The sequence below is a fragment of the Bombina bombina genome, chromosome 4 (genome assembly GCF_027579735.1).
Source record: "Bombina bombina isolate aBomBom1 chromosome 4, aBomBom1.pri, whole genome shotgun sequence".
In the NCBI taxonomy this organism is placed as follows: Eukaryota; Metazoa; Chordata; class Amphibia; order Anura; family Bombinatoridae; genus Bombina; species Bombina bombina.
Genome location: NC_069502.1, coordinates 424832940 through 425121297, shown reverse-complemented (window position 1 = coordinate 425121297; position 288358 = coordinate 424832940). Strand labels below are relative to the sequence as shown.

The 288358-nt window shown below is 39.5% G+C and overlaps 1 protein-coding gene across 1 annotated transcript; it reads left to right on the top strand.

The window, feature by feature from the left end:
- Positions 1 to 61482: 61482 nt before the first annotated feature.
- On the top strand, positions 61483 to 258114 carry CLDN16 (claudin 16). Its single transcript, XM_053709046.1, has 5 exons — positions 61483 to 61599; positions 64274 to 64376; positions 91237 to 91401; positions 165169 to 165360; positions 257981 to 258114. The coding sequence occupies exons 1-5, from the start codon at positions 61486 to 61488 to the stop codon at positions 258112 to 258114; spliced, it is 708 nt and encodes a 235-aa protein (XP_053565021.1). The 5' UTR covers positions 61483 to 61485.
- Positions 258115 to 288358: the final 30244 nt, after the last annotated feature.

Below are 288358 nucleotides of genomic sequence, written 5' to 3'. Positions count from 1 at the left end.
TCTCTCTAACCCTCTGTGTATGATTGTGTCTCTCTCTCTTTCTCTCTAACCCTCTGTGTGTGATTGTGTCTCTCTTTCTCTCTCTCTCTAACCCTCTGTGTGTGGTTGTGTCTCTCTCTCTTTCTCTTTCTCTCTCTCTAACCCTCTGTGTGTGATTGTGTCTCTCTCTTTCTCTCTAACCCCCTGTGTCTCTCTCCCTCCGTCTCTCTCTCTCTCCATCTCCCCCCGAGTGCTTTTCTGTGTTTCTGTCTACCTTTTATTTATTTAATTAATGAATTGGTAGTGCCATCTGATGGTGTGGCTTTTTTTAAAGGGGTGGGTTCAAGCGCCCCACCATCTTTAAATTTCACCATTGGATCAAGACATTTTTATATTTACTGAATAATGAAAGAATCTATAAGCATAATTTGCAGCATTAAAGTAAAAAGTATGTTTTAAACATATTTTAATGGGCCGGAATTTCTAGATCTCATAATCAGAGCAAGCATTTTGTTTATCTGCAAGAGTTTTCTGCTACAATCCTTTAGACTAAAATCAGATGTTTACTAAGTTGACCAGTTTTCCAAGACACCATTTAAAGGGACATGAAATACATGTTTTCTTTCATGATTTAGAAAGAGCATGCAATTTTAAATAACTTTCCAATTTACATCTAATATCTAATTTTCTTCATTCTTTTGATATCCTTTGTTGAAAATCATATCTAAATATGCTCAGTAGCTGCTGATTGGTGGCTGCACATAGATACCCAGTGTGATTGGCTCACCCATCGTGTCATTACTATTTCTTCAACAAAGGATATCTAAAGAATGAAGGCGTATCCTAGCCACTGCCTCACCAGCCTCTGACGTCACTGCACGTCACTGCGTCAAATCAGGCCTTGGTTTTTGTGCGGTATGGAGCTTAACGCATCATACTGCACAAATAAAGAAGGTTTTTCAGTATCTTGTAAAGGCAGCGCTATGGAGAGTACGATACCGCTCATTTTTATACTTTATTTACGCACCCGGTTTAGCGCACAATTTGTAATCTTGGTGATTGTTGCTTGGCGCCAACTACACTCAAGGTAAAATTTTAACACAGGCGGGTTTGCATGTTTATTAAAATGTGAAAGTTAAAAGTTAGTCCAAGAGCGAAAGTCTGATGCACTATAACTTCAGGACTTCGGATATCACAGCCACGTTAACTTCTTATCCCATAGGTTTTAATGGGAAGCACTATTAAAAAAAAAATCACTTATTGCTCAAGCGCTAATCCTGAAAAACGCATTAGACCATCTGTGCTAAATCAGAAGGTAGTTAAAGGGACATGAAACCCCACATTTTTATTTCATGATTCAGAAAGAGAATACAATTTTAACAAAGTTTCCAGTTTACTTAAATGATCAAATTTTCAAATATCTAGATAGGTAGATAGAGCACTACACAACTGGAAATAGTTCTTCCATTTAGTGCTTTGATAATCTGTAACATTGTTGCAAAACTGTTTTTTTTTTCCAATTTATTTATTGGTAGTCCGATTCAGGGTACAGAAAAAAACAGGATTTAACACAATATTTACATAATTGGGGATAGGAGACAAATCATGCTTAATTTGGCAAAGAAAGAAATACTTGAGTATAAAATACATATCTAAAAATGTACCATGTATATCGTAAATGTACCATTATAATTTACCAAGTATATAATAGTTGTCTAAGCCAAAACATAAATATGCCACTAATAGTGATGTCGCAAACCTAAAATTTTGCGTTCGCGAACGGCGGACGCAAACTTCCACAACTGTTCGCGAACGGGCGAACCGCCATAGACTTCAATAGGCAGGCGAATTTTAAAACCCACAGGGACTCTTTCTGGCCACAATAGTGATGGAAAAGTTGTTTCAAGGGTACTAACACCTGGACTGTGGTGTGCCGGAGGGGGATCCATGGCAAAACTCCCACGTAAAATTGCATAGTTGATGCAGAGTCTGGATTTAATCCATAAAGGGCATAAATCACCTAACATTCCTAAATTGTTTGGAATAACATGCTTTAAAACATCAGGTATGATGTTGTATCGATCAGGTAGTGTAAGGGTTACGCCCGCTTCACAGTGACAGACCAAACTCCCCGTTTAAAGGGACAGTCTACACAAGAATTTTTATTGTTTTAAAAGATAGATAATCTCTTTATTATTATTAGTGTGAAGGAAACTGACTGCTATTATTTAACACAGTCAAAAAAGTGTTGTTTTTTTTTAAATGTACACTACTGTTACACCAGATATGAGTTGCACTGGGGTGACACTGTGCCCTGGCAGGCACTGAAACGCACACGTGTGAAGGAAACTGACTGCTATTATTTAACACAGTCAAAAAAGTGTTGTTTTTTTAAATCTACACTACTGTTATACCAGATATGAGTTGCACTGGGGTGACACTGTGCCCTGGCAGGCAGGCACTTAAACGCACACGTGTGAAGGAAACTGACTGCTATTATTTAACACAGTCAAAAAAGTGTTGTTTTTTTTTTAATCTACACTACTGTTACACCAGATATGAGTTGCACTGGGGTGACACTGTGCCCTGGCAGGCAGGCACTTAAACGCACACGTGTGAAGGAAACTGACTGCTATTATTTAACACAGTCAAAAAAGTGTTGTTCTTTTTAAATGTACACTACTGTTACACCAGATATGAGTGGTGGCACTGGGCAAGTGGGCACAGTATGCGCTGTGAGCCTGACACACACGCTGGCAGGCAGGCAACTGTAATTAGATTACACAGGAAAAAAAAAAGCAGCCCTAAAAAGGGCTTTTTGGGGTGCTGTCCTTACAGCAGAGATCAGACGAGTCCTTCAGGACTGTAGTGGACACTGAATACACTAGCCTAGCTATAGATTTCCCTACTAAATCAGCAGCAGCAACACTGTCCCTCCTCTCACTAACAATGCAGCTTCCGAATGAATCTAAAATGGATGCTGTCCAGGAGGTAGGAGGGTCTGGGAGGGAGGGTCTGCTGCTGATTGGCTGGAATGTGCCTGCTGACTGTGAGGTACAGGGTTAAAGTATTACTCAATGATGACAAATAGGGGGTGGATCGAACATCGCATATGTTCGCCCGCCGCGGTATCACTAGCCACTAACAATAAAACACCAAAAATCATTGTATCATATCACAATGACTTGCCTAGCATCTAATTTACCCCTGAATGGATACCGTTTTCTAAACAAAAATTAGGAGAGAGAAACCTAGCAGTAAGAAAAGAAAAAAAAATAATATATATATATATATAACCGGGCACTTTATCATCAAAATTTAAATTCACTTTAATGTTGCATTCATAACATAGTCAGTAGATCTGAGAGGATATATAATTTTCTTTTGCATTTGTAGTGTCTGGGATTGAATAAATACGTCCCATTTCTTAAAAAATCTTTCAACTTCTTTAACTTTATCATGTTCTATCATGCATTGTTCTATAATCATGTGTTTAACTTTATCATGTTCTATCATGCATTGTTCTATAATCATGTGTTTAACTTTATCATGTTCTATCATGCATTGTTCTATAATCATGTGTTTAACTTTATCATGTTCTATCATGCATTGTTCTATAATCATGTGTTTGACTTTATCATGTTCTATCATGCATTGTTCTATAATCATGTGTTTAACTTTATCATGTTCTATCATGCATTGTTCTATAATCATGTGTTTAACTTTATCATGTTCTATCATGCATTGTTCTATAATCATGTGTTTAAATATCTGTTTATTTAATTCAGCTATGGATGGCAATTTTTTGGAGATCCAGATTTTCAATAACAGGAACCTAGCTATTACAATGACCATTTCAATAAATAATTTATATTTGACTCTATCTTTCAATGTAAATAGGAAAAACACTATGGGGCCTATTTTCATGCTCCGTATGGAGCTTGATGCCCCGTGTTTTCTGGTGTTTCCGTTGCTACGTAACCGGTCCGCCTGCTCTGAGGCGGCAGACAGACATCGCCGGAAATCAACACGATCGGATTGATTGACACCCCCTGATTGGCCGCGAATCTGCAGGGGGCGGTATTGCACTAGCAGTTCACCAGAACTGCTAGTGCAATTATAAATGCAGAGAGCGTATGCTGTCTGCATTTATCAATGTGCAGCGGACATGATCCGCAATATCGGATCATGTCCGCTCGCACGTTCTTAAATAGGCCCCATTGTCTCATTGAATTGTTATCACTTCTTTTATCATTCTTGACAACCAGAAACTTATCTTATTCCAATATTATCTAACAATTGTGCATTCCCAGAAATAATGAAAAATATCGGCTCCTCCACTACGACATTTTAAACATTTGTGTTTGATTTTACTATCCCATCTTGCTATTAATGCGGGCGTAAGATATGTTTGATGTAATAAGTTAATATGCGCTTTTCTATAATTATTAGAAATAGATATCTTATTTATTCTACTATTACTGTTTTGTATAGATTCTTCATCACTCTCTGTAAGACCCTTAATGTGCCATTTTTTGACAATCAGTTGCAGATTTACTTGGCCCTCTTGTCTTGCTATTTCCCTGTACCATTTTTTAATGGAGTAGTTTCCATTGTTACATATTTTAAGATTTTCATTAATTATAGGCCAACTCCAATCATTACCTTGAGTTTGTAATAACTTATTGGCCAGGTTTCTTAATTGTAGATAACCAAATAAATCTTTACTGGGTAAGTCAAATTCAGATCTTAAGTCCTCAAAGGTTTTAATCTGTGTTATGTCAGAATTGAAATTTATTATTTGACTAACAAATATCAGCCCCTTCCTCTTTTATCTGTGAAACATTGCAGATTTTAATGCTTCTGGGAATGGTGGAAAGCCAATGATTGTTAGCCGAATTGAAACAGCGTAATTTACCTTGAGTTTTTTACAATAGTGTTGCCAGGATTATATAATGCCCATAAACAAACTAGTGTTTTTAATCTCTTTTAGCAAATCTTTTCCTTGTGTGTGTAATAAAGCTTTTAATGAGAAAGGTTTTACTAACTACACTTCTAAAATGTTTGATGTACAATATTCTGTATCTAATAACCATTTAACTGCTATTTTAACAAGACAGGCTATGTTATATTTTTCTAAATCATTCTTTGGGATGCGATAATATTTTTAATTAAATTATTTTCCTTTTTGTTCCCCAGATATAATCAGACATATCTTTATTGAAAGTTTAAATGCCTGACTTCTTTATTAATAGAGGCAGATTCTGCATTGTATACAGAATTTTTGGAAATAAGATAATTTTAATTAAACCAATCTTGCTCGATAGAGCCAGACGCAAATGTTTCCAAGAATTAATCTGGTCATGTATCTTTTGAAATATTGGCTTAAAATTCTGATCATACCAGAGTTTTCGGTTCTTGCTAAGGCTAATACCTAGGTATATAATTTGGTCCACAGTTTTAAAAGGGCTTTTCATTATAGATTCCCTATTTTTCTTTAACCATAAAAGCTCTGTTTTATTTATATTGACTCCATAGCCCGAGAATGCGCTATACATATCTATTATTTCCATTAGCATACAAAGAGAGAAGCGCTCTTCCAGGAACGAACAACAGCTCAGTGGCTTGTTCTATGGCGATTTACCACCCGGAAGCAGCCTCTTTTAAACCAGTGTTCTTTTCACAGAAGAAAACTTTCCTGAAGTATATCAGTCTGATCCTGCCAAGTAAGGTCAGTCCAGCCCCTACCAGGCAATTCTCCTCTGAACAAGGAACATGACAACCCCAGACGATCGTTTATTTCCATTAGCCTGAGAATATTCTGCTTGGTATTTCTTACCAATATCAACACATTGTAGGTCCTGACAGACTTTTGATTCAGCAGATAAATTAAACAATAGGGGCGAGAGTGGACATCCTTGTCTGGTACCTCTTTCCAGTTTTATATCAGGGGATTCTATGCCATTAACTGAAATCAGCAATATCGGGTTATTATTTATCGCTCTAATGTAATTCACAAAAGACCCCAAAAAGCAAAACTTTGCCAGTGATGTGAACAGATGATCCCACTGCCCAGCATCAAATGCTTTTTCTGTTTCTATGGCTATCATAAAAGCATCTTGATTAGATTCATTATATTTATCAGATTGACTCCTAAAATGCTCGAGAATAATAAAGGCTTTACGAATATTAACTACAGAACTCTGACCATTCATAAAACCCACCTGATTCGGGTGAATGATATTGCCTAGTATTTTCTTTATGTCTTTCCACCACTATTGATGCTAAAATCTTGTAATCTGTATTGAGCAATGAAATTGGTCTATATGTGTCTGGCTGTTCGGGGTCTCTTCCTTTCTTCAAAATAGTTACTGCTTTGGTAAAGTTTCTTGACATTTCTCCATTGTTCATATAATAATAATTAAATAATTTCGTAATTTGGATATGATTTCTTTGCTTAATATTTTGTAAAATTCAGTTGGCAGTTGATCTGGCCCAGGGGTCTTATTGAGTTTAATCTTTCTAATTGTTATCTCAACCTCCTCTTCTGTAATTGGCCGGTTGATATTTTCAATTTCTTCTGATGATAATCTGGGAATGGCTATAGTGTCACAGAAAAGCTCTTTTTAAAAACTATCTATCTTACTAGAACTATAAAATTCCTGAAATAATTGGTAGAAGATATAATGTATTTCTTCCGAGTCGTGTATATACGCTTCTCCTACTTTTATTGTGTGAATTATATTAGGTTTTTTTTCAGATTTTACTAGCTTTACTAAATAACTGCCTGTTTTGTTGCCAAATTTAATTAATTTAGCTTTGCTTTTCAAATCCTCTCTTATGGTTTCTTGGAGAAAGAATGCATCCCTTTCTTGTTTAGCCTGTATGTATTTTTTGAGGCTATTTGAAGAAAATTATAATATATTATATGCATTGGTAGAAAGGAGTAAATAACTTTAATATTAACTGTAGGTAGGTGGCGGCGATGTTGGGGCGGCAGATTTGGGGTGTTTAGACTCAGGGTTTATGTTAGGGTGTTAGGTTTAAACATAACTTTTATTTTCCCCATAGACATCAATGGGGCTGCGTTACGGAGCTTTTCATTCCACGATCGCAGGTGCTAGACTTTTTTCTGACCCGCCCTCCCCATTGATGTCTATGGGGGAAGCGTGCAGGAGCAAATCAAAACAGCGCTTGTATTTTGTGCGGTATGAAGCTCAACACAACCATATAATATGCACAAGACGGCTGTTTGAAAACTTGTAATGGCATGCGCTAGGGGGTTAAATAACGCAACTTTTGTTGTGTTCTTTAATTTTCATATAGCGCGCATAACTTATAATCTAGCTGTCTATGTTTAATACTGGGAGTTTTTTATAATCTATACAACTCTGCAAACAAAAACCATTTAAATATCTTATGTCTTATCGGTTTTGTATACCTTTATACTATACTAAACCTAAAGCCCGTTCACACGGGCCATTTTTTGCAGTACAGAGGTCCCACCCCTTGCTCTCTCTCTCTCCCTCTCTTTTGTACTCTCTCCCCCCTCTTTTGTGCTCTCTCCCCCCTCTCTTTTGTGCTCTCTCCCCCTCTCTTTTGCGCTCTCTCTCGCTGCACCTCTCTTTTGCTCTCTCTCCCCCTCTCTTTTGTTTTCTCTCTCCCCCCTCTATTTTGCTCTCTTTCCCCCTCTCTTTTGTGCTCTCGCCCCCTCTCTTTTGCGCTATCTCCCCCTCTATTTTGTGCTCTCTCTTGCTCCACCTCTCTTTTGCTCTATCTCACCCCCTCTCTTTTGATTTCTCCCCCCTCTCTTTTGCTCTCTCTCCCCCTCCCTTTTGCTCTTTCTCCCCCTCTCTTTTGGTCTCTCTCTCCCCCTCTCTTTTACACTCTCTCTCTCCCCACTCTCTTTTGCGCTCTCTCCCCCCCCTCTTTTTCGTTCTCTCTTTTGTGCTCTCTCTCCCCCCTCTCTTTTGCACTCTCTCCCCCTCTCTTTTGCGCTCTCTCTCCCCCTCTCTTTTGCGCTCTCTCTCTCCCCCTATCTTTTGCGCTCTCTCTCTCTCCCCCCTCTCTTTTGCTTTCTCTCCCCCCTCTCTTTTGCTCTCTCTCCCCCTCTCTTTTATGCTCTCTCTCTATTGCGTTCTCTCTCTCTTTTGCACTCTCTCTCTCCCCCCTCTTTTGCGTGCTCTCTTTTCCCCTCTCTTTTGCGCTCTCTCTCCCCCTCTCTTTTGCACTCTCTCTCTCCCCCTCTCTATTGCGCTCTCTTCCCCTCTCTTTTGCATGCTCTCTCTCCCCTCCTCACTTTTGCACTCTCTTTCCCCCCTCTCTTTTGCGCTCTCTCTCTCCCCCTCTCTTTTGCTCTGTCTCTCTCTCCTTTTTTTGCTCTCTCTTTCCATCCCTGTATTTTGCTCTGTCTCTCCCCCTCTCTTTTGCTCTGTCTCTCCCCCCTCTCTCTCCCCCCTCTCTCCCCTCTCTCTTTTGCTCTGTCTCTCTCCCCTCACTTTTGCGTTCTCTCTCCATCCCTCTCTTTTGCTCTCTCTCCCCTCTCTTTTGCTCTCTCTCCCCCTCTCTTTTTTTCTCTCTCCCCATCTCTTTTTCTCTCTCTCCCCCTCTCTATTGCTCTCTCTCCCCCCTATCTATTGCTCTCTCTCCCCCTCTTTTTCTCTCTGCCCCCTCTCTTTTTCTCTCTCTCCCCCTTCTCTTTTTCTCTCTCTTCCCTCTATTTTTCTCTCTCTCCCCCTCTCTTCTGCACTTTCCCCTCTCTTCTACTCTTCCCCCTCTCTTTAGCTCTTTCCTATCTCTTTTTCTCTCTCCCCCTCTCTTTCTATTTCTCTCCCCTCTCTCTTGCACTGACTGCACCCAACAACGACCCTGACCACGCCCATGTTCCCATCCAGCCATGCCCACATTCCCGCCCAGCCATGCCCACATTCCTGCCGTCCACGCCCACTTTCACTGCGACAGCATGTCAGGTAAGGCCAGGTGTGTTTGTCCTCGTGCTGTCTCTACTGCGCATGACAGCTTCGGACAAACACACTTGGCCTTTTATATAATAGGATAACAATAATATCTCTTTGAGTTATTTATACCTGATTTCACCCATGTTTTCCATATATTTTGCAGGTAGAAATTAGTAATCTTGACAACGACAAACAACAGAAAAGGAAATGAAAATTTTCTGTAAATATTATGGAACCCATACATTTTGAGCCCTCTTGACTAATTAACTATTTGCATATTTCTTTTGTTGACCTTGATAAGCAAATATTTATAAGTGGACAGTAATTTTCTGCATCCTAAACATTAATAGTATAATTCCCAAAGAATTTTACTAAAGATACTGAACATGTGTCTGCTGTGCTATAGATAAGACTTTTAAGAATTTTCATTGCTGGGCTACGGTCTAGCATAACCATATAAAAAGAGCATCTACTCTAGTACAGCTTTCAGTACTTAGACAGATATATTGTATTGATATTACAATCCCAGTTCAAGCTTTTCTCTTTTTTTTCTTTTTTTTCCTCTTCCTTTCCTTTTTTGGACACTTAAAAGGCAAACTAGCGTCTTCACTGGGTATTTAATTCAAAGTCATAGTCACCACTACATTGTCACCCAGACTATCCTGCTATGAACGATTGTCAATACTCTCTTATCACTACTCGTGTGTGACCTATTTGTTTGGCCCAGTATTCCTTTCAAAGTTATGTTGGCTCCAGCAGATCCCAACTCAAGTACAGATGTAAGTCACCACAGATTGTATATATAGGTGTCAGCTTCTTCACTGGGGCTATTTATGAACTATTTGATTGTATCGTTTTACATGGATATGCCCAGTATCAGTAGCCTACAAGTGTTTTACTTATTTCACAGCATAGGACCCCAGGGTAATGATCAATAGCGTCAGTGTTCTTACTGATAGCAGTTAGTAGTATTTGACACATTTTCACTGGGTTTAAGATAGACACCTCTATAGATTTATTTCTGTCCCCAGTCTTACAGCCTCTGATAAACTGTACAGCTTTATATCTTTCCCCCTGGTTATATGTTTTCTTCCTTTACGCTATCTGTGTACAAAACACTACGTAAAGGCAATTAACTGATATTGAGTGTTCTCATGCTCTTTTCAATACATACACCCATATGTTAAGAAAGATCTTGGGATAACCAATTTCATGCACCCAGACTTGTTTGCTGTACACGCACACACAATGTCACTAAATATTAACTTCCCCAATCTGGACTGTAATACATACAAAGAGCAAAATGATTTATCTGTGAAGCCGGCTTCTCTGCATTGTTTGCGGTATGCTTATAAACCTCAGACCGGTGGCTTGAGGGAGGAGCTGCTTCTGCAATAGAGCTAAAGATGCTTGACAGGCTTCGGTGGAGTACCGTTGGTTACTTTCGGTCACGTGCCATCGCGAGCATAGACTGCTGAAAACCCAATCTAAAAATGAACTATGCAATGGATGTACGCTCTTCCGATGTCACCACCCACCGGAAACTCTCCTTCTACAGAACATTAATGGTTTAACACTAGATCAATTGTATGTTATTTTTTAATCCATGTCCCTTTAATGAATACCTAATATTCCAATGTTCTTCACTTAGAATAAAATGTGCTTTTTATTTAAAAGAAATTTAAAAAAAAAAAAAATATATATGTATATATATATATATATATATATATATATACACATGATTTTTTTGTGTTCTAAAATATATCTATGGGGCATATTTATCAAGCTCCGTATGGAGCTTGATGCCCCGTGTGCTGGCCAGAAACACAAGTTATGAAGCAGCGGTCTAAACGCTGCTCCATAACCTGTCCACCTGCTCTGAGGCGGTGGACAGACATCGCCGGAAATCAACCCGATCCAATACGATCGGGTTGATTGACACCCCTTGCTAGCGGCAGATTGGCCCGCGAATCTGCAGGGGGTGGTATTGCACCAGCAGTTCACAAGAACTGCTGGTGCAATGATAAATGCCAAGAGCGTATGCTGTCGGCGTTTATCGATGTGCAGCAGTCATGATCCGCAATATCGGATCATATTCGCTCGCACGTTCTTAAATAGGCCCCTATATCTATATGAATATATACAGGTATATACATATATATATATATATATATATATATATATATATATATATATATATATATAATAAAAAAGAACATTGGAATATAAAACGCAATAAAACACATTAAAATATATTAAAATTGAGAAAAATTTAAATTTTAATTTCATGTTTCAAGGTATATAAATGGAAAGGACTCAAAAGTGTATATATACACGTATGTCTATATATGTATATACATGTGTATATATGTGTATATATGTATTGTGTATATATGTATGTATTTATATTTTACACATATAAGCATATAAATACACACACACACACACATATATATATATATATATATATATACAGTCAAATACCTTGTCATATACCATATCTATTTTAACCCTTAAAATACACATTTAATATTTGATGATTTTTTTATTAAAAGGTGTATATATGTTATAATAATTTATTTTAATGTGTTTGTGATTTATTTTTAACCATTACACTTTACTCTAGCCCAAGACAAACAGGATTACTTTAGAGACCATCCTGGAGTCATTTGATGATCATCAAACTAGTTTAGAAGTCATTTGCACATTATCAGGCTTGTAAAGTCATCAGCTAAGGTAAAAAAATATGGGTAATGTCTTCGTCTGCCTTCCCCTCCCCCCTTCCAATCCCTCCTCCCCTCCCCACCCTCTCCCCCTTTCCTCCCTCCAACAACCCCCCCCTTTTTCTTTTTTTTTGTTTCTTCCTCCTCTTTTTCTTCTTTCTTTCTTCCTCTTCTTTTTCACCCATACACTTGTATGGACGACAACATCAGGTATTATAATATACCCAGCTCTGTGTAAAATTTATGCTGGGTACAAACTGTTATGCCAATCAATAAATGCTTGATGTATATATTGTAAATTTATAAATTGACTGCAATACTGGAATTTTCATGCAGTCACTACCACTGAATGAAGAGACAAGTTCAGAAATGATGGACTAACAAAACACAATACAGGTTAAGAGACAGGTAGTGGCTGTGTTCAGAAGATTATCTCTGATATCTCAGCCTCTAGCGATTGTTCAAAAATTTAACTATAAAAAAAGGTTGAGATTCAAACAATTTGTACCAATATATGTTTATACTGTCACAGTTCTATCCTATTGTATTGCTTATTGATGTATAACCCTTGTCTTCAAATAAAGCTTCTTTGAAAAAAAAAAAAATATATGGGTAATGAATTCAGAATGATTAGCAAATTTCCTTACAGATTACTTGACAAGCATGAACAGTCAGTGAATGTTCTAGAGTCATCTAATTTAAATTGTTCGGCCTGTGGGAACACTTTAGGATGGCTTCTGTTGACTAGTCTGGAGTCATCAATTTCTTCAGAATGACTCCAGGAAGATCATCCTTTTTGACAAGGGAGGTTTTTAGACACTCTAACCTGTTGAGCACATATTTTGTTTCTGCTCGAGCATAATCATTTACTTTCAATTTGTAATATGCAAGCTAGTCGGCACAGTCACGATATTGCCTAATGCGGGAAACTTGTAATGTAGCCCTTAATTGTGAATAAGAAGAATACTCTGTATTGTAAATGATGGGATAGAGATGCAAGGTGAAATCATGAAGGAGAGGAGATAAAAATCACTAGTGCACTACACTGTGACCCCTAGACTTCAGATTGGACAACAATTGATTATAAAGAAAAGTGTCTTTACTTCATTTTCTGTATGAATAAAACAGGACATTGAGGGTGCATATAGGTTTTAATGCTCAAAGAAAATATAGAATGCAAGGTTACACATAGGTGTGTTTATGTCTACCCCACAATTTACTAATCCCACAGGGGGAGGTTGAGGCATTTTTAACTCCTGGAACCTAGGTGTCCCAGATTAGGAGTTAAAGATGTGCTTTGTATTTATTAGAGACCAGAAGGAGCCAATACCTTACTTCTCAGTTGTGAGTATAATGCATTAGATATTATATACAACTGGAAAAAGCACTAAATAAGTTTGTGCTTAGGGAAACATGAAACCCACATACGCCACTTAGACTTGATCTTTTTATTTTGAAGATCAACTTGACATTTGATATTAACTTTACACAAACTGAAAATAAAGACATAGTACATTCATTGAAAAATTAATTGAAGAGCAAATTGGTACCACTTGGCCAAAATATTTATATTATTCTTGGCTTTGCCATGCAGATGTCCCGTTGCCTTTCTCCACTTGAATCAATTTGTTTAATAGTCCTTTTTATCTATATGTACTTTATACTGTGATTCAGGGCCTGTGCTTTCAACCGATTCAACTTTATATATCAGAATCCTAGCGTTACCCTCTCCTCTTTGTCAAAATTATACATTTTAATTTTCCAGGTTTTTAAATTACACTAAAAATGGTTTACTTTCTGATATCAGGTCGTAGTTAATGCAAGCGTTGTATATTTAAAATGTCAACTGCAATTTTTGTATTTCATTATATAATAGTCTCCATTTCATTTGAGTCAGAAGGTGAATATTAGGCTTTTACTTCCTTTGCTATCTAAATAGAGCAGCCACCAAAACAAATAATATGACAATATATTTTAAATATTAGTGATAAATTCTCAAAACTCCATATAATAATCTATTGAATTGTATCTCTCAGCTGCTGACTTGAAAGACAAAAAATGTTTTAAAAAAATAGAAAATAAAAATCTAGAATCCATTTATCCAGAGGACTTTGCCAATGACTTTTAGTAGATCACTTAACAATGGAAATAATTCAGACTGTAATAACATTACAGGAATAATTGTTTCCTTTTTGTTAATACTTATTGCCAGATAAAAATAAAAAAAGTAAATTATAAAATGAGAGTCATACTAGCTATTACAGGTACAGAACCCTTTAGCCAAATTGCATGGGACCGGAAAAGGTTTGGGTTTCAGAATAGTTGTATATTTGAATTGTCACACTGTGCAGAGTGGGTTCGGGGGTAAGGAGCATATGCCAGGTTGTGGCAGGCTTGAATACTGAAAGGGGCCAGTGGTATGTGCTTCATTATGGAATTACCCCTTTTAGGCATGGTTTAGTAACAGACAAGCAAGCAATTTTATTGAACTGGAAATGGAGACTGGAAACAGGATAAGCAAGCAGGTGTGCCCACACCAGAACTGGAATCTGAGGTAATAACCATGATTGGGCCAGGAACAGGAATGCCCATTGTAAGGCCAGGAACAAAGTGCCAATTTAGGCCAAAGACAGGAATGCCCACTTGAGGCAAGACTGGAGTGCCCACTCTACAGCTGACACTGGAGTGCCCACTTGAGGGATGAAGACAGGAGTGCCCAGTCTAAGGCCCAGACTGGAACAGAATACAGATGCTTGGCAGACGTCCTCTGCATGGCTTGGGTACTGATGCAGTATACTGGTGCTTGATAGATGCCCTCTGCAGAGCTTGGGTACTGAAGCAGGATACCGGTGCTTGATAGATGCCCTCTGCAGTGCTTGGGTACTGGAGCAGGATACAGATGCTTGACAGATGCACTCTGAAGGGATTGAGTACTGGAGCAGGACACCAGTGCTTGACAGATGCCCTCTGTGGGGCTTGGGTACTGGAGCAGGAAACCGGAGCTTGGCAGACACACTCTGCAGGGTTTTGGGTACAAGAGTAGGATACCGGGCTTGGCAGATGCCAACTGCAGGGCTAGGGTACTGGAGCAGGATACCTACCTGTGCTTGACGGACGCCATCTGCAGGGTACAGGAACAGGATGTCAGAGAAGCAGTATGACGCCACAGAAAGGACTGGAAACAGAGACAGGCTAGTACAGAACAAATAACCAGGAGACAAGCTGAGGGTCATATACCTGAGAGCATTCAGAAAAGTTACCAAATCCCGGAAGAATCCAACAGAATAGTTAGGGTACAAGGTCAATTTAAGTAAACAGAAAAGCAGTTTAATCTTATGTCAAATTCGAGGGAGATCCAAAAGGGTAGGCAAAGAACAAGCCAGATTCAGGAACCAAACAGGCAATTCAGTAAAGGTCAAAGGCACTAATGTCAGGGCAGGGAGTGGTCTGTAAAGTAGCTTTTTATAGGAGAGCTAATTGCAGAACTACCTGCAGCTGGCATGAAGGTGAGGCCAGAGAGCTATCCACTGCAAGTAACAGAAAAAAAAAAAATTCTGAGCAAAAAAAAATTGCTCAGACTACCATCGCCTCTGGTGGTGCAGGAAGAGAGAAACAGACTGCAAACCAGGAGTCCTGGGTTCAAATACAGGGACTGGCTGTGACAGCTCCCCCAACCCCGAGGATGTCCACAGGTTGGTCTTAGCTTCTTCATACAAGGGTTTCTTTCCTTACCAGATGCAAGAATACAATCAGGGGGTATTTTTTTGTTTGAAGGGCACTTCTGAAGAAGATCCTTGCAGAGAGGTGCAATGATGGTGCCTTGAGATTTGTATTTTATTTTGGGTCTGGAGCATTTAGACAAGTGATTTATAATAACAGTTCCCCATCTCCAGACTGAACATTGTGACTCTAAATCTTCTGAGTCTTAATCTTCATACTTTGTTGTGAACCCATCTACATCCTCCTCCTCAGTGCCAGAGCATGCAGTGGGTAGTAAGTTTCCAGAAAGGACTGGTAATACTGGTTTAATAGGGTACTTTAAGGTAATGGATACAGATGGACTACTCTCCTGCTGGTGACTGTATGTACCATAATTCAGCTGTGGAGAGGGTACAGAGACTTCCAAGTGAGAAGCAGTCAGATTTGATGACAGTAGTGCTAGATTCATCTGGGAGTTGTTGCACCAGGATAGTATTTATCCAGAATTATGCCATTTTTGTTGCTGGATTTGTGGTACTCTTCCCAGCTCATGATTTCATCAGTGGGTGCAGCTTGGAAGCCATTTAAAAGTGGCCAGAAACAATATTCATTTCAAAATAACTTTCTTACCGTTCCCGCTGCATGATATAGAAAGGGGTGCAGGAGACTATTTGCAGCTTAATCTAAGGTAAGACTTTAAGATGGCCAAGGTGTAGACTGTCCCTTTAAGAAAGAAAATATTAGCTTCATCTTTTTAAACAATATGAAGCTAAAACTGAGCACAGGCCAAAAAGAAGAATTGCTTTAATCTATGCTTTCAAAGTAACTGAATGAAAATGTAATAAGAGATGTGTATAGAAACTGAAGGGAATGCTTCTTTGAGATCTAAACTTCTGATTCAGGTTCCTGGCAGAAACAATCCCTTAGAAGATGTGTGCCTTTTTTAAATCATGGAAAACATGAAGGAGTCTGATTTCTTTGAATTTATTACCAGATGGAACTTTTTCTACTGTACTGTACTTTTTGCAGATAAAAATGTTGCTGATGAAAGTAAGATTTTACAGAGAACATTTACAGTAGTAACTTTAAAGCTCCCTTGTCAACCTTTTCTAAATATTGTTTTCCCAAATCTGAAAAATATTTTCTAAGAATGAAGGAGCTGGAGGAAAACAACTTTTGATTATGAATTAGGTACAACAGCACATAGCACCTACTGTGTAAGACATGGCCAGTGAGCCAATTAGGAGCGCCAAATAAATGTAGCCACCAATCACTAGCCTTATTCTGCTCCTAAAGTGGTAAAAAATACTGACCGAGTTCACCTTGGTATTGTTAACTTTAAGTTGAAAGTCAATAATATTTTCAGCTGCTGTAAAGCAATATCAGGTTCTGTTTTATACCTGGTTCACTTATTTTCTGTTTATATTCTACAACTGCACAAAAATATCATCAGGTGTAAAGATAACTCTTCCTCTATTTTTATTTAATTTTCAGCATTTTGGTCATTTATAGAGAAAAACATATGTGGCCCCTTCTTTGATTCCGGTGTATCTTTTGCAATAATACTAGTGCAATTGCACATTTATAGAGAAAAAATAGTGTCTCAGAGTATGTTGCTCAGAAATTCTGATTAAAACAAATGATTTTGCTCATCTAAACCTGTGAGTGGCTTAGAAATACATATATTGTAAATACTGTATGTACTAAACCTATTAATTTATATCTATGCCCAATGTTTAGTTAATATGTTTTCTTCATGACTTTAAAAAAATAAAATCCTTAGAAATATCCAGGGACGCTGGTCTTTCCTGTCTATACTACCGCTCCCCAGTACCTGAGTCTGCTCCTGTACTGACATAGACCCTAAAGTTTGTAAAACATATTTAATTAAAGGCGAGCTGGAAAACTGTCCACAGCTTTAGTTTGGTAAACTCTAAAACCTGATAGCTTTATGATAGCCGGATAAACAATTATCGAGTAACCAAAATAAAATAATGACAACAGGTGATAGTTATAGTTAGCAAGTCTCACTAGAGATTTTTTTTATGTGCTATTGTGCCCTTTTAATGGGATGTGATTTTTTTTCCATTATGATTCAGATAGAGTATAGAAAGTTTAAAAAGTTTCCAATTTATTTTAGAGTGCACACATTTTAAAAATGTTTCTAAAGTATTTTTTATTTTCATTAAATGTACTTCATTCTTGTGTTATCTTTTGTTGAAAAGCAGGCTGGTAGCCTAGGTTCAGGAGTGAATACATTTCTGAATCACTATATGACAGTAGTTTTGCAAGAATACCTTTAAATTTTTTATACATTTGCAAGATCACTAGGTGGCAACAGTGTTTGATGCTATGTAGCACTTCAGATACATACCTGGGTACTGTATTCTCTTCAACAAAGAATACCATGAGAACAAAGCAAATTTGATAACAGACGTAAAATGGAAACTGCTTTTATTCCTTCACTAGCTGTGCAGAATTTGACCTCCCCCCATCAGAGACCTCCCAAGTTACACGACCATGTAAAGGATAAGAGGGTTGACCACAAAGTAAAGTTCCATCTCCATAATGTAAATCATCACCAAAGTGTTTTCCTTCTGCTTCTTCATTCCCATAAATATTTTTTGAGATGTGGAGAAATCATTTTCAGTTAAGGTAGACAAAGTGAGCTTTAGAAACTAATATTAATAAGGATAGTTGTAAAAAGTCTTTAACATGTTAGTATTGGCTGCTCCCAATTTTTTTTAGAAAATATTTCTCAAAAGATTATGACAGTGTCCCTTTAAATGGAAAAAATAAACCAAATTCCGCAACAGAATGAAACGTCAACAAGGTTCAAAACAACGAATGCATTCTTTTCATCCAGTGTAGCCACAGAAAAAACACTGCTATGAAAAGCTACTAAACTAATGCCTTTAATGATATGTTGGGTAAGATGTTATTTTACAAACAAAGCAATCACCTGTGTGTTTTAACTTTCCTGCGGTCTGTATCAAACTGTTTTTAGATCATGCACTAGCCTGCTCTTAGTTTACAGCTTGCTGGCTTACAAAGTGATGAGATATCTTGTTTGTATTTTATTTTTAAAATGACTTAGTAATGCAGTAATAGAAATAAACATTGAAAAAATATTTAGGATTTCCTATAAGATGAAATAATGAAAGTACAGGGCAATGTACTAACCAGCATACAGTATGTTTTATATAGGTCTTGTTTGAACAAGAGATGTAGAAATTTCACAATTATGGCTCAGATTACAAGTGTCAAGCTATTCATTTTTATTTACGTGCTAACTGCATATTACAAGTTATAGATATATATACAGTATATATACACACACATATATAGACATGTATACATACACACACATATACAGTATATATATATATTTATTTAAAAAAGTAAAAGGATATTTATTGTCAGTTTTTCTTGTGTTAGTGTTACTTGTCTTGATCTGAGAAATGCTATTACAAATAACTCTAAAATTGAGATAAATCCCAAATAATTTAATTTGTGTAATTATAACATGTATTTACAGTATATTTACACTAATCCCTGTACCCCTAATGTGCTCACATGATACCCTAGAGCCCATACATTCCCTTTGAACTCTATTATACATGTGGTATACAATAAGGGCAAATAAAACATTTCAAACCATAATATCAAACAAATGTATGTTTACATTTTAGTAAGCAAAGTGGTTCGCTCAAAATAATTTTTATTTAAAAAATCAAATAGTGCAATTTACAAATCATTATTATGTCTCACAAATAGCAAATATAGGGCCAGATTATTAGTGGTATGCTAAATATATTTTTCCTTTCTGCGCTAACACAGCTGTAAGAAAAAAAATGTTAACGTGATTAGCGCCTGTATTACATGTTGAAAGTGAAAGACTGGCAAGTTACCACTAGTTTCCAAACTTTACCACCTCAAGGGAAACTAGGCCATATTTGGATAATGAAAACTTATTAAAAAAAGAAAATTATTAAAATGTGAAAGCATATGTGCACAAATAATTTTAACTATTATGTTCCTTAATAATAATAAATTATTTACTAAGGGCTAGATTACAAGTGGAGCACTAAATTTTCACGCTCACACAAACGGGCAAATTTGCCCATTTGTGGGAGTGAGATAATTAATCAGCCATTAAAAGTGGCTGGTTATTGCTACAGCAAGCTCATGGAAGCAATTAGCGCTTATAAAATTAACCAGAGTTCGGATCTCTGGTTAATTTTATAAATCTGCCCCAAATGCCCCCAAAATACTGTCTAGTGTAGTTTATTAAAAAAATAAAGATGGCAGCTTCTTTATTTATTTTTTTTAATTTATATTTTATATTTTATTTATAACCAGCAGTAAATGCCAAAAAAAAGAAAACAAACAAGTTACAATTATTACGCCACGCAGGGCCAAAAATCAAGTTACAGTTATTGTGCCGTATAAGGCCAAATATTATATAACAATAACCTCATTGCAAAAAAGAAAAACAATATATATATATTTGAATTCTCTGATACTTTAACAATTTGCTTTGATAACAGATTGCTTATAACATATAATCATTAAACCTCTTACTTTCTAATATATTTTCCATTTCACATGCGAGTCCTCTTTTGAGCTTATCTAAAACGTGTCCCCTATAGGAAGGGGTGGGGAATTTTTTTTTAAAAAATAATAATTTTTGGAAAGGGAGGAAAAATCAATATTACCAACAGTTTAATAGTACTATTTCAGAGTGTCTAAAGGGATAAATTAGTTGATCTACCTCCTCTTGGGGGAGAGTTTTAATAAATGTGGACCATTTTTTAAAGAAAGAAGCTACCTCTCTTTCAGAAGTTAAAGTTGTATCCATTTGCTCAACAATGCACTGTTTTTTCATATGATTTTTAATCTCTAGAATGCTGGGAACCGAGGAGTCTCGCCATTTCTTGAGGATTAAATTTCTTGCTGCCAATATTGTCACATTTCTAGCTTTTTTATGTTCAGGAGCTAAAGGGGATTCTCTGAGGAAAACAACCTCTGCTAATGAGAGAGAGAGAGAGAGAGAGAGGGTATCTTCAGTGTTCTGTTGAGCCAGAATTCTATTTTCCGCCATAACTGTCTTATCTTAGGGCATGCCCAAACCATGTGGACTATATCGGCTGCCAGATATGCACATTTCGGGCATGTATTGAAATGATGGTTATGCCACTTAAATCCCTTTAATGGGGTATTATAGGATCTATAAAGAAGTTTAATGTGTGACTCTCTCCAACTCGCAGAAAATGTGGTTTGGGCTATTATATCTATGGACTTCTCCACTTGATCAGCCTCAATCCTTAATTCTGGTGACAAAAGATTCAATTTTTGTGATATCTGTTGCAAGTTAGATTCTCCTTGTTGACTAATAATCAACTCATACCAAATAGAAATAGAGGTTAGATCATTTTTAACCAGGATGGGCCAGTTATCTAGCTTGCCCCAAGTCCAAGACCAGCCAAATTTCTCAGTAAGTGAGAATAAATAGTGCCTGGTCTGAAGGTAAGCAAAGAAGTCCCTGTTACTTAGATGAAATTCCTGTTTCAATCTATCAAAAGTTTTTATTAATAAAGTATCTTGATCTATAAATTGTGTCATAAAAGTTAAGCCCTTCTCATGCCAAGTGTAAAATATTTGAGAGTGAGAGCCTCCTTGGAATTCTGGATTACCACACAAACATTGGAATTTTGGTATGGAGAGATCAACACCTATATTCTGCCCATATTTTTTCCAAGCCTGTATTATCATGTATATGGAGCTAAAGCATTTCACTTCCTTTGGAATTAAGTGAGATGGGCAGTGGATTAAAGCTACAGGGTTATAGGGATATAAAATATTCCTTTCAAGCTTACTGTTTGTGAAATAATCTTTATTCTTCTTCTTCTTTATTTTTTAATAAACTTACTGCACTAGGCAGTATTTTGAGGTTCAAGTTGGTGGGTGTTAGAAAAAACAACAACTGAAAAGTGCCTCTACATTGCGGTCAATGGGAGCTGTATGTTCCCAGTAAATATATATGTATATGCTTATATACATATGTATTTATGTGCTAATATGTGTATATACATATATAATTGATTGCTACCATCGCTGCACGACTTACCCACTTCGCTGAAGTTCTGATGCCTTTGGAAGTGCACTCTCATGACCGCAATGCTTCCTAGCAATGCAGCTAACTTGTAATACATTATCGTGCGCTGGTATCACAAAGTGAAGCGCTAATATCGATTTAATGAAAGCGATATATAGTGCTCCACTTGTAATCTAGGATTATTCTGCCCATACTTCCGGTCACTGTCCTAGCTAAAGTTAGTCCCGATATCGGGCCGGAAGTTTCACCACTCTTCCGCTTGATATAACTTTGCATGAACTATCCTCTGATACAGAAGAAGGTGAATAAGAGTCCGCTGGAGACAAAGACATATCCCCACTGTGATCTTGCTGAGGGGAAGGCACCCCTTTTAGAACAGGGGATCCCACTGGCGATGGTACTGAAGCATCCAGTTCCAAACTCTCAGGTACAGGCTGAAGATATTTCCGGTTACGGCGTGTAACCGTCCCTCCATCAGTAAGGACTACATAAGACCTTGGTTCTGGAGAGCGTCCAATTACCGTAGCAGGCGTCTTCCATTTCTTCTCATCATCCAGTTTAATTCTGACACTTTGCCCCACATTTAGTTCCTGTAAGGGCCTGACAGAATGTCTCCTGTCGTAGAAGAAACGATAGCCCTTTTTGGCCTCTTCATCCCTCCTAAGGACTTCGTTCCGAGGAATAGAGCCAGTCAGCTTGAAGACACCCACTGAGGGTAAGGTGGTGCGAATCTGGCGTCCTAGCATCAGCTGTGCCGGGCTAAACCTGGTGGCTTGGATGGGCGTCGCCCTATAGGACAAGAGGGCTAGGTACGGCTCAGATTGCTTTAAAATTAACTTTGTTGATTGAACTGCCCTTTCAGCCATTCCATTGGACTGCGGGTAATGTGGACTTGACGTGGAATGTACAAAGTCATATTCCCTGCTGAAAGCACTGAACTCTGTAGAAGCAAACTGCATGCATTTATCACTCACCAGCTCCATCGGAATGCCCCACCGGGCGAACAAGCTCTTCAGACGAATGATAACGGCTTGACTTGTGATATCATTCAAAGGTGCAATTTCCAAATACCTGGATTAGTAGTCGATCACCACAAGTAACTTTTTCCCGTGCAGTTCACACAAATCAGCAGCTATTTTCTGCCACGGCCCTGCCGGCAGCGGAGTAGAAATCAAGGGCTACCTTCTCTGAGTAGGCCAGCGTTCCCGGCAAAAGGCACATTTAGACACGTGATTTGCAATGTCGGAGCTGATCCCAGGCCACCACACAGCTGTAGCTGCCCTTTCTCTGCACTTTGTAATACCTAAGTGGCCATCATGAATCCTGTTTAACATCTCCTTCCTCATGCTGACAGGATTAACAATGCGGTCTTGGAACAGCACCAACCCCTCCAGCTCTGTGAGCTGCGACCTCTCTGACTGGTAAGAGCTTAAAGACAACCAGGCTGCCTGGCTCTAGGGCCAGCCTTCTTTTATGTACTTTATAACCTCTTGCAGATCTGTGTCCAAATATGTCTCTTTCTTTATTTCTTCCAGTTTCCTTGAAGAAATGGACTTTGAGGCCAGAACCGAATCAACATACACTTTCATGTCCGATTCGGTTGAAGACTCTTCAGCAGCAGCCAGTGGGAGCCTGGATAGTGTATCTGCCACCACCAGTTGCTTCCCCGGCACATGCACCGCCTGAACATTAAAACTGAGTAGTCTCATTAAAAGCCTCTGGCATCTTAAGGGTGTTTTGTCGATATCGTAGGAGTTGAGCTTGAGGGACAAGCGGTTTATGATCAGTCTCTAGACTAAATTTCTCCAAACCTACAAGGTAACGCTGGAAGTGCTCACAGGCTCAAACCGCAGCCAGGCACTCTTTCTCAATTTGAGCGTATTTTGAATCAGCAGCCGTCAGTGTGCGGGAACAGTAAGCGATGGGCTGTAGTTTATTTTCATTAAACTGCAGGAGAGCAACCCCCAACCCATCAGCACTAACCACAGTCTTTTTGGAAGGGTTGTAGAACCCCAGCACTGGGGCAGACCCCAGCAGGGACTTGGCCTGCATAAAGGATTTTTCTTGTGAAGGTCCCCAGACCCAGGCAACGTCTTTCTTTAGCAACTCTGTGATAGGGTGTAGAACTGTGGACAAATCTGGCAGAAACTTGCCCACATAATTTACAAGGCCCAATATTTGCCTTAGCTCATGTACATCAAAAGGACTTTTCATCTGTTCAATAGCACAAATTTTCTCGGGGTCTGGTTTGATGCCATCCCCATTGATAATATGCCCAAAGTAGCATAATTCAGTTTCCTAAAGTGACATTTTTCTTTATTTAACTTCAGCCCAGACTCTTTAATAGCCTGCAGCGCACAACTTAAACGCTGATCATGCTCCTCCACTGTAGACCCATACACTAGAATGTTGTCCATGATGACTGCCGTGCCCACGTGGTCACTTAGGAGAGAACTCATTTCCCTTTGAAAGATTTCAGGAGCAGAGGATATCCCAAAGGGGAGTCTGCAGAAGCAAAACCGACCTACTGGTGTGATAAAGGTAGTCAGTTTGCGGCACTTTGGATCTAGGGGGATATGCCAAAAGCCGCTAGAAGCGTCCAATGTAGAAAAGAACTTCGCCCCAGCCAACTTTGGAGCTATATCTTATAATGTCGGCAGCACAAATCTATCTCTCTTCACTGCCTCATTCAACCTTTTCAGGTCCACACAGATGCGCACCTTTCCGTTTTTCTTTGCAACAGGAACAATGGGGGCACACCAATCAGTTGCTTCAACAACCTCTTCAATAACCCCCATAGACTTCATGCTCATAAGCTCCTTCTCCACTTGAGGCATGAGCGGGAACGGAATTCTACGGGGAGTAGAAATACTGTATGGGACTGCGTCACTTTTAAGTGCTATACGGACTGGCTTGCTATTCAGTAGGCCCAATTCGCCAAATATATCTTCGGAGATCTCATTCACTCTGGCCACTAGGCCCAAGTCACAGGCTGCTTTTCTGCTCAATAAATTGCTAACACACTGACCTTGAATCACATGCACCCACATAGTGAATTTCCTTTGCTTGTACTAACAGCTGTCAAGAAATCTCCCCGCAAAATCAATGCGGCCACCGGGACTATGGACATTTGTAGTAGCCTTCACCAGCTGGGGCTGTCGAGGCAGTTTCATAAATGCAGCAAGAGACATTACAGTGATATCTGCTCCTGTGTCAATCTTAAAATCAACTTTGGCTCCCATTACAGTAAAAGTAACCTTCCAATCTTCCTCTGAGCTTGGCCGTTCCACAACAGACCCCACAAAAGACATTTTCTGACCCTCTTGGTCACTATCCACCTGCAGCTCCTAAAATGTATTCAGTTTTACACACCACTTCAAAATGGCCCATTCTGTTACATTTTCTGCATCTTTTATCTCTGGCCGGGCATATAGCACTCATGGGCACGGTTGCACTGTGTTCATCGGGCATGCTGCGCCCATCCACTTCTAGGTCTATCCGTTATTTTAGATCTACCGCTCACACTGTGCCTTTCACTAGCAGTCTTCCTGAACTGTTGCACTTCATCCACAATACTCTCAGACCTCAGATCAGCACTTTGCTTTTTCACCAGTTCACTCTGGCGGGCCATCCTAATAGCCCCATCTAATGTTAAATCAGGCTCTAACTGCAACTTCAGTGAGACTTCAGCATCTGCAATTACAATAACTATTCTGTCTCTGATTTGCTCTTCTTTACTGAAGTGAAAAAGGGAATAATATGGATTCTAAAAGAAACCACAGAATTCAAATGACACAGGCGCTATACAGCTTAAAATAGTGAATGAAAAAATAAAAATAAAATAAAAATAGAAAATTAATTACTTCTCAAATGTGTAAAAACACATGTGAATATAAATTATATTCTGTGCAAACCCAAAATGGCCAATAAATGAAAAAAAAAACACAAAATTAATGTGCAAAAATCTGCATATATTTAATAACAAATAAAATGAATGGTAAAAAATAAGTAATAAAAAATGTGGACAGTTTAAAAATTGAGAACAACAGAAAAAAAACAGATGATGGAAGAAGAAACTCCTGAATCTAAATGATCATCCGATGAGGCGGTCTTGATTGAGCCCAGGTTGAAGATATTTTCAGTCAAGCTTCGTGGATTTTTCATTTATCGCCCTTCAGACTTGGCTTTCTCTGGGTCCGATATCCTTCAGGTTGTGGCCGTTCTCCCCTCCAGGTAGCTTGTTCCGGTTCAGACGCCGGGGTCACAGGATCAGACCTGTGATGTTAGCGGATTGCCGGGAAGAAACAATAAACTTGATCAGATTTTTGCACATTAATTTTGTGTTTTTCACATTTATTGGCCATTTTGGGTTTGCACAGAATATAATTTATATTCACATGTGTTTTTACACATTTGAGAAGTAATTAATTTTCTATTTTTATTTTATTTTTATTTTTTCATTCACTATTTTAAGCTGTATAGCACCTGTGTCATTTGAATTCTGTGGTTTCTTTTAGAATCCATATTATTCCATTTTTCCCTTCAGTACTTGTATAGAGGTAGAGAGATTCCTCTTGTTTTTTTTCACAGGCTTAATAGGGTTTCACAGCGCAGTTAACCCATTTTTTCTTTTTCACAGATAACACTTTGCTCTTCTTTAGCAACACCAAACTCACAGAATTCAGCTAGTTCATACAGGCTGCGCACAAATGACTCCACAGATTCTCCCACAAGCTGATTACGTTTGTGAAAACAAGCTCTCTCATGAATCACATTTCTTTTGGGCACAAAGTGGGCACTGAGTTTATCCATAACTATATCAAAGTTAAATTCTTCCCCTTCTTGGAAAGTGAAAGCATTGAACACTAGCTCCACATCCTTCCCCATAGAATATAAAAGAGAATTAACTTGTACTTCACTACTCTCCTTGTTCAGTTTGGAAGCGATCCTGAAGCGCTGAAACCGCTGACGCCATGTGGGCCAAAAGTGACGTCACTTCCTGCTCTCATCACACCCCTCTCTTGTTCCAGGCATACTGCCATTGCTTCAACACGACTTTATAACTAGTTTTTTTTAATATGTATATGATTTTATTGTATTGGATAGCGTAATGCTTTATTTGAATGTGTTTATGTTGTGTTCTGAAACACATTTATTTTTAGGCTTATACTTTACTTTATGTCTCAGGGTGCTCTAATTTTTCAAGCGTTATTTGGGCTTTTGCTTGCATGCAATCTATAACTTTCAACTTGTTTCCAACTTGGTTTCGAGTGTAAAGGCCATTTAACCATTAACTTGTAGTATCAAGTTGGGCGTTAATAATAGCACGGTCAAGCGATACTGCTTATTGCGGCCACGCTATTATTAGCACTCCACTTGTAATCTGGTTTATAATTAATAATCATCGCATCTATTAACTCAAATATCACATACTTGTTATTGCCAATGATTAATACTATTGTACTCAGAATTCAATCCCATTGGGCCTGTGTGTGCAATATATAGATCCAATACATCCTATCTTCCCCTGAGGGGATGTTTTACTTTTTCTATAACACTTGAAGAAAATGATTCAACAGGAAAAGTAGGAAATGTATACAGTTGCAGATTATTTCAAGGGGCCTACGTATAAATATATTTCCTACTTTTCCTATTCAATAATTTTTTTAGAGTGTTATAGAATAAGTCAACCCCCCCCCCCCCCCGTTGGGGAGGGGGTAGGATTAAATTGCTCTCCAGAAAAGATGTATTGGATCTTTAAATTGTGCACACAGGCGTCATTGGCACAGTCATAAATGTATAAAATGCATTGTTTTGTAGTTATCAGTGCAAGCCAACTAGGGAAAGAAAATAGCAGAGTTAGCCTTGATAAGTCAGCAGGGTGTATATTTTAAGTTCTGAGAATGAGTTATTTCACAATTTTTAGAACTAAATTACATGAAAAGGGGCAAAATAAGTAATAAAATATAATGTTAAGTTCATTATGCATAGCTAAAGATTTTATATAAAAATCTCAAGGTATTCACTGTCCCTTTAATCAGAAATACTTGCAAATGAAGAAGAAAAAGGGTGTCTGTTACAACATGTCTTCATTTTTACAACAATAAAAAGGGTGTGGGAAAAGATACAGCATGTCTGTGTTAGTTTAAACTCTTCTCATCGCTGAGCACCAGAATATCAGTGGTATATGTGTTACACATTCACACAAATATTTATTTAAACTGACCCTCACTTATATTATGCAATGAGATCATGTTTATCTTCTACAATAAACAGTTATTTTTGCTACAAAAGTCTGCATCAGGAAATCCCAATGTGTCCATTATATGTATCATACAAAATATGCATAAAGTAGTAGATTTTTTTTCCCTACATCTGAACAACTGAAAGCCAAACATGTAATAGAGGACACCTTCATTTCAGAAAACCCATCTTATAATGTGGAAATGCAGGAAAAGTATTTGTATTTAAAGTTAAGAAATGTACCTCTCCAGTAGCTAAAATGTGATTAGCTTGTGTTTTCTACATAATAGATATGCTCTAACTGAGCAGAGGTTGGGTTGTTCAAGCACGCTGCTCATGCAAATTCACCTATCCTATTTTTTTCCTGGGAGCTGTCACACCCAGCTAAGAAATGCAGCTCCGGGGTGTGGAAAATCAGTAGGCATATTTCTGTTCTTTTCTTGTAAGAAATACATATTCACTGAGATGTGATACCAGCATGTTCCATTAACAGTTAGATTAATTAAAGGGGCATACAAGTGTATACAGAAAATGCTGCTGTAATGTGTTAGCATTTTATTGCTGAATGTTGCTTGAATATAACTATGGAGTCGATTCCAAGATTTCTGATTTTTTTCTATTCTGATGTTGGAAAAATAACAACAGACATTATTTAGTTTAGTTACTTTTTTTGTTAACAAATTGATCACACTCTTTCCAAATCAAACTCAGCCATTTATTGTTAACTCACTGAAATAGTCAAATGGGATACATGGGTTAACAGAGGTCAGTGTGTGTGTTTGCAGTTGGGTAGAGTGGTTCTTTATGATAAGTGTGAATGCTATTTGTATATGGGCATGATGGGTATACTGTCCTGAAGAAACAGAAAGGAAGGCGCCACATGGAACAGGTATCAGGTGAAAGAACCATACACATCAGACAATTTCCAACTCACATAGGAAGCGGCACTCAATGTGCGTAGTCGCAAATGTACGTAGTCCGGTCCACGTGGGTACGTCTCGCCAAGTCAGAGGCAGCAGAATCCCAACGCCTTCAGCTAGTGGTACCAATCAGCAGAGGTCCAAATGAGGGTGTGTGTGTATGAAGCTCAACATCGCTCGTCTCAATAAAGTGCTTGACCAGCTCGACACCCACCAGTAACGATCAAATATACAGGAGCAAGGGTATAAAACACAGCAAACGCGTTTCTCGGCTACACAGAGCCGTTTCATAAGGTGTAAAAATCAATAGCAACCCTTGCTCTATTAATACCTCCCTTTACCCAATCAAACAACTGGAAATTATAATGCCCTTAGTACATAAGACTTTTCATTGGGCCGTGGTATATTACCCATCTAAACAATCATGGAAATAACAATACAAATAAAGATACAATAAATCATAGAGAACATAATAATACGACTCAACATCATCTAAATACATCTTTTAAATGCTCTATGTACAATGACTGTGATGCCAATGATGTTTTGTAAACTTTAATATTTTAAAGTAAACCTCATTTTTCTGTGGCTGCAACTAATTTCATCTTCTAATTCAGGATTTTAAATCCGGGAAAATGGTGATTTTCAAACCTCACTCTCACTGTACAAAATGGGGTGTCTCTTTGCTAAAACCTGTATGACGTTTACGGTTGAACAAACAAGACAGAATGGTAAGAACATAACTTCCCGATCAAGAAGATGCAGATTGATGAGGAGAACACCTTTGCCAAAATACACAATACTACTGTACTTTTCAGTCCCAAAATTATGAGTATGAAATAAAAACAAAGATAATAAGACCAAGATTGCTAAACGTCATTTCTCAATGTTGTAATCGTGATTTCTATTTTCTTGCATTTTCTGTAGATCTAGTCAGCTGCATAAGGTATCTCCATATTTGTCTATTAACCCCCTTAACGACCATGGGCCCCATTACATATGCATGTTGCCCGCAAATGCCGGCAATGGGGCTGGTTTTTGCGTGGGTTTGGTATCCTATATACAGTGCCGCATATAAATGCGGGCAAGTATCTTTCACCCGTCGCCCGCAATTTTTTACTCCCATAGGCTAAGATGGGACCGTGTTGGTAAATTGGGTATCCAATATCCAGCGCAAGGACTTACATGGTGAAAATGGAGAAATCTTACTCCATTTTTAACTCGCCCATAAAAAGCAGCTGTAGCAAGCCTTGAGCTGAGTATGGGAGCACCATAACTCCCGAAAATGCCTGCAAAACTAAACTAACACCTAACGCATGCACAATGTCTATATACCTGTCCACCGCAATAACTAATAAAGTGTATTAACCCCTATATCCGCCTTCAAACCCACACCGCAAGTAATAACTAAATTATTAACCCCTAAATTCGCCATCCCGAACCTTGCAAGACTACCTATTAAAACTATTAACCCCTAATCTGCCATTAACCCACAACACAATAAACTTATTAAAGTATTAACCCCTAAACCGCCAAAGCCCACAATGCAATAAACATATTAAAGTATTAACCCCTAAACTGCCAAAGCCCACAATGCAATAAACCTATTAAAGTATTAACCCCTAAACCGCCAAAGCCCACAACACAATAAACCTAACCCCTAACCTAACCCCCCTAACCTAACACCTAAATGAACCCAAATTACCTAATTTACAAAATACTAAAGTTACTATTAAATTAAAAAAACACTACTATAAAAATACCAAATAAACTAAGTATAAATTAAAGGGACAGTCTAATCAAAATTCTGGAGTAGACTGTCCCTTTAAGCTACAATTACAGAAAATAAAAAAATCTAAGATTACAGAAAATAATATAGAAAATTAGCAAATTTTACAAAAATTATACCTAATCCCTATGAAAATAAAAAAGCCCCCCCAAAATAAAAGCACCCCCTAAGCTAATAAACTACCAGTAGCCCATAAAAGGGCTTTTTGCAGGGCATTGCCCCAAGATAATCAGCTCTTATCAAGAAATGCTCCCCCCCAACTGTAGAACCCCCCCACCCACTAAATCCCCTTAATAAAATAACCTAACACTAAAAACCCTAAACTACTCATTGCCCTGAAAAGGGCATTTAGTTGAGCATTGCCCTTAAAAGGGCATTCAGCTCTTACTGCCCACCTTATCTAAAGCAGAGTGCGGAGCTGAGAGACCGATGACCGCGGAGCTGAAGACCGCGAGCCAGGAACTGAAGACCGGAATTTCAGATTTCAGTAGCTCTATCTATTGGCTGATTTGAACAGCCAATAGATTTCAGTAGCTCTCATCCTATTGCTGATTTGAATTTGAAGGCTCTAATCAGCCAATAGGAATTCTAAGGGACGCCATTTTTAATCGCGTACCTTGAATTCCTATTCAGTGTGTACGGGCGGAGATCATATGAAGAGGATCCTCCAAGCTCCATGGCTCCGCGGTTCACCGGTCTTCAGTTCCAGGGTCATCGATCTTCAGCTCCGTGATCATCGGTCTTTCAGCTCCACCCTCCGCTTCCGCGCCGGCTGGTTCCTGGAAGAAGAAAGAAGGAGGTCGTCGCTATGGGAAGAAGACTTCACCGCCTGGAACAGGACCTTCTCCGCCGGACTTCAGGACAAGTGAGGACCACTTGGGGGCTAGATTTAGGGTTTTTCAAGGGATTTTTTTTTTTTTAAATTTAGATAGGGTGGGCAGTAAAAGAGCTGAATGCCCGTTTCAGGGCAATGGGTAGTTTACGGTTTTTAGTGTTAGGTTATTTTATTTGGGGGGGTTTGGTGGGTGCAGGGGTTTCACTGTTGGGGGGGGGGTTGTGTATTTTCTTGAAAAAGAGCTGATTATCTTGGGGCAATGCCCTGCAAAAAGCCCTTTTAAGGGCTACTGGTACTTTATTAGATTAGGGGGTGTTTTGATTTTGGGGGAGGCTTTTTTTCATAGGGATCAGGTATAATTTTTGTAAAATTTGGTAATTTTCTTTATCATTTTCTGTAATCTTAGATTTTTTTATTTTCTGTAATTGTACCTTAAAGGGACAGTCTACTCCAGAATTTTGATTAGACTGTCCCTTTAATTTATACTTAGTTTATTTGTATTTTTAAAGTAGTGTTAGGTTTTTTTAATTTAATAGTAACTTTAGTATTTTGTAAATTAGGTAATTTGTGTTCATTTAAGGGGTGTTAGGTTAGGGGGGGTTAGGTTAGGGGTTAGGTTTATTGCGTTGTGGGCTTTGGCGGTTTAGAGGTTAATACTTTAATAGGTTTATTGCATTGTGGGCTTTGGCGGTTTAGGAGTTAATACTTAATACGGTTTATTGGCGTTGTGGTTTAATGGCGGATTAGGGGTTATTAGTTTTAATAGGTAGTTTGCAAGGTTGGGGTTGGCGGATTTAGGGGTTAATAATTTAGTTATTACTTGCGGTGTGGGTTTGATGGCAGATATAGGGGTTTTAATTAGTCTTATTGCGTTGTGGAGGGTTGTCGGTTTAAGGGTTAATACATTTATTATTAGTAGTGAGGGGGGTTAGGGGTTTTACGTGTCGGGGCTTATTTTTGGGAGGCCGTGTTAGATTTTTACTGGAGATTTGTTATTTTCTTTACTTTTCTTAGGCGCCGGCAGTTTCTAAAGTGCTGTAAGTGTCTGGCGACTCCAGAAATTTGTATTTACGCTAATTTCTGGACATCGCTAATTTATCCGACTTACGGCACTTTATGAGCTACCGGCACCGTATATGTAATAGCCCAATGTGCAAGGTGAAATTATGGCCGTTGCCGGTTAGCGCGTTTGCGCTGATGCCTGCGCCATATATGTAATCGTGCCCCATGATATACCCTGTACGTATCTGGTCATTAAGGGTTTTTCAGGTCAAAGTAGCACAGGTCTCGCCACGAGTGGAAGGTGCATACTTTTATTACCTCCCTTCTGGCGACAGTCATCCTAGAATAGCAGTCCCCATTCAAAGACCAGCGACGTGCAGGTTATACATATTTAAAAGTCTGTCCCACCCACTACTGAGGGACTATACAAAAGTAATGAATATAGATTTAATGAATTTAGACCATATATTAAAAATATACATCTTAAATGGCATGTGTGACCATTTCAGAGTGTATTGCACATGCTCAAGATAACAGAAATATACCAATTCTTCTTGGCATACTGTCAAACATATAAACATGATCTGAAAGATTGGGATCGAGCCCTAAGTGTTTAAAGCCTGTAAAAGGGATAAACATAGTTAAAAAGCAGCACTGTATAGCTGGGAGCTAGCTGAACAAATCTGGTGAGCCAATGAGAAGAGGCATATGTTGAGAACCACCAATCACTAGCTAGTGCCCAGGGACATTAGTGCAAAAATAAAATAACTTTTGGCATTTTGTTTTTGCATTACCATTTCCCTTTAAATTCTATGCCCCCACCCAATATACGTGCAAGTTTGTGCACCTCCTTATCAGGGGTACTCTTCATTTGAGAAATGGTTATTTTATGGCACATTAAGCACCTATGGCTTTTGTGTAAAAAAATGTGCTTTGTCCCATGTTCCTTAGAGAGGCCAAAAAGCTAAATTTCTAATTTAGGTTTACAAAATGCTGTAAATGGCCTAAGCTATTTGAGTTGCAGCAATTGCAGGTTATAAAAAGTGTTTTTTTCCCTCCTAGGTAGTGAGGGTCAAGCACAAAAGCAAGAGGTGTTTAATGTCCTTTATTAAGATCAAACAAGCCTCTTTCACATCTTTTTTTCTCATGCACAATGGGGTTACACAATGAGTGCAATTAGTCTTGCTTAGAGTAATGATTTCAGTGCTGTCTGGCAGCCAATGGGTTATATGTGGGTATTAGATACACCTGCCGTCTTACTAAGCACTTGCACTAAAAGCTGTTTTCTGCTGGGACTGGAACCCAAAGACACATTGTAAAAAAAATATATGTTATATTGGAATGTAGCCCTGAGCATTTTTTATTTCCATTGTTTGAGTTCCTTATCTGTCAGTGGTATCTGTGACAGAACAAATATAACAGTACCCTTATTTCTAATGACATTTACTAGTTTCATTAGCAGAACTGACATACCTACTATATATTATATAATACAAAAAAGGATAATGCTGCTGTTTTTAATGGCATGAAGACATTTTTGATAAAGTGTTGTAATAAAAAATAAATGTTCTTTTGTATTGGTGCATTTTTTATAAAATGTTAACTAGTCTGTCCACAAGAGTTTCTTCAATTTAAGTTCAAGGGGCAATAATCACTAAGAGATCTCTCACAGTCAATGTATTCTGGTGCATCTGATTAATTAACAAACTGTCGGCTAGATTACGAGTTTTTCGTTTTGAGCTGCGCGGTGCTAACGAACAGTTTATGCTCACCGCTGACTTACAGACAGCACTGGTATTACGGGCTTTTACAAACCCGGCGTTAGCCGCAAAAAAGTGAGCATAGAGCAAAATTTTGCTCCACATCTCACCTCAATACCAGCGCTGCTTACGTTAGCTGTGAGCTGGTAAAACATGCTCGTGCACGATTTCCCGATAGGAATCAATGGGGGAGAGCCGGCTGTAAAAAAACCTAACACCTGCAAAAAAGCAGCGTTTAGCTCCTAACGCAGCCCCATTGCATCAGCTAATAGGATTTTTTCTACCTTAATTCCGATTGGCTGACAGAATTCAATCGCCTTCGGAATTGAAGGGACGCCATCTTGGATGACGTCATTTAAAGGAACCTTCATTCTGTGTTTAGCCGTCGGAAGAAGAGGATGCTCCACATCGGATGTCTTGAAGATGGACCCGCTCCGCATGGATGAAGATAGAAAATGCTGTCTGGATGAAGACTTCTGCCCGTCTGGAGGACCACTTCTCCGGCCTTTAGATGAAGGACTTCTCCCGGGCTTCGTTGAGGACTTCAGCCCCGTTGGTGTGAAGACGTCTCCCGGGAAGTGTGATCTTCAGGAATGTTAGTGTTAGATTTTTTTTAAGGGGGGATTGGTGTGGGGTATTAGAGTAGGGTTGGTTGTGTGGGTGGTGGGTTTTTAATGTTGGGGGGGGATTGTAATTTTTTTTCAGGTAAAAGAGTTGATTACTTTGGGGCAATGCCCAGCAAAAGGCCCTTTTAAGGGCTTTTTGTAATTTAGGGTAGGGTAGGGTTTTTTATTTTCTTAGGGGAATTAGATTAGGTGTAATTAGTTTAAAAATCTTGTAATTTGTTTATTATTTTCTGTAATTTAGTGTTGTTTTTTTTTGTACTTTAGATAATTTTATTTAATTGTAATTAATTGTATTTAATTTAGGTAATTAATTTAATTGTAGTGTAGTGTTAGGTGTAATTGTAACTTAGGTTAGGTTTTATTTTACAGGTAAATTTGTCTTTATTTTAACTAGGTAGTTATTAAATAGTTAATAACTATTTAATAACTATTGTACCTAGTTAAAATAAATACAAAGTTGCCTGTAAATAAAAATAAACCCTAAGCTAGCTACAAAGTAACTATTAGTTATATTGTAGCTATCTTAGGTGTTTATTTTATAGGTAAGTATTTAGTTTTAAATAGGAATTATTTAGTTAATTGTAGTAATTTATTTAGATTTATTTAATTATATTTAAGTTAGGGGGGTTAGGGTTAGACTTAGGTTTAGGGGTTAATAACTTTATTATAGTGGCGGTGATGTTGGGGGCGGCAGATTAGGGGTTAATAATATTTAAATAGTATTTGCAATGCGGGAGGTTTAGGGGTTAATATATTTATTATAGTGGCGGCGATGTCAGGTTCGGCAGATTAGGGGTTAAAAAATGTATTTTAGTGTTTGCGATGTGGGAGGGCCTCAGTTTAGGGGTTAATAGGTAGTTTATGGGTGTTAGTGTACTTACTTTAGTTAAGAGTTTTATGCTACAGAGTTGTAGTGTAAAACTCTTAACTACTGACTTTTAAATGCGGTACCAGGCTTGACAGGAGAGGGTCTACCGCTCACTTTTGGTCAGACTCGTAATACCGGCGCTATGCAAGTCCCATTGAAAATATAGGATACGCAATTGACGTAAGTGGATTTGCGGTATTTCCGAGTCTGGCCAAAAAAGTGAGCGGTACACCTGTATCTTCAAGACTCGTAATACCAGCGGGCGTTAAAAAGCAGCGTTGGCCCAACGCTGCTTTTAAGCCTAATGCAAGACTCGTAATCTAGGTGTGTGAAATTAGTAATCAGTTGCCAGTAAATAATTTTGTAGTGAATACAGCATATATCTACCACTAGGGGGCTGATCAGTTCATTCTGTTCACTGCTCTATTAAATAAAAGTTTTTAAAAACATAATAAAATACGTGTTTTCCCCTGCAGCTATCTAAAACAGTACCATTAGCTTCATATTATGGGAGTGGACAGACAAGTCAAAAACAATGGGTAACAAATATTTTATAACTAATCCTGACAATCTGCAATCATAAATATGATATGTAATAATTTGTAAAGATGATATAGTTGTAGTGCAAATATAGCATTTAGCACACCATGCACTTCAGAACGTTTTCTCTAATTTACCCACACAAAATTTATTTTTGCCTTTTTAGCAGACTAAGCACATTGTAAACATTACTTTAGCCTACAGAAATACCAAAAATGAAAAAAGGACACTAAATAGAATGCAAGAAAGTTGATTATTTTGTGCATATGACAAACACCAGCATGAGAGTCATTGGGGCCGATTTAATCAATGTCTGGCAGATATGACCCGCTGTAGACGTATCATGTAGACATCGCTGAATGTCGACAGCATACTCTGTCGGCATTTAACATTGCACAAGCAGTTCTGAGTGAACTGCTTGTGCAATGCCGCTCCCTGCAGATTCGCAGCCTATACGGCCACTAGCAGGGGGTGTCAATCAACCCCGATTGTATGTGATCGGGCGGATTGATGTCCGCAGCCCCAGAGGCAGGCGGACCAGTTAAAGGGATGGTAAACTCCACTATTGACTGAATATATGATCAATCTTGTTCATTCTTCTTAAATGTGCACACAAATTATTACTTTATACATTATATAGCCATTTACTTACAATGACATAATAAATAATATCTCCATTCCGTTAAATCGCCAGCCCTCCGTGATGTCATATCCCTTTTGCCCGTCTTTCGTCCAATCATCAAGCCTGTCGCCAGACAGACTTCCTTCAATGCAATTGGATTCGCGCATGCGCATTAACGAGCAAGCCGAGCATTTCTAACATAGAGCGAGCAAACCCTCTGACGTGTAGAGAGGGTGGAGACCAGATCAATGCAGAAAATATTCAGGTGAAACATCTAAGAGGGGCGGAGCGAGGCGGAGAGCTGAGGCGCGACAAGGTTTGGATAATGTATTAAAATTTTACATTAAAATACATAAAAAATAATGAATTGATATGCGGTTTAATACTTTATTATTAAACTAAGTTTACCTTCACTTTAAGGAGCAGCGGTCTTAAGGCCGCTGCTTCTTAACTCCTGCTTTCTGGCGAGCCTGAAGGTTCACGTGGAAAAAAGGGGGACTTAGGGGGCCATTCGGCACTTGTTAAATAGGCCCCATTATGTCTTAAAGGACCATTAAATACAGTGTAATTACATAAACAACTCGTGTATGATAAAAAAGACAATACAATAGCAGTGCAATTCTTCTGACACTTTTTAAAATTGTATTTTGTTGGGCCACAGATTCATATACAAACTTTTGCACATGCTCACTAGTATCTGGTGCTTCAGAAAGGGTGCATATCAAAAGACTATGGATAATGGTAGTAAATTGGATAGTCTATCTGACTCATAAAAGTTTATTTTTACTTAGTGTCTCTTTAAATATTTTAAATACTTTATGATTGCAATTTAGAATCAGCTCAATTAACAAAACAAACACCAACATTTAGGTTTCTACAGCTATATTTTAACTATACAAATTAGTAAGTGAAAATGTGGTGTGACTTTCTCCAATCTTAAAGGAACCTAGTATATAGGTGATTGCTATTTCTATGGCAATAACCTGCTATTTAAAAGTTTATGAGACCCCTCGTTTGATAATGGGTAACCCCTCTTTCATGTGAGGGCCATTATGTGTGTGTTGTATGCTCTCTTTAGGGGATAGGGTCTCTGTCCCCATGCAGTAAATACATTAGGTAGGTGAATGCCATTTCACTTACTAATTACAAGGGTATGAGACCACACATTAGAAAGAGAGGCTCCCCCTATTTTAAACTGGAGGTTCACACCCCTATGCATTTTATGGGAGGGGTGCTTTGATTGACACTTTACTGTAAAATTATAGCTGCTTGCCACACATCCATTTAAAATAAGGGAGTTCCATCTTTCAGATGAGGCGTCTTATACCTCTATGAAGAAAATCAGAGAAGGATATATGGGCTCTGTAGGTATCCTCCTCCCCCACCACTAGGTCATTTTCTTTCTATTAGGGCAACTATTAGTTACATCAAAGGGTGACAAGTGAGCACTTATTTTAAAAATTAAAGATTGCCCTTTCAAACAGTGGGGCACTTGTCCTTCTAGGCTAAATGGGAGGGTAGTCCATCAGAGGCAATCTCCCCCATGGTCTGCTGTAGGGTATCATATTTTTTTATCACAATCATCTGCATCTTACAGGGGTATGCAGGACCTTTCTTTACATGGAGGGATCTTTTTTCTTGATTCATATATACAGTATTAACTCCCCCCCACAGCCCAGTTCCTGTCTCCTGTGAAGTCCACCACCTGTACCTTGGTGACATCAGGGGCTGTTAGAGGAGGATCTGGCGATGAAGAAAGAAATTGCAGTCTCGTTTCCCAGCTCTTGTGCAGGCGTCCCCAGGATCCAGATTAGAAAGGGGACCCTTCAATGAAGACACATGGCCGTCGTCCACTTACAGTAGCAGATGCTTATGATGACAACAGGTTGTTATACAAATTCAAGGAGCTTATACTTTTGAGAAAAAATATGTCAAGAGCCTCTTAAATCTGAATATTTTTTTATAAGTAAATAAACATTTGCATTACAAATATTTTTTTTTGCTTTTAAAATTGTAGTTGCTACTCTTAATATTTTAAAAATCCAATAAAAGCTTATAAACAACCATTAAATTAAATTTGAATGAATGAATCAGATGTCAAATTTGCTTTGTTCTCTTGTTATTCTTTGCTGAAATCTAAACCTAGGTAGGCTCATATGCTAATTTCTAAGCCTTTGAAGACCGGCTCTTTTTTTAATGCATTTGATGTTTTTTCACAGCTAGAGGGAATTAGTTAATGTGTGCCATATAGATAACATTGTGCTCACGCCCATGAAGTTATTTAAGAGTCAGCACTAATTGCCTGAAATGCAAGTCTGTCAAAATAAAATAAATAAGGAGGCAGTAAGCAGAAGCTTAGATACAAGGTAATCACAGAGGTAAAAAGTAGATTAATTTAACAGTGTTGGTTATGCAAAACTGGGGAATGGTAAATAAAGGGATTATCTTTTTTAAGCAATAACATTTTTGGTGTTAATATCCCTTTAACTATTTCATTAACAAAAAGTCACCTAGATTATGAGTTTTGCACTAAAAAGGGTGCAAAACAAACGGCAAAAAAGTTGCGTTATTTTACTCTCCATAGTGCTGCCATTACGAGTTACTGAAAAGCCTCCATGTTTGTGCGATATGGTGGCGTTAAGATCCATATCGCACAAAATCCAAGGGCTGCTTTGACGTGCTGTGCACGCTTTACCCCTATAGACATGCAATGGGGAGAGAGTGTTAGAAAAAAAAACACCTGAAGTGCGGAATGGAAAAATCTCTGTAAACGCAACCCCATTGAAGTCTATGCGAAAATAAAAGTTATGTTTAAACACCATAACATAAACCGACATCACTGACACCTACCCCTAATCTGCTGCTCACGACATTGCTGACACTAATAAAAGTTATTAAACCCCTATTCCGCCGCTCCCCCGACATCGCCGCCATTATAATAAAGATATTAACCCCCTAAACTTCTGGCCTCCCACATGATCCGCAACTAAATAAACGTATTAACCCCTAAAACCTCCTGCCTCCCACATCTCTGCAACTAAATAAACCTATTAACCCCTAAACTTCCAGCCTCCCACATCTCCACCACTAAACAAACCTATTAACCCCCAAACCTCTGGCCTCCCACATCTCAGCCACTAAATAAACCTATTAACCCCTAAACCGTCGGCCCCCCACATCACAAATCCCTAAATTAAACTATTAACCCCTAAACCTAACACCCCCTAATTTTAAATTCAAATTACAATTATAATTACAAAATTACAATTTGAACAGCCAATAGGATTTTAGAAGCTCTCATCCTATTGGCTGTTTTGAACAGCCAATAGGATTTTAGAAGCTCTCATCCTATTGGCTGATTTGAACATCCAATAGGATTTTAGAAGCTCTCATCCTATTGGCTGATTTGAATTTGAAGAATCAAATCAGTCAATAAGAATGCAACGTACACCATTTTGAAACAGCTACCTTGCTTTGAAGCTTCTGTGTACGGCGGGGACCGTATGAGGAGTCTTTGCCGCTCCGCGCCACCCGGGATTAAGATAGAAGACGCCCCCGCGATGGGATGAAGATGTCGCCGCCTGGATGAAGACTTCTCGCCGCCTGGATGTCGGAGTTCAGCAACCATGAGTAGATATTCAGGGGTTAGTGTTAAGTATTTTTTTTATTTTTTTGGAGTGTTTTGGGTTTTTTTTTAGATTAAGGTTTGGGCTTTTGAAAAAGAGCTTAATGCCCTTTCAAGGACAATGAAAAAGAGCTGAATGCCCTTTTAAGGGCAATTGCACATACAAATGCCCCTTTAGGGGCAATGGGTAGCTTAGGTTTTTTTTTAGAGTTAGTTTTTTTTATTTTGGGGGGGTTGGTTGGAGGGTGGTGAGTTTTACTGTTGGGGGGACTTTGTATTTTTTTTTACAGGTAAAATAGCTGTTTAACTTAGGGCAATGCCTACAAAAAGTCCTTTTAAGGGCTATTGGTAGTTTATTGTAGGCTACGGGGTGTTTTAATTTTTTATAGGGCTATTAGATAAGGTGTAATTGTTTTTATTTTTAATAATATTGTTAATTATTTTTGTAAGCTTACGGCTAGATCACGAGTTTTGTCGGTAAGGCTGTGCGGTGCTAATGAGCCTTTTTTTCTTACCGCTCACTTAAGACAACAGTGGTATTACGAGTTTTCTGCAAGCCGGCATTAGCCTCAGAAAAGTGAGCGTGAGCAAAATTAGCTCCACATCTCACCTCGATACCAGCGTTGCTTACAGTAGCGGTAAGCTGGCTAAACGTGCTCGTGCACGATTTCCCCATAGGAAACAATGGGGCTGAGCTGACTGAAAATTCTATTGGCTGTTCCAATCAGCCAATAGAATGTGAGGTCAATCCTATTGGCTGATTGGATCAGCCAATAGGATTTTTCCTACCTTAATTCCGATTTGGCTGATAGGATTCTATCAGCCAATCGGAATTCAAGGGATGCCATCTTGGAATGACGTCATTTAAAGGAACCCTTCATTCTTTGTTAGGACTTTGTTTGAAGAGGATGGCTCCGTGTTAGCTGGATTGAAGATGGACCCCGCTCCGCTCCGGAAGGATGAAGATACAAGATGCCGCCTGGATGAAGCCTTCTGCCATCTGGAGGACCTCTGCTGCCTCGATCGAGATGACGGACTTCGGACCCTCTGGAGGACAAACTTGAGCCCGGCTGGGTGAAGACGGCTCAAGGTAGGGTGATCTTCAGGGGGTAGTGTTAGCGTTTTTTTAAGGGGGGATTGGGTGGGTTTTAGAGTAGGGGTGTGTGGGTGGTGGGTTGTAATGTTGGAGGGTATTGTATTCTTTTTTTTTACAGGTAAAAGAGCTGATTACCTTTGGGGCAATGCCCTGCAAAAGGCCCTTTTAAGGGATATTTGTAATTTAGTATAGGTAGGGTAATTTTATTATTTTGGGGGCTTTTTTATTTTATTAGGGGGATTTGATTAGGTTTAATTAGTTTTAAAATTCTTGTAATTCTTTTTTTTAATGTAATTTAGTGGGGGGTTTTTTTCTCGTAATTTAGCTTTATTTCATTTAATTGTAATTAATTGTAGGTAGTTTAGGTAATTAGTTTTAATGATAGTGTAGTTGTTAGGTGGTAATGGTAACTTAGGTTAGGATTTATTTTACAAGTAATTTTTGTACTTATTTAAGCTAGGTAGTTATTAAATAGTTAATAACTATTTTAATAACTATTGTACCTAGTTAAAATAAATACAAAGTTGCCTGTAAAATAAAAATAAATCCTGAGGATAGCTACAATGTAACTATTAGTTATATTGTGAGCTAGCTTAGGGTTTATTTTATCGGTAAGTAGTTTTAAATAGGATTAATTTATTTAATTATGTTAAATTAATTTTGCTTCATTTAAATTATATTTAAGTTAGGGGCGTTAGGGTTAGGGGTTAGACTTAGGTTTAGGGGTTAATAACTTTATTATAGTAGCGGCGACTTTGTGTTCGGAAGATTAGGGGTTAATAAATGTAGGTAGGTGTCGGCGATGTTGGGGGACAGCAGATTAGGGGTTATAAAATGTAACTAGTGTTTGCAAGGTGGGAGTGCGGCGGGTTTAGGGGTGTTAATACATTTATTAAAGGGGGCGGCGATGTCCGGTAGGCAGATTAGGGGTTAATAATAGAAGGTAGGTGGCGGCGACGTTGTGGTGGCGGCAGATTAGGGGTTTAATAAATATAATGTAGGTGTCGGCGATGTTAGGGGCAGCAGATTAGGGTTCATAGGTATAATGTAGGTGGCGGCAATGTTCCGAGTCGGCAGATTAGGTGTTAAAACATTTTATTATAGTGTTTGCGATGTGGGGGGGCCTCGTTTAGGGGTTAATAGGTAGCTTATTGGGTGTTAGTGTACTTTGTAGCACTTTTTTAGTTAAGAGCTTTATGTTCCGGCGTTAGCCCATAAAACTCTTAACTACTGACTTTTAAATGCGGTAGGAGTCTGGACAGGAGAGGGTCTACCGCTCACTTCTTCCAAGACTCGTAATACCAGTGTTAGGCAAATCCCATTAAAAAGATAGGATACGCAATTGACGTAAGGGGATTTGCGGTAGCCTCGAGTCGCAGAATAAAAGTGAGCGGTACACCTGTTCCGATCAGCCAATAGAATGCGAGGTCAATCCGATTGGCTGATTGGATCAGCCAATGGGATTGAACTTCAATCTGATTGGCTGATTGCAACAGCCAATCAGATTTTTCCTACCTTAATTTCGATTGGCTGATAGAATCCTATCAGCCAATCGAAATTTGAGGGACGCCATCTTGGATGACGTCATTTAAAGGAACATTCATTCGCTGTTAGGACATCGGAAGAAGAGGATGGCTCCGCGTCTGATGGATTCAAGACGGCTCCGCTCCGGTTGATTGAAGATAGAAGATGCCGCTTGGATGAAAACATCTGCCGCTTGGAGGACCTCTTCTGCCCCCATCGGATGAAGACTTCTGCCGCTCCGGATGTCCACTTCTGGCCCATCGGTGCCCGGCTGGGTGAACACGGCTCCAGGTAGGGTGATCTTCAATGGGGTAGTGTTAGGTTTTTTTAAGGGGGGATCGGGTGGGTTTTAGAGTAGGGGTAAAAGAGCTGATTACTTTGGGGCAATGCCCCGCAAAAAGCCCTTTTAAGGGCTGGTAAAAGAGCTGATTACTTTGTAAGTTAGGATAGGGTAGGGCATTTTATTATTTTAGGTGGCTTTTTTATTTTATTAGGGGGCTTAGATTAGGTGTAATTAGTTTAAACTTATTGTAATTTTTTTTTATTTTCTGTAATTTAGTTTATTTAATTGTATTTTAGTTTACATAATGTAGGTAATTTATTTAATTAGTTTAATGATAGTGTAGTGTTAGGTGTATTTGTAACTTAGGTTAGGATTTATTTTACAGGTAATTTTGTATTATTTTAACTAGGTAGCTATTAAATAGTTTTTAACTATTTAATAGCTATTGTACCTAGTTAAAATAAATACAGAAGTTGCCTGTAAAATAAATATAAATCCTAAAATAGCTACAATGTAACTATAAGTATATATTGTAGCTATATTAGGGTTTATTTTATAGGTAAGTATTTAGTTTTAAATAGGATTAATTTATTTAATTATAGAAAAATTTAGTTAGTTTAATTTAAATTATATTTAACTTAGGGGGTGTTAGGGTAGGGTTAGACTTAGGTTTAGGGGTAATAACTTTATTATAATAGCGGCGACGCTGGGGCGGGGAGATTAGGGGTTAATAATTGTAGGTAGGTGACGGCGATGTTAGGGAGGGCAGATTAGGGGTTAATAAAATTTATTATAGTGTTTGCGAGGCGGGAGTGCAGCGGTTTAGGGGTTAATACATTTATTATAGTGGCGGCGATGTCCGGTCGGCAGATAAGGGGTTAATAAGTGTAGGTAGATGGCGGCGACGTTGGGGGGGGCAGATTAGGGGGTAATAAATATAATATAGGTTGTCGGCGATGTTAGGGGCAAGCAGATTAGGGGTTCATAGGGATAATGTAGGTGGCGGCGGATGTTCCGGTCGGAAGATTAGGGGTTAAACATTTAATATAGGGTTTGCGATGTGGGGGGTCTCGGTTTAGGGGTTCATAGGTAGTTTATGGGTGTTAGTGTACTTTATAGCACTGTAGTTAAGAGCTTTATGTTCCGGCGTTAGCCCATAAAGCTCTTAACTACTGACTTTTTTTTTGCAGTTGGAGTCTTGTCGGTAGAGGCTCTACGGCTCACTTCTTCCAAGACTCGTAATACCAGCGTTAGGCAAATCCCATAGAAAAGATAGGATACGCAATTGACGCAAGGGATTTGCGGTAGCCCTCGAGTCGCGGAAAGAAATGTGAGCGGTAGACCCTTTCCTGCCTGACTCTAAAATACCAGCGGGTGTTAAAAAGCAGCATTAGGACCCCTTAACGCTGCCTTTTTAACCCTAACGCAGAACTCTAAATCTAGGCGAAAGACTTTTCTTGACCCCTCCCCTTCTCTCCCTTTGAAAATGTGTGCAAAAAAAAGAGTTATATTTATTTAAATAATTTTTTTATATATAATTTAAAAAATTATAATAATAATAATTCTTGAGGAACATCATTTTTTTTATTTACTAAAAGAAGTGCTAATTACCTCTATCTCAAGACTATCCTAGTATAGGAGCTGTATGTATATAAATGTATTATACAGCATGCATATCACCTTCACAGTAAGACCACTGGTGTTTATAAAATGACCATATCGACAGCCCACTCGTATCTTGCAGAATATTAGATTACTACTAGGCCTTATATAAGAAACTGATATTCAGGTCTATAGAATTTTTTTTTTTAGCAAAGGCAACATATCAGTAGGAATCATCTGCATACAAATGCCTAGAAAGAATACACAATAGAGGAGAACAGATCACAACAAAACAGCACAAGCTAAATCTAAGATTTTGGTTCTCCTTTTGCAAAGATTTACAAAAAAAAAAATATATGATGCTCCCACATAGTTAGATATCTATTGAGCCTCATATTGCAACTAGACACAAGGGATGAATAAACAGCAATGGTATCTTAATCATCTGCTCAATTTGTGGATCTTCAGTCATTCATTTTTATAAGACCATATGGAATTTTCTGCATAAACCATTAGTTTAGTGAAACAGAATATTCTTTATATTTTATAGATAAAGCAAATATAAACATGTTATCAAAATACTGAATAATTGGTCCGTGCAAAGCTAAAGCATGAAACTTTGACCCCAATTATATTCCATTCGAGTAATCAATGTGAACACTTAAAAGAAGGTTGTTTTTATCACAAGGAAAACATAATTTATGTAAGAACTTACCTGATAAATTCATTTCTTTCATATTAGCAAGAGTCCATGAGCTAGTGACGTATGGGATATACATTCCTACCAGGAGGGGCAAAGTTTCCCAAACCTCAAAATGCCTATAATACACCCCTCCACCACACCCACAAAATCAGTTTAATGAATAGCCAAGAAGTGGGGTGATAAGAAAAAGTGCGAAAGCATAAAAATAAGGAATTGGAATAATTGTGCTTTATACAAAAAAATCATAACCACCTAAAAAAGGGTGGGCCTCATGGACTCTTGCTAATATGAAAGAAATTTAATTTATCAGGTAAGTTCTTACATAAATTATGTTTTCTTTCATGTAATTAGCAAGAGTCCATGAGCTAGTGACGTATGGGATAATGAATACCCAAGATGTGGAACTTCCACGCAAGAGTCACTAGAGAGGGAGGGATAAAAATAAAGACAGCCAATTCCGCTGAAAAACCATCCACACCCCAAAATAAAGTTTCAATCTTATAATGAAAAAAACTGAAATATAAGCAGAAGAATCAAACTGAAACAGCTGCCTGAAGTACTTTTCTACCAAAAACTGCTTCAGAAGAAGAAAACACATCAAAATGGTAGAATTTAGTAAAAGTATGCAAAGAAGACCAAGTTGCTGCTTTGCAAATCTGATCAACGGAAGCTTCATTCCTAAACGCCCAGGAAGTAGAAACTGACCTATTAGAATGAGCTATAATTCTTTGAGGCGGAGTCAAAGACTTTAACCAAGATGCCAAAGAAATGGCAGAAGCCTTCTGGCCTTTCCTGGAACCGGAAAAGATAACAAATAGACTAGAAGTCTTTCGGAAATCTTTAGTAGCTTCAACATAATATTTCAAAGCTCTAACTACATCCAAAGAATGCAGCGATCTTTCCTTAGAATTCTTAGGATTAGGACACAATGAAGGAACCACAATTTCTCTACTAATGTTGTTAGAATTCACAACCTTAGGTAAAAATGTAAATGAAGTTCGCAACACCGCCTTATCCTGATGAAAAATCAGAAAAGGAGACTCACAAGAAAGAGCAGATAATTCAGAAACTCTTCTAGCAGAAGAGATGGCCAAAAGAAACAAAACTTTCCAAGAAAGTAATTTAATATCCAGCGAATGCATAGGTTCAAACGGAGGAGCTTGAAGAGCCCCCAAAACCAAATTCAAACTCCAAGGAGGAGAAATTGACTTAATGACAGGTTTTATACGAACCAAAGCCTGTACAAAACAATGAATATCAGGAAGATTAGCAATCTTTCTGTGAAACAACACAGAAAGAGCAGAAATTTGTCCTTTCAAGGAACTTGCAGACAAACCTTTATCCAGACCATCCTGAAGAAACTGTAAAATTCTAGGAATTCTAAAAGAATGCCAAGAAAAATGATGAGAAGAACACCAAGAAATGTAAGTCTTCCAGACTCGATAATATATCTCCCTAGACACAGATTTACGAGCCTGTAACCTCTATGACTGAGAATCAAGCGTTCAATCTCCATACCTTCAAATTTAATGATTTGAGATCCTGATGGAAAAAAGGACCTTGCGATAGAAGGTCTGGTCTTAACGGAAGAGTCCATGGTTGGCAAGTAGCCATCCGAACAAGATCCGCATACCAAAACCTGTGAGGCCATGCTGGAGCCACCAGCAGAACAAACGAATGCTCCTTTAGAATCTTGGAAATCACTCTTGGAAGAAAAACTAGAGGCGGAAAGATATAGGCAGGATGATACTTCCAAGGAAGTGACAATGCATCCACTGCTTCCGCTTGAGGATCCCTGGATCTGGACAGATACCTGGGAAGCTTCTTGTTTAGATGAGAAGCCATCAGATCTATTTCTGGAAGTCCCCAGATTTGAACAATCTGAAGAAACACCTCTGGGTGAAGAGACCATTCGCCCGGATGTAAAGTTTGACGACTGAGATAATCCGCTTCCCAATTGTCTATACCTGGGATGTGAACCGCAGAAATTAGACAGGTGCTGGATTCCGCCCATGCAAGTATTCGAGATACTTCTTCATAGCCAGAGGACTGTGAGTCCCTCCTTGATGATTGACATATGCCACGGTTGTGACATTGTCCGTATGAAAACAAATGAACGACTCTCTCTTTAGAAGCGGCCACGACTGAAGAGCTCTGAAAATCGCACGGAGTTCCAAAATGTTGATTGGTAATCTCGCCTCCTGAGATTCCCAAACCCCCTGCGCTGTCAGAGACCCCCATACAGCTCCCCAACCTGTCAGACTTGCATCTGTTGAGATCACAGTCCATGTCGGAAGAACTTAAGAAGCCCCCTGAACTAAACAATGGTGGTTTGTCCACCACGTCAGAGAGTGTCGTACAATCGTTTTTAAAGATATTAATTGTGATATCTTTGTATAATCCCTGCACCACTGGTTCAGCATACAAAGCTGAAGAGGTCGCATGTGAAAACGAGCAAAGGGGATCGCGTCCGATGCAGCAGTCATAAGACCTAGAATTTCCATGCATAAGGGCTACCGAAGGGAATGATTGAGACTGAAGGTTTCGACAAGCTGAAACCAATTTCAGACGTCTCTTGTCCGTCAAAGACAGAGTCATGGACACTGAATCTATCTGGAAACCTAAAAAGGTTACCCTTGTCTGAGGAATCAATGAACTCTTTGGTAAATTGATCCTCCAACCAACCTTGAAGAAACAATACAAGTCGATTTCGTATGAGATTCTGCTAAATGTGAAGACTGAGCAAGTACCAAGATATCATCCAAATAAGGAAATACCACAATACCCTGTTCTCTGATTACAGATAGCCAGGGCACCGAGAACCTTTGTAAAAATCCTTGGAGCTGTTGCTAGGCCAAACGCAGAGCCACAAACTGGTAATGCTTGTCTAGAAAAGAGAATCTCAGAAACTGAAAATGATCTGGATGAATCGGAAGGTGCAGATATGCATCCTGTAAATCTATTGTGGACATATAATGCCTCTTGCTGAACAAAAGGCAGAATAGTCCTTATAGTTACCATTTTGAATGTTGGTATTCTTACATAACGATTCAATATTTTTAAATCCAGAACTGGTCTGAAGGAATTCTCCTTCTTTGGTACAATGAATAGATTTGAGTAAAACCCCAGACCCTGTTCCAGAACTGGAACCGGCACAATTACTCCAGCCAACTCTAGATCTGAAACACATTTCAGAAACGCTTGAGCCTTCCACTGGATTTATTGGAACGCGAGAAAGAAAAAATCTTCTTGCAGGAGGCCCTTATCTTGAAACCTATTCTGTACCCTTGTGAAACAATGTTCTGAATCCAAAGACTGTGAATCGAATTGATCCAAATTTCTTTGAAAAATCGTAATCTGCCCCCTACCAGCTGGGCTGGAATGAGGGCCGCACCTTAATGTGGACTTGGGAGCTGGCTTTGGCTTTCTAAAAGGCTTGTTTATTCCAGACCTGGAGATGGTTTCCAAACAGAAACCGTTTCCTGTAGAGGAAGGATCAGGCTTTTGTTCCTTATTCTGACGAAAGGAACGAAAACGATTAGCAGCCCTATATTTACCTTTAGATTTTTTATCCTGTGGTAAAAAAGTTCCTTTCCCCCCAGTAACAGTTGAAATAATAGAATCCAACTGTGAACCAAACAATTTATTACCTTGGAGAGAAAGGGAAAGCAAAGTAGACTTAGAAGACATATCAGCATTCCAAGTTTTAAGCCATAAAGCTCTTCTAGCTAAAATAGCTAAAGACATATACCTGATATCAACCCTAATGATATCAAAGATGGCATCACAAATAAAGTTATTAGCATGTTGAAGAAGATTAACAATGCTATGAGAATTATGATCTGTTACTTGTTGTGCTAAAGCCTCCAACCAGAAAGTTGAAGCTGCAGCAACATCCGCCAAAGATATAGCAGGCCTAAGAAGATTACCTGAACATAAATAAGCTTTCCTTAGAAAGGATTTAATTTTCCTATCTAAAGGATCCTTAAAAGAAGTACTATCTGCCGTAGGAATAGTAGTACGTTTAGCAAGAGTAGAGATAGCCCCATCAACTTTAGGGATTTTGTCCCAAAACTCTAATCTGTCAAATGGCACAGGATACAATTTCTTAAACCTTTTAGAAGGAGTAAAAGAATTACCCAGATTATTCCATTCCCTGGAAATTACTTCAGAAATAGCATCAGGGATGGGAAAAAACTTCCGGAATAACTACAGGAGGTTTTAAAAACCCGTATTTAAAACGTTTAGATTTAGTATCAAGAGGACCAGATTCCTCTATTTCTAATGCAATTAAGACTTCTTTAAGTAAAGAACGAATAAATTCCATTTTAAATAAATATGAAGATTTATCAGTGTGAATTTCTGAAACAGAATCCTCTGAACCAGAGAAATCATCATCAGAAACAGAATCAGAATGATGATGTTCATTTAAAAATTCATCTGATAAATGAGAAGTTTTAAAAGACTTTTTACGTTTACTGGAAGGAGGAATAACAGACATAGCCTTCCTAATAGATTTAGAAACAAAATCTCTTATGTTAACAGGAACACCCTGAATATTAGATGTTGATGGAACAGCAACAGGTAATGGAACATTACTAAAGGAAATATTATCTGCATTAGCAAGTTTATCATGACATTCATCACAAACAACAGCCGGAGGAACAGTTACCACAAGTTTATAACAAATGCACTTAACTTTGGTAGATCTAGCATCAGGCAGCGAATTTCCAGAAGTAGCTTCTGATCCAGGGTCAATCTGAGACATCTTGCAATATGTAATAGAAAAAACAAGATATAAAGCAAAATTTATCAAATTCCTTAAATGACAGTTTCAGGAATGGGAAAAATGCCAATGAACAAGCTTCTAGCAACCAGAAGCAAATAAACAATGAGACTTAAATAATGTGGAGACAATAATGACGCCCATATTTTTTTAGCGCCAAAAAAGATGCCCACATTATTTGGCGCCTAAATGCTTTGGCCCCAAAAACGACGCCACATCCGGCGACGCCGACATCTTTGGTGCAAAAACGTAAAAAAAATGACGCACATACAAACAACTTCTGGTGACAAGTATGACGCCGGAAATGACTAAGAATTTTTTTTGCGCCAAAAAAGTCCACGCCAAGAATGACACAATAAAATGAAGCATTTTCAGCCCCCGCGAGCCTAACAGCCCACAGGAAAAAAGTCAAATTTTAAGGTAAGAAAAATTTATTATTCAAATGCATTATCCCAAATAATGAAACTGACTGTCTGAAATAAGGAATATTGAACATCCTGAATCAAGGCAAATAAATGTTTAAACACATATATTTAGAACTTTATATAAAAGTGCCCAACCATAGCTTAGAGTGTCACAGAAAATAAGACTTACTTACCCCAGGACACTCATCTACATGTAGTAGAAAGCCAAACCAGTACTGAAACGAGAATCAGTAGAGGTAATGGTATATATAAGAGTATATCGTCGATCTGAAAAGGGAGGTAAGAGATGAATCTCTACGACCGATAACAGAGAACCTATTAAATAGATCCCGTAGAAGGAGATCATTGAATTCAAATAGGCAATACTCTCTTCACATCCCTCTGACATTCACTGCACTCTGAGAGGAAAACCGGGCTCCAGCCTGCTGCGAAGCGCATATCAACGTAGAATCTAGCACAAACTTACTTCACCACCTCCATGGGAGGCAAAGTTTGTAAAAACTGATTTGTGGGGTGTGGTGAGGGGTGTATTTATAGGCATTTTGAGGTTTGGGAACTTTGCCCCTCCTGGTAGGAATGTATATCCCATACGTCACTAGCTCATGGACTCTTGCTAATTACATGAAAGAAAATTTCTCACTCTCCCCCCCCCCCCCTCTCTCTCTCTCTCTCTCTCTCTCTCTCTCTCTCTCCCCCCCCTCTCTCTCCCCCTCTCCCTCTCTTTGTGACACCAATTTAAATGACAAAATTATTATTGCATCATTGTGCAGATTTTGCATGAGGCATTACTAGGCAAGCTATAGTCTACTCTGGTATGTGGAGGCTGCAGAGGATGTGCGGAAAGCTGAATGAATATAGATATAGACTAATTTAATGCCAGGAAAATTGTAGATGCTGTATAAATGAATCCACATTCAATTCCATACAAATCTTAAATAAAATAAATGGATTAAGAAAAATGATGGTATATAATGACTAACCTAAAACAACAACCACCACGGTGGTAATGAGCAGTCAGTTGTTCTTCCCTATCCGTTTGCAGTCGCAGCTCATCTCAGCTTCTTCTCCATGTTGCAGTGCTCATGTGGGGGTAGCTCGGGGGATGGCGACACCAAAATCCGTGTAATGAAGAAAACGCAGAGATGAGACCATATTACTAATACTAGAGCTCTATCAGTTGTGTTACAATACAGAGTCCAGACTACTACCCCAATGTGTGCAGGAGCCATCTGCTTCCCTCACTATGCCAACACGGTCTTACTATGACAGCCTCGATGGCAATCTATGGCTGATCTTACTCCATTTTGCGCTGACCAGGCTCCTCCTCCCTCACCGTGACAATGACATCACGTAGCTCTCTGTGCGGTAAGGAAGGTTAGGAGCTGGGCTGGGGGCAACGCTACTAGCACTAAGAAATAAATGCTATGGGCTTAAAGCCTATACTTCTATCTATCGCATGTGCGGTGCGGTGCGATAGATAGAAGTAAAAACTGCAATTTTTTTTTTCAAAATTTGACTGGAACAATTTGGGTTGAATAAATATAATTTCTCCAATAGGGGTGTTATTGGAAAAAATATATTTATTTAGCCAAAAAGGTTATTTTTTTTTTTGGTTTTGTGTTTTTTCCTCTCAGGGCTCTAAAGGGGTTCATGTGCGACTGGGCATATATAGAGGAGCCTCCACTGCCCCTTAGTAATCAACTGGAAGATAAGAACACAAAGCGCATCCACGATTCAAGGTAAAAAGTTTAATACATTTAATGGTGCACACAATCTATTGCACTTACAAGAGATAATTAAAATAATGCCTTGTTTAAATGCTTTGGTAAGCACAGTGGATGTTCAGTTCCACGTAGCTAAGCAGGTAGCGAAGACTGCTTTTACTGTGTCACAGTTTTCCATCTCTGCAAACAATGGATTAAAAGTGAGAATTGTCCTTTAAAAGTGCAGAGTCAGTAGTGAGTCAGTCAGAGGGGCATATGTATCAAGCTCCAAATGGAGCTTGATGCCCCGTGTTTCTGGCGAGCCTGCAGGCTCGCCAGAAACAGCAGTTATGAAGCAGCGGTCCCAAAGACCGTTGCTCCATAACCTGTCCGCCTGCTCTGAGCAGGCGGACAGACATCGCCGCAATTCAACCCGATCGAGTACGATCGGGTTGATTGACACCCCCCTGCTGGCGGTCTATTGGCCGTGAGTCTGCAGGGGGTGGTGTTGCACCAGCAGCTCTTGTGAGCTGCTGTGCAATGCTGAACACGGCGAGCGTATTGCTCGCCATATTCAGAGAGGTCTGTCGGACCTGATACGCACTGTCGGATCAGGTCCGACAGACCTTGTTAAATAGGGGCCATTGAATGTGGAAGCTGCACCAATGATTCACAAGAAAAAGGGATAGCTATCCAGTCTATAGGAGCCGGAAACGTTACACCTAAAAAATCTACCTATACTCCCGAGTCATGAATGTGAGTTTTCAGTGTGGGTTCTTATCTTATTTTAAGAGGATTGTTATAATAATAATATTGGATTGATGGACTCAAGATCAGATATTTTTAATTTTTAATTATTATTAATAAGGGAATATAGTACTAACTAATTATACATTTGTATCTATTATTGTACTTGTCTGTGCGCAGCTTATATATTTCTGTGTGAATTTTAGTAATCAACTGGTTTATTTTCTATGTCATTCCAAAACATTAGATACTTCTGGACAATGGATGAAGAAATCTAGTTTTGTTACGCTTGGATTAAAGGGACAGTCAGCACCAGAATTTTTGTTGTTTAAAAAGAAAGATAATCCCTTTATTACCCATTCCCGAGTTTTGCATAACCAACACAGTTATAAAAATACACGTTTTACCTCTGTAATTATCTTGTATCTAAGCTTCTGCTGACTGCCCCCTTATTTCAGTTCTTTTGACAGACATGCAGTTTAGCCAATCAGTGCTCACTCCTAGGTCACTTTACGTGCATGAGCTCAATGTTATCTATATGAAATATGTGAACTAATGCCCTCTAGTGGTCAAAATGTATTCAGATTAGAGGCAGTCTTCAAGGTCTAAGAAATTAGCATATGAACCGCCTAGGTTTAGCTTTCAACTAAGAATACCAAGAGAACAAAGCAAAACTGGTGATAAAAGTAAATTGGGAAGTTGTTTAAAATTGCATGCTCTATTTAAATCATGAAAAAAAAATTTGGACTTGACTGTCCCTTTAAGTAAAAAACTGAAATAAACAGGCATTTCACCAGAAGGGGATTTTGTGTTGGGTTTTGCACACCTGTACTGTAGAGACAGAGATAAAAAAAAATGGAAGCATTTGAGTGATAAGATAACGAGATCTGATCTGTATGCAAACTTAGCCTATTTTGATGGACTCTGGTTTCAAAAATCAAATCCAGCTCTTTCTTTTACAAAAAGAAGCATAAATGAGCAATTTCTCATACATTTTATACACTGCAGCTGGTATAACAAGTCATGGGGAATACATTCAGGGAAAACCAATTTTTTTTTTTTTTTTTCCAATAAAGCATAAAAAGTATATTTACATGTGCAAGGTTCAGTAACGGTAGAATACCAATGATAATGCAAGTTTCTCCCTGCAAGGGAGTCCTCGCTTTTACAGAGGTCACCTTTTATATATATAGTAAACTTTCATGGGTATACAATCGTATATCATCGTTCTATAAAGGTGTTATCCTTAGAACAGCAATCCATTCAATGGAAGTGATTAAGTAGTGTGGTTTTAATTATCATGTTACATCACAGTTTCCTATTAGTATGGAGGGGCCTTCCGACCCCTCTCCGCTAATTATCTGCTAGTGAGGATATTGGGCTTCTGTCTTGGTTTCTGGGAAGGTGTGGGGGGAGAGGGGCATATGAGGAGGTTGGAAGTTGGGGTAGCTAGAAGAAACGTATTTCTATATATCTTCCTATTTCTGAGGGTTCAAGTGGGAGTTAGGTGAGTCAACATGGATTCCCACGGTTCCCAAATTAGGCAGTAATTATGTAATTGCCCTTGTTCTCTAGCCACGTAATTTTCCATATTTTTGATATAGTTCACTCCCTCAATTACACTCTGTATTCTGGGGGGCTGACTCTTTTTCCAATTCCTGGCTATTAGCAATTTAGCAGAGAGGAGGATATATATCAAGAGCTTTTGCTTGGTTTTGGGGAGCTTGTCCATACCTAGGTGCAGTATGGCTAGGGCTGGACTCAAGGTTGGCACTAGCTCTAAGTCTTTACAGATCTTTTCGATTTTCTGCCAGTAAGTCGTCAGTTTAGGGCAGGTCCACCAGACATGGATGGGGGACCCCGGCTCTCCACACTCCCTCCAACACTGTTGTGAGTGGTCAGGAAAAAGCTTCTGTAGTTTTGTGGGTACTAAGTGCCATCTGGTGATTATTTTAAAGTATAACTCATAGAGAGTAACGCAATGGGTTGCTTTTTTCGTTAAGCTAATGGCCTTGCTCCAGGCGTCTGGCGGAAATGTGGCCTGCAAGTCTCTCTCCCATGCAGTCATATGAATTGTTTTTGGAGTAGTCTCTTCTTCAATAAGACAGTGATAATGTACTGTGAGGGGTTTATGTTGCTGGGTATTGGTTGTCCATCGTGTCTCCCAAATAGTCAGGTCTCTCAATGGTTCGTCTAGGAAGCCCCAGGATTTCAACAGTGTACGGAGTCTCAGTAAGTCAAATTGGTGTTTGGGAGTTAGTGTAGGGAGGCTCAGCATGTCTCTATGTGTTCTTAAGTGTCCGTTGCAGTAAAAGTCACCCACTGTGTTTATGCCCGTAGTAGCCCATGCGCTAAGTAGCCCCACTAGAAGGGCCCTTATTGGATGTATTGGTGAGGGGTGTGGGGCCACCAGTTTGTTATGACGCAGCTTATTCCAAGCTTCTTGACATCCTTTTACTATGTTGTTGGCGACATGAACTTTGGCTTGCCAGTGTGGGGGTAGCCAAAGCAAATCTTCGAGATAGACGTAAGCTGGCAGTGAGGCCTGCTCTAAATCTCTCCACCTCTGAATCAAAATTTAATAGTATAATAGCAAAGGAAAACATGGTGGCCAATTGATGCAATATTTCTTAACCCCTTAATGACCGAGGACGTGCAGGGTACGTCCTCTTAAAAAAGTCACTTAACGACCAAGGACGTACCCTGCACGTCCTCGGTTTGGAAAGCAGCTGGAAGCGATCCTGATCACTTCCAGCTGTTTTCCGGTTATTGCAGGATGCCTCGATATTGAGGCATCCTGCAATAACATTTTTTACCCCTCCGGTGCAGAGAGAGCCACTCTGTGGCCTCTCTGCACCGGACATCGATGGCCGCATTCGTTGGTGGGTGGGAGCTGAAGTGGGAGGTGGGTGGGCGGCCATCGATGGCTTCTTAGTCAGAGAGGGGGGCGGGATCGGGGGCGGTATCGCCGGGGGCGCGCACGGGGGCGCGCGAGTGCACGGGGGTGGCGGGCGCGTGCACGGGGGGTGGCGGGCGGGCGCGTGCACGGGGGGTGGCGGGCGGGCGCGTGCACGGGGCGGGAGCGGGTGGGAACCGCTACACTACAGAAAAAAGTTACAAGTAAATTGTAAAAAAAATGAAAATAAACTTATTTTTTTAAAAGCATCTAAGGGATCAGGAAGGGGTGGGGGGTTGGTATTGGGGGGGGGGAAGCTACACTACAGAAAAGGGACATTTTTTTAATAATAACAGCATATTTTTCACTAAAATGGGTACTGGCAGACAGCTGCCAGTACCCAAGATGGCGCACATTAAGTCAGAGGGGGAGGGTTAGAGAGCTGTTTGGTGGGGGATCAGTGAGGTTGGGGGCTAAGGGGGATCCTACACATAAGCATATGTAAATATGCTAAAAAAAATGCACAAAAAAGCCAAAATTTTCCTTTTATTTTAGTACTGGCAGAGTTTCTGCCAGTACTTAAGATGGCGGGGACATTTGTGGGGTAGGGGAGGGAAGAGAGATGTTTGGGAGGGATCAGGGGGTCTGATGTTTCAGGTGGGAGGCTGATCTCTACACTAAAGCTAAAATTAACCCTGCAAGCTCCCTACAAGCTACCTAATTAACCCCTTCACTGCTAGCCATAATACACGTGTGATGCACAGCGCCATTTAGCAGCATTCTAATTACCAAAAAGCAACGCCAAAGTCATATATGTCTGCTATTTCTGAACAAAGGGGATCCCAGAGAAGCATTTACAACCATTTGTGCCATAATTGCACAAGCTGTTTGTAAATGATTTCAGTGAGAAACCTAAAATTGTGAAAAATTTAACGTTTTTTTTAATTTGATCGCATTTGGCGGTGAAATGGTGGCATGAAATATACCAAAATGGGCCTAGATCAATACTTGGGGTTGTCTACTACACTAAAGCTAAAAATACCCCAAAAAGCTCCTTACATGCTTCCTAATTAACCCCTTCACTGCTGGGCATAATACACGTGTGGTGCGCAGTGGCATTTAGCGGCCTTCTAATTACCAAAAAGCAATGCCAAAGCCATATATGTCTGCTATTTCTGAACAAAGGGGATCCCAGAGAAGAATTTACAACCATTTATGCCATAATTGCACAAGCAGTTTGTAAATAATTTCAGTGAGAAACTGAAAGTTTGTGAAAAAATTTGTGAAAAAGTGAACGATTTTTTGTATTTGATCGCATTTGGTGGTGAAATGGTGGCATGAAATATACCAAAATGGGCCTAGATCAATACTTTGGGATGTCTTCTAAAAAAAAATATATACATGTCAATGGATATTCAGGGATTCCTGAAAGATATCAGTGTCCCAATGTAACTAGCGCTAATTTTGAAAAAAAAATGGTTTGAAAATAGCAAAGTGCTACTTGTATTTATGGCCCTATAAGTTACAAAAAAAGCAAAGAAGATGTAAACATTGGGTATTTCTAAACTCAGGACAAAATTTAGAAACTATTTAGCATGGGTGTTTTTTGGTGGTTGTAGATATGTAACAGATTTTGGGGTTCAAATTTAGAAAAAGTGTGTTTTTTTCCATTTTTCCTCATATTTTATAAATTATTTTATAGTAAATGATAAGATATGATGAAAATAATGGTATTTTTAGAAAGTCCATTTAATGGCGAGAAAAACCGTATATAATATGTGTGGGTACAGTAAATGAGTAAGAGGAAAATTTCAGCTAAACACAAACACCGCAGAAATGTAAAAATAGCCTTGGTCCCAAACGGACAGAAAATGGAAAAGTGCTCTGGTCACTAAGGGGTTAAAGCTGCCTAATCTGTTGGAATGCATTTTTTCCCCATATCACCAATACATTTATACATGACATGCCAGCTATTAACAATATCATATCATTAGTACATTTTGTGCTAGATTACAAGTGTATTGGTAATTACTGCTCCCGCTCGCACTCTAACACCACTTGACTTCGGCTCTTTGTACACATCGGGTAGTGCGTGTATTACAAGTAAATATTTTTCACTCCCGTGTTAACCTGATTCCCGCAAAGAGCCAAAGTTACAATAACGCGACCCCCTACTCTAATAACTCCTAACCCACCACATAGCCCACCACAAAGTCCTATTAACCCCTAACCCACCACATAGCCCACCAAAAAGTCCCCTCTACTCAATTAACCCCTAACCTGCCACATTGCCCTTCGTAAACTCCGTTCTACTCTATTAACCTCTAACTCGCTACATAGCCCACTGGAAAGTCCCCTCTACTGTATTAACCCCTAACTCACTAAACAGCCCACCACAAAGTCCCCTCTACTCTATTAATCCCCTGAACTGCCATACCACCACATTGTAAAATGCCCCGCTACTCTATTAACCCTAAACCACCACACACCCACATCGCAAAATGCTACTAACATCTAACCCCCCTAACCAGCTAGGTCCCCTAACCTAACACCCCCTAAGTTAGCCCCCAAAAAAACTAACCTTACTGTACAAAAAAACCTAACCTTACCTTACCTTAAAAAATAGAAAACTAAACTTACCTAAAAAAACACCTAATCTTAGCTTAAAATAAATACCTAACCTTACAAAAAAAACCTTACTTGAAAAATAAAATAACTAAACATTACAATAAAAATGCTACCATTACAAAAACAAACAAACAAACAAAACATACCATTACAGAATTATTTTTTACCAAAAATAAAAAAAAACAGTTTTGCCTATTCTAAAACCCCACTTAAAAAAAACCCCATCCCAAAATAAAAAAACAATACTAACACTAAACTATAGCAATTGCAATTAAAAGGGCTTTTTGTAGGGCATTGCCCTAAAATGACTTAGCTCTTTTTCTGTAAGTAAATACACCCCAAAAAAGTCTATTTAAAAAAAACTACTAAAATATAGGGAGAGTAAATGATATCATGGTAATTAATGTTTTATTTAAATTTTTGTAGTCAATACAACTAATAGCAAACCATAAGTATTTGTATCTATTCAAATTACATAGTAAGAAAAACAGGTAGTCACTAGTATATATTAGCTCAATATCTCCCGATATTTTGTGCTAGTATTGGTACAATCAGGTATGTATGAGAAACAATAGTACATATTATATATCATATGTAAAGTGATCTAACAAAAGATTGTAATCAATAGTTTATATTATGTTATGAGCTTCTTGAACTAGTATTGCTGAAATGAAATTGACCACCAGTGATGGATAAGAGAGATATAAACTGACAGAGTGGAAAAGAGAGAAGAAAAGAAGAGATGCTTGTTAATTTATGCTCTCCCATCAGGCATCTGGATCCCCCGATGAAGGAACTGAAAGTGAAGACAGCCATTGACCATCCCCCGTCTATCCCATACATGAAGAAAAAATGTGTATCTTTTTTGTGCATCATACATGATCCAATAAAACCAGGTATTGTGAAAGGTTGCCTGAGTGTCTTGCAAATAAGCTGCCTGTTAGTACATATTGAAGAAATATCTAATTTTATTAATTATTACATCCCATGCGGGAGCCCCCTCCTTCCAGTGGCGTGCAATACATATTCTTGCAGCAGTGCAAGTTATCCTGATAAATTGATTGATATATTTGTTAAATGTTTTAATATACTCTTGTAGTAGAGCTTGTTGCATTGATAAGTACATTCAATAGGGAGCTAAGAAATGTGGAGAGCATTTCCCAGACACCTTTCAATGAGAGCAATCTCACTACAAGTGTTAATTTGTTCCTATATCCCCACATCATCTATAACATAAGTTCAAGATATTTTTCATGGTATGGGAGGTGATGGTTGGTGTCAAATACCGCCGAAAGATTGTTTTATAACAGTTTTCTATCATGTCGGCACTCAGAAGACCTTTTCTGGGGTTGTATAATAAAGTATTTAAATTGTCTATACTATATTCTGTGCCTAAATCTGTTTCCCATTTAGATAAAAGGTTGGATTCATGGTAATTTAAACAGCGCTCCACTTATAATATGTATTTGAGCATAAAGCACAACACAATCTCACAATCGTGTTTATGCTCCTGGCACTAACGATAGCGCACCACTCGTAATCTGCCCCTTTATAATTAACATTTGTAAAATGTCCACACACTTATTTGCAATCATTATAGAACATTCCGATATGATTTAATTTCCCCAAAAGTGTAAAAAGTGAGTTTTGAGATCTATTTTAAAGGGACACTGTACCCAAAATCTTTCTTTCGTGATTCAGATTGAGTATGAAATTTTAAGCAACTTTCTAATTTACTCCTATTATCAAATTTTCTTCATTCTCTTGGTATCTTTATTTGAAATGCAAGAATGTAAGTTTAGATGCCGGCCCATTTTGGTGAACAACCTGGGTTGTCCTTGCTGATTGGTGGATAAATTCATCCACCAATAAAAAAGTGCTGTCCAGAGTACTGAAACTAAAAAAAAAAAAAGCTTAGATGCCTTCTTTTTCAAATAATGATAGCAAGAGAACGAAGAAAAATTGATAATAGGAGTAAATTAGAAAGTTGCTTAAAATTGCATGCTCTTTTTGAATTACAAAAGAAAAAATTTGGGTACAGTGACCCTTTAAGTGTTTTATTAAACTTGGAAACAATCATGTTTTTTTTTTTTTTGCATAAAAAGCAAGATAAGTCATTTGTAAGAGTCCAAAATATCCTTCACAAGGTTTAGGTGAATTAGATGAATAATAAAACTGCAAACACTTGTGTTTTATGATGTATTGGGAGAACACTGTTAAATCCACTGAATGTAAAGTATTGGTAGAGTTTATGTAGTGCAAAGCCTCTCCACAACCGATCCCTTAAAACACGTTAGTCTAAGTCTTGATTTCACATGACTTACTCTATTTAATTTGAAGAATACCTAGCTTTGTCCAGAGGAGCACATTTAAGAATAATAAGAGAAAATAGGTTTCCTTTGGAGAAATATGAGACCAACACTTTTAGTGAATAATTAACTGAAGGTGGCAATGCAAATGACTATGTCTTTGCTTACCTCCCCCACTTTTAAATTGTTTATTGCTGTAATATGCAGTGTTCCTAGATCCTGTTCTGAGGTATAATGAATTCCTCTATGTGCTGAATATGACTGGGTGGGGTACTGGAAGCTGAAGTTAAATGCAATGACCTGGCTGAAGTTCTGGAGTCCTCAGACTAACCTCTTTCAGACAAACATACAGCTATTTTATCTTAGAACTATTGAGCAACAACCAGCAAAAGTCTTGAGGGGTGATACTGTGCTTCTGAGCAGATGACAGAAGGGTAGTGTACCAGTGTCATCTACTCTTATGTCATTCTTGGCATAATGAGGTCTTTGATGCAATGTGTAAGTATTTTCCTAGCATTTGTATCTGCTGGTTTTCTAATTGTGGCAACCTGGACTGATTGCTGGATGGAAAATGCTGATGACTCTCTGGAGGTAAGAAAAAAGGGATATAAACAAATACATTAGCTTAGCTTAAAAAATAGAATAAACAAGGAAATGTTATACCTCAGTATTTTTCTATTAGGTTACATACCCAATTTCTGTTTTGTATAATGCACATCATGATTGGTATATTCAATGTGCTCAATGTCATATAAATATAACTCTTTATTTAAAAGTACAGTCAAACTACGCCAAACAATTTATACATACATATCCATATCCATATACAAAACAAACCAAATAATACGTTGACAGCTCATAGGGAGACTACAGAAAGTGAGTGAACAAAATTCACGTCTCCAGCTTAATTATTCACACCAGTCTCTCACTTTACCCATATGCGATTTTATTTTACACTATTGTTTCCTAAATTCTCACTCGTTTTTTTACATTTTATTGAATAAGCTTTATAGAATCCCATATGATCTGGTGAAGCTGGAGATGCTGGTGTGGTCAGTAAAAATGATGGCGCGGTCAGTAAAGATGATAGACCACGTAATGAATATTGCCCAATTTTCCTGGCAAAGTCAGGAAATTAAGATCATGGAAAACCTATTTCAGCTATAGCAGAGCAGCAAAGTTTTACAAATATTTGTGTAACTACTGTTAAAACACAGAACAGCAAAACTATGCATATGCTCAGTGATCTACTCGATTCTAAAGGGAATACTTAAATCTTTCTTTCGCGATTCAGATTGAGCATGAAATTTTAAGCAACTTTCTAATTTACTCCTATTATCACATTTTCTTCATTCTCTTGGTATCTTTATTTGAAATGCAAGAATGTAAGTTTAGATGCCGGCCCATTTTGGTGAACAACCTGGGTTGTCCTTGCTGATTGGTGGATAAATTCATCCACCAATAAAAAAGTGCTGTCCAGAGTACTGAAACTAAAAAAAAAGCTTAGATGCCTTCTTTTTCAAATAATGATAGCAAGAGAACGAAGAAAAATTGATAATAGGAGTAAATTAGAAAGTTGCTTAAAATTGCATGCTCTTTTTGAATTACAAAAGAAAAAATCTGGGTTCAGTATCCCTTTAACAAAGAAATGCCAATAAAATATAATCAACTGTTGGACTGTTTTTTTAAATGTCCATTATAGTGTTAAAATTAAATGCTTTTATCTGTTAGAGCATGTAATTTTTACCTCTAGCAACACTGTAATGGTATGTGTTTAACCCCTGAAAACACTTGTTAAAAATAATGAATGTCACCTGAATTTGTTCATTCTAGATAAATAGAAAATATTTATAAACGTTCAACTTTTGTTATTTTTCTTCAAACAAATGTTGACCTTCCCTTATTGAGTGGAATTTTCTTTTGAATTTTAAATGAATAATTCTATATAAATTTGTCTAGCCTCAATGTAATTTTATGGGAACATTTATAAAGGTGATGTTTGAAAGTTACATTCAAATATATAAACGTTACATTTGTTCTATAGAAACATTTGAATTTCAGAATGATTAACAAGTTAAATGTTTCTTTATTGGAATTTTAAGATATAGACTGTGACTTGTCCCAAGTGGCTAACTTATTTGAAAAACAAAGATAGAGCTTCCAGTTCACCAGAAGTGAGGCTTTCTGCAAGGTTTAGTAGTCATGTGTCCTGTGTCAGTTATAAGGGTTATCAATCCATTTTGGGTACATTGTGCCCAACCTACAACTCCCAAAGATTATTTGATTTAAATATTTCAATTATATTTTTGTTTTGCTTTAAACAAGCATGTGCATTTTAATTTAAAGGTTGTGTCTGGCCATTAGTTGTGATGTGATTTATAAAGTGCAATTAAAGTAATTTTACTTTGATAAGTGCCATATTAACCTTGCCTTCCATATACAAAGGCACCTTTAGGTGTTATCTCATAAAAGTGCCTCATTAACTGGAGTTTTAGTTAATGAAGGCAACTAGGGAACTATTCTCACGTATACGGGATTAGAATGAATGCAAAGTCGTACAAGAGATTGCCTGAGGCATTAATATGTAATGCACTGGGTTTTCTTCTCTCAGAGATTTTTTCAGTATGTCCATGCAAGCAATGACCCATAGCAGTACAGCTATTGCAATGAAGCAGATCTCTTTAAGCTATTACAGTCCCTGAGAGGGGCAATAGATATGTTTTGTGAGCTCTGTCTCAGCCACAAAGTGCCTCTGAGATGTGATGAGTTGTTTACATTGTAGTTTGGTTACTATCCATGCGCTGGCTCAGGTTTTAATGTCTGCTGCTGTAAGCAATAGTCATATTTGGTATATTCAGTTACATGCTGCATTAGGGAGACATTATTTTCTGCCTTTGAAAGGAAAGATAAAAATTTTATGAACTCAGGCCGTCTAGTAATTAAGAAGAAATTTAGCATACATAATCTATAATTACAGAAATCTGCATCGCTTGTGGATTAATTTTCATAATTATTTGATTAAGATTAATTTTAAAAATAAGTCAAACTGTATTGGTACGTTTTCAAAAGCTCAGCATTTTATTACATAATTGCATATTAGATTGTCATCAAAAGAGAATCACAAATTGCAAAAATATTATCAGTATCCTTTTCAAACCATTAATACATTTTTTATTTATACTGTCAAATAATATTAATTGCTAAAAAGAAAAGCATTATAAGTTATATGTTGTCTTATCTTTACTGTTTGGTTTTCAAAATCCAGGTGAGTACAAAATGCCGTGGCCTTTGGTGGGAATGTGTCACCAATGTGTTTGATGGAATACGGACCTGTGATGAATATGACTCTATATATGCTGAGCATCCAAGTAGGTATTTATAGAACACACTGATGTATTTTATGTAAGGTACCTGCTCTCTGTATGTCTTAAAAATACATTTGCGCCTGATATACTATATAAATGCTATTAAAGAGACACACAAGTTAATATTAAACTTTCACAAATTAAGTGTGAAAATTTAAAACAGTTTTAAATTTACATTGTAGCAATGAGCCTACCTAGATTTACTCTTCAACATGGGTATAACTAAGACTCACTAGGCTATAGGGTAAAGGCTGTGGCTATTTCAACTGTTCCCTTTATGGTTGTTTGAAATCAGTAGAAGCTAAACCAGCAGCCACTTAGGAACAAGAGGAGATTCTCTGTGATTGTAAGTTATTATTCTCCCTTAGTTAGTCCATCCCATAAGATATGTACTTGCTCAGGCTTCTTGTACAAATATGGTGGTCTCTTTTTTTTGTTTGGTCATACTTTGATGGCCATCTTGAATTCCCTGTCACTATATTTGTACAGGCAAATCCATACACTTTCCTTACACTGTGAGTACTGTTTTGCATGGGAGCCCACATAGATGCCAGGCATGATGCAGGTGGAGTACAGGCCCCATTGACCCTCCTGTAGGAAAACCAAAACTGATAGTGGGGGTAAATGGGCTCACTAGAGGTGTGGTTCCTATCTTGATTGAGAACTTTAAGACCCATGTAGTTACTTCTATATTCTTCAACAAAAGATACCTACAGAGCAAAGCAAATTTGATAATAGAAGTACATTAAAGATATTTTTTTTATACAAGTGGTGAGAGTCCATGATCCATTACTCTGGGGAATTACTCTTCCCTACCATTAGGAGGAGGCAAACATTACCAAACCTCAAGAAATCTATAAATATATCCCACCTCACCACAATACCTCAGTCTTGTCTTTGACTCCGCTGGAGGTGGAAAAATAATGTAGATGTGCATTTGATTCTTCAGAGAGAAGGGTTCTCAGATGGAGTTAAGGCCATTTCTCCTCAGAGTACAGTGTTTGTCAGATGGATATATTTGGAGTATTGGCAGTGACATACAGTATATTATGCCAGTGGGGATTTAGTCATAAGCCTTGCCATGGGGATTGCAGGGAGTTTTCCTTTGCTTCAGCCTTTGGTTCATTGATACGCTCCTATTCCTGTTTCTCTGCTACTATGTTTTAGCACTGGTCTTGGCTTCCCACTGGTTTCCTCCAGTAGCAGAGTGCCTTTGGATAAGTGCTATATTTTTATTCACTTGGCACTCTATAGCCATTTAGGTAATCACTATATATATTGTTATATATGTATATTACCTTGGGACAGTTATATATATGTTTTCTCCAACATTGGTGTGTCCGGTCCACGGCGTCATCCTTACTTATGAGATATTCTCTTCCCCAACAGGAAATGGCAAAGAGTCCCAGCAAAGCTGGTCACATGATCCCTCCTAGGCTCCGCCCACCCCAGTCATTCTCTTTACCGTTGCACAGGCAACATCTCCACGGAGATGGTTAAGAGTTTTTTGGTGTTTAAATGTAGTTTTATTCTTCTATCAAGTGTTTGTTATTTTAAAATAGTGCTGGTATGTACTATTTACTCTGAAACAGAAAAGGATGAAGATTTCTGTTTGTAAGAGGAAGATGATTTTAGCAGACAGTAACTAAAATCGATTGCTGTTTCCACACAGGACTGTTGAGATGAAGTAACTTCAGTTGGGGGAAACAGTTAGCAGTCTTTTCTGCTTAAGGTATGACTAGCCATATTTCTAACAAGACCATGTAATGCTGGAAGGCTGTCATTTCCCCTCATGGGGACCGGTAAGCCATTTTCTTAGTTAAACATAAAAGAATAAAGGGCTTCAAAAAGGGCTTAAAAACTGGTAGACATTTTTCTGGGCTAAAACAATTGCTTTACTAGGCATATTATGCAGATTCTAACTAATTATTGGTATTATAATCTTGGGGAACGTTTAGAAAAACGGCAGGCACTGTGTTGGACACCTTTTTCAGATGGGGCCTTTCTAGTTATAGACAGAGCCTCATTCTGGGACTGTATAGGGGTTAAATGTAAAAACGGCTCCGGTTCCGTTAATTTAAGGGTTAAAGCTCTGAAATTTGGTGTGCAATACTTTTAATGCTTTAAGACAAAATTTTGGTGAATTTTGAACAATTCCTTCATACTTTTTCACATATTCAGTAATAAAGTGTTTTCAGTTTGAAATTTAAAGTGACAGTAACGGTTTTATTTTAAAACGTTTTTTGTGCTTTGTTGAAAAGTTTAAGACTGTTTAACATGTCTGTACCATCAGATAAGCTATGTTCTATATGTATGAAAGCCAATGTGTCTTCCCATTTAAATTTATGTGATAATTGTGCCATAGTGTCCAAACAAAGTAAGGACAGTAATGCAACAGATAATGATATTGCCCAAGATGATTCCTCAAATGAGGGGAGTAAACATGATACTACATCATCCCCTACTGTGTCTACACCAGTTATGCCCACACAGGAGGCCCCTAGTACATCTAGTGCGCCAATACTTATTACCATGCAACAATTAACGGCTGTAATGGATAACTCCATAGCAAATCTTTTACCCAAAATGCCTACTTATCAGAGAAAGCGCGATTGCTCTGTTTTAAACGCTGATGATAACTGTTCTGACATACCCTCACACCAATCTCAAGGGGCCATGAGGGAGGTTTTGTCTGATGGAGAAATTTCAGATTCAGGAAAAATTTCTCATCAAGCTGAACCTGATGTTGTGACATTTAAATTAGAACATCTCCGCGCACTGCTTAAGGAGGTGTTATCTACTCTGGATGATTGTGACAATTTGGTCATTCCAGAGAATTTATGTAAGATGGACAAGTTCCTAGAGGTTCCGGTGCCCCCCGACGCTTTTCCTATACCCAAGCGGGTGGCGGACATAGTAAATAAAGAGTGGGAAAGGCCCGGCATACCTTTTGTTCCCCCCCCTATATTTAAGAAATTATTTCCTATAGTCGACCCCAGAAAGGACTTATGGCAGACAGTCCCCAAGGTCGAGGGGGCGGTTTCTACTCTAAACAAACGCACTACTATTCCTATCGAAGATAGTTGTGCTTTCAAAGATCCTATGGATAAGAAATTACAGGGTTTGCTTAAAAAGATTTTTGTACAGCAAGGTTACCTTCTACAACCAATTTCATGCATTGTTCCTGTCACTACGGCAGCGTGTTTCTGGTTCGAGGAACTAGAAAAATCGCTCAGTAAAGAATCTTCGTATGAGGAGGTTATGGACAGAGTTCAAGCACTTAAATTGGCTAACTCTTTTGTTTTAGATGCCGCTTTGCAATTAGCTAGATTAGCGGCAAAAAATTCAGGGAGTGCTTTGGCTAAAGTCTTGGTCAGCGGATGTGTCTTCCAAGACAAAATTGCTTAACATTCCTTTCAAAGGTAAAACATTATTTGGACCTGATTTGAAAGAGATTATTTCAGACATCACTGGGGGAAAGGGCCACGCCCTCCCACAGGATAGGTCTTTTAAGGCTAATAATAAGCCTAATTTTCGTCCCTTTCGCAGAAACGGACCAGTCTCTAATTCTGTATCCTGTAAGCAAGAGGGTAATACTTCACAACCCAAACCAGCCTGGAAACCAATGCAAGGCTGGAACAAGGGTAAGCAGGCCAAGAAGCCTACCACTGCTACCAAAACAGCATGAAGGCATAGCCCCCGATCCGGGACCGGATCTAGTGGGGGGCAGACTTTCTCTCTTTGCTCAGGCTTGGACAAGAGATGTTCAGGATCCTTGGGCGCTAGAAATAGTTTCTCAAGGTTATCTCCTGGAATTCAAGGAACTACCCCCAAGGGGAAGGTTCCACAGGTCTCAATTATCTTCAAACCAAATAAAGAGACAGGCATTCTTACATTGTGTAGAAGACCTGTTAAATATGGGAGTGATACATCCAGTTCCAATAAGAGAACAAGGAATGGGATTTTATTCCAATCTGTTCATAGTTCCCAAAAAAGAGGGAACATTCAGACCAATTTTGGATCTAAAGATCCTAAACAAATTTATCAGGGTACCATCGTTCAAAATGGAAACTATTCGAACGATCCTACCTACTATCCAGGAAAATCAATTTATGACTACCGCGGATTTAAAGGATGCGTACCTACATATTCCTATCCACAAGGAACATCATCAGTTCCTAAGGTTCGCTTTTCTGGACAAGCATTACCAGTTTGTGGCACTTCCATTTGGATTAGCCACTGCTCCAAGGATTTTCACAAAGGTACTAGGGTCCCTTCTAGCGGTTCTAAGACCAAGGGGCATTGCAGTAGTACCTTACTTGGACGACATCTTGATTCAAGCGTCGTCCCTGTCAAAAGCAAAGGCTCATACGGACATCGTCCTAGCCTTTCTCAGATCTCACGGATGGAAGGTGAACAAAGAAAAAAGTTCTCTGTCCCCGTCAACAAGAGTTCCCTTCTTGGGAACAATAATAGATTCCTTAGAAATGAGGATTTTTCTGACAGAGGTCAGAAAATCAAAACTTCTAAGCTCTTGTCAAGTACTTCATTCTGTTCCTCGTCCTTCCATAGCGCAGTGCATGGAAGTAATAGGATTGATGGTTGCAACAATGGACATAGTTCCTTTTGCACGAATTCATCTAAGACCATTACAACTGTGCATGCTCAGACAGTGGAATGGGGATTATACAGACTTGTCTCCGACGATTCAAGTAGATCAAAAGACCAGAGATTCACTCCGTTGGTGGCTGACCCTGGACAATCTATCACAGGGAATGAGCTTCCGCAGACCAGAGTGGGTCATTGTCACGACCGACGCCAGCCTAGTGGGCTGGGGCGTGGTCTGGGAATCCCTGAAAGCTCAGGGTCTATGGTCTCGGGAAGAGTCTCTTCTCCCGATAAACATTCTGGAACTGAGAGCGATATTCAATGCTCTCAGAGCTAGCAAAGGCCAAATTCATAAGGTTTCAGTCAGACAACATGACGACCGTTGCATATATCAATCATCAGGGGGGAACAAGGACTTCCCTGGCGATGAAAGAAGTGACCAAGATAATTCAATGGGCGGAGGATCACTCCTGACACTTGTCTGCGATCCACATCCCAGGAGTGGAAAATTGGGAAGCGGATTTTCTGAGTCGTCAGACATTCCATCCGGGGGAGTGGGAACTCCATCCGGAAATCTTTGCCCAAATAACTCAATTATGGGGCATTCCAGACATGGATCTGATGGCGTCTCGTCAGAACTTCAAGGTTCCTTGCTACGGGTCCAGATCCAGGGATCCCAAGGCGACCCTAGTAGATGCACTAGTAGCACCTTGGACCTTCAACCTAGCTTATGTATTCCCACCGTTTCCTCTCATCCCCAGGCTGGTAGCCAGGATCAATCAGGAGAGGGCCTCGGTGATCTTGATAGCTCCTGCGTGGCCACGCAGGACTTGGTATGCAGACCTGGTGAATATGTCATCGGCTCCACCATGGAAGCTACCTTTGAGACAGGACCTTCTTGTTCAGGGTCCATTCGAACATCCGAATCTGGTTTCCCTCCAACTGACGGCTTGGAGATTGAACGCTTGATTTTATCAAAGCGTGGGTTTTCAGATTCTGTAATAGATACTCTGATTCAGGCTAGAAAGCCTGTAACTAGAAAAATTTACCATAAAATATGGAAAAAATATATCTGTTGGTGTGAATCTAAAGGATTCCCATGGAACAAGATAAAAATTCCTAAGATTCTATCCTTTCTACAAGAAGGTTTGGAGAAAGGATTATCTGCAAGTTCTCTGAAGGGACAGATCTCTGATTTATCGGTTTTACTTCACAAAAGACTGGCAGCTGTGCCAGATGTTCAAGCATTTGTTCAGGCTCTGGTTAGGATCAAGCCTGTTTACAGACCTTTGACTCCTCCCTGGAGTCTAAATCTAGTTCTTTCAGTTCTTCAAGGGGTTCCGTTTGAACCCTTACATTCCGTAGATATTAAGTTATTATCTTGGAAAGTTTTGTTTTTGGTTGCAATTTCTTCTGCTAGAAGAGTTTCAGAGTTATCTGCTCTACAGTGTTCTCCGCCCTATCTGGTGTTCCATGCAGATAAGGTGGTTTTGCGTACTAAGCCTGGTTTTCTTCCGAAAGTTGTTTCCAACAAAAATTTTAACCAGGAGATAGTTGTACCTTCTTTGTGTCCGAATCCAGTTTCAAAGAAGGAACGTTTGTTACACAATTTGGACGTAGTCCGTGCTCTAAAATTCTATTTAGAGGCTACTAAAGATTTCAGAAAAACATCTTCCTTGTTTGTTGTTTATTCTGGTAAAAGGAGAGGTCAAAAAGCGACTTCCTTTTGGCTTAAAAGCATTATCCTATTGGCTTATGAGACTGCCGGACGGCAGCCTCCTGAAAGAATCACAGCTCACTCCACTAGGGCTGTGGCTTCCACATGGGCCTTCAAGAACGAGGCTTCTGTTGACCAGATATGTAAGGCAGCGACTTGGTCTTCACTGCACACTTTTGCCAAATTTTACAAATTTGATACTTTTGCTCCTTCGGAGGCTATTTTTGGGAGAAAGGTTTTGCAAGCCGTGGTGCCTTCCATTTAGGTGACCTGATTTGCTCCCTCCCTTCATCCGTGTCCTAAAGCTTTGGTATTGGTTCCCACAAGTAAGGATGACGCCGTGGACCGGACACACCAATGTTGGAGAAAACAGAATTTATGCTTACCTGATAAATTACTTTCTCCAACGGTGTGTCCGGTCCACGGCCCGCCCTGGTTTTTTAATCAGGTCTGATGAATTATTTTCTCTAACTACAGTCACCACAGTATCATATGGTTTCTCCTATATATATTTCCTCCTGTCCGTCGGTCGAATGACTGGGGTGGGCGGAGCCTAGGAGGGATCATGTGACCAGCTTTGCTGGGACTCTTTGCCATTTCCTGTTGGGGAAGAGAATATCCCACAAGTAAGGATGACGCCGTGGACCGGACACACCGTTGGAGAAAGTAATTTATCAGGTAAGCATAAATTCTGTTATCGTTTGATATTTCCCTTTTTTTTTAGTGTTAACATGTTTATATTTAATCTTTGATTTTTTTCACACACATCATTTTTTGGACGCTTCAGCATTTTCACACGCATATTTTGACGCACGCTAGTTTTTGCACACATTTTTTGATGCATGTTGATGCACACTGGCCTTCAGACTGACAAAAGTGTGGGGGTGTCCCTCTTTCAAATTTTGAAATATTGGTAGGTATGTGACAGGCTCATCAGGCATCATTTACAACCATGACATTGACATTCATTCACAGACAATCATTATGATTGTTTGTGAATGAATGTCAATATGTCATGTATAGTTTGTAGGAGGCATGGCATGACAGCACAGTACAGTGTGTATATATATATATATATATTCAGTAATATCTATTACCAATGTGGCTGTTGCTTGTTCCGTTGGTTATTTAGTCTTTCTGGGCAGATTTCTTATGATGATTTCTTATGATGCTGCCAGTAAGATTTTTTTAAACTTATTTATGCTATTTAAATGTGCAAATGCTTTATTTTGTGTTGTCTTTTTTTGCATCATTCATTAATGCTAGAGTTTAGCTGTTCTTTGTAGTCTGCTGACATGATTTCTATTTCCAGACTGTTTAATTCTTTAAAGGGAAAGATTTTATTTGATTCTGGTTTAGATTTCCATTATTTCTATGGTGTCTGATGGTTAAGGAGCTTTTCTTCCTCAGGACTAGAAGTCCAAGGATATTTTTAACCCCTTAATGACCGACGGCGCATGGCGTAGTCCTCCAAAAAAATACAGTTAACGACCGAGGACGTACGCCGTATGTCGTCGGTCTTGGAAAGTGATGGAAGCAATCCTGATCGCTTCCAGCCACTTTCCGGTTATTGCAGTGATGCCTTGATATCGAGGCATCCTGCAATAACATTTTTTACCCCTCTGATGCAGAGAGAGACAATCTGTGGCCCTTTTTGCACCGGACATCGATGGCCGCAATCGTTGGTGGGTGGGAGCTGATGTGGGAGGCGGGTGGGCGGCCATCAATGGCTTCCTGGCTGAAGAGGGGGTCGGGATCGGGGGCGGGGTCACCGGCGGTGCGCACGTGGACGGGGGCGGTGGTGGGCACTTGCATGGGGAGGGAGTGGGTGGGAACCGCTACACTACAGAAAAACTTTATGTTAAAAAGTGGGAGAAAGGGTGAGGGAATGGGTATAAAATGGATCTAAGGGATCTGGGAGGGGTGGGGGATTGGTCTTGGGGGGGAAGCTACACTACAGAAAAAAAATTAAAAAATAATAATCTATTTTTATTGTAAACTGGGTACTGGCAGACAATTGCCAGTACCCAAGATTGCTCCCAATAAGGTAGAGGGGGAGGGTTAGAGAGCTGTTTGGGGGAATCAGGGAGGTTGGGGGCTAAGGGGGGAATCCTACACAGCAGCATATGTAAATATGCTAAAAAAGTAAAAGATACCTTTTATTTTAGTACTGGCAGACTTTCTGCCAGTACTTAAGATGGCGGGGACAATTGTGGCGCGGGAAGGGAAGAGAGCTGTTTGGGAGGGATCAGGGGGTGTGATGTGTCAGGTGGGAGGCTGATTTCTACACAAAAGCTAAAATTAACCCTGCAAGCTCCCTACAAGCTACCAAATTAATCCCTTTGCTGCTTGCCATAATACACGTGTGATGCGCAGTGGCATTTAGCGGCCTTCTAATTACCAAAAAGCAACACCAAAGCCATATATGTCTGCTATTTCTGAACAAAGGGGATCCCAGAGAAGCATGTACAACCATTTGTGTCATAATTGCAAAAGCTGTTTGTAAATAATTTCAGTGAGAAACCTAAAATTGTGAAAAATTTTACGTTTTTTTTTTATTTGATCGCATTTGGCTGTGAAATGGTGGAATGAAATATACCAAGATGGGCCTAGATCAATACTTGGGGTTGTCTACTACACTACACTAAAGCTAACATTAACTCTAGAAGCTCCCTACATGCTCCCTAATTAACCCCTTCACTGCTGGGCATAAAACATGTGTGGTGCGCATTGGCATTTAGTGGCCTTCTAATTACCAAAAAGCAACAGCAAAGACATATATGTCTGCTATTTCTGAACAAAGGAGATCTCAGAGAAGCATTTACAACCATTTATGCCATAATTGCACAAGTTATTTGTAAGTAATTTCAGTGAGAAACCTAAAGTTTGTGAAAAAAATGGTGAAAAAGTTAACGATTATTTTTATTTGATTGCATTTGGCGGTGAAACGGTGGCATGAAATATACCAAAATTGGCCCAGATCAATACTTTGGGATGTCTTCTAAAAAAAAATATATACATGTCAAGGGATATTCAGGGATTCCTTAAAGATATCAGTGTTCCAATGTAACTAGAGCTAATTTTTAAAAAAGTAGTTTGGAAATAGCAAAGAGCTACTTTTATTTATTGCCCTATAAGTTGCAAAAAAAGCAAAGAACATGTAAACATTGGGTATTTCTAAACTTAGGACAAAATTTAGAAACTATTTAGCATGGGTGTTTTTTGGTGGATGTAGATGTGTAACAGATTTTGGGGCTCAAAGTTAGAAAAAGTGTGTTTTTTCCATTTTTTCCTCATATTTTATCATTTTTTTATAGCAAATTATAAGATATGATGAAAATAATGGTATTGTTAGAAAGTCCATTTAATGGCGAGAAAAATGGTATATAATATGTGTGGGTACAGTAAATGCATCAGTGGAAAATTACAGCTAAACACAAACACCGCAAAAATGTAAAAATAGCCTTGGTCCCAAACGGACAGAAAATGGAAAAGTGCTGTGGTCATTAAGGGGTTAAAGCTCAGATTTGTGTTTTGTCCCTTTCATAGTAACAGGGCTCTAAAATCTTTTTCCTCTGCCCAGTATCAGCCTTCCTTTGGTTCCATCTGGAAATAATTGAATAGTATATGTACAAGGGAAAGTTTTTTTCCCCTGTATTCCTAGGTTCCCTGTAAAGCCTTAGATAGATGGAAACTCCTATCTATTAATTGTTCCAAAGTAGATAAACTAGATATCTTGAAAAAGTCTTACAACTTTCTACTTTTGACATTGAAACTATTTGGACTATTCTGCAAGTTCAGTTTATGTCCATAATAGATTTTTAGGATTCTTACATTTATGTTCTTTATGTTCTTATTTCAAGGAACATCCTTGGTTTCTGAGCTTTGGTCTGTGGATGAGCTTTTTCAGTTTTTTGCTCTTCTGTTTGATCTTACAGCTCTCAGAATATTCCCCAAGGTTTTGGATATCCTTTTCTGTTATCAGATCTCAGGGTATTGCAGTATTTTCTCTCCCGGCATTATTTCTCTCCTGCAGAATCAGCCTGATGAAACAGTAGCAATGCTGAGAAACGTGTTGCTGTGCATCTTGGTGTTTAATAAAACACTTGTTTTTACTCAACTTGCTACTTTTAACTTTATTGAGTGACCTTTCCACCACCGGTTGGTTTGTAGCAGTTCTAATCTTCCCTGTTACTGCAAGTGAAGTGGCACATTTACACTCTGTGTTTCCTGCACCGAGAGGAGAGAGTTTTGCCGGACAACTCTAAGGATCCGGTCTGCCCAGTTTGAATTACATTACAGTGCTACACCAAATGTGAGTGTATACTATTTAGGTTTTTAAACAATATTCAGGGCTTTCAGGGTTGGCCTCTTTTGAAAAGGGAAACTTCTCTCTGTTTTCAGATTAGACTATGTTACATCTGTAGCTTATTTCAATCATAAGGGGGAAACTTACAGTTCCCTAGTTATGAGGATGGTATCTCAAATTCTTTCCTGGGCAAAAGCTTATTGCTGTCTGATTTCTGCTGTTCATATTCCAGGACTGAACAACTGGGAAGCAGTTTTTCCTCAGTCATCATTTTTTCCATCAGGAAGAGTGGTCTGTCTCTTAATCTGTTTATGTTCTATTAGATAATAGATATTTGGGGTCTCCCAGAGATAGTTCTGATGGCCTCTCGGTTGAATCTCAAATTTCCAGGTACTGTGCAAGGTCCAGGGATCTTTGAACTGTATTTTTTTTTTTTTATAAAATATATTTTTATTGAGGCAAGAACAAAAGTCAGGATTACAAACAAAGCAAGAGGACAATATCGTAAGTAACAGTACAAGTCATTGTTTCCTCACTGTAACATACTTCTCTGACTAGTAATCAGACCGAAGTGTTGACCTCAATGCTGCCTCTTTTAAATTATTAAATAACGAAACACTCGAATGTCAACTATAAAAAAAATAGATCCACTCATGGGATCTGGTAACTGGTTCTCAGCAGAAGACTTAATTCAACAATAATAATAACTCATTGAACAATCGCATAGAATAGGAGATAAATGTTGTAGGAATGAAAGCCTCTAAAGTATGCTAAGGGATTGTTGTGAGCTAAAGAGTGTAGAACACTCAGTGAACACAACCTAGGAATGGAGTAAGGGGGAGAGGTCCGAAGAAAGCGTTATTGGGGGCAAGATCGAAAGAGTGTAGAGGGGAAGAGATAGAGAGGGAAGAGGGAAAGAGAGGGCAGGAGGAGAGAAAAAAAAAAAAAAAAGGGGAGGGGGGGGGAAGCCCAGTGGAGAAGAGACCAGACCGCCATGTTACTAATTCTTCATGGGGGTTGCCTTGCAGTCGAGTCCGCCATTCTGTCATTAGCATCTTTTCTTCCCTCTCTGTACTCCTCCCAAGGTGACCAGATAGAGCAGTAAAGATCGTACCGACCCTCTACTCTTAGCGCGTACTCTTCCATTTTTTGGATATAATCTAAGGATTCCAGAACTGGGGTTAGAAAGATAGGAGTATGCCTTGCCCATTGCCTGGCAATGGCAAGCTTTGCCGTGAGGAGGATAATAACCCCCAGTAGACGGGATGGCTTCGGAAGGCTCTGCAACCCAAGGTGGAATAGCACCGTTTCCCTAGTGAGAGTAACAATGAGGCCCAGCCTCTGAAGCAGGTCTGCCACTTGGGCCCAAAAGTATTCCAGTTTGGGGCATTCCCACCATATGTGTAGGTGGGTGCCACGTTGTGCGCAGCTCCTCCAACAGTCCGCCGACTGTAACCTAGTCGGTACCCAGTGCCATCTAAGTAGGAGTTTGAGGTAGAGTTTGAACAGGTTAGAGCATCGAACAGCTGCAATAACATCCTGGAGAGCACGCTGCCACCTCCCATCCGGAGCCACCACTCCCAAGTCCCTCTCCCAAGCCACTGTTGACTGAGTTTTCATGAAACAGGGAGAGTTTAGGAGAGTTCTATAGTGGAACGACAAGGCACCTCGTAGGGGTCTACCCCCCAACCATCTCCTCTCCCATTTGGTAAGAGCTCGTAAATTCGATTTCTGAAATCCCCATGACAGCAGAAGTGACACCAGACGGAGGCATTCAAAGCGCAGCTCTCGAGGAAAATCTTCCGACGGGTAGGTGTGGGGGGGAATAGCTAGCACATCCCTTCGATATAAGTCTGAGATTAGCCGGATCTCCAATGCCTCCCATCTCTTAGAGTGGGAATCAGGAAGGCAGTACAGGAGGGCTTGAATGGAGTGTATTGGGGAGGGGTGTGGAGCGACCAGCACAAACGACCTCAGTTCCCTCCAAATTTTTAGGCAGGTCCTAATTATGCGGTTATGGATTCCGCTCAGTACATCGGCATGATCTGGAATCCAGATAAGTTCAGCTAGGGGTATACCAGCTGGCAGCGATCCCTGCTCCAGTTGGAACCACCCGAGGAGCAATCTCTGACTCCCCAGGCCGTTATACATGGCAGCTTTATAATATAGTGATACATTGGGGACCAACAAGCCTCCGCACCTCTTTGGTTTCTGTAACTGGTTCAATGGGAGTCTCACGTGACATCCCTTCCATACATATTTCGTAAAGATGGACTGGAAATGGTTAAGTAAATACACCGGGACAGAGACCGGCAGGCACCTGAAGAAGTAAATAAGCTTGGGCAACAAGAGCATTTTCACAGCTGCGACCCTACCCGTCCAGGAGACCTCTGCCACCCGCCAGCTCGCAATCGTCTGCTGAAACTCTGCGAGAAGAGACCCATAATTAGCAGCCACAATTCGTTTAGGGTCGTGAGAGAGGATAACCCCTAAGTGTTTTAGGCTTTCAGTAGACCATTTGAACGGGTAAGACCCTCTCAAGGTCTCCAATGTAGCATTGGGTAGACCTAAGGCATAAGCCTCAGTCTTATTGTAATTAAGTTTGTAATATGTCAAATTAGCAAACTCCGCTAGTATTTTGAATAGTTCAGGGAGCGACTCCTCCGGATCAGTCAGGAAGATCGTCAAGTCATCCGCGAACAGCGCCAGGACTTGTGGGATATCATGTAACACCAGAGGTTGCATAGCGGGGGCTGTCCAGAGCCTAGTAGCCAGGGGCTCCATTACTAGCGCAAAAAGAAGTGGAGACAGAGGGCACCCCTGACTTGTGCCATTCTTGATCCTGAAGGCCCTGGATACAAACCCCAGCCCTCTCACTCTAGCGTACGGGTCCGAGTAAAGAGCCATAACCACCTTCACGAAAGCGCAGGGGAAACCAAAAGATCGCAGGACCTCCCCCATGTACTCCCACCGGACCCTGTCGAATGCTTTTTCAGCATCAAGCGACAGGGTTACCAGTGGGATCCCGAGTGCAGCAGTCTCAAAGAAGATATTCAATAGGCGCCTGGTGTTATCTGAGCCCTGGCGACCCGGGGTGAACCCCACCTGAGCCGGAAGAGTCTTGTTCAACCTGGAGGCCAAAATTTTTGCGTATAGTTTCACATCCCCATTTATGAGAGATATTGGGCGGTAGCTCTCTCAGAACTCAGGGTTCTTCCCAGGCTTGGGTATAGTTATAATCGACGCCTCCAGGAACTCTCGGGGAAACTCCCCAGCGGTCATTGCTTCCGCGAACACCCGGATGAGGAGGGGGCAGAGCTGAACTACAAATTTTTTATAGAACATGGCATCGAACCCGTCTGGCCCAGGGGCTTTGTGTGCCTTAAGACTCTTTATTGTCATCTCAATCTCCTCTGTCGTGATGGGAGCGATGAGAGAAGCCACCATACCCTCAGGGATCTTCGGCAATTGGAGTTCGTTAAGAAACTCGGATATGGCGGACACCGGCACGAAGCGCGAACAGGGGTCGTCGGAGATCTGGTAAAGCCCGCTGTAGTAGTCAGCGAAGACCTCTCCTATGTCACTAGGGGAGTAGAATTTACTATTACCTCTCGTGATAAAAGCTATTTTGCTCAGTAAAGTTCTTTGTTGGAGCTTGTGGGCCAGAAGCTTGTCCGCTTTGTCTCCTTTGTGGTAATACCTCTGTTTTAGAAAATAGAGGCCTCTCTGAACCTTTTCCAGTTCGCAGGTCTCTATCTGTTTTTTAAGAGTCTGGATCTTCCTTATCAGGGAGTCTGATCTAGACTCTCTAAGCCGACTTCTGGAGACAGTGTACTCGTGGTAGAGTTGAGCTAGACTGGCCCCTTTCAGCCGTCTGGACTCCGACGCCCTCTGCATAAAGAGTCCGTGGAGGTAGGCCTTAAGTGTCGCCCATAAAGTTAGTGCCGATGTGGATCCCGTGTCGTTTATACTGAGGAACCCCTCTATTTCCTGCTTCCAGAGAGGGACCTGCGAGTCCGCAAGAAGATACTCCAGCAAGCGCCAGGAGCATCCGCTCTTTCCAGAGGGAGAGAGAGTGATGTCCATTACCACCGTGTCGTGGTCTGACCATGCACAAGGCATGATTTTAGCCACCGTTACTGCCTGCAGCGTCCACGAGTGGCAAAAGAAATAATCGAGCCTCGAGAAAGACCGGGAAGGGGGTGAATAGTAGGTGTAGTCATCTACATCAGGGTGCAGGGCTCTCCAAACGTCATGATACGTGTGTTGAGGAATAGCGTTCCTGAAGAGATGAGAGCAATGTTCCTCTCCCCGTAGCGGGGGATTCCCTCTCTGCGACTTTCTATCCCTGCTCGGATCCCACACCAGGTTACAGTCTCCGCCCAAAATAACCTGTCCATCTCTAAGCCGATTCACCTTACCTAGTAAGTGGTTGAGAAATCTGGTCTGATGGACATTAGGGGAATACAGAGCCACCAGAGTAACCAGAATGTTGTCCAATCGACAAACACAGACTATATACCGGCCTGAGGGGTCCAATTCGAGGTATATAGGTTCGTAAGAGACATGTCTACTAATCAGGATAGTTACTCCCCTGGCCTTTTTGTGAAAGGTGGAGGATAGGCAGATTGGGAAGTCTCTGGGGTGAAACATGGCAGCCCTCGATCCCGTCCAGTTGGTCTCCTGTATATACACAACATCTAGTTGTTGAGTTTTCAAGAATTTGAGAAGAAGGCTTCATTTAGTGGGGGAGTTAAGACCCCGGACATTTAGCGTGGCGATTCTCATATCTGAATGATGAGAAAAAAAAAAAGGAGAAGAGGAGGGAGGAAAGGAAGAGACGGGTCAAGATGGGGGAAGTTGGAGAAGAGATACACTAAGATATATTAGATTCTTTGGACTGGGCAGAGACTACTACACTCTGCCAAATAGAGAGTGCGGAGGATAAGGCTGTCAATCCCTAACCGCACCAAGTAATACAGTCCCCAGGGGGGGGGGGGAGGTCAATGGAGGGTGGAGTCAAAAGGCTCCCCTCCACCACCAGTGCTTGGTGTAAGAACATAGAACTTCTTGTTGATGTAGCTGTGGTCAACTAGTTCATAGGGCCAATGAGAGAAAAGGGAAGTCAGCAGAGGGAGGCTAGGGGGAGTATGGTTGAGGGTGGTAGGGAGGGAGGGGAGAAAGTGGATTGTCCCATGTTATACTTTCATATCCTGGTTATGCAGGGCGGGGAAGGGACCAAGAGTACTGAAGGGGAATGGCAGGGGACAGGTGGGACTTATGAATGGTGTAGGGTGGGTGAACACAATTACCTAGATTATTCTCTGCAAAATAGAGGTATGTAGTAATGATTGCTAGTAATAAACACATAATTGGAGAGTAACCCAGGGATCTAGGGCGAGAAAGAACAGTGAACCATATCCCTCCAGACAATAACAAGCAGTAAACAATTAACAGGTAACAAAGAGTATACATTTCAATACGTTACCCCATCTCATACATCATCAAGTTATTAGGGACAGACTCAGTCCCAGGGGGAGCCGGCCATCAAAGTGAGTCTGTACTTCAAGTAACACATACAAGTCTTAGAAATAAACAGATAGAAGTATGCATATATACATGTACAAAATTGGCCTATAATAGGGTACACATAATTGAGAGTCAAAAGCATAATAGAATAACATAATCAGCATAAATAATTCACATTTCAAGGTACGTCCCCAGGAGAAGAAGCCCATCCCGACCTGCCTCCCTCCACATCCCAAGCGCAGGGGGGCGCAGCCCAGATCCAGGAATCGGGTCAAGGGGGACAGGGTTAAGGAACGGTAGACACAGAGGGAAGGTGGTAGGGGAAGGGAGAGGAAGAGCGATTCGTTTGGGAAACGGTAAGAGACAAGGGAAGGGGGTCTAGGGAAGAGGGAAGGGGCTCAGGGAGGGGGAGAGAGCTGCAGGAATATGGACGGGTGGTAATAGAGGGAACAGGTGAGGTGGGAGGGAAAGAGAGAGCCCAGGAGCAAGGAGAAGCGTGGAGAAGGGATGAAAATGAAAAGGCGCCAGTACCTAAGTAAGGAGTGGTCTGTTGCGACATCAATCAGTGAGAAAGTGGTATAGTCCCCCAATGTAAACATCTGTAATATGCAGGTCTCAAAAGAGCAATAAACATCAACCAACAATAATTAGTAAGTGTGGGAAGTGATCTAGTACACGTGGCCAAAAGGATGGGGCAACAAAGGAGCAGCAAGGGTGTGGGTGAGGGCAAGGGGAGGTGGGTGGAGAAGGGGGAGGGAGGAGCCGACAGGAAGGAGGAAAGTAAGAGAGAGAAAAAGAGAAGAAGAGGGAGCAGATGGCCAGAGCAAAGAGTGGTCTCTATTAGCAACCCTTAGGAAGGGGGAGGTGCTGTACCCTAAGAAAAACACCCATCCCATTCGAGGCACCCACAAACATAATAAACAGTAAGCAAAAAATAATTAACCAGTGGTGCAGTCTTTAGTACATTACCAGTTCTCTTAGTAACTTTAAGGCATTGGGAACAAACTCAGTCTTCAGAGTAAACTGGCCAACAAGGGTTAGCCTGCAACACGACCAACAAGGTCCCTGTTATAGGTAGAAGATAGTCCATGACATATGGATCTGTAGGCTGGATCATCGAACTGGATTTTGTCTGGCTGGCTCCTGCCTGCCTGGATTCCAGGCCTGCGCCCCCGGCCTCAGCGGAGGGCCTGCTCCTTGTGGGCGGGGAGGGTCACCTTCCATATTTCCAGCAGGTAGGTTCCAAACCCACAGCAGGTACTGAGCCTGCCGCGGAGTGAGGGCTGTGTGTTGAGTTCCATCTTTGGTAATGATCAGTTTCGTAGGATATCCCCATCTGTACCGGATTTGATGTAGGCGTAGGGTTATAGTGGATTCAATAAAGCTTCGTCTTTGTTGTAGGGTGAAGGAGGATAAATCTGGATACAATGATACATCCTAAAATTGCTCTGGAAGTTGAGGTTGCCTGAGGGTCACTTTCATGAGCCTATCCTTGGAGGAGTAATAGTGAAGTCTGGCTATGGTATCTCGGGGCTTATCCATAGGGAGATTCTGTGGTCTAGCCGCTCTATGAATTCTATCAATCCTCACATCATGCTCTCCTGCAGGTCCCAGGATGGCTCTGAAGAGCGCCTGGGCGTATTTTTCTAGCTCCTGTGGGCCCACAGACTCGGGAATTCCACGTATTCTAATATTGTTCCGCCTGGAGCGGTCCTCTAAGTCGGCCAATTTCGCCTCTAGAGATGATACCTGGTCTGCCAGATTTTGAGTATAGCTAACCCAATTCGTATGATCAACAAGTAGATCTTCTTGTTTGCGTTCAATTATATCTGTCCTCTCGTTGACTGTGACAATATCCTTCCTCAGATCATCAAAAGTCAATGATGACTGCTTCAGACTGTGTGCGAGAGGGAGGTGAACTTCGCACGCTGGCCCTCCCTTCAGATAAAGGAGGAGAGATAGATCTGTCATCATCTGAAATGTCCGGTATAGGATCTCTAATAGGCTGGAAATGGTCTCGGACCGTGTGTTTAGAGGGATGAGGACACTTGGACCTAGATTTGGAGTTTGGCGTTAGCCGTGAAAACCAGCGTTAGAGGCTCCTAACGCTGGTTTTAGGCTACCTCCGGTATTTGGAGTCACTCAAAATAGGGTCTAACGCTCACTTTTCAGACGCGACTTTTCCATACCGCAGATCCCCTTACGTAAATTGCTTATCCTATCTTTTCAATGGGATTTTTCTAACTCCAGTATTTCGAGTCGTTTCTGAAGTGAGCGTTAGACATCTAACGACAAAACTCCAGCCGCAGGAAAAAAGTCAGTAGTTAAGAGCTTTCTGGGCTAACGCCGGTTTATAAAGCTCTTAACTACTGTACTCTAAAGTACACTAACACCCATAAACTACCTATGTACCCCTAAACCGAGGTCCCCCCACATCGCCGCCACTCGATTAAATTTTTTTAACCCCTAATCTGCCGACCGCCACCTACGTTATACTTATGTACCCCTAATCTGCTGCCCCTAACACCGCCGACCCCTGTATTATATTTATTAACCCCTAATCTGCCCCCCTCAACGTCGCCTCCACCTGCCTACACTTATTAACCCCTAATCTGCCGACCGCAAAGCGCCGCCACCTACGTTATCCTTATGTACCCCTAATCTGCTGCCCCTAACACCGCCGACCCCTATATTATATTTATTAACCCCTAATCTGCCCCCCTCAACGTCGCCTCCACCTGCCTACACTTATTAACCCCTAATCTGCCGACCGGACCTGAGCGCTACTATAATAAAGTTATTACCCCCTAATCCGCCTCACTAACCCTATAATAAATAGTATTAACCCCTAATCTGCCCTCCCTAACATCGCCGACACCTAACTTAAATTATTAACCCCTAATCTGCCGACCGGAGCTCACCGCTACTCTAATAAATGTATTAACCCCTAAAGCTAAGTCTAACCCTAACACTAACACACCCCTAAGTTAAATATAATTTACATCTAACGAAATTAATTATCTCTTATTAAATAAATTATTCCTATTTAAAGCTAAATACTTACCTGTAAAATAAATCCTAATATAGCTACAATATAAATTATAATTATATTATAGCTATTTTAGGATTAATATTTATTTGACAGGCAACTTTGTAATTATTTTAACCAGGTACAATAGCTATTAAATAGTTAAGAACTATTTAATAGCTAAAATAGTTAAAATAATTACAAAATTACCTGTAAAATAAATACTAACCTAAGTTACAATTAAACCTAACACTACACTATCAATAAATTAATTAAATAAACTACCTACAATTACCTACAATTAACCTAACACTACACTATCAATAAATTAATTAAATACAATTCCTACAAATAAATACAATTAAATAAACTAGCTAAAGTACAAAAAATAAAAAAGAACTAAGTTACAAAAAATAAAAAAATATTTACAAACATAAGAAAAATATTACAACAATTTTAAACTAATTACACCTACTCTAAGCCCCCTAATAAAACAACAAAGCCCCCCAAAATAAAAAATGCCCTACTCTATTCTAAATTAATAAAGTTAAAAGCTCTTTTACCTTACCAGCCCTGAACAGGGCCCTTTGCGGGGCATGCCCCAAAGAATTCAGCTCTTTTGCCTGTAAAAAAAAAACATACAATACCCCCCCCAACATTACAACCCACCACCCACATACCCCTAATCTAACCCAAACCCCCCTTAAATAAACCTAACACTAAGCCCCTGAAGATCATCCTACCTTGTCTTCACCTCACCAGGTATCACCGATCCGTCCTGGCTCCAAAATCTTCATCCAACCCAAGCAGGGGTTGGCGATCCATCATCCGGTGGCTGAAGAGGTCCAGAAGAGGCTCCAAAGTCTTCATCCTATCCGGGAAGAAGAGGCGATCCGGACCGGCAACCATCTTGATCCAAGCGGCATCTTCTATCTTCATCCGATGACGACCGGCTCCATCCTGAAGACCTCCACCGCGGACCCATCTTCTTCCGGCGACGTCCAACTGAAGAATGACGGTTCCTTTAAGGGACGTCATCCAAGATGGCGTCCCTCGAATTCCGATTGGCTGATAGGATTCTATCAGCCAATCGGAATTAAGGTAGGAATATTCTGATTGGCTGATGGAATCAGCCAATCAGAATCAAGTTCAATCCGATTGGCTGATCCAATCAGCCAATCAGATTGAGCTCGCATTCTATTGGCTGATCGGAACAGCCAATAGAATGCGAGCTCAATATGCTTGGCTGATTGGATCAGCCAATCGGATTGAACTTGATTCTGATTGGCTGATTCCATCAGCCAATCAGAATATTCCTACCTTAATTCCGATTGGCTGATAGAATCCTATCAGCCAATCGGAATTCGAGGGACGCCATCTTGGATGACGTCCCTTAAAGGAACCGTCATTCTTCAGTTGGACGTCGCCGGAAGAAGATGGGTCCGCGGTGGAGGTCTTCAGGATGGAGCCGGTCGTCATTGGATGAAGATAGAAGATGCCGCTTGGATCAAGATGGTTGCTGGTCCGGATTGCCTCTTCTTCCCGGATAGGATGAAGACTTTGGAGCCTCTTCTGGACCTCTTCAGCCACCGGATGATGGATCGCCAACCCCTGCTTGGGTTGGATGAAGATTTTGGAGCCAGGACGGATCGGTGATACCTGGTGAGGTGAAGACAAGGTAGGATGATCTTCAGGGGCTTAGTGTTAGGTTTATTTAAGGGGGGTTTGGGTTAGATTAGGGGTATGTGGGTGGTGGGTTGTAATGTTGGGGGGGGTATTGTATGTTTTTTTTTTACAGGCAAAAGAGCTGAATTCTTTGGGGCATGCCCCGCAAAGGGCCCTGTTCAGGGCTGGTAAGGTAAAAGAGCTTTTAACTTTATTAATTTAGAATAGGGTAGGGCATTTTTTATTTTGGGGGGCTTTGTTGTTTTATTAGGGGGCTTAGAGTAGGTGTAATTAGTTTAAAATTGTTGTAATATTTTTCTTATGTTTGTAAATATTTTTTTATTTTTTGTAACTTAGTTCTTTTTTATTTTTTGTACTTTAGCTAGTTTATTTAATTGTATTTATTTGTAGGAATTGAATTTAATTAATTTATTGATAGTGTAGTGTTAGGTTAATTGTAGGTAATTGTAGGTAGTTTATTTAATTAATTTATTGATAGTGTAGTGTTTAATTGTAACTTAGGTTAGTATTTATTTTACAGGTAATTTTGTAATTATTTTAACTATTTTAGCTATTAAATAGTTCTTAACTATTTAATAGCTATTGTACCTGGTTAAAATAAATACAAAGTTACCTGTTAAATAAATATAAATCCTAAAATAGCTATAATTTAATTATAATTTATATTGTAGCTATATTAGGGTTTATTTTACAGGTAAGTATTTAGCTTTAAATAGGAATAATTTATTTAATAAGAGTTAATTAATTTTGTTAGATTAAAATTATTTTTAATTTAGGGGGGTGTTAGTGTTAGGGTTAGACTTAGCTTTAGGGGTTAATCCATTTATTAGAATAGCGGTGAGCTCCGGTCGGCAGATTAGGGTTTAATAATTGAAGTTAGGTGTCGGCGATGTTAGGGAGGGCAGATTAGGGGTTAATACTATTTATTATAGGGTTAGTGAGGCGGATTAGGGGTTAATAACTTTATTATAATAGCGGTGCGGTCCGCTCGGCAGATTAGGGGTTAATAAGTGTAGGCAGGTGGGGGCGACGTTGAGGGGGGCAGATTAGGGGTTAATAAATATAATATAGGGGTCGGCGGTGTTAGGGGCAGCAGATTAGGGGTACATAGGGATAATGTAAGTAGCGGCGGTTTACGGAGCGGCAGATTAGGGGTTAAAAATAAAATGCAGGTGTCAGCGATAGCGGGGGCGGCAGATTAGGGGTTAATAAGTGTAAGGTTAGGGGTGTTTAGACTCGGGGTACATGTTAGAGTGTTAGGTGCAGACGTAGGAAGTGTTTCCCCATAGCAAACAATGGGGCTGCGTTAAGAGCTGAACACGGCTTTTTTGCAGGTGTTAGGTTTTTTTTCAGCTCAAACAGCCCCATTGTTTCCTATGGGGGAATCGTGCATGAGCACGTTTTTGAGGCTGGCCGCTTGCGTAAGCAACTCTGGTATTGAGAGTTGAAGCTGCGTTAAAAATGCTCTACGCTCCTTTTTTGGATCCTAACGCAGCCTTTATGTGGACTCTCAATACCAGAGTTATTTTTATGGTGCGGCCAGAAAAAAGCCGGCGTTAGTTTTTCGGGTCGTTACCGACAGAACTCCAAATCTAGCCGTTAGACTTTCTTTTGGCTTGTTGTGACATTGCATAGCGGGGCCTCTGATTACAGGGATATAGGTTGCCAGAAGCGTGGTCTCAAGTGGGGGGGCCCAGTAGTCACAGCTGTTTCACACCAGTGGGGAGGGGTGCAGCAGAATTTAGCACATCATTGCCAGTCTGGGCAAGCCAGATAAGTGAGAAATAACTTCAATACAGGCTGTTGCACTTGTGGTATAGGACTGTTCAGCAGGTGGGTGAGTAATGAATAGCTCCCAGACCTGGTAACTCAAAGATAGATGTGTCTCCCCCCAGGGAAAGTGCCACCACTGGGCTCAGCTGGGAAAAGGAATTGGGGTATGACCTGCTCCAGGAAGGAGCAGGAAAGGGGAGGGAGAGACACAGCAGTACTACCCTTCTCTGTGCAGCTGATATATATAGAGGTTATGCCTTCTAATACGTGACAAGGTTGGCAGATCCATGTGCAGTAATGATACTGATCCCCTGTATTTGCAGAAGCCTCAAAAGCACCCCTTTAGGCCAGGCAGGGCAAGATCTTGTGGCACTTCAGTAGTCAAAGTATGTCCAATATGAGTAGTGCAATGGAGGCCAGTTAATCAAGTCCCACTGCACTATTGTCTGTAAGGTGACAGTATCATCCAGCTAGAGTTCAGAGTGTCAGGCCGGAATGGTAATGGCAGGGCCCCAATTGTAGGTGAACTCAGCTGCCTGCTGTATGCTGTGTGTAGGGTAGGAATAATGGGGCCTTAGGCTGAGGGCCAAGTTGGCGCAAGCAGATGTATAGTCTGGGTAGGAGGTGAGTCTGTTAAGCCACTTTAGGCAGGCAAGCAAGAAAGTCTCAGGCTAGATGCATCTACCACCCCGCAAATTAAGAGAATGGCAGAGTATGCAAGTGTGCACCGGAGCGGAGCCCCGGCCCTCCGGCGCACAGTGGCTTGCGGGTATTGCGCTTGTGTGTTGCGCTCTTATCCTCCCCTGGGTCTAGCCCGCTGTACTCACACAGTAGAATTGCGAAGTTGGGGACCTGCTCAAATCTCGGCTCCTTGTCCTCCGCTTAATAGCCGGTGGCTGCGTGGGCCCTTCTCTCTGTCCCTGGCCGATGACGTCAGTGGGGAATGGTGTTCTTTCGCTTGAACTGTATTTTTGGATGCTCTGGTAGTTCAGTGGTCTTTCTGGCTTGCCTATTTTTTTTTTTTTTTCCTAGGTTGATTGCAAAAATTTGTGAGGAAGAGCTTTGGTTATACTGATTGCTTCAGTTTGTTCCTGCAGAATTTGGTATGCAGATTTAGTTCTTTCCTTGGCTGCTTATTTTGCATCCAGACCTTCTATTTTAAGGTCCCTTTTCTATCTGGATTCAAGATCTCTTGGCTTGATGGTATGGAGATAGAATCAAAATCCCTCTTTGACTTTGAACTATTTGTTCAGTTACTGAGTTTCTTATAGAGGCTTGTAAGTCGGTGACTAGGGAAATTGTAATTTAAAGGTCTGGAAGCCCTTTTATATTTGGTGTTCAAATTAGGGTTTTTTCTTGGCAGTTTTTATATAATTCCTAGATTTCTTCTCTTTCTTACAGGATGGTTTAGATATGGTTTATCCATCAGTTCTTTGAAGGGTCAGGTTTCTGTCCTTTTTAGTTATTTTCCATAGAAGATTGCTAATCTTTCTGTTTTTCATCGTTTAGTTCTAGTCTGGCTTAGAATTAAGAGGATTTTGCATGTTCCTCCTTTTGAATCTATGCATCAGATAGATATTAGTTGTCTTTCTGGGAGTGTTGTTTCCTTTAGCTTTTTCATCTGCTAAAAGAGTTTCTACTCTTTATTGTGTTTCTCCTTACCTTATTTTTCCTTTGGATAAGGTTGTGTTTTTTGACAATATTATTTGGAACTTTGTTGTTCGTTCTTTATGTCTTAATCCTTAGAATTATTCAGAGTAATCTATTCATGTTTTGGATTCTGTTAGAGCTTTTTAGTGTTATGCTGACACCACACCCTGTATTTTTATAGATTTTTTTTGCGCCCATCTTTTTTCACTGCTCCTTCTTTGTTTGATCTTATTAATTTTAGTGAAGTGGGAAGTTTTTTTTTAGCGTTCTTGAGGTTTGGGAATCTGTGTCTCCTCCTAGTGGTGAAGAAGATTAATTCCCAGTAGTAATGGATCGTGGACTCTCACCACCATGAAAGAAATTAATTTATTAGGTAAGCATTTATTTTTAAGTGCATGTTGTGTCAGAAGCATGACATTTTTTGCTTTAGTATCCCTTTAGCATTTGTAATAATTAACACATTTACATAACTGACTGTAAATGTGCAATACATGTACCATCAATATAAAACAAGCATTGAAACCTTTTGATGAACATTTATAATAATATTGACCACATTTACATAATTTACAGTGCATGTATAGTACATGTGCCATCAATATAAAATAAGCATTTCAAAGGAATGTGAGCCTATTATTTCTGTTCAACTTCACACCATGAATCATAACAATACATAAGGTAATCACAGCAGGCTGAGGCTCATTTCTCATAACAATGCTAATGTTTTTTCTTTCAAAAATAAAAATAAGTCTGACTTTCATCCCTTTCTCTGATTCTAACCCTTTTGACAAAAACTATAAAGGAAACAAGTCATTCTTTATAGTTTAGAGTAACTTTCAAAAATTGCATTAGATCTTATCATATGTTCTGTATACTTAGGCAGAACCTGTGCTAATAAACTGGAAACAGTCAAATGTGGCTTTTTGTGTGATGTGATAAAGATGTTCATCTCCTTTAACAGGAAATAGAAAAAAATCACAGGCAAATAACAGATGTATGGATTCCTTTATTAGCCCCTTAACCAATATATACACAAATGTATAATCCTCAAAATTCTATGCTGTAAAGAGACACTCACATAAGCTAAAATCCACACTCTACTCCTCTACAGAGGCAGCCAGGCTGGAGCTATTCCAGCCTATTCCTCTAAGCATCAATTTGTGCACAGATTTCACATTTATTGTAATTTTCTTAAGTGCAATACTTCATAAAGAAGGTATAGATTGCAACAATTGCATTTTTTTGTTATTAAATGATCATATTCAAGCTGTCAAGCACTAGCTTTTTTAATAACTTTACAGTCATTTGATTTAAAACATTTATTTATCTCCTACATAGTCAAACTAAATGGCAGCACACTTAGAGCTAGATTATGAAGTGGTGCGCTAGCATGTGCGTGTGAGCGATATCAGGTTTTTGTGGCTGCTTGCCCTCGTATTACAAGTTGAAAGTAAAGGCGAACGTGTGAATGCAATCGTGATTTACACTAAAATGAATACCGCAACTTCAGAGCTCTGGTTAATTGTTACGCGAGTCAAAAAAGTATCACAAAGCACATCAACAATACATTTAAAAGTACAGTTACGCTCATAGTAACACTAACTAATAAAAAATATTTTTAAAAATGTTATAAGGCCACAAAGATATGAGATGTCAGGTGTTATAAAAGAAACGGGCAAAAAGTGCTTTTACATAGGGATCCATAGTAACACATATAAATATATACTGTATATGTATGTATGAATATATATTTATGTATTTCTATACATATGTATATATGTATTTACAGACAAATATAGACATGTAAATACAGATATTCATATGTATAGAAAAACATACATATATCTCAATGCAATCTTGAGCTCGTGTTTGCGTAAGCTGGAGGCTGTTATTTTTTTTTTCTCAAAACGAGACTCCATTAAGATCTATAGGGGAATATGATCCTGCATTCGCAACTTCGCAAAGCCTTTTTTTCTGCGTAAGAATGCGACAGCAAGAGCACAAAGTTTTACTTGCGACCACTCAGTGGTAAAAAAAATTCAGCACAGATAAAGCACTTGCGGCGGTGCAAATTTGCGCTCCACTCATAATCTAGCTCTTAAAGGGACAATAAGCACCTTATAATAACAAGACATTTCTGATGTGTTGCTGTGGAATAACATATTGGCCAACTTTTCAACAGCGAAACTCCACCCACAATTTGCCTTTTTGGGAGGAGCCAATCTGGACTTTAGTCTGCAGATAACCAAGTTAGCCAAGGTCATAAAGTTATTTGCATTTGTTATTGGTTAAGGCCAATTAGGAATATATATGTAGCAAAGTTCGTCTTGAGAAGTCCGCAGGTTGCATTTCAAGTTCTGGGTATTAGAAATTGCTCAATTTTCAGAACTAAATTAGATGATTAGATAAAAATAAATAATGAATATATATTGCAAAGTAGTCTAATTTTGCATAACTAAACAGTTTATATACAAATTTCAAGGTGTTCACTGTCCCTTTAATATGTACATTATACAATTTATCACATTTTTGGCACCATATGTGACCTTTCTCTATATTGCAGTGAAATTAGTGGCAACTCGGGCTTTGATGATAACAGCAGATATTCTGGCAGGGTTTGGGTTTATCATCCATCTGCTGGGACTTGACTGCGTCAAACTTCTCACAAATGAAGCTGATGTCAAGTTAAAGATCTGCTATGTGGCTGGCATTACATTAGTAATTGGAGGTAAGAAAGAAATGATACAGAGTAGATTCATTTACACACTGTCCTAATACTAAAATGTATCATATATGGCCAGTGGCATATTTAGATTTTGTGCTGCTCTAGACACTCACAATTCTGCTGCACCCTAACATCCCCCCCGAGGTTTTAAGCCTTTTTTGGCCATTGTATTTTTTGGTCAGGAAGTAATGTGAATTTATTTTATGGCATTTCCAAATTAAATATTCACACACACAGTCACAGACACATACATACAGCGTTATACACATAAACACTTGTGCACACACACACACACATACACACAACATTATAAACATACACAGGTGTGCACACACACACACACACACTTACACATACACACAACATTATAAACATACACAGGTGTGCACACACACACACACACACTTACACATACACACAACATTATAAACATACACAGGTGTGCACACACACACAGTCACAGACACATACATACAGCGTTATACACATAAACACTTGTGCACACACACACATTTACACACAGAGTTATACACATACACACTTGTGCACACACACACACACACATAAACATACACACAGCGTTATACACATAAACACTTGTGCACACACACACACACACACTTACACATACACACAACATTATAAACATACACAGGTGTGCACACACACACATTTACACATACACACAGAGTTATACACATACACACTTGTGCACACACACACACACACACACATTTACACATACACACAGAGTTATACACATAAACACTTGTGCACACACACACATTTACACATACACACAGAGTTATACACATAAACACTTGTGCACACACACACACACACACATTTACACATACACACAGAGTTATACACATAAACACTTGTGCACACACACACATTTACACATACACACAGAGTTATACACATAAACACTTGTGCACACACACACATTTACACATACACACAGAGTTATACACATAAACACTTGTGCACACACACACACACACACATTTACACATACACACAGAGTTATACACATAAACACTTGTGCACACACACACATTTACACATACACACAGAGTTATACACATAAACACTTGTGCACACACACACACACACATTTACACATACACACAGAGTTATACACATAAACACTTGTGCACACACACACATTTACACATACACACAGAGTTATACACATACACACTTGTGCACACACACACACATTTACACATACACACAGAGTTATACACATAAACACTTGTGCACAAACACACATTTACACATACACACATAGTTATACACATAAACACTTGTGCACACACACACATTTACACATACACACAGAGTTATACACATAAACACTTGTGCACACACACACATTTACACATACACACAGAGTTATACACATAAACACTTGTGCACACACACACACACATTTACACATACACACAGAGTTATACACATAAACACTTGTGCACACACACACATTTACACACATAGTTATACACATAAACACTTGTGCACACACACACATTTACACATACACACAGAGTTATACACATAAACACTTGTGCACACACACACACATTTACACATACACACATAGTTATACACATAAACACTTGTGCACACACACACATTTACACATACACACTGAGTTATACACATAAACACTTGTGCACACACACACATTTACACACATAGTTATACACATAAACACTTGTGCACACACACACACATTTACACATACACACATAGTTATACACATAAACACTTGTGCACACACACACATTTATACACAGAGTTATACACATAAACACTTGTGCACACACACACATTTACACACAGAGTTATACACATACACACTTGTGCACACACACACACACACACACACATTTACACATACACACATAGTTATACACATAAACACTTGTGCACACACACACATTTACACATACACACTGAGTTATACACATAAACACTTGTGCACACACACACATTTACACACATAGTTATACACATAAACACTTGTGCACACACACACACATTTACACATACACACATAGTTATACACATAAACACTTGTGCACACACACACATTTATACACAGAGTTATACACATACACACTTGTGCACACACACACACACATTTACACATACACACATAGTTATACACATAAACACTTGTGCACACACACACACACATTTACACATACACACTGAGTTATACACATAAACACTTGTGCACACACACACATTTACACATACACACAGAGTTATACACATAAACACTTGTGCACAAACACACATTTACACATACACACATAGTTATACACATAAACACTTGTGCACACACACACATTTACACATACACACATAGTTATACACATAAACACTTGTGCACACACACACATTTACACACATAGTTATACACATAAACACTTGTGCACACACACACACATTTACACATACACACATAGTTATACACATAAACACTTGTGCACACACACACATTTACACACAGAGTTATACACATAAACACTTGTGCACACACACACATTTACACATACACACAGAGTTATACACATAAACACTTGTGCACACACACATTTACACATACACACATAGTTATACACATAAACACTTGTGCACACACACACATTTACACATACACACATAGTTATACACATAAACACTTGTGCACACACACACATTTACACATACACACAGAGTTATACACATACACACTTGTGCACACACACACACATTTACACATACACACAGAGTTATACACATAAACACTTGTGCACACACACACATTTACACAAACACAAAGAGTTATACACATACACACATAGTTATACACATACACACTTGTGCACACACACACATTTACACAAACACAAAGAGTTATACACATACACACAGAGTTATACACATAAACACTTGTGCACACACACATTTACACATACACACAGAGTTATACACGTAAACACTTGTGCACACACACACATTTACACATACACACATAGTTATACACATAAACACTTGTGCACACACACACACACATTTACACATACACACTGAGTTATACACATAAACACTTGTGCACACACACATTTACACATACACACTGAGTTATACACGTAAACACTTGTGCACACACACACACACATTTACACATACACACTGAGTTATACACATAAACACTTGTGCACACACACACACACATTTACACATACACACTGAGTTATACACATAAACACTTGTGCACACACACACACATTTACACACAGAGTTATACACATACACACTTGTGCACACACACACATTTACACATACACACATAGTTATACACATAAACACTTGTGCACACACACACACACACATTTACACATACACACAGAGTTATACACATAAACACTTGTGCACACACATACATTTACACACAGAGTTATACACATAAACACTTGTGCACACACACACACACATTTACACACAGAGTTATACACATACACACTTGTGCACACACACACACACACACATACACATACACACAGAGTTATACACATAAACACTTGTGCACACACATTTACACATACACACAGAGTTATACACATAAACACTTGTGCACACACATACATTTACACATACACACAGAGTTATACACATAAACACTTGTGCACACACACACATTTACACACAGAGTTATACACATACACACTTGTGCACACACACACACACACACACACATAAACATACACACAGAGTTATACACATAAACACTTGTGCACACACACACACATTTACACATACACACAGAGTTATACACATAAAAACTTGTGCACACACACACATGTACACATACACACAGAGTTATACACATACACACTTGTGCACACACACACAGAGTTATACACATAAATACTTGTGCACACACACACATTTACACACACCCAGAGTTATACATATAAACACTTGTGCACACACACACACATTTACACATACACACAGAGTTATACACATACACACTTGTGCACACACACACACACACACACATTTACACACAGAGTTATACACGTAAACACTTGTGCACACACACACACACATTTACACATACACACTGAGTTATACACATAAACACTTGTGCACACACACACACACATTTACACACAGAGTTATACACATACACACTTGTGCACACACACACACATTTACACATACACACAGAGTTATACACATAAACACTTGTGCACACACATACATTTACACATACACACAGTTATACACATAAACACTTGTGCACGCACACACACATTTACACATACACACAGAGTTATACACATAAACACTTGTGCACACACATACATTTACACATACACACAGTTATAAACATAAACACTTGTGCACGCACACACATTTACACAAACACACAGAGTTATACATACACACTTGTGCACACACACACACACATTTACACATACACACAGAGTTATACACATAAACACTTGTGCACACACACACACACATTTACACATACACACAGAGTTATACACATAAACACTTGTGCACACACATACATTTACACATACACACAGTTATAAACATAAACACTTGTGCACGCACACACATTTACACAAACACACAGAGTTATACATACACACTTGTGCACACACACACACACACATTTACACATACACACAGAGTTATACACATAAACACTTGTGCACACACACACACACATTTACACATACACACAGAGTTATACACGTAAACACTTGTGCACACACACACATTTACACATACACACAGAGTTATACACATAAACACTTGTGCACACACACACATTTACACATACACACATAGTTATACACATAAACACTTGTGCACACACACATTTACACATACACACAGAGTTATACACGTAAACACTTGTGCACACACACACACACATTTACACATACACACTGAGTTATACACATAAACACTTGTGCACACACACACACATTTACACATACACACACAGTTATACACATAAACACTTGTGCACACACACACACACACACATTTACACATACACACATAGTTATACACATAAACACTTGTGCACACACATACATTTACACATACACACAGAGTTATACACATAAACACTTGTGCACACACATACATTTACACATACACACAGAGTTATACACATAAACACTTGTGCACACACATACATTTACACATACACACAGTTATACACATAAACACTTGTGCACACACACACATTTACACACAGAGTTATACACATACACACTTGTGCACACACACACACACACACACACACACACATTTACACACAGAGTTATACACATACACACTTGTGCACACACACACACACACATACACATACACACAGAGTTATACACATAAACACTTGTGCACACACACACATTTACACATACACACAGAGTTATACACATAAACACTTGTGCACACACACACACATTTACACACTGAGTTATACACATAAACACTTGTGCACACACACACACACACACACATTTACACACAGAGTTATACACATACACACTTGTGCACACACACACACACACACATTTACACATACACACAGAGTTATACACATAAACACTTGTGCACACACATACATTTACACACAGAGTTATACACATACACACTTGTGCACACACACACACACACACATAAACATACACACAGAGTTATACACATAAACACTTGTGCACACACACACACATTTACACATACACACAGAGTTATACACATAAAAACTTGTGCACACACACACATGTACACATACACACAGAGTTATACACATACACACTTGTGCACACACACACAGAGTTATACACATAAATACTTGTGCACACACACACATTTACACACACCCAGAGTTATACATATAAACACTTGTGCACACACACACACATTTACACATACACACAGAGTTATACACATAAACACTTGTGCACACACACACACACACATTTACACAAACACACAGAGTTATACATACACACTTGTGCACACACACACATTTACACATACACACTGAATTATACACATAAACACTTGTGCACACACACACATTTACACATACACACAGAGTTATACACATAAACACTTGTGCACACACACATTTACACATACACACAGAGTTATACATACACACTTGTGCACACACACACATTTACACATACACACAGAGTTATACACATAAACACTTGTGCACACACACATACATTTACACATACACACAGAGTTATACACATAAACACTTGTGCACACACACACATTTACACACAGAGTTATACACATACACACTTGTGCACACACACACACACACACATAAACATACACACAGAGTTATACACATAAACACTTGTGCACACACACACATTTACACACACCCAGAGTTATACACATAAACACTTGTGCACACACACACACACATTTACACATACACACAGAGTTATACACATAAACACTTGTGCACACACACACACATTTACACATACACACTGAATTATACACATAAACACTTGTGCACACACACACACATTTACACATACACACTGAGTTATACACATAAACACTTGTGCACACACACACATTTACACATACACACTGAGTTATACACATAAACACTTGTGCACACACACACACATTTACACATACACACTGAGTTATACACATAAACACTTGTGCACACACACACATTTACACATACACACTGAGTTATACACATAAACACTTGTGCACACACACACACACATTTACACACTGAGTTATACACATAAACACTTGTGCACACACACACACACACACATTTACACACAGAGTTATACACATACACACTTGTGCACACACACACACACACACACACATTTACACATACACACAGAGTTATACACATAAACACTTGTGCACACACATACATTTACACATACACACAGTTATACACATAAACACTTGTGCACGCACACACATTTACACATACACACTGAGTTATACACATAAACACTTGTGCACACACACACATTTACACACAGAGTTATACACATACACACTTGTGCACACACACACACATTTACACATACACACAGAGTTATACACACACACACACACATTTACACATACACACAGAGTTATACACATAAACACTTGTGCACACACACACATTTACACATACACACAGAGTTATACACATAAACACTTGTGCACACACACATTTACACATACACACAGAGTTATACACATAAACACTTGTGCACACACACATTTACACATACACACAGAGTTATACACATAAACACTTGTGCACACACACACACACATTTACACATACACACAGAGTTATACACGTAAACACTTGTGCACACACACACACACATTTACACATACACACAGAGTTATACACATAAACACTTGTGCACACACACACATTTACACATACACACATAGTTATACACATAAACACTTGTGCACACACACATTTACACATACACACAGAGTTATACACGTAAACACTTGTGCACACACACACACACACATTTACACATACACACTGAGTTATACACATAAACACTTGTGCACACACACACACACATTTACACATACACACTGAGTTATACACATAAACACTTGTGCACACACACACACATTTACACACAGAGTTATACACATACACACTTGTGCACACACACACACACACACATTTATACATACACACAGAGTTATACACATACACACTTGTGCACACACATACATTTACACATACACACAGTTATACACATAAACACTTGTGCACACACACACATTTACACACAGAGTTATACACATACACACTTGTGCACACACACACACACACACACATTTACACACAGAGTTATACACATACACACTTGTGCACACACACACACACACACACACACACACACACATTTACACACAGAGTTATACACATACACACTTGTGCACACACACACACACACACATACACATACACACAGAGTTATACACATAAACACTTGTGCACACACATTTACACATACACACAGAGTTATACACATAAACACTTGTGCACACACATACATTTACACATACACACAGAGTTATACACATAAACACTTGTGCACACACACACATTTACACACAGAGTTATACACATACACACTTGTGCACACACACACACACACACACACATAAACATACACACAGAGTTATACACATAAACACTTGTGCACACACACACATGTACACATACACACAGAGTTATACACATACACACTTGTGCACACACACACAGAGTTATACACATAAATACTTGTGCACACACACACATTTACACACACCCAGAGTTATACATATAAACACTTGTGCACACACACACACATTTACACATACACACAGAGTTATACACATAAACACTTGTGCACACACACACATTTACACATACACACTGAATTATACACATAAACACTTGTGCACACACACACATTTACACATACACACAGAGTTATACATATAAACACTTGTGCACACACACATTTACACATACACACAGAGTTATACACATAAAAACTTGTGCACACACACACATGTACACATACACACAGAGTTATACACATACACACTTGTGCACACACACACAGAGTTATACACATAAATACTTGTGCACACACACACACATTTACACACACCCAGAGTTATACATATAAACACTTGTGCACACACACACACATTTACACATACACACAGAGTTATACACATAAACACTTGTGCACACACACACATTTACACATACACACAGAGTTATACATATAAACACTTGTGCACACACACATTTACACATACACACAGAGTTATACATACACACTTGTGCACACACACACATTTACACATACACACAGAGTTATACACATAAACACTTGTGCAAACACACACATTTACACACAGAGTTATACACATACACACTTGTGCACACACACACACACACATAAACATACACACAGAGTTATACACATAAACACTTGTGCACACACACACATTTACACACACCCAGAGTTATACACATAAACACTTGTGCACACACACACACACACATTTACACATACACACAGAGTTATACACATAAACACTTGTGCACACACACACATTTACACACACCCAGAGTTATACACATAAACACTTGTGCACACACACACACACACATTTACACATACACACTGAATTATACACATAAACACTTGTGCACACACACACATTTACACATACACACAGTTATACACAGAAACACTTGTGCACACACACACACATTTACACATACACACAGAGTTATACACATAAACACTTGTGCACACACATACATTTACACATACACACTGAGTTATACACATAAACACTTGTGCACACACACACATTTACACATACACACATAGTTATACACATAAACACTTGTGCACACACACACACACACACACACATTTACACATACACACTGAGTTATACACATACACACTTGTGCACACACACACACACATTTACACATACACACTGAGTTATACACATAAACACTTGTGCACACACACACACATTTACACATACACACTGAGTTATACACATAAACACTTGATCACACACACACATTTACACATACACACTGAGTTATACACATAAACACTTGTGCACACACACATTTACACACTGAGTTATACACATAAACACTTGTGCACACACACACACACACACATTTACACACAGAGTTATACACATACACACTTGTGCACACACACACACACACACACACACACATTTACACATACACACAGAGTTATACACATAAACACTTGTGCACACACATACATTTACACATACACACAGTTATACACATAAACACTTGTGCACACACACACATTTACACACAGAGTTATACACATACACACTTGTGCACACACACACACACACACACACACACATTTACACACAGAGTTATACACATACACACTTGTGCACACACACACACACACACACACACATTTACACACAGAGTTATACACATAAACACTTGTGCACACACACACACACACACATTTACACACAGAGTTATACACATACACACTTGTGCACACACACACACACACACATACACATACACACAGAGTTATACACATAAACACTTGTGCACACACATTTACACATACACACAGAGTTATACACATAAACACTTGTGCACACACATACATTTACACATACACACAGAGTTATACACATAAACACTTGTGCACACACACACATTTACACACAGAGTTATACACATACACACTTGTGCACACACACACACACACACATAAACATACACACAGAGTTATACACATAAACACTTGTGCACACACACACACATTTACACATACACACAGAGTTATACACATAAAAACTTGTGCACACACACACATGTACACATACACACAGAGTTATACACATACACACTTGTGCACACACACACAGAGTTATACACATAAATACTTGTGCACACACACACATTTACACACACCCAGAGTTATACATATAAACACTTGTGCACACACACACACACACACACACACATTTACACACAGAGTTATACACGTAAACACTTGTGCACACACACACACACATTTACACATACACACAGAGTTATACACATAAACACTTGTGCACACACACACATTTACACATACACACATAGTTATACACATAAACACTTGTGCACACACACATTTACACATACACACAGAGTTATACACGTAAACACTTGTGCACACACACACACACATTTACACATACACACATAGTTATACACATAAACACTTGTGCACACACACACATTTACACATACACACATAGTTATACACATAAACACTTGTGCACACACACATTTACACATACACACTGAGTTATACACATAAACACTTGTGCACACACACACACACATTTACACATACACACTGAGTTATACACATAAACACTTGTGCACACACACACACATTTACACACAGAGTTATACACATACACACTTGTGCACACACACACACACACACACATTTACACATACACACAGAGTTATACACATAAACACTTGTGCACACACATACATTTACACATACACACAGTTATACACATAAACACTTGTGCACGCACACACATTTACACACAGAGTTATACACATACACACTTGTGCACACACACACACACACACACACACACATTTACACATACACACAGAGTTATACACATAAACACTTGTGCACACACACACATTTACACACAGAGTTATACACATACACACTTGTGCACACACACACACACACACACACACACACACATTTACACACAGAGTTATACACATACACACTTGTGCGCACACACACACACACACACACATTTACACACAGAGTTATACACATACACACTTGTGCACACACACACACACACACATTTACACACAGAGTTATACACATACACACTTGTGCACACACACACACACACACATACACATACACACAGAGTTATACACATAAACACTTGTGCACACACATTTACACATACACACAGAGTTATACACATAAACACTTGTGCACACACATACATTTACACATACACACAGAGTTATACACATAAACACTTGTGCACACACACACACATTTACACATACACACAGTTATACACAGAAACACTTGTGCACACACACACACACACACATTTACACACAGAGTTATACACATACACACTTGTGCACACACACACACACACACACACATTTACACACAGAGTTATACACATACACACTTGTGCACACACACACACACACACACATTTACACATACACACAGAGTTATACACATAAACACTTGTGCACACACACACACATTTACACATACACACAGAGTTATACACATAAAAACTTGTGCACACACACACATGTACACATACACACAGAGTTATACACATACACACTTGTGCACACACACACAGAGTTATACACATAAATACTTGTGCACACACACACATTTACACACACCCAGAGTTATACATATAAACACTTGTGCACACACACACACATTTACACATACACACAGAGTTATACACATACACACTTGTGCACACACACACACACACACATTTACACATACACACAGAGTTATACACATAAACACTTGTGCACACACACACACACACACATTTACACACAGAGTTATACACATACACACTTGTGCACACACACACACACACACACACATTTACACACAGAGTTATACACATAAACACTTGTACACACACACACACACACACACACATTTACACACAGAGTTATACACATACACACTTGTGCACACACACACACACACACATACACATACACACAGAGTTATACACATAAACACTTGTGCACACACATTTACACATACACACAGAGTTATACACATAAACACTTGTGCACACACATACATTTACACATACACACAGAGTTATACACATAAACACTTGTGCACACACACACATTTACACACAGAGTTATACACATACACACTTGTGCACACACACACATTTACACATACACACTGAATTATACACATAAACACTTGTGCACACACACACATTTACACATACACACTGAGTTATACACATAAACACTTGTGCACACACACACACATTTACACATACACACTGAGTTATACACATAAACACTTGTGCACACACACACACATTTACACATACACACTGAGTTATACACATAAACACTTGTGCACACACACACATTTACACATACACACTGAGTTATACACATAAACACTTGTGCACACACACACACATTTACACACTGAGTTATACACATAAACACTTGTGCACACACACACACACACACACACATTTACACATACACACAGAGTTATACACATAAACACTTGTGCACACACATACATTTACACATACACACAGTTATACACATAAACACTTGTGCACACACACACATTTACACACAGAGTTATACACATACACACTTGTGCACACACACACACACACACACACACACACACATTTACACACAGAGTTATACACATACACACTTGTGCACACACACACACACACACACACACATTTACACATACACACAGAGTTATACACATAAACACTTGTGCACACACATACATTTACACATACACACAGTTATACACATAAACACTTGTGCACGCACACACATTTACACATACACACTGAGTTATACACATAAACACTTGTGCACACACACACATTTACACACAGAGTTATACACATACACACTTGTGCACACACACACACACACACACATTTACACATACACACAGAGTTATACACATAAACACTTGTGCACACACACACATTTACACATACACACAGAGTTATACACATAAACACTTGTGCACACACATACATTTACACATACACACATAGTTATACACATAAACACTTGTGCACACACACACATTTACACATACACACAGAGTTATACACGTAAACACTTGTGCACACACACACACACATTTACACATACACACAGAGTTATACACATAAACACTTGTGCACACACACACACACACACATTTACACATACACACATAGTTATACACATAAACACTTGTGCACACACACATTTACACATACACACAGAGTTATACACGTAAACACTTGTGCACACACACACACACATTTACACATACACACTGAGTTATACACATAAACACTTGTGCACACACACACACACATTTACACATACACACTGAGTTATACACATAAACACTTGTGCACACACACACACACACACATTTACACACAGAGTTATACACATACACACTTGTGCACACACACACACACACACATTTACACATACACACAGAGTTATTCACATAAACACTTGTGCACACACACACATTTACACATACACACAGAGTTATACACATAAACACTTGTGCACACACATACATTTACACACAGAGTTATACACATACACACTTGTGCACACACACACACACACACACACACACACACACACACACACACACACACAGAGTTATACACATAAACACTTGTGCACACACATACATTTACACATACACACAGAGTTATACACATAAACACTTGTGCACACACACACACACACATTTACACACAGAGTTATACACATAAACACTTGTGCACACACATACATTTACACATACACACAGAGTTATACACATAAACACTTGTGCACACACATACATTTACACATACACACATAGTTATACACATAAACACTTGTGCACACACACACACACACATTTACACATACACACAGAGTTATACACGTAAACACTTGTGCACACACACACACACATTTACACATACACACAGAGTTATACACATAAACACTTGTGCACACACACACATTTACACATACACACATAGTTATACACATAAACACTTGTGCACACACACACACACACATTTACACATACACACAGAGTTATACACGTAAACACTTGTGCACACACACACACACATTTACACATACACACAGAGTTATACACGTAAACACTTGTGCACACACACACACACATTTACACATACACACTGAGTTATACACATAAACACTTGTGCACACACACACACACACATTTACACATACACACTGAGTTATACACATAAACACTTGTGCACACACACACACATTTACACACAGAGTTATACACATACACACTTGTGCACACACACACACACACACATTTACACATACACACAGAGTTATACACATAAACACTTGTGCACACACATACATTTACACATACACACTGAGTTATACACATAAACACTTGTGCACACACACACACACACATTTACACACACAGTTATACACATAAACACTTGTGCACACACACACACATTTACACATACACACAGAGTTATACACATAAACACTTGTGCACACACACACATTTACACATACACACAGAGTTATACACATAAACACTTGTGCACACACACACATTTACACATACACACAGAGTTATACACATAAACACTTGTGCACACACACACATTTACACATACACACTGAGTTATACACATACACACTTGTGCACACACACACACACACACACACACACACACACACACATTTACACACAGAGTTATACACATACACACTTGTGCACACACACACACACACACACACACATTTACACACAGAGTTATACACATACACACTTGTGCACACACACACACACACACACATACACATACACACAGAGTTATACACATAAACACTTGTGCACACACATTTACACATACACACAGAGTTATACACATAAACACTTGTGCACACACACACATTTACACATACACACTGAGTTATACACATAAACACTTGTGCACACACACACATTTACACACAGAGTTATACACATACACACTTGTGCACACACACACACACACACACACACATAAACATACACACAGAGTTATACACATAAACACTTGTGCACACACACACACATTTACACATACACACAGAGTTATACACATAAAAACTTGTGCACACACACACATGTACACATACACACAGAGTTATACACATACACACTTGTGCACACACACACAGAGTTATACACATAAATATTTGTGCACACACACACATTTACACACACCCAGAGTTATACATATAAACACTTGTGCACACACACACACATTTACACATACACACAGAGTTATACACATAAACACTTGTGCACACACACACACACACATTTACACAAACACACAGAGTTATACATACACACTTGTGCACACACACACATTTACACATACACACTGAATTATACACATAAACACTTGTGCACACACACACATTTACACATACACACAGAGTTATACACATAAACACTTGTGCACACACACACATTTACACACAGAGTTATACACATACACACTTGTGCACACACACACACACATTTACACATACACACAGAGTTATACACATAAACACTTGTGCACACACACACATTTACACATACACACAGAGTTATACACATAAACACTTGTGCACACACATACATTTACACATACACACATAGTTATACACATAAACACTTGTGCACACACACACACATTTACACATACATACAGAGTTATACACGTAAACACTTGTGCACACACACACACACATTTACACATACACACAGAGTTATACACATAAACACTTGTGCACACACACACATTTACACATACACACATAGTTATACACATAAACACTTGTGCACACACACATTTACACATACACACAGAGTTATACACGTAAACACTTGTGCACACACACACACACATTTACACATACACACATAGTTATACACATAAACACTTGTGCACACACACACATTTACACATACACACATAGTTATACACATAAACACTTGTGCACACACACATTTACACATACACACAGAGTTATACACATAAACACTTGTGCACACACACACATTTACACATACACACTGAGTTATACACATAAACACTTGTGCACACACACATTTACACATACACACTGAGTTATACACATAAACACTTGTGCACACACACACACACATTTACACATACACACTGAGTTATACACATAAACACTTGTGCACACACACACATACATTTACACATACACACAGTTATACACATAAACACTTGTGCACGCACACACATTTACACACAGAGTTATACACATAAACACTTGTGCGCACACACACATTTACACATACACACAGAGTTATACACATAAACACTTGTGCACACACACACATTTACACACAGAGTTATACACATACACACTTGTGCACACACACACACACACACACACACATTTACACACAGAGTTATACACATACACACTTGTGCACACACACACACACACATTTACACACAGAGTTATAAACATAAACACTTGTGCACACACATTTACACATACACACAGAGTTATACACATAAACACTTGTGCACACACACACACACACACATTTACACACAGAGTTATACACATACACACTTGTGCACACACACACACACACACACACACATACACATACACACAGAGTTATACACATAAACACTTGTGCACACACATTTACACATACACACAGAGTTATACACATAAACACTTGTGCACACACATACATTTACACATACACACAGAGTTATACACATAAACACTTGTGCACACACACACATTTACACACAGAGTTATACACATACACACTTGTGCACACACACACACACACACATAAACATACACACAGAGTTATACACATAAACACTTGTGCACACACACACACATTTACACATACACACAGAGTTATACACATAAAAACTTGTGCACACACACACATGTACACATACACACAGAGTTATACACATACACACTTGTGCACACACACACAGAGTTATACACATAAATACTTGTGCACACACACACATTTACACACACCCAGAGTTATACATATAAACACTTGTGCACACACACACACATTTACACATACACACAGAGTTATACACATAAACACTTGTGCACACACACACACACACATTTACACAAACACACAGAGTTATACATACACACTTGTGCACACACACACATTTACACATACACACTGAATTATACACATAAACACTTGTGCACACACACACATTTACACATACACACAGAGTTATACACATAAACACTTGTGCACACACACACATTTACACATACACACTGAGTTATACACATAAACACTTGTGCACACACACACACATTTACACACAGAGTTATACACATACACACTTGTGCACACACACACACACACATTTACACATACACACAGAGTTATACACATAAACACTTGTGCACACACACATTTACACATACACACAGAGTTATACACATAAACACTTGTGCACACACATACATTTACACATACACACATAGTTATACACATAAACACTTGTGCACACACACACACACACATTTACACATACACACAGAGTTATACACGTAAACACTTGTGCACACACACACACACATTTACACATACACACAGAGTTATACACATAAACACTTGTGCACACACACACATTTACACATACACACATAGTTATACACATAAACACTTGTGCACACACACATTTACACATACACACAGAGTTATACACGTAAACACTTGTGCACACACACACACACATTTACACATACACACATAGTTATACACATAAACACTTGTGCACACACACACATTTACACATACACACATAGTTATACACATAAACACTTGTGCACACACACATTTACACATACACACAGAGTTATACACATAAACACTTGTGCACACACACACATTTACACATACACACAGAGTTATACACATAAACACTTGTGCACACACACATTTACACATACACACTGAGTTATACACATAAACACTTGTGCACACACACACACATTTACACACAGAGTTATACACATACACACTTGTGCACACACACACACACACACATTTACACATACACACAGAGTTATACACATAAACACTTGTGCACACACATACATTTACACATACACACAGTTATACACATAAACACTTGTGCACGCACACACATTTACACACAGAGTTATACACATAAACACTTGTGCGCACACACACATTTACACATACACACAGAGTTATACACATAAACACTTGTGCACACACACACATTTACACACAGAGTTATACACATACACACTTGTGCACACACACACACACACACACACATTTACACACAGAGTTATACACATACACACTTGTGCACACACACACACACACATTTACACACAGAGTTATAAACATAAACACTTGTGCACACACATTTACACATACACACAGAGTTATACACATAAACACTTGTGCACACACACACATTTACACACAGAGTTATACACATACACACTTGTGCACACACACACACACACACACACACACACACATACACATACACACAGAGTTATACACATAAACACTTGTGCACACACATTTACACATACACACAGAGTTATACACATAAACACTTGTGCACACACATACATTTACACATACACACAGAGTTATACACATAAACACTTGTGCACACACACACATTTACACACAGAGTTATACACATACACACTTGTGCACACACACACACACACACATAAACATACACACAGAGTTATACACATAAACACTTGTGCACACACACACACATTTACACATACACACAGAGTTATACACATAAAAACTTGTGCACACACACACATGTACACATACACACAGAGTTATACACATACACACTTGTGCACACACACACAGAGTTATACACATAAATACTTGTGCACACACACACATTTACACACACCCAGAGTTATACATATAAACACTTGTGCACACACACACACATTTACACATACACACAGAGTTATACACATAAACACTTGTGCACACACATACATTTACACATACACACTGAATTATACACATAAACACTTGTGCACACACACACACACACATTTACACAAACACACAGAGTTATACATACACACTTGTGCACACACACACATTTACACATACACACAGAGTTATACATACACACTTGTGCACACACACACATTTACACATACACACAGAGTTATACACATAAACACTTGTGCACACACACACACACATTTACACATACACACAGAGTTATACACATAAACACTTGTGCACACACACACACACACATTTACACACAGAGTTATACACATACACACTTGTGCACACACACACATTTACACATACACACAGAGTTATACACATAAACACTTGTGCACACACACACATTTACACATACACACAGAGTTATACACATAAACACTTGTGCACACACACACATTTACACACAGAGTTATACACATACACACTTGTGCACACACACACACACACATAAACATACACACAGAGTTATACACATAAACACTTGTGCACACACACACACACATTTACACATACACACAGAGTTATACACATAAACACTTGTGCACACACACACACACACATTTACACATACACACTGAATTATACACATAAACACTTGTGCACACACTCACACACACACACACACACGCACACACATTTACACATACACACTGAGTTATACACATAAACACTTGTGCACACACACACATTTACACATACACACTGAGTTATACACATAAACACTTGTGCACACACACACACACATTTACACACAGAGTTATACACATACACACTTGTGCACACACACACACACACATTTACACATAAACACAGAGTTATACACATAAACACTTGTGCACACACACATATTTACACACAGAGTTATACACATAAACACTTGTGCACACACACACACATTTACACATACACACTGAATTATACACATAAACACTTGTGCACACACTCACACACACACACACACACGCACACACATTTACACATACACACAGAGTTATACACATAAACACTTGTGCACACACATACATTTACACACACCCAGAGTTATAAACATAAACACTTGTGCACACACACACATTTACACATACACACAGAGTTATACACATAAACACTTGTGCACACACATACATTTACACACAGAGTTATACACATACACACTTGTGCACACACACACACATTTACACACACACAGAGTTATACACATAAACACTTGTGCACACACACATTTACACACAGAGTTATACACATAAACACTTGTGCACACACACACATTTACACATACACACAGAGTTATACACATAAACACTTGTGCACCCACACATTTATACACAGAGTTATACACATAAACACTTGTGCACACACACACACACATTTACACACACACAGAGTTATACACATAAACACTTGTGCACACACACATTTACACACAGAGTTATACACATACACACTTGTGCACACACACACACACATTTACACATACACACAGAGTTATACACATAAACACTTGTGCACACACACACACATTTATACATACACACAGAGTTATACACATAAACACTTGTGCACACACATACATTTACACATACACACAGAGTTATACACATAAACACTTGTGCACACACACACACATTTACACATACACACAGAGTTATACACATAAACACTTGTGCACACACACACATTTACACATACACACAGAGTTATACACATACACACTTGTGCACACACACACATTTACACACAGAGTTATACACATACACACTTGTGCACACACGCACACACATTTACACATACACACAGAGTTATACACATAAACACTTGTGCACACACATACATTTACACACAGAGTTATACACATAAACACTTGTGCACACACACACATTTACACACAGAGTTATACACATACACACTTGTGCACACACACACACACACACACACATTTACACATACACACATAGTTATACACATAAACACTTGTGCACACACACACATTTACACACAGAGTTATACACATAAACACTTGTGCACACACACACATTTACACACAGAGTTATACACATACACACTTGTGCACACACACACACACATTTACACATACACACAGAGTTATACACATAAACACTTGTGCACACACACACACATTTATACATACACACAGAGTTATACACATACACACTTGTGCACACACACACACATTTACACATACACACATAGTTATACACATAAACACTTGTGCACACACACACATTTACACATACACACAGAGTTATACACATAAACACTTGTGCACACACACACATTTACACACAGAGTTATACACATACACACTTGTGCACACACACACACACATTTACACATACACACTGAGTTATACACATAAACACTTGTGCACACACACACACACATTTACACATACACACTGAGTTATACACATACACACTTGTGCACACACACACACACATTTACACATACACACTGAGTTATACACATAAACACTTGTGCACACACACACACACATTTACACATACACACTGAGTTATACACATAAACACTTGTGCACACACACACACATTTACACATACACACAGTTATACACAGAAACACTTGTGCACACACACACACATTTACACATACACACTGAGTTATACACATAAACAAATCGGATATAGAAACCAAAGCGCCTAAAAGGCTGGGTCTGTGTGAATGAATAGCCTTAATATATGTATAATAAACTATAAAAACTATATAAAAATTAACACTTTAATTTCTTACAGACATGGATCCATGTTACAAACAGACATACATGATATAAAAAACAGTTAAAAAACAGTAAAAAACTTCAGACAGTAAAATTCTTCAGACAGTAAAATTTGTGGCTAGTTCTCTAGTGAGTGACTAGTACAGATGGACTGATCCCCTTTCTAAGTGAGATAGCCTAGATATATAACGTTAGTTCTCTGACTCCTTGCTAAAGGTGAATAATAATTCTAAGTGCTAGAAGAATAGAAGACAAATTCTGGTGTGTACCCTACCAAAATAGAAGAAGGTAAATAAGTGGTCTAATGTTGATGTTACTAAAAAGGTTTAACAAGTGTAACAAGTAATAGTGGAAAACACAAATTCAGTAGTGGATAAACAAAAATTAAAAAATTCAATCAGATTATATAGTGATCAATCAGTTAATACTAGATAATCATAAAAAAATATATAAAAATAACATATGTGACTAAGAGCAAAAAACAGTCCTCCAAAAAATTGAATAGCAGTGTTCATTCCATATAAAAAAGAAGCGTAGTGAAAAAAAGATGCGTAGTGAATAAAAGTGAAAAAATCAGTGGCCACTGTAATAAACAACAAAAAGAATATAATATGTTCTTGATAAATCCTGTGGAGAGATATTAACTGCAACCTTTAGCAGTACTGGGAAGTAGTGGTGTATAAAAAACTCATCAGGGGCCCGGCCGACCCAAATGTCACCTAAAAAGTAGAAAACAAACACACAATAGTGCAGAGCGTAATGTCCCAAATAAATTAGAAGGAAGAAGACTCACCAGTCGACGCGTTTCGGTCTGTACTAGACCTTTTTCAAGACTGGATTATACCGTTCTGGGTGGTCTTTTATACCCATTTGTCAGATGCAAACCGGAAGTGATTTACAGTACTTCCTGTTTCGTTAGGATTGAATAGAGGTGATCAAACTACTCATTTCTGATTATCCTTTACCTATAGTATAATTTTATAAATTTAGCTTATTCTTTTCTTATATTTTGCTTAGTTTATCCCACAAAATATGTGTTTCTAGTTCCGATTTTTCCTTACTGCTGTCATCTCTTCCGGTGTTTTTTGTTCAATAACTTCCGGTCTGCATTAGCATTTATTTACAAAATGTCATCACATAGATATTCTCATGAAAAGATAAATGTATTTGCTGATCGTAAATTCATACCAACTGTTCAGACTCTTTATTTTTTAAAACGATGTTTTAAGCGATTGTGTATGTGATATCAGGATGATCGATCTCTATGCGGTTTCGTCTAAAGAAAGAGTGATCCTTTGTAGTAGCTATGCGTTGATTTATCTACTAGGTTTGTCCTATATTTCTTACTTCTTAAAGTGTAATCCGCCTTTGTTTCTGCTGGCTCGTTGTGCCATTCCATTTTTTCTATACGGAGTAGGTGACAGGAGGTGTGGATGCAAACACTATTCCTATTGGTTGATTTTCTCATGTGTGGAATGGGTGATAGAAGGTGTGTTGTAGAATAGTGTTCTTATTGGTTGGATTTAGAGGGTGTGTGCTAGAGTGCTGTTTATCTTTTAGGAAGCAGGAAATGTATCACAAAGCAGACAGAGCGCATAAAGTAAATTCTCTTGCTTGTGATACATATCTATATGTTCACCTTTATGTTGTTGTATAGGGTTTTGCAACTTAATTTTTCCGTTTAAATATTTATGTCTTTGTGTGCCCACAGCGCTAATTACTATACTAAAAAGATTAAAAAGATTAATAACTAAAATTATAAAAACAGCCTTCTGGTTTAAATTGATCTGACGGTTTATGAACAAATCCATATGTTATACTTATATCTATCGTATTTCGATAAATGAATTTATTTATAACCGAATTATGTTATTGGTTAAAAGTTTATAGTTGCAAGTATTTTCTTATGGCTGCAGCCCGTTATTTAATCCAAATTTCTCTTAGAAACTTCCATATATCAAGTTAGAGTGCCTGAATTTCCACTATCAGATACTACATATATATTGAATTGTCTTTTTCTCAAAGGATCCTAATGCCAATTTTCTTAAGTCCAATCGGATAGCTATGTGTTGTGGGGATTATTAGTGACTATCGGATGCATAATCTAAGATACAGTTTATATTACATCCTTTAAATTAGGGGCTAATAGATTAATCCACTAATAGATTAATCCAATGCACATATGTAACTGTATGTACACATATGTAACTGTATGTACATATATATGTGTACCATCTTCATAGGAGGGAGACTTTGTTGGGTGAATGTTCCTGTTTATAGGTCTATATATAGGTGCTAATCTCACTTCACTACATTAGTATAAATGGTAAATGAGAATTATTAGCAATACACCCATATAGTATACAATACACCCAAGAGTATAGCTGTTAACCATCCATGGTATGTACTGTCTTCTGATGGGGAAACATATTTCTAGGTCTTATTGTCTTCTGATGGAGGAACCAACTTTCTAGGTCTTTTGTCTTCTAATGGGGGAAATATATTTCTAGATGTTTGTATATCTGAGTGAATATTCACTAAAAAGTTATATAGGTATCATCGGACACTTTTCTAACATATAGTTTCAGATAAGTCTATATTCTTTAACTTTGATTAGTATACTAATTGATATAGTTAAGACTCAGGGGACCAAGGAAGGGGTGATCGAATACATATTTTATCTTCCAGATAAACTAGACCAGGAGATTGAGAAAGATATATAATATATATATATTTAGTTCATATGCCTGTATATTGTTTTCCATATGAACTATACCAGAAGATAGAGAGAGAAGAATATGACCATTTTTTCTTTAATAGGGTTTAGATTTTTCTTATCTTCCCACGTGAGATTGCGCATTTTGTACAGAAATGCACCAATCTAATATTCACTTATAGCATATAGTAGTGTTTTTGCAAACGTATACTTGTGTTTTTAAAGTTAAAAGTTCAGCAGATGGGAAAGGTCTTCTTTATTATTGAGACCCTTTGGGTGTAGACAATCCATTAGAAATATCCATTTGGATTCATTGGTTAATAGTAGTTTTTCAAAGTTGCCACCTCTCCAATTTTTGGCCACTTTTTGGATTCCTATGTATCTTAGTGCGTTGGTATTTCCATGATGCTGGATCGCAAAGTGCTGGTATAGTGGAGTATCCATGTTTAGTTTTTCAATCATCAGCAGGTGTTCCCGAATCCTTACCCTAAGGATCCTGGACGTCTGTCCTACATATTGCAGCCCGCATGGGCATTGTAGTAGGTAGACAACTCCTTTGTCCTTGCACCTTATCAGATCTTGGATTTTAAACTCCTCTTTAGTATTGTGGGAATTGAATTTAGTTGTCTTAGTCCCACACTTACAGGCTTTGCATGTATGGCAAGGGAAGAATCCTTTCACCTTATTTCCAAACACATCCAATATTCCTCCAGATGTTTTCTTTAGGAGGCTGGGTGCCAGTCTGGTCTTTAGATTTTTTGTTTTTCTATATACGAATATTGGATTCTCTGGCCGTTTGTTTCCTAAGACTTCGTCGTCTTTTAACAGCGCCCAGTGTTTCCGAAATATATTCTCTACAATGTGTTTGTTCTCACTATATTCCGTTATCATTGCTACATTGAAGCCATCTTTAAAGGATTTGTCCTTCGCCTTATCTCGGTATTTTGTAAGTTCTTTCCTTTCTATTTTTCTTACTTCATCGATTTTCTCATCCAGCATTTTCTCGTCATAGCCTCTCTCTATAAATTTCTCCTTTATTGTTGAAGCTTGTTCTTCCCACTTGGAGGGGTCGGAGCAGTTCTTTCTCATCCGTAACATCTGTCCTTTTGGGATGTTGTTCTTCCATCTGCTGAGGTGACAGCTCTCTTTGTGGACATAATTATTACTGTCCACTTCCTTAAAATGGGTGGATTTTTCCAATTTTCCACCTTTCACCTCTATCCTTAAATCCAGGAATGTCAAAGCTGTTTGGCTACATTCATATGTGAACTTCAAATTCACATTGTTCTTGTTCATAATTTCGATGGTATACACCAGATCTTCCAAAGTGCCCTTCCAGATTATAATGATGTCATCTATATAACGCCGATATAGGACCAGGTCCGCGCCCGCTGGACAGGAGTCCCAGAATATTTGCTCCCATTTTCCCATATAGAGATTCGCATAGCTTGGCGTGAACCTGGTCCCCATGGCTGTTCCACAAGTTTGTCGGTAGAATTTTCCATCATTGGTGAAAAAATTATGTGTTAGAATGTATCGGATGCTCTCCAGTATGAACTCATTTTGCTTAGATGGTATATCGGGTTCTTTATCCAGAAAAAACTTCACTGCTTCGATTCCTTCCTCATGCGGGATACTCGTATACAGTGACGTCACGTCACATGATGCCAGTATATAGCCATCCTTCCAAGGTACATTTTCTATCAGGTTCAAGACCTGTGTTGAATCCCTTAGATAGGAGGGTAGTTTCTTGACTAGTTTCTGTAGATGTTGATCTATATACTCCGACAAGTTACAACTCAAGGATCCTATTCCCGAGATTATCGGTCTTCCGGGAGGTTTGGTTAGAGATTTGTGGATCTTGGGTAGGTGGTATAGTATCGGTATAATTGGATACTTTATATTCAGGTAGTTAAACTCCTTATCGTTTAATGTCCCCTCTTCATTGGCCTCCTTTAGTAGGTCTGTAAGTTCTCTCTTATACAGATCTGTAGGATTTCTTTTCAATTCCTCATACGTATTTGTGTCACTCAGAATCTGACTGTTTTCGGCCTCATAGTCCTTCCTATCCATCAGGACAATTCCTCCACCCTTGTCCGCAGGTTTTATCATCAAATTCTGGTTATGTTCCAACTTTGTAATGGTCTCTCTTTGTTTTCTTGACAAGTTTTGTTTCTTATGTTTTGATTTCCTTGATTGTATCCCCCTTATCTCTTTGCAGACAATAGTCTCAAAGGCTTCTATTGCCGATCCTTTGCTGCTTACAGGGTAGAAACTTGACCTTGGTTTTAATTCAGTATGTATATACTTATCTCTTGTTTCAACTTCTTCACTTCCCTTTGGATGTGCCCCATTTTCTAATTCAGCTTTAAGGAAAAACCTTTTCAAAGTCAGTTTTCTGATGAATTCCTTCGTGTTCACGAAAGTACAGAATTTATCAAGATCTCTTGAAGGAGCAAATGACAGTCCATAGTTTAAAACTGCTTTTTCGTCGTCATTTAAAGCATAGGAGCTTAAGATGAAGATTCCTTTATCTGTCCCTTTTTTCTCCACATTGTTATCTTTCTGTTTAGCCTTATTGATCTTTATACCTCCTCTGCATCCCCTGTGTGTCTTGCCCTTACTTTTGATGTCTACTGTTTTTCTTTTCCTTTTTGGTGGTGATGTCCCAATTCTAAAAAAGGTCCAGGCAGAGTGTCAGAGGTGCAGGGTTGTGATGTAGTAGTTTTGACTGGAGTTTTCACTTTAGGGTCCACATTTTTTCTTTTTTTGTGAATCTCCTTCCATTCCTCCATTTTGTTGGCTCCTCTCTCTATTTCTCCCTCCTTTTCATTCTTCCGATATCCCCTTTGGGTTCCATATTGGTTATCACCCTCTCGATTGTTCTCATAATCCCTATGATAGTTGTTCCGTAGATCCTGAGGATTTTTACCTATTATGTTGATGTTCAGATTGATATCTGTTCCTTCTTTGCTCATATCCTCTTTCTGTCCCATATTGGTGACCTCCATGATTGGATTCCTCCGGCCTTCTACTTGTATCATATTCTGGCCTATAGAGGTCGAATCCTCTTCTTGAGTCATCATATCTCCTCTCTCTATTCCAATGGTGAGAGAGGAGCCAACAAAATGGAGGAATGGAAGGAGATTCACAAAAAAAGAAAAAATGTGGACCCTAAAGTGAAAACTCCAGTCAAAACTACTACATCACAACCCTGCACCTCTGACACTCTGCCTGGACCTTTTTTAGAATTGGGACATCACCACCAAAAAGGAAAAGAAAAACAGTAGACATCAAAAGTAAGGGCAAGACACACAGGGGATGCAGAGGAGGTATAAAGATCAATAAGGCTAAACAGAAAGATAACAATGTGGAGAAAAAAGGGACAGATAAAGGAATCTTCAACTTAAGCTCCTATGCTTTAAATGACGACGAAAAAGCGGTTTTAAACTATGGACTGTCATTTGCTCCTTCAAGAGATCTTGATAAATTCTGTACTTTCGTGAACACAAAGGAATTCATCAGAAAACTGACTTTGAAAAGGTTTTTCCTTAAAGCTGAATTAGAAAATGGGGCACATCCAAAGGGAAGTGAAGAAGTTGAAACAAGAGATAAGTATATACATACTGAATTAAAACCAAGGTCAAGTTTCTACCCTGTAAGCAGCAAAGGATCGGCAATAGAAGCCTTTGAGACTATTGTCTGCAAAGAGATAAGGGGGATACAATCAAGGAAATCAAAACATAAGAAACTAAACTTGTCAAGAAAACAAAGAGAGACCATTACAAAGTTGGAACATAACCAGAATTTGACGATAAAACCTGCGGACAAGGGTGGAGGAATTGTCCTGATGGATAGGAAGGACTATGAGGCCGAAAACAGTCGGATTCTGAGTGACACAAATACGTATGAGGAATTGAAAAGAAATCCTACAGATCTGTATAAGAGAGAACTTACAGACCTACTAAAGGAGGCCAATGAAGAGGGGATATTAAACGATAAGGAGTTTAACTACCTGAATATAAAGTATCCAATTATACCGATACTATACCACCTACCCAAGATCCACAAATCTCTAACCAAACCTCCCGGAAGACCGATAATCTCGGGAATAGGATCCTTGAGTTGTAACTTGTCGGAGTATATAGATCAACATCTACAGAAACTAGTCAAGAAACTACCCTCCTATCTAAGGGATTCAACACAGGTCTTGAACCTGATAGAAAATGTACCTTGGAAGGATGGCTATATACTGGCATCATGTGACGTGACGTCACTGTATACGAGTATCCCGCATGAGGAAGGAATCGAAGCAGTGAAGTTCTTTCTGGATAAAGAACCCGATATACCATCTAAGCAAAATGAGTTCATACTGGAGAGCATCCGATACATTCTAACACATAATTTTTTCAGCAATGATGGAAAATTCTACCGACAAACTTGTGGAACAGCCATGGGGACCAGGTTCGCGCCAAGCTATGCGAATCTCTATATGGGAAAATGGGAGCAAATATTCTGGGACTCCTGTCCAGCGGGCGCGGACCTGGTCCTATATCGGCGTTATATAGATGACATCATTATAATCTGGAAGGGCACTTTGGAAGATCTGGTGTATACCATCGAAATTATGAACAAGAACGATGTGAATTTGAAGTTCACATATGAATGTAGCCAAACAGCTTTGACATTCCTGGATTTAAGGATAGAGGTGAAAGGTGGAAAATTGGAAACATCCACCCATTTTAAGGAAGTGGACAGTAATAATTATGTCCACAAAGAGAGCTGTCACCTCAGCAGATGGAAGAACAACATCCCAAAAGGACAGATGTTACGGATGAGAAAGAACTGCTCCGACCCCTCCAAGTGGGAAGAACAAGCTTCAACAATAAAGGAGAAATTTATAGAGAGAGGCTATGACGAGAAAATGCTGGATGAGAAAATCGATGAAGTAAGAAAAATAGAAAGGAAAGAACTTACAAAATACCGAGATAAGGCGAAGGACAAATCCTTTAAAGATGGCTTCAATGTAGCAATGATAACGGAATATAGTGAGAACAAACACATTGTAGAAAATATATTTCGGAAACACTGGGCGCTGTTAAAAGACGACGAAGTCTTAGGAAACAAACGGCCAGAGAATCCAATATTCGTATATATAGAAAAACAAAAAATCTAAAGACCAGACTGGCACCCAGCCTCCTAAAGAAAACATCTGGAGGAATATTGGATGTGTTTGGAAATAAGCTGAAATGATTCTTCCCTTGCCATACATGCAAAGCCTGTAAGTGTGGGACTAAGACAACTAAATTCAATTCCCACAATACTAAAGAGGAGTTTAAAATCCAAGATCTGATAAGGTGCAAGGACAAAGGAGTGGTCTACCTACTACAATGCCCATGCGGGCTGCAATATGTAGGACAGACATCCAGGATCCTTAGGGATAGGATTCGGGAACACCTGCTGATGATTGAAAAACTAAACATGGATACTCCACTATACCAGCACTTTGCGACCCAGCATCATGGAAATACCAACGCACTAAGATACATAGGAATCCAAAAAGTGGCCAAAAATTGGAGAGGTGGCAACTTTGAAAAACTACTATTAACCAATGAATCCAAATGGATATTTCTAATGGATTGTCTACACCCAAAGGGTCTCAATAATAAAGAAGACCTTTCCCATCTGCTGAACTTTTAACTTTAAAAACACAAGTATACGTTTGCAAAAACACTACTATATGCTATAAGTGAATATTAGATTGGTGCATTTCTGTACAAAATGCGCAATCTCACGTGGGAAGATAAGAAAAATCTAAACCCTATTAAAGAAAAAATGGTCATATTCTTCTCTCTCTATCTCCTGGTATAGTTCATATGGAAAACAATATACAGGCATATGAACTAAATATATATATATTATATATCTTTCTCAATCTCCTGGTCTAGTTTATCTGGAAGATAAAATATGTATTCGATCACCCCTTCCTTGGTCCCCTGAGTCTTAACTATATCAATTAGTATACTAATCAAAGTTAAAGAATATAGACTTATCTGAAACTATATGTTAGAAAAGTGTCCGATGATACCTATATAACTTTTTAGTGAATATTCACTCAGATATACAAACATCTAGAAATATATTTCCCCCATTAGAAGACAAAAGACCTAGAAAGTTGGTTCCTCCATCAGAAGACAATAAGACCTAGAAATATGTTTCCCCATCAGAAGACAGTACATACCATGGATGGTTAACAGCTATACTCTTGGGTGTATTGTATACTATATGGGTGTATTGCTAATAATTCTCATTTACCATTTATACTAATGTAGTGAAGTGAGATTAGCACCTATATATAGACCTATAAACAGGAACATTCACCCAACAAAGTCTCCCTCCTATGAAGATGGTACACATATATATGTACATACAGTTACATATGTGTACATACAGTTACATATGTGCATTGGATTAATCTATTAGTGGATTAATCTATTAGCCCCTAATTTAAAGGATGTAATATAAACTGTATCTTAGATTATGCATCCGATAGTCACTAATAATCCCCACAACACACAGCTATCCGATTGGACTTAAGAAAATTGGCATTAGGATCCTTTGAGAAAAAGACAATTCAATATATATGTAGTATCTGATAGTGGAAATTCAGGCACTCTAACTTGATATATGGAAGTTTCTAAGAGAAATTTGGATTAAATAACGGGCTGCAGCCATAAGAAAATAATTGCAACTATAAACTTTTAACCAATAACATAATTTGGTTATAAATAAATTCATTTATCGAAATACGATAGATATAAGTATAACATATGGATTTGTTCATAAACCGTCAGATCAATTTAAACCAGAAGGCTGTTTTTATAATTTTAGTTATTAATCTTTTTAATCTTTTTAGTATAGTAATTAGCGCTGTGGGCACACAAAGACATAAATATTTAAACAGAAAAATTAAGTTGCAAAACCCTATACAACAACATAAAGGTGAACATATAGATATGTATCACAAGCAAGAGAATTTACTTTATGCGCTCTGTCTGCTTTGTGATACATTTCCTGCTTCCTAAAAGATAAACAGCACTCTAGCACACACCCTCTAAATCCAACCAATAAGAACACTACTCTACAACACACCTTCTATCACCCACACACTTTAAGAAGTAAGAAATATAGGACAAACCTAGTAGATAAATCAACGCATAGCTACTACAAAGGATCACTCTTTCTTTAGACGAAACCGCATAGAGATCGATCATCCTGATATCACATACACAATCGCTTAAAACATCGTTTTAAAAAATAAAGAGTCTGAACAGTTGGTATGAATTTACGATCAGCAAATACATTTATCTTTTCATGAGAATATCTATGTGATGACATTTTGTAAATAAATGCTAATGCAGACCGGAAGTTATTGAACAAAAAACACCGGAAGAGATGACAGCAGTAAGGAAAAATCGGAACTAGAAACACATATTTTGTGGGATAAACTAAGCAAAATATAAGAAAAGAATAAGCTAAATTTATAAAATTATACTATAGGTAAAGGATAATCAGAAATGAGTAGTTTGATCACCTCTATTCAATCCTAACGAAACAGGAAGTACTGTAAATCACTTCCGGTTTGCATCTGACAAATGGGTATAAAAGACCACCCAGAACGGTATAATCCAGTCTTGAAAAAGGTCTAGTACAGACCGAAACGCGTCGACTGGTGAGTCTTCTTCCTTCTAATTTATTTGGGACATTACGCTCTGCACTATTGTGTGTTTGTTTTCTACTTTTTAGGTGACATTTGGGTCGGCCGGGCCCCTGATGAGTTTTTTATACACCACTACTTCCCAGTACTGCTAAAGGTTGCAGTTAATATCTCTCCACAGGATTTATCAAGAACATATTATATTCTTTTTGTTGTTTATTACAGTGGCCACTGATTTTTTCACTTTTATTCACTACGCATCTTTTTTTCACTACGCTTCTTTTTTATATGGAATGAACACTGCTATTCAATTTTTTGGAGGACTGTTTTTTGCTCTTAGTCACATATGTTATTTTTATATATTTTTTTATGATTATCTAGTATTAACTGATTGATCACTATATAATCTGATTGAATTTTTTAATTTTTGTTTATCCACTACTGAATTTGTGTTTTCCACTATTACTTGTTACACTTGTTAAACCTTTTTAGTAACATCAACATTAGACCACTTATTTACCTTCTTCTATTTTGGTAGGGTACACACCAGAATTTGTCTTCTATTCTTCTAGCACTTAGAATTATTATTCACCTTTAGCAAGGAGTCAGAGAACTAACGTTATATATCTAGGCTATCTCACTTAGAAAGGGGATCAGTCCATCTGTACTAGTCACTCACTAGAGAACTAGCCACAAATTTTACTGTCTGAAGAATTTTACTGTCTGAAGTTTTTTACTGTTTTTTAACTGTTTTTTATATCATGTATGTCTGTTTGTAACATGGATCCATGTCTGTAAGAAATTAAAGTGTTAATTTTTATATAGTTTTTATAGTTTATTATACATATATTAAGGCTATTCATTCACACAGACCCAGCCTTTTAGGCGCTTTGGTTTCTATATCCGATTTTTCTATTCATTTTTATTGACTACTAGGAGTCAATATCCAGAGCCAGGGTCTTTTTGAGGCAGGCACTTAGTGTACCATCCATTGATACTTATACACATAAACACTTGTGCACACACACACACACATTTACACACAGAATTATACACATACACACTTGTGCACACACACACACACACACACACATTTACACATACACACAGAGTTATACACATAAACACTTGTGCACACACACACACACACACACATTTACACATACACACAGAGTTATACACATAAACACTTGTGCACACACACACACACACACATTTACACATACACACAGAGTTATACACATAAACACTTGTGCACACACACACACACACACACACATTTACACATACACACAGAGTTATACACATAAACACTTGTGCACACACACACATTTACACATACACACAGAGTTATACACATAAACACTTGTGCACACACATACATTTACACATACACACAGAGTTATACACATAAACACTTGTGCACACACACACATTTACACATACACACAGTTATACACAGAAACACTTGTGCGCACACACACATTTACACATACACACACAGTTATACACATAAACACTTGTGCACACACACACATTTACACATACACACACAGTTATACACATAAACACTTGTGCACACACACACATTTACACATACACACATAGTTATACACATAAACACTTGTGCACACACACACATTTACACATACACACAGTTATACACATAAACACTTGTGCACACACACACATTTACACATACACACAGTTATACACATAAACACTTGTGCACACACACATTTACACATACACACAGTTATACACATAAACACTTGTGCACACACACACATTTACACATACACACATAGTTATACACATAAACACTTGTGCACACACACACATTTACACATACACACATAGTTATACACATAAACACTTGTGCACACACATACATTTACACATACACACATAGTTATACACATAAACACTTGTGCACACACACATTTACACATACACACAGAGTTATACACATAAACACTTGTGCACACACACACATTTACACACAGAATTATACACATACACACTTGTGCACACACACACACACACATTTACACATACACACATAGTTATACACATAAACACTTGTGCACACACACACATTTACACATACACACATAGTTATACACATAAACACTTGTGCACACACACACACATTTACACATACACACAGAGTTATACACATAAACACTTGTGCACACACACACATTTACACACAGAGTTATACACATAAACACTTGTGCACACACACACATTTACACACAGAGTTATACACATAAACACTTGTGCACACACACACATTTACACATACACACATAGTTATACACATAAACACTTGTGCACACACACACACACACACATTTACACATACACACAGAGTTATACACATAAACACTTGTGCACACACACACACACACACACATTTACACATACACACAGAGTTATACATACACACTTGTGCACACACACACATTTACACATACACACTGAGTTATACACATAAACACTTGTGCACACACACACACACATTTACACATACACACTGAGTTATACACATAAACACTTGTGCACACACACACATTTACACATACACACAGTTATACACAGAAACACTTGTGCACACACACACATTTACACATACACACATAGTTATACACATAAACACTTGTGCACACACACATTTACACATACACACATAGTTATACACATAAACACTTGTGCACACACACACATTTACACATACACACTGAGTTATACACATAAACACTTGTGCACACACACACACACATTTACACATACACACAGAGTTATACACATAAACACTTGTGCACACACACACACACACATTTACACACAGAGTTATACACATACACACTTGTGCACACACACACATTTACACATACACACAGAGTTATACACATAAACACTTGTGCACACACACACATTTACACATACACACAGAGTTATACACATAAACACTTGTGCACACACACACATTTACACACAGAGTTATACACATACACACTTGTGCACACACACACACACACATAAACATACACACAGAGTTATACACATAAACACTTGTGCACACACACACACACACATTTACACATACACACAGAGTTATACACATAAACACTTGTGCACACACACACACACACATTTACACATACACACTGAATTATACACATAAACACTTGTGCACACACTCACACACACACACACACACGCACACACATTTACACATACACACTGAGTTATACACATAAACACTTGTGCACACACACACATTTACACATACACACTGAGTTATACACATAAACACTTGTGCACACACACACACACATTTACACACAGAGTTATACACATACACACTTGTGCACACACACACACACACACACATTTACACATAAACACAGAGTTATACACATAAACACTTGTGCACACACACATATTTACACACAGAGTTATACACATAAACACTTGTGCACACACACACACATTTACACATACACACTGAATTATACACATAAACACTTGTGCACACACTCACACACACACACACACACGCACACACATTTACACATACACACAGAGTTATACACATAAACACTTGTGCACACACATACATTTACACACACCCAGAGTTATAAACATAAACACTTGTGCACACACACACATTTACACATACACACAGAGTTATACACATAAACACTTGTGCACACACATACATTTACACACAGAGTTATACACATACACACTTGTGCACACACACACACATTTACACACACACAGAGTTATACACATAAACACTTGTGCACACACACATTTACACACAGAGTTATACACATAAACACTTGTGCACACACACACATTTACACATACACACAGAGTTATACACATAAACACTTGTGCACCCACACATTTATACACAGAGTTATACACATAAACACTTGTGCACACACACACACACATTTACACACACACAGAGTTATACACATAAACACTTGTGCACACACACATTTACACACAGAGTTATACACATACACACTTGTGCACACACACACACACATTTACACATACACACAGAGTTATACACATAAACACTTGTGCACACACACACACATTTATACATACACACAGAGTTATACACATAAACACTTGTGCACACACATACATTTACACATACACACAGAGTTATACACATAAACACTTGTGCACACACACACACATTTACACATACACACAGAGTTATACACATAAACACTTGTGCACACACACACATTTACACATACACACAGAGTTATACACATACACACTTGTGCACACACACACATTTACACACAGAGTTATACACATACACACTTGTGCACACACGCACACACATTTACACATACACACAGAGTTATACACATAAACACTTGTGCACACACATACATTTACACACAGAGTTATACACATAAACACTTGTGCACACACACACATTTACACACAGAGTTATACACATACACACTTGTGCACACACACACACACACACACACATTTACACATACACACATAGTTATACACATAAACACTTGTGCACACACACACATTTACACACAGAGTTATACACATAAACACTTGTGCACACACACACATTTACACACAGAGTTATACACATACACACTTGTGCACACACACACACACATTTACACATACACACAGAGTTATACACATAAACACTTGTGCACACACACACACATTTATACATACACACAGAGTTATACACATACACACTTGTGCACACACACACACATTTACACATACACACATAGTTATACACATAAACACTTGTGCACACACACACATTTACACATACACACAGAGTTATACACATAAACACTTGTGCACACACACACATTTACACACAGAGTTATACACATACACACTTGTGCACACACACACACACATTTACACATACACACTGAGTTATACACATAAACACTTGTGCACACACACACACACATTTACACATACACACTGAGTTATACACATACACACTTGTGCACACACACACACACATTTACACATACACACTGAGTTATACACATAAACACTTGTGCACACACACACACACATTTACACATACACACTGAGTTATACACATAAACACTTGTGCACACACACACACATTTACACATACACACAGTTATACACAGAAACACTTGTGCACACACACACACATTTACACATACACACTGAGTTATACACATAAACAAATCGGATATAGAAACCAAAGCGCCTAAAAGGCTGGGTCTGTGTGAATGAATAGCCTTAATATATGTATAATAAACTATAAAAACTATATAAAAATTAACACTTTAATTTCTTACAGACATGGATCCATGTTACAAACAGACATACATGATATAAAAAACAGTTAAAAAACAGTAAAAAACTTCAGACAGTAAAATTCTTCAGACAGTAAAATTTGTGGCTAGTTCTCTAGTGAGTGACTAGTACAGATGGACTGATCCCCTTTCTAAGTGAGATAGCCTAGATATATAACGTTAGTTCTCTGACTCCTTGCTAAAGGTGAATAATAATTCTAAGTGCTAGAAGAATAGAAGACAAATTCTGGTGTGTACCCTACCAAAATAGAAGAAGGTAAATAAGTGGTCTAATGTTGATGTTACTAAAAAGGTTTAACAAGTGTAACAAGTAATAGTGGAAAACACAAATTCAGTAGTGGATAAACAAAAATTAAAAAATTCAATCAGATTATATAGTGATCAATCAGTTAATACTAGATAATCATAAAAAAATATATAAAAATAACATATGTGACTAAGAGCAAAAAACAGTCCTCCAAAAAATTGAATAGCAGTGTTCATTCCATATAAAAAAGAAGCGTAGTGAAAAAAAGATGCGTAGTGAATAAAAGTGAAAAAATCAGTGGCCACTGTAATAAACAACAAAAAGAATATAATATGTTCTTGATAAATCCTGTGGAGAGATATTAACTGCAACCTTTAGCAGTACTGGGAAGTAGTGGTGTATAAAAAACTCATCAGGGGCCCGGCCGACCCAAATGTCACCTAAAAAGTAGAAAACAAACACACAATAGTGCAGAGCGTAATGTCCCAAATAAATTAGAAGGAAGAAGACTCACCAGTCGACGCGTTTCGGTCTGTACTAGACCTTTTTCAAGACTGGATTATACAAACCGGAAGTGATTTACAGTACTTCCTGTTTCGTTAGGATTGAATAGAGGTGATCAAACTACTCATTTCTGATTATCCTTTACCTATAGTATAATTTTATAAATTTAGCTTATTCTTTTCTTATATTTTGCTTAGTTTATCCCACAAAATATGTGTTTCTAGTTCCGATTTTTCCTTACTGCTGTCATCTCTTCCGGTGTTTTTTGTTCAATAACTTCCGGTCTGCATTAGCATTTATTTACAAAATGTCATCACATAGATATTCTCATGAAAAGATAAATGTATTTGCTGATCGTAAATTCATACCAACTGTTCAGACTCTTTATTTTTTAAAACGATGTTTTAAGCGATTGTGTATGTGATATCAGGATGATCGATCTCTATGCGGTTTCGTCTAAAGAAAGAGTGATCCTTTGTAGTAGCTATGCGTTGATTTATCTACTAGGTTTGTCCTATATTTCTTACTTCTTAAAGTGTAATCCGCCTTTGTTTCTGCTGGCTCGTTGTGCCATTCCATTTTTTCTATACGGAGTAGGTGACAGGAGGTGTGGATGCAAACACTATTCCTATTGGTTGATTTTCTCATGTGTGGAATGGGTGATAGAAGGTGTGTTGTAGAATAGTGTTCTTATTGGTTGGATTTAGAGGGTGTGTGCTAGAGTGCTGTTTATCTTTTAGGAAGCAGGAAATGTATCACAAAGCAGACAGAGCGCATAAAGTAAATTCTCTTGCTTGTGATACATATCTATATGTTCACCTTTATGTTGTTGTATAGGGTTTTGCAACTTAATTTTTCCGTTTAAATATTTATGTCTTTGTGTGCCCACAGCGCTAATTACTATACTAAAAAGATTAAAAAGATTAATAACTAAAATTATAAAAACAGCCTTCTGGTTTAAATTGATCTGACGGTTTATGAACAAATCCATATGTTATACTTATATCTATCGTATTTCGATAAATGAATTTATTTATAACCGAATTATGTTATTGGTTAAAAGTTTATAGTTGCAAGTATTTTCTTATGGCTGCAGCCCGTTATTTAATCCAAATTTCTCTTAGAAACTTCCATATATCAAGTTAGAGTGCCTGAATTTCCACTATCAGATACTACATATATATTGAATTGTCTTTTTCTCAAAGGATCCTAATGCCAATTTTCTTAAGTCCAATCGGATAGCTATGTGTTGTGGGGATTATTAGTGACTATCGGATGCATAATCTAAGATACAGTTTATATTACATCCTTTAAATTAGGGGCTAATAGATTAATCCACTAATAGATTAATCCAATGCACATATGTAACTGTATGTACACATATGTAACTGTATGTACATATATATGTGTACCATCTTCATAGGAGGGAGACTTTGTTGGGTGAATGTTCCTGTTTATAGGTCTATATATAGGTGCTAATCTCACTTCACTACATTAGTATAAATGGTAAATGAGAATTATTAGCAATACACCCATATAGTATACAATACACCCAAGAGTATAGCTGTTAACCATCCATGGTATGTACTGTCTTCTGATGGGGAAACATATTTCTAGGTCTTATTGTCTTCTGATGGAGGAACCAACTTTCTAGGTCTTTTGTCTTCTAATGGGGGAAATATATTTCTAGATGTTTGTATATCTGAGTGAATATTCACTAAAAAGTTATATAGGTATCATCGGACACTTTTCTAACATATAGTTTCAGATAAGTCTATATTCTTTAACTTTGATTAGTATACTAATTGATATAGTTAAGACTCAGGGGACCAAGGAAGGGGTGATCGAATACATATTTTATCTTCCAGATAAACTAGACCAGGAGATTGAGAAAGATATATAATATATATATATTTAGTTCATATGCCTGTATATTGTTTTCCATATGAACTATACCAGAAGATAGAGAGAGAAGAATATGACCATTTTTTCTTTAATAGGGTTTAGATTTTTCTTATCTTCCCACGTGAGATTGCGCATTTTGTACAGAAATGCACCAATCTAATATTCACTTATAGCATATAGTAGTGTTTTTGCAAACGTATACTTGTGTTTTTAAAGTTAAAAGTTCAGCAGATGGGAAAGGTCTTCTTTATTATTGAGACCCTTTGGGTGTAGACAATCCATTAGAAATATCCATTTGGATTCATTGGTTAATAGTAGTTTTTCAAAGTTGCCACCTCTCCAATTTTTGGCCACTTTTTGGATTCCTATGTATCTTAGTGCGTTGGTATTTCCATGATGCTGGATCGCAAAGTGCTGGTATAGTGGAGTATCCATGTTTAGTTTTTCAATCATCAGCAGGTGTTCCCGAATCCTTACCCTAAGGATCCTGGACGTCTGTCCTACATATTGCAGCCCGCATGGGCATTGTAGTAGGTAGACAACTCCTTTGTCCTTGCACCTTATCAGATCTTGGATTTTAAACTCCTCTTTAGTATTGTGGGAATTGAATTTAGTTGTCTTAGTCCCACACTTACAGGCTTTGCATGTATGGCAAGGGAAGAATCCTTTCACCTTATTTCCAAACACATCCAATATTCCTCCAGATGTTTTCTTTAGGAGGCTGGGTGCCAGTCTGGTCTTTAGATTTTTTGTTTTTCTATATACGAATATTGGATTCTCTGGCCGTTTGTTTCCTAAGACTTCGTCGTCTTTTAACAGCGCCCAGTGTTTCCGAAATATATTCTCTACAATGTGTTTGTTCTCACTATATTCCGTTATCATTGCTACATTGAAGCCATCTTTAAAGGATTTGTCCTTCGCCTTATCTCGGTATTTTGTAAGTTCTTTCCTTTCTATTTTTCTTACTTCATCGATTTTCTCATCCAGCATTTTCTCGTCATAGCCTCTCTCTATAAATTTCTCCTTTATTGTTGAAGCTTGTTCTTCCCACTTGGAGGGGTCGGAGCAGTTCTTTCTCATCCGTAACATCTGTCCTTTTGGGATGTTGTTCTTCCATCTGCTGAGGTGACAGCTCTCTTTGTGGACATAATTATTACTGTCCACTTCCTTAAAATGGGTGGATTTTTCCAATTTTCCACCTTTCACCTCTATCCTTAAATCCAGGAATGTCAAAGCTGTTTGGCTACATTCATATGTGAACTTCAAATTCACATTGTTCTTGTTCATAATTTCGATGGTATACACCAGATCTTCCAAAGTGCCCTTCCAGATTATAATGATGTCATCTATATAACGCCGATATAGGACCAGGTCCGCGCCCGCTGGACAGGAGTCCCAGAATATTTGCTCCCATTTTCCCATATAGAGATTCGCATAGCTTGGCGTGAACCTGGTCCCCATGGCTGTTCCACAAGTTTGTCGGTAGAATTTTCCATCATTGGTGAAAAAATTATGTGTTAGAATGTATCGGATGCTCTCCAGTATGAACTCATTTTGCTTAGATGGTATATCGGGTTCTTTATCCAGAAAGAACTTCACTGCTTCGATTCCTTCCTCATGCGGGATACTCGTATACAGTGACGTCACGTCACATGATGCCAGTATATAGCCATCCTTCCAAGGTACATTTTCTATCAGGTTCAAGACCTGTGTTGAATCCCTTAGATAGGAGGGTAGTTTCTTGACTAGTTTCTGTAGATGTTGATCTATATACTCCGACAAGTTACAACTCAAGGATCCTATTCCCGAGATTATCGGTCTTCCGGGAGGTTTGGTTAGAGATTTGTGGATCTTGGGTAGGTGGTATAGTATCGGTATAATTGGATACTTTATATTCAGGTAGTTAAACTCCTTATCGTTTAATGTCCCCTCTTCATTGGCCTCCTTTAGTAGGTCTGTAAGTTCTCTCTTATACAGATCTGTAGGATTTCTTTTCAATTCCTCATACGTATTTGTGTCACTCAGAATCTGACTGTTTTCGGCCTCATAGTCCTTCCTATCCATCAGGACAATTCCTCCACCCTTGTCCGCAGGTTTTATCATCAAATTCTGGTTATGTTCCAACTTTGTAATGGTCTCTCTTTGTTTTCTTGACAAGTTTTGTTTCTTATGTTTTGATTTCCTTGATTGTATCCCCCTTATCTCTTTGCAGACAATAGTCTCAAAGGCTTCTATTGCCGATCCTTTGCTGCTTACAGGGTAGAAACTTGACCTTGGTTTTAATTCAGTATGTATATACTTATCTCTTGTTTCAACTTCTTCACTTCCCTTTGGATGTGCCCCATTTTCTAATTCAGCTTTAAGGAAAAACCTTTTCAAAGTCAGTTTTCTGATGAATTCCTTCGTGTTCACGAAAGTACAGAATTTATCAAGATCTCTTGAAGGAGCAAATGACAGTCCATAGTTTAAAACTGCTTTTTCGTCGTCATTTAAAGCATAGGAGCTTAAGATGAAGATTCCTTTATCTGTCCCTTTTTTCTCCACATTGTTATCTTTCTGTTTAGCCTTATTGATCTTTATACCTCCTCTGCATCCCCTGTGTGTCTTGCCCTTACTTTTGATGTCTACTGTTTTTCTTTTCCTTTTTGGTGGTGATGTCCCAATTCTAAAAAAGGTCCAGGCAGAGTGTCAGAGGTGCAGGGTTGTGATGTAGTAGTTTTGACTGGAGTTTTCACTTTAGGGTCCACATTTTTTCTTTTTTTGTGAATCTCCTTCCATTCCTCCATTTTGTTGGCTCCTCTCTCTATTTCTCCCTCCTTTTCATTCTTCCGATATCCCCTTTGGGTTCCATATTGGTTATCACCCTCTCGATTGTTCTCATAATCCCTATGATAGTTGTTCCGTAGATCCTGAGGATTTTTACCTATTATGTTGATGTTCAGATTGATATCTGTTCCTTCTTTGCTCATATCCTCTTTCTGTCCCATATTGGTGACCTCCATGATTGGATTCCTCCGGCCTTCTACTTGTATCATATTCTGGCCTATAGAGGTCGAATCCTCTTCTTGAGTCATCATATCTCCTCTCTCTATTCCAATGGTGAGAGAGGAGCCAACAAAATGGAGGAATGGAAGGAGATTCACAAAAAAAGAAAAAATGTGGACCCTAAAGTGAAAACTCCAGTCAAAACTACTACATCACAACCCTGCACCTCTGACACTCTGCCTGGACCTTTTTTAGAATTGGGACATCACCACCAAAAAGGAAAAGAAAAACAGTAGACATCAAAAGTAAGGGCAAGACACACAGGGGATGCAGAGGAGGTATAAAGATCAATAAGGCTAAACAGAAAGATAACAATGTGGAGAAAAAAGGGACAGATAAAGGAATCTTCAACTTAAGCTCCTATGCTTTAAATGACGACGAAAAAGCGGTTTTAAACTATGGACTGTCATTTGCTCCTTCAAGAGATCTTGATAAATTCTGTACTTTCGTGAACACAAAGGAATTCATCAGAAAACTGACTTTGAAAAGGTTTTTCCTTAAAGCTGAATTAGAAAATGGGGCACATCCAAAGGGAAGTGAAGAAGTTGAAACAAGAGATAAGTATATACATACTGAATTAAAACCAAGGTCAAGTTTCTACCCTGTAAGCAGCAAAGGATCGGCAATAGAAGCCTTTGAGACTATTGTCTGCAAAGAGATAAGGGGGATACAATCAAGGAAATCAAAACATAAGAAACTAAACTTGTCAAGAAAACAAAGAGAGACCATTACAAAGTTGGAACATAACCAGAATTTGACGATAAAACCTGCGGACAAGGGTGGAGGAATTGTCCTGATGGATAGGAAGGACTATGAGGCCGAAAACAGTCGGATTCTGAGTGACACAAATACGTATGAGGAATTGAAAAGAAATCCTACAGATCTGTATAAGAGAGAACTTACAGACCTACTAAAGGAGGCCAATGAAGAGGGGATATTAAACGATAAGGAGTTTAACTACCTGAATATAAAGTATCCAATTATACCGATACTATACCACCTACCCAAGATCCACAAATCTCTAACCAAACCTCCCGGAAGACCGATAATCTCGGGAATAGGATCCTTGAGTTGTAACTTGTCGGAGTATATAGATCAACATCTACAGAAACTAGTCAAGAAACTACCCTCCTATCTAAGGGATTCAACACAGGTCTTGAACCTGATAGAAAATGTACCTTGGAAGGATGGCTATATACTGGCATCATGTGACGTGACGTCACTGTATACGAGTATCCCGCATGAGGAAGGAATCGAAGCAGTGAAGTTCTTTCTGGATAAAGAACCCGATATACCATCTAAGCAAAATGAGTTCATACTGGAGAGCATCCGATACATTCTAACACATAATTTTTTCAGCAATGATGGAAAATTCTACCGACAAACTTGTGGAACAGCCATGGGGACCAGGTTCGCGCCAAGCTATGCGAATCTCTATATGGGAAAATGGGAGCAAATATTCTGGGACTCCTGTCCAGCGGGCGCGGACCTGGTCCTATATCGGCGTTATATAGATGACATCATTATAATCTGGAAGGGCACTTTGGAAGATCTGGTGTATACCATCGAAATTATGAACAAGAACGATGTGAATTTGAAGTTCACATATGAATGTAGCCAAACAGCTTTGACATTCCTGGATTTAAGGATAGAGGTGAAAGGTGGAAAATTGGAAACATCCACCCATTTTAAGGAAGTGGACAGTAATAATTATGTCCACAAAGAGAGCTGTCACCTCAGCAGATGGAAGAACAACATCCCAAAAGGACAGATGTTACGGATGAGAAAGAACTGCTCCGACCCCTCCAAGTGGGAAGAACAAGCTTCAACAATAAAGGAGAAATTTATAGAGAGAGGCTATGACGAGAAAATGCTGGATGAGAAAATCGATGAAGTAAGAAAAATAGAAAGGAAAGAACTTACAAAATACCGAGATAAGGCGAAGGACAAATCCTTTAAAGATGGCTTCAATGTAGCAATGATAACGGAATATAGTGAGAACAAACACATTGTAGAAAATATATTTCGGAAACACTGGGCGCTGTTAAAAGACGACGAAGTCTTAGGAAACAAACGGCCAGAGAATCCAATATTCGTATATATAGAAAAACAAAAAATCTAAAGACCAGACTGGCACCCAGCCTCCTAAAGAAAACATCTGGAGGAATATTGGATGTGTTTGGAAATAAGCTGAAATGATTCTTCCCTTGCCATACATGCAAAGCCTGTAAGTGTGGGACTAAGACAACTAAATTCAATTCCCACAATACTAAAGAGGAGTTTAAAATCCAAGATCTGATAAGGTGCAAGGACAAAGGAGTGGTCTACCTACTACAATGCCCATGCGGGCTGCAATATGTAGGACAGACATCCAGGATCCTTAGGGATAGGATTCGGGAACACCTGCTGATGATTGAAAAACTAAACATGGATACTCCACTATACCAGCACTTTGCGACCCAGCATCATGGAAATACCAACGCACTAAGATACATAGGAATCCAAAAAGTGGCCAAAAATTGGAGAGGTGGCAACTTTGAAAAACTACTATTAACCAATGAATCCAAATGGATATTTCTAATGGATTGTCTACACCCAAAGGGTCTCAATAATAAAGAAGACCTTTCCCATCTGCTGAACTTTTAACTTTAAAAACACAAGTATACGTTTGCAAAAACACTACTATATGCTATAAGTGAATATTAGATTGGTGCATTTCTGTACAAAATGCGCAATCTCACGTGGGAAGATAAGAAAAATCTAAACCCTATTAAAGAAAAAATGGTCATATTCTTCTCTCTCTATCTCCTGGTATAGTTCATATGGAAAACAATATACAGGCATATGAACTAAATATATATATATTATATATCTTTCTCAATCTCCTGGTCTAGTTTATCTGGAAGATAAAATATGTATTCGATCACCCCTTCCTTGGTCCCCTGAGTCTTAACTATATCAATTAGTATACTAATCAAAGTTAAAGAATATAGACTTATCTGAAACTATATGTTAGAAAAGTGTCCGATGATACCTATATAACTTTTTAGTGAATATTCACTCAGATATACAAACATCTAGAAATATATTTCCCCCATTAGAAGACAAAAGACCTAGAAAGTTGGTTCCTCCATCAGAAGACAATAAGACCTAGAAATATGTTTCCCCATCAGAAGACAGTACATACCATGGATGGTTAACAGCTATACTCTTGGGTGTATTGTATACTATATGGGTGTATTGCTAATAATTCTCATTTACCATTTATACTAATGTAGTGAAGTGAGATTAGCACCTATATATAGACCTATAAACAGGAACATTCACCCAACAAAGTCTCCCTCCTATGAAGATGGTACACATATATATGTACATACAGTTACATATGTGTACATACAGTTACATATGTGCATTGGATTAATCTATTAGTGGATTAATCTATTAGCCCCTAATTTAAAGGATGTAATATAAACTGTATCTTAGATTATGCATCCGATAGTCACTAATAATCCCCACAACACACAGCTATCCGATTGGACTTAAGAAAATTGGCATTAGGATCCTTTGAGAAAAAGACAATTCAATATATATGTAGTATCTGATAGTGGAAATTCAGGCACTCTAACTTGATATATGGAAGTTTCTAAGAGAAATTTGGATTAAATAACGGGCTGCAGCCATAAGAAAATAATTGCAACTATAAACTTTTAACCAATAACATAATTTGGTTATAAATAAATTCATTTATCGAAATACGATAGATATAAGTATAACATATGGATTTGTTCATAAACCGTCAGATCAATTTAAACCAGAAGGCTGTTTTTATAATTTTAGTTATTAATCTTTTTAATCTTTTTAGTATAGTAATTAGCGCTGTGGGCACACAAAGACATAAATATTTAAACAGAAAAATTAAGTTGCAAAACCCTATACAACAACATAAAGGTGAACATATAGATATGTATCACAAGCAAGAGAATTTACTTTATGCGCTCTGTCTGCTTTGTGATACATTTCCTGCTTCCTAAAAGATAAACAGCACTCTAGCACACACCCTCTAAATCCAACCAATAAGAACACTACTCTACAACACACCTTCTATCACCCACACACTTTAAGAAGTAAGAAATATAGGACAAACCTAGTAGATAAATCAACGCATAGCTACTACAAAGGATCACTCTTTCTTTAGACGAAACCGCATAGAGATCGATCATCCTGATATCACATACACAATCGCTTAAAACATCGTTTTAAAAAATAAAGAGTCTGAACAGTTGGTATGAATTTACGATCAGCAAATACATTTATCTTTTCATGAGAATATCTATGTGATGACATTTTGTAAATAAATGCTAATGCAGACCGGAAGTTATTGAACAAAAAACACCGGAAGAGATGACAGCAGTAAGGAAAAATCGGAACTAGAAACACATATTTTGTGGGATAAACTAAGCAAAATATAAGAAAAGAATAAGCTAAATTTATAAAATTATACTATAGGTAAAGGATAATCAGAAATGAGTAGTTTGATCACCTCTATTCAATCCTAACGAAACAGGAAGTACTGTAAATCACTTCCGGTTTGCATCTGACAAATGGGTATAAAAGACCACCCAGAACGGTATAATCCAGTCTTGAAAAAGGTCTAGTACAGACCGAAACGCGTCGACTGGTGAGTCTTCTTCCTTCTAATTTATTTGGGACATTACGCTCTGCACTATTGTGTGTTTGTTTTCTACTTTTTAGGTGACATTTGGGTCGGCCGGGCCCCTGATGAGTTTTTTATACACCACTACTTCCCAGTACTGCTAAAGGTTGCAGTTAATATCTCTCCACAGGATTTATCAAGAACATATTATATTCTTTTTGTTGTTTATTACAGTGGCCACTGATTTTTTCACTTTTATTCACTACGCATCTTTTTTTCACTACGCTTCTTTTTTATATGGAATGAACACTGCTATTCAATTTTTTGGAGGACTGTTTTTTGCTCTTAGTCACATATGTTATTTTTATATATTTTTTTATGATTATCTAGTATTAACTGATTGATCACTATATAATCTGATTGAATTTTTTAATTTTTGTTTATCCACTACTGAATTTGTGTTTTCCACTATTACTTGTTACACTTGTTAAACCTTTTTAGTAACATCAACATTAGACCACTTATTTACCTTCTTCTATTTTGGTAGGGTACACACCAGAATTTGTCTTCTATTCTTCTAGCACTTAGAATTATTATTCACCTTTAGCAAGGAGTCAGAGAACTAACGTTATATATCTAGGCTATCTCACTTAGAAAGGGGATCAGTCCATCTGTACTAGTCACTCACTAGAGAACTAGCCACAAATTTTACTGTCTGAAGAATTTTACTGTCTGAAGTTTTTTACTGTTTTTTAACTGTTTTTTATATCATGTATGTCTGTTTGTAACATGGATCCATGTCTGTAAGAAATTAAAGTGTTAATTTTTATATAGTTTTTATAGTTTATTATACATATATTAAGGCTATTCATTCACACAGACCCAGCCTTTTAGGCGCTTTGGTTTCTATATCCGATTTTTCTATTCATTTTTATTGACTACTAGGAGTCAATATCCAGAGCCAGGGTCTTTTTGAGGCAGGCACTTAGTGTACCATCCATTGATACTTATACACATAAACACTTGTGCACACACACACACACATTTACACACAGAATTATACACATACACACTTGTGCACACACACACACACACACACACATTTACACATACACACAGAGTTATACACATAAACACTTGTGCACACACACACACACACACATTTACACATACACACAGAGTTATACACATAAACACTTGTGCACACACACACACACACACATTTACACATACACACAGAGTTATACACATAAACACTTGTGCACACACACACACACACACACACATTTACACATACACACAGAGTTATACACATAAACACTTGTGCACACACACACATTTACACATACACACAGAGTTATACACATAAACACTTGTGCACACACATACATTTACACATACACACAGAGTTATACACATAAACACTTGTGCACACACACACATTTACACATACACACAGTTATACACAGAAACACTTGTGCGCACACACACATTTACACATACACACACAGTTATACACATAAACACTTGTGCACACACACACATTTACACATACACACACAGTTATACACATAAACACTTGTGCACACACACACATTTACACATACACACATAGTTATACACATAAACACTTGTGCACACACACACATTTACACATACACACAGTTATACACATAAACACTTGTGCACACACACACATTTACACATACACACAGTTATACACATAAACACTTGTGCACACACACATTTACACATACACACAGTTATACACATAAACACTTGTGCACACACACACATTTACACATACACACATAGTTATACACATAAACACTTGTGCACACACACACATTTACACATACACACATAGTTATACACATAAACACTTGTGCACACACATACATTTACACATACACACATAGTTATACACATAAACACTTGTGCACACACACATTTACACATACACACAGAGTTATACACATAAACACTTGTGCACACACACACATTTACACACAGAATTATACACATACACACTTGTGCACACACACACACACACATTTACACATACACACATAGTTATACACATAAACACTTGTGCACACACACACATTTACACATACACACATAGTTATACACATAAACACTTGTGCACACACACACACATTTACACATACACACAGAGTTATACACATAAACACTTGTGCACACACACACATTTACACACAGAGTTATACACATAAACACTTGTGCACACACACACATTTACACACAGAGTTATACACATAAACACTTGTGCACACACACACATTTACACATACACACATAGTTATACACATAAACACTTGTGCACACACACACACACACACATTTACACATACACACAGAGTTATACACATAAACACTTGTGCACACACACACACACACACACACATTTACACATACACACAGAGTTATACATACACACTTGTGCACACACACACATTTACACATACACACTGAGTTATACACATAAACACTTGTGCACACACACACACACATTTACACATACACACTGAGTTATACACATAAACACTTGTGCACACACACACATTTACACATACACACAGTTATACACAGAAACACTTGTGCACACACACACATTTACACATACACACATAGTTATACACATAAACACTTGTGCACACACACATTTACACATACACACATAGTTATACACATAAACACTTGTGCACACACACACATTTACACATACACACAGTTATACACAGAAACACTTGTGCACACACACACATTTACACATACACACATAGTTATACACATAAACACTTGTGCACACACACACATTTACACATACACATAGTTATTATACACATAAACACTTGTGCACACACACATTTACACATACACACATAGTTATACACATAAACACTTGTGCACACACACATTTACACATACACACATAGTTATACACATAAACACTTGTGCACACACACACATTTACACACATAGTTATACACATAAACACTTGTGCACACACACACATTTACACATACACACATAGTTATACATATAAACACTTGTGCACACACACACATTTACACATACACACATAGTTATACACATAAACACTTGTGCACACACACACATTTACACATACACACATAGTTATACACATAAACACTTGTGCACACACACACATTTACACATACACACAGTTATACACAGAAACACTTGTGCACACACACACACACACATTTACACAGACACACACACATCTATCTTTTGCTGCAATATATACAAAAACCCCGCCACAGATTTCTTGAAACAATACTTCCCCAACAGAACTAAAGGAAATAGCTAGCTGAATAAAAGAAAGGTCCAGTGCTACCTCTAAACTGTTATTTCCATGAGCAGTCTCTTATTATACCACCCTAGAATGTAAGCAGTTTGGGCAAAATCTTCCCTTCTATACCCGTACAATTCTTCTAAAATAACTTTAAGAGCCACAAAAAAGTGCTGACGTGTCCCAATCTGCTGCCCTAGGCAATTGCCTTGTTTGCCTAGGCCAAAATACGCCCCTGTAATTGTCTGTTGTTTAAACGTAGCTCAATAAAGTAGATATTAATACTTTTTTTAGTTGTTTTGCTGCCTCTAGTCAAGAAGAAGATACAGATCACCAAGCATTCTTTTCTTTTTCTTTAACCCCTTAATGACCACAATGTACTCTGTATGTTACTGGTCGTTAAGGGTTTTTTCAGGACATAATAGCACAAGTCTCGCAAGAACACATTATTAATCCACTCCCTCCAGCAGGCTTTGTGGAATAGAGCAGTCTCAACGCTGGTGGCTATAAAACAATCAAGTCCCAAAAAAAGTCCAGTGACATACAGGGTACGTCGCTGGTCCTTAAGGAGTTAATAAAGTGGAAGAAACTTTACAAAATAGTTAAACTGCAACTTGTAAAACATATTTCATACATTTGTTGCATCATTATGTATAACATCTGCTTCATTAATTAGTTTTTATAAATACCTAATGATTCAATATATATATTGTATATTTGTTCAGTGTTATTAAGCCTGCATGTAATGCAAGTGATAAAAGTCCTGTCTCATGGTCAAAAAAAGTAACTTTGACAAGGAAACCATGGACAAAAAAACTTTACTTTTGGTAATTAATTGAAACTCATTTTATTATGTGAAAATAGGATTCCCCTTTATAAAGAAAGTCAACACACATCTTTAAAACACACAGGGTTGGATTACAAGAGACGCGCTAACTTTTACTTTCGCTTTCGTGCTATTTGCGCTAAACCTTTAAACATGGTAGGTTTAGCATGTGTATTTCAAGTTAAAAATAAAAAGTTAACCTAGTTGGTCGCAATTCTAAGAGCTGCAGTGGGGAAAACGTTAACCTGACGATTATCGAGGTAAAATACAACATCCCATCATATTTATTACCAATTTCAGTGCATCTTATGTTATAGACTGGACATTTTTCTTATTTATTGTATTTATGATCTAAGCACATGGGAATGGACAGCTGAATTCTAAGGAGTTGGTCATATTAACACACACACATATATATATATATATATATACAAACACATACACATATTTAGACATATATGTATATGTAATAGCCGCTCCCAGTCAAATACCTTGTCATATACCATATCCCTTTTAGCCCTTATTAAAACATTTTTAGTAATATTTATAGAAAATATTTTTTTCTCTCAGAAAGTGTATTATGAGTGTAACACTTTATGTTAATGTATTTATGTTGTGTTATTTATATATATATATATATATATATATATATATATATATATATATATATATATATCCTATATTATAAAAGGCCAAGTGTTTGTCTGAAGCCGTCATGCGCAGTAGAGACAAACACTTGGCCTTGAGATAGGGAGCGCGAGGTACACAACATACAAGCAGCTGTGAGATAGGGAGCGCGAGGTACACAAACAGCTGTGAGGTGCTGCGTAAGAAGCGGCCACGCGCTCCCCAGACCTCACAGCTGTTTGTGGCCGACGGGAGCGTTGCGATGGGGGCGTGGCCGTGCGCCGCAAGGGGCGTGGCTGGGAGGGTGTCGTCGCGATCGGGCGTGGCCGGGCGGGGTCCCGCGATGTGAAGACAGAGCCAGAGAGGGAGCAGGAGAGGGGAGGAGAGAGCCAAAGGGGGGGGGGAGACCAATAGGGGGGGGAGAGAGACAAAGGGGGGGAGAGAAACAAAGGGGGGGGGAGCCAAAGAGAGGGGTGGGAGAACCAAAGAGGGGGGAGAGAGAGAGCCAAAGAGGGGGGAAGGAGAGAGCCAAAGAGGAAAAAGAGCCAAAAAGGAGAGAAAGCCAAGAGCCAAAGAGGGGAGGGGGGAGAGCCAAAGAGGGGGGGAGAGAGCTAAATGGGGGGAGCCAAAGAGGGGGGAGAGAGAGAGACAAAGAGGAGAGCAAAAGAGGGGAGAGAGACAAAGATGGGGGGGGGGCAGAGCCAAAGAGGGGGGGCAGAGCCAAAAAGGGGGGGGAGAGCCAAAGAGGGGGGGGGGGAGAGCACGAAAGAGGGGGGAGAGAACAAAAGAGGGGGGAGAGAGCCAAAGAGGGGAGAGAGAGAGCAAAAGAGGGGGGGGGGAGAGCCAAAGAGGGGGGAGAGAGAGAGAGAGAGACTAAGAGGAAAGAGAGCCAAAGAGGAGAGAGAGCAAAAGAGGGGAGAGAGCCAAAGAGGGGGAGAGAGAGCCAAAGGGGGGGGAGGGCCAAAGGGGGGGGGGGGAGCCAAAGGGGGGAGGGAGAGCCAAAGGGGGGGGGGAGCCAAAGGGGGGGGGAGAGCCAAAGTGGGGGGGGAGAGCCAAAGGGGGGGGGGGAGAGCCAAAGAGGGGGGATAGAGAGAGCCAAAGAGGAGAGAGAGCAAAAGAGGGGAGAGAGCCAAAGGGGGGGGGGGGAGCCAAAGAGGGGGGGGAGCCAAAGAGGGGGGAGGAGAGCCAAAGAGGGGGGGAGAGTCAAAGAGGGGGGAGAGAACAAAAGAGGGGAGAGAGAGAGCAAAAGAGGGGAGAGAGAGAGCAAAGGAGAGGGGGGAGAGAAAGCAAAAGAGGGGAGAGAGAGAGCAAAGGAGAGGGGGAGAGAAAGCAAAAGAGAGGGGGGGAGAGAAAGCAAAAGAGAGGGGGGAAGAGAGAGCAAAAGAGAGGGGGAGAGAGCAAGGGGTGGGACCGCTGTACTGCAAAAAATGGCCCGTGTACACGGGCTTTAGTACTAGTATATATATATATATATATATATATATATATATATATTATAAAGTCTTATTTTAGATGAGAAATGCACTCCATATTCCCATTAGACAAGCAACTACCAGGGTGCTTCTAGATATAAATCCAAACAGTCACTACATAGATTGTGAGTGCTTTATCTATGTAGTGACTGTTTATATATATACTGTACAGGGAGTGCAGAATTATTAGGCAAATGAGTATTTTGACCACATCATACTCTTTATGCATGTTGTCTTACTCCAAGCTGTATAGGCTCGAAAGCCTACTACCAATTAAGCATATTAGGTGATGTGCATCTCTGTAATGAGAAGGGGTGTGGTCTAATGACATCAACACCCTATATCAGGTGTGCATAATTATTAGGCAACTTCCTTTCCTTTGGCAAAATGGGTCAAAAGAAGGACTTGACAGGCTCAGAAAAGTCAAAAATAGTGAGATATCTTGCAGAGGGATGCAGCACTCTTAAAATTGCAAAGCTTCTGAAGCGTGATCATCGAACAATCAAGCGTTTCATTCAAAATAGTCAACAGGGTCGCAAGAAGCGTGTGGAAAAACCAAGGCGCAAAATAACTGCCCATGAACTGAGAAAAGTCAAGCGTGCAGCTGCCAAGATGCCACTTGCCACCAGTTTGGCCATATTTCAGAGCTGCAACATCAGTGGAGTGCCCAAAAGCACAAGGTGTGCAATACTCAGAGACATGGCCAAGGTAAGAAAGGCTGAAAGACGACCACCACTGAACAAGACACACAAGCTGAAACGTCAAGACTGGGCCAAGAAATATCTCAAGACTGATTTTTCTAAGGTTTTATGGACTGATGAAATGAGAGTGAGTCTTGATGGGCCAGATGGATGGGCCCGTGGCTGGATTGGTAAAGGGCAGAGAGCTCCAGTCCGACTCAGACGCCAGCAAGGTGGAGGTGGAGTACTGGTTTGGGCTGGTATCATCAAAGATGAGCTTGTGGGGCCTTTTCGGGTTGAGGATGGAGTCAAGCTCAACTCCCAGTCCTACTGCCAGTTTCTGGAAGACACCTTCTTCAAGCAGTGGTACAGGAAGAAGTCTGCATCCTTCAAGAAAAACATGATTTTCATGCAGGACAATGCTCCATCACACGCGTCCAAGTACTCCACAGCGTGGCTGGCAAGAAAGGGTATAAAAGAAGAAAATCTAATGACATGGCCTCCTTGTTTACCTGATTTGAACCCCATTGAGAACCTGTGGTCCATCATCAAATGTGAGATTTACAAGGAGGGAAAACAGTACACCTCTCTGAACAGTGTCTGGGAGGCTGTGGTTGCTGCTGCACGCAATGTTGATGGTGAACAGATCAAAACACTGACAGAATCCATGGATGGCAGGCTTTTGAGTGTCCTTGCAAAGAAAGGTGGCTATATTGGTCACTGATTTGTTTTTGTTTTGTTTTTGAATGTCAGAAATGAACATTTGTGAATGTTGAGATGTTATATTGGTTTCACTGGTAAAAATAAATAATTGAAATGGGTATATATTTGTTTTTTGTTAAGTTGCCTAATAATTATGCACAGTAATAGTCACCTGCACACACAGATATCCCCCTAAAATAGCTATAACTAAAAACAAACTAAAAACTACTTCCAAAACTATTCAGCTTTGATATTAATGAGTTTTTTGGGTTCATTGAGAACATGGTTGTTGTTCAATAATAAAATTAATCCTCAAAAATACAACTTGCCTAATAATTCTGCACTCCCTGTATATATTTATATATATATATATATATATATATATATATATATATATATATATATATATATATATATACACACACATACACATATTTAGACATACCTGTATATGTGTATGTAATAGCCGTTCCCAGTCAAATACCTTGTCATATTCCATATCCCTTTTAGCCCTTATTAAAACATTTTTAGTAATATTTATAGAAAATATTTTTTTCTCTCAGAAAGTGTTTTATGAGTGTAACACTTTATTTTAATGTATTTATGTTGTGTTTTGTGCAACTTTTTTAAGATTTTTACTTTAAACTAGGTCTTGAGGTGCGTAGTCCGTCAAGCACAACCTTTTACTTTCAACTTGTTCTACACATAAACACTTGTGCACACACACACACACATCTTCTTTTTCTTTTTCATATCTTTATTTATATACCATATCAATGTACAATTCCATGGCAAACAGAGCAAAAATAACAATTGATATTAATAGATCAAATATTTTGAGGGTATATATTGTACCCCTATCATGCCATATAACACGACAAAAAGAAAAAAAAAAGAACCAATAAAAATTCCGCAAGACTATTAGCAGTTGGCGTTTGTAAATGAAGTACTTTTGAGGATACATATAATTACTATGTCGTGCCATATAACAAGCCATATAAAAAAAAGATACATCTGCAGGGGTATTTACAATTGGCATTTGTAACTTAAATACTTTTAGGAATACAAATTATAACTCTATCGTGCCATATAGAGAGGTATTTATAAATTATACATATCTTGGAACTACATAATATTATTCCTTTATACCTTATAGCAATGTAAGTACTTGAATGGTAGGTTTTCTAGGCAAAAATGAATAAAAGAAAACAAAACAAAAGGAAAAAAAAAAAAAGGAAATTAACCCCGCGTCCCCACCACCTATCACGCAGGGTATTCATTATTTACAATGGCCGTCTCGAGGTATATAGTGCCTCTAAAGAGTCCAATTAATTGTACCTGTGTTCATCAGGGAAGTTTAGAATTATATTATTCCATTTATAGAAAAAGCGTTTAACTTGAATTTCTGAATTTACCAATGTATCGAGTTGTTCCAGTATAATTTAGTTTTTGAGTTTCTGAATAATCTCTCTCAGACTAGGGGTTTTATTAGATTTCCAAAATTTCAAAATCAATAGTCTACCGTTTATAATTGTAATATTTAACTGGCGAATGTTTTTAAAAGCGTTTTCTTTTTGGCCAGTAAACCCCCCCCCATGTTTTCAGTTATTTATATGTTTCTCTGATTGAATTTATTATTCCAATTATTTATCTTATACCAAAATTTATTAATTTTAACACAATTCCAAAAACAGTGGTATAAGTCTGCTTTTAAAGTTTTACATTTCTGGCAACGTACCCCTGTTTTGTCCCATCTAGTCTTGACCTCTGGTGTAATATATGTTTTATTTATAAATTTAGCAGATATGTGCATGGCGAAAAAATCGGTTCGGTTCGATTCGGAATTTTTTGAATTTCTGTTCGGATCGTTTCGAATTCGGAAAATTTTGAATCGATTCAGTTCGGATTCATTTAGGATTCATTCGGATTCAAAGAAATTCGGCTGCATTCGGTTCAAAAATTCGGAATTTCGGTAAGTGTTAGGTGGGATTAGACTAGTATTATGTACTGTATATTAGGTGTAACCCATAGCAGAGTGATATAACCTAATATACTGTACAATACTAGTGTAATCCATGGCCATCCGAATTTACCGAATAAATCCAAACTAATTCGGATTTATTCTGTAAATTTGGCAGTATTTTAATTCGGAAATTTGGTTCGATCCGAATCTCCGAATTTGCAAAATTTTCCGAATCGATCCGAAACGAATTGCACATATCTAAAATTTAGTATGTGATTCTCTCCAGGAGGAAGAGATTGTCGCAGTACCTATGAATTTAAGGGGCATATTTATTAAGCTCCGTATGGAGCTTGAGGCCCCTTCCTTCCGGCAAGCCTTCAGGCTCGCCGGAAACAGAAGTTATGCTCTGAGGCGCCGGACGGAAATCAACCTGATCGAATACGATCGGGTTCATTGACACCCCATGCTAGCGGCTGATTGCCTGTGAATCTGCAGGGGGCAGCATTGCACCAGCAGTTCACAAGAACTGCTGGTGCAATGATAAATGCAGACAGCGTACGCTGTCGGCATTTATCGATGTGTAGCGATGTGCAACGAACATAATACGCTACTTTGTATCATGTCCGCTCGCACATTGATACATATGCCCCTAAAACTTTCTTGAATTCTTTCTGAGGGGAACTGCCATGTATCGGTTAGTCTTTGTAAATTACTTTGGCCACAGGTAGTCATAATTATCTTATATATAACTGTAATAGAGTATTTACTTGCATTAAAAAGGTTCAAAGCAGATTCCAAAATGTGCAATGTTTTCTTCTCAATATTATTGTATACAAAATCCTGGACAAAATGTCGGGCCTGTAAAAAGGCAAAAATGTCTCTATTCGATATATCAAATTCTTGTTTCAATTTAGTAAAAGATTTACATGCCCCTAAATCATTGTCTATAAATTGATGTACAAACTTTACTCCTTTCAGAGCCCATTTTTAAAAAAATTATAGAGTCTAATACTGGGATAAAGTTAGGATTGCCAATAATAGGCAAATATTTAGAGAAAAATGCATTAATATCTAGAATTTTTTATATTTTCTGCCATGCCCCAATCACATTTTGTATAACAGGTAATTGTATAATTTTATTAGGCCATTTGTCTGGGGTACAATGAAGGAGGGCAACAAGGGAGAATGGTTGTATTAAAATTTCTTCCAAAGGGAGCACTGCATAATAATCAGCGCCCACTAGCCAGTCCAGGGCAATCTTTCCAATACACACTAGGTTATACATTTCAATATCTGGCAGTGCAAATCCCCCTTCAAGTCTAAAAAAAGAAAGTTTTTTAAACGCAATAGCCCTCTGTTTCCCTCCCCATAGGACTTGTAAGCATATCTGTTTAAATGCAGTAGCCCTCCATTTCCCTCCCCATAGGACTTGTAAGCATTATCTGTTTAAATGCAGTAGCCCTCCGTTTCCCTCCCCATAGGACTTGTAAGCATTATGTGTTTAAATGCAGTAGCCCTCCGTTTCCCTCCCCATAGGACTTGTAAGCATTATGTGTTTAAATGCAGTAGCCCTCCGTTTCCCTCCCCATAGGACTTGTAAGCATATCTGTTTAAATGCAGTAGCCCTCTGTTTCCCTCCCCATAGGACTTGTAAGCATTATGTGTTTAAATGCAGTAGCCCTCCGTTTCCCTCCCCATAGGACTTGTAAGCATTATGTGTTTAAATGCAGTAGCCCTCCGTTTCCCTCCCCATAGGACTTGTAAGCATTATCTGTTTAAATGCAGTAGCCCTCCGTTTCCCTCCCCATAAGACTTGTAAGCATTATCTGTTTAAATGCAGTAGCCCTCCGTTTCCCTCCCCATAGGACTTGTAAGCATTATGTGTTTAAATGCAGTAGCCCTCCGTTTCCCTCCCCATAAGACTTGTAAGCATTATCTGTTTAAATGCAGTAGCCCTCCGTTTCCCTCCCCATAGGACTTGTAAGCATTATCTGTTTAAATGCAATAGCCCTCCGTTTCCCTCCCCATAAGACTTGTAAGCATTATCTGTTTAAATGCAGTAGCCCTCCGTTTCCCTCCCCATAGGACTTGTAAGCATTATCTGTTTAAATGCAGTAGCCCTCCGTTTCCCTCCCCATAGGACTTGTAAGCATTATCTGTTTAAATGCAGTAGCCCTCCGTTTCCCTCCACATAGGACTTATAAGCATTATCTGTTTAAATGCAATAGCCCTCCGTTTCCCTCCCCATAGGACTTGTAAGCATTATCTGTTTAAATGCAGTAGCCCTCCGTTTCCCTCCCCATAAGACTTGTAAGCATTATCTGTTTAAATGCAGTAGCCCTCCGTTTCCCTCCCCATAGGACTTGTAAGCATTATCTGATTAAATGCAGTAGCCCTCCGTTTCCCTCCCCATAGGACTTGTAAGCAATATCTGTTTAAATGCAGTAACCCTCCGTTTCCCTCCCCATAAGACTTGTAAGCATTATCTGTTTAAATGCAGTAGCCCTCCGTTTCCCTCCCCATAGGACTTGTAAGCATTATCTGTTTAAATGCAGTAGCCCTCCGTTTCCCTCCCCATAGGACTTGTAAGCATTATCTGTTTAAATGCAGTAGCCCTCCGTTTCCCTCCCCATAAGACTTGTAAGCATTATGTGTTTAAATGCAGTAGCCCTCCGTTTCCCTCCCCATAAGACTTGTAAGCATTATGTGTTTAAATGCAGTAGCCCTCCGTTTCCCTCCCCATAAGACTTGTAAGCATTATGTGTTTAAATGCAGTAGCCCTCCGTTTCCCTCCCCATAGGACTTGTAAGCATTATCTGTTTAAATGCAGTAGCCCTCCGTTTCCCTCCCCATAGGACTTGTAAGCATTATCTGTTTAAATGCAGTAGCCCTCCGTTTCCCTCCCCATAAGACTTGTAAGCATTATGTGTTTAAATGCAGTAGCCCTCCGTTTCCCTCCCCATAGGACTTGTAAGCATTATCTGTTTAAATGCAGTAGCCCTCCGTTTCCCTCCCCATAAGACTTGTAAGCATTATGTGTTTAAATGCAGTAGCCCTCCGTTTCCCTCCCCATAGGACTTGTAAGCATTATCTGTTTAAATGCAGTAGCCCTCCGTTTCCCTCCCCATAGGACTTGTAAGCATTATGTGTTTAAATGCAGTAGCCCTCCGTTTCGCTCCCCATAAGACTTGTAAGCATTATGTGTTTAAATGCAGTAGCCCTCCGTTTCCCTCCCCATAAGACTTGTAAGCATTATCTGTTTAAATGCAGTAGCCCTCCGTTTCCCTCCCCATAAGACTTGTAAGCATTATGTGTTTAAATGCAGTAGCCCTCCGTTTCCCTCCCCATAAGACTTGTAAGCATTATCTGTTTAAATGCAGAAGCCCTCCGTTTCCCTCCCCATAGGACTTGTAAGCATTATGTGTTTAAATGCAGTAGCCCTCCGTTTCCCTCCCCATAGGACTTGTAAGCATTATGTGTTTAAATGCAGTAGCCCTCCGTTTCCCTCCCCATAAGACTTGTAAGCATTATGTGTTTAAATGCAGTAGCCCTCCGTTTCCCTCCCCATAGGAATTGTAAGCATTATGTGTTTAAATGCAGTAGCCCTCCGTTTCCCTCCCCATAGGACTTGTAAGCATTATGTGTTTAAATGCAGTAGCCCTCCGTTTCCCTCCCCATAAGACTTGTAAGCATTATCTGTTTAAATGCAGTAGCCCTCCGTTTCCCTCCCCATAAGACTTGTAAGCATTATCTGTTTAAATGCAGTAGCCCTCCGTTTCCCTCCCCATAGGACTTGTAAGCATTATCTGTTTAAATGCAGTAGCCCTCCGTTTCCCTCCCCATAGGACTTGTAAGCATTATGTGTTTAAATGCAGTAGCCCTCCGTTTCCCTCCCCATAGGACTTGTAAGCATTATGTGTTTAAATGCAGTAGCCCTCCGTTTCCCTCCCCATAGGACTTGTAAGCATTATGTGTTTAAATGCAGTAGCCCTCCGTTTCCCTCCCCATAGGACTTGTAAGCATTATGTGTTTAAATGCAGTAGCCCTCCGTTTCCCTCCCCATAAGACTTGTAAGCATTATGTGTTTAAATGCAGTAGCCCTCCGTTTCCCTCCCCATAAGACTTGTAAGCATTATCTGTTTAAATGCAGTAGCCCTCCGTTTCCCTCCCCAAAAGACTTGTAAGCATTATGTGTTTAAATGCAGTAGCCCTCCGTTTCCCTCCCCATAAGACTTGTAAGCATTATCTGTTTAAATGCAGTAGCCCTCCGTTTCCCTCCCCATAGGACTTTTAAGCATTATGTGTTTAAATGCAGTAGCCCTCCGTTTCCCTCCCCATAGGACTTGTAAGCATTATGTGTTTAAATGCAGTAGCCCTCCGTTTCCATCCCCATAAGACTTGTAAGCATTATCTGTTTAAATGCAGTAGCCCTCCGTTTCCCTCCCCATAGGACTTGTAAGCATTATGTGTTTAAATGCAGTAGCCCTCCGTTTCCCTCCCCATAGGACTTGTAAGCATTATGTGTTTAAATGCAGTAGCCCTCCGTTTCCCTCCCCATAAGACTTGAAAGCATTATCTGTTTAAATGCAGTAGCCCTCCGTTTCCCTCCCCATAAGACTTGTAAGCATTATCTGTTTAAATGCAGTAGCCCTCCGTTTCCCTCCCCATAAGACTTGTAAGCATTATGTGTTTAAATGCAGTAGCCCTCCGTTTCCCTCCCCATAAGACTTGTAAGCATTATGTGTTTAAATGCAGTAGCCCTCCGTTTCCCTCCCCATAAGACTTGTAAGCATTATCTGTTTAAATGCAGTAGCCCTCCGTTTCCCTCCCCATAAGACTTGTAAGCATTATCTGTTTAAATGCAGTAGCCCTCCGTTTCCCTCCCCATAGGACTTGTAAGCATTATCTGTTTAAATGCAGTAGCCCTCCGTTTCCCTCCCCATAGGACTTGTAAGCATTATGTGTTTAAATGCAGTAGCCCTCCGTTTCCCTCCCCATAGGACTTGTAAGCATTATGTGTTTAAATGCAGTAGCCCTCCGTTTCCCTCCCCATAAGACTTGAAAGCATTATCTGTTTAAATGCAGTAGCCCTCCGTTTCCCTCCCCATAAGACTTGTAAGCATTATCTGTTTAAATGCAGTAGCCCTCCGTTTCCCTCCCCATAAGACTTGAAAGCATTATCTGTTTAAATGCAGTAGCCCTCCGTTTCCCTCCCCATAAGACTTGTAAGCATTATGTGTTTAAATGCAGTAGCCCTCCGTTTCCATCCCCATAAGACTTGTAAGCATTATCTGTTTAAATGCAGTAGCCCTCCGTTTCCCTCCCCATAGGACTTGTAAGCATTATGTGTTTAAATGCAGTAGCCCTCCGTTTCCCTCCCCATAGGACTTGTAAGCATTATGTGTTTAAATGCAGTAGCCCTCCGTTTCCCTCCCCATAAGACTTGAAAGCATTATCTGTTTAAATGCAGTAGCCCTCCGTTTCCCTCCCCATAAGACTTGTAAGCATTATCTGTTTAAATGCAGTAGCCCTCCGTTTCCCTCCCCATAAGACTTGTAAGCATTATGTGTTTAAATGCAGTAGCCCTCCGTTTCCCTCCCCATAAGACTTGTAAGCATTATGTGTTTAAATGCAGTAGCCCTCCGTTTCCCTCCCCATAAGACTTGTAAGCATTATCTGTTTAAATGCAGTAGCCCTCCGTTTCCCTCCCCATAAGACTTGTAAGCATTATCTGTTTAAATGCAGTAGCCCTCCGTTTCCCTCCCCATAGGACTTGTAAGCATTATCTGTTTAAATGCAGTAGCCCTCCGTTTCCCTCCCCATAGGACTTGTAAGCATTATGTGTTTAAATGCAGTAGCCCTCCGTTTCCCTCCCCATAGGACTTGTAAGCATTATGTGTTTAAATGCAGTAGCCCTCCGTTTCCCTCCCCATAAGACTTGAAAGCATTATCTGTTTAAATGCAGTAGCCCTCCGTTTCCCTCCCCATAAGACTTGTAAGCATTATCTGTTTAAATGCAGTAGCCCTCCGTTTCCCTCCCCATAAGACTTGTAAGCATTATGTGTTTAAATGCAGTAGCCCTCCGTTTCCCTCCCCATAAGACTTGTAAGCATTATGTGTTTAAATGCAGTAGCCCTCCGTTTCCCTCCCCATAAGACTTGTAAGCATTATCTGTTTAAATGCAGTAGCCCTCCGTTTCCCTCCCCATAAGACTTGTAAGCATTATCTGTTTAAATGCAGTAGCCCTCCGTTTCCCTCCCCATAGGACTTGTAAGCATTATCTGTTTAAATGCAGTAGCCCTCCGTTTCCCTCCCCATAGGACTTGTAAGCATTATCTGTTTAAATGCAGTAGCCCTCCGTTTCCCTTCCCATAAGACTTGTAAGCATTATATGTTTAAATGCAGTAGCCCTCCGTTTCCCTCCCCATAGGACTTGTAAGCATTATGTGTTTAAATGCAGTAGCCCTCCGTTTCCCTCCCCATAGGACTTGTAAGCATTATGTGTTTAAATGCAGTAGCCCTCCGTTTCCCTCCCCATGAGACTTGTAAGCATTATGTGTTTAAATGCAGTAGCCCTCCGTTTCCCTCCCCATAGGACTTGTAAGCATATCTGTTTAAATGCAGTAGCCCTCCGTTTCCCTCCCCATAAGACTTGTAAGCATATCTGTTTAAATGCAGTAGCCCTCTGTTTCCCTCCCCATAGGACTTGTAAGCATATCTGTTTAAATGCAGTAGCCCTCCGTTTCCCTCCCCATAGGACTTGTAAGCATTATCTTTTTAAATGCAGTAGCCCTCCGTTTCCCTCCCCATAGGACTTGTAAGTATTATGTGTTTAAATGCAGTAGCCCTCCGTTTAACTCCCCATAGGACTTGTAAGCATTATGTGTTTAAATGCAGTAGCCCTCTGTTTCCCTCCCCATAGGACTTGTAAGCATTATCTGTTTAAATGCAGTAGCCCTCCGTTTCCCTCCCCATAGGACTTGTAAGCATTATGTGTTTAAATGCAGTAGCCCTCCGTTTCCCTCCCCATAGGACTTGTAAGCATTATCTGTTTAAATGCAGTAGCCCTCCGTTTTCCTCCCCATAGGACTTGTAAACATTATGTGTTTAAATGCAGTAGCCCTTTATTTCCCTCCCCATAGGACTTGTAAGCATTATGTGTTTAAATGCAGTAGCCCTCCGTTTCCCTCCCCATAAGACTTGTAAGCATTTTCTGTTTAAATGCAGTAGCCCTCCGTTTCCCTCCCCATAGGACTTGTAAGCATTATCTGTTTAAATGCAGTAGCCCTCCGTTTCCCTCCCCATAGGACTTGTAAGCATTATGTGTTTAAATGCAGTAGCCCTCCGTTTCCCTCCCCATAAGACTTGTAAGCATTATGTGTTTAAATGCAGTAGCCCTCCGTTTCCCTCCCCATAGGACTTGTGAGCATATCTGTTTAAATGCAGTAGCCCTCCGTTTCCCTCCCCATAAGACTTGTAAGCATATCTGTTTAAATGCAGTAGCCCTCCGTTTCCCTCCCCATAGGACTTGTAAGCATATCTGTTTAAATGCAGTAGCCCTCCGTTTCCTTCCCCATAAGACTTGTAAGCATATCTGTTTAAATGCAGTAGCCCTCCGTTTCCCTCCCCATAGGACTTGTAAGCATTATCTGTTTAAATGCAGTAGCCCTCCATTTCCCTGCCCATAGGACTTGTAAGCATTATGTGTTTAAATGCAGTAGCCCTCCGTTTCCCTCCCCATAGGACTTGTAAGCATTATGTGTTTAAATGCAGTAGCCCTCCGTTTCCCTCCCCATAGGACTTGTAAGCACTATCTGTTTAAATGCAGTAGCCCTCCGTTTCCCTCCCCATAGGACTTGTAAGCATTATGTGTTTAAATGCAGTAGCCCTCCATTTCCCTCCCCATAGGACTTGTAAGCATTATGTGTTTAAATGCAGTAGCCCTCCGTTTCCCTCCCCATAAGACTTGTAAGCATTATCTGTTTAAATGCAGTAGCCCTCCGTTTCCCTCCCCATAGGACTTGTAAGCATTATCTGTTTAAATGCAGTAGCCCTCCATTTCCCTCCCCATAGGACTTGTAAGCATTATGTGTTTAAATGCAGTAGCCCTCCGTTTCCCTCCCCATAGGACTTGTAAGCATATCTGTTTAAATGCAGTAGCCCTCCATTTCCCTCCCCATAGGACTTGTAAGCATTATGTGTTTAAATGCAGTAGCCCTCCGTTTCCCTCCCCATAGGACTTGTAAGCATTATCTGTTTAAATGCAGTAGCCCTCCGTTTCCCTCCCCATAGGACTTGTAAGCATTATCTGTTTAAATGCAGTAGCCCTCTGTTTCCCTCCCCATAGGACTTGTAAGCATTATGTGTTTAAATGCAGTAGCCCTCCGTTTCCCTCCCCATAGGACTTGTAAGCATTATCTGTTTAAATGCAGTAGCCCTCCGTTTCCCTCCCCATAGGACTTGTAAGCATATCTGTTTAAATGCAGTAGCCCTCCGTTTCCCTCCCCATAAGACTTGTAAGCATTATCTGTTTAAATGCAGTAGCCCTCCGTTTCCCTCCCCATAGGACTTGTAAGCATTATCTGTTTAAATGCAGTAGCCCTCCGTTTCCCTCCCCATAGGACTTGTAAGCATTATGTGTTTAAATGCAGTAGCCCTCCGTTTCCCTCCCCATAGGACTTGTAAGCATTATCTGTTTAAATGCAGTAGCCCTCCGTTTCCTTCCCCATAAGACTTGTAAGCATATCTGTTTAAATGCAGTAGCCCTCCGTTTCCCTCCCCATAGGACTTGTAAGCATTATCTGTTTAAATGCAGTAGCCCTCCGTTTCCCTCCCCATAAGACTTGTAAGCATTATGTGTTTAAATGCAGTAGCCCTCCATTTCCCTCCCCATAGGACTTGTAAGCATTATGTGTTTAAATGCAGTAGCCCTCCGTTTCCCTCCCCATAAGACTTGTAAGCATTATCTGTTTAAATGCAAGTAAATCCTTTTTTTATCAGAATTGGAAGGCTTTGCATGAGATAGAGCAGTTTAGGGTATAGCAGCATCTTTATTAGGTTTATTTTACCTTGTAAAGTTAACTTAAACCAATTACTCCTTTGTTTACGAGCTCCCGTGAAAGGGAGTCCCAGGAGGGAATTGTGAGCCGCTTCTCAGACGTTTCGTCACGTAAGCATTACAACACTGACTTTGATAGTTCTAATAACTTCCCCCCCACCTTTTAGGTGGCGGAATGAAATCATCCCGGTCCGATATGATTGGGATGATTGACGGCTTCTGCTAGTGACCGATTGGCCGCCAGTGAGCAGGGGGCGGCATTGCACAAGCATTTCACTAGAAATGCTTGTGCAATGTTAAATGCCGACAGCATATGCTGTTGGCATTTAGCGAGGTCGAGCCGACATGATTCGCTACAGCGAATCATGTCTGCTCGCCTCTTAATAAATCTATCCCAAAGATTCAGTCCAATAAATGTGAATCACAGTTAAAGTGTTTAACAAGTAACATAATCCACGGACCTTGCCAAGGTCAGTGTCCAGGTAATGGTCCAGGATCAGGTACACGAGCACTTTAGTCTTCATGAAACAATAACCAAGCACTGAACGGAAGTCTGATAGGGTCTTTTAACACCATTCAATTTTGGTGCCAAACACAAGGCCTTCAGCAGCGTTTCTCATTTTCTTATGCCGCAGAATAGCGCAGGCGTTAGAGCGCCGAAACATCAAACAGCTCCCCCTCACAGCGCGGCTCTGACTGTGCTGAGAAGACAAGGTAAATGCAGTGTGGCTTGCATAAAACCACCCATAACCCCAACCATAGCAATACCACTAAGGGGAAGAAAACATCTACAGCTAAAAATAGCAAAATGAAAAGTGAACGGAGATGGATGGCTTTGCAAGATGGCGATAGTGTTTTTTTGATAAAAAAGCTGTATGTGAGGAGGTGATAGGAAAGACGAGTGTACTACTTGCGAAATAGAGTAAGGAATAGGCTAGTTTGTTAATAAATGCATAAGGCAATTAAAACTATATAAAACATCATAGCAGTTCTTTGAGACAATATAGGCCAGATTTTAAATATCATGGCTGTGCTAACTTACACCAATATTACAAGTTGTAAGTTAACATTTTTGTTGAAGCGCAAACTAAATTTACGCTTGTTGAGTTGGTGCAACTTATTCTAGAAAAACTTGTTGCCATAGTTTCTCGTCTACATAGTTGGGAAGTAGTGTCTTGTTAGCCTGGACTACTAGTTGACAGGAAAATGATATGGTATGTCTAATTATTGGCATAGGGCAACAGAATCACTAGAACGGGGATGTTCCTTGTTAATAAATGTGTATTTTTATTTGTAGCAAATAGCAATTTTATTCAGGACAGAAACATCAATTGTAAAGAGCAAATACATTTTTAGAAAATGCTGTTTTAGATGCCACAAATAATAAACCATAAATTTTGTTGTCCGGTGCCCTCACCTTCTAAACCAGAAATGTAATGAACACCGCTAAGCAAGCTATAGAGATCATAATATGATTTTTGCTTCAATTCTACTTGTTTATAAAATGATATCAAAGGCATCTGTTCAATTTTCCCAACAGTTCACATGCTATATACCCCTCAAAGCCTTTTCTCAGTCAGATTTGTTTAAATCTACTGTACTGTTACCGGTCCCACTCTTTCAACTACATAAAATGCCAAGTGCCCTAACAGCCTTCAGTCAACCTCGGACTCATTAACAACATGGAAGCAGAACCTAAACGCTTCATCAGTTTTATTTTCTTTCAGCATTCAAAAATAATGTACAGAATTTTTAAAATAGAAACTTTTTTTGCACTAAAATTATATAAATAAAACATATTGGAATAATTTATCTTTGTGAGTAGTTTCAGTTAAAAAATATTATCATGAACAGAGACACTACGGAATACCCTTTAATCAATTCATTAAATAATAACATAGAACACTGTGCACCTTGCTGTGCAAATGGCTTGGCTGCCCTGAATTTAGTGAGACACAATGTATATATTTTGCTGAACTTTGTCAATATGATCAACCTGTGCATTTGCTAAATATAAAACAAGCATGGGTTTATTAAGCTAAATTTTAAATTAGGATTTACTTAAGCAAAACAAATGTTTTACTTGCAGCTGTAGACTTCATAAAGGATATACTTGTAAAACAAACATTTATATTTAGTTTCAGTGTTGTAAGATAGGCAAACGTCTCCCCTAAAATATTGCTACTTATATAAGCATAAGCACCTACTGGTGTCACTCTTTTGGTGACAATAAGCCACAATCAGTTTCTTCATGCTGCACATGTTGGCAGTGGCACTGATAATATTATCACCTAGAATTAGAGTTTGGCGTTAGCCATCAAAAGCAGTGTTAAGGGGTCCTAACGCTGCTTTTTACCGCCCGCTGGTATTTAGAGTCAGACAGGAAAGGATCTACCGCTCACTTCCTTTCCCCTTACGTCAATTGCGTATCCTATCTTTTTTATGGGATTGGCGTAACGCTGGTATTTGGAGTCTTGGAAGAACTGAGCGGTAGAGCCTCTACCGACAAGACTCCTACCGCCAAAAAAAGTCAGTAATTAAGAGCTTTATGGGCTAATGCCGGAATATAAAGCTCCTAACTACTGTGCTATAAAGTACACTAACACCCATAAACTACCTATGTACCCCTAAACCGAGCCCCCCCCCACATCGCCAACCCTCTAATAAAATGTTTTAACCCCTAATCTGCCGACCGGACAACGCCGCCACCTATATTGTCCCTATGAACCCCTAATCTGCTGCCCCTAACATCGCCAACACCTATATTATATTTATTACCCCCTAATCTGCTCCCCCCCAATGTCGCCGCTACCTAACTACATTTATTAACCCCTAATCTGCCGACCGGACCTCGCCGCCACTATAATAAATGTATTAACCCCTAAACCGCCGCATTCCCGCCTCACAAACACTATAATAAGTTTTATTAACCCCTAATCTGCCCTCCCTAACATCGCCGCCACCTACCTACAATTATTAAACCCTAATCTCCCGTCCGCAATGTCGCCGTTACTATAATAAAGTTATTAACCCCTAAACCTAACTCTAACCCTAACACCCCCTACGTTAAATATAATTTTAATTAAACTAAATAATATTCCTATAATTAAATAAATTATTCCTATTTAAAACTAAATACTTACCTAGAAAATAAACTATAATATAGCTACAATATAACTAATAGTTACATTGTAGCTATTTTAGGATTTATATTTATTTTACAGGCAACTTTGTATTTATTTTAACTAGGTACAATAGCTATTAAATAGTTAATAACTATTTAATAGCTACCTAGTTAAAATAATAAGTACAAAATTACCTGTAAAATAAATCCTAACCTAAGTTACAAATACACCTAACACTACACTATCATTAAATTAATTAAATAAATTACCTACAATTAGCTAAACTAAAATACAATTAAATAAACTAATCTATAATACAAAAAAAACCCACTAAATTACAAAAAATAAAAAATATTACAAGAAGTTTAAACTAATTACACCTAATCTAAGCCCCCTAATAAAATAAAAAAGGCCCCCAAAATAAAAAAAATGCCCTACCCTATTCTAAATTACAAAAGTAATCAGCTCTTTGTTCCAATCAGCCAATAGAATGCGAGCTTAATACGATTGGCTGATTGGATCAGGTAATCGGATTGAACTTCAATCTGACTGGCTGATTGAATCAGCCAATCAGATTTTTTCGACCTTAATTCCGATTGGCTGATAGAATCCTATCAGCCAATCGGAATTGAAGGGACGCCATCTTGGATGACATCACTTAAAGGTACAGTCATTATGTACGAAGACTCGGGATGAAGAGGATGGCTCTTTGGAAGATGGCTCCGCTCCACTCCGGATGGATGAAGATTGAAGACGCCGCCTGGATGAAGACTTCTACCGGATGAAGGACCTCCTCTGCACACCTTGGATGAAGATTTCGGCCCGGTTGGGTGAAGACGACTCAAGGTAGGGAGATCTTCATGGGTTTAGCATTAGGTTTTTTTAAGGGGGGGGTTGGGTGGGTTAGAGTAGGGGTATGTGGGTGGTGGGTTTTAATGTTGGGGAGTTGTATTTTTTTTTTAAAAGAGCTGATTACTTTGGGGCAATGCCCCGCAAAAACCCCTTTTAAGGGCTGGTAAAAGAGCTGATTACTTTTGTAATTTAGAATAGGGTAGGGAATTTTTTTTATTTTGGGGGGCTTTTTTATATTATTAGGGGGCTTAGATTAGGTGTAATTAGTTTAAACTTCTTGTAATATTTTTTTATTTTTTGTAAAAAAAAAATTGTATTATAGATTAGTTTATTTAATTGTATTTTAGTTTAGCTAATTGTAGGCAATTTATCTAATTAATTTAATGATAGTGTAGTGTTAGGTGTATTTGTAACTTAGGTTAGGATTTATTTTACAGGTAATTTTGTATTTATTTTAACTAGGTAGCTATTAAATAGTTATTAACTATTTAATAGCTATTGTACCTAGTTAAAATAAATACAAAGTTGCCTGTAAAATAAATATAAATCCTAAAATAGCTACAATGTAACTATTAGTTATATTGTAGCTATATTATTGTTTATTTTCTAGGTAAGTATTTAGCTTTAAATAGGAATAATTTATTTAATTATAGGAATATTATTTCGTTTAATTAAAATTATATTTAACTTAGGGGGTGTTAGGGTTAGGGTTAGAGTTAGGTTTAGGGGTTAATAACTTTATTATAGTAGCGGCGACGTTGCGGGCGGGAGATTAGGGTTTAATAATTGTAGGTAGGTGGGGGCGATGTTAGGGAGGGCAGATTAGGGGTTAATAAAAATTTATTATAGTGTTTGCAAGGCGGGAGTGTGGCTGTGTAGGGGTTAATACATTTATTATAGTGGCGGCGAGGTCCGGTTTACAGATTAGGGGTAAAAAAGTGTAGTTAGGTAGCGGCGATGTTGGGGGGGGGGGCAGATTGGGGGTAATAAATATAATATAGGTGTCGGCGATGTTAGGGGCAGTAGATTAGGGGTTCATAGCGATAATGTAGGTTGCGGCGGTGTCCGGAGCAGCAGATTAGCGGTTAATAATATAATGTAGGTGTCAGCGATAGCGGGGGCGGCAGATTAGGGGTTAATAAGTGTAAGGTTAGGGGTGTTTAGACTTGGGGTTCATGTTAGGGTGTTAAGTGTAGACTTAGAAAGTATTTTCCCATAGGAAACAATGGAACTGCGTTAGAAGCTGAACGCTGCTTTTTTGCAGGTGTTAGGTTTTTTTGCAGCCAGCTCAGCCCCATTGTTTCCTATGGGGATATCGTGCACGATAGGCCTTATATTTGGTTTTAATTTATTGTTGGATCATTTCACTTGATGACATATATAAAAACAGATGGTCATTCCCTATTTCTTTCACTTGATCCAATTTTAGTATTGTGTTCGTCCCTTTATATATCTTCAATAAAGTGTTAATTTTAATCAATTTATTTTCATATCGTGCACAAGCACGTTTTTTCAGCTTACCGCTACCGTAGGCAACGCTGGTATTGAAAGTTGAAGGGAAGGTAAATTATGCTCAACGCTCCCTTTTCTGAGCCTAACGCAGCCACTCAGACAACTCTAAATACCAGCGTTGTCTTAAGGGTGCGCTGGAAAAAAAAGCAGCGTTAGCTACGCGGGTCTTTACCGACAAAACTCTAAATCTAGGCGTATGTTTAGGGCATTTTATTTCCCGCCCCCTCCTCCAATAAAAACAACTTGGGCATTCTCATATGTGAAGAAGATCAGCCTTTATTACAGACTACTGCTGGTCTGCCTGGGAGTTGTGGGAATTTGTGCAACCTGCATTTAGTTTTGCTAGAAGCCCTGTATTGTAGTAAAACGTATGCAAAAAATTGACTCACAAAATACCTTTCCCAGCAGCACATTATATTGATGGCGATGGCACGCAAAGGAGTCACAAATGTCTAGCTAATCATCTTTGCAGCATATTTTGCCATGTTGTCACTCACATTTCTGCCTTGCTTTTAATGAGGTCTCAGCATTTCTCTTGTCACATTCCCTGCCCACACCGATAGTGCTAGTGAGACAGTACACAATGCAAATAGGCATTTCACATACAGAGAGGCTGCAGGGTCAGGAGTCTGATCTGATGTGGCTGGTGGCTTAATATTAGATCTTATGTCGGTGTGTAACTGACAGGTTCTAATCATGGCCCTGCACATTTTCCCTGGTTGTCCACTTTTTAAAAAAAAATCTAGTGATCTCCTGGTTAGTAAAATGACTCTACCACTTTCAAACACTGTTGTACATCATAGAGACTTGAGACCACAGCCCCAGGCTTTACAAACCATGAGACCACTTGCAAGTTGCTTATTATAAGTAATTGTGGTATACACTCCGCAATATCTGTGAAACCAAATTCTAAGGTGTCCTATTTTGTTGTTGATAAAGTGATACAAATCAAATAAAAAACGTGTAAAAATGTATCATCTGCAAAATAAAGAAATAAAAAATCACACTTTCACACAATCTTATTAGTGATATATCTTTAAAGAATCCAAGTTGTGTATCTTTTTAGCAAGTAACCATATTCCTGTTTCCATCAGGTGTCCCTGGGATCATAGGCTCGGTCTGGTATGCCATTGATGTTTACGTAGAACGCTCATCTTTGATTATTCACAATGTTTTCCTGGGAATCCAGTACAAATTTGGATGGTCCTGCTGGCTTGGAATGGTTGGGTCTTTGGGATGCTTTTTATGTGGAGGTGTTCTTATTGGCTTGCATTATTTTTTCAAAGGTAAAATTGCCCCAATTAATTACATTTTAATTTCACAGAAATTGTATGAGAAATTGAGAATGCCTTTTTTAAACATGCTTAATGTTTTATGGACATACAATTTAGGGATAGGTTACAAGTGAGGCGCAAAGTTTTTGCACAAGCGTTATTGTGTTTCCGCAAGCAGTTTTAATTATTACAAGTTGAGCGATCTATGCTACAATTCTTACTGCTATCTCAGAGCTCTAGTTAACTGTTTTCTTTCAACTTGTAAAACCAGGAAAACCCGACTAGTGCAAAAATATATATCCTAGCGGAAATTTCGCTATAGCGAAAATGCAAAATACCACACCACTTGTAATCTAGTCCTTAGTATTTAGTGAAGGTTCTGTTGTCTTATTTATATTCATCATTTTTATAAGACTGATAAAAAAAAAAGATTTAAAAAGTACATGGCAATCGGTTGCACTTACTAGTAAAGTTATAGGGGTAGATTTATCATAGTGCGAGCAGACATGATACAATGTAGAGTATCATGTCCACTGCACATCGATAAATGCCGACAGCATACACTCTCAACATTTATCATTGCATCAGCAGCTCTTATGAAATGCTGGTGCAATGCCACCCCCTGCAGATTTGCGGGCAATCAACCACTAGCAGGGGGTGTCAATCAACCAAATCATATTCGATCGGGTTGATTTCTGTCCACGGCCTCAGAGCAGGCGGACAAGTTATGGAGCAGCGGTCTTTAAACCACTGCTTCATAACTTCTGTTTCCGGCGAGCCTGAAGGCCCCTTAGAATGAAAAATAAAAATAAAAAAGGATTCATGAGATCAATGACATTGATAACACAAAAAAGAGTGTATAAGTTGTTGTCAGGTGATTGTTATTAATATGAAGATCATTTGACAGCTATAAATTCATACAATCCGTTATTGGAATGATAAGAACCCTGTCTTTTAAATAATGAGTCTCATAATATAACTCTAAAGTGAGGGAGGTTCATTAGAATAGTGACACCAGAAATAGGAGTATTTGTGAACGTAATGGCTTTTGCCCTGCAACTGAATAGACACAGGGCCTCTTATATGAAATATGAATATTTTCCATTTCAAATACAGTATATCACATGATCATCCCTCAAGGTATTATGGGGCAAGAGCTGTTTTCTTTCATATGCATATATGTTCTGTCAGGTACAGTGGCAGCTGGTGGAGTTTTAAGATGTTTGGGTGGAATATTTTGACCATCTCCCACAGAACACTGGTCTAAATTTGTGCCCTGTGCAGGAGAACCTGATAAAAAATCACACTTCGGTAATAATAGGTTTTATTTTATTGATGAAACAGCAATATATAAATCACACTATCAGACCTCCACTTTTTACCTGAACTTGTAATATGAGTACAGGAATAGGAGCGCTATTGATTTAACTTGGGCACTGTTAGCACTCAACAGCGCTAATATTTTTGTGCTTCACTTGTAATCTAAGCCTTGTGGCTAGGAGAGACACTAAAGTTTTCTCCTGAAAGGTGAACTGTTCAGAACCATACAAAGTAGTGAAAATATCATCTGATTAGTTAAAAAAATAGTAATGTCAAACTTCAATCTAAATAAATTGAATAGTGCATAACATTTTAAACCACTTTCCAATGTAATATCATTATCAATTGTATCTAGTCCTCTTGGTATCTTTTGTTAAAGGGACATGAAACCCAAAACATTTCTTTATTGATTCAGATAGAGAATACAATTTTAAACAACTTTCTAGTTTACTTCTATAATCAAATCTGTTTTATTCTCTTGGTATCATTTGTTGAAGGAGCAGCCATGCACTACTGGTTTCTAACTGAACATATGGGTGAGCCAATCACAATCAGTTTATATATGCAGCCACTAATCAACAGCTAGAACCTAGGTTCTCTGCTGCACATGAACTTGCCTAGATAAACATTTCAGCAAAGGATAACAAGAGAAAGAAGCAAATTAAATAATAGAAGTAAATTTAAAAGTTGTTTGAAATTGTATTCTCTATCTGAATCATGAAAGAAAATTTTTGGCTTTCGTGTCCCTTTAAATAGTAATCCTAGGTGAGCTCAGGAGAGTGCACGTGTCATTTGGCAGCAGTGTTGGCAGCAGTGCATTATACATAGTTGCAAATACTGTTGACACAGACTACTATAGACATGTGCATGCTCTTCAGCTTCAACCAATCTACCTAGGATCAGTCTTCAACAAAGTATGTTAAGCACATTTGATAATAGTAAAAGTTGTTAAAAAATGCATGCTTTATCTGAATCATAAAATATTAATTTTGGCTTTACTGTCCCTTTAAGCACTCCTTACGTGTGTGGAATAGCTGCTGGAAAGAAATCCTGTGCTTGTGCAGACTGTTCCACCTGACAATATTCCAAAAATGTAAATGTCCATAGCACCAGTATTATAAAATGTGTTATAAAATGTATAAAATTGACAACAAGAAAGCAAGATAAAAATCACTTAATAATGCTATATCATATATCCTATATAATAAAAGGCCAAGTGTGTTTGTCCGAAGCTGTCATGCGCAGTAGAGACTGCACACGAGGACAAACACACCTGGCCTTAGAATCCCTACCTGAACAGCCGATGCAGGCAAAAGTGGGCGTGGTCGGGCATGAGTGGCGTGACAGGGGCGTGGCCGGGTGCGGTTGTGAACGCGAGAGGGATAGAGGGGAGAGAGATAGAAAGAGAAGGGGATAGAGATAGAAAGAGAGGGGGAGAGAACAAAATAGATGGGAAAGAGCAAGAGAGGGGGGAGAGAGAGCAAAATAAAGGGGAAAGAGCAAAAGAGATGGGAATGAGCAAAATAGAGGGAAGAGAGAGAGAAAAAGAGAGGGGAGAGAAAAATAAGAGGGGGAAAGAGAGAGAGCAAAAGAGAGGGGACAGATAGCAAAAGAGAGGGATGGAGAGAGAGAGAGAGAGAGAGAGCAAAAGAGTTGTGGGAGAGAGTGCAAAAGAGAGGAGGGAGAGAGAGCGCAAAAGAGGGGGAGAGCGTGCAAAAGAGAGGGGGGAGATAGAGCGCAAAAGAGAGGGGAGAGAGAGGGGGGAGAGTGCAAAAGAGAGGGGGGAGAGAGCAAAAGAAATGGGGGGAGAGAGAGAGCACAAAAGAGAGGGGGGAGAAAGAGAACGCAAAAGAGAGGGGGGGAGAGAGAGCGCAAAAGAGAGGGGGTAGAGAGCAAAAAAGAGGTGGAGCGAGAGAGAGAGGGCAAAAGAGAGGGGGAGATAGAGCAAAAGAGAGGGGGGGAGAGAGAGAGCAAAAGAGAGGGGGAGGGAGAGAGCGCAAGGGGTGGGACCGCTGTACTGGAAAAAATGGCCTGTGTGAATGGTCTTTAGGACTAGTATATATATATATATATATATATATATGTATATATATATATATATAGTACGATTACGTGATTTTTATCACGAAACGTTGCTGTCTTGTTGTAAATAAAGACATTTTATAATACTGGAAATTTACATTTTGGGTCCCTTTAAGCACCAGTTTTTTTTTTATATCAACATTGTTATTTTGTAGTGTTATCTTTATGGTACACTCTGATCCACGAATATGCTTACAGTGCTCACCTTCTAGTAATAGAAGAAGATAAAGTGTTAGCTTTCTATAGAATAGTATACAAAAGTAAAAAATCACTTTTCTCGGCCTACAACAATATTTGTAAGTGTGGTCAAAAGAGAAATAGAGCAGTAGTGGATATAAAAAGTCTACACACCCCTGTTAAAATGGCAGGTTTCTGTGATGTAAAAAAATGAGACAAAGATAAATCATTTCAGAACTTTTTCCACCTTTAATGGGACCTATAAACTGTACAAATCAATTGCAAAACAAACTAAAATCTTTTAGGTGGAGGGAAGTAGAAATAAAAAATAAAAATAATATGGTTGCATAAGTGTAAACTAATACTTTGTTGAAGCACCCTTTGATTTTATTACAGCACTCAGTCTTTTTGGGTATGAGTTTTTCAGCATGGCACATCTTGACTTGGCAAGATTTGCCCACTCTTCTTTGCAAAAAACACTCCAAATCTATCAGATTGTGAGGGCATCTCTTGTGCACAGCCCACTAAAGATAACCACACAGATTTTCGATTGGATTCAGGTCTGGGCTCTGACTGGGCCATCCCAAAACTTTAATCTTCTTCTGGTGAAGCTATTCCTTTGTTGATTTGGATGTATGCTTTGGGTCGTTGTCATGCTGAAAGATGAAGTTCCTCTTCATGTTCAGCTTTCTAGCAGAAGCCTGAAGGTTTTGTGCCAATATTGTCTGGTATTTGGAACTGTTCATAATTCCCTCTACCTTGACTAAGGCCCCAGTTCCAGCTGAAGATAAACAGACCCAAAGAATGATGCTGCCACCAAAATGCTTCACTGTGGGTATCGTGTTCTTTTAGTTATATGCAGTGTTGTTTTTGTGATGAACATTTCTTTTGGAATTATGGCCAAAAAGTTTAATCTTGGTTTCATCAAACCAGAACACCTTTTGCAACATGCTTTTGGGAGACTTCAGATGTGTTTTTGCAAAATTTAGCTGGGCTTGGATTTTTTTTTTGTAAGAAAAGGCTACCGTCTTGCCATTCTACTCCATAGCTCAGGCATATGAAGAATACGGGCGATTGTTGTCACATGCACCATACAGCCAGTACTTGCCAGATATTCCTGCAGCTCCCTTTGCCAGATATTCCTGCAGCTCCTTTAATGGTGCTATAGGCCTCTTGGCAGCCTCCAAGACCAGTTTTCTTCATATGGGTGAGCCAATCACAATCAGTTTATATATGCAGCCACTAATCAACAGCTAGAACCTAGGTTCTCTGCTGCACATGAACTTGCCTAGATAAACATTTCAGCAAAGGATAACAAGAGAAAGAAGCAAATTAAATAATAGAAGTAAATTTAAAAGTTGTTTGAAATTGTATTCTCTATCTGAATCATGAAAGAAAATGTTTGGCTTTCGTGTCCCTTTAAATAGTAATCCTAGCAGTGATGTGCAGTCACTAGAGGCAGGTGAGGCAGTGCTTCACCTCTCATATGGGCAAAAATATATATTTTTTTTTATTGACTTTAAAAAAAAAAAATTGTATTTTTTTTCCCCAGCATTTTTTTTTTCACAGCTATATGTTGTGCAATGAAGAGGCACAAGCAGGTCTGCCCACCATTACACAACATGCTGCGCCATCTACTGGATGAAAGTGGTTAAGATCATTGCATGGCCCATTAACTGCTTATTTGAGGCAGTGCTATTTGGGCTGAACCAATCCAGTGAGAGGCATTAGTAAATGGAACTTAGGGTTGGGGCTGGATGTTAAATCATATAAAATAAAACAAAAACGGAAAAAAACAACTTTCATTTATTTTGTTGCTGTCCTGTGAACCTGCTAGCTTTGCTAAAGTGAAAAAGAGAGTTCTGTTCTTCCCCTCTAAGTGCAGTGGAATGTGCCACTGTCACTTCCTGAATCCTTACAGAGCAGGAAGAGAGAGAGGCACAGAGAGCACTGTTTCAGCCCCATCTTATTAAAGTAAGATTTTACTGAAAAGGATTCTGTTAGTGAAAATGATAATTCAATGAATGTGGTTTAGTGTTTTTTTTTACTCTTTTACAGCAAAGGATCGTTTTTGTATTTTGTTTACTCAAACTTTACACCCACTAACTTAGCAGCTTGCCTCTGTACTGCACACTAATGTATGGTCTCATTTAGTTATAGTCTCACTTAGTCTCTGTAGCTTTGCTGTTTTATTACTTAAAAATGCAGTGGTCCCTCTCCCCCCCCCCCCTTGTATGTGTGTGTGTGTCTCTCTCTATCCATCTCTCTCCTTATGTGTTGTTCTCCCCCATGGTCTCTTTCTCTCTCTGTCTCTCTTCCTCCCCCTCAGACTCTCTCATCCCTTATGTGTCTCTCTGACCCTCTGTGTGTGATTGTGTCTCTCTAACCCTCTGTGTGTGATTGTCTCTCTCTCTCTCTATCTCTAACCCTCTGTGTGTGATTGTGTCTCTCTCTAACCCTCTGTGTGTGATTGTGTCTCTCTCTCTCTTTCTCTCTAACCCTCTGTGTGTGATTGTGTCTCTCTCTAACCCTCTGTGTGTGATTGTCTCTCTCTCTCTCTCTCGTTCTCTCTCTCTCTATCTCTATCCCTCTGTGTGTGATTGTGTCTCTCTCTCTCTCTTTCTCTCTATCTCTAACCCTCTGTGTGTGATTGTGTCTCTCTCTAACCCTCTGTGTGTGATTGTGTGTCTCTCTCTCTCTCTCTCTTTCTCTCTCTCTATCTCTAACCCTCTGTGTGTGATTGTGTCTCTCTCTAACCCTCTGTGTGTGATTGTGTCTCTCTCTCTCTCTCTCTCTAACCCTCTGTGTGTGATTGTGTCTCTCTCTCTCTTTCTCTCTCTCTAACCCTCTGTGTGTGATTGTGTCTCTCTCTCTCTATATCTAACCCTCTGTGTGTGATTGTGTCTCTCTCTAACCCTCTGTGTGTGATTGTGTCTCTCTCTCTTTCTCTCTAACCCTCTGTGTGTGATTGTGTGTCTCTCTCTCTCTTTCTTTCTCTCTCTAACCCTCTGTGTGTGATTGTGTGTGTCTCTCTCTCTCTTTCTCTCTCTCTAACCCTCTGTGTGTGATTGTGTCTCTCTCTAACCCTCTGTGTGTGATTGTGTCTCTCTCCCTCTCTCTCTCTAACCCTCTGTGTGTGATTGTGTCTCTCGCTCTCTCTCTAACCCTCTGTGTGTGATTGTCTCTCGTGCTCTCTCTAACCCTCTGTGTGTGATTGTGTCTCTCTCTAACCCTCTGTGTGTGATTGTGTCTCTCTCTCTCTTTCTCTCTAACCCTCTGTGTGTGATTGTGTCTCTCTCTAACCCTCTGTGTGTGATTGTCTCTCTCTCTCTCTCTCGTTCTCTCTCTCTCTATCTCTATCCCTCTGTGTGTGATTGTGTCTCTCTCTCTCTCTTTCTCTCTCTCTATCTCTAACCCTCTGTGTGTGATTGTGTCTCTCTCTAACCCTCTGTGTGTGATTGTGTGTCTCTCTCTCTCTCTTTCTCTCTCTCTATCTCTAACCCTCTGTGTGTGATTGTGTCTCTCTCTAACCCTCTGTGTGTGATTGTGTCTCTCTCTCTCTCTCTAACCCTCTGTGTGTGATTGTGTCTCTTTCTCTCTTTCTTTCTCTCTCTAACCCTCTGTGTGTGATTGTGTCTCTCTCTCTCTCTCTAACCCTCTGTGTGTGATTGTGTCTCTCTCTCTCTATCTCTAACCCTCTGTGTGTGATTGTGTCTCTCTCTAACCCTCTGTGTGTGATTGTGTCTCTCTCTCTTTCTCTCTAACCCTCTGTGTGTGATTGTGTGTCTCTCTCTCTCTTTCTTTCTCTCTCTAACCCTCTGTGTGTGATTGTGTGTGTCTCTCTCTCTCTTTCTCTCTCTCTAACCCTCTGTGTGTGATTGTGTCTCTCTCTAACCCTCTGTGTGTGATTGTGTCTCTCTCCCTCTCTCTCTCTAACCCTCTGTGTGTGATTGTGTCTCTCGCTCTCTCTCTAACCCTCTGTGTGTGATTGTCTCTCGCGCTCTCTCTAACCCTCTGTGTGTGATTGTGTCTCTCTCTAACCCTCTGTGTGTGATTGTGTCTCTCTCTCTTTCTCTCTAACCCTCTGTGTGTGATTGTGTCTCTCTCTCTCTTTCTCTCTCTCTCTAACCCTCTGTGTGTGATTGTGTCTCTCTCTAACCCTCTGTGTGTGATTGTGTCTCTCTCTTTCTCTCTCTCTCTCTAACCCTCTGTGTGTGATTGTGTCTCTCGCTCTCTCTCTAACCCTCTGTGTGTGATTGTGTCTCTAGCTCTCTCTCTAACCCTCTGTGTGTGATTGTGTCTCTTGCGCTCTCTCTAACCCTCTGTGTGCGATTGTGTCTCTCTCTTTCTCTCTCTAACCCTCTGTGTGTGATTGTGTCTCTCTTTCTCTCTCTCTCTAACCCTCTGAGTGTGATTGTGTCTCTTTCTTTCTCTCTCTCTCTCTAACCCTCTGTGTGTGATTGTGTCTCTCTCTAACCCTCTGTATGTGATTGAATCATTGTGTCTCTCTCTCTTTCTTTCTCTCTAACCCTCTGTGTGTGATTGTGTGTGTCTCTCTCTTTCTCTCTCTAACCCTCTGTGTGTGATTGTGTGTCTCTCTCTCTCTCTCTCTAACCCCTCTGTGTATGATTGTGTCTCTCTATCTTTCTCTCTCTCTCTCTAACCCCTCTGTGTGTGATTGTGTCTCTCTCTCTTTCTCTCTAACCCTCTGTGTCTCTCTCCCCCGTCTGTCTCTCCCTCTCCCCCCGAATGCTTCTCTGTGTTTCTGTCTACCTTTTATTTAATTAATGAATTGATAGTGCCACCTGATGGTGTGGCTTTATTTAAAGGGGTGAGGCCAAGCGCCCCACCATCTTTAGATTTCACCAGCCGCCACTGGATCAAGACATTTTTATATTTACTGCATAATGAAAGAATCTATAAGCATAATTTGCAGCATTAAAGTAAAAAGTATGTTTAACATATTTTAATGGGCATGGATTTCTAGATCTCATAATCAGAGCAAGCCTTGTGTTATCTGGCAAGAGTTTCTGTTACAATCCTTTTAGACTAAAATCAGATGTTTACTAAGTTGACCAGTTTTCCAAGACACCATTTAAAAGGGACATGAAACCCATATCAATCCCATATGCAAATTTAAATAACTTTCCAATTTACATCTAATATCTATTTTTTTCATTCTTTTGATATCCTTTGTTGAAAATCATATCTAAATATGCTCAGTAGCTGCTGATTGGTGGCTGCACATAGATACCACATGTGATTGGCTCACCCATGTGCATTGCTATTTCTTCAACAAAGGATATCTAAAGAATGAAGGCGTATCCTAGCCACTGCCTCACCAGCCTCTGACGTCACTGCACGTCACTGAATCCTAGGTGAGCTCAGGAGAGTGCACGTGTCATTTGGCAGCAGTGTTGGCAGCAGTGCATTATACATAGTTGCAAATACTGTTGACACAGAATACTATAGACATGTGCATGCTCTTCAGCTTCAACCAATCTACCTAGGATCAGTCTTCAACAAAGTATGTTAAGCACATTTGATAATAGTAAAAGTTGTTCAAAAATGCATGCTTTATCTGAATCATAAAATATTAATTTTGGCTTTACTGTCCCTTTAAGCACTCCTTACGTGTGTGGAATAGCTGCTGGAAAGAAATCCTGTGCTTGTGCAGACTGTGGAAACTGCCTGTTCCACCTGACAATATTCCAAAAATGTAAATGTCCATAGCACCAGTATTATAAAATGTGTTATAAAATGTATAAAATTGACAACAAGAAAGCAAGATAAAAATCACTTAATAATGCTATATCATATATCCTATATAATAAAAGGCCAAGTGTGTTTGTCCGAAGCTGTCATGCGCAGTAGGGACTGCACACGAGGACAAACGCACCTGGCCTTAGAATCCCTACCTGAACAGCCGATGCAGGCAAAAGTGGGCGTGGTCGGGCATGAGTGGCGTGACAGGGGCGTGGCCGGGTGCGGTTGTGAACGCAAGAGGGATAGAGGGGAGAGAGATAGAAAGAGAAGGGGATAGAGATAGAAAGAGAGGGGGAGAGAACAAAATAGATGGGAAAGAGCAAGAGAGGGGGGAGAGAGAGCAAAATAGAGGGGAAAGAGCAAAAGAGATGGGAATGAGCAAAATAGAGGGAAGAGAGAGAGAAAAAGAGAGGGGAGAGAAAAATAAGAGGGGGAAAGAGAGAGAGCAAAAGAGAGGGGACAGAGAGCAAAAGAGAGGGATGGAGAGAGAGAGAGCAAAAGAGAGGTGGAGAGAGAGTGCAAAAGAGAGGAGGGAGAGAGAGCGCAAAAGAGGGGGAGAGCGTGCAAAAGAGAGGGGGGAGATAGAGCGCAAAAGAGAGGGGAGAGAGAGGGGGGAGAGAGAGTGCAAAAGAGGGGGGGGGGAGAGAGCAAAAGAAATGGGGGGAGAGAGAGAGCACAAAAGAGAGGGGGGAGAAAGAGAACGCAAAAGAGAGGGGGAAAGAGAGAGCGCAAAAGAGAGGGGGAGAGAGAGAGTGCAAAAGAGAGGGGGTAGAGAGCAAAAAAGAGGTGGAGCAAGAGAGAGCGCATAAGAGAGGGGGAGATAGAGCAAAAGAGAGGGGGGGGGAGAGAGAGCAAAAGAGAGGGGGAGGGAGAGAGTGCAAGGGGTGGGACCGCTGAACTGGAAAAAATGGCCTGTGTGAATGGGCTTTAGGACTAGTATATATATATATATATATATATATATATATATATATATATATAGTACGATTAAGTGATTTTTATCACAAAACGTTGCTGTCTTGTTGTAAATAAAGACATTTTATAATACTGGAAATTTACATTTTGGGTCCCTTTAAGCACCAGTTTTTTTTTATATCAACATTGTTATTTTGTAGTGTTATCTTTATGGTACACTCTGATCCACGAATATGCTTACAGTGCTCACCTTCTAGTAATAGAAGAAGATAAAGTGTTAGCTTTCTATAGAATAGTATACAAAAGTAAAAAAATCACTTTTCTCTGCCTACAACAATATTTGTAAGTGTGGTCAAAAGAGAAATAGAGCAGTAGTGGATATAAAAAGTCTACACACCCCTGTTAAAATGGCAGGTTTCTGTGATGTAAAAAAATGAGACAAAGATAAATCATTTCAGAACTTTTTCCACCTTTAATGGGACTTATAAACTGTACAAATCAATTGCAAAACAAACTAAAATCTTTTAGGTGGAGGGAAGTAGAAATAAAAAATAAAAATAATATGGTTGCATAAGTGTAAACTAATACTTTGTTGAAGCACCCTTTGATTTTATTACGGCACTCAGTCTTTTTGGGTATGAGTTTTTCAGCATGGCACATCTTGACTTGGCAAGATTTGCCCACTCTTCTTTGCAAAAAACACTCCAAATCTATCAGATTGTGAGGGCATCTCTTGTGCACAGCCCACTAAAGATAACCCCACAGATTTTCGATTGGATTCAGGTCTGGGCTCTGACTGGGCCATCCCAAAACTTTAATCTTCTTCTGGTGAAGCTATTCCTTTGTTGATTTGGATGTATGCTTTGGGTCGTTGTCATGCTGAAAGATGAAGTTCCTCTTCATGTTCAGCTTTCTAGCAGAAGCCTGAAGGTTTTGTGCCAATATTGTCTGGTATTTGGAACTGTTCATAATTCCCTCTACCTTGACTAAGGCCCCAGTTCCAGCTGAAGATAAACAGACCCAAAGAATGATGCTGCCACCAAAATGCTTCACTGTGGGTATGGTGTTCTTTTAGTTATATGCAGTGTTGTTTTTGCGATGAACATTTCTTTTGGAATTATGGACAAAAAGTTTAATCTTGGTTTCATCAAACCAGAACACCTTTTGCAACATGCTTTTGGGAGACTTCAGATGTGTTTTTGCAAAATTTAGCTGGGCTTGGATTTTTTTTTTTGTAAGAAAAGGCTACCGTCTTGCCATTCTATTCCATAGCCCAGGCATATGAAGAATACTGGCGATTGTTGTCACATGCACCATACAGCCAGTACTTGCCAGATATTCCTGCAGCTCCCTTTGCCAGATATTCCTGCAGCTCCTTTAATGGTGCTATAGGCCTCTTGGCAGCCTCCAAGACCAGTTTTCTTCTCGTCTTTTCATCAATTTTGGAGGGACGTCCAGTTCTTGGTAATGTCACTGTTGTGCCATATTTTCTCCACTTGATGATGACTGTGTTCCCTGTGTTCCATGCTATATCTAATGCCTTGGAAAATATCTGTTATATTCACTGTGGAAAAGGAATGGTGTGTGGGTTAAGCAGGAGTAAAAAGGCTTATACACTCTGACCACGGGTAATGGTGACCTCTCTAACCTACCTCTGGTAGTGATGATGTCTAACCCCTGATGATAATACTAGCATGCCTTCAGTTTTATACAATGAGCAGAGCTAATACCAGGGTTACGAACAGTGGCAGCCGCAGACTGCCAGCTAATGTGCTTGCCAACCCCAGGACCCCATACAAAGAGTTACAGATACCCATATATGATGTAGTGTGTGTGTCTATCTGTATCCATAACTGTGTGTGTGTGTGTATCTGTATGTATAAGTTTATGCTATGTAGTGTGTGTGTCTGCATGTATAAATGTAAGCTATGTAGTGTGTGTATGTGTATCTGCATGTATAAGTGTGTATCTGCATGTATAAGTGTATGCTATGTAGTGTGTGTGTGTCTGCATGTATAAGTGTATACTATGTAGTGTCTGTGTGTATCTGCATGTATAAGTGTATGCTGCATGTATAAGTGTATGCTATGTAGTGTGTATATCTGCCTGTATAAGTGTATGCTATGTAGTGTGTGTGTGTGTGTGTGTATCTTCATGTGTAAGTGTAAGCTATGTAGTGTGTGTGTGTATCTTCATGTGTAAGTGTATGCTATGTAGTGTGTGTGCATCTGCATGTATAAGTGTATGCTATGTAGTGTGTGTGTATCTGCATGTATAAGTGTATGCTATGTAGTGTGTGTGAATCTGCATGTATAAGTGTATGCTATGTAGTGTGTGTGTATCTGCATGTGTAAGTGTATACTATGTAGTGTGTGTGTGTGTGTGTATGTATACTATGTAGTGTGTGTGTGTGTGTATCTGCATGTATAAGTGTATGCTATGTAGTGTGTGTGTATCTTCATGTGTAAGTGTATGCTATGTAGTGTGTGTGTATCTGCATGTATAAGTGTATGCTATGTAGTGTGTGTGTATCTGCCTGTATAAGTGTATGCTATGTAGTGTGTGTGTATCTGCATGTATAAGTGTATGCTATGTAGTGTGTGTGTGTGTATTTGCCTGTATAAGTGTATGCTATGTAGTGTGTGTGTATCTGCATGTATAAGTGTATGCTATGTAGTGTGTGTGTATCTGCATGTGTAAGTGTATGCTATGTAGTGTGCTACTGTGCATTTTTGCTGACTTTAAAGGCCAGAATCTAGCATATTAATGGGGAATGCAGAGAGCAGTTTTAAAGAATTTATTATTAAATGTCCAATTAAGATAAAAATATTTAGCAATGTCTTTGCAAAGGCTTATTAAATACATAGCTCACATAGCCATACCAGTGGTTTGAGCTCAAGTTTGATTTGCTGCCTGTGTATTAAAATATATGACTTTATTTAGAATTTTATTTATATTACTTTGGTCTTATGATTTTAAGCCCCGCCCACCACATTTCATTTTTTTGCTGTGGGGGGGGGGGGTCCCTCTTTTGAATTTTTAAATGTTGGGAGGTATGCAGTTATAAGAGGATGTGCACACTTATGCAACCATATTATTTTAGTTTTTTATTTTTCCTTCCCTCCACCTAGCAGTTTCAGTTTGTTTTTCAATCAAGTTGTACAGTTTATAGGTCACATTGAAGTTGATAAAAGTTCTGAAATGATTTATCTTTGTCTCATTTTTTTACATCACAGAAACCTGACATTGTAACAGGGGTGTGGAGACTTTTTATATCCACTGTATAGTGGGTTTATTAGACAAACAGACATTTCCACTAAACTCAGCCTTTTAAGAGGCTTTGGATCCTCATTTATAGCTTCTTAATTATTATTTTGTTCATCCTCAAAAATGCTTACATTTTCAAGCTTTTCAAATATTTTTTCTAATATGTTAATTTAAATGTTTTAATTAAATTTTGCTTTAAATTCTTGTCATTAAATGCTGCAAAACTTTGCATAGCAATGAGTTGCAGTACACTTTGGTGGCTGAAGATTTAAGATATCATTTGAAACATAAACCTGCTTCTTTGAAAATAAATAAAGAAATATAACTGCGTAACTGTAATAGTTTGAAATGTATTCAGAAGACTGTATTTTTACTAAGACTTCATAAAATCAAAAGCCCTTGGGTTTAAGCTTAATCTATTAACTTTTTAATAAAGATAAAATGATTTTATCATTTATCAGTAATCCTGAAATAAATATTTACTTACTACTTATTAAACTTTGAATCTTGTAACTAGTAATTAGAAGACTGAAAAATGAAAATAGCACTCCATGACCCTTTCATATGTGTCTACAAAATAAATCTTTTTTTTTTCTGCTGACATATTGGCATCTACTTATCAAGCCGTCAACCGCAAATACACTGGAATTCTGCAGCGTAGTTGTGGCGAGCCTGATTCACCTTTGATATCAAACCCTACAGACCGGCAAAAGTAGAATTTTGTGACGTAACATACGATCCGTCCGACACAGATCGATGCTTACATCATTACAGATGTTCCGAATGCAAATTCGGCACAATCTGACTACTTTTGCTAGTTATCAAACTTCTACCAGGTACGCTCGCCACTATTCCGGACCAGCGTACCTGGTTTTCAATCCACTGCCCTGGAGGCGGCGGATTCCATAGGAATCAATGGGAGTCTGAAAGCAGCGAAAGCTCATGTTCGCTGCTGCCCGACATCCCATTGATTCCTATGGTAACGTTTACACCTAACACCCTAACATGTACCCCGAGTCTAAACACCCCTAATCTGCCCCCCTACACTGCCGCCACCTACATTATACTTATTAACCCCTAATCTGCCCCCCCCTACATCGCCACCACCTACCTACATTTATTAACCCCTAATCTGCCGCCCCCAACGTCGCTGCCACTATATTAAATTTATTAACCCCTAAACCTAAGTCTAACCCTAACCCTAACACCCCCTAACTTAAATATAATTTAAATAAATCTAAATAAATATTGCTATCATTAACTAAATTATTTCTATTTAAAACTAAATACTTACCTATAAAATAAACCCTAACGCCTAGATTTAGAGTTCTGCGGCCAAAGGGGTGCGTTAGCTACGCGTGCTTTTTTTCCCCTGCACCTTTTAAATACCGCTGGTATTTAGAGTTCACAGAAGGGCTGGGTTTTCAGTGCGTTAGGCTCCAAAAAGGGAGCGTAGAGCATAATTTAACGCCACTGCAACTCTAGATACCAGCGGTGCTTACGGAAGCGGCCAGCTTCAAAAACATGCTTGTGCACAATTCCCCCATAGAAAACAATGGGGCCATTTGAGCTGAAAAAAAACACCTGCAAAAAAGCCGCGTTCAGCTCCTAACGCAGCCCCATTGTTTCCTATGGGGAAACACTTCCTACGTCTGCACCTAACACTCTAACATGTACCCCGAGTCTAAACACCCCTAACCTTACACTTATTAACCCCTAATCTGCCACCCCCGCTATCGCTGACCCCTGCATATTATTTTTAACCCCTAATCTGCCGCTCCGTACACCGCCGCAACCTACATTATAGTTATGTACCCCTAATCTGCTGCCCCTAACACCGCCGACCCCTATATTATATTAATTAACCCCTAATCTGCCCCCCACAACGTCGCCTCCACCTGCCTACACTTATTAACCCCTAATCTGTCGACCGGACCGCACCGCTATTATAATAAAGTTATTAACCCCTAATCCGCCTCACTCCCGCCTCAATAACCCTATAAGAAATAGTATTAACCCCTAATCTGCCCTCCCTAACATCGCCGACACCTAACTTCAAACATTAACCCCTAATCTGCCGACTGGAGTTTACCGCCATTCAAATAAATGTATTAACCCCTAAAGCTAATTCTAACCCTAACACCCCCCTAAGTTAAATATAATTTTTATCTAACGAAATAAATTAACTCTTATTAAATAACTTATTCCTATTTAAAGCTAAATACTTACCTGTAAAATAAATCCTGATATAGCTACAATATAAATTATAATTATATTATAGCTATTTTAGGATTAATATTTATTTTACAGGCAACTTTGTAATTATATTAACCAGATACAATAGCTATTAAATAGTTAAGAACTATTTAATATTTACCTAGTTAAAATAATTACAAAATTACCTGTAAAATAAATCCTAACCTAAGTTACAATTAAACCTAACACTACACTATCAATAAATTAATTAAATACAATACCTACAATTATCTACAATTAAACCTAACACTACACTATCAATAAATTAATTAAATACAATATCTACAATTATCTACAATTAAACCTAACACTACACTATCAATAAATTAATAAAATAAAATATCTACAAATAAATACAATGAAATAAACTAACTAAAGTACGAAAAATAAAAAAGAACTAAGTTACAAAAAATAAAAAAATATTTACAAACATTAGAAAAATATTACAATTTTAAACTAATTACACCTACTCTAAGCCCCCTAATTACAACCCACCACCCACATACCCCTAATCTAACCCAAACCCCCCTTAAATAAACCTAACACTAAGCCCCTGAAGATCTCCTTACCTTGTCTTCACCTCACCGGGTCCCGATCTGTCCAGATCAGCCAATAGAATGCGAGCTCAATCTGATTGGCTGATTGGATCAGCCAATCGGATTGAACTTGATTCTGATTGGCTGATTCCATCAGCCAATCAGAATATTCCTACCTTAATTCCGATTGGCTGATAGAATCCTATCAGCCAATCGGAATTCGAGGGACGCCATCTTGGATGACATCATTTAAAGGAACCGTCATTCGGCGAGTAGGCGTCGGTTGAAGAGGTTGGATCCGCGTCGGTTGGAAAGAAGATGGCTCTGCTCCAGAAGAAAGAAGATTGAAGATGCGGCTTGATAGAAGACTTCATCCCGATGATGGACATCCGACTTCAGCCGATGATGGATTTCTTCAGCCCCCCGCTTGGGCTTGGATCAAGACATCGGAGGCTCTTCTGGACAGATCGGGACCCGGTGAGGTGAAGACAAGGTAGGGAGATCTTCAGGGGCTTAGTGTTAGGTTTATTTAAGGGGGGTTTGGGTTAGATTAGGGGTATGTGGGTGGTGGGTTGTAATGTTGGGGGGGTATTGTATGTGTTTTTTTTTACAGGCAAAAGAGCTGGATTCTTTGGGGCATGCCCCGCAAAGGGCCCTGTTCAGGGCTGGTAAGGTAAAAAAGCTTTGAACTTTTTTAATTTAGAATAGGGTAGGGCATTTTTTATTTTGGGGGGCTTTGTTATTTTATTAGGGGGCTTAGAGTATGTGTAATTAGTTTAAAATTGTTGTAATATTTTTCTAATGTTTGTAAATATTTTTTTATTTTTTGTAACTTAGTTCTTTTTTATTTTTCGTACTTTAGTTAGTTTATTTCATTGTATTTATTTGTAGATATTTTATTTAATTAATTTATTGATAGTGTAGTGTTAGGTTTAATTGTAGATAATTGTAGATATTGTATATAATTAATTTATTGATAGTGTAGTGTTAGGTTTAATTGTAGATAATTGTAGGTATTGTATTTAATTAATTTATTGATAGTGTAGTGTTAGGTTTAATTGTAACTTAGGTTAGGATTTATTTTACAGGTAATTTTGTAATTATTTTAACTATTTTAGCTATTAAATAGTTCTTAACTATTTAATAGCTATTGTACCTGGTTAAAATAAATACAAAGTTGCATGTAAAATAAATATTAATCCTAAAATAGCTATAATATAATTATAATTTATATTGTAGCTATATTAGGGTTTATTTTACAGGTAAGTATTTAGATTTAAATAAGAATAATTTATTTAATAAGAGTTAATTTATTTTGTTAGAATAAAATTATATTTAACTTAGGGGGGTGTTAGGGTTAGGGTTAAAATTAGCTTTAGGGGTTAAAAAATGTATTAGAGTAGCGGTGAGCTCCGATCGGCAGATTAGGGGTTAATACTTGAAGTTAGGTGTCGGCGATGTTAGGGAGGGCAGATTAGGGGTTAATACTATTTATTATATGGTTATTGAGGCCGGAGTGAGGCGGATTAGGGGTTAATAACTTTATTATAATAGCGGTGCGGTCCGCTCGGCAGATTAGGGGTTAATAAGTGTAGGCGACGTTGTGGGGGGCAGATTAGGGGTTAATAAATATAATATAGGGGTCGGCGGTGTTAAGGGCAGCAGATTAGGGGTACATAGGGATAACGTAGTTGGCGGCAGTGTACGGAGCGGAAGATTAGGGGTTACATTTTTTTTATAGGTGGCGGCGATGTGGGGGGCCTCAGTTTAGGGGTACATAGGTAGTTTATGGGTGTTAGTGTACATTAGAGCACAGTAGTTAAGAGCTTTATAAACCGGCGTTAGCCCAGAAAGCTCTTAACTACTGATTTTTTTCTGCGGCTGTAGTTTTGTCGTTAGATTTCTACCGCTCACTTCAGCCACGACTCTAAATACCGGCGTTAGAAAGATCCCATTGAAAAGATAGGATACGCAATTGACGTAAGGGGATCTGCGGTATGGAAAAGTCGCGGCTGCAAAGTGAGCGTTAGACCCTTTCCTGACTGACTCCAAATACCGGCGGTAGCCTAAAACCAGTGTTAGGAGCCTCTAACGCTGGTTTTGACGGCTACCGCCCAACTCTAAATCTAGGCCTAAGCTAGCAACAATATAACTAATAGTTACATTGTAGCTATCTTAAGGTTTATTTTTATTTTACAGGCAAGTTTATATTTATTTTAACTAGGTAAAATATTTACTAAATAGTTATTAACTATTTACTAACTACCTAGTTAAAATAAATACAAATTTACCTGTAAAATAAAACCTAACCTAAGTTAAAATAACACCTAACACTACACTATAATTAAATGAATTCCCTAAATTAAATACAATTAAATAAAATTAAATAAAATTATCTAAAGTACAAAAACAAACAAACACTAAATTACAGAAAATAATAAACAAATTACAAGATTTTTAAACTAATTACACCTAATCTAATCCCCTAACAAAATAAAAAAGCCCCCCCCAAAATAAAAAAAGCCCTACCCTACACTAAATTACAAATAGCCCTTAAAAGGGACTTTTGCGGGGCATTGCCCCAAAGTAATCAGCTCTTTTACCTGTAAAAAAAAGTACAAATCCCCCCCAACATTAAAACCCACCACCCACACAACCAACCCTACTCTAAAACCCACCCAATACCCCCTTAAAAAAACCTAACACTAACCCCTTGAAGATCATCTTACCAGGAGAAGTCTTCACCCAACCAGGCCAAAGTCCTCAACGAAGCCAGCAGAAGTGGTCCTCCAGACGGGCAGAAGTGGTCCTCCAGATGGGCAGAAGTCTTCATCCAGACGGCATCTTCTATCTTCATCCATCCGGCGCAGAGCGGGTCCATCTTCTAGACATCTGACGTGGAGCATACTCTTCATCTGACGTTTTCTTGAACAATGACGGTTCCTTTCCAAGATGGCGTCCCTTCAATTGCGATTGGCTGATAGAATTCTATCAGCCAATCGGAATTAAGGTAGGAAAAATCCAGCCAATAGCATTGAAGTTAAATCCTATTGGCTGATCCAATCAGCCAATAGGATGGAGCTCGCATTCTATTGGCTGATTGGAACAGTTATCTTGGCTGATTGGAACAGCCAATACTGTAGAATGCAAGCTCAATCCTATTGGCTGATTGGAACAGCCATCTTGGCTGATTGGAACAGCCAATAGAATGCAAGCTCAATCCTATTGGCTGATTGCATCAGCAAATAGGATTTTTTCTACCTTAATTCCGATTGGCTGATAGAATTCTATCAGCCAATCGGAATTGAAGGGACGCCATCTTGGATGACGTCACTTAAAGGAACCGTCATTGTTCAAGAAGACGTCGGAAGAGGATGCTCCGCGACGGATATCTAGAAGATGGAGCTGCTCCGTGCCGGATGGATAAAGATAGAAGACGCCATCTGGATGAAGATTTCTGCCAATCTGGAGGACCACTTCTGTCCGTCTGGAGGACCACTTCTGCCGGCTTTGTTGAGGACTTCAGCCCGGTTGGGTGAAGACTTCTCCCGGGTAAGGTGATCTTCAAGGGGTTAGTGTTAGGTTTTTTTAAGGGGGTATTGGGTGGATTTTAGAGTAGGGTTGGTTGTGTGGGTGGTGGGTTTTAATGTTGGGGGGATTTGTACTTTTTTTTTACAGGTAAAAGAGCTGATTACTTTGGGGCAATGCCCCGCAAAAGGCCTTTTTAAGGGCTATTTGTAATTTAGTGTAGGGTAGGGCTTTTTTTTATTTTGAGGGGGCTTTTTTATTTTGTTAGGGGGATTAGATTAGGTGTAATTAGATTAAAAATCTTGTAATTTGTTTATTATTTTCTGTAATTTAGTGTTTGTTTTTATTTGTACTATAGATCATTTTATTTAATTTTATTTAATTTTATTTAATTTAGGGAATTAATTTAATTATAGTGTAGTGTTAGGTGTAATTGTAATTTAGGTTAGGTTTTATTTTACAGGTAAATTTGTATTTATTTTAAGTAGGTAGTTAGTAAATAGTTAATAACTATTTAGTAACTTTTCTACCTAGTTAAAATAAATACAAACTTCACTAGCAAGGGCGCGGGGAACTTTCCCAGCGGAGTTTTTGCAGGCTACTATTATCACCCTCCCGAAGCAAGGGAAGAACCTGACACTTTGTGGAAGTTATAGACCAATTTCACTACTGAATCTTGATGTCAAACTCTATGCTAAAATTCTAGCCTTGCGCCTTAACTCCTTACTACCTATGCTAGTTAACCCTGACCAGGTGGGCTTTGTCCTGCGGCATCAAGGCCCAGATAATACCAGAAGACTCCTAAATATTTACTTTGAAGCTCATAGACTGCAGCTGCCCTGTGTCACCCTGTCGTTGGACGCTGAAAAAGCCTTCGACAGGGTGAACTGGGATTATATGTTTGCCGTTTTGCGATGATTCGGCTTCCCAGAGTCCTTTATCATGGCAATTACGGCGTTATATTCTAATCCGTCGGCAGTGGTTAAGGGCCTAGGATTCTGCTCTAAGTCCTTTTTGATAACGAATGGTACGAGACAGGGGTGTCCCTTGTCTCCACTCATATTTGCCCTTATGATGGAACCCCTCGCTGCGGCTATACGATCATGTCCCCAGATCAAAGGAGTTTCTATATATCAGACGGAACAGAAAACAGCCTTGTTTGCAGACGATTTAACAGTAATCATTTCTGAGCCTCTTACATCTCTCCCCCACTTGTTCTCCCTGCTGGACAGATTTGCCCTGGTTAGCTACTATAAATTAAATGTGCTCAAAACGGAAGCTTACGCGATCAACATATCTGAAGAGTCTCTTAACACACTAAAAAATACATATAAGTTCCTATGGTCCACATCGCATATCAAACATCTTGGGGTATATTTATCCCATAATGTTTCTGAGATGATAGCCTTGAACTTTATTCCCCTGTTATCGGATGTAGAGAAATCTACAGGCACGTGGAATGTTCCATCACTATCATGGCTGGGTCGGATAGCGGCTTTTAAAATGAGTCTTCTTCCAAAACTTACTTACTTGTTTCGCTCTTTACCCATTCCAATCCCTAGGTCCACAATTTATAAATGCCAACAATTATGTAATAAATTCATTTGGCGCAACAAGGTCCCGAGACTAGCTACCAACATCCTGCAACAGCCCTTGTTGGCTGGCGGGGCGGCGGCCCCTAATATCTTAAAATATCATGAGGCAGCCAGGTTGTCCCATGTGACCCAGTGGAACTCGGTGTCGGTGAGCCGGTGGGCTGAGATTGAGCAAGCATCCCTCCCAGCGGGGTACACCCTGAGAGATCTACCATGGATCCCTAAGCACTCTAGGCCACCTGGCCTCTTGATGAACCCTATCATAAAATCGAATTTGCGGTTCTGGGACAAAATACACAACCTTCCGTCAGTAGCGCCTCATCCTTCCCCGTCGCACTCGTTACGAGGGCTGTTATTGTCTTTGCCAGATTCTCATCCTAATCTATGGCTTGTTTTAGGCTTAATCAAGCTAACAGACCTCTATACTGGGGATAAATTAATCACATATCAAGATTTTCTTCGAAAGTTTAACCCGCCTTCTATCTTGCACTTTGAGTTCTGGAGACTACGTAGTCTCCTTTTGTCGTGGGGCTTTGATAAGGGTCCTTTGTGAACCAAAACCATTTGGGAAATAAAATGGGACTCTCCGTCCTCCTCTACCAGACTCCTATCTGTCTCATATCGTGTACTCCTGAATTCTCCGGTCTTTTACAAATCTCCTCCGATACGACACTGGGAGTCTTCCTTAATGGTCTCACATGTCCCTCACCAATGGCAAGAAGCAGTCCAATTAACCAAAAAAGCTATACACTGTATTACACTATATGAGTTGTTTCTCAAGGTCGTGCTACAATGGCATATGACCCCTATTCGTCTTTTTAAAATATCGCCCGTTAATTCACCTAAGTGTTGGAGAGGATGTGATGATCTGGGAACCCCTCAACATATATGATGGTCCTGCCCACAGATTCAGCCGATCTGGCAGAAGGCAATCCAATTTTGCTCTTCCGGGGGCATTCATCTACCTATGTCACCAAGTGCATGTCTGCTTCATATTCTGCCTAGGCGGCTGACCCTGCCTCAAAAATTGTTTTGTATTTACCTATTCTTAGCCGTTAAGCTGGCTGTGGCCCGCATGTGGCTACAGCATACCTCACCCTTATGGGAACAAGTGACTGACATATTAAACTTTGTGAGGAAAATGGAGTCCTATGTCTCACACATTCATGGGTCTGCAGATCTCCAAATCAAAATTTGGGAGTATGGCCCAAAGTAATTCTCGCCGTATAGACCACAGGGCACTCACAGACCCTGCACTCTGTCTTACTCTAGCCCCTCCTGAATACTTTCACCTGCCCCACCTCCTTCCTACCCTCCCTAGAATGAATCCAACTCTCCCTGCCTTCTCCCCTAAATCCCCCCTATAACCCTTTTTTTTTTTCTCTCCTCCCCACTCCCACTAACTGATAGCTAGACACAGTCATTATCTGGATCGACTGATATACTTGCTTTGCAACACAGTATGTTTATGTTTTGATGTTGGTAAGAACAGCTATGTTTAGACTCTTATGTTTTATGAAAATGCTGCCTTAATTAGATAACTAGCAACATGTTTGCCTTTTTGAAGCAGCCAACAGTTGGCCCCCATATCTGTTGAGATGGGGGTATAGTTGATAACCCATAGGCATTTGCTTTCAGCATTCAGTGTTCTCTTTTGTATCTTTCTTATTATGCATGTCTGTTCCACATATTGTAATTTCCAACTAGTACCGTACTCTGTACTACCGATATTCAAATGCTTTTGATGCTTTTGATGTTCTTATGTTTACTCATTTATTGAAATAATAAAAATTATTATATAAAAAAAAAAATACAAACTTGCCTGTAAAATAAAAATAAACCCTAAGCTAGCTACAATGTAACTATAATTATATTGTAGCTAGCTAAGGGTTTATTTTATAGGTAAGTATTTAGTTTTAAATAGTAATAATTTAGTTAATGATAGGAATATTTATTTAGGGGGTGTTAGGGTTAGGGTTAGACTTAGGTTTAGGGGTTAATAAATTTAATATAGTGGCGGCGACATTGGCGGCAGCAGATTAGGGGTTAATAAATGTAGGTAGGTGGCGGCGATGGAGGGGGGCAGATTAAGGGTTAATAAGTATAATGTAGGTGGCCGCGATGTAGGGGCAGCAGATTAGGGGTTAATAAGTATAATGTAGGTGGCGGAGGTGTAGGGGGGATAGATTAGGGGTTAATAAGTATAATGTAGGTGGCGGCGGTGTAGGGGGGCAGATTAGGGGTTAATAAGTATAATGTAGGTGGCAGCGGTGTAGGGGGGCAGGTTAGGGGTTAATAAGTATAATGTAGGTGGTGGCGGTGTAGGGGGCGGCATATTAGGGGTTAAAAAGTATAATGTAGGTGGCGGTGGGCTCCGGGAACGGCAGTTTAGGGGTTAAACACTTTATTTAGTTGCGGCGGGGTCCGTGAGCGGCTGTTTAGGGGTTAATACATTTATTAGAGTTGCGGTGGGCTCCGGGAGCGGTGGTATAGGGGTAAAACAGTATAGTATAGTGTGGGTGTTTAGTGACAGTATACCAATAAAGCTGGGAAAAAGCCGAAGAGCAGCGAGATCGATGACTGTTAGTTAACAACAGTCCGCTGCTCATCACCCCGTACTTGGTGCGTGGCTTTTTGACAGCTTTTTTTGGTAACTTTGGAGAACGTATTCAGGTCTGCGGCAGCGATGTTAGGCGATCTTAAGCGAGCGTATTGGTGCCGTCGAATGCAAGTAAGTTGACGGCTTGATAAGTCGATGCCATTGTGAGAGCAGCATTCACTATGCATAGGAATGAATGAGGAGCAGATTTTCAGGTATCTGCTCCAATTGAACAGTGGTTGACAAACCTAAATTTGATTGGACAAAATCTACAATTTCATACTGGTAATTGTATCTATCTTTTTTTCTTGGCATTTTGCACTATAGCTTGTTACGTCTTCCTCTTATATTGAAGGGACATGAATAAAAAGGTCTAGGAATAATATTACTGCATTGGGCAGTCTAACAATTGTCCACAAAGAAGGAAGGGGGATAAAAGATATTTAAAAAATGAATTAATCTACTTGGAATAAAATTAAATTAATGAAAATAATGAAAAGATTGCAAACTTAAGAAAAGCATTACATTCCAACAACTTAGGGCTCGCTTCCATCGAGTCGTAATTCGGTTTGCGTGCACTCGCAAACCGATAAATATGCTGTCGGAAGCAATATCGTTTATCGACTGTTTCCAATGGCGCGTTATACCTCAATATCGGAAGCTGGACTTCGGATGCCGAAAAGATCTTCGCGTCCCATAGAAAGTAATAGAAGCCGTTAATCAATAAATTATACCAGGTTTCCAATGAAAGCGCTAACCGTTAATACACTGTCGGAGGCTGTCGATACATTGAGAAATATTACACGCAGCTCAACTAGGTGTAAAGGAGGAAAATTGTGCTTTTTGAGACCTATTTTCTTTTGAAATTATAAAACTTGCAAATAATGCAAGTGTTTTAATGTAGAAATAAATTGTTATAAGTAATATTTATTGTTGTCTCATGTATATGAATAGTTGAACTTATATTATAATAGAAATATCAGTATATATTTAAATATAATAATATATGCAAGAACATATCTACAGAATGCAAACTAGACCTATACCTAGGGCAGCAATACATATTACTTATATTTACAAAGTGGTAAATATAATTATATTAAAAAACAGTATTTGATTATTAAAAATATGGATAAGTGTATCTTTATTTTTCTTGAGAGGTGATCACAGGTAAAGAGCACAGACGTTAAATGTAAATTATACAGCATAAGTTCGGGTTACCTTAGCAACTAATTGATTTTCATGAAATCCGACATCAGATGGAAGCGTTAACACAACTTTAACTTACAGCTACATGAAAAGAGCAACTGCGCGCAACACGCTAATCTTTTCAATGGAAACCTGGTACTAAAATGGAGCCGTAAATTACTTTTAGCTGTCAGCTGCTTCGGTAGTTTACGGCTCCATTTTTAACGACTCAATGGAAGCGAGCTCTTAGTGGTTCTATGGTGTACCAGTTTTAATTTGATCATCCAATGCACCCTAAATAGGCTGACAATCACCTGCCCTTTTCCATAAAATAATCCCTTAATTCATGTGATGCTCTGGAATACAAACCAGGAACAATAGCTGCAACTCAAAAATCATGAAGGAACTGTTCATCGAGCCGTGCTCCAACCACAGCACAGTTTACAGAGCTCTGTCCAGCGCCAGGTGAGGCGTGTTTTAGGCTCGGCCCTTCTCCTCATCCTAACACAGCTGGATGAGCAATTCCCTAGTTGTTGCTGAGATGGAGCTATTGTTCCCGGTTTGTATTCCAGATCATCACAGAGTACAACTTTCATCTTCGATTCAGTTCTTCTATACTGTGTCCACAGTTAACGGGACACTAAACCTAACATTTTTCTTTCATGATTCAGATAGAGAATACAATTTTAAACAACATTCCAATTTAATTCTATTATCTGATTTGCTTCATTCTTTAGATATCCTTTGCTGAAGAAATAGCAATGCACATGGGTGAGTCAATCACACGAGGCATCTATGTGCAGCTACAAATCAGCGGCTACTAAGCCTATCTAGATATGATGTTCAGCAAAAGATATCAAGATAATGAAGAAACATACGGCCAGATTATGAGTTTTGCATTAGAAGCTATGCGGTGCTAACGAGCAGTTTTCTCTCACCGTTCACTTACATGCAGCGCTGGTATTACAGGTTTTTACAAACCCGGCGTTAAAAGGCAAGAAGTGAGCGTTGAGCAAAATTTTGCTCCTTACCTTACTCCAATACCAGTGCTGCTTAAGTCAGTGGTGAGCTGGTCGTACGTGCTCGTGCACAATTTCCCCATAGGAATCAATGGGGAGAGCCGGCTGAGAAAAAGTCTAACACCTGCAAAAAAGCAGCGTAAAACTCAGCCCCATTGATTCCTATGGGGAAATAAAATTTATGTTTACACCTAACACCCTAACATGAACCCCTAGTCTAAACACCCCTAATCTTACACTTATTAACCCCAAATCTGCCGCCCCCGACATCGCCGACACCTGCATTATACTTATTAAGCCCTAATCTTCCGCTCCGGACACAGCCGCCACCTACATTATATGTATTAACCCTAATCTGCTGCCCCAACATCGCCGACACCTACATTATATTTATTAACCTCTAATCTGACGCCCCAATGTCGCCACAACCTACCTACACTTATTAACCCCTAATCTGCCGCCCCCAACGTCGTCGCCACTATAATAAACATATTAACCCCTAAACCGTTGCACTCCCGCCTCACAAACATTATTTAAATATTATTAAACCCTAATCTGCCATCCCTATCATCGCCGCCACCTACCTACATTTATTAACCCCTAATCTGCCGCCCCAACATCGCCGTCACTATACTAAATGTATTAACCCCTAAACCTAAGTCTAAGCCTAACCCTAACACCCCCTAACTTAAATATAATTACAATAAATCTAAATAAAAATTAATATTATTACCTAAATAATTCCTATTTTAAACTAAATACTTACCGATAAAATAAACCCTAAGCTAGCTACAATATCACTACTAGTTACATTGTATCTAACTTAGGGTTTATTTTTATTTTACAGGCAAGTTTGTATTTATTTTAACTAGGTACAATAGTTATTAAATAGTTATTAAATATTTAATAACTACCTAGTTAAAATAAATACAAAAGTACCTGTAAAATAAAACCTATCCTAAGTTACAATAACACCTAACACTACACTATAATTAAATAAATTTACTAAATTAAAAACAATTAAATAAATTAAATTAAATTAGCTAAAGTACAACCCCCCCAAATTACAGAAAATAAAAAAACAAATTACAGATCTTTAAACTAATTACACCTAATCTAATAGCCCTATCAAAATATAAAAAAGCCCCCCCAAAATAAAAAACCCTAGCCTAAACTAAACTATCAATAGCACTTGAAATGCCTTTTGCGGGGCATTGCCCCAAAGTGATCAGCTCCTTTACCTGTTAAAAAAAATACAAACACCCCCCAACAGTAAAACCCACCACCCACACAACAAACCCCCCAAATAAAAAGCTAACTAAAAAAACCTAAGCTCCCCATTGTCCTGAAAAGGGAATTTGGATGGGCATTGCCCTTAAAAGGGCAGTTAGCTCTTTTGCAGCCCAAACCCCTAATCTAAAAATAAAACCCACCCAATACACTCTTAAAAAAACCTAACACTAACCCCCTGAAGATCGACTTACAGTTCTGAAGACCGGACATCCATCCTCAAGGAAGCGGCAGAAGTCTTCATCCAACCGGGCCGAAGTCCTCAACGAAGCTGGGAGAAGTCTTCATCCAGACGGCGTCCTCCAGACGGGCAGAAGTCTTCATCCAGACGGCATCTTCTATCTTCATCCATCCGACGCGGAGTGGCACCATCTTCACGACTACCCGACGAATGAAGGTTCCTTTAAGTGACGTCATCCAAAATGGCGTCCCTTAGATTCCAATTGGCTGATAGAATTCTATCAGCCAATCGGAATTAAGGTAGAAAAAATCCTATTGGCTGATGCAACATTTAATTTTAGTGTTTGCGATGTGGGAGGGCCTCGGTTTAGGGGTTAATAGGTAGTTTATGGGTGTTAGTGTACTTTTTAGCACTTTAGTTATGAGTTTTATGTTACGGCGTTGTACCTTAAAACTCTTAACTACTGACTTATAAATTCGTTAGGGATCTTGGAGGTAGAGGGTGTACCGCCCACTTTTTGGCCTCCCAGGACAGACTCGTAATATCGGCGCTATGGAAATCCCATAGAAAAAAGACTTTACGAAGTTTACGTAAGTCGTTTTGCGGTAAGGCCAAAGAAGTGTGCGGTGCCCCTAAACCTGCAAGACTCGTAATAGCAGAGGTAGTGAAAAAGCAGCTATAAAGACTGTGCACATTTTGTTAATGGAAGTAAATTGTAAGTTTTTTTTTAAATTATATGCTCTATCTGAATTATGAAAGTTTTGTTTTGACTTGAGTGTCCCTTTTTAAGCATGTCCCATGCATTTTTAAATTATTTTACAGTCTTTGTGTTTGCCTCCTCTATTGGAAGTTTATTCCATGAATCCATCACCCTTTCTGTAAAGAAAAATGCTTCCTTACATTTCTCCTGAATCTGCTACCATCTAACTTAAGATTGTGACCCCTTGTTTTTGGTATTTATTTTATTGTGGAAATGCCTTCAGCTTAGTTCCTTCATATATTTGAAGGTTTTATTATGTGACCTATTTCCCTTCTCTACTCTAAACTATACATACTTAAGTCATAGAGGCCTATGTATCAAAGGTCTTGCGGAACTGATCCGACAGTGCGGATCAGGTCCGCAAGACCTCGCTGAATGCGGAGGTCTTTAGACAGCTGCTTCATAACTGCTGTTTCTGGCGAGTCTGAAGACTCGCCAAAAACACAGCCCCACAAGCTCCATACTGTTTTCCAGAACTGTACAAAGTATTCCAGATGAGGCCTAACTAGTGACCAGTAAAGGGGCATAAGAACCTTGCTATATCTGCTACTTATACCTCTCCCAATGCAAACAAGTATTCGACTGGCCTTACCGTCTGCACTGCTGCATTGTGTACCAAATTTTAAATGATCTGAAATAATAATTCCCAAGTCCCGTTTCTCTTTAGTTACAGTCAGTAATGTACCATTGAGACTATAATTGGCCTTTGGATTTTTGGATCCTATATGCATAATTTTGTTCTTGGTAATATTACATTTTAAATACCATTTATTTATGCAGCCCTTTTGTTTTTAATATCACTGTTCATTTCACCCACCCCTCCTGGAACATCAACTCTGTTACAAAATGTTGTATCATCAGCAAACAAGCAAACCTTCCCCTGGAGCCCATTTTCAATATCACTGATGATCATATTAAAGAAAGCAGGCCCAAGAACTGATCCTTGGGGAAAACCACTAGTAGTAACTGATCCCTCATTTGAAGGTACTCCATTCATCAGCAAACCTTCCCCTGGAGCCCATTTCCAATATTACAGATGATCATGCTAAAGAAAACAGGCCCAAGAACTGATCCTTGGGGAAAACCACTAGTAGTAACTGATCCCTCATTTGAAGGTACTCCATTAATTGAAACACTTTGCCTTCTATTCTTAAAGGGACACTGAACCCATTTTTTTTCTTTTGTGATTCAGATAGAGCATGCAATTTTAATCAACTTTCTAATTTACTCCTTTTATCATTTTTTCTTCTTTTTCTTGCTATCTATTATTTGAAAAAGCTTTTTGTTTGGTTCATAACCCTGGACAGCACTTTTTTATTGGTGGACAAATTTATCCACCAATCAGCAAGGACAACCCAGGTTGTTCACCAAAAATGGGCCGGCATCTAAACTTACATTCTTGTATTTCAAATAAAGATACCAAGAGAATTAAGAAAATTTAATAATAGGAGTAAATTAGAAAGTTGCTTAAAATTCCATGCTCTAGCTGAATCACAAAAGAAAAAATTTGGGTTCAGTGTCCCTTTAAGCCAGCATTCTACTCACTTTACAATCTTACTCCAAGGCAATACATTATGGAAATTTGTTATGTGGGACAGTGTAAAATGCTTTGCTGAAGTCTAGATACACAACATCTATGGCTCCTTCCTGTCTACTAATTTAGTTATATGGTCAAATAAATCAACAGTTTCCATTCATTTTTCTGCAATTGCGGTCAAACGGACTGGCCTATAGTATGGAGTAGCTACCACAGATCAAAGTTCACTTAGAGCCCTTGGATGGATATTATCTGGACCCACAGACTTTTATTTTTGATAAAGCCCTTAAAACCTTTTCCTTATAAAAAAAGAGAAGTACTACTCATAATACCATTTAAAGTGCAAAAATAAAAAAGTAACATCCCTTAATCAAATTTTACTATCTTTACAATCTGTTGTGAAGACTGAACAAAAGTAATCATATAGACAGTTTGCTATTTGCTTATTTCCTCTATCATCAGTCTTAATATCCCTCCTTTAGTTTTCACTAATCACTGGTATTTCTAAAAAAGGATTTTTGTTGGGTTCTCCAATTTCCCCTATCTTCTTCTGAGCAAGTGTGTTAATATTTTTTGTCTTAACCTCATGAACTACTTTCCTTGATATATACTTGCTCATTGCATTGCAGGCAGGTGTTAACCATGAAGTGCCTTATATACTATTTCCTGTTCTAAAGTCTAAAACTTTTGGTAGATGTACTTGCTCACTGCATTGCAGGTAGGTGTTAAAGGGACAGTCTACTGCAGAATTGGTATTGTTTAAAAATATAGAAAATCCCTTTATTACCAATTCCCCAGTTTTGCATAACAAACACTCTTATATTAATACACTTTTTACCTCTGTGATTACTTTGTATCTAAGCTTCTGCAGACTGCCCCCTTATTTCAGTTCTTTTGATAGACTTGCATTTTAGCCAATCAGTGCTGACTCACAATGCTATTTATATGGAACACATGAACTAGCGCTGTCTAGCTGTGAAAAACATGAAAAACCTTGAAAATGCACAGAGATAAGAGGCGGCCTTGAATGGTTTAGAAATTAGCATATGAGCCTATCTAGGCTTAGCTTCAACAAAAACAAAAAAAAAAGAACAAAGCAAATTTCATGATAAAAGTAAATTAGAAAATTGTTTAAATTTGCATATGCTATCTGAATCATGAAAGTTTAATTTTGACTAGACTGTCCTTTTAACCCTGAAGTGTCTCATAACGTAAACATTTCTACACTTTATTGCTCATATTTATTGCTATATAGATGTTCTGTCATATTGGTTTTATTTGGATTAGGAAACCCAGTAATAGGCTGAATAATTTGGATGAGATGCAGTAAAGATTTTTTCACTTTTTTCTGCAAGAAAAAAGCTTTTGTGTGTAGTAATTTATGAAGCTGGCTTTGTGCAAGGTCTACATATATTTTAATGATTTATTGCTATAATCTTTTTGGAGAAGAATTATTGACCTTAACACCTTTAGCATTTAATTTTTTTTTTTTAATAATAAAAAATAATTTTCTATGAGAGTGCCACTTATATATTAATAACATGTTTGTTACAGTATAGATGCATTATTAGAAGTAAAGTGTACAGTACAGTGTGAATTTATAGCGGCTATAAAAAATAATATTTAAAAGTTGTAAGCCATCAGCAATGAAATTGCAATGTGAATGTATTGTTTTAAGTAAGGAGTCAGACGGGTAACAAATCCCTGGAAATGCAACGCTGCATGACCCTGTCAGGAAATAGATATAGACTTAACACAAAGGATACAAAACTGAGTAGGGGGAGACACCAACACCTCCTTACATAGCTAACACATATGAGAAGGGGTTAAATTGTCAGTAGATCCCCCTTCTAACTGGTGTTTACTTAAACCTGTTTTCTCCATAATGGTTTTGAAGAGTAAGAACAAGCTACAATCTAAAATTAGATAGCAGCACAGAAATACAGTATAACAGGCTCCGAAAAGGGTTAAGCCCCTCAGGGGAATGCACAAATTTGTAAGACTGTAGACCAGACATCCTAAAACTTGGCCCTTCAGAGGTTTTGGAACGTCATTTCCCATGATGCTCAGCCAGCATATCAGGGCCAAGTTTGAGGATGTCTACCTGTCTGTGACCTATCTAGATTTTTTGTCATGTTCCAAAATATTCTGTACTACTTGAGCACATTATTGTTTTGGAGCAGTTCTTTATATTTTTTTCATATGTGGATAGTAGGTTGGAAGTACTACTTTGACTGTTATGCACAGCAACCTTCACTGCAGCCCCAAGCAATCATGCGGCTCAGCATTTGTTACATCTAATTTCACTCTGCTAATTGGACTTGCTGCATTCAACTTCATTTTGTTACATGGAGCCGACACACCAAAGTCTAACTTAAGGATCGACACATCCATTACCTGTGACGTGGTACTAATCCTGGGTCGTCTAGGAGGAGTACAGGCCCCAATGACGTAGGAGGCTGGAAAGTGGCAGCACAATGGCTCAGAAGACGCCAGGCTAAACACCCGACTTCGACAGAGACCAGCTGGGAGAAGGTTGAGATACCACTACTATGGCTCCTAGAGGAAAAGACCCTGCTGTTTACGTATGTGAATTCAGTTGTGCCTTAAAACCGAGCTACAACAACAATACACATAGGCTCCATGAACTGAGTGTTTATAACTTAGCATTTTGATGTGACATATGCACTGAGTGATTCATACACTTGAGTGGATATTATTTTACTTCCTATTCCTTCTGTATACTGAACGTTAGAAGGACCACACAAGCATAACAAGTGACCAACAAAACAGTTTCATGTGACTGAGCGACTGAAGTACTATACAAATCTAATAAGTGAATTGGCCATTTGTTCTTTTATCACTACCAGTGGAAACTATGGGGCCTATTTATCAAAGCGTCAACTATGTTGCATTCGCGGGCATCAATACGCTAAGCAGACATCGCCAAACATCGCTGCCTCGGACCTGAATACGATCTCCTTATTTATCAAAAAAGCCGTCAAAAACATGCTCGTCAAGTACGGTGTGAAGAGCATCGGACTGTTGTTAACTAACAGTCATCGATGTTGCGGTTTTTCGGGTTTTTCCCAACTTTATTTATACCATTTCCTTACTATCCATGAACAAGCACATTTCTCTAAAGCTAATCTTTTATTTTTCTTCTGTTAATGTCCATGAAATAGATTGATTTATACCTCAACAAACAATATCTTATAGAAAGTTATTTTTATATTGATTTGTTATATGGTACGTTCACAGAAATTAATGTGTATTTGTATTTCTAGGAGTCATATTTTTTTTTTTTATTGAAGTTCAATCCTATTGGCTGATCCAATCAGCCAATAGTATTGAGCTCGCATTCTATTGGCTGATTGGAACAGCCAATAGAATGCAAGCTCAATCCTATTGGCTGATTGCATCAGCCAGTAGGATTTTTCCTACCTTAATTCCGATTGGCTGATAGAATTCTATCAGCCAAACGAAATTGAAGGGACGTCATCTTGGATGATGTCACTTAAAGGAACCGTTATTGTTCAAGAAGACGTCTAGAAGATGGAGCCGCTCCGCACCTGATGGACGAAATTAGAAGATGCCGTCTGGATGAAGACTTCTGCCCATCTGGAGGACCACTTCGCCCGACTTGGATGAAGAGTTCTCCCGGCTTTGTTGAGGATTTCGGCCCGGTTGGGTGAAGACGTCTCCCGATGATCTTCAAGCAGTGGCGTCACTAGGGGGGGGCGGGCCGCACCCGGGTGACACCCTCCAGGGGGTGACACCAAAAAAAAAAAATTCAAAGAAATACAATATTGAGATGCATGGAATTTTTTTTTTTATTAGAGGGGCTGGCATTTGTGAACATTGGTGGGACTGGGGAAGATGTAGACACACAATTTTTTTGCCCCTTGAGCCAGTGCTGCAATTTCAACAAATAGTTTTACCGGCTGCTTTTGCTTGTTTGTACTTTGCTTCTCCCCTGCCCAATTTCGCTATGAATGATGTGGGCATGCCGTGGGGCTTGCAAAGTTGCGCTGCTAGCCTAAACCTGCCTGCCTATCTGTGCTCACTGCTCAGTGACATGTGGAGCAGTGGAGTCACTCACTGCTGTGCTGTCTCTCTAAACGGGAACTGGCAAATCATGAGGGGATGCCTGGCACCTGACCGCATGACTGTTTGACACTGTCTTTAAAGTGAAGGAGCCACGTATGATGCCCACCAGACCATTACGGTTACAGTACACTAAGTGCACACTGAACAGGTAGGAGGGCGGGCAGGGGTCTGGGGGTGGGCAGAGTGCAGAGGTGATTGGCCATAAGAAGTGGTAGGCACGCGGCCCGGGGCTGTGCACTGACAGGCTTGGAACAGAGTCAGAGAGCAGAATTTTCATAGTTTGCACCTAAAACTTTTCTTTAGTGATTTATTTTTAGAGTGCTCTGTTTATCTTTCATTTGATGCTCTGCTGAGCCAGGGAGCAGCTCTAGGCATGAGCTTTATAATTAATGCAGTGCAGTTTACATATTTTGTATGTGTGTGTCTGAGTTTTTGTGTGTGTGCCTGAGTGTTTGTGTGCGTGTGCCTGAGTGTTTGTGTGCGTGTGTCTGAGTGTGTTTCCGAGTGTTTGTGTGTGCATCTGAGTATGTTTTAAGTGTGCCTGAGTGTTTGTATGTGTGTTTGCCTGTGTTTTTGTGCGTGTCTGCTTTCTGGGGGGGGTATAACCATAACTTACCGCACCGGGTGACATCAACCCTAGTGACACCACTGTCTTCAAGAGGTTAGTGTTAGGTTTTTTTAAGGGGGTATTGGGTGGATTTTAGAGTAGGGTTGGTTGTGTGGGTGGTGGGTTTTAATGTTGGGGGGATTTGTACTTTTTTTTACAGGTACAAGAGCTGATTACTTTGGGGCAATGCCCCACAAAAGGCCCTTTTAAGGGCTATTTGTAATTTAGTGTAGGGTAGGGCTTTTTTTTTATTTTGGGGGGGGGGTTTATTTTGTTAGGGGGATTAGATTAGGTGTAATTAGTTTAAAAATCTTGTAATTTGTTTTTTATTTTCTGTAATTTAGTGTTTTTTTTGTACTTTAGATAATTGTATTTAATTTTATTTAATTGTATTTAATTTAGGGAATTAATTTAATTATAGTGCAGTGTTAGGTGTTAGTGTAATTTAGGTTAGGTTTTATTTTACAGGTAAATTAGTATTTATTTTAACTAGGTAGCTATTAAATAGTTATCAACTATTTAGTAACTATTCTACCTAGTTAAAATAAATACAAACTTGCCTGTAAAATAAAAATAAAACCTAAGATAACTTCAATGTAATTATTAGTTATATTGTAGCTATTTTAGGGTTTATTTTATAGGTAAGAATTTAGTTTTAAATAGGAATTATTTAGTTAATTATAGTAATTTTATTTAGATTTCTTTTAATTATATTTAAGTTAGCGGGTGTTAGGGTTTGGGTTAGACTTAAGTTTAGGGGTTAATAAATTTAATATAGTGGCAGCGACGTTGGGGGCGACAGATTAGGGGTTAATAATTGTAGATAGGTGGTGGCGATGTAGGGGGGGCAGATTAAGGGTTAATAAGTATAATGTAGGTGGCGGCGATGTAGGGGGGGCAGATTAGGGGTTAATAAGTATAATGTAGGTGGCAGTGATGTAGGGGGGGCAGATTAGGGGTTAATAAGTATAATGTAGGTGCGGTGGTGTAGGGGGGCAGATTAGGGGTTAATAAGTATAATGTAGGTGGCGGCGGTGTAGGGGGGGCAGATTATGGGTTAATAAGTATAATGTAGGTGGCGGCGGGGTCCGTGAGCGGCAGTTTAGGGGTTTTAATATAGTGGCGGCGACGTTGGGGGCACAGATTAGGGGTTAATAAATGTAGGTAGGTGGCGGTGATGTAGGGGGGGCAGATTAGGGGTTAATAAGTATAATGTAGGTGGCGGCGATGTAGGGGGGGCAGATTAGGGGTTAATAAGTATAATGTAGGTGGCAGATTAGGGGTTAATAAGTATAATGTAGGTGGCGGCGGTGTAGGGGGGGGAGATTAGGGGTTAATAAGTATAATGTAGGTGGTGGCGGTGTAGGGGGGCAGATTAGGGGTTAATAAGTATAATGTAGGTGGCGGTGGGCTCCGGGAGTGGCGGTTTAGGGGTTAATGCTTTTATTAGAGTTGCGGTGGGCTCCGGGAGTGGCGGTAAAGGGGTAAAACAGTATAGTATAGTGTTGGTGTTTAGTGACAGTATTATCTATAGAATTAATTATTTTATACCTGGAATTCTAGGGTTTATAAATATATGGTTCTAGTCTGTTTTTATAAGTGTTGTATAAGGGAGACGTCCCTTTATTATTTAAAAATAGCATTTGCTGTTGTTTTTATGTGTTATAAGAATTTTTAAATAAACAAGATTGTATAATACATTAGTTAGATTGGCATTATCATTTCCAAGCTTTTATTAGCGCTGCTAAATAAACCCCATTTTTTTCTCTTATCCACAATTTAGTTCTCTTTGAGGGAAGAACTTTTTTAGCAGCAGGAATCCACCTTTAGGCGCTCCTATCACACTACACATAAATATTTAGTGACAGTAGACCAATAAAGCTGGGAAAAAGCCGAAGAGCAGCGAGATCGATGACTGTTAGTTAACAACAGTCCGCTGCTCATCGCCCCGTACTTGGTGCGCAGCTTTTTGACAGCTTTTTTGGCAACTTTGGAGAGCGTATTCAGGTCCGCGGCAGCGATGTTAGGCGATCTTAGGCGAGCGTATTGGTGCCGTCGAATGCAAGTAAGTTGACGGCTTGATAAGTAGATGCCAAAGTTAAAAATATATATGTATATTGTTACAGTATTTAAAAATAGAGTTAGAATCTATAGTGATTGTTTACCAGTAACGGAGCTATATAAAACTATACTGTTAAATAGCTGTAGTATTATACCATGGTTTATATGGAGACCATGATAGTGAAGAAACAAAATAGAATCATAACCTCAGTGAATATGGCATGATACAAAATACTATGAAACCGATTATCTTAAAATAAATATCAAATATATAGATATAAAAATCAAATGAGATACCATATAGGGCTGTAGTTCAAAATGCTTAATGTTCAGGGCAGACTTACTATTGATATTGAAAGGACTATTTATAGTAGGATTTTGATAGTATTAATAATAGGAGCTATAGTGCTAGCAAGTTATATTTTATAAGGCAGAGTGACTGGATTATGTGCATCAGTGAACCATATTTAAACCAAAAAATGCTGCCAAATCTATATCTTTATTTAGGCCTTGGGGCACCAATGATCCCAAGGTATATATTCAGTATGTCTCTCTTTTCAGGAGGTTTAGCTCTCTATTTCCTCTCTTAGGCCTAGATTTAGAGTTTGGCGGTAGCCGTGAAAACCAGCGTTAGAGGCTCCTAACGCTGGTTTTAGGCTACCGCCGGTATTTGGAGTCAGTCAGGAAAGGGTCTAACGCTCACTTTTCAGCCGCGACTTTTCCATACCGCAGATCCCCTTACGTCAATTGCGTATCCTATCTTTTCAATGGGATCTTTCTAACTCCGGTATTTAGAGTTGTGGCTGAAGTGAGCGTTAGAAATCTAACGACAAAACTCCAGCCGCAGAAAAAAGTCAGTAGTTAAGAGCTTTCTGGGCTAATGCCGGTTCATAAAGCTCTTAACTACTGTGCTCTAAAGTACACTAACACCCATAAACTACCTATGTACCCCTAAACCGAGGTCCCCCCACATCGCCGCCACTCAATTATTATTTTTTTAACCCCTAATCTGCCGACCGCCACCTACGTTATCCTTATGTACCCCTAATCTGCTGCCCCTAACACCGCCGACCCCTATATTATATTTATTAACCCCTAATCTGCCCCCCTCAACGTCTCCTCCACCTGCCTACACTTATTAACCCCTAATCTGCCGAGCGGATCTCACCGCTACTATAATAAAGTTATTAACCCCTAATCCGCCTCAATAACCCTATAATAAATAGTATTAACCCCTAATCTGCCCTCCCTAACATCGCCGACACCTAACTTCAAACATTAACCCCTAATCTGCCGACTGAATCTCGCCGCTATTCTAATAAATGGATTAACCCCTAAAGCTAAGTCTAACCCTAACACCCCCCCTAAGTTAAATATAATTTAAATCTAACTAAATAAATTAACTCTTATTAAATAAATTATTCCTATTTAAAGCTAAATACTTACCTGTAAAATAAACCCTAATATAGCTACAATATAAATTATAATTATATTATAGCTATTTTAGGATTTATATTTATTTTACAGGTAACTTTGTATTTATTTTAACCAGGTACAATAGCTATTAAATAGTTAAGAACTATTTAATAGCTAAAATAGTTAAAATAATTACAAAATTACCTGTAAAATAAATCCTAACCTAAGTTACAATTAAACCTAACACTACACTATCAATAAATTAATTAAATAAAATACCTACAATTACCTACAATTAAACCTAACACTACACTATCAATAAATTAATTAAATACAATATCTACAAATAAATACAATTAAATAAACTAACTAAAGTACAAAAAATAAAAAAGAACTAATTTACAAAAAATAAAAAAATATTTACAAACATCAGAAAAATATTACAACAATTTTAAACTAATTACACCTACTCTAAGCCCCCTAATAAAATAACAAAGACCCCCAAAATAAAAAAATGCCCTACCCTATTCTAAATTACTAAAGTTCAAAGCTCTTTTACCTTACCAGCCCTGAACAGGGCCCTTTGCAGGGCATGCCCCAAAGAATTCAGCTCTTTTGCCTGTAAAAAAAAACACATACAATACCCCCCCACCAACATTACAACCCACCACCCACATACCCCTAATCTAACCCAAACCCCCCTTAAATAAACCTAACACTAAGCCCCTGAAGATCTTCCTACCTTATCTTCACCATACCAGGTTCACCGATCGATCCAGAAGAGCTCCTCCGATGTCATGATCCAAGCCCAAGCGGGGGCTGAAGATGTCCATGATCCGGCTGAAGTCTTCATCCTATCCGGGAAGAAGAGTAGATCCGGACCGGCAACCATCTTCTTCCATGCGGCATCTTCTATCTTCATCCGATGATGACCGGCTCCATCTTGAAGACCTCCACCGCGGACCCATCTTCTTCTTCCGACGACTTCCCGATAAATGAAGGTTCCTTTAAGGGACGTCATCCAAGATGGCGTCCCTCGAATTCCGATTGGCTGATAGGATTCTATCAGCCAATCGGAATTAAGGTAGGAAAATTCTGATTGGCTGATGGAATCAGCCAATCAGAATCAAGTTCAATCCGATTGGCTGATACGATCAGCCAATCAGATTGAGCTCACATTCTATTGGCTGATCGGAACAGCCAATAGAATGTGAGCTCAATCCGATTGGCTGATACGATCAGCCAATCAGAATTTTCCTACCTTAATTCCGATTGGCTGATAGAATCCTATCAGCCAATCGGAATTCGAGGGACACCATCTTGGATGACGTCCCTTAAAGGAACCGTCATTCGTCGGGAAGTAGTCGGTGAAGATGGATGTTCCGCGTCGGCGGGATGAACACGGATCCTGAAGAAAGAAGATTGAAGATGCCGTTGATAGAAGACTTCAGCCGGATCATGGACCTCTTAAGCTCCCGCTTGGATGAAGACTTCAGCCGGATCATGGACCTCTTCAGCCTCCCGCTTGGGCTTGGATCAAGACATCGGAGGAGCTCTTCTGGATCGATCGGTGAACCTGGTATGGTGAAGATAAGGTAGGAAGATCTTCAGGGGCTTAGTGTTAGGTTTATTTAAGGGGGGTTTGGGTTAGATTAGGGGTATGTGGGTGGTGGGTGGTAATGTTGGGGGGGGTATTGTATGTGTTTTTTTTACAGGCAAAAGAGCTGAATTCTTTGGGGCATGCCCCGCAAAGGGCCCTGTTCAGGGCTGGTAAGGTAAAAGAGCTTTGAACTTTTGTAATTTAGAATAGGGTAGGGCATTTTTTTTATTTTGGGGGTCTTTGTTATTTTATTAGGGGTGCTTAGAGTAGGTGTAATTAGTTTAAAATTGTTGTAATTTTTTTCTAATGTTTATAAATATTTTTTTATTTTTTGTAACTTAGTTCTTTTTTATTTTTTGTACTTTAGTTAGTTTAATTAATTGTATTTATTTGTAGGAATTGTATTTAATTTATTTATTGATAGTGTAGTGTTAGGTTTAATTGTAACAGGTTAGGATTTATTTTACAGGTAATTTTGTAATTATTTTAACTATTTTAGCTATTAAATAGTTCTTAACTATTTAATAGCTATTGTACCTGGTTAAAATAAATACAAAGTTACCTGTAAAATAAATATAAATCCTAAAATAGCTATAATATAATTATAATTTATATTGTAGCTATATTAGGGTTTATTTTACAGGTAAGTATTTAGCTTTAAATAGGAATAATTTATTTAATAAGAGTTAATTTATTTCGTTAGATTTAAATTATATGTAACTTAGAGGGGGTGTTAGTGTTAGGGTTAGACTTAGCTTTAGGGGTTAATACATTTATTAGAATAGCGGTGAGCTCCTGTCGGCAGATTTGGGGTTAATACTTGAAGTTAGGTGTCGGCAATGTTAGGGAGGGAAGATTAGGAGTTAATACTATTTATTATAGGGTTATTGAGGCGGGAGTGAGGCGGATTAGGGGTTAATACATTTATTATAGTAGCGCTCAGGTCCGGTCGGTAGATTAGGGGTTAATAAGTGTAGTTAGGTGGAGGCGACGTTGGGGGCGGCAGATTAGGGGTTAATAAATATAATATAGGGGTCGGCGATGTTAGGGCAGCAGATTAGGGGTACATAGGGATAATGTAGGTGGCGGGGGTGTACGGAGCGTCAGATTAGGGGTTAAAAATAATATGCAGGGGTCAGCGATAGCGGGGGCGGCAGATTAGGGGTTAATAAGTGTAAGGTTAGGGGTGTTTAGACTCGGGGTACAGTATAGAGTGTTAGGTGCAGACGTAGGAAGTGTTTCCCCATAGCAAACAATGGGGCTGCGTTAGGAGCTGAACGCGGCTTTTTTGCAGGTGTTAGTTTTTTTTTCAGCTCAAACAGCCCCATTGTTTTCTATGGGGGAATCGTGCACGAGCACGTTTTTGAAGCTGGCCGCATCCGTAAGCAACTCTGGTATCGAGAGTTGAAGTTGCGTTAAATATGCTCTACGCTCCTTTTTTGGAGCCTAACGCAGCCATTCTGTGGACTCTCAATACCAGAGTTATTTTAAAGGTGCGGCCATTTACGTAAGGCATTTACGGCTAGATTTAGAGTTTTGTCGGTAACGACCCGCGTAGCTAACGCTGGCTTTTTTCTGGCCGCACCTTTTAAATAACTCTGGTATTGAGAGTTCACAGAATGGCTGAGTTAGGCTCCAAAAAAGGAGCGTAGAGCATATTTAACGCAACTTCAACTCTCGATACCAGAGTTGCTTACGGACGCGGCCAGCCTCAAAAATGTGCTCGTGCACGATTCCCCCATAGAAAACAATGGGGCTGTTTGAGCTGAAAAAAAACACACCTGCAAAAAAGCCGCGTTCAGCTCCTAACGCAGCCCCATGGTTGTCTATGGGGAAACACTTCTTACGTCTGCACCTAACACCGTAACATGTACCCCGAGTCTAAACACCCCTAACCTTACACTTATTAACCCCTATTCTGCCGCCCCCGCTATCGCTGACCCCTGCATATTATTTCTAACCCCTAATCTGCCGCTCCGTAAACCGCCGCTACTTACATTATCCCTATGTACCCCTAATCTGCTGCCCCTAACAGCGCCGACCCCTATATTATATTTATTAACCCCTAATCTGCCCCCCACAACGTCGCCTCCACCTGCCTACACTTATTAACCCCTAATCTGCTGAGCGGACCGCACATCTATTATAATAAAATTATTAACCCCTAATCCGCCTCACTAACCCTATAATAAATAGTATTAACCCCTAATCTGCCCTCGCTAACATCGCCGACACCTAACTTCAAACATTAACCCCTAATCTGCCGACTGGAGCTCACCGCTATTCTAATAAATGTATTAACCCCTAAAGCTAAGTCTAACCCTAACACTAACACCCCCCTAAATTAAATATAATTTAAATCTAACGAAATAAATTAACTCTTATTAAATAAATTATTCCTATTTAAAGCTAAATACTTACCTGTAAAATAAATCCTAATATAGCTACAATATAAATTATATTTATATTATAGCTATTTTAGGATTTATATTTATTTTACAGGTAACTTTGTATTTATTTTAAGCAGGAACAATAGCTAAAATAGTTAAAATAATTACAAAATTACCTGTAAAATAAATCCTAACCTAAGTTACAATTAAACCTAACACTACACTATCAATAAATTAATTAAATAAAATACCTACAATTACCTACAATTAAACCTAACACTACACTATCAATAAATTAATTAAATACAATATCTACAAATAAATACAATGAAATAAACTAACTAAAGTACAAAAAAAAAAAAAAAAATAAGTTACAAAAAATAAAAAAATATTTACAAACATCAGAAAAATATTACAACAATTTTAAACTAATTACACCTACTCTAAGCCCCCTAATAAAAAAAATGCCCTACCCTATTCTAAATTACTAAAGTTCAAAGCTCTTTTACCTTACCAGCCCTGAACAGGGCCCTTTGCGGGGCATGCCCCAAAGAATTCAGCTCTTTTGCCTGTAAAAAAAACATATACAATACCCCCCCCCAACATTACAACCCACCACCCACATACCCCTAATCTAACCCAAACCCCCCTTAAATAAACCTAACACTAAGCCCCTGAAGATCTTCCTACCTTATCTTCACCATACCAGGTTCACCGATCGATCCAGAAGAGCTCCTCCGATGTCCTGATCCAAGCCCAAGCGGGGGGCTGAAGATGTCCATGATCCGGCTGAAGTCATCATCCAAGCGGGAGCTGAAGAGGTCCATGATCCGGCTGAAGTCATCATCCAAGCGGGAGCTGAAGAGGTCCATGATCCGGCTGAAGTCTTCTATCAACGGCATCTTCAATCTTCTTTCTTCCGGATCCATCTTGCAGACCTCCGACACGGAACATCCTGCTGGCCCGACGGACTACCGACGAATGAAGGCTCCTTTAAGGGACGTCATCCAAGATGGCGTCACCCGAATTCCGATTGGCTAATAGGATTCTATCAGCCAATCGGAATTAAGGTAGGAAAATTCTGAATCAAGTTCAATCGGATCAGCCAATCGGATTGAACTTGATTCTGATTGGCTGATTCTATCAGCCAATCAGAATTTTCCTACCTTAATTCCGATTGGCTGATAGAATCCTATCAGCCAATCGGAATTCTAGGGACGCCATCTTGGATGACGTCCCTTAAAGGAGCCTTCATTCGTCGGTAGTCCGTCGGGCCAGAAGGATGTTCCGCGTCGGAGGTCTGCAAGATGGATCCGGAAGAAAGAAGATTGAAGATGCCGTTGATAGAAGACTTCAGCCGGATCATGGACCTCTTCAGCTCCCGCTTGGATGATGACTTCAGCCGGATCATGGACCTCTTCAGCTCCCTCTTGGATGATGACTTCAGCCGGATCATGGACATCTTCAGCCCCCCGCTTGGGCTTGGATCAGGACATCGAAGGAGCTCTTCTGGATCGATCGGTGAACCTGGTATGGTGAAGATAAGGTAGGAAGATCTTCAGGGGCTTAGTGTTAGGTTTATTTAAGGGGGGTTTGGGTTAGATTAGGGGTATGTGGGTGGTGGGTTGTAATGTTGGGGGGGGGGCATTGTATGTGGGTTTTTTTACAGGCAAAAGAGCTGAATTCTTTGGGGCATGCCCCGCAAAGGGCCCTGTTCAGGGCTGGTAAGGTAAAAGAGCTTTGAACTTTAGTAATTTAGAATAGGGTAGCGCATTTTTTTATTTTGGGGGTCTTTGTTATTTTATTAGGGGGCTTAGAGTAGGTGTAATTAGTTTAAAATTGTTGTAATATTTTTCTGACGTTTGTAAATATTTTTTTATTTTTTGTAAATTAGTTCTTTTTTATTTTTTGTACTTTAGTTAGTTTATTTAATTGTATTTATTTGTAGATATTGTATTTAATTAATTTATTGATAGTGTAGTGTTAGGTTTAATTGTAGGTAATTGTAGGTATTTTATTTAATTAATTTATTGATAGTGTAGTGTTAGATTTAATTGTAACTTAGGTTAGGATTTATTTTACAGGTAATTTTGTAATTATTTTAACTATTTTAGCTATTGTACCTGGTTAAAATAAATACAAAGTTACCTGTAAAATAAATATAAATCCTAAAATACTTATAATATAAATATAATTTATATTGTAGCTATATTAGGATTTATTTTACAGGTAAGTATTTAGCTTTAAATAGGAATAATTTATTTAATAAGACTTAATTTATTTTGTTAGATTTAAATTATATTTAACTTAGGGGGGTGTTAGTGTTAGGGTTAGACTTAGCTTTAGGGGTTAATAAATTTATTAGAATAGCGGTGAGCTCCAGTCGGCAGATTAGGGGTTAATGTTTGAAGTTAGGTGTCGGCGATGTTAGGGAGGGCAGATAGGGGCTAATACTATTTATTATAGGGTTAGTGAGGCGAATTAGGGGTTAATAACTTTATTATAATAGCGGTGCGGTCCGCTCGGCAGATTAGGGGTTAATAAGTGTAGGCAGGTGGAGGCGATGTTGTGGGGGGCAGATTTGGGGTTAATAAATATAAAATAGGGGTCGCGGTGTTAGGGGCAGCAGATTAGGGGTACATAAGGATAACGTAGGTGGCGGTCGGCAGATTAGGGGTTAATTATTGTAGGTAGCTGGCGGCGACGTTGTGGGGGGTAGGTTAGGGGTTAATAAATATAATACAGGGGTCGGCGGTGTTAGGGGCAGATTAGGGGTACATAAGGATAACGTAGGTGGCGGTCGGCAGATTAGGGGTTAATTATTGTAGGTAGCTGGCGGCGACGTTGTGGGGGATAGGTTAGGGGTTAATAAATATAATACAGGGGTCAGCGGTGTTAGGGGCAGCAGATTAGGGGTACATAAGGATAACGTAGGTGGCGGTCGGCAGATTAGGGGTTAATTATTGTAGGTAGCTGGCGGCGACGTTGTAGGGGGTAGGTTAGGGGTTAATAAATATAATACAGGGGTCGGCGGTGTTAGGGGCAGCAGATTAGGGGTACATAAGGATAACGTAGGTGGCGGTCGGCAGATTAGGGGTTAAAAAAATGTAATCGAGTGGCGGCGATGTGGGGGGACCTCGGTTTAGGGGTACATAGGTAGTTTATGGGTGTTAGTGTACTTTAGAGCACAGTAGTTAAGAGCTTTATAAACCGGCGTTAGCCCAGAAAGCTCTTAACTACTGACTTTTTTCTGCGGCTGGAGTTTTGTCGTTAGATTTCTAACGCTCACTTCAGACACGACTCTAAATACCGGAGTTAGAAAGATCCTATTGAAAAGATAGGATACGCAATTGACGACGGCTGAAAAGTGAGCGTTAGACCCTTTCCTGACTGACTCCAAATACCGGCGGTAGCCTAAAACCAGCGTTAGGAGCCTCTAATGCTGGTTTTCACGGCTACCGCCAAACTCTAAATATAGGCCTTAGCTTGTTCAGTGCGCCCTTTATTATCTATCTTCTCTCTTGTCTTCACACACATTATATATATATATATATATATATATGTGTGTGGGTTATATGTGTATAAGAAAAGTTACTCAGCAACCCTATTATATAGTGATATGTTAATACATCCAACCATTATGTTGTAACTGTAATATACCTGGCACAGAATCATGTAGAGATCAATTTCCCATGTTATTGAAAAACCGCTGCACTACTTTGTGGCATCCAGAAATATATAATATTGGAACCCTTTTACCTTGAGCCTTTCGCAGGATATACAGGGACTTGCCTCTGATGCTCTCTCTGCTGCACTTCCTTAGTAAGTGTAATGCTCTCCGGTAGTTTTGGCGTTCCTCCGTGTTCCTTTTATGCAGTTATGACGTCAGCAGCACATGACTCCTTATTGACCAATGCCAGTTAGGTATACCGGCTCACACCCACAGTAAAAATAGCCAATGAACCATCCACATATATGCTGGAATAATGCATAAAGTTCCAAAAAGGAAAATACTAGATGGTCTCATATAGTGTTTAAAAAGTAAATTTTTATTCCATTCCAAAAGATTAAAAACGAAATAAGGGGTACATCCACACCTTAGAGCACAACAATACACACTATGGGTCTGACTGCGCACTAGTGTGTATTGTTGTGCTCTAAGATGTGGATGTACCCCTTATTTCGTTTTTAATCATTTGGAATGGAATAAAAATTTACTTTTTAAACACAGTGGGGCCCATTTATCAAGCTCCGAATGGAGCTTGAAGGGCAGTGTTTCTGGCGAGTCTTCAGACTCACCAGAAACAGCAGTTATGAAGCAGCGGTCTAAAGACCGCTGCTCCATAACCCTGTCTGCCTGCTCTGAGCAGGCGAACGGGAATCGCCACAATACAACCCGATCGAGTACGATCGGGTTGATTGACACCCCCTGCTGGTGGCCGATTGGCTGCGAGTCTGCAGGGAGCGGCGTTGCACCAGCAGCTCTTGTGAGCTGCTGATGCAATGCTGAAAACGGAGAGCGTATTGCTCTCCACATTCAGCGATGTCTGTTGGACCTGATCCGCACTGTCGGATCAGGTCCGACAGACATTTGATAAATTGACCTCTATATGAGACCATCTAGTATTTTCCTTTTTGGAACTTAATGTGTGTGTGTTATGTCAGAAATCTTTTGCAAACATGTTTACATGTCCCTAAGTTCTTTTTTTTGTTCTAAACAATGTTGTCTGTCATATCTGTGTTTATTTATACCACTATATGTATATATTGTAAATGTATTATTATTCTGAGCAGGAATTATTGTGAATATAACATGTAATCAGAGTATCATATGTATTTATTTGCAATCAATGGATATTTTAGATTAAATCTTTTTATTAAGCATTTCAAATTAAAATACAAATCACATCAATCATAATAGGCCGACAACTGGTCATCTGGCCCTTACATGTAAATAACTCAAGTGAAACATGGGAGTGGTAAGAGCTCAAGATCTCTCTATAATGCTAGCAAGTAGTCTCTATTAGCCCTTGGGCTTAAGTCCATATGTTGCACCAGGTTCCATCTTCTGTGTCCTTATAGGAGTAAGGAAAGTTTTAATGCCCCAGTGGTACCGAGCTCACCCCCAAGGGCAACCAACATTTTAATAAGGGGTAGGATAATGACCGATAATATCCGGGAAGGAAAAGAAAGAACTTCCCAATCTGATAATATTGGCCACTCGCATCATCAAAAAATAAAATTAACCTTAAAATAACTAATAAAAACCTACAACATAAACAAGTCGTTCCATATAAGTTACATTTTACTATTTACTGTTTGTAAACCTATAATTGCCACCACATCACGGTCTTGTCCATTCACCTGAATTTGTATGCTTCCACTGCTCCCTCCCATTGCCTCCAGGACTCTATTTCTATGGATTAGTACCCGTCGATACTGCTCTCTCATTTTCTTGTCTCAGCATCCAATAGTACCATATTTTCTGAAAGGATTCTGTGGTGTTTTGTATCTGGGCAGCTGATTCATACATACAGAATGTTAATTTAATTCTGGACAAGATTTCCGCCCATGTGGGCACACCCGTCTTCCAGTGTTTTGCTATGCTTGTTCTGGCAATGGTGCAGAGTATTCTAATGAAAGCATTAATGTGGTTATTGAGAGTTGGTAACCTATCGTGTAGGAGAGCCTGCGATATTTCTAGGTTTATGGACTCATCCAGCAACCTACTTAGGAGTCCAGATAGATTTTTCCAAATATCACTGACCTTCGGGCATTCCCACCACATATGGAGGTAGGTACCCACCTCCCCACACCCCCTATAACAGAGTCTAGTACCGTTCCTAACTGAATGAGCTGTCTGAATGGGGGTTAGATACCACCTAAAAGAAGTCTTAATAATATAAAGTCTTAATAATATTCTCCCTAAGGTCCGCACTTAGCAGGTTTTTACATGAGTCATAGAACAGTTTATCCCAATCACTTTGGTCTTTTTCTACTCCCAAATCGGCCTCCCATCTGAGTGTGAGAGCTGACTTTAACCTTAGCTGTTTGTAAGTCAATATATATGTGTGAGATTGCATGTTTGGATCTGGTAGAAGTGCAGCTAAGTCTTTCTAAGTTTGTTGTGGGTTGTATAGCTCTCTTGTAGGCGCGAATCACGGATGCTAATTGCAGATATAAAAACCACTGTAGTGGCAATGGTTCTATTCTTATTCTTAGGCTCAACTGGGCATAAGAAATAGGGGTTCCACTATTTACAAAATCTGCCACCCTATAAAGTCCCTTATTTTCCCATTTGCTTATGGCTGGTCTAAGGTCTGGGTTTATCAGGTATTTTAGGGGTTTTTTCAGCGAGTTCTCGGGAAAGATGTTTGCGGTCCCTAGTGTGGAAGTCCACTCCCTTATTGACAATCTAGTAATTGGGGCAATGTGCTTGGCCTCCCCTCCCCCCAGTCCCGGATCCCATATGATATCCTCAGGGGAACTGAGCCCCCCTAATTCAGATTCCAGGGTCGGCCAAAGGATGTTTTCATCTCTCCTACCACAAATGGAGATCTGGGCTAGTCTAGACGCCCGATAATAGTCCTGCAAATTAGTTAAGCCCACACCCCCCAGCTGTCTGTGTCGTGTCAGAACCCTAGCCTGAATTCTAGCTTGTTTCTTATCCCTGAGATAACAGTGTAGAGCCGATTGAATAGATTCAAGCTCTTGTATGTTAATCTTTATTGGCAAGACTCTAAATAAGTATAGTAGTCTCTGCAATATATTCATTTTAATAGAGGTCAATCTTCCATACCAAGAGAATCTATATGTCCGCCATTTGTTAAGGTCTGAATGAATTTTCTTATATAACGGGGTGTAGTTATTGTTGTAAAGAGTAGAAGAGTGGGGAGTCAGATTTATACCAAGGTATTTAATGCTATTCCTGGCCCATTTAAATGCGAAATTAGTTTCAATAAGTTTAAGAGTGTGCTTTGGGAGGTTAAAGGGGAGGGCCTCACACTTATCTAAATTGATTTTATACCCCGAGATCAAGGAAAACTCTTGTATAGTTTTATATAGATTTGGGAGTGACAGTAGTGGTTTAGTTATTGTCAATAGGATATCATCTGCGAACAGAGTTATCTTGTGATTAAATTTCCCGATCTGAACTCCCGATATGTCTGGGTTATTTCGGATTGAGGCTGCTAGCGGCTCTATACATAGCGCAAAGAGAAGCGGCGACAAGGGACATCCCTGTCTGGTTCCGTTCAGAATCTTAATGGGTGTGGAATGGTGTCCGATAGCTCTTATGCATGCAGAAGGATTAGAGTACATATTTTTAAGTGCTACCAGAAAGGGCCCATGTATCCCCCTCCCCTCCAGCATCGTCCACATATATTGCCAGTCCACTCTGTCGAATGCCTTCTCCGCATCCAGTGATAGGAGCAGAGAAGGCACTCCTCTGTCAGTCAGATGGTCCGTTATTACCGTCATTCTCCTTACGTTGTCACGGGCTTCCCTACCCACAACAAAGCCCACTTGGTCTGGGTGAACCATTGTCGGAATTATACGTTTCCGTCTGTTGGCCATCACCTTAGTCACAATTTTAATGTCCTGGTTGATAAGGGAGATAGGTCTATAGTTGGAACAAAATTTCGGATTCTTCCCTGGTTTAGGTAAGACAACTATTTTAGCTTGGAGAAGCTCTGTAGGAATTTCATGACCCTCCATGATATGATTTGCAAAGCTAACTAGATGGGGGACCAGAACCGACCTAAACAGCTTGTAGTACTCCCCAGTAAACCCGTCTGGTCCTGGTGCCTTCCCTGGTTTAAGATCTTTAAGAACTGTCAAAATTTCTGCCTGGGTAATCTTAGCATTTAATGCTTCCCGGTCCCCCTCTGAAACTGTGTCCAATCGCGTGGAGTCTAAAAAGTCCTTCTGTAAGCGTTGTGTATTGTCGTCATAAATTACTTTTTTGCCATCATATAGATTTCCATAGTAATCTGCAAATGTATCAACAAACTCCTGAGGGTGGGAGGTGAGGAGGCCAGCTCTATTGTGCAGAAGTGCTATTGAAGAGGCCTGTTGTGCATCTCTGATTTTTTTTGCCAAGTATTTATCAGGCTTGTTTGCATACAAAAAATAGTTTGTTTTTAATCTATGCGCCGCCCTAATGGAGTGTTCGTTCAAATATTTTGCTAGGGCCTGTCTTTTTAATTGTAATGTGTGAAGGGTAGCTGCAGACAGCGACATTTTGTGGGAACGTTCTAATTCAGCTATCTCAGTATACAGCTGTGACAAGTGCGCCTGCGTTTTCTTATTATATAATGTTTTTTCTTTAATAAGCAATCCACGGATTACTGATTTATGTGCTGCCCAGACTGTTATGGGGTTAGAGGTAGAGTCTAAATTTATATTCCAGTATTCTCCCAACGCCCTAGTTATGCTGTTTTTAGTTTGGGGGTTTTGTAGGCAAGCAGGATCATAAATCCATGCTCGCACCCTATTTACATCCCTCAACTCTCCCAATTGCACCTGCGTTATAGAGTGGTCCGACCAAACGCATGTATGAATGTTGGCGGCTTTAAGGACCGGTTGTAATATCTGACTGATGAAAATATAATCTAGCTTGGAATAGGAATTATGGGCTGCGGAGTAATATGTAGTATCAGTGGTTATGCCATTCTGAGTATTCCAAGTATCAACCAGAGAATGTGGGACCAACAAGTCAAGAATATCTTTTGCCATGGACCTCAGTCTCTTCTGTTTCTTAGAGGGTACGTTGGGGGGCCTATAAATTAGATTTTGGAGGTCTAGATTAAAGTCACCTGCCAAAATAATACGCATCTTAGACCAGGTAGTTAGTAAATGCGAGATTTGTTTAAAAAAGGCGTTTTGTTTTTCATTTGGGGCATAGATATTACACAGGACCACGTTTACGCCTTGGAGCTGGCCCTGTACTAGAATGTATCTCCCCTCAGTATCCACTATTGTCTCCCCATGTATGAACGGTACTGAATGGTGTATTAGTATTGAAACTCCACGTTTCTTTGAGGTCGAGGTGGCATGGTAGTGCTGTGTGAATTCCCGTGACCAGTACTTGGGGATGGAAGTGGAAACAAATTGTGTCTCCTGAAGAAATATAATATTTGCATGTAAATTTCTGTATTGGGTAAGAGCTGTACGCCTTTTAAGGTCCGAATGTAAGCCCCTCACATTATGTGAAATTAAGTTAAGTATGGGAAGTGTCATTATGCTGCCTGGTGAGGATTAACATGTTTATGAAAGAACAAAATAGTTAGCAGAACCCCCTGCCCTGGCAACAACCTGTGGGAGTGAGCAGTGGAAGACTTACCCGACTCGTGATCTGGAGGGTGGCTGTAGCAGGAGTCATCTGAATCCCCTAGTTGGGGAAAAAAATAGCTTAATAACTTTGCATGAATCAAAAGCATTTTTAACTTAAGGTATACACAATAACTAGGTAACGACATAATCAACCTGAACACAAACATTAACTTAAACACATAAACTCTTTTAACCATTAAACCTTAGTTCAAGTAGTTCCCAAGGGAACTCCCTAATATTAGTAGCAGCAGGAAAAGATAGTAGAGGAAATTTAAGAAAAAGAAGTTTAAAAAGAAAAGGGGAAAAGAAGGAAGGGAGGGGAGAGGTGAAAGAAAAAACAATGAATACCAGGAAATTAAGTTAGTTAGGGTTAGGAAGAGAAAGAAAGGGATGTAGGAGAGCGTGCAACCGGGAGTAACGGTTGCAAGCCGAATTTCGGCTTTAGATTACGGACATAGCAGTAGCACAATTAATCACATGAATGATACAGACCAGTTCTGTCCCATTAGTATATGAGAGCAATGGAGAGCAGTAAAAAAAAAGGGATGTAGGCTTTAACAACCATTTGTCTCCCCCATGTGTCTCCATCTCACATATATGGATGTTGTGCCTGCGTCTGTAAAGCCAAGAAGTCTTGATTTTCACTTTGTATGTTGAGCAAAACATTTTTGCAGCAGGGGAGGGTATCTCGCCTCAGTTCCAGTGGCAGAAAGCAGGATCATGTCTTGCGCCTCTTTCCCCCCTTGGTAATCTTTGTCCATCTGTTCTTGGATGACGAGCTTCTGGTTTCTGAAGACCCTGGTTCTTTTATGGGTGACATTGTGGTTGAGAAGTCTGGCAGATCTAATCCCAGGGATTGGCATGCCGTGGGTACCTCATCTATAGATCTTATGGTAATTGTTTTCCCGTCCTTCACCACTATTAGGGCGAAAGGGAAGCCCCAGCGGTAAGGCACCTGATGTTTTCGTAAGAGCACCGTCAGTGGTCTCAATGAGCCTCGGCGTTGTAGAGTACGGATACATAAGTCTTGATAAAACTGTATCACGTTTCCCTGGAATTTAAATGTAGGATTCTGGCGGGCAGCTTGCAAGATTTTTTCTTTCTCAGGGAAATGTAAAAGCTTCACTATGATGTCCCTGGGTGGTAAGTCATCTCTAGGTCTAGCTCTAAGGGCTCTGTGGGCTCTCTCTATTTGATATGAGTCCTCTGTGTTATCTCCGGTGATTGCTCTGAATAGTTGAAGAAGGTAGGAGTTTAAATCTTTGGATGTGGTTGACTCTGGGACCCCTTTGAGGCGCAGATTGCACCTCCGTGACCTATTCTCCAGGTCCTCCATTTTGTCCTGGAGGTCTAGGATTTCTTGCTTTTGCGATGATACAGATTGGGAGAGTGTGGTTATTTCATCAGATATCTCATCCTGGTTCGTTTCCAAGGTGTCCACCCTACCCCCTATCTCTGTGATGTCACTTTTAATTTCTTTAAGGCTGGCAGTCACTGTGGAGTGGAGATTGTCTATTTTGTTCCAAAGTTTTTCAAAATTAGTGTCAATATCTCTTTTAGAGACCAGCAATTGTAGATCAGCCTTTGTAGCAGGAATTTGGTCTGCTTGGGTTAATACAGTATGATCCATGTCTATATCCTCTTCAGTTTCAGACTCCATGTTGTCAGGGAGTTTGTTAGCCTTTGAAGCTTTAAAGAAAGAGTCCATAGGGGCTATTTTAGTAACCTTTTCTGGCTTGTTAGCTTTCCTTGTGGACATGATGATGTGTAAGATTATAGTGCTCTAAATTATCAGGTGCTGTGTCATAAAGCAGTTTATGCCTGTGTCTCACAAAAACAGTCCCACAATTGCAATAATAAAGATTTTCCTTGCTGGTCTGGCCTCCTCTTATAACACCATCGATTGTGAAAATATTAACCTGAGAGAAACCACCCAGAGCCCTATTTGTATATTATATAGCCAGAGTCCCCTGCATTCTAAGTAGATATAGTGTTAGTGTCCTGCCCTTTGTAAAATTGGCACATGTTTAAGGGCCCATATTTATTTTATTAAAGGATGGTAGCTGACATGTTTCCCTGCATTACAGGCATTTTCCTTCCCCACTGCCTCTTTAAGGTATCCCAGTAGTCGGCACTCTCTCTGCCTTCTTACCGCTGTGTGCTCTCTGGTATTGCTGAGGGAACGGGTCTGCGTCCCCGCCGGGACTTTAATGCCTTTTATATCTTGGCCGCTGCTCACCCACGTGGCAATGGCGGCTCCTCGTCGCGGCCGGACTTTCTACTAGTCGCGCCGTTGAGCAGTGATCTCCCGGCCTCGTCTCACCCCCTCTTCATTCGGGCACATTCGAGTAGCAGGTGCAATTGTGGGGAATCCCCCTCAGCTAGTTCTCCGTCGGGTCCCTTGTCAGGAATAGCGTTGCGGTAGGCCTAGGTCAGGCGCTCTCAAGCCCCCATCCAGCTGCACATTCTTTGGTGGATCAGAACTTAAAAAAGTGAACCGCAGGTGTCAGGGTCTCCTTACTGTCCGGTACCATTGCTTGTCCACATTTCAGGCACTCACTATGTCCTTTCTTAGCTCCCGGCTGCACGGAGCTCTTCACCTACACCTCCATCTTGGTTCACAGCTAGGCACCGCCCCCCCATCAATGGATATTTTAAAGGGATAGGAAAGTAAAAATGTAAGTTGCATGATTCAGATAGAGCATGTAATTTTAAGACACTTCAAGATTTACTTCTATTTTCAAATGTGCTTTGTTCTCTTGGTATACCTTGTTGGAAAAGAATATGCACATATCCAACACTAGTGGGATCTAGCTGCTAATTGGTGCCTGCACACATTTGTCTCTTGTGATTGGCTAAATAGATGTGTTCAGCTAGCTACCAGTAGTGCAATGCTGTTCCTTCTGCAAAGGACAACAAGAGAATGAAGCAAATTTTATAATAGAAGTAAATTGGAAAGTTGTTTAAAATTGTATGTTCTATCCAAATCGTGAAATAATATTTTGGGGTTTCCTGTCCCTTTAAGAGCTGAAAGATTCCAACAAAGTGGCAGCATAAAGTGGAAACAAGAGGTTTATTAAGCACAAAGAACACCCAATGTTCCTTCCCTTAGTCATTCAAAAATGTGATACAAAGCATCCTTATATACCCATCCGCCACCACGGGGCAATAGAGGAATATTTACAAAATTAACTGTTTATCTTTCAATCTAATACAGATAATCAGATACTAAGTAACAAGGATGGATCAACAATGTATCATAATCTGACACTAGAACATACAAGAGTGTCACATCAATATCACATCAAATTTTTTTACAGAAATTGAAAAAATTAATCGTTAAAAACTTATACAAAAGTAGCAATATCACTTGTATGAATGGCAGCCATTAATCACTACACAGTAATTGTATTAAGAAGTTATATTTAGAAAATCCAGAGAGTAGTTACATTGTTACACAAGGCTACTAAGGGTTACAAAAACTTGGGCGGAGCTATGTAGGGGAGACTACTAGATGTATTAATGAACACATCATTGAAAATAAAAGCACCATTAGGACCAATAACAAACTAGCCCCTGTAGCTTGCCATTTTAATTGAATGGGTCATGCTGTTAATCAGCTCAGATTTCAGGTTATTGAATTTGTACCTTGACCCAGAAGAGGGGGTCATAGAGAGTTCTTTCTAAAGCAAAGATAATGTTTTTGGATACATGAGCTTGGTACTCTTGAGCTGGATGGCCTTAATAAATATTGGGACCTGGCGGTGTTTTTGTAACCCTTAGTAGCCTTGTGTAACAATGTAACTGCTATCTGGATTTTCTTAATATAACTTCGTAATACAATTACTGTGTAGCGATTAATGGCTGCTATTCATACAAGTGATATTGCTGCTTTTGCATACATTTTGATATTTTTGTAACATATAGTTTACTGTCTTTTTTTCAATTTCTGTAAAAAAGATTTGATGTGATATTGATGCGACACTCTTGTATCTTCTAATGTCAGATTATGATACATTGTTGATTCATCCTTGTTACTTAGTATTTGATTATCTGTATTAGATTGCAAGATAAACAGCTAATTTTGTAAATATCCCTCTATTGCCCCCTGGTGGCGGATGGGTATAAAATAATGCTTTGTATCACATTTTTATTGCATGACTAAGGGAAGGAGTTTCCGAAACGTTGCGTGTTTTTGTGCTTAATAAACCTCTTGTTTCCATTTTTTTTTTTAAACAAGCTTTATTAGAGTTTTAAGACAAAAATAAACAGAGTCACTGTACTTTGTAGAAGATTACAATAATAACAAATGTGGGTGCGCGCAGCGCAAGACCACATTACAGTAACATATCACAGTGAAGTGAAGCTTGATATTTTAACAACTTATAACATTAATTGTTCAAATCATTATGGGCAGATAAAAATACTTATTTTGTGTTCAAAGTCTTCCAAGACACCCAAAGAGACGGGAGGAAAATAAGAATTTAGATACAAGAAGGGGGAAAGAAAAAAAAAAATAATCTTGTTTCCATTTTATGCTGCCACTTTGTTGGGATCTTTTGTGATTTATCTGAGGGCTTGGTGATTACCCTATGTGGCGTGCAGTGGCCTGTGTGCTGGACTGTGTTACCTGAACCTTTAAGAGCAGGGCCAGGTTTCTCTCTGCACCTATCTAACCCCTCTTAATTTCAATCTATTTTTAAAAACCACCCCTTCACAGGTGTTATAAAATGGGCTGGCATATAAGATGACATTTCTTACTGAAAAAGAAATTCAAAAGAAGGAAGATATACACTGAAAATAGCATGCCAGTAAAGAGGTGATTTTAATTTCTGCTGTATCTGAATCATGACAGTTTAAGGTTAGGTGGGCTATTCATTTGAGCTATCAGCTTTAAATTCTATTAAATCAAACATCAATTTCAAACATCCTTATCTAAAATATTACACTGTGTGTCCTAATGTCAGCATCAATGTTTATCTTTAGTACTAATTTCACATATACATACTTTCAAAGTATAATGCACAATGTAACAAATGGCACTTTCAAGTTCCGATGAGTGATAATTGACACAAGTATCGAGCAATTAGAATCGTTAGTGATAGTTTATAATGTATTACATGGCTTAAACATGGTGCATATAGATTTTTCCAACAAATAAAAAGGAAGTTAGCTATATTATGTTGTGTATTTATTTCATTTTTATCTCTATATCTATTAGTGTAACAAGTTTGGGGCAAAACTTTGCATCAAATATGTAAGAAATAATATTGTCCCATTGCTTTGTAATGAGAGACAAAGTTGTAGCATAATCCATAAGTAGTAGTGTATCTTTCATTTTTATCCCTATATCTACTAGTGCACCAAATGTGGAGCAATAATATTGTTTGATTTAGAAAGGGTATACACATTTATTAGTTTCTAATTTACTTTTATTATGTAATATACTTCATTCTCTTGCAGCATCGAACATAAGCTTTCTGTGTTTTCCGACTCCCAATGAGTTCTATGGCATCCGCGACCTGAAGGGTGGCGGATTGAAAACTAGGTGCGCTGAGTTGGAAAAGACGGGAGCGTAACTGTAGAATTTTTTATAACTTCGTGAGATCTTCAAATTGTGTCGATTAGGAGTGCGAATGAACTCGAATACCACAGGTTTTCCACTCGCATCAATCTGCGTCGGATTGAGATTGTGGGATCGTATGGTACATCACAAATGTTCAACATTTGCTGATGTTGACGCTTTGATAACTACGGCGTATCAATCTCGCGACATTTACGACACAGAATTCCAGCGTATTTTCAGTTGACACTTTGATAAATAGGCCTCTATATAATTTTTGGACTACAGCCATATTTGTATAGGACTTTGAGCAAGGAAGGTACCTTTTTCCCCCTGCTGTACTTACAGTGACAGTCTCAGCAAAAGTGCCTGCTGAGAATCCTGTGTCTGATTTCTCTAACCAGCTGTGCCTGCTGTAATTACCTGGCATTGTGTAAAAGTCTTACCAACAGTACCCGTTGAAAATCCTGTGCTTGCTGAGAATCCTGTGTCTTCTAAACCATTAACAACTTACCACAAACCAGCTGTGCCTGCTGTACCTACCTGGTTTACTGTAACAGCCTCACCTTCTACTGCACAATTCCAGCACCAGTGTCCACTGGACTTTGCTACTGAATCCTACGTAAGTATTCTAAACTTTGTATTGGAATTAAGTGTTCTACATTGGGCCTTTGTTCAAACCTGCTGTTTCTGTGATCTTCAATTTGAACTACCAACTGTGCTCTTATCATTCAATGAAGCTTTTAAAAGACTTTCTTTGTTCAACGTATCTGTTTCTGCATTCTGAGTTCCACACACCCTAACCTCCTCACAAGCAGGCACACTAAGGGATTACTGTCCTATGGTACTGAGAAGCCATACTGTAGCTGGCACACTCAGGGATTACTGTCCTATGGTACTGAGAAGCTATAATGTAGCAGGCACACTCAGGGATTACTGTCCTATGGTACTGAGAAGCTATACTGTAGCAGGCACACTCAGGGATTACTGTCCTATGGTACTCAGAAGCTATACTGTAGCAGGCACACTCAGGGATTACTGTCCTATGGTACTGAGAAGCTATACTGTAGCAGGCAGACTCAGGGATTACTGTCCTATGGTACTGAGAAGCTATACTGTAGCAGGCACACTCAGGGATTACTATCCTATGGTACTGAGAAGCCATACTGTAACAAGCACACTAAGGTATTAGTGTACTACAATACTGAGAAGCTGTACTGTAGCAGGCACACTCAGGGATTAGTGTCCTATTGTACAGAAAATCTATACTGCAGCAGGCACCCTCAGGGATTAGTGTTCTATGGTACTGAGAAGCTATACTGTAGCAGGCACACTCAGGGATTAGTATCCTATCATACTGATAATCCATACTGTAGCAGACACACTGAGGTACTAGTGTCCTATGGTACAGAGAAGCCAAACTGTAGCAGGCACACTCAGGGATTACTGTCCTATAGTACTGAGAAGCTATACTGTATCAGGCACACTCAGGGATTACTGTCCTATGGTACTGAGAAGCTATACTGTAGCAGGCACACTCAGGGATTACTGTCCTATGGTACTGAGAACTGGAAGCTATACTGTAGCAGGCACACTCAGGGATTACTGTCCTATGGTACTGAGAAGCTATACTGTAGCAGGCACACTCATGGATTACTGTCCTATGGTACTGAGAAGCTATACTGTAGCAGGCACACTCAGGGATTACTGTCCTATGGTACTGAGAAGCTATACTGTAGCAGGCACACTCAGGGATTACTATCCTATGGTACTGAGAAGCCATACTGTAACAAGCACACTAAGGTATTAGTGTCCTACAATACTGAGAAGCTGTACTGTAGCAGGCACACTCAGGGATTAGTGTCCTATTGTACAGAAAATCTATACTGCAGCAGGCACCCTCAGGGATTAGTGTTCTATGGTACTGAGAAGCTATACTGTAGCAGGCACACTCAGGGATTAGTATCCTATCATACTGAGAATCCATACTGTAGCAGACACACTGAGGTACTAGTGTCCTATGGTACAGAGAAGCCAAACTGTAGCAGGCACACTCAGGGATTACTGTCCTATAGTACTGAGAAGCTATACTGTAGCAGGCACACTCAGGGATTACTGTCCTATGGTACTGAGAAGATATACTGTAGCAGGCACACTCAGGGATTACTGTCCTATTGTACAGAAAATCTATACTGCAGCAGGCACCCTCAGGGATTAGTGTTCTATGGTACTGAGAAGCTATACTGTAGCAGGCACACTCAGGGATTAGTATCCTATCATACTGAGAATCCATACTGTAGCAGACACACTGAGGTACTAGTGTCCTATGGTACAGAGAAGCCAAACTGTAGCAGGCACACTCAGGGATTACTGTCCTATAGTACTGAGAAGCTATACTGTAGCAGGCACACTCAGGCATTACTGTCCTATGGTACTGAGAAGCTATACTGTAGCAGGCACACTCAGGGATTACTGTCCTATGGTACTGAGAACTGGAAGCTATACTGTAGCAGGCACACTCAGGGATTACTGTCCTATGGTACTGAGAAGCTATACTGTAGCAGGCACACTCATGGATTACTGTCCTATGGTACTGATAAGCTATACTGTAGCAGGCACACTCAGGGATTACTGAAGCTATACTGTAGCAGGCACACTCAGGGATTACTATCCTATGGTACTGAGAAGCCATACTGTAACAAGCACACTAAGGAATTAGTGTCCTACAATACTGAGAAGCTGTACTGTAGCAGGCACACTCAGGGATTAGTGTCCTATTGTACAGAAAATCTATACTGCAGCAGGCACCCTCAGGGATTAGTGTTCTATGGTACTGAGAAGCTATACTGTAGCAGGCACACTCAGGGATTAGTATCCTATCATACTGAAAATCCATACTGTAGCAGACACACTGAGGTACTAGTGTCCTATGGTACAGAGACGCCAAACTGTAGCAGGCACCCTCAGATACTAGTGTCCTAGGGTACAGAGAAGCCATACTGTAAATGACATCCTCAGGTATTAGTGTCCTATGGTACTGAGAAGCCATACTGTAAAAGGCACCCTCAAGTATTAGTGTCCTATGGTATAAAGAAGCCATACTTTAGCAGGCACACATAGGGATTAGTGCCCTATGGTACTGAGAAGCCATACTGTAGCAGGCACACTCAGGTATTAGTGTCCCGTGGTACTGAGAAGCCATACTGTAGCAGGCACACTCAGGTATTAGTGTCCCATGGTACTGAGAAGCCATACTGTAGCAGGCACACTCAGGGATTACTGTCCTATGGTACTGAGAAGCCATACTGTAGCAGGCACACTCAGGGATTACTGTCCTATGGTACTGAGAAGCCATACTGTAGCAGGCACATTAAGGGATTACTGTCCTATGGTACTGAGAAGCCATACTGTAGCAGGCACATTCAGGTATTACTGTCCTATGGTACTCAGAAGCCATACTGTAGCAGGCACATTAAGGGATTACTGTCCCATGGTACTGAGAAGCCATACTGTAGCAGGCACACTCAAGGATTACTGTCCTATGGTACTGAGAAGCCAAACTGTAGCAGGCACACTCAGGTATTAGTGTCCTATGGTACTGAGAAGCCATACTGTAGCAGGCACATTAAGGGATTACTGTTCTATGGTACTGAGAAGCCATACTGTAGCAGGAACACTTAGGGATTAGTGCCCTATGGTACTGAGAAGCCATACTGTAGCAGGCACACTCAGGTATTACTGTCCTATGGTACTGAGAAGCCATACTGTAGCAGGCACATTAAGGGATTACTGTCCTATGGTACTGAGAAGCCATATTGTAGCAGGCACACTTAGGTATTAGTGTCCTTTGGTACAGAGAAGCCATACTGTAGCAGGCACACTCAGGTATTACTGTCCTATGGTACTGAGAAGCCATACTGTAGCAGGCACATTAAGGGATTACTGTCCTATGGTACTGAGAAGCCATACTGTAGCAGGCACACTCAGGGATTAGTGCCCTATGGTACTGAGAAGCCATACTGTAGCAGGCACACTCAGGTATTAGTGTCCTATGTTACTGAGAAACATAGAAACATAGAATTTGATGGTAGATAAGAACCAAAAAGGCCCATCAAGTCTACCCATATTACATGTTACTTTTTCCTTAGGATAGCCTTATGCATGTCCCAGGCATTTTTAAATTCCTTTACAGTCTTTGTGTTTACCATCTCAAATGGAAGTTCATTCCATGAATCCACCACCCTTTCTGTAAAAAAAATGCTTCCTTAAATTTCTCCTGAATCTGCTACCCTCTAACTTTAGATTGTGACCCCTTGTTTTGGCATTTATTTATTTTTTTGTGAAAAATGCTTTCAGCTTCTATTTTATTAAGTCCCTTCATATATTTGAAGGTTTCTATCATGTCACCTCTTTCTCTTCTACCCCCTAAAATATACATATTTAGATCATAGAGTCTTTCTTTGTACGTTTTATATTTTAGACCATGTACCATTTTAGTAGCCCTCCTTTGGACAGCTTCTAGTTTATTTATATCTTTCTGAAGATATGGTCTCCAGAACTGTACACAGTATTCCAGATTTGGTCTAACTAATGATCTGTAAAGTGGCATAAGAACCTTGCTATTTCTGCTACTAAAACATCTTCCAGTGCAACCAAGCATTTAACTGGCCTTGCTGGCTGCACTGCAGCATTGTGTACCAAATTACACTCAATCTGAAATTATAATTCCCAAATCCCATACTGTAGCAGGCACATTAAGGGATTACTGTCCTATGGTACTGAGAAGCCATACTGTAGCAGGCACACTCAGGTATTAGTGTCCTTTGGTACAGATAAGTCATACTGTAGCAGACACACTCAGGTATTACTGTCCTATGGTACTGAGAAGCCATACTGTAGCAGGCACATTAAGGGATTACTGTCCTATGGTACTGAGAAGCCATACTGTAGCAGGCACATTAAGGGATTACTGTCCTATGGTACTGAGAAGCCATACTGTAGCAGGCACATTAAGGGATTACTGTCCTATGGTACTGAGAAGCCATACTGTAGCAGGCACATTAAGGGATTACTGTCCTATGGTACTGAGAAGCCATACTGTAGCAGGCACAATAAGGGATTACTGTCCTATGGTACTGAGAAGCCATACTGTAGCAGGCACACGCAGGTATTAGTGTCCTATGGTACTGAGAAGCTATACTGTAGCAGGCACACTCAGGTATTAGTGTCCTATGGTACTGAGAAGCCATACTGTAGCAGGCACATTAAGGGATTACTGTCCTATGGTACTGGGAAGCCATACTGTAGCAGGCACACTCAGGTATTAGTATTCCATGGTACTGAGAACCCATACTGTAGTATTAGTGCTTTATGGTATGGAGAAGCCATACTGTAGCAGGCACACTCAGGTGCTAGTGTCCTACGGTACTGAGAAGCCATACTGTAGCAAGCACACTCAGGGATAAGTTTCCTATGGTACGGAGAAGCCATACTGTAGCAGGCACACTCAGGGGTACAGAGAAGCTATAATGTAGCAGGCACACTCAGGTATTAGTGTCCTATGGTACTGGGAAGCCATACTGTAACATGCACACTCAGGTATTAGTGTCCTATGGTACTGGGAAGCTATACTGTAGAAGGCACACTCAGGTATTAGTGTCCTATGTTACTGGGAAGCCATACTGTAGCAGGCAGACTCAGGGATTCATGTCCTATGGTACTGAGAAGCCATTCTGTAGCAGGCACACTCAGGTATTAGTGTCCTATGGTACTGGGAAGCCATACTGTAGCAGGCACACTCAGGGATTCGTGTCCTATGGTACTGAGAAGCCATACTGTAGCAGGCAGACTCAGGGATTCGTGTCCTATGGTACTGAGAAGCCATACTGTAACAAGCACACTCAGGGATAAGTTTCCTATGGTACGGAGAAGCCATACTGTAGCAGGCAGACTCAGGGATTCGTGTCCTATGGTATTGAGAAGCCGTACTGTAGCAGGCAGACTCAGGGATTCGTGTCCTATGGTACTGAGAAGCCATACTGTAACAAGCACACTCAGGGATAAGTTTCCTATGGTACGGAGAAGCCATACTGTAGCAGGCAGACTCAGGGATTCGTGTCCTATGGTACTGAGAAGCCGTACTGTAGCAGGCACACTCTTACTAACATATTGTTCTGAGAATATATAACTGACCAGTGCAGGAGCTTAGTTACATCTGTCACTAATTGGCCAGATAAAGGAGAGAAGACAGCTTTCAAAATGTAAGTTTGTGGATTTAGAAATTACAGAGCAAAATTAAAGTTTAACGTACACTTAATTACATGATTAAGTTGAAAAGCATTTAGGTGCACAAAAAAACTATTTTTTTAAGTGCCTAGCAAATATAGAAATAATAATTACAATAGGTTTAAAATGAGTAAGATTGAAATGATATTACCACAGGGAGCAAAATAGCCAACACTCTTACTGTGATGCTTAAATACAAAGTACATTAAGTATTGTTTTTGATTGTTTTTTGTACTGAATAATGAAATTTGTGATTGAATCAGCAATTTCAAAACTCCAGTCCCTTGTATAAGGAACTGGTTTGTCATCTGCTTTGTATATTGTAGTCATTTTGATATATAAAATATATATAATTTACATCTGTACATTATTCACAGCAGCTCTTTACAAGTGCTCAGAAAACACTTTTACATTGATATTCAGAACCTAATTTATCAAGATTCTATTTCATACACATTCCAGTTTTAACAAGCTCTAACTTAATCATATTTCTGACATGTATGCAGGAGATGGGGAGGTTGATGTTCTTGCTCTGGCTCTCCATTAAAATACTGTAAATCTTTAAACTTAGAAGATAAATGTGTTGTTAAATTCAATATTCTAACAGTGGCTATCTCTCTTTTTGACAAATAATAATTCTTTGTATTAATAAAACACGCATAAAAGATAATGGAATCTTTGTATTACATTACTGATGAGTTATAGTTATGCTGAAAATACAGGGGGGATATATAGTGGGGTAAAAAAGTATTTAGTCAGCCACCAATTGTGCAAGTTCTCCCACTTAAGAAGATGAGAGAGGCCTGTAATTTTCATCATAGGTATACCTCAACTATGAGAGACAAAATGTTGAAACAAATCCAGACAATCACATTGTCTGATTTGGAAAGGATTTATTTGCAAATTATGGTGGAAAATAAGTATTTGGTCACCTACAAACAAGCAAGATTTCTGGCTCTCACAGACCTATATCTTCTTCTTTAAGAGGCTCCTCTGTCCTCCACTCATTACCTGTATTAATGGCACCTGTTTTACTTGTTATCAGTATAAAAGACACCTGTCCACAACCTCAAACAGTCACACTCCAAACTCCACTATGGTGAAGACCAAAGAGCTGTCGAAGGACACCAGAAACACAATTGTAGACCTGCACCAGGCTGGGAAGACTGAATCTGCAATAGGCAAGCAGCTTGGTGTGAAAAAATCAACCGTGGGAGCAATAATTAGAAAATATAAGACATGCAAGACCACTGATAATCTCCCTCGATCTGGGGCTCCACGCAAGATCTCACCCCGAGGGGTCAAAATGATCACATGAACGGTGAGCAAACATCCTAGAACCACACGGGGGGACCTAGTGAATTACCTGCAGAGGGCTGGGACCAACGTAACAAAGGCTACCATCAGTAACACACTACGCTGCCAGGGACTCAGATCCTGCAGTGCCAGACGTGTCCCCCTGCTTAAGCCAGTACATGTCCGGGCCCGTCTGAAGTATGCTAGAGAGCATTTGGATGATCCAGAAGCAGATTGAGAGAATGTCATATGGTCAGATGAAACCAAAGTAAAACTGTTTAGTAGAAACACAACTCGTCGTGCTTGGAGGAGAGAGAATGCTGAGTTGCAACCAAAGAACACCATAACAACATCATGCTTTGGGGCTGTTTCTCTGCAAAGGGAACAGGACGACTGATCCGTGTACATGAAAGAATGAATGGGGCCATGTATCATGAGATTTTGAGTGCAAACCTCCTTCCATCAGCAAGGGCATTGAAGATGAAACGTGGCTGGGTCTTTCAGCATGACAATGATCCCAAACACACCGCCCAGGCAACAAAGGAGTGGCTTCGTAAGAAGCATTTCAAGGTCCTGGAGTGGCCTAGCCAGTCTCCAGATCTCAATCCCATAGAAAACCTTTGGAGGGAGTTGAAAGTCCGTGTTGCCCAGCGACAGCCCCAAAACATCACTGCTCTAGAGGAGATCTGCATGCAGGAATGTGCCAACATACCAGCAACAGTGTGTGACAACCTTGTGAAGACTTTCAGAAAATGTTTGACCTCTGTCATTGCCAACAAAGGATATATAACAAAGTATTGAGATGAACTTTTGATATTGACCAAATACTTATTTTCCACTATAATTTGCAAATAAATTCTTTCCAAATCAGACAATGTGATTGTCTGGATTTGTTTCCACATTTTGTCTCTCATAGTTGAGGTATACCTATGATGAAAATTACAGGCCTCTCTCATCTTCTTAAGTGGGAGAACTTGCACAATTGGTGGCTGACTAAATACTTTTTTGCCCCACTGTAAGTACTTTGAAAGGGACCCATTCTTCTTCCTCACCAAAAATCTATCTGCTGCCTGGTGCTGTAGATGATTATTATTTTAGTAGTCTGCATTTTAGAGGGAGATGCTTCATATGAAAGAGTGGATTCTCCTCTTTCAAATTATTACTTTGCGGGTTGAGATAGGTGCCACTCAAGTGCTTAGTGGTAAAGGATATGTCTTTACCTTTTACTCATGATGTCATCATGCAGATTTACAAATACAGCTAAGATAAGATAAAAAAAGAATACACATTAGCACTCAAATCCCTCAAATGTATCAATAAGTGGTTATGTCAATTCAAATATAAAAATTAATACTTTATTGGTAAAGGTTAAAAATTGGTACAACTAGACATGTACGGGCTGTTAAAGGGACAGTCTAGTCCAAAACAAACTTTCATGATTCAGATAGAGCATGTAATATTGAACAATTTTTCAATTTACTTCTATCACCAATTTTGCTTTGTTCTCTTAGTATTCTTAGTTGAAAGCTTAACCTAGGAGGGTCATATGCTAATTTCTTAGACCTTGAAGGTCGCCTCCTAAGAATGCATTTTAACAGGGTTTTCACCACTAGAGGGTGTTAGTTCATGTTTTTCATATAGATAACACTGTGCTCATGCACGTGAAGTTACCTGGGAGCTATCACTGATTGGCTAAACTGCAGGTCTGTCAAAAGAACTTAAATAAAGGGGCAGTTTGCAGAGGCTTAGATACAAGATAATCACAGAGGTAAAAAATATATAAATATAACTGTGTTGGTTATGCAAAACTGGGGAATGGTTAAAAAGGGATTATCTATCTTTTAAAACAATAACAATTCTGGTGTAGACTGTCCCTTTAAGTAAAGATAAATCCTGGTTTGAATAGGACCAGGGAATTGGTATAAACACAATATTATGGGTTGAGTGTTGTATGGGTTAGATAGAAATATTAATGGGCTTATGAAATCACTAACATGGAATTACCAGTTATTCAGTCGGCAAAAAATGTAGCCCAAACTATGGTGATAATGTCAAGTGGTGATGGATAAGCTGATACGTGGTTAATAATTAGCATTGGTCAAATAATAGTGCTTGGTGCAAACTTAGAACAATATGTATTGCTCTAAAATTACTTAAAAGGGTCCCCTATACAAAAAAGAATAGGTTTGTATTTGTAAATCTCCACCATACAGGCCCCTTTATGGTGCTGTGGTATGCACTGGGTTGCTCGTGTGAGAATACACTCATAAAGTTATCCTGTAAGAGCTGCAACCATCCACTTATGATAACCTCCAATGATAGATGATATAAATTACGAATATATTGTGATCAGAAATCTGAAAGTATCTTTTATAGATACTATAATTGGAATTGTTATTAGAAATATCAGTCTCTGGTTACATATGTAATCTACGTTCGTATTACATAACCCTATTGTGCCATTATACTGTACTGGTAGAGGTCAGTTTAGATTGTAGATAGAGGATATCCTAATAATAAGTTGCTTAAGTAAGTAATGGTTATGTTAACAGTAGCAGGGTGTGGTTACAAATGCACTCGCCCACTTGTGTTAGACAGTATTATTGAGTCCAATTTTAACACCCAAAGAGAGTATATGATAACCTCCAATGATAGATGATATAAATTACGAATATATTGTGATCAGAAATCTGAAAGTATCTTTTATAGATACTATAATTGGAATTGTTATTAGAAATATCAGTCTCTGGTTACATATGTAATCTACCGTTCGTATTACATAACCCTATTGTGCCATTATACTGTACTGGTAGAGGTCAGTTTAGATTGTAGATAGAGGATATCCTAATAATAAGTTGCTTAAGTAAGTAATGGTTATGTTAACAGTAGCAGGGTGTGGTTACAAATGCACTCGCCCACTTGTGTTAGACAGTATTATTGAGTCCAATTTTAACACCCAAAGAGAGTAAATTTCTATCAGTACAAGAACCAAAAACTGCAACATTTTATGCCATACCTAAGATCCACAAAAAGTCAACTATACCCCCCGGTCATCCGATTGTCTCAGGTATCAATAATTTAACAGAAAAAGTGAGTCAATACTTTGACTATAGACTCAGAGAATTTGTCACCCAGCTACCATCTTTTGTGAGAGATATGATGGAAGTCCTACATCATGTGGAAAATATTCAAATGAAGCAAGACATTATTCTAGTTATAGTGGATGTTGAAGCCCTATATACTGTACCAGCATAGACCACCAACTAGGTATTAAAGCTGTTCAAAGCTTTCTAGAATCATCATCCAAAGAAAAAACCCCACATGATTGCTTCATTTTACAATTACTAAAATTCATACTCTACCATAACTATTTTGTCTTTGACAAGCAATTTTACTTGCAAATAAGAGGTACTTTGATGGGTACAGCATGCACACCAACTTACGCAAACCTCTTCCTTGGATGGTGGGAACAACATACAGTGTTTTCAGATGATAATGTATCCTTCACAGATAAAATCCCTCTATAGCTGCGGTATATACACGATGTGCTCTTCCTGTGGGAAGGTCCATTAGAAACACTTAAACAATTCCTGAGTGTATTCTCACACGAGCAACCCCGTACATACCACAGCACCCTATAGGGGCCTGTATGTTGGAGATTTACGAATACAAACCTATTCTTTTTTGTATAGGGGACCCTTTTAAGTAAATATTTAGGGCCAGATTACAAATAGCTCACTAATTTCAGCTCTTTGGATATTGCAACTTTGCTAACTTCTTCTCCTCATAGACTTTAATAGAAAGCACTGTAAAAAAAAAACTACCACTTATCGCTTGCGTGCTTACCCAACACTGCGTTAGACCTACAGCGTATTTTACATTTGAATGTTATTCATATAGAAGAAATGTTCTTTTTATTTTTAAATATATATTTATATATATACTGTATATATATATATATATATATATATATATATATATATAAAAATATGTAAATATATACTATATATATATATATATATATCCATAATTATATATCTATATGAATATATACAGGTATAGATATATACAGATACATACAGAAATAAATATTTTAAAATACTAAGTACATTTGCTACTATGTAAAGAACATTGGAAAATAAAATATTGACAGAAAATACATTATAAAATATTAAAATTGAATAAAAAAGATTTTTTTTTCAAAGTGTGTGTATATATATATATATATATATATATATATATATATATTGTTTTATGTATATACATGTGAAAATATGTGTTTATATGTGTATTTATGTATATTTACATATATATTAAAGCCCTTTCCATTCAAATACCTTGTCATATACCTTTAACCCTTATATAAATTATTTATTAACATTTATATACATAATTTTTTATCACATATAAGTGTAACACTTTATTTTAATGTATTTATGTTGTGTTTAGTGCACATTTTTTTAACTCGTTTACTTTCAATTTGTAATATGCCAGCAAGTTAGCGCTAGCCAAAGCATGTCACTTGTATTAGAGCTCTTAATGAGCAACAATATAACAATATTTTGTTACAGACCTCTACTGAGCATGTTTAACCAAACTGTTTAGTTTTGTTTGTATTCTATGTCGTATATACCTTTCATATTTCAACTGTTATATCTCCAAAATATTGTCATGTGAGTATGTAAAAATATAAACCTATATACATAAATCCAAATCATTGTATAGGAACCATACATAAACACATTCCAACAATAATTTATAAACCATTTAGTGTAGTATTGCAAAGTGCCTATCACACCCTTGTACATCTGCATAAGTGTTGGATAGGCACACCACTTTGCTTATATACGTGTACTGTGTATCGTAGTTAGTATATGTACACAGAGTAACACAGAAAATAAGAGCCATGAAACATAGAATAATGTAGTATGAGGGCTATGACTCGTTATATTATTGCTCATAGTGTAAAATTGCTGTTATTTACATATCGATTATGTGAAAAAAATGTCCAATCCTAACAGACGGATATGATAGATGTTACTTACATATGCTCCCATTTGTACAGCCTGTATAAACACCCTGCACTACATCACTCCCTGTGTTTGTTCTGGTCATGTGATTTAGATTCAGTCAATGTAGTCAGTGTGGGTGAATGTCGTCATCTACGTCGTCAAGACCCACCCCTAAGTTATGATCTGTGCTAAAAAGATAGCCATAGTAAATATATGCTGAATGTCCACGACCATATGTAACGAGCGTTTTAGCCACAATCCTAAGAATACTTATTTAAGGATGCAGTGCCATCAAAACTAAACTAACAAATAAAACAAAAAAATGTCAAATTGTGTCTACAAATATCTAATTAGGTGTTGCACTGTTCTACATATACAAGGCTAAAAGAGTTGGGAATATAAACTGAGCAGGTGAGCAAGGAAATATATAGAATGACCGCCATTATCATAGATAGTCTAATAGAAACTAATATGCATATATACTATGTGTAAATCAGAAGTCAGATATCATACCATCTACATCGCAAAATCCTGTATTCATGGATATGTGTATATACCTTCTGACACAGATATATAAGAATATGTACAATTGATATATGCAAAATATATACTAGATATAAAATAATTGGTATGTAGTCTATCAAAAAACACTTAAATGTCAAGGTCTGATAATATACAGTTGCAAGAAAAAGTATGTGAACCCTTTGGAATGATATGGATTTCTGCACAAATTGGTCATAAAATGTGATCTGATAATCATCTAAGTCACAGCCATAGACTATCACAGACTGCTTAAACTAATAACACACAAAGAATGAAATGTTGCCATGTTTTTATTGAACACACCATGTAAACATTCACAGTGCAGGTGGAACCCTTGGATTTAATAACTGGTTGAACCTCCTTTGGCAGCAATAACTTCAACCAAACGTTTCCTGTAGTTGCAGATCAGACGTGCACAACGTTCAGGAGTAATTCTTGACCATTCCTCTTTACAGAACTGTTTCAGTTCAGCAATATTCTTGGGATGTCTGGTGTGAATCGCTTTCTTGAGGTCATGCCATAGCATCTCAATCGGGTTGAGGTCAGGACTCTGACTGGGCCACTTCAGAAGGCGTATTTTCTTCTGTTTAAGCCATTTTGTTGTTCATTTACTTCTATGCTTTGGGTCATTGTCCTGTTGCAACACCCATCTTCTGTTGAGCTTCAGCTGGTAGACAGATGGCCTTAAGTTATCCTGCAAAATGTCTTGATAAATTTGGGAATTCATTTTTCCTTCGATGATAGCAATCCGTCCAGGCCTTGAAGCAGCAAAGCAGCCCCAAACCATGATGCCCCCACCACCATACTTCACAGTTGGGATGAGGTTTTGATGTTGGTGTGCTGTGCTTCTTTTTTGCCACACATAGTGTTGTGTGTTTCTTCCAAACAACTCAACTTTGGTTTCATCTGTCCACAGAATATTTTGCCAGTACTGCTGTGGAACATCCTGGTGCTCTTGTGCAAACTGTAAACGTGCAGAAATGTTTTGTTTGGACAGCAGTGGCTTCCTCTGTGGTATCCTCCCATGAAATCCATTCTTGTTTAGTGTTTTACGTATTGTAGATTCGCTAACAGGGATGTTAGCATTTGCCAGTGACTTTTGTAAGTCTTTAGCTGACACTCTAGGATTCTTCTTCACCTCATTGAGCAGTATGTGCTGTGCTCTTGCAGTCATCTTTACAGGACTGCCACTTCTAGGGAGAGTAGCAGCAGTGCTGAACTTTCTCCATTTATAGACAATTTGTCTTACAGTGGACTGATGAACAGCAAGGCTTTTGGAGATACTTTTATACCAATTTCCAGCTTTATGCAAGTCAACAATTCTTAATCGTAGGTCTTCTGAGAGCTCTTTTGTGCGAGGCATCATTCACATCAGGCAATGCTTCTTGTGAAAAGCAAACCCAGAACTGGTGTGTGTGTTTTTATAGGGCAGGGCAGCTGTAACCAACACCTCCAATCTCATCTCATTGATTGGACTCCAGTTGGCTTACATCTCACTCCAATTAGCTCTTGGAGATGTCATTAGTCTAGGGGTTCACATACTTTTTCCACCTGCACTGTGAATGTTTACATGATGTGTTCAATAAAAACATGGCAACATTTCATTCTTTGTGTGTTATTAGTTTAAGCAGACTGTGATTGTCTATTGTTGTGACTTATATGATGATCAGATCACATTTTATGACCAATTTGTGCAGAAATCCATATCATTCCAAAGGGTTCACATACCTTTTCTTGCAACATGTATCACTATCCTAGTAAGAAATACTGTCCAAATAGAGATCCATCATTTTATATAGTAAAAGTTTTTTTAAATAAAAATTCTGTACAAATGTATATACATATATCATCTAATTGACTGCAGCATGATAACGTATGTAATTATATCAGGAGCGAGAAAAATAAATAAAATGGGCATGAATGGTGGACTGATGGACTAAGAACAGTGTTTTAAATAACTCAAACCCCGTAAATGGGGACATAAAAAAAAACTGTCATAAACAACAATGCCAGTCATTATTGAATGAATTTGACATATATATGGACATTATGATATTTCAGAGGCAATTAAATTTACATGACCACTTTAGGAATGCTACACAGGATGTTTGGGAGAAGAAATTCAAACCCAGAAGTCAATTTGAATCAATTAACACCAATCCAAGTATCAAAACCTTCACCAGACCTTTACCAGGTTAATGACACAGGATTTCTTGAAAGGAGAAAACATCCCATTTAAACACAATATCACTGCGGACAAGGGGAGAGCCATAGTGGTAATGGATTACTCACTATATAGCGGTGACATTAAAGAACAATTGAGTGATCAAGTCACCTACAAAACACTACAGGGAGTGCAGAATTATTAGGCAAATGAGTATTTTGACCACATCATCCTCTTTATGCATGTTGTCTTACTCCAAGCTGTATAGGCTCGAAAGCCTACTACCAATTAAGCATATTAGGTGATGTGCATCTCTGTAATGAGAAGGGGTGTGGTTTAATGACATCAACACCCTATGTCAGGTATGCATAATTATTAGGCAACTTCCTTTCCTTTGGCAAAATGGGTCAAAAGATGGACTTGACAGGCTCAGAAAAGTAAAAAATAGTGAGATATCTTGCAGAGGGATGCAGCACTCTTAAAATTGCAAAGCTTCTGAAGCGTGATCATCGAACAATCAAGCGTTTCATTCAAAATAGTCAACAGGGTCGCAAGAAGCGTGTGGAAAAACCAAGGCGCAAAATAACTGCCCATGAACTGAGAAAAGTCAAGCGTGCAGCTGCCAAGATGCCACTTGCCACCAGTTTGGCCATATTTCAGAGCTGCAACATCACTGGAGTGCCCAAAAGCACAAGGTGTGCAATACTCAGAGATATGGCCAAGGTAAGAAAGGCTGAAAGACGACCACCACTGAACAAGACACACAAGCTGAAATGTCAAGACTGGGCCAAGAAATATCTCAAGACTGATTTTTCTAAGGTTTTATGGACTGATGAAATGAGAGTGAGTCTTGATGGGCCAGATGGATGGGCCTGTGGCTGGATTGGTAAAGGGCAGAGAGCTCCAGTCCGACTCAGACGCCAGCAAGGTGGAGGTGGAGTACTGGTTTGGGCTGGTATCATCAAAGATGAGCTTGTGGGGCCTTTTCGGGTTGAGGATGGAGTCAAGCTCAACTCACAGTCCTACTGCCAGTTTCTGGAAGACACCTTCTTCAAGCAGTGGTACAGGAAGAAGTCTGCATCCTTCAAGAAAAACATGATTTTCATGCAGGACAATGCTCCATCACACGCATCCAAGTACTCCACAGCGTGGCTGACAAGAAAGGGTATAAAAGAAGAAAATCTAATGACATGGCCTCCTTGTTCCCCTGATCTGAACCCCATTGAGAACCTGTGGTCCATCATCAAATGTGAGATTTACAAGGAGGGAAAAACAGAATTTATGTTTACCTGATAAATTACTTTCTCCAACGGTGTGTCCGGTCCACGGCGTCATCCTTACTTGTGGGATATTCTCTTCCCCAACAGGAAATGGCAAAGAGCCCAGCAAAGCTGGTCACATGATCCCTCCTAGGCTCCGCCTTCCCCAGTCATTCGACCGACGTAAAGGAGGAATATTTGCATAGGAGAAATCATATGATACCGTGGTGACTGTAGTTAAAGAAAATAAATTATCAGACCTGATTAAAAAACCAGGGCGGGCCGTGGACCGGACACACCGTTGGAGAAAGTAATTTATCAGGTAAACATAAATTCTGTTTTCTCCAACATAGGTGTGTCCGGTCCACGGCGTCATCCTTACTTGTGGGAACCAATACCAAAGCTTTAGGACACGGATGAAGGGAGGGAGCAAATCAGGTCACCTAGATGGAAGGCACCACGGCTTGCAAAACCTTTCTCCCAAAAATAGCCTCAGAAGAAGCAAAAGTATCAAATTTGTAAAATTTAGTAAAAGTGTGCAGTGAAGACCAAGTCGCTGCCTTACATATCTGATCAACAGAAGCCTCGTTCTTGAAGGCCCATGTGGAAGCCACGGCCCTAGTGGAATGAGCTGTGATTCTTTCAGGAGGCTGCCGTCCGGCAGTCTCGTAAGCCAATCTGATGATGCTTTTAAGCCAAAAAGAGAGAGAGGTAGAAGTTGCTTTTTGACCTCTCCTTTTACCAGAATAAACAACAAACAAGGAAGATGTTTGTCTAAAATCCTTTGTAGCATCTAAATAGAATTTTAGAGCACGAACTACATCCAAATTGTGCAACAAACGTTCCTTCTTTGAAACTGGATTCGGACACAAAGAAGGCACGACTATCTCCTGGTTAATGTTTTTGTTAGAAACAACTTTCGGAAGAAAACCAGGTTTAGTACGCAAAACCACCTTATCTGCATGGAACACCAGATAAGGAAGGGAACACTGCAGAGCAGATAACTCTGAAACTCTTCTAGCAGAAGAAATTGCAACCAAAAACAAAACTTTCCAAGATAATAACTTAATATCAACGGAATGTAAGGGTTCAAACGGAACCCCCTGAAGAACTGAAAGAACTAAATTGAGACTCCAAGGAGGAGTCAAAGGTTTGTAAACAGGCTTGATTCTAACCAGAGCCTGAACAAAAGCTTGAACATCTGGCACAGCTGCCAGCTTTTTGTGAAGTAACACAGACAAAGCAGAAATCTGTCCCCTCAAAGAACTTGCAGATAATCCTTTCTCCAAACCTTCTTGAAGAAAGGATAGAATCTTAGGAATTTTTATCTTGTCCCAAGGGAATCCTTTAGATTCACACCAACAGATATATCTTTTCCATATTTTATGGTAGATTTTTCTAGTTACAGGCTTTCTGGCCTGAACAAGAGTATCAATGACAGAATCTGAGAACCCTCGCTTTGATAAAATCAAGCGTTCAATCTCCAAGCAGTCAGTTGGAGTGAGACCAGATTCGGATGTTCGAACGGACCTTGAACAAGAAGGTCCCGTCTCAAAGGTAGCTTCCATGGTGGAGCCGATGACATATTCACCAGGTCTGCATACCAAGTCCTGCGTGGCCACGCAGGAGCTATCAAGATCACCGATGCCCTCTCCTGATAGATCCTGGCTACCAGCCTGGGGATAAGAGGAAACGGTGGGAATACATACGCTAGTTTGAAGGTCCAAGGTGCTACTAGTGCATCTACTAGAGTCGCCTTGGGATCCCTGGATCTGGACCCGTAGCAAGGAACCTTGAAGTTCTGACGAGAGGCCATCAGATCCATGTCTGGAATGCCCCACAACTGAGTAATTTGGGCAAAGATTTCCGGATGGAGTTCCCACTCCCCCGGATGAAATGACTGACGACTCAGAAAATCCGCTTCCCAATTTTCCACTCCTGGAATGTGGATTGCAGACAAGTGGCAGGAGTGAGACTCCGCCCATTGAATGATTTTGGTCACTTCTTCCATCGCCAGGGAACTCCTTGTTCCCCCCTGATGGTTGATGTACGCAACAGTCGTCATGTTGTCCGATTGAAACCGTATGAATTTGGCCTTTGCTAGCTGAGGCCAAGCCTTGAGAGCATTGAATATCGCTCTTAGTTCCAGAATATTTATCGGGAGAAGAGATTCTTCCCGAGACCAAAGACCCTGAGCTTTCAGGAGTCCCCAGACCGCGCCCCAGCCCACCAGACTGGCGTCGGTCGTGACAATGACCCACTCTGGTCTGCGGAAGCTCATCCCCTGTGACAGGTTGTCCAGGGACAGCCACCAACGGAGTGAATCTCTGGTCCTCTGATCTACTTGTATCGTCGGAGACAAGTCTGTATAATCCCCATTCCACTGACTGAGCATGCACAGTTGTAATGGTCTCAGATGAATTCGCGCAAAAGGAACTATGTCCATTGCCGCGACCATCAAACCTATTACTTCCATGCACTGCGCTATGGAAGGAAGAGGAACAGAATGAAGTACTTGACAAGAGTTTAGAAGTTTTGATTTTCTGGCCTCTGTCAGAAAAATCCTCATTTCTAAGGAGTCTATTACTGTTCCCAAGAAGGGAACTTTTGTTGACGGAGATAGAGAACTTTTTTCTACGTTCACTTTCCACCCGTGAGATCTGAGAAAGGCCAGGACGATGTCCGTGTGAGCCTTTGCTTGTGGAAGGGACGACGCTTGAATCAGAATGTCGTCCAAGTAAGGTACTACTGCAATGCCCCTTGGTCTTAGCACCGCTAGAAGGGACCCCAGTACCTTTGTGAAAATTCTTGGAGCAGTGGCTAATCCGAACGGAAGTGCCACAAACTGGTAATGCTTGTCCAGAAAGGCGAACCTTAGGAACCGATGATGTTCCTTGTGGATAGGAATATGCAGATATGCATCCTTTAAATCCACCGTGGTCATGAATTGACCTTCCTGGATGGAAGGAAGAATTGTTCGAATGGTTTCCATTTTGAACGATGGAACCTTGAGAAACTTGTTTAGGATCTTGAGATCTAAGATTGGTCTGAATGTTCCCTCTTTTTTGGGAACTATGAACAGATTGGAGTAGAACCCCATCCCTTGTTCTCCTAATGGAACAGGATGAATCACTCCCATTTTTAACAGGTCTTCTACACAATGTAAGAATGCCTGTTTTTTTATGTGGTCTGAAGACAATTGAGACCTGTGGAACCTCCCCCTTGGGGGAAGCCCCTTGAATTCCAGAAGATAACCTTGGGAGACTATTTCCAGCGCCCAAGGATCCAGAACATCTCTTGCCCAAGCCTGAGCGAAGAGAGAGAGTCTGCCCCCCACCAGATCCGGTCCCGGATCGGGGGCCAACATCTCATGCTGTCTTGGTAGCAGTGGCAGGTTTCTTGGCCTGCTTACCTTTGTTCCAGCCTTGCATTGGCCTCCAGGCTGGCTTGGCTTGAGAAGTATTACCCTCTTGCTTAGAGGATGTAGCACTTGTGGCTGGTCCGTTTCTGCGAAAGGGACGAAAATTTGGTTTATTTTTAGCCTTGAAAGACCTATCCTGAGGAAGGGCGTGGCCCTTACCCCCAGTGATATCAGAAATAATCTCTTTCAAGTCAGGGCCAAACAGCGTTTTCCCCTTGAAAGGAATGTTAAGCAATTTATTCTTGGAAGACGCATCCGCTGACCAAGATTTTAGCCAAAGCGCTCTGCGCGCCACAATAGCAAACCCAGAATTTTTCGCCGCTAATCTAGCCAATTGCAAAGTGGCGTCTAAGGTGAAAGAGTTAGCCAATTTGAGAGCATGAATTCTGTCCAAAATCTCCTCATAAGAAGAATCTTTATTGAGCGCCTTTTCTAGTTCATCGAACCAGAAACACGCTGCTGTAGTGACAGGAACAATGCATGAAATTGGTTGTAGAAGGTAACCTTGCTGAACAAACATCTTTTTAAGCAAACCCTCTAACTTTTTATCCATAGGATCTTTGAAAGCACAACTATCTTCTATGGGAATAGTGGTGCGTTTGTTTAGAGTAGAAACCGCCCCCTCGACCTTGGGGACTGTCTGCCATAAGTCCTTTCTGGGGTCGACCATAGGAAACAATTTCTTGAATATAGGGGGAGGGACGAAAGGTATGCCGGGCCTTTCCCATTCTTTGTTTACAATATCCGCCACCCGCTTGGGTATAGGAAAAGCTTCGGGGGGCCCCGGGACCTCTAGGAACTTGTCCATCTTACATAATTTCTCTGGAATGACCAAATTCTCACAATCATCCAGAGTAGATAACACCTCCTTAAGCAGAGCGCGGAGATGTTCCAATTTAAATTTGAATGTAATCACATCAGGTTCAGCTTGTTGAGAAATTTTCCCTGAATCTGAAATTTCTCCCTCAGACAAAACCTCCCTGGCCCCCTCAGACTGGTGTAGGGGCACTTCAGAACCAATATCATCAGCGTCCTCATGCTCTTCCGTATTTTCTAAAACAGAGCAGTCGCGCTTTCGCTGATAAGTGGGCATTTTGGCTAAAATGTTTTTGATAGAATTATCCATTACAGCCGTTAATTGTTGCATAGTAAGGAGTATTGGCGCACTAGATGTACTAGGGGCCTCCTGTGTGGGCAAGACTGGCGTAGACGAAGGAGGGGATGATGCAGTACCATGCTTACTCCCCTCACTTGAGGAATCATCTTGGGCATCATTTTCTCTAAATTTTGTGTCACATAAATCACATCTATTTAAATGAGAAGGAACCTTGGCTTCCCCACATACAGAACACAGTCTATCTGGTAGTTCAGACATGTTAAACAGGCATAAACTTGATAACAAAGTACAAAAAACGTTTTAAAATAAAACCGTTACTGTCACTTTAAATTTTAAACTGAACACACTTTATTACTGCAAATGTGAAAAAGTATGAAGGAATTGTTCAAAATTCACCAAAATTTCACCACAGTATCTTAAAGTCTTAAAAGTATTGCACACCAAATTTGAAAGCTTTAACTCTTAAAATAACGGAACCGGAGCCGTTTTTATATTTAACCCCTATACAGTCCCTGGTATCTGCTTTGCTGAGACCCAACCAAGCCCAAAGGGGAATACGATACCAAATGACGCCTTCAGAAAGCCTTTTCTATGTATCAGAGCTCCTCACACATGCATCTGCATGTCATGCTTCCCAAAAACAAGTGCGCAATAGAGGCGCGAAAATGAGGCTCTGCCTATGATTAGGGAAAGCCCCTAGAGAATAAGGTGTCCAATACAGTGCCTGCCGGTTATTTTACATAATTCCCAAGAATAAAATAATTCCTCAAAGCTATGAAGTATTAAAAATGCTTATATATCAATCGTTTTAGCCCAGAAAATGTCTACCAGTCTTAAAAGCCCTTGTGAAGCCCTTTATTCTTATGTAATAAAAATGGCTTACCGGATCCCATAGGGAAAATGACAGCTTCCAGCATTACATCGTCTTGTTAGAAATGTGTCATACCTCAAGCAGCAAAAGTCTGCTCACTGTTTCCCCCAACTGAAGTTAATTCCTCTCAACAGTCCTGTGTGGAAACAGCCATCGATTTTAGTAACGGTTGCTAAAATCATTTTCCTCTTACAAACAGAAATCTTCATCACTTTTCTGTTTCAGAGTAAATAGTACATACCAGCACTATTTTAAAATAACAAACTCTTGATTGAAGAATAAAAACTACAGTTAAACACCAAAAAACTCTAAGCCATCTCCGTGGAGATGTTGCCTGTACAACGGCAAAGAGAATGACTGGGGAAGGCGGAGCCTAGGAGGGATCATGTGACCAGCTTTGCTGGGCTCTTTGCCATATCCCACAAGTAAGGATGACGCCGTGGACCGGACACACCTATGTTGGAGAAACAGTACACCTCTCTGAACAGTGTCTGGGAGGCTGTGGTTACTGCTGCACGCAATGTTGATGGTGAACAGATCAAAACACTGACAGAATCCATGGATGGCAGGCTTTTGAGTGTTCTTGCAAAGAAAGGTGGCTATATTGGTCACTGATTTGTTTTTGTTTTGTTTTTGAATGTCAGAAATGTATATTTGTGAATGTTGAGATGTTATATTGGTTTCACTGGTAAAAATAAATAATTGAAATGGGTATATATTTGTTTTTTGTTAAGTTGCCTAATAATTATGCGCAGTAATAGTCACCTGCACACACAGATATCCCCCTAAAATAGCTATAACTAAAAACAAACTAAAAACTACTTCCAAAACTATTCAGCTTTGATATTAATGAGTTTTTTGGGTTCATTGAGAACATGGTTGTTGTTCAATAATAAAATTAATCCTCAAAAATACAACTTGCCTAATAATTCTACACTCCCTGTAGACTTCAATCCAACTATTACCTTCAAGGAGACTATCAACAACATATTGAAGAAAGGACTGACTAATGGATGGGTAGACATGGATACATTTAATTTTCTATGTGTCAAATTCTCAGTTCACCCAATCCTCTATACATTACCGAAGGTCCATAAGGACAAAAATAAACCACCAGGGAGACCTATAGTTTCAGCTAGAGGATCTCTCCTCCAACCTATTGCACAGTACATGGATCACATCCTTCAACCATTCGTGACACAGATGAGATCCTTTACAAAGGACGCAACAGAGGTGATTAAGGATATTCAGAGGGTGACTATTGATATGGACAAGGATCTACTGGTTACAATGGACTTTTCTAGCTTGTACACGATCATCCCACACTCATTAGGTATGGCTACTATTGAAAGAACTTTGAACAGGTACCCATATATTGGACCGCCTCCTGAGTATATATTAGAACTGTTGGAATTATGCCTGTCCAGAAACTACTTCCGTTTTGAAGATACATTTTATCTTCAGTTGCTCGGCATGGCTATGGGGTCAAACACGGGCCACAGCTTATGCAAACCTCTTTATGAACTTTTATAAAAACATAATATTGAACATCAACTCCAATCCCCACATACAATTCTACAAGAGATATATTGATGATTTGCTGATGGTGTGGAGAGGATCAGCGGAATCTTTGATGGAATGGTTCAACATGATCAACTCAATGGACTTGACAGTGATATTCAAGATGTTTTTTGACAAAGAACAAATTGATTTTTTGGACCTACACCTGAGCAAGAGCGAGGGATTACTGAAATCCACCATCTTTCGGAAAGAAACAGTCAGTAATTCCATCCTCTATGCAAAGAGCTGTCATCCAAAAAATCTCATCAAAGCCATACCTAAAGGAGAGATGATGCATGTAATCAAAAACAATGCTGATGATTCCATACGGAAACATAACTGAACGAAATGAGCGATAGATTCATACAAAGAGGATACCACTGTAATCTCATTAAACAAACCAGACAAGATTTGGAAAAGTTAAAACAAAATTATCTTCTCATTTTTGACAACTTTCTGTCCACAAACTGAGGGGATACATAGGAGCATCAAACAACATTGGGGAATAATTGATAGTGACCCTACACTGCCGTTTGAGCAACCACCCAGAGTCACGTATAAAAGGGCCCCAAATCTGAGAGATATGCTCATGAACACGGACCCCAGTCACTGCTATTTTAATAAAACCTAGCTCTCTACATCTAATAAGGGATGTTACAGATGCCCGTCCTTCACTACTTGTAATTCGATGATTCCGAGACAGGAATTTAGACACCCCCACACCAACCGCAGATATCAAATAAAATTCTTCCTGACCTGCACAACAACCCATGTGGTGAATTTATTGAATTGTCCATGTGGAATGTTTTTTATGGGGGCAAAACCTGTGACGATGCGAGGACAAGAATGGCAAACCATCGTTCTGCCATTAGGCAAGTACTAAAATCATGAAAGTCAGATCAACCAGTGGCACGCCATTTTTTGGATAAAGTACACTCTGTCACAGACCTTAGGTTCAGACTTATTGATCACACACACACCCCTTAAAAAGAGGGGGAGACAGAGAAAGGGCACTAATACGGTGCAAATCAAGATGGACTTATAAACTCAATACAGTATCTCCAAATGCCCTAAACATTAATAATGACTAGCATTGTTTTTTATGACATTTAGTTTTTTTTATTTCCCCATTTAGGGGGTTTGAGTTATTTAAAACACTGTTCATAGTCCATCAGTCCACCATTCATGCCCCTTTAATTTATTTTTCTCGCTCCTGATATAATTACATAAGTGACCATGCTCCTGTCAATTAGATGATATATGTATATACATTTGTACCAAATCTTTATTTAACACTTTTACTAAATAAAATGACGGACCTCTATTTGGACAGTATTTCTTACTAGGATAGTGATACATGTATATTATCAGACCTTGACATTTAGGTGTTTTTTGATAGACTACACACCATTTATTTTATATCTAGTGTATATTTTGCAAATATCAATTGTACATATTTTTATATATCTGTGTCATTATGAAGAGGGTATATACGCATAACCATGAATACAGGATTTTGCAATGTAGATGGTATGATATCTGACTTCTGATTTACACATAGTATATATGTATATTAATTTCTATTAAAAAATTTTTAAATGATGGTGGTTATAATATATATTTCCTTGCTCACCTGCTCAGTTTATATTCCCAACTATTTTAGCCTTGTGTATATATATAGAACATAAATAGTAAAAAGAGGAGAATGTTCCAAATCCCTTAGCAAAACTTCGTGAGGCTGACACTCAGGCTGATTAAAAGAAGTAATCTTTATTAGAATAGTCCATAGGTATACAGCTAGACACCAAGGGTAAAAACAAAGTGAAACAAAGTTTGACCGGTTTCGGTCAACAGACCATAGTCATAAACTTAAAATCTTGCAACATGTGCATACTATTTAAAACAAATAGCCTCCTCTCATTGGAGGAGCTCAACACACCCATGTTTAACCCTTTAATTACCTGGCTGAAGTAATATACAAGTGTACTAATACCTTAATCTGATAGTTATTATAGTTGCATTCACATATGTACAAGTGAAACCAATCAAAAATTAAAACAAAACATAAACATAATGAAAAAACAGAAGTATACTTGTAAATATAATCAAAACCATGTTCATAGACCCACCATACCAAAAGTTGTCTCATAAGAAGTATGTTAGAACAAAGGATATAATGGTGATTATTAAACAGATTAGCTGTGACATGATAACCAACTACCAATGATATAGGGGGGGGGGGTACACATATGTTCAGCAGCAATATACTGCATACATAGTTCAAAAGGCTATACACTAATAGATTTAGGAAAATTATGGAAAATTTAGTATATGCGTACCGCAGTATGCTGCAAGCATAGTTCTATACTTATGTAATCTATATTATATAGCATGTATCATATATTTATAAATAGTATACTGCATACATTGTTCAAAAAGGCTATACACTAATAGATTTAGGAAAATTTTGGAAAATGTAGTATATGCGTACGGCAGTATGCTGCAAGCATAATTCTATACTTATGTAATCTATATTATATAGCATGTATCATATATTTATAAATAGTATACTGCATACATTTTTCAAAAAAGCTATACACTAATAGATTTTGGAAAATTTTGGAAAATTTAGTATATGCGTACCGCAGTATGCTGCAAGCATAATTCTATACTTATGTAATCTATATTATATAGCATGTATCATATATTAATAAATAGTATTTATTAATATATGATACATGCTATATAATATAGACATAACATCTATCATATCCGTCTGTTAGGATTGGACATTTTTTTTCACATAATCGTTATGTAAATAACAGCAATTTTACACTCTGAGCAATAATATAGCAAGTCATAGCCCTCATACTACATTATACTATGTTTCATGGCTCTTAGGTTCTGTGTTACTCTGTGTACATATACTAACTACGATACACAGTACACGTACTGTATATAAGCAAAGTTGTCTGCCAATCCAACACTTATGAAGATGTACAAGTGTGTGATAGGCACTTTGCAATACTTCACTAAATGGTTTATAATTTATTGTTGGAATGTGTTTATGTATGGTTCCTATACATTGATTTGGTTTTTATTCATGCATTTGTATTATTCATGGATGCTCTGATTATTTCAACATTTCTTGAATCCATATTTTCTGACACCCTGGCAGTTGTCTTTGAAAAGTGAGAGTGCAAATCCATTTTGAGCCGTTTTCTATATATATAAATATATATACATAATTAGTTCATTTTGAAATTTCTGTTATGTATATAAATGCATTTGACTAAAACTCCTAAGTGATGCATCCTTCTCACCTAGAAGGTAAAAGCACTTACCTGAGGATCCGTTGTAGGGCAGGTGCGGCAAACAGGTGTGACAGAATCCTCACTGACATAGACCTGTAGATAAAGAAAAAACAGAATAACCAACCCTGGTTTTCTATATAGGGGTAGCAAACATGTTGGAAGGTAAGCAAAGACCACCTCGCCGTCTTCCAACTGCTAAAAGCCACCATTATTGTTACTAAAGAGAATTACATGGACACAGCATAACCCCAATCCTTGCTTGCAGTGAAAAGTACCCATTAAAGTATTAACAACTTGATTTCTTCATACACCGACCTTCTTCGCATATCACCTACAATGTTACACAGACAGAGAATGACTGGGGATTGTGGGTAGTAGGAGGACACTTGAAGCTTTGCTGGGGTGTTCTTTGCCTCCATCTGGTGGCCAGGAGTTGAATTCCCACTAGTAGTTGAATGGATTCACGGACTCTCCATGCCATTGGAAAGAAATTGTGTTTTTTTTATACCTGCATTGTTCTCTGCTATCTAAAATGTCCTATAACTACAAAATGGCTGCAAGTTAGCATTCAGAAATAGTTTTATTAGACACAGAGCTTGGCTAAAGATCATACTTTAGGTAGGAATAGTAAGTTGCTCAAAGTTTTGAAACTTAATCATCATGATGGTAAGTGAATATACAGATATTAATTAGAAATTCTGGTATTAATTAACTTTCAGCCAGATTACAAGTTTTGCATTATAAGTGGCTTGCTACTAACTTGCAAGCTATTTCCACCGCTCACCTTTAATAGCGCTGCTATTACAGGTTTGCAAAGACCCGGCGTCTGCGGGCGATATGGCAGCGTTGAGCTCCATACCGCAAACAAATACCAGCGCTGCTTTGAGCTGCTTTGACATGCTTGTGCACAATTTCCCCATAGACATCAATGGGGACAGCAGGCTAAAAAAAGACTAACACCTGCAATGACGGAGCGTAAAGCTCCGTAACGCAGCCTCATTGATTCCTATAGGGAAAGAAAATGTATGTTTAAACCTAACACCCTAACATAAACCCCACATCTAAACACCCCTAATCTGCTGCCCCTGACATTACCGACACCTACATTACACTTATTAACCACTAATCTGCTATCCCTAATGTCGCCGCCTCCTACATAAATCTATGAACCCCTCTATACTAAAGTTATAAACCTCTGGCCTCCCACATCACTAACACTAAATAAATATATTAACCCCTAAACCTAACCCTAATCCTAATACCCCTAACTTTAATATAATTAAAATCATTTTAAATAAAACCTACTATTAATAACTAAATAATTCCTATTTAAAAATAAATACTTACCTGTAAAATAAACCCTAAGATAGCTACAATATAACTAATAGTTACATTGTAGCTATCTTACAGCTAGATTACAAGTTTTGCGTTATGAGCAGCTCGATACTAACTTGCAAGTTATTTCCACTGCTCACCTCCCTATAGCGCTGCTATTACAGGTTTGCAAAAACCAGGCGTTAGCAGGCAATATGTCAGCGTTAAGCTCCATTGAGCTCCATACCGCACCCAAATACCAGCACTGCTTTGAGCTGGTTTTACGTGCTCGTGCACGATTTCCCCATAGACATCAATGGGGAGAGCCGGCTAAAAAAAAGCCTAACACCTGCAATAAAGGAGCGTAAAGCTTCGTAACGCAGCCCCATTGATTCCTATTGAGAAAGGTGTAAACATAACTTTTCTAACATAAACCCAGAGTCTAAACACCCCTAATCTGCCCCCCCGACATCGCCAACACATACATTACAGTTATTAACCACTAATCTGCAGCCCCGGCACCGCCGACACCTACATTACAGTTATTAACCCCTAATATGCCACCCTCAATGTCGCCACCACCTACATTAGTTATTAACCCCTAATCTGCCGCCACTGATGTCGCCGCCACCTACCTACACTTATTAACCCTTAATCTGCTGTCCCCAACGTCACTGCCACTATACTAAAGTTATTAACCCCTAAACCTAACCCTAAGTCTAACCCTAACCCTAACATAACCCTAACACCACTAACTTTAACATAATTAAAATAAATCTAAATAAAAATTACAATTAATACCTAAATAATTCCTATTTAAAACTAAATACTTACCTATAAAATAAACCCTAAGCTAGCTACAATATAACTAACAGTTACATTGTATCTATCTTAGGTTTTATTTTTCTTTCACAGCTGTTTGTTTTTATTTTAACTAGGTAGACTAGTTAGTAAATAGTTATTAACTATTTACTAACTACCTAGTTAAAATAAATACAAATTTACCTGTAAAAAAATCTAACCTGCCTTACACTAACACCTAACCTTACACTACAATTAAATCAATTACATTAATTAAATACAATTAACTAAATTACAAAAAACAAGCAAACACTAAATTACACAAAATAAAAAAGAAATTAACAAATATTTAAACTAATTACACCTAATTTAATAGCCCAATCAAAATAAAAAAGCCCCCCCCCCCCCCAAAATAATAAAACCCCTAGCCTAAATTAAACTGCCAATAGCCCTTAAAGGGGCCTTTTGCGGGGCATTGCCCTAAAGAAATCAGCTCTTTTACCTGTAAAAAAAAATACAAACAACCCCCCAACAGTAAAACCCACCACCCACACAACCAAACCCCTTAAATAAAATCATATCTAAAAAACCTAAGCTCCCCATTGCCCTGAAAATGGCATTTGGATGGGCATTGCCCTTAAAAGGACATTTAGCTCTTTTTCAGCCCAAACCCTAAACTAAAAATAAAACCCACCCAATAAACCCTTAAAAAAACCTAACACTTACCCCCGAAGATCCACTTACAGTTTTTGAAGACCAGACATCCATCCTCAACGAAGCCGGGAGAAGTCTTCATCCAAGCGGCAAGAAGTGGTCCTCCAGGCGGGCAGAAGTCTTCATCCAGACAGTATCTTCTATCTTCATCCTTCCGACGCTTAGCGGCTTCATCTTCAAGACATCCGGCATAGAGCATCCTCTTCTGATGACGTCTACTGAAGAATGAAGGTTCTTTTAAGGGACGTCATCCAAGATAGCGTCCCTTGAATTCTGTTTGGCTGATAGAATTCTATCAATGCCCCGCAAAAGGCCCTTTTAAGAGCTATAGGCAGTTTAGTTTAGGCTAGGGGTTTTATTATTTTTGGGGCTTTTTTTATTTTGATAGGGCTATTAGATTAGGTGTAATTAGTTTAAATATTTGATCATTTCTTTTTGATTTTGTGTAATTTAGTGTTTATTTTTTTGTAATTTAGTTAATTGTATTTAATTAATGTAATTGATTTAATTGTAGTTTAAGGTTTGGTGTTTGTTTAAGACAGGTTAGGTTTTATTTTACAAGTTTAAGTTTTATATTTATTTTAACTAGGTAGTTATCAAATAGTTAATACCTATTTACTAACTAGTCTACCTAGTTAAAATAAATACAAACTTACCTGTGAAATAAAAATAAAACATAAGCTAGCTACAATGTAACTATTAGTTATATTGTAACTATCTTAGGTTTTATTTTATAGGTAAGTATTTAGTTTTAAAAAGGAATTATTTTGGTATTAATTGTAATTTTTATTTAGATTCATTTTAATTATGTTAAAGTTAGTGGATGTTAGGGTTAGACTTAGGGTTAGGTTTAGGGGTTAATAACTTTAGTATAGTGGCAGCGATTTTGGTGGTAGCAAATTAGGGGTTAATAACAGTAATGTAGATTGCAGGAATGTTAGGGACAGCAGATTAGGGGTTAATATGATTATTATAGTGGTGGCGATGTCGGGAGCAGCAGATTAGGGGTTAATAATTTTATTTTAGTGTTTGCGATGCCGGCGGTCCTCGGTTTAGGGGTTAATAGGTAGTTTATGGGTGTTAGTGTACTTTTTAGCACTTTAGTTATGATTTTTATGTGACGGCTTTGTAACATAAAACCCATAACTACTGACTTTCAGTTTACGGTTAAGTTTGTATTTATTTTAATTAGGTAGACTAGTTAGTAAATCGTTATTAACTATTTACTAGCTACCTAGTTAAAATAAAGACAAATTTACCTTTAAAATAAAACCGAAACTGAGTTACACTAACACCTAACATTACAATAAAATTAAATATATTAAATTACAAAAAATAATAAACACTAAATTACACAAAATAAAAAAATAAATTATCAAAAATAAAAACAAATTACTCCTAATCTAATAGCCCTATCAAAATAAAAAAGCCCCCCTAAAATAAAAAAAAACCATAGCCTACACTAAACTGCCAATAGCCCTTAAAAGGACCTTTTGCGGGACATTGCCCCAAAGAAATCTTTTACCTGTAAAAAAATACAAACAACCCCCCAACAGTTAAACCCACCACCCACACAACCAAACCCGCCAAATAAAATCCTATCTAAATAAAGCTAAGCTAACCATTGCCCTGAAAAGGGCATTCAAATGGGCATTGCATTTAAAAGGGCATTTAGCTCTTTTACGTTGACCAAAACCCTAAGCTAAACATAAACCACCCAATAAACCCCTAAAAAAAAAAACTAACACTAACCCTGAAGATCCACGTACAGTTTTTGAAGACCGACATCCATCCAATCAGTCAATAGGATTGAGCTTGCATTCTATTGGCTGATTGAAACAGCCAATAGAATGCAAGCTCAATCCCATTGGCTGATTGGGTCAGCCAATAGGGTCAGCCAATAGGATTGCATCAGCCAATAGGATTTTTTACCCTTTAATTCCTATTGGCTGATATAATTCTAATCAGCCAATCAGAATTCAAGGGACGCCATTTTGGATGATGTCCCTTAACCCCTTAACGTCAAGGGTTACGACCTAGGTGTTTAAAGCGGCTGGAAGCGATCCTGATCGCTTCCAGCCGCTTTCAAGGTATTGCCGTGATGCCTCGATATTGAGGCATCATGGCAATAATTTTTCTGGCACACCGATGCAGAGCGGGCCACTCTGTGGCCCTCTCTGCATCGGCCAGCGATGGTGCCGATCGTTGGTGGGTTGGAGCAGCTGCAGGAGGGTGGGCGGCCCATCGCTGGTAATCGTCTTCCGGATTAGTCCCCGGTGCGTGTGGGAGTGCGCACGGGGGCTGCGTGCTCGCACATGTGTGTGCGTGTTCGCCCATGTTCTGATCATCTAAACTGTCCGGTTGTGGTGGGAGCGGGTGGTGATCTGTGGTGGGAGCGGGTGATGGGGGTTACATTTTTATTTATAAAAGGGATCTGGGAGAGGGGGAGGGGGGTATTGAGGGGGGGCCAGCTACACTACAGAAAAAAAATATATATATTAAAAAAAATGCACAAAAGTTTAAAAAGGGGGTACTGGCAGACAGCTGCCAGTACCCAAAATGGCACCAAATAGTGAGAGGGGGAAGATTAGAGAGCTGTGTCTGGGGGGGAGGGCTCAGGGAGGTTGGGTGCTATGCTATGGGGGGATCCTACACAGCAGCATATGTAAATATGCTAAAGAAAATAAAAAAAATGAAAAGATAGCTTTTATTTTAGTACTGGCAGACTTTCTGCCAGTACTTAAGATGGCGGGGACAATTGTGGGGTGGGGGAGAGAGTAGTTTGGGAGGGATCAGGGGATGGGATGTGTCAGGTGGGAGGCTGATCTCTACACTAAAGCTAAAATTAACCCTGCAAGCTCCCTACAAGCTACCTAATTAACCCCTTCACTGCTAGCCATAATACACATGTGATGCGCAGCAGCATTTAGCGGCCTTGTAATTACCAAAAAGCAACTCCAAAGCCATATATGTCTGCTATTTCTGAAAAGGGAATCCTAGAGAAGCATTTACAACCATGTGTGCCATAATTGCACAAGCTGTTTGTAAATAATTTCGGTGAGAAACCTAAAATTGTGATAAATGTTACGATTTTTTAAATTTGATCGCATTTGGCGTTGAAATGGTGGCATGAAATATACCAAGATGGGCCTAGATCAATACTTGAGGTTGTCTACTACACTACACTAAAGCTAAAATTAACTCTAGAAGTTCCCTACATGCTCCCTAATTAACCCCTTCACTGCTGGGCATAATACACGTGTGGTGCGTAGTGGTATTTAGCGGCCTTCTAATAACCAAATAGCAATGCCAAAGCCATATATGTCTGTTATTTCTGAACAAAGGGGATCCCAGAGAAGCATTTACAACCATATATGCCATAATTGCACAAGTTGTTTGTAAATAATTTCAGTGACAAACCTAAAGTTTGTGAAACAATTTGTGAAAAAGTGAACAATTTTTTTTATTTGATCGCATTTGGCGGTGAAATGGTGGCATGAAATATACCAAAATGGGCCTAGATCAATACTTTGGGAGGTCTTCTAAAAAATAATATATACACGTCAAGGGTAATTCAAGAATTCCTGAAAGATATCAGTGTTCCAATATAACTAGCGCTAATTTTGAAAAAAAGTGGTTTGGAAATAGCAAAGTGCTACTTGTACTTATTGCCACATAACTTGCAAAAAAAGCAAATAACATGTAAACATTGGGTATTTCTAAACTCAGGACAAAATTTAGAAACTATTTAGTATGGTTGTATTTTGGTGGTTGTAGATGTGTAACAGATTTTGGGGGTCAAAGTTAGAAAAAGTGTGTTTTTTTCCATTTTTTCCTCATATTTTATAGTTTTTTTTATAGTAAATTATAAGATATGATGAAAATAATGGTATCTTTAGAAAGTCCATGTAATGGCGAGAAAAACGGTATATAATATGTGTGGGTACAGTAAATGAGTAAGAAGAAAATTACAGCTAAACACAAACACAGCAGAAATGTAAAAATAGCCCTGGTCCTTAAGGGAAATAAATAGAAAAATGGCCTTGTCCTTAAGGGGTTAAAGGGAACCTTCAGTGTACGGCTGGGACCGTATGAAGAGGATGCTCCACGCCAGATGTCTTGAAGATGGAGCCACTCCCCATCGGAAGGATGAAGATAGAAGATGCCGTCTGGATAAAGACTTCTGCCTGCCTGGATGATGACTTCTTGCCGCTTGGATGAAGATTTCTCCCGGCATCGTTGAGGACTTCTTGACGCTTGGATGAAGACTTCGCCAGCTGGATGAGAATGGATGTCCGGTCTTCAAAAACTGTAATTGGATCTTCATGGGTTAGTGGGTAGGTTTTATTTTTAGCTTAGGGTTTTGGGCAACGTAAAAAAGCTAAATGCCCTTTTAAGGGCAATGTCCATCCAAATTCCCTTTTCAGGCAATGGTGAGCTTAGGTTTATTTAGATAGGATTTTATTTGGGGGGATGGTTGTGTGGGTGGTAGGTTTTACTGTTGGGGGGTTGTTTGTATTTGTTTTTTACAGGTAAAAGAGCTGATTTATTTGGGGCAATGTCCTGCAAAAGGCCAGTTTAAGGGCTATTGGCAGTTTAGTGTAGGCTAGGGTTTTTTTTTTTGGGGGGGGCTTTTTTATTTTGATAGGGCTATTAGATTAGGAGTAATTCATTTTTATTTTTGACAATTTCTTTTTTTTATTTTGTGTAATTCAGTGTTTATTATTTTTTGTAATTTAGATAATTGTATTTTTTTTATTTAATTTATTTAATTTTATTGTAATGTTAGGTTTTATTTTACATGTAACTTTGTATTTATTTTAATTAGGTAGCTAGTAAATAGTTAATAACTATTTACTAACTAGTCTACCTAGTTAAAATAAATACAAACTTAGCTGTGAAATAAAAATAAAACCTAAGATAGCTACAATGTAACTATTAGTTATATTGTAGCTAGCTTAGGGTTTATTTTACAGGTAAGTATTTAGTTTTTAAATAGGAATTATTTAGTTATTAATAATAGGTTTTATTTAGATTTTTTATCATTTTATTTAAGTTGGGGGTTAGGGTTAGGGGTTAACAGGTTTATTATAGCGGTGGAGTGGGCGGATGGCAGATTAGGGGTTAATTTATATTTAAATAGTGTTTTTATGCGGGAAGGGGTTAATAATTTTATTCTAGTGGCAATGATGTCGGGGAGTGGCGGAATAGGGGTTAATACATTTTTTAAGTGGCGGTGATGTTTGGAGCAGCAGATTAGGGGTTAATAAATGTATTTTAGTGTTTGCAATGCTGGAGAGCCTCTGTTTTGGGGTTAATAGGTAGTTTATGGGTGTCAGTGTACTTTGTGAAAGTTTAGTCATGAGTTTTATGGTACAGCTTTGTAACATAAAACTCATAACTACTGACTTGATGGCGGTACGAATCTTGTCGGTATAGGCTGTACCGCTCACTTTTTGGCCTCCCAGACAAAACTCGTAATACCGGCGCTATGGAAGTCCCATTGAAAAAGTACTTTTTAAAAGGTGTGGTACTGATGTTGCGTGACGACCAAAAAAGTCTGTGGTACACCTATACCTGCAAGACTCGTAATAGCAGCGGTAGGGAAAAAGCAGCGCTAAGAAGCTTTTACACTCATAACGCAAAACTCGTAATTTAGCTGTTTATTTGCTGATATGCACTTTTCTAATTGACGAAGTGTACTTTCTCAATATGTTAATTAGATACTTAATTTTATTTCTACTAATTAATCTTCGGGTAACTACAATGATTCAGTGTACAGGCTACCAATTTTCTATTAGTATATATTTTTATATTTGTAAAAATATAAACCATATATATATATTGTTTTTTCTTTTCTTGCAGAAAATGGATTTGGCAGGAAGTATTCCTATTCTTCTAGAAAAACAGATTTCCACACTGGAGGTTCTGTGGCTAAGTTTTATTCCCCATCTCGAACAGAAACTGCTAAGATGTATGCTGTGGACACAAGAGTATAAAGACTCCTCATCTTTCTTAACCTATTCACCTTTATAGATCCAGATTGTGGTCATTTTTTAGATTCTCATCTCTATGTGTAATGTATTATGTATTATAATGTAAACAATGCTTGAAAAAAATGTCCATCCCATATTATCTTGTGCAGAAGAGTAAGTTACATTTGGGATATTTTGTTCTTATGTGCCTATAGTTTATGTAATAAGTAATTTATAGAATGTGTAGTGAAATGTAGAACAGTTTGTTAAAATGTATTTAATTTGTAGTTATAGATATATTAAAAAAAAGAACATAACTATCTTAATTTAAATTTTAGTATTGAAGATAGTTTGGTCTATTAAACAAATTTTTTTAAAAAAAATGTTACTTAGTTTAGTGCCATTTTTAAGAGTGAATTAAAAGGGAATATATGATTAATAGGACTCTAAACTCTAAAGCACTTATTCTGAATTTTAAATGAGTAGTAGATTTTTTTTCTGACAAATTTCAAAGTTGGTTCTTTTTTCCTTCTCCTTGCCATCAGCCAATCACAAAATTATATGTATATACTGTGAATTCTTGCACATACTCAGGAGTTGGTGCCTCAGAACATAAAAGGATTGTGCATATTTTGATAATGGAAGTGAATTGATTTTTTTATTTAAATTGAGTGCTCTATTTGAATCATGAAAGTTTAATTTTGACTTTAGTGTTCCTTCAGGTATATTCTTTAATTCCCTTAGATTTGTTTGCCCTTACCACTTCTATTGGAGCTCTACACCAAGAACTTACTAGCCTTTGTGTAAAGAAGTGCATCCATAAATTCATCTTACACTGTATTATCACCTTTCATATATTAATATAAGAGTAAACAATCTTACTGTTACTGTAGATCATCTTGCAGACCATGTTTATACTATGATGCATATGTTTTACTAAATGAATGGGTAAAATGCATAATCTTGGCTGCCAGGGTTTCTAGGATACATTTCTACCAGGAGATGTAAATCTCCCATTTAAAGATATAGGGATTTTTAAAACATTCTTTTATGTTTATTATTCACGCTGATGATTGTTTCCTGCACTTCTCACAATTGTATCTAGACCCTTGATGCATCAGTTTAATATTTAATAAAAACAATGAAGATGTGCACCCAAGTCAAATTTATTTATCCATTTAATATTACTTTCCACTCTCCCAAGACCATTAAGAAATACCATAATAAGAGATGTTTGAAGTTAATTATGGTCTCAAATTTAAAGCAGTTGTGATACCTTCCACCTGACTCTAACAAATTGCTAGTAGGAGAGTATTACAAGGTACCACACAAACTTTGCCACCTCCAAGGACCATATGTCCAATAGTGATGTTGCGAACTTAAAAATTTCGGTTTGTGAACTGCAGACTCGAACTTCCGCTATTGTTCGCGAACCGACGAACCGCCATTGACTTCAATAGGCTGGCGAACTTTGAAACCCACAAGGACTCTTTCTGGCCACAATAGTGATGGAAAAGTTGTTTCAAGGGTACTAACACCTGGACTGTGGCATGTCGGAGGGGGATCCATGGCAAAACTCCCATGGAAAACTACATAGTTGATGCAGAGTCTGGTTTTAACCCATAAAGGGCCTAAATCACCTAATATTTCTAAATTGTTTGGAATAACGTGCTTTAAAGGGACATTAAACACTTTGAGATGGTAATATTAAATGATAAATTGTATATAGTAAAACAACTCTGCAATATACTTTCATTATTTATTTTGTCCTCTTTGCCTGTTATTCCATTCTGAAATTGTGAGCTTTTCAGTTCCTTTTAGAAATGGAAGTGCAGAACACTGTTAAATCCAGCACAACTATTGGCTGCACACTCTAGTGTCCTATTTATAACTGACCCTAATTGGCCACAGCAGAGAAGGTAACACAAGTTACAACATGGCAGCTCCCAGTGTTTTATAGACACTAAAACTTTACACTTATTTTGTCACTTTTTAAACAACTAATGAAACTTTAAAAAATACATCTACATATTAGTCATGGACTAATCTTTTCTTTGAATGCATCATTCTATCTAGCTTGTATTTAGTGTTTAATGTCCCTTTAAAACATCAGGTATGATGTTATATCGATCAGGTAGTGTAAGGGTTACGCCCGCTTCACAGTGACAGACCAAACTCCCTGTGTAAGGCACCGCAAAAAAAACGCAAACAGTCCATTTGCACAACCACGAGATAGATAGATTTGATAGATAGATACATAGATTACATAGCTCAATAGATGCAATATACATATGATAGATACAAATTACATAGATCAATAGATGCAATATACATACAAATTACATAGATCAAAAGATGCAATATACATTTGATAGATACGAATTACATAGATCAATAGATGCAATATACATTTGATAGATACGATAGATAGTTAGATAGATTCGATAGATAAATAGATAGATTTGAAAGATATATAATTTCCCTGACAGAGTATAACAATAAGACATGCGGTCTGGGACCCATGGTGTGTTAAGTAGTACTATTCTTAGCAGTTTACTACTACCTGTTACTCCCCCTATCGGGGGAGGTCTATATGGCCTGCATTTTTGGAACAGGGTGATGGAAGAAGATGATTGGTCTGTCCTCCTACTTCAAATTTGTCCTAAACACAAGTGGCTGTCTCAAAACAGTCAGGCGGTCTGAGATCCATGGTAACTAGGTTGTGTTAAGTAGTACTGTTCTTATTAGTTTATTAATACCTGTTACTCCCCCTATCGGGGGAGGTCTATATGTAGGCTGACCATATTGCCGCTTTAAGAAGGAACACCTATGAAAAATACATATGTGAGGGTTCTTATACAAAACCATTTCTTTAAACAGCCCTGAAAACAGCCCTGAAAACAGCCCTGACATATGTATTTTTCATATGTGTCCCTTTTTAAAGCGGCAATATGGTCAGCCTATCTATATGGCCTGCATAATTACCCTGACAAAGTATTACAACAAAACATGCGGCCTGGGACCCATGGTAATTAGGTTGTGTTAAGTAGTACTATTCTTAGCACTTTAATCCCTGTAACTCCCCCTATCGGGGGAGGTCTATATGGCCTGCATGATTACCCTGACAAAGTATAAACCAAACATGCGGTCTGGGACCCATGGTGGTACTGGTATAACTAGGTTGTCTTAAGTAGTACTATTCTTAGCAGTTTAATCCCTGCAATTGGTCTGTCCTCCTACTTCAAATTTGGCAAAAACACAAGTGGCTGTCTCAAAACATTCCGGACACGAGATAGATTTGATAGATAGATATACATAGATTGATAGTTAGATAGAATTGATAGAAGATAAATAGATAGATTTGTTAGATATATAATTACCCTGACAAAGTATAATAATTAATTAAACATGCGGTCTGTGACCCATGGTAACTAGGTTGTGTTAAGTAGTACTATTCTTAGCACTTTAATCCCTGTAACTCCCCCTATCGGGGGAGGTCTATATGGCCTGCATGATTACCCTTACAAAGTATAATGACAAGACATGCGGTCTGGGATCCATGGTAACTAGGTTGTGTTAAGTAGTACTATTCTTAGCACTTTAATCCCTGTAACTCCCCCTATTGGGGGAGGTCTATATGGCCTGCATGATTACCCTTACAAAGTATAATAATTAAACATGCGGTCTGGGACCCATGGTAACTAGGTTGTGTTAAGTAGTACTATTCTTAGCACTTTCATCCCTGTTACTCCCCCTATCGGGGGAGGTCTCTATAGCCTGCATGATTGCCCTGACAAAATATAATAATAAAACATGCGTTCTGGGAACCATTGTAAGGTTGTATTAAGTAGTACTATTCTTAGCACTTTCATCCCTGTTACTCCCCCTATCGGGGGAGGTCTCTATGGCCTGCATGATTGCCCTGACAAAATATAATAATAAAACATGCGCTCTGGGACCCATGGTAAGGTTGTATTAAGTAGTACTATTCTTAGCACTTTCATCCCTGTTACTCCCCCTATCGGGGGAGGTCTCTATGGCCTGCATGATTGCCCTGACAAAGTATAATAATAAAACATGCGCTCTGGGACCCATGGTAAGGAACCGGGAGATGGAAAAAGATGCTTTGACATCCAGTACAGGTCGTTCTCCTTCCGCCTTTTTATACAAGAGTCCCAGACCCTCAACAGGCACAACAGCATGAAACACCACATATGCCATCCTTTTGCACAATAGAGTACAGGTATGGCATCGATTATAGAAACCCGGAGATAATTTTTAGGAACCAGGAGATGGAAAAAGATGCTTTGACATCCATTACAGGTCGTTCTCCTTCCGCCTTTTTATACGAGGGTCCAGGACCCTCAACAGACACAACAGCATGAAGCACCACCTATGCCATCCTTGGCCTGCATGATTGCCCTGACAAAGTATAATAATAAAACATGCGCTCTGGGACCCATGGTAAGGAACCGGGAGATGGAAAAAGATGCTTTGACATCCAGTACAGGTCGTTCTCCTTCCGCCTTTTTATACAAGAGTCCCAGACCCTCAACAGGCACAACAGCATGAAACACCACATATGCCATCCTTTTGCACAATAGAGTACAGGTATGGCATCGATTATAGAAACCCGGAGATAATTTTTAGGAACCAGGAGATGGAAAAAGATGCTTTGACATCCATTACAGGTCGTTCTCCTTCCGCCTTTTTATACGAGGGTCCAGGACCCTCAACAGACACAACAGCATGAAGCACCACCTATGCCATCCTTTCGCACAATAGAGTACAGGTATGGCATCGATTTTAGGAACCCAGAGATAATTTTTAGGAACCAGGAGATGGAAAAAGATGCTTTGACATCCATTACAGGTCGTTCTCCTTCCGCCTTTTTATACGAGGGTCCAGGACCCTCAACAGACACAACAGCAGGAAACACCACATATGCCATCCTTTTGCACAATAGAGTACAGGTATGGCATCGATTATAGGAACCCAGAGATAATTTTTAGGAACCAGGAGATGGAAAAAGATGCTTTGACATCCATTACAGGTCGTTCTCCTTCCGCCTTTTTATACGAGGGTCCAGGACCCTCAACAGACACAACAGCATGAAACACCACCTATGCCATCCTTTTGCACAATAGAGTACAGGTATGGCATTGATTTTAGGAACCCAGAGATAATTTTTAGGAACCGGGAGATGGAAAAAGATGCTTGGACAACGGGTACACTTCGTTCTCCTTCAGCCTTTTTATAAGAGGGTCCCGGACCCTCAACAGAAACAACAGCAGGAAACACCACATATGCCATCCTTTTGAACAATCCAGTACAGGTATGCCATCGATTTTTAGGATAATTTTTAGGAACCGGGAGATGGAAAAAGATGCTTTGACATCCAGTACAGGTCGTTCTCCTTCTGCCTTTTTATACAAGTGTCCCGGACCCTCAACAGGCACAACAGCATGAAACACCACATATGCCATCCTTTTGCACAATAGAGTAGAGGTATGGCATCGATTTTAGGAACCCAGAGATAATTTTTAGGAACCGGGAGATGGAAAAAGATGCTTTGACATCCAGTACAGGTCGTTCTCCTTCCGCCTTTTTATACAAGGGTCCCAGACCCTCAACAGGCACAACAGCATGAAACACCACATATGCCATCCTTTTGCACAATAGAGTACAGGTATGGCATCGATTATAGGAACCCGGAAAAAAATTTTAGGAACCAGGAGATGGAAAAAGATGCTTTGACATCCATTACAGGTCGTTCTCCTTCCGCCTTTTTATACGAGGGTCCAGGACCCTCAACAGACACAACAGCATGAAACACCACCTATGCCATCCTTTTGCACAATAGAGTACAGGTATGGCATCGATTTTAGGAACCCAGAGATAATTTTTAGGAACCAGGAGATGGAAAAAGATGCTTGGACAACGGGTACACTTCGTTCTCCTTCAGCCTTTTTATAAGAGGGTCCCGGACCCTCAACAGAAACAACAGCAGGAAACACCACATATGCCATCCTTTTGAACAATCCAGTACAGGTATGCCATCGATTTTCTAGGATAATTTTTAGGAACCGGGAGATGGAAAAAGATGCTTTGACATCCAGTACAGGTCGTTCTCCTTCCTCCTTTTTATACGAGTGTCCCGGACCCTCAACAGGCACAACAGCATGAAACACCACATATGCCATCCTTTTGCACAATAGAGTACAGGTATGGCATCGATTATAGGAACCCGGAGATCATTTTTAGGAACCGGGAGATGGAAAAAGATGATTTGACATCCAGTACAGGTCGTTCTCTTTCCGCCTTTTTATACGAGGGTCCAGGAACCTCAACAGAGACAACAGCATGAAACACCACCTATGCCATCCTTTTGCACAATAGAGTACAGGTATGGCATCGATTTTAGGAACCCGGAGATAATTGTTAGGAACCAGGAGATGGAAAAAGATGCTTGGACAGACACCCAGTACAGCTCGTTCTCCTTCAGCCTTTTTAGACGAGGGTCCAAGACCCTCAACAGAAACAACAGCAGGAAACACCACATTTGCCATCCTTTTGAACAATAGAGTACAGGTATGGCATCGATTTTAGGAACCCGGAGATAATTTTTAGGAACCGGGAGATGGAAAAAGATGCTTGGACACCCAGTACAGCTCGTTCTCCTTCCACCTTTTTAGACGAGGGTCCAGGACCCTCAACAGAAACAACAGCAGGAAACACCACATATGCCATACTTTTGAACAATAGAGTACAGGTATGGCATCGATTTTAGGAACCCGGAGATAATTTTTAGGAACCGGGAGATGGAAAAAGATGCTTGGACACCCAGTACAGCTCGTTCTCCTTCAGCCTTTTTAGGCGAGGGTCCAGGACCCACAACAGAAACAACAGCAGGAAACACCACATATGCCATCCTTTTGAACAATAGAGTACAGGTATGGCATCGATTTTAGGAACCCGGAGATAATTTTTAGGAACCGGGAGATGGAAAAAGATGCTTGGACACCCAGTACAGCTCTTTCTCCTTCAGCCTTTTTATACGAGGGTCCAGGACCCTCAACAGAAACAACAGCAGGAAACACCACATATGCCATCCTTTTGAACAATAGAGTACAGGTATGGCATCGATTTTAGGAACCCCGGAGATAATTTTTAGGAACCGGGAGATGGAAAAAGATGCTTGGACACCCAATACAGCTCGTTCTCCTTCAGCCTTTTTAGATGAGGGTCCAGGACCCTCAACAGAAACAACAGCAGGAAACACCACATATGCCATCCTTTTGAACAATAGAGTACAGGTATGGCATTGATTTTAGGAACCCTGAGATAATTTTTAGGAACCGGGAGATAGAAAAAGATGCTTGGACACCCAGTACAGCTCGTTCTCCTTCAGCCTTTTTAGACGAGGGTCCAGGATAGTGATGTCGCGAACCTAAAATTTTGTTTTCGCGAACGTGAACTTCCGCAAAAGTTTGCGAACCAGGGCGAAGCGCCATAGACTTCAATAGGCAGGCGAATTTTAAAACCCACAGGGACTCTTTCTGGCCACAAAAGTGATGGAAAAGTAGTTTCAAGGGGACTAACACCTGGACTGTGGTATGCTGGAGGGGGATTCATGGCAAACTCCCATGGAAAATTACATAGTTGATGCAGAGTCTGGTTTTAATTCATAAAGGGCATAAATCACCTAACATTCCTAAATTGTTTGGAATAACGTGCTTTAAAACATCAGGAATGATGTTGTATCGTTCAGGTAGTGTAAGGGTTTTTTTTTTTAAATGTATGTACACTACTGTTTTAGTAGATATGACTTGCACTGGTGTGACACTGTGCCCTGGCAGGACCTGAGTGCACACGTGTGAGGGAAACTGACTGCTATTATTTCACAATAAAAAAGTTGTTTTTTTTTTAAATGTATGTACACTACTGTTTTAGCAGATATGACTTGCACTGGTGTGACACTGTGCCCTGGCAGGACCTGGAACGCACACGTGTGAGGGAAACTGACTGCTATTATTTCACAGTGAAAAAAGTTTTTTTTTTTTTTTAAATGTATGTACACTACTGTTTTAGTAGATATGACTTGCACTGGTGTGACACTGTGCCCTTGCAGGACCTGGAGCGCTCACGTGTGAGGGAAACTGACTGCTATTATTTCACAATAAAAAATGTGTTTTTTTTTTTTAAATGTACACTACTGTTTTAGCAGATATGACTTGCACTGGTGTCACACTGTGCCCTGGCAGGACCTCAAACGCACACTTGTGAAGGAAAATGACTGCTATTATTTGAAATTAAAAAAAGGTTTTTATTTTATTTTAAATGTACACTACTTTTTTTTTGCAGATATGACTTGCACTGGTGTCACACTGTGCCTTGGCAGGACCTCAAACGCACACGTGTGAAGGAAAATGACTGCTATTATTTCAAATTAAAAAAAGTTTTTTGTTTTTTTTTTAAATGTACACTACTGTTACAACAGATATGAGTGGTGGCACTGGGCAAGTGGGCACAGTATACGCTGTGAGCCTGAGCTGGCAGGCAGGCTGCAATTAGATTACACAGGGGAAAAAAAAAAAAAAGCAGACTGATGTTCTAGCCCTAAAAAGGGATTTTTGGGGTGCTGTCCTTACAGCAGAGATCAGATGAGTCCTTCAGGACTGTAGTGGACACTGAATACACTAGCCTAGCTATCAATTTCCCTATTAAATCAGCAGCAGCTACACTCTCCCTCCTCTCACTAAGAATGCAGGCTCCCAATGAATCTAAAATGGATGCTGTCCAGGAGGTGGGAGGGTCTGGGAGGGAGTGTCTGCTGCTGATTGGCTGGAATGTGTCTTGTGACTGTGAGCTACATGGTCAAAGTTTACTCAATGATGACGAATAGGGGGCGGATCGAACATCGCATATGTTTGCCGTCCGCTGCGAACGTGAACATGCTATGTTTGCTGTGAACTATTCGCGGCAGAACTGTTCGCGACATCACTAGTCCAGGACCCTCAACAGAAACAACAGCAGGAAACACCACATATGCCATCCTTTTGAACAATAGAGTACAGGTATGGCATCGATTTTATGAACCCGGAGATAATTTTTAGGAACTGGGAGATGGAAAAAGATGCTTGGACAGACACCCAGTACACTTCGTTCTCCTTCAGCCTTTTTAGACGAGGGTCCAGGACCCTCAACAGAAACAACAGCTGGAAACACCACATATGCCATCCTTTTGAACAATCCAGTACAGGTATGGCATCGATTATTGGAACCCGGGGATAATTTTTAGGAACCGGGAGATGGAAAAAGATGCTTTGACATCCAGTACGGGTCGTTCTCCTTCAGCCTTTTTATACGAGGGTCCAGGACCCTCAACAGGCACAACAGCATGAAAGATCCCATATGCCATCCTTTTGCACAATCGAGTACAGGTATGGCATCGATTATAGGAACCCAGAGATAATTTTTAGGAACCGGGAGATTGAAAAAGATGCTTGGACACCCAGTACAGGTCGTTCTCCTTCAGCCTTTTTATACGAGGGTCAAGGACCCTCAACAGGCACAACAGCATGAAAGACCTCATATGCCATCACTTGCTTTTGCAAAATCGAGTACAGGTATGGCATTGTGTTTAGGAACCCGGAGATAATTTTTAGGAAAAAGATGCTTGTTCGGTCCTCCTACTTCAAATTTTGGGCACTACGCATGCAATCTAATGTGCCACCAGATATGAGTGGTGTGTTAATGAGTACTATTCTTAACAGTTTAATCACTGTTATGTGCCTTTTTCTTTGGTTTTGTTTTTGTAGCCACAGTGCATCACCAGAGGCCAGAAAAATTAGGCATGTCCAAATGCATGAAAAATAAGGTTGCAGCCGTAAGCTTTAGCAGCGGAAAGAAAAATTGATGTTTGTAGAACAGTTCTAAAGTGCACTAAAAACTTGAGGCTTGAACACTAGTTGTTGGCGGATAAGTCACGCAAGTCATCCGCCATTCGAAAATATAATATACAGCAACGTGTGTACCATTTGTAGCCCAAGGCAGCTCATCTCATCAGGCCTTTTTTACTCAAATGTATCACCCAATGTCAGTCCCTTCGGGATCCATCCCTCATTCATTTTAATAAAGGTGAGATAATCAAGACTTTTTTGACCTAGGCGACTTCTCTTCTCAGTGACAAAACCTCCTGCTGCACTGAAGGTCCTTTCTGAAAGGATACTTGAAGCGGGGCAGGCCAGAAGTTCGATTACAAATTGGGAGAGCTCAGGCCACAGGTCAAGCCTGCACACCCAGTAGTCAAGGGGTCCATCGCTCCTAAGAGTGTCAAGATCCGCAGTTAATGCTAGGTAGTCTGATACCTGTCGGTTGAGTCTTTCTCTGAGGCTGGATCCCGAAGGGCTGTGGCGATGCATAGGAGATAAAAAGGTCAACAACATGTCTGGAAAGCGTACTGTCCTTGCCGGCGTGGTCATGGGAGGAGGAGTATTAATTTCATTCCCATTGTGCTGCTGTGACATCACCCTTATACGCTGTGTAAAGCATAGTTTTTAATTTATTTTTGAACTGCTCCATCCTTTCCGACTTGTGGGAAACTCTTAACATTTCAGTTACTTTATGCTTATACCGGGGGTCTAGTAGCGTGGACACCCAGTACACGTCGTTCACCTTAAGCTTTTTTATACGAGGGTCCCTCAATAGGCACAACAGCATGAAAGACCCCATTTGCACAAGGTTGGATGCCGAGCTAATCATGTGCTTGGTCTTCCTCCTCAAAGCCACATTCCTCCTCTGACTCCTCTTCCTCACAATCCTCTTCCTGCGTTGCCACTGTTCCAGCAAGCGATGCTGATAAGGCTGATTCTGGTGGTGATGGAGACCACAACTCTTCGTCTTCCTCTTCACGCTCATCTACGGCCTGATCCAGCACTCTTTGCAGGGCACGCTCCAGGAAGAAAACAAATGGTATGATGTCGCTGATGGTGCCTTCGGTGCGACTGACAAGGTTTGTCACCTCCTCAAAAGGACGCATGAGCCTACAGGCATTGCGCATGAGCATCCAGTAACATGGAAAAAAAATCCCCAGCTCCCCAGAGGCTGTCCTAGCACCCCGGTCATACAAATACTTGTTAACAGCTCTTTCTTGTTGGAGCAGGCGATCGAACATTAGGAGTGTTGAATTCCAACGTGTCGGGCTGTCGCAAATTAAGCGCCTCACTGGCAGGTTGTTTCGACGCTGGATATCGGACAAGTGCGCCATGGCCGTGTAGGAATGCCTGAAATGGCCACACACCTTCCTGGCCTGCTTCAGGACGTCCTGTAAGCCTGGGTACTTAAGCACAAAGCGTTGTACAATCAGATTACACACATGTGCCATGCACGGCACATGTGTCAACTTGCCCAAATTCAATGCCGCCACCAAATTACTTCCATTGTCAGAAACAACCTTGCCAATCTCCAGTTGGTGCGGAGTCAGCCACTGATCCACCTGTGCGTTCAGGGCGGACAGGAGTGCCGGTGCGGTGTGACTCTCTGCTTTGAGGCAAGTCAACCCCAAGACGGCGTGACACTGCCGTATCCGGGATGTTGAATAGTACCTGGGGAGCTGGGGGGGGTGCCGTTGATGTGGAGCAAGACGCTGCAGCAGAAGAGCAATCAGCCGAGAAAGAGGTTATGGAAGAGGATGGAGTAGGAGGAGTAGAGGAGGTAGCAGCAGACCTGTCTGCAAGTCGTGGCGGTGTCACCAACTCCTCTGCAGAGCCACGCATTCCATGCTTGTCAGCCGCCAGCAGGTTTACCCAATGCGCAGTGTAGGTGATATACCTGCCCTGACCTTGCTTTGCAGACCAGCTATCAGTGGTCATATGGATCCTTGCCCCAACGCTGTGTGCCAGACATGACATTACTTCCTTTCGCACAATCGAGTATAGGTTTGGGATTGCCTTTTGAGAAAAAAAATTCTGCCGGGTACCTTCCACTGCGGTGACCCAATAGATACAAATTTTTTGAACGCCTCAAACTCCACCAGCTTGTATGGTAAAAGCTGGCGGGCTAAGAGTTCTGACAAGCCTGCTGTCAGACGCCGGGCAAGGGGATGGCTTTGGGACATTGGCTTCTTATGCTCAAACATTTCCTTGACAGACACCTGACTGTGGGCAGATGAGCAGGAACTGCTACGTAAGAGAGACAGAGTGGCGGATGGTTGAGAGGGGGCAAGGAGGACAGCAGTGGTTGACGTGGATGAAGATGCTGGAGCAGGAGGAGGATGGCGGCTTTGAGTTTGGGTGCTGCTTCTACTCATGTGTTCATCCCATCAGCGTTTGTGATGTGAGACCATGTGCCTTCGCAAAGCAGTTGCACCTAGGTGGCTGTTGGACTTCCCACGACTCAGTTTCTTTTGGCACAGGTTGCAAATGGCATTGCTGTTGTCAGAGGCAGAGACACAACAAAATGCCACACTGCTGAGCTCTGCAATGACAGCATTCTGGTGGTGGCCACAGCATGCGTTGATTGGCGTGCTGTCTGGCTGACCCCGGGGGCCGATGCATGCTGACTGTGCCACTATCTCCTTGCGACGACCTCCACCTGCTTCCAACTCGTCTCCTCCTCCTCCTCTCTGTCACCCCATCTGAACTTTCCCCCTCTTCTTCTTCTTTTCTAGCGGGCACCCACGTGACATTCACGGATGCATCATCATCAACCGCTTCACTTGTATTTGACACATCAACAAAGGAAGCAGCAGCGGGTACAACATCATCATCATCATCATCATCTCATCACACAGTACCTCCATGTCTGTAATGCTGCCTGACTGAGACATATCACTGTTATCTACATCCTCTGTCAATGATGGTTGCGCATCACTCATTTCTTCCAACTGATGTGTCAATAACTCCTCTGACAGATCAAGTGAAGAGGCTGTGGTGCTAGTGTTGATGGTGGCGGAAGGCGGGCGAGTGGCACTGGTCACAAGTTGAGAGGTGCCCGAAGCTATGCTGGAGGTGGATGGTGCGTCAAGTTTACAAGCGGAAGCTGTAGCAGTTTGGGTGTCCTGTGTTATAAAGTCAACTATTTCATCAAAACTTTTCAGGTTCATGGTACGTGCCCTAACACTGGGCATTATTCTATGGCCAAAGGGAATGACAGCACCACGACCACGACGGCCCCTGCGGGGTGGCCTGCCTCTGCCTGTCATTTTTTTTTTATGTAGACTTACACTACTATTAAACAAAATATGAGTGGTGCCACTGGGCAAGTGGGCACAGAATACGCTGTGAGCCTGAAACAAAAAAGCAGACTGATGTTTCACAATCCAAAAAGTTTATTTTTTTTTAATTTACACTACTATTAAAGAAGAAGATATGAGTGGTGGCACTGAGGATGGAAGTAGGCACAGTATATGCTGGGAGCCTGACACACAGGCTGGCACTAGTGGCAGGCTGGCCTGGAAACTAAAATTAAAAAAAACACTAGCAGACTGATGTAAATTTTTTTTTTTTTTTAAGTTACACTAATGTTACAACAGATATAAGTGGTGGCACTGGGGATGGAAGTAGACATAGTATATGCTGGGAGCCTGACACACAGGCTGGAACTAGTGGCTGGCTGGCCTGGAAACTAAAATTAAAAAAAAAAAAATAGCAGACTGATGTAACAGTATTTTTTTTTTAAAAGTTACACTAATGTTACAACAGATATAAGTGGTAGCACTGGGGATGGAAGTAGGCACAGTATATGCTGGGAGCCTGACACACAGGCTGGCACTAGTGTCAGGCTGGCCTGGCAACTAAAATTAAATAACACTAGCAGACTGATGTAAAAACATTTTTTTTTTAAAGTTACACTAATGTTACAACAGATATAAGTGGTGGCACTGGGGATGGAAGTAGGCACAGTATATGCTGGGAGCCTGACACACAGGCTGGCACTAGTGGCAGGCTGGCCTGGCAACTAAAATTAAATAACACTAGCAGACTGATGTAAAAAAAAAAAATTCAAAAAATTACACTAATGTTACAACAGATATGAGTGGTGGCGCAGAGCAATTAATCATAGTATATGCTGTGTGCCTGAGAGACCCAGGCCTGATGGAAAATGAAATTAGATTACACTAACAAACAACTTTTTTTAAATTGACAATAATGTTACACCACCAGATATGAGTGGTGGCACAGAGGAATTAATCACAGTATATGCTTGCTATGGGCCTGGCACACAGGCCTGATGGAAAATGAAATTAGATTAAACTTGCAATTAGCAAACTAAAGTAAAAGTTTTTTTTTTTATAAATTTAAAATAATGTTACACCAGATATGAGTGGTGGCACAGAGCAATTAATAACAGTATATGCTGTGTGCCTTAGAGAACCAGGCCTGATGGAAAATTAAATTAGATTACACTAACAAGCTAATGTAATTTTTTTTTTTTAAATTTACAATAATGTTACGTTACACCACCAGATATGAGTGGTGGCACAGAAGAATTACTCACCGTATATGCTTGCTGTGGGCCTGGCACACAGGCCTGATGGAAAATGAAATTAGATTAAACTTGCAATTAGCAAACTAATGTAAAAGTTTTGTTTTTAAAATTTAAAATAATGTTACACCAGATATGAGTGGTGGCACAGAGGAATTAATAACAGTATATGCTGTGTGCCTGAGAGAACCAGGCCTGATGGAAAATTAAATTAGATTACACTAACAAACTAATGTAAATTTGTTTTGTTTTTAAATTTACAATAATGTTACGTTACAACACCAGATATGAGTGGTGGCACAGAGGAATTAATCACAGTATATGCTTGCTGTGGGCCTGGCACACAGACCTGATGGAAAATTAAATTAGATTAAACTTGCAATTAGCAAACTAATGTAAAAGTTTTTTTTTATAAATTTAAAATAATGTTACACCAGATATGAGTGGTGGCACAGAGCAATTAATAACAGTATATGCTGTGTGCCTGAGAGAACCAGGCCTGATGGAAAATTAAATTAGATTATACTAACAAGCTAATGTAAATATTTTTTTTTTAAATTTACAATAATTTTACGTTACACCACCAGATATGAGTGGTGGCACAGAAGAATTACTCACAGTATATGCTTGCTGTGGGCCTGGCACACAGGCCTGATGGAAAATGAAATTAGATTAAACTTGCAATTAGCAAACTAATGTAAAAGTTTTGTTTTTAAAATTTAAAATAATGTTACACCAGAAATGAGTGGTGGCACAGAGCAATTAATAACAGTATATGCTGTGTGCCTGAGAGACCCAGGCCTGATGGAAAATGAAATTAGATTATACTAACAAACTAATGTAAATTTGTTTTTCTTTAAATTTACAATAATGTTACGTTACACCACCAGATATGAGTGGTGGCACAGAAGAATTAATCACAGTATATGCTTGCTGTGGGACTGGCACACAGGCCTGATGGAAAATGAAATTAGATTGAACTTGCAATTAGCAAACTAATGTAAAAGTTTTGTTTTTTAAATTTAAAATAATGTTACACCAGATATGAGTGGTGGCGCAGAGCAATTAATTACAGTATATGCTGTGTGCCTGAGAGACCCAGGCCTGATGGAAAATGAAATTAGATTACGCTAAGAAACTAATGTCAATTAGTTTTTTTTTAAATTTACAATAATGTTCGTTACAACACCAGATAGGAGTGGTGGCACAGAGGAATTAATCACAGTATATGCTTGCTGTGGGCCTGGCACACAGGCCTGATGGAAAATGAAATTAGACTTGCAATTAGCAAACTAATGTAAATGTTTTCTTTTTTAAATTTAAAATAATGTTACACCAGATATGAGTGGTGGCACAGAGCAATAAATAACAGTAAATGCTGTGTGCCTGAGAGACCTGATGGAAAATTAAATAAAATTACACTAACAAGCTAATGTAATTTTTTTTTTTTTTAATTTACAATGTTACGTTTTGTTTTTAAAATTTAAAATAATGTTACACCAGATATGAGTGGTGGCACAGAGCAATTAATAACAGTTTATGCTGTGTGCCTGAGAGACCCATGCCTGATGGAAAATGAAATTAGATTACACTAACAAACTAATGTAAATTTGTTTTTCTTTAAATTTACAATAATGTTACGTTACACCACCAGATATGAGTGGTGGCACACAAGAATTAATCACAGTATATGCTTGCTGTGGGACTGGCACACAGGCCTGATGGAAAATGAAATTAGATTAAACTTGCAATTAGCAAACTAATGTAAAAGTTTTGTTTTTTAAATTTAAAATAATGTTACACCAGATATGAGTGGTGGCGCAGAGCAATTAATTACAGTATATGCTGTGTGCCTGAGAGACCCAGGCCTGATGGAAAATTAAATTAGATTACACTAACAAACTAATGTAAATTTGTTTTTTTTTAAATTTACAATAATGTTATGTTACATCACCAGATATGAGTGGTGGCACAGAGCAATTAATCACAGTATATGCTTGCTGTGGGCCTGATGGAAAATGAAATTAGATTAAACTTGCAATTAGCAAACTAATGTAAAAGTTTTTTTTTTAAATTTACACTAATGTTAGACCACCAGATATGAGTGGTGGCACAGAGGAATTTAAATTTACACTAATGTTAGACCACCAGATATAAGTGGTGGCACAGAGGAATTAATCACAGTATATGCTGTGTGCCTCGCACACAGGCCTGATGGAAAAATGAAATTAGATTAAACTTGCAATTAGAAAACTAATGTAAAAGTTTTTTTTTAAATTGAAAATAATGTTACACCACCACATATGAGTGGTGGCGCAGAGGAATTAATCACAGTATATGCTTGCTGTTGGCCTGGCACACAGGCCTGATGGAAAATGAAATTAGATTAAACTTACAATTAGCAAACTAATGTAAAAGTTTTTTTTTTAAATTGAAAATAATGTTACACCACCAGATATGAGTGGTGGCACAGAGGAATTAATCACAGTATATGCTTGCTGTTGGCCTGGCACAGGCCTGATGGAAAATGAAATTAGATTAAACTTGCAATTAGCAACCTAATGTAAAAGTTTTTTTAAATTTACACTAATGTTAGACCACCAGATGTGAGTGGTGGCACAGAGGAATTAATCACAGTATATGATGTGTGTCTGCCACTGGCACACAGGCCTGATGGAAAATGAAATTAGATTAAACTTGCAATTAGCAAACTAATGTAAAAGTTTTTTTTTTTTAAATTGAAAATAATGTTACACCACCAGATATGAGTGGTGGCACAGAGGAATTAATCACAGTATATGCTTGCTGTTGGCCTGGCACACAGGCCTGATGGAAAATGAAATTAGATTAAACTTGCAATTAGCAAACTAATGTAAAAGTTTTTTTTTTTTTAAATTGAAAATAATGTTACACCACCAGATATGAGTGGTGGCACGGAGGAATTAATCACAGTATATGCTTGCTGTTGGCCTGGCACACAGGCCAGATGGAAAATGAAATTAGATTAAACTTGCAATTAGCAAACTAATGTAAAAGGTTTTTTTTTTAAATTGAAAATAATGTTACACCACCAGATATGAGTGGTGGCGCAAAGGAATTAATCACAGTATATGCTTGCTGTTGGCCTGGCACACAGGCCTGATGGAAAATGAAATTAGATTAAACTTGCAATTAGCAAACTAATGTAAAAGTTTTTTTTTTAAAATTGAAAATAATGTTACACCACCAGATATGAGTGGTGGCAAAGAGGAATTAATCACAGTATATGCTTGCTGTTGGCCTGGCACACAGGCCTGATGGAAAATGAAATTAGATTAAACTTGCAATTAGCAAACTAATGTAAAAGTGTTTTTATTAAAATTGAAAATAATGTTACACCACCAGATATGAGTGGTGGCGCAGAGGAATTAATCACAGTATATGCTTGCTGTTGGCCTGGCACACAGGCCTGATGGAAAATGAAATTAGATTAAACTTGCAATTAGCAAACCAATGTAAAAGTGTTTTTTTTTAAATTGAAAATAATGTTACACCACCAGATATGAGTGGTGGCGCAGAGGAATTAATCACAGTATATGCTTGCTGTTGGCCTGGCACACAGGCCTGATGGAAAATGAAATTAGATTAAACTTGCAATTAGCAAACTAATGTAAAAGTTTTTTTTTTTAAATTGAAAATAATGTTACACCACCAGATATGAGTGGTGGCACAGAGGAATTAATCACAGTATATGCTGTGTGTCTGCCACTGGCACACAGGCCTGAAAATGAAATTAGATTAAACTTGCAATTAGCAAACTAATGTAAAAGTTTTTTTTTTTAAATTGAAAATTATGTTACACTACCAGATATGAGTGGTGGCGCAGAGGAATTAATCACAGTATATGCTTGCTGTTGGCCTGGCACACAGGCCTGATGGAAAATGAAATTAGATTAAACTTGCAATTAGCAAACTAATGTAAAAGTTTTTTTTTTTTTTTTTTAAATTTACACTAATGTTAGACCACCAGATATGAGTGATGGCACAGAGGAATTAATAACAGTATATGCTGTGTGCCTGGCACACAGGCCTGATGGAAAATGAAATTAGATTAAACTTGCAATTAGCAAACTAATGTAAAAGTTTTTTTTTTTTTAATTTACACTAATGTTAGACCACCAGATATGAGTGGTGGCACAGAGGAATTAATCACAGTATATGCTGTGTGTCTGGCACACAGGCCTGATGGAAAATGAAATTAGATTAAACTTGCAATTAGCAAACTAATGTAAAAGTTTTTTTTTTTAAATTTAAAATAATGTTACACCACCAGATATGAGTGGTGGCAGTGAGCAAGTGGGCACAATATATGTTGTGAGGCTCACACATACAAGCTGGTGGCAGGCAGGCAAATGCAAAAAAAACCAAAATGACTGGAGTTCTAGCCCTATGCAAAAAAAAAAAAAAGGACTGGAAAACAAAAAAAAAAAGCCAGATGTAGCCCATAAAAGGGCTTTTTGGGGTGCTGTCCTTACAGCAGAGATCAGATGAGTCCTTCAGGACTGTAGTGGAGACTAAATACACTAGCCTAGCTATCAATTTCCCTATAAAATCAGGAGCTGCAACACTAAACCTCCTCTCTCTTCAAAAGCTGCATCACAATGATTCTAAAGTGGCTGCTGCCCGGGACCTGGGAGGGTCTGGAAGGGAGTGTCTGCTGCTGATTGGCTGTAATGTGTCTGCAGACTGTGAGATACAGGGTCAAAGTTTACTCAATGATGACGAATAGGGGGTGGATCGAACATCGCATATGTTCGCCCGCGGTGGCGAACGCGAACAAGCAATGTTCGCCGGGAACTGTTCTCCGGTGAACAGTTCGGGACATCACTAATGTCCAATGGATGACTCCATAACTCTTTAAAGTGAAGGTAAACTGTTCTGGAATGTTAGTGATATTTTAGATGGATGCGCTATAACTTACTATTAATTTAGATATAAAATTCAAATACCCCCGCTCCATTTTTCTGTGAGCTAAAAATTTGAATTGTTGTCCAATCAGCGCTCTCTCATTATGGCACTTTTGTTGTAGCTAGAGCACTAATTGGACAACAATTCAAACCTTTAGTTTACAGAAGAATTTTCTTTCGACATGGGCGGCGGAGAGCGAGTTATTTCAATTTCAAATCTATATTAAAAAGTAAATTATAGCGCATCTTCGTATCACTAACATTCCAGATCTGTTTATAAAAAGGGGAGACTTTACCATGACTTTAAGTAGAGAATGTGAGTTGCCAAAAAATTTGATTCATTAGTACCTAAATGGCCCAGCTCTGCCCACCAAGGGCTAGATTATGAGTGGCTGCTATCGCTTGTGCAAGAGCGTTATCGGGTTTTCGCAGCCATTGCACAAATTGAATTCCTCTCTTATTACAAGTGAAAAGTAAATGCAAACGGGTGAGCGCAATTGTTCTTTACGCTAGAATGATTACCGCAACGTCAGAGATCTGGTTTACTTTTACGCTTGAATAAAAAGTCAGACAAAACTCATCAAAAATACATTAAATGTAGTTACACTCATAATAACAGTGTGATAAAAAAATATTTATTACAGAGATACTAAACCCATTTTTTTCTTTCATGATTCAGATAGAGCATATAATTTTAAGCAACTTTCTAATTTACTTATTATTATCAATATTTCTTTGTTCTTTATTTGAAAAAGCAGGAATCTAAGATAAGGAGTCGGCCCATTTTTGGTTAAGAACCTGGGTTGCACTTGCTGATTGGTGGCTAAATGTAGCCACCAATCAGCAAGCACTATCCAGGGTGCTGAATTAAAAATGGGCAGGCTTGTAAGCTTGCATTCCTGCCTTTTAAAATAAAGATAGCAAGAGAACGAAGATAAATTGATAATAGGCAGGGCCGCCACTAGAAATTTTGGGGCCCCTGACTCAACCATTGATCAGGGCCCCCCCCCCCTCCTTTGACATGTGCAATTTTTGACCAAGTGACTAAAATGTATATGCACTTTATTCTTAATTGTCTATTTAAACTTGGAAATTTTGTAAAGGTAGTAACATACACAGACACACTCATACACTGAAACACACAAACACACTCACACATAAGGATTCACATATAGACACTTTAGCAGACACACAAAGAAACACACTCAGACACAGAAACCCAAACAGAAACTTAGCACTTGTTTACATTGACCTGACAAGTAATTAGGTAAACTACAGTTTTGGAAAAAAAAGGAGATTTAGAAAACAAAATATGGAGTTCTGATTATCTTTTTGTAAAGGAAGATGACAACTAAATTATGACAACAGCATGCAGTGGCTGAAAGGAAGGGCCCTGAACTGCCTAAACAATCATTTAAAGGTTAAATTGTGGAGTGGTTACTTCCAGAAAGGTCTTGTTAGTCTCAAAGTCTGTAGAAAGATGTGAATAATTAGTAGTAAGGTCAAAATGTCCTAAAAAGGAACAGACAATGGACACACACACACAAACTCAAACTTGCACATACACCCAAGGAAACACCGACAGAGACAGCCTCAGAAAACACACTAAGACATATACACACACAGAGACAACCAAATGAAAAAAACAGAAAGACATACATACACACACCCTCACTGAGACATCCACAGAAAACACACAAAGACATACACACACCCTCACAGAGACACCCACAGAAAACACAGACATACATACATACATACACACAAACACCCTCACAGAAACACCCATAGAAAAAGTTCAAAGACATATGCACACACCCTCACAGACATCCACAGAAAATGCACAAAGACATACACACGGTAACACCCACCCTCACAGAGAGACCCACAGATAAAAAATACATACACATAGAGACACAAACCAAAGCACAAAGACATAAACACATACACCCACAGAAACACTCACAGGAGGAAATATTTATGCACCTTGCATCCCCTAAAGCAACAGTGTGTGACATGCATGATAAAAAAATGCAGAAATTAAGAGATCACTTTTTAAAGAATCATATTTGTAAATGTGCAAACAAAAATAATTCTGTGAATTCAAAATTGTACATTAATGAGCTGGGTAGATGGCTAGATGAAGAAAAGTACCTTTAAAAGGTTGACATATGTTTGTTTTGTTTTTTTCCCATTTTCCCCAACCAAGAGCACCACTTCAAATATAGTGTACAAATTTTCCCATCTGTCAGCTGTACTTATGGATTTTGAAAATGCTGTACTCTATATGGTCTTGGTGGGACCATAAGCTGTGGTACTCATACCATAAGATCTGGTTAAATGCAGGATTTAGGCTTGTTGGTATGTATTTCAAAACTAAGTCAGCTGTAGTGTAAACTGAACAGTTTTAAGTTAACCTGTCTCATTTCAAACATTGAGCAATCTTAATCTGAGAGTATAAAATTTTATGCAGATGTAAAAATCTTAGATAAAATGCCTCCTTGCATCTGGAAAGTCCTTGCATAAAGGGGCAGTAAACTGGAATTTAATATATATATATATATATAAAATGCATATCTGCCAAAAGGGCATCTACCATTTGTGTATTGAGGAGGAAACATTTCTGCATGGTTTTAAATATAGAATTTCTACAGCATTGTCAAATAATCATAAATACACTGCTGCTAAAAAAATGTTTTTTTATGGACCTCTAGCCCCACCATACAACTACTACCACACTGAAGTTACAATCCAAAATTGCACAAAGAAATAAAAAACATTTGCTAAGTAAGTCTTACCTCCTCTTCAAATGAAAGTGATCTGCCGTCTGACTCAGGCACACACTGTACAAAGTGCCAAGTCTGTCTCACACTGAGCATAGTGGTTTAGTGCACACTAAGAAATCCTCTCAAATGCTAATACTTTACTCCTTGTAATAACATTTCCCATGCTCAATTAGCACTCTGCTATAGTACCCACTGGTGGCTGCCAAAATTAATTTTTTTTTTTTTTTTTTAGTTCTTGCCTCATGGGGCCCCCCTGGCTCATTGGGCCCCTGACAGGAGTCACCCCTGTCACCCCCTGATGGCGGCCCTGATAATAGGAGTAAATTAGAAAGTTGTTTAAAATTACATGCTCTATCTGAATCCTGAAAGAAAAAAAAATTGGACTGAAGTATCCCTTTAAAGAAATTGCATTAAAAGTTATAAAGGCTCAAAGTTAGAAAGTGTAAGGTGTTAGAAAAAAAGTGCTGCAAAGGGCTTTCCCATAGACATATACATATGTATTTATGAATTTATATGTGTATATGTATTTACAGATATACATAAACATATAAATACATATGTACACAGATGTATACATGTACAAGTAGATGAAAACATGAAAAAGTGTATGCAATATTCCTATTTATTAAGGTGTTATTCTGTTTATTTACCGTACATATGATACATTTCTATGTTTTGCACATAGCAGAATACGCTCTATGTATTTTTATATATATCTGTATCTATATATAATTTTGTGTGTATATATATAGTTATAAATTATATTTAAATATCTCTTTAAGAATAAATAGAGCATATTCTGCTATGTGCAGAACATTGGATTATGAAATATGCAATATTATCTTCTTATGTTGCGCTTTTAAATAACCGTGATCGTGTTTGCACAACTTTTTTTGCTCCATTGAAGTCTATGGGGAATGTGATTTTGTGGCTGTGACTTCTCAAAGTCTATCAGTTACTGCAACTAGCCGAATGCAAACGTTTTACTTTTAACTTTTAGATGTGTAAATGCTCCACTCCTAATCTAGCCCCAGATGAGTACCAGACTAGATTAACCAGCATATTAAATCAATTGGCCTTTAAAGTACCACAATAGTATATTCTCTTGCACCCATGTCCACAAGATGAGCAACATCATGTTTTGCTTGACCCCACACAGTCAAGTTGCCATTTAACCCCCCCCCCCCACACACACAAAAAACACCTCACACCTTCTTTGGGATTGAAAGGCTGCAGCTCCTTTATTAACATAACTTATAACATAAATAACATTAACTCTTTTAACCCAAACACAGTGCTTGCCCCCACTCCATGTTCCACAAGCCCTGCCCTACCCAGGGGAGGGGCTACTACCATCAAACCAACCCCCTGCTGTTGAATCAGGAAGTCCCATCACATCATAACAGGCGTAAACCTCTACCACCCAGGGCAAGCACCCCGCCACAGCTGCGACAGTTTGAAGCCTATCTCCAGGGAGGGAGGGAGGGAATTTTACCACCGTGCTGCTCCTGTTAACCAGTGATTGCTTTCTCTTCAAATGATTGTTGCTACTTCCTGTTGTCAGCTTATCAACCCCCCCTTGCTTAGCCCACCCCCTTGTCCTTTCTCTCACCCCATGCCCTGCTTCCTAGTGGGGTCACATAACCCTCTCTTCAATTTCTTTCTACAGGGTTACTACTTGACCCCACACAGTCAAGTCGCCATTTAAACCCCCCCTCCCCCCACAAAAAACACCTCACACCTTCTTTGGGATTGAAAGGCCGCAGCTCCTTTATTAACATAACTTATAACATAAATAACATTAACTCTTTTAACCTAAACACAGTGCTTGCCCCCATTCCACATTCCTCAAGCCCCGCCCTACCCAGGGGAGGGGCTACAACCATCAAACCAACCCCCTGCTGTTGAAACAGGAAGTCCCATCACATCATAACAGGCATAGCCTCTACCACCCAGGGCAAGCACCCCGCCACCCCTCACCCCTCAGGTGAGGACCACCACCCAGAGCCAAGGCCTTCTCAATCCCCTCTCTCAACAGGAAATTAAAGAGGTGTAGGCCCACCTCATTAAGGTGAACCCCATCTTTTAGATAAAAGCACCTCCCCGATTCTCCCTCAAATTCGACATGCCTCAACCCAACACCTCCCAACCTTCTCACGTAACTACTCACCATCCTATTGACCTTCCGTCTGGAAGCCTCCAACCTCCCAGCATCCCATGCTGACCTCCACACCACCCGGCTCTCTATCTCCGACCAAACTATTATTAAGCCCGGGAAGAGTTGCCGCAGTCGCTCCATCCCCCTCTTAATATCCTCAACCAGTTCCTTCTGAGGCATGAAGCCCAGGTAATTCCCCCCAACATGAATCACCAAGATCTGGGGAGGTGAGAACAATCTGGCATATGCCACCACCTTCCCGACTACCTGCCCCCACTTCATACCCGGGACTCCGAACCATTTTAATTCAACTTGCTCTCTAGCCAGCCCCAGCTGGCCTCCATCCTCCTTCACCGCGGCAGCCTTCCTGGCCCAGTAAATGTACGAATGACCGATCACCCAACACCTCGCTGGACCTGTTAAGACAAAATAGAGCCGTGTCAGCTGCCGCCCCCTCCACTTACACCCTCATTCCCAACCTAACATGCCCCCGGAACCCGTCTGACCTCCACCTCCCTATCCTCTTAATCACAGACACATCCAGACCCAATCCCGCCGCCTCAGTTGCCGCCCCGATGCTGAAGGAATGGGACCCGAACTCCATCTCCCCAAGCCCCACTCTCCCCAAGGGCTTTCGGAATACCGCAATAAATTGGAACCGTGACAAGGCAGACCCATCCTCGTGTACCAACAGTGGTCCCATCCTCCTTGGGTGGAGGCTGAGATACTGCCGTACCACAGCTACCGGGCAGCACCCCCCCCCCAACCTCCCTCAACTTGATCAAGACTCCTTTTCCCAACTGCTCCGTCTTGGACCTTCTCAACCATATCTCCACTACTCCTTCCCCCAGTGTCACCTCATCCCTGTGGATGCCCCCCTCGTCCCTCCTGTTCTGTCCCAATAACTCCGATACCCTGAATGCCCCAAAAAAGGCTAAAGTAAATGCTGTTTTAAATAGGACCTCCTCAAAATTTAAAAAACATAGATCGTTTAAGTATCCCACCACCTTCTCCAATATCCCGAACGATACCGGCCGTCTGCCGTCCGGCCTCCTTCTACCCCGGCACAACCCCCTCACTGCCATCCTAACCACGAATACCTTTGTTAAGTCCCCCCATTCCCAACAGCTGGAACCAAAATGCCAATGCTGCCATCCTTTTCCTTATCTCAGAGGATGACAGCCTCTCCTCTCCCCACCATTTTACCCATGACAACAGCACCCCCCAGCTGGGCGCTATCACTTTCCAGCAAATGCCTCCCCCTGTCCAGCCTGCACCATTTTTTCCACACCTGGACATAAGCCCTCCAAGTCGATTCTGCCAGAGATCCCTGAACAAGGTCCATCAGCCCGCGCCACCCAGGTCCCACAGGTCCTTCGGGCAGGATGCCCCCTCCTCGTCCGCCTCCGGGGCTGCCGCGCGGAACCGGTCCCACTGGAAATGGGACAAAGAGTCAGCTATCACATTCAGCTTGCCTGGGACATGTATAGCCCTGAAAGATACATTATTGCGCAGGCACTCCAAAACAAATGCTCTCAGCAACCTAACCACCGTCGGGGAATTAGCCGTCAGTCTGTTTATAGCCAAAGCCACCCCAGGTTGTCCGAATGAAAAGTAGTCCTCTTGTCCCTCAAGATACTGGACCACACCCGAAGTGCTCCAAGAACGTGAGGTTTTTAGTCAGACTCGCCTCCTTCCAGCTGGCAGGCCAAGCCTCCGCACACCACCTGCCCTGTAAATAGGCCCCAAATCCCTGCGCCCCAGAAGCATCCATGTATAAGCTCAGGTTGTCGTCAGACCAACCGATTTCCTGCATAATCAATTTACCATTGAACTCCTCCAGGAACGTGAGCCACACCCTCAAGTCGTCCTTTAACTCCCTTGTCACCCTGATATGATGTCTAGGCTCCATGACCCCGGCCGTCGCTAGCAACAGCCTATGACAGAATGCCCTACCTATCGGAATAATCCGACAGGCGAAGTTGAGCTTCCCCAGTAAGGACTTTAACTGCCGTAACATGACTTTCTTAGAGGCCAACACCGCCCCCACCACCGCCTTAAGGTCAGCCAGCTTGTCCTCCGGGATCCTGCATTCCATGCGTATTGTACCCAGCTGTATCCGCAAGAAACTCAAAGAAGGCACCGGGCCCTCCGATTTTTCAATCGCAATTGGGATCCCAAACTCTCTAGTCACCTCCCCGAAGACTTCCACCAGTCGCTCGCAGTCCCCCGAGCCTGCCGCTCCCACAAATAAGAATCATCGAGGTAGTGAACCACCGAAGACTTCCCCGATCTCTGCCTCACCACCCAATCAACGAAAGAACTAAATATCGAACAACCCATGGGGAGGCATAGGTCCACAAAAACAAACCCTCAAACCAACAACCCAACAAGTGGTGGCATTTAGGGTGAACCGGCAATAGTCGGAAGGCAGATTCGACATCCGGTTTTGCCAGCAGCGCCCTGGGTCCCGCCCTTCGGACCAAAGTCACCGCCCTATCAAAAGACGCATAGTTCACCAATACCAATTCAGAATCAATGCCATCATTCACTGACAGCCCTTTTGAATGAGAGAGATGATGGATCATGAGAAACTGTGATGCCCCCTTTTTGGAGACCACCCCCAGTGGAGAAATCCATAACCCCTGCAACGGAGGCCCATTGAAGGGCCCCGCTATCCTGCCCAGTGCTACTTCTTTGCACAATTTTTCCCTCACCACCGCAGGAAACTCCCTGGCTGACTTTAGATTACCCCCAAACGCCCCCACCTCCTGTTCCTTAAATGGAATCACAAAACCCAAACTGAACCCTGTCAACAATAACTCGGCATCCGCCGCATACCCCCACCTACTGGCGTACTCCCTTAGCCATGGCACCATCCTTTCTACCCTCACCGGGGTCCGTGCCCGCACTTCCCACCTCGCCGGGCTTCTCTCCCTGCCTCGCTTTCTTGAAGCACTTGGCAAAAGAGTGGATTCCCCCACACCCTGAGCACTCATGCTTGTATTTGCATGATGCCCCGAATCTGCATTGCCCCTCATTAAACTGAAAGCAGAGGCCTTTTCGGATCGCTGTCAACGTATTTCCGCTCCCACCCCCGCTTCCTGCTCCCTGGCCCCCTGACCGAAAGGACTGACCCCCCCTAAGGGGCGTCATGATCTCTAACCAGATGCCCATGTCCCTATTGTCCCAACGCATCTCGGGTCTAACTGCCATACGCTGCCTAAACCTCTCATCGTACCGCCACCAAGCCGTTCCGCCATACGTCAGATAAGCACTCGCGATCTCATCATAATAAAAAAAGAGGGTCACCCCTTGCTCCGGAAATTTCTCACACACCACGCTTGCTAGGATGCAGAATGACCTGCACCAATTTCCAAACGTCTTCGGCAACTTCCTCCACCGCTTTTTCCTCTCCTCGTTCTCCTTTTTTCCATTCTCCTTATCATCCTCCTTCACCTCCAGCACCTGATCCAAGGGGAGCAATGACAAAATCTCCAGGAATTCTCGCTTCCAAATCTTCTCCCTCAGCTCACTAGTGAGGTGTATTCCCAGCGGCCCCACCGAACACAGACACGGCCTCCTTAAGGCGTCCTCTGGTACCCTCAATGTCTCTCCTCCAGACCCCCCACTGACTGCTGCAACCGTACTAGCCGCCACCTGTGCCCCCACGCTCTGAGCCTCTCCATTCGGTTGCACCCACGCCGCCGCCAGAGATCCCCCTTGTCCCTGAGCCTTTTCCAAAGTCACAATCAAGCCTTTTAACCCCGCTAATATCACCTCATGCTCCCCAGACAAACCCTCATTCATCCTAGGGAGCAGCGCAGCCACCTCACCTGCCGACTGCACCGCTGTTGCAGGTCCTAGTCTTCTCCCCTCCTCGGAGGCTCCCGCCTCTGGCCTGGTGTGTCCATCCCGACTGGAGCCCCTAGGCCTTCTGGCCGTCTCTGCTCCTTCCACCTCCAGTATGCGTCTCGCTGTCCCTCTCCTGGCAGGGGACCTCCCCCTGCTGCGCCTGCTCCTGTCCCTGGAACTCTCCACCCTGGCCCAGGTTGGCGACATCGCCTCCCTTCCTCTGCTCCTCCTGCACAGTGGAGACCGCGACCTCCTGTGCCCTCTGGCTGTGTCCTGTCTCCTCAGGGGGGTGTGATCCCTCCCCATATCACGTCCGGGTCTCGCCATCTGTGAAGAAATCAAACCAGTCACATCATCCCCCCTCTGTTCCCTTCTCTCTGACCTCCCCTCCCCACTTCCTGTCCCGTCCCCTGCCGTGGTGGGGACAACAACCTCAATAGCTGCACCAGTGTAGCCATCCCTCCTACCTGACTAGCCGTTACAGCTCCTGCAGATGTCCCCTCCAGCGGGTCCTCTTCCTCCTCGAAGTCACTGCTGGTGTACAGCTCCAGAGGTGGCTCCGTCCACAGCTCCAGATCTTCTATCTCCCTTGTGGCATCGTCCGCCACCTCTCCCCTGGCCATAGCGGCCCTAGCCTCTGTAAAACAAATTATATCATCAACATCATCCCATCCTCCCCCACTGCTACCCCCCCTTATACCCCTCCCTCTCTTCCCCCTTTTTTTTTATATATATATATCCACCCCCCTCTCTGTGAAGAAGAGTTGCTCCCCTCCCCCGACTTCCTCTTCCCTTCCAACTACCACTCCTAACCCTTAATGTCCCCTTCTGCCCAGCACCCTGTTCTACCCCTCCCTCTCTTCCTAATGCCCCTGCAGCAGACCCCCAACACTCTTATTTCTTCCCTCCCAGCAACATGATCCCTCTGCCTGCCTCCCTCCCCCTGACCCACACTATTTACCCCTTTTTGGTAACAGGGTTATCTACCCCTGACCCATAACTCCCCCATCCCTAATTGCCTGTCATCCCCAGGCACCCTTCCCAACCCTTGCCCCAGTGATCTCTCCTGTCCCCTAAGCCTGTTATCCTGCAGGCCTCTGTGTCCTGTCCCACTTGCAAGGTAATTCAGCTAGCCCTTATGCTACCACTTGGCTCCTCCTTGCTCTCCCCACCCACCCGGACCTTCCTGTCACCCTCCGTTGCCGGCCCCAACCTCTCTCACCTTCTCCTAGTCTGCCCCTTGTGCGGCTGCCCTCACTAAGTCCCGCCCCCCCTGGTCAATCCTGCCACACCAGGCTTAAGCCTCCCGGGCCCCCACCACTCCTGACTCTTACCTGCTGTGCCCGCCTGTGACCGGCGTCCTCCACTTCTCTCTCCTCCTGTCCTAGGGCCCGGTTGCGACCGTCGGGCCGTGACGTCATCCGGATGCTTAGGTGTAGGCCACAAGCCTGTTCCCGGCCTGGCCGTCGCCTCCGGTCCCGCCTCTGCCCACTCTCCATCCTGATGGTCCCTGGATGTTCTCCTGCTGCTCCTCCTCACCTGAGGCCCCGACTGTGCCCGCCGGGCTGTTCCCTCTCCGGTATCAGCCGCACTAGCTCCTCTGCTTGTTCTCCCCCTTCCGGCATCTGGGCTCAGGCATTCAGGAGGCCTAGATCTCCTCACAGGCCTTCCACTCCTCACTGGGGACCGGCATCGCCTCCTCCCCTCCTCCAGCTGCTTCACCAGATGCGCCCAAGTGCTCTCTAATCCAGCCTGCTCCCTTCTCCCTGGCCACCTTCATCAGCTCAGCCAGCAAAGCCTCCATTACAGGTAAGTAAAAGACAATTTTACCACCATGCTGCTCCTGTTAACCAGTGATTGCTTTCTCTTCAAATGATTGTTGCTACTTCCTGTTGTCAGCGTATCAACCCCCCCTTGCTTAGCCCACCCCCTTGTCCTTTCTCTCACCCCATGCCCTGCTTCCTAGTAGGGTCACATAACCCTCTCTTCAATTTCTTTCTACAGGGTTACTACTATATCTACCCAACCAGAAAACA

Bases quoted from the DNA above. Each gene is read 5' to 3' on its own strand.
- CLDN16 (XM_053709046.1), top strand. From the start codon at position 61,486: ATGAGGTCTTTGATGCAATGTGTAAGTATTTTCCTAGCATTTGTATCT. The intron at 91,402-165,168 runs GTAAGAAAGAAA...TGTTTCCATCAG, and splicing joins CATTACATTAGTAATTGGAG to GTGTCCCTGGGATCATAGGC. The intron at 165,361-257,980 runs GTAAAATTGCCC...CTTTTCTTGCAG, and splicing joins CTTGCATTATTTTTTCAAAG to AAAATGGATTTGGCAGGAAG.